A 239,507-nucleotide genomic window follows, 5' to 3' on the forward strand; every position below is an offset into this window, starting at 1 on the left:
AATTGCCGATTCCTTAATATTGGCTATGTCAGATTTCTTAGTAAGGCTTTAACTAGAGCCGAGTGGAAAACAGCTTCCAACAACCCCGCCTCCCTGAACCCCCCAAATTGTGTCTTTTTCACAAAAAAGACAGTTATCTTTTCCGTAAGCTGTGTCATACCCATTACACAATAAGTGTGCATGCTCACCACATGCACCGGTGCCGGAAGTTTTTCCCCTAGCAGTACCCGGCTCCCCCAGCAACCCCTGGAGTGGTGCCCCTACGCACGATATAAGGGGATCTGTGCACTCCCCCGACCCTCAGTTCCTTCTTGCCAGAAAACTCAGAGAGAGGAAGGAGGGCGGGATATGGAATGGACATGAGCAACACATCTGGAAGAACACCAGTTACGGAACAGGTAACAGTCTTTTCTTCTTCACATGATTGCTCATGTGCATTCCACAATAGGTGGCTCCAAGCTAGATCTGTTGGAGGTGGGTAGCAGTTCACAGGCTCTCGGGATGGAGTACAGCCCTGCTGAACCCAGCATCCTCCCCGGTTTGGGAGATGATTGCATAATACAAGGTGAATATGTGACCCAAAGACCATGTGGCAGCCCTACAAATGTCCTGATTAGGAACAGGGCTAAAAAGGCATCCGACCAGGCTTGCGCCCTAGTCAAGTGTGCCCTCACAATCAGCAGCAGAGGGACTCCTGCCAGGTCATAACAGGTACAAATACACGAGGTGATCCAGTTGGAGAGCTGCTGAGTGGAGATCGGCCGACCTCTCATGCATTCTGCTGAGGCGATGAACAGCTGCAAGGACTTCCTGAATGGCTTAGTACGTTCCAGTTAAAAAGCCAGTGCCCCATCGCACATCCAGCATGTGCAGGCGGCCCTCTTCACTGGACGCATGGGGCTTGGAACAGAGCACTGGCAGGAAGATGTCCTGACCCACGTGGTAGGTGGAGACCACCTTAGGGAGGAATGAAGGATGCGGTCGGAGTTGGACCTTATGCTTGTGGAACACCATGTACGTGGCTCAGAGGTCAGTGCCCTGTTCCAAGACCCATCTAGCTGATGTGATTGCCACTAGGAAGGCTACTTTCCATGACAGGTGCAACCAGGAGCATGTGGCTAGCAGCTCAAACAGGGGACCTGTCAGTCGGGCCAGCACCAAGTCCAGGTCCCACTGCGGGACTAGGGGCCTAACATACAGGAAAAGATGAACCAATCCCTTGAGAAATCGACCAGTCACAGCATGGGAGAATACCACGTGGCCCTGCACTGGCGGGTGGAAGGCTGATATGGCTGCCAAGTGCACCCTGACATATGAAGGCGCTAGGCCCTGGGCTCTAAAGTGAAAGAGGTAGTCTAAAATGAGCTGGATTGGAGCAGCCATGGGCGACACGCCCCAATCAGCTACCCACCAGGAAAATCGAAACCACTTTGTCAGGTAGACTTGACATGTGGAAGGCGGTCTGCTTTCCAGGAGGACACACTGAACCCATTCAGAGCACATCCTTTCCTCCTAGCCTAACCATTGAGCAGCCACGCCATGAAGTGGTGTGCCACTAAGCTGGGGTGGATGAGGCAGCCCTGGTCCTGGGAGAGTAGGTCTGGGTGGGATGGTAATGGCCACGGCAAGGTGACTGCCAGGCTCGTGAGAGTCCTGTGCCAATGTTGCCTGGACCATGCCAGGGCGATCAGGAGGACCCAGGCCCTGTCTGTTTTTATCTTCTCCAAGACCTTGCCAATCCGTGGGATTGGGGGGAAAACAGAGAAGCTGGCCTGACCAGGATAAGAGGAAGGCATTGGAGATGGCACCTGTGCCCAACCCCCCGGAGCAGAACTGGCGGTTCTGCAGTGTTGCAAACAGGTCCACCTGGGGAGTGCCCCACCTTTGAAAAAATCCTGTGCACCATCTCTGGGTGTAGTGACCACTTGTGCTGAGAGGGGATGTCTTGGCTCAGATGATCTGCCCATGAGTTCTGGGCACCTGATACATGGTGGGCTTGTAGGCAAATATTGTGGGCTATACAGAAGTCCCACATCCTGAGGGCTTCCTAGCAGAGGAGCAGCCTGTGCCTTGCCTGATGATGTAAAACATTGAGGCAGTGTTGCCTGTGATAAACCCGACCATTCTGCTTTCCAGCTGAGCAGAAGGCCACACATGCCAGACAGACCGCCCTAAGCTCCTTGACATTTATATGCAGGGCAAGGTCCTGCACGGACCACAGACCGTGGGTCTGAACGTTCCTGACATGGGCTCCCCATCCCAGGTCCAACATGTCGGACACCAGCTCCACTGATGGGGCCCTGCCCCTGAACAGGACCCCGTGGAGCATGTTGCCCAGGGAGGATCAACATTGTACGGATGTGATCACCGGTTCAGGCACAGTCTGTCTCTGGCCTGGGAGAAGACCAAGGCCAACTTGAGCTGTAGGGGCCTTGTCCTGAGTCTGGCACAGAGAACCACATATGCGCACGCCAATATGTGACCCAGGAGCTGGAGGCACGCTCTGGCTGTGGTCACAGGGAACCTTGTCACTGTGTTGATGAGCCCTTTTTAGGGTCTTGAATCTGTCCAGTGGAAGGGAGACCCTGGCTGATGTTGCATCCAGGACTGCCCCAATCAACTCTATGCAGTGCACTGGGACTAACACAGACTCAGTGTCATTTACTAACATGCCCAGAGTGACGCACATGAACAGGAGCACCACATGATCCCGCACCTGCGAGCTGGAGCTGCCCTTGACCAGTCAGTCGTCGAGATAGGGGAAGATCTGAACCCCATGACATCTGAGGTAGGCTGCCATCACAGAAATGCACTTTGTGAATACCCTGACAGCAGTGGACAGGCCAAACAGGACTGTAAATTGGTAGCGTTCCTGCCCAACCATGAAACAGAGGAAATGTCTATGCCCCTTGAATAAATGAATGTGGAAGTACAGATCCTGCAGATCGAGGGTGGTGTACCAGTCCCCAGGATTCAGGGAGGGGATGATGGATGCCAGAGCCAGTACGAAACTTGGGCTTTACCATCTACTGGTTCAGGTCTCGCAGGTCCAGGATGGACCTGAGCCCCGCTTTGGCCTAAGGAAATAGCGGGAGTAGAAACCTTTGTGTCTGAACTCCGTTGGCACCACTTCCACTGCTCCTAGGCCAGGAAGCCACCCCATCTGCTTGAGCAGGGCCTTGTGAGAGGGGTCCCTCAGGAGGGATAGGGGCAGAGGGTGGGGTAGAGGTAAACTGGAGGGTGTAGCCCTGGGAGATGGTGTTGAGGACCCATCAGTCCGAGGTCAGCTGCAATCACTCAAGGAGAAAAGCACACAACCAGTTGGAGAAAGGAAGCTTTATGGTGGGTAGATTCCTGCTATGAACTGGTAAATTGCCCCCAGGCCTCCTGATGTTTTCCCACTTATTTGCCCTTGGAAGGCCTAGGTTGGGGGCAGACCAGGACTGCCTCCGTGGGTGTTTCTTATAGTCCTGCAACTTTTTATAAGGGGGCTTATATTTAGAGCCAGGACATAGAGGCCAAGGGTCTTAAGCATTGTGCGGGAATCTTTCAGGCCCTGTACTTTCTTGTCCATCTGTTCTGCCAACAGGGCCTTGCCGTCAAACAGAAGGTCCTGCAAGGAGTTCTGCACCTCAATGGACAGCCCAGACTACAGGAGCCATGATCCAGTCCTCATGCAGGCTGTGGAGGCCATAGATCTTGCAGCCGTATCCGCAGCATCTGACACTGCCTGAAGGACTGCCCTGTCAGCTGCTGTACCCTCCTCCATCAGAACCTTGAACTCCTTCTTGTCATGCTCTTGGAGGGAGCCCTCAAATTTGGGCAAAGAGCTCCCCCAAACTCAACTCTTACCTCTTCAGGAGGGCTTGGTGGTTCACCACCCTTAACTGGAAACTTGAGAATGAATAAACCTTTCTCCCAAATAAGCCCAGCCCGCTTGAGTCTTTATTTTTTAGAGTAAGGCCCTGCCTCCCCGTGGTTGACCGATTCGACCACTAAAGAGTTGGGGGCAGGGTGGGTATACAGGTATTCATGCCTCTTGATAGGCACGAAGTACTTCCTTTCTGCCCTCTTAGAAATAGGGGGAAAGGAAGCCTGAGTTTTCCATAAGGCGTTCGAAATCTTTGCCACTCCTTCATAGAATGGGAGGGCCATTCTGCCTCGTGCTGAGGCTGAGAGGATGTTGAAGAGGGAGGCCAAGGGTTCCTCCACCTCCTCCGCTTGAAGGTTGAGGCTTGATGCCACCCTTTTCAACAGTTCCTGGTGGGCCCTAGAGTCCTTCTGTGGAACAGGTGGAGGAGGGGCCGTAATCGCTTCATCAGGGGAGGACGAGGATAGGGGTGCAGTACTCTGCATACCCACCAGTGCCAGCAGTCCCATCACTTGGTCACCCTCCAGGTGTGGAACCGGAGATGAATGCTCCACCAACTCCTTCCTGGGAGGCTGATAAAAGGAGACCGACTGTCTCTGAGGCTCTGGCCACCAAACGAGCCACCACCGGGAGCTGTGTTGGGGGCCATGGGGTCCATTATTATCATGCTGCCAGCCAAGGAGCGTGGTGCCACTGCACCTGCTGTGGCACCGACAGAGCAGGCTGTTCAGCCTGACTAGCCTGTCCCATTAACTGACGACTATGAAGGGAGGCTGGGTTGGCTTATGACCTGCTGCTGTCCCAGGACCAGGAGAAGCGGTTGCGTTAGGAGTGGTGCCGACCATGAGACCATGATCCTGGCATGGAGGAGTGGGGGTACCCCTGGTATCAGCTGCTCTGTTATCGACTCTGACAGGCGGATCCGCAACGGTGAGGTGCTGATGATTGATGCCTGGGACTGCGAGGTCCTGGAGCAAGACAAAGAATGGGAATGGCGTCGATGCCCATACCATGATGGGCTACAGTAGCCTCTCCAAGACGAGGACCTCTGGAGCAGTCTGTCCCAGTCTCGACAGGGCACGCTCTCCTCATGAGGTCTACAGTCCCTCGAGGCAGAGCCGTGCCTAGAACCCCTGCCAGTCGGTACCCAGCCAGACAACCTGGTGGGGATTGATGGGGACTGCGCACAGGGTGGTTGCTGAGTGGCAAATGGCAGCGGAAACATTCCCTAGACTGAGAACAGTACTGACCAGGCAGCAACGGCAGAGATCCAAGCGGTGAATTGCCTCTGGACTGAGAAGCCAACAGTGATGGTGCCCCTGGTACTGGCAGAGACATAACGTCCCGGACTGCTTGCAGAGCCTCTGGTGTGGAGGGCACCTGGATGTTCGGGGAAGTCGGCGCAGAGTGGGCCGGGCTACTCCGCTCAAGCTGAGGCCGACGGGGATGGAGAACTGCCCAACATGGGTCTAGTCTCTCGCCCGATCTTGCTCTGGTGTCTCGGTGGAGAAGACTTCTTAGTCTTTTTGGAGTGTCCCCCAGACGGGAAGCGGTGCAGGCTGGTGGAAGGCACCGAACAGTCGCCACGCACCAAAGCCACAGTGTTCGGTACTGACCCGGAGCAGCACACTGGAGTCGGGGTCAATGCTGACTCCATCAGAATGGCTCTGAGCCGAATGTCCTTTTCCTTCTTGGTCTGAGGCTTGAAGGTTCAAATCTTGCAGCGATCGCGGAGATGGGTTTCCCCCAAACAGCATAAGCAGTCCGCATGTGGATCACTCACTGGCATTGGTCATCTGCAAGTGTCACACAACTTAAAGCCTGGGGCAAAGGCATGCCCCAACCCTGGCGCACTAAATTAACCCTAAATTACTTTAACTACAGGTACTACTAACTATGAACGAATAAGAGTTCAAGAGGGAAGCTGCAGCCAAGCTGGAACAGAGCAGTTCTGACACCTTCACTGACGGCAAGAAGGAACTGAGGTGGGAGTAGCACACAGCGCCCCTTATACCGTGCCATAGAGGAGCCAGTCCAGGGGTTGCTAGGGGCAGTTCCCTATAGGTACTGCTAGGGGAAAAACTTCCGGCACCAGTGCACATGGCGAGCACACACCCCTATTGTGGAATACACATGAGCAATCACTCGAAGAATATCTAAAATGCAAATATTTCAATTCAGAAATGCTGCTGCAATTGCTGAAGGGAATTTTAGAATGGGTATCTCATGATTCCATTTTCCTTTATAGGCCAGATTTCCAGGCTGAACTAGCTCTCTCACAATCCTTTATGGGAACGGGAAGCAGTTCATCATGGAAGATGCAGTCCAGCCAGGGAGCCCAGTCCATAGAGAACAGAGACATGGGACATAATGGTACATATCCAAACAAATATATTTTGGTTTTCAAGCTTCTAGTTTTTTGACCAAAAACTTTTAAGTTTTCTGCAGTAAGCAGACATTTTGGGAAAAAAAAGTTTATCTGAAAACCCAATTTATAGCTGAAACTGTTTTGCTGGAAATTTTTTGGCCAACCCTTTACCTTCTAGTCCAGGGGTGGCCAACCTGAGACCGAGGAGCCAAAATTTACCAATGTACATTGCCGAAGAGCCACAGTAATATGTCAGCAGTCACCCTCCTCACCCATTTGCTTCTCCCCCCCACCCCGCTCCCAGTGCCTCCTCCCATCCACGGCAGCCCTGCTGATCAGCACCTCCCTCTTCCTCCCTGAACCAACCAATCAGCTGTTGTGTGGCATGCAGGAGGCTCGGATGGGTAGGGGCAAGGGCATAGCAGGCTCAGGGGAAGGGTGGGGAGGGGAAGGGGTGGAATGGGGACAGGGCCTGTGGCAGAATCAGGGGTTGAGCACTGAGCACCCACCGGCACATTGGAAAGTCGATGCCTGTAGCTCCAGTCCCAGAGTCAGTGCCTATACAAGGAGTCGCAGATTAACTTCTGAAGAGCCGCATGTGGCTCCGGAGCCACAGGTTGGCCACCCCTGTTCTAGTCAGATCCTGGAAAAATTGGAAAGTCTCACAAGTAAGAGCAGAGCTAACTTACATTTGTGGGTGCTAAAAGGGCTTAGAATTCAATTTTTCCACTTAAGCAGCTAACACACATGAGCCTCATCTGGCTCCTCTCTGTGCCCAGGCTCCCTATTTCCATTCTTACCTTTAGACTGAGTCTAATGGAGGTGAGGCTTGCTGGCCAGAAAGGTTCACCAATGCAACAACAAATTAGGATCAGTTATACAACTAGGCATCTGGAGTAGCTAAACCCAGCTCCTGTAATTCAGTGCATCATGGACAGAGATAGGGAAGAGGATCTGGTTCCTACTGACTTCCCCCTCAACTTCTTTGGGGGTTGTAGGCAAGGAGATCTGGCTTCTTCCAAGAGTTATCTACCATCACAGGGCAAGCAGTGACAAGATCTTTCTCCTCCCAATATCTGTGGTGAATTAAGTGGTGAATTAAGAGGTGAACAAGGGAAAGGCACTCTCTTAAGAGAGACAGCTCTGCTTCATTCAGGCCCTCTGGTTTACTGCCCTTAATGTACACAAAAAGAGAACCACCTGGCAGTCAAGGTTCAGTGGTGCTTGGGGCTGAGCCTAGTTAGCTGCTTTGAGAGCTGTACTGACATACAGGTTTGAAAACAGGTTGCCTCACTGCAGTATATAGGGACTGAAATTTCAGAGCACTACTTGCCGCTCTCTCCATCCCAGAAACACAGGTCCCTGCCAAAGAGTGAGACTAGTAACAGCTTCAGAGTCAGGGAGCTACAACGGCTCTCTGATGGCCCCTTCTTACCTCCTGTGCTCAACCTCCTGTGTTGGCAGAAGGGTTACAAATTCTACTGACTATGCCAGCAGTGCTTTATTAAATTTCTTGGGTTCTTCTTTAAAGGGGCTCTCAGAAGTTACAAGCTTTATTACCCATTGTGTGCCACACAGAACCAGAGCATGTAGTGCTACTTTCCTACATAGGTGCGACTCCTCCACATAAGATCTCCTGAAAATCACCATGATTTTCTAGAAATAAATGATCAGATTTCCTTTATTCCTGCTGTTGCAAATAAGCAGGTATCAGTGTTGACAGCTTATTTTAAGAAGAACCAATCCTGATTATCTCGTACTGGTGATGATTTAAATCCTGGACAGATGCAGATGTGCTTATGTGGAACTGTCATTTTCTTCTACTACTAAGTTAACATACTAGTTCACGTAAGTTTTAAATGCTCTTCGACTTGTGATAAACACAATGGGCTCAATTCTCCATCACTCTGCATCTTATGCAGACAGTTACGCTAATGCACAATGTGTGTAGGACTCTACTGAAACAGAATGGGAGCATTTTATCCACACTAAGTCTCTGTTGCCTTGCACCAGAGCAGACCCCAAGTCACAGAGATACATTTGCTCACAGAGAGATGATATGAGGGACCCAAGAATCTGTTCTTTCCATATCTCCAGCCCCACCCCCGACAAAAATGCTCTCAAACATGTAGGAAGGCAACTCAGTGATAAGCAAACCCATCAAGTGCTCTTCCTTGGAATACTTTGCTGATACATTCTGTTCCTAAATGATATCCTCCAGGTGTTGATGATAATACTGTTTAACTTGTATCCTTTGAAGTGTGAGAAAGGACATGGGGGCGGGGGGGGGGAGAACAGATCTCCTCCTCAGGTACATTTTTGAAAACACTTGCCACTAGGTGCAATTTGGGGCACTGCAAAGATAAAATATTTGCTCTTCAAACATATTTTTGAAGCCTTAGGGATACGTCATCCACAGCAGGACAGGTTTAGCAGATTGCAGAGAGGCTTAGCTCCATCAGGCTAGGAAAAGAATCAAGAAAAAATTCTACCACCAACTGGGAGGATGGTTAACAGGTGACTCCCAGAAGTCCTGCCCAGAAATACTCACCAGCACATTGCTGTGATACCTTGCCATCTCTGACTGCTCATAATGCACTTTATTTTTTCCTTTGTACAAAAAACAAATATAAAATTTAAATCCAATACAAAGTGAATACTAGCAATGACAAGTTTACATTACAGTAAAATAGGATGTCAATGCAAATGTGTTATCTATCAAGACATTAGTTCTTTAAAAAAAACTTTACCTCAGTGGTACATGCATTACATAAAAAAAAACTGCTAGAACTTTTCATCTAGTTCCACAAAAGATACCCAATCAAGCCATTCAAGGGCAGAAATAGTATTGAAGGGACATCTACAACCCCAAAGACATTTTCCACAGAAAAATCAATGCTAACAGAAATGGTTTGTTTAGTCATGCTCTTGTTAAAACCCTCCCACAAAAGCTATGCATAAAATTCTTAGGACAGAAAAAGCTCAGTAAGTTTGTTAGCATAGGCAACCATTCAGTAGTTTCAAAGAATCTTTCAGACATTTTGAAAAGGTATCGTAGTTTTCAATTTGTATTTTCCCATAAAACCAGAACTACATTGACTCCTTTTTCAAAATCTAGTCACAGCTGACTACAAACTAGTTCTTGAGTGAAGTGAAAGAGTAGTGTACAAAAATATTTAACGGAACTAGCAAGGATGTATCAAATGAGTCTCTACTTTGCTCCTTAAGGAAAACCTTTTCCATATTCAAGGTTTGTTTATTTGTCCCATAAACAAGACTGCACCTGAGGGATAAAATAAAGACCACTATTACTATATATACACATATCCAATTTGTAAGTATTGTAGAGCATTCACTGAAAAATAAAAATTTACAGAATGTGTTCAAATAAAATCTAGGTAAGAAGGCTGTTTCACACTCCATGAGCTTGCTTTGTTTTGGTTAGGGGAATTGTAGATTAACAAATTATTTGTTTTCAGGTGAATTTGGAGTGTATATGAATATAGATTCTCCCAAGGACCCTCCCACACACATTAAGGTCAGAAGGGACTATCATGATCATCTAGTCTGATCTCCTGTGGAGTAGGTTTTCCAGTTCTTCTGGTTTATTTTAAATGGAGTTAAAAGCACAATACAGAAGCATATCGTATTTTGTATTTGTTTTAGCAACACTTACTGGACAGCTTCAAGCTTTCCCACCTAGAAATTACAGTTTGCACGTAGCCATTATACTATATGAACTGAACTTGCATGCAAAATAATACAAAACATTGCTTACCTGTAGGATTGTGCCGGATGAAAAACACAAATGGTCTATCTACTATAAACCAAGGAGGGGAGGACCTGGCTATTAAAATTGCAGCTTCCAAAGAAAGTTAAAGAGAAAAATAGGATGGAAAATTAAACAAGTCAAACATGATCACACTATAAACAGTGCAAATATGAAGCATCCAACAGGTTTATGATTTCCATTCGATATTTGTTTGCTCCTTTAGGCATTCCATTTCACTAACATGCATCAGTTTATCAATTGTTTTATATCACCAGTGGCAGCCTTGGTCAGCCAAGAGGCCATTTTATCCAATGCTATCTATTGCAAATGAGCCTTCTTATATTGCTCACCAGAACCACACAATCCATAACAAAAAGGGAAGAACTAATAATTAACATCAAAATTCAAGATTGTTCCCCTACAGGAAAACCCAGCTGCCACCTTAGAGCAGTGTTGCATAAATGTGGGCCTCTGGAACAGCACAAGGATGCATATTAGGAGCCAAGGAATTGGCCACTAGATTTTAAACTTGATGCTGTTCTATAGGTAGCCAGTGGAGTAAAGAGACGTGTTTACAATTTGTGGAGGGCTATGTTTAACTAATTCTGTATTGACCCAAAAATTCACTTAACCCCTGCCTCCCCCACCCCCAAAAAAACCTCAGTAGTAAAATTCATTTGATTTTTTTTTTACTGTCCTTTTTATGTGCTTCTGCTGAAGTGATCTCAATTTAAGCACTCACAAAAGATTTCCTATTTCTGAGAAAATCTAATTAATTTGTTTTAGTACAGCTACTTTTAATTAAGGATTAAATTAAACCAGAGAGAGAGAACTACTTACTTGTTGCTGCAGAAGCTTTGGTTCCATCTTCACTAACTTCAATTTTTGCTTTTTGTAAAATATGAGACACATGAAGGCTTTCTGTTCCTGTGTGACCAAAACAAGAACAGCACCTGTGTTAACATGCAGTTATACATTTGTTAGTGTATGTAAAGCTGGCTGGGACTGAGGGGTTCAGAGGGTAGGAGGAGGATCAGGGGTGTGGGTAGGAAGGTCAGGGGTGCAGGATCCCAGCAGCACTTACCTCAATCAGCTCCTGGAAGCAGTGGCATGTCCGCTCTCCAGCTCGTATGCGGAGGCGCAGCCAGGCGGCTCTGTGCACTGTCCCGTCTGTAGGCGCTGCCCCTGCAGCTCCCATTGACCACTGTTCCTGGCCAATAGGAGCTGCAGAGCTGGCATTTGGTACAGGGACAGCATGCTGAGTCTCCTGGCTGCCCCTATGTGTAGGAGCTGGAGTGGGGACATGCCGCTGCCTCTGGGAACCACACAGAACCATTCCTTATCCCTGCTGCACCACCCACCGGACTTTTATTAGCCCAGTCAGCAGTGCTGACCGGAGCAGCCAGAGTCTCTTTTCAACTGGGTGTTGTGATCAAAAACTGGACACCTGGTAACCCTAGCAAAGATTGAAATCATGGTAGAAGCAAGAGGACTTTGTTCTATTGTTGTTAAGATGCAGTTGCTCGATCTGACCGCAACAGAAGCAGTGAATCTGATGACACCAAGCAAAGAAAGGAAATATGCTGCATGTAAAGGAATGGATTAGCTGGACTTCTGCATGACTGTTGTTTCTTGTAACACCATAGTATATCACTTGTTAAACTGAGAAGTATTCACACAGGCACAATGTTCTATTAGTTAACATAAACGTTGGCCAAAGCACAGAAAAAAATGCACATTAGCACCCTAACACACTAACCATGTCAGCTATGGCATTTGTGGATACATGGCATTGCAGTGTTTGCACATGCATGTGTATATGTTAAAACAAACATATGGTGATGGACAGTGTCCAAAAATCAGAATCTATTGCCTTAGCTTTATTTAGTGATGCAGGAATCAATGCACTTAAACATAGTGGCACAACTCACTCACTGCGTATGATGACATTAATAAAATAAATGGGATAGAAAATATCTAGGTGACTAGGGGACATATTTTACCGCAAAGAAAATGCAATGCAAATTGTTTTTTAAAACTACTGATACCCTTAAATTCTATGCTTATTTGGTGGTTTTAAAGGTAAAACTGAAAATTTATAATCCGAGAGTGTAATTTTTTCTTAAATACAGAAGTTATAGCAACACGTAACCAGGAATGCAATTTAAATTCATCCTGAGTGTCTTAAACACTGTTCAAGTAAAACACCTTGCTTTCAGTAAAATAAAGGAACAAGGGCTGACAATTGCAGTAAACTCACGTGATTAACTCAAAACAAATTAACTTGTTTAAAAAAAATTAATCGTGATTAATCAGTTTTATTTGCACTGCTAAACAATACCAATATACATAAATATTTGTTTTTCTATATTTTCAAATATATTGATTTCAATTAAAACAAAATACAAAGTGTATAATGCTCACTTTATATTTTTATTACAAATATTTTCACTTCAAAAAAGATGATAAAAAGAAATCTTTTTCAGTTCATCTCATACAAGTACTGTAGTGCAATCTCTATCAGGAAAGTGCTACTTACAAATGTAGATTTTTTTTTTTTAATATAACTGAACTCAAAAACAAAACAATGTAAAACTTTACAGCCTACAAGTCCATTCAGTCCTACTTCTTGTTCAGCCAATCGCTAAGACAAACAAGTTTGTTTACATTTACAGGTGATAATGCTTCCCACTACTGATTTATAATGTCACCTGAAAGTGAGACCACACATTCGCATGGCACTGTTGTTGCCAGCATTACAAGGTATTTATGTGCCAGATATACTATACATTCATATGCCTCTTCATGCTTCAACTTGTAGACTGCACTATTACAGTGCAAATATTTGTAAGAAAAATCATGTAAAATGAGCACTCTACACTTTGTATTCTGTGTTGTAATTGAAATCAATATATTTGAAAATGTAGCACAACATCCAAAACTATTTATAATAAATTTCAATTGGTATTCTGTTAATGCTTAAGTGTGATTAAAACTGCAATTAATCGCAAACAATGTTTTTAATTGTTTGATAGCCCTAAAAAGAAACTTAATCTTTTATTTCAAGTGGAGAAGTGTATATGAGATAAAAATGAGCTGTGTTAACAAGCAAGGTCTTTTTGTCTTGGATGGGCTTTTCTGGAGGGTAACTAATCAGAAGTCTGAGGGGGACATAAAATTCATAGACAGAAGACATCCAGTTTTCTTTTAGAAGTCAGTGCTCCATTGTCAGAAAGAAAGAAATGTTTATGGATCAGTTATGCAATTCAATGACTGTTCCATTTTTACTCAGTGTTACCATCAATTTGGCAGACATCCTTCCTCTCAAATCCATTGTTGTAAAGTTTATAAAACATATAAATTGTAACAGAAAAAGTGCCTCAATTACATCTTCCATTATGGTCTCATCCAACATTATTATTTTTTTTGTAAACCAAAAGGAAAAATATTGAAGAATATGTAAGAGCGTTACTGTGAAAATGCCTCATGATATTTTATTGGCTTCTCGCAAGCCACACCATATGGTTAACTTCTTGTGGTTAATTTAGAAGTTTGCCTTTTGGTGGAAAAGTTTCAAAGCAGAAAGTTGTTTTAATAATTGCAATTGTAAAACAGTAGTTCTAGAAAACGTGAACAAAAACCAGAAGAAGAATTTAAACAAGATAACCTACTTGTTATTTTTGCAAAGTTTGCCTTTGACTGCTCAAACATATCTGTAATGCCAAGCACTTTCAGAGGCTCCTTTAAATCTGTTTCTGCTACTGCTGTGAACCTGATTGAAGCATATAAAATAGAAAAGACATCAGAATTACAACTAATAGTTGCTTAAGTGCTGAGAAGGACTATAGAAGAATTCCTTATTTTGGGGGTGTAGGGGACCCCAGAAGACTTCGTCACGGCCTAGTTAGGGCTTTTCACTTTCTCGGTGGCAGGTTATTATAGGACACCGTATGCTAGCAGAGGCTGCTTTTAGCCCGTTAGAACTGCCTTGCCTGGGAAGCCCCGGTGTTTATGAGGAACTACAGAAAGCCCCTGGCCACAGGCCAAGGTGGGCGGCCATTGCCAATGGAAAGCCCCGAATTGCATATGTATGTGCTGCTTTGCATAGTATTAGCATGATGGTATAATTGCTGTGAGCTATCGGTTGCATATTTGGACTCCGTACCAGGCCAAGCTTTTTCGTGCGCTGGGCTCCCCATCCCAGTGAGAGCAACGCTTGGAGTCCCCGTTGTGGGTGTGTCACATTACCTTCATTAAGGCCAATTAATTCACTGCGTGTGTGGGCCTCGTCCTTGCAGAGCAGCCAGGCACGTAACAGGGTGCTAAGAGGGAGAAGAGACTGGAAGATATTAGTACTCACTTGGGTAAAATAACTTGCACTCTCTTTTGTATCATGGTTGTCATCCAGCTCTGTATTGTTTTTGTGCTGATGTGAGGAATGATGGCAGAGAGAGGGGTAGTGCTTTCTGTAGGCAGAGCAATCAACATACTGATGCTTTCGCCATGGTAAGGCAATTCAATTATGTTATACCACAAGTCATTAGGGGTACTTGTTGTGCCTAAGGGGAGAGAGAGAAAGAAGCCATAATTCTCAAACAGTTAAAAGCCTTTAATCTCTGATATTAGAAGCAGTAGTGAGTAAAAATGTTAGACCTATTGGCAAAGCTATACTATTGTAATTGTAAAGTCTCGATATCACAGATGGTTACCATCTTCCAGTAGAGTTCACTTACATAACAAGCATGGAGTCTATATAAATGTTACATTTTGATAATGCAATGCAGATAGCGCAAAAAATCTACTCGATGGCATCTCAGAATAGTTTCTACAAGTTACATGAATATTACTTGGTGGTAGTTGGAGTTCCTTTGAAAATATAAAATAGCCATGCTGCAGACTGCTTCAGAATGTCATCAGCATCTACTGAAACAGAACAGGTGGGAGATACGATGGAAATAGCAAAAGCCCGTCCAAAAAGGAGTAAGAGATTCCTTTTGTAAAACAGATTCTTTTCCTCCAAGGACTACGGTACACTGGGGATCAGAAATGCTCTTTAACAATCTCTACAAACTGCCACACCATCTGCCTTTAAACCCCACTGAATCTTGTGCTGCTTCTAAACTGCAAGTAAAAGAGCCTACTGCTACAGTTTACCAAGGAGACTTCCCTGGAAACAGTAAGGTAGGCAAGTAAAGGAGATCAGCAACTATAAGAACAGAGGGCAGCAAAAGAGAAGCGCTTAAAACCTTAGGCCATGTCTACATCTAAAATTTTGCAGCGCTGGTTGTTACAGCTGTATTAGTACAGCTGTATAGGGCCAGCGCTGCAGAGTGGCCACACTTACAGCAACCAGCGCTGCAAGTGGTGTTAGATGTGGCCACACTGCAGCGCTGTTGGGCGGCTTCAAGGGAGGTTCGGGGAACGCGAGAGCAAACCGCGGCGAAGCTGGTCTCCTTTCCCGGTTTGCTCTCGCGTTCCCGAACCACCCTGCAAACCGCAGGGAAGGAGACCTGCTTGCTCGGGGTTCGGGGAACGCGAGAGCAAACCGAGAAAGGAGACCAGCTTCGCTGCGGTTTGCTCTCGCGTTCCCGGAACCACCCAGCAAACCGCGGGGAAGGAGACCTGCTTGCTCGGGGGTTCGGGGAACGAGAGAGCAAACCGGGAAAGGAGACCAGCTTCGCCGCGGTTTGCTCTCGCGTTCCCCGAACCCCCGAGCAAGCAGGTCTTCTTCCCTGCGGTTTGCAGGGTGGTTCGGAGAACGCGAGAGCAAACCGCGGCGAAGCTGGTCTCCTTTCCCGGTTTGCTCTCGCGTTCCCGAACCACCCAGCAAACCGCGGGGAAGGAGACCTGCTTGCTCGGGGGTTCGGGGAACGCGAGAGCGAACCGAGGAAGGAGACCAGCTTCGCCGCGGTTTGCTCTCGCGTTTCCCGGAACCACCCTGCAAACCGCAGGGAAGGAGACCTGCTTGTTCGGGGAACGCGAGAGCAAACCGCGGCGAAGCTGGTCTCCTTTCCCGGTTTGCTCTCGCGTTCCCGGAACCACCCAGCAAACCGCAGGGAAGGAGACCTGCTTGCTCGGGGTTCGGGGAACGCGAGAGCAAACCGGGGAAGGAGACCAGCTTGATTACCAGAGGCTTCCTCAGGTATGCTGGGATACCTGCTTATTCCACGGAGGTCAAGAAAAGCGCTGGTAAGTGTCTATATTTGATTACCAGCGCTGGATCACCAGCGCTGGATCCTCTACACCCGAGACAAAACGGGAGTACGGCCAGCGCTGCAAACAGGGAGTTGCAGCGCTGGTGGTGCCCTGCAGATGTGTACACCTCCTAAGTTGCAGCGCTGTAACTCCCTCACCAGCGCTGCAACTTTCTGATGTAGACAAGCCCTTAGATACTGCCCTGGAAAGGACCACCAGCAGTTTGTAAGCACATGATGAACAACAGATTGTAGCAGGCCATTGGCTATCTGTAATGTGCAGTGGGTAAAGAAACATGGGGTCTCATCCAAGGCCACTGAAGTCAATAAGGGTCTTTCCATTATTTTTAAAAGACTTAAAACATTAATAGGATTTTGCAAGACAGTTTTCATTATGAGAACATTCAAAGGATTATTGGATTTTTTTTGTCCCACATGATGCTACTTTAGCAGCAGTTTATTGTGGCTACACAAATCCAATGGTGGAAACTTCTGCTGCAAGTGACAGTGGTGCATCCTATAAATTAGATTTCAGCCATACTGAATAAAACTTTTCAGCATAAACACCTACATCCAAATTATGCTAGTATTCAAACTGCTGCTGGTAATCAACCAGGGACCATAACTACTCTAGTTAAAGACCATAATGACATCAGTAGCATACTATTACATGAGGTTTCCATACCACCTGGCAACAAACAAAACCAGACTATTTTCTTGCTTGTTCTGTTATGGGATAGAAGGACATGAAACTGAAAGTACTATGGAAAAAGACTAACAGGGCTAATGAAAAGCACAACAGGCTTGTTTACTAGTTGGAAAAGAAAGTAGAAAAAAAATCTAGCTACTTGAATGGATCTTGATTAGTAAAAATTATATATGGAGACAGAGTACAAAGAAAATAAGTGGTCAAAAAGGCTAAGGGAGCTGAAAGCCATTTTATATGTTCCAGGACACCATTTCGCTGGGAAATGGACTAAAGTTTTCCTTATTTTACAGTTAACAGAAAAAAGGAAGAAGTTAACAGAAAGTTAATCACAAGCTTGTTTGACAATAATGTCAATAATGTCTTCTCACAAAAAGGAAGCAATAAAAAAACACCCTGAAATTTATTCAAGCGTAAAGAGATTTTCACAAATAGCTCCTATTGCTGGTAAAGCGTGACACACCATTATAGGCCTCCAGCCAGCTCAGCTCATGTTAAAATTCTCAAAAGCCGCCTTTAGCTATCAAGACACTAACTGGTGCTCTAACAAACATCACAGGTGTTAGTCATGGAGGATTTCAGCTAGCACTTTATCTACAATGTGCCATATCACAGGATTGTATTGCAACTTGAAGATCCATTAGCAATAGGAGAGTCTAATTACTAGCATTTTATTTTGAAAGCTAATTATTTTCTTTACTTTTCTGGAGACACAGTGAAGGCTGATAGACTCTAATAGGTTTGTGTCCTAATCAAAAAGATTCTTTTTTGTGACAGGGAATCCCTTATGAACTAGAATTCTTACTGTCAGCTGGGTGGACAGCATGCTCCCTATATATCTAGCTGAAAAGCACTTATTTGTAAGACTATGAAGGAAACTCTTCCCTCAGTGTTATGCTCTAGGCATTTAGATTCTGTTTTAAACATTGTCTTGAGTGGACAGTCCCTTTATAGGGCTGCCAACTTTGTAATATTTAAAAAGCAGACACCAGTAGGAATGCCAGAACCTCCCCCACCCCACCTCTTCCCCCCAAGGCTCCCCTGCGTTCACTCTTCTTCCCATGTCTCCCCATTGCTTGCTGCTTTTCCCCTCTTATCTCCTGCTCCCTCTCCCTAAGTCAGGAGGGAGTTGCAGAGCCAGGGCTGGGAACTGCAGCCATCCAACGCAGGTAGGAGGCAGCCCCAGCTGAGCAGGGGTTGACACAGGTAATGACCCAGTGCCTCCTCCACCCTCTGTAACTGGACTTTGGACACTCAGTTAAGTCCCTTTTTCAACTGGACTTTTAGTCAAAAAACAGGCAGCTGGCTACCCTAGTTGAATAGGGTCCCTCTTCCCACTCCACCCTTTTTTCAGTTAATATCATGGCTTTTTAGACAAGTGCCAAAAGAACAAGTTTCATTAAATTTGAGCATTGGCCTGCTAAACCCAGGGTTGTGAGTTCAGTCCTTGAGGGAGCCATTTAGGGAACTGGTGTAAACATCTGTCTGGGGATTGGTCCTGCTTTGAGCAGAGGGTTGGACTAGAACGGGGTAGGCAACCTATGGCATGGGTGCCGAAGTCGGCACACGAGCTGATTTTCAGTGGCACTCACACTGCCTGGGTCCTGGCCACCAGTCCAGGACGCTCTGCATTTTAATTTAATTTTAAATGAAGCTTCTTAAAACATTTTAAAAACCTTATTTACTTTACATACAACAGTAGTTTAATTATATATTATAGACTTATAGAAAGAGACCTTCTAAAAACTTTAAAATGTATTACTGGCATGCGTAACCTTAAATTAGAGTGAATTTATGAAGATTCAGCACACCACTTCTGAAAGCTGCCGACCCCTGGAGGAGATGACCTCTTGAGGCCCCTTCCAACCCTGATATTCTATGATTAAACCAGACTTAAAGAAGTGTCTCAGATGAGAAGAGCCAATCTAGCTGCACAGACCACAAGGTGCCAGAGACTGAGATTTGGGACAGAGTCACTACACAGCAGCAAAATCTCATTACACTTCCCACTCTGCATCAAAATCCACATCTGCCAGCCCAAACTGATGAGGGATTTCTGTACCAGAAGATTAACCTCGTTTGCAGAGCCCTGCAGCCTTAAGACTGTTTGCCTGAAACCAGCTCATTACAGAGAGGGTAGAAGGGAGCCGTTAGCTTACCTCTTTACCCCAGCTCGCCTCCTTTTCCAGCTCAGCTTACCTCCTTACCCAGCTCACCTCCTTTTCCAGCTCAACTAAAGAAAATTTTCTGTGTCTGAGTCCTTTACATTAGGCTTACAGTTCTCAAACTAGTGATCTGCAGACAGCCTGATGATTACGTTTCCAGGTTCCCTCATTCACATGGCTAAATTACATTTAAAAACAGCACCACACACTTACTTTCCCATACTACATTTCCGTGCAAACAGTTGCTGTGGTTGCCATAGGATGCTGTGATCTTCAGAGCTACAAATGGGAGTGTAGGTATCTACAAGATGTTTTTGCTCTAACATGCTTCTTACACTACTAAGAAATCCGAGACTCTTTGCATTCATCTATATTAAGATACCTAACCTGAAATAGGAGTTTCAATTCTGCAACAGGAATCTTAATACTTTCCATCTAAAGGCCTTGAAAATAATGGCGTTGGTTCCAATCACTGTTATGACAATGTAATAAAAGAGTTACTCCCTACTTACACCAGCTTCAGACCCTATGAATTTTAGGGCAATGTAAGAATGGTAAGCAAGACCTGACCATGACGTATGGTCCTTTTCTGAAGTATAGATCCTACATATTTCACTCCGCGATTTTCATTCACATCCCTGAAGTTTTATCTGTCTAAAGCATTTAATTTTTGCTTTAATGTGTAAAGATTTTCAGGACATGGCCAAGGTACAAAATAGTTTAATATTTTTTAAGCCAGAGAGTGATTGATTTGTAAGCTCCTATGTTGGCTAAACTAGCACATTTTTAACACTGATCACTTAATTAATGTTTGCCCTCTTGGCTAGCTGGTTGTACATTTCTTTACCAGTAACATTTTTTCAGATTTATTTCTAAATTTATTCCTTGTAATAGTGTTTAGTGCATATGAAAGCAAGTTACAAATAGCACTTGTCTAATCTTAGAACATGGGCAGAAAACGTGCACACACTTCTATAAAAATGCTCCCAATGCACTGTGAGCCTGATCAGCAAAACCCGTTTCAGTACTGGAATTCTTGAGTAGAGGCTGCCAGTCATGTGGGCTTCTGTTCTGGTTTTGTGACAGGCACAAATAGAAATTAGGCTGAACTCAGTGAACTCCTTTTTACTTGCAATTCAATTTAGAATTTAAATGCTGGCCTCCAGAGGTAAGCAAATAGTACACTAACCCTGAGCTACTCTGTCCCTTGGTTTAATGGTTATTTTCTGCAAAACTGTTTCTATCTGTCTACCACTACAGAATCTAAAGTGAATTTAAGCATGCTTTGTGTACACTTCTTATGGCCTGCAAGAAAGAAAGAACTCTGTATTTTAATTTTTATTTGCTGATTTTTAAAGCATATTCCTTCTCACAATATATGGCTAAAATACAATATAAAAACCAGGTAATTCTAAGTTTTTCTACTTTAGATAGGTTTTTGATTAAGGACAGGACACATTTTATTTCTTATTTATTTGGCCAAAGGTTTTGAACAGGAGCATCTAAAACAATGCACCTAAATAAAAGTCACCTATTTCCAGTGGTTTTGACTATTCACAGTTCTCAATGTTTCATCAAGATTAGATAGGAGTTTGAAAAGTTTTCCCACTTAACCAACACAAGTATCTACTCAAACAGGAATGCTACGTATCCCCTCCCAAAACACACACATTAACCTTCTTTGCCTACATTTTGAAAGGAGTACAGGTGCAGAAAGTTGTGTTTCATTTACAAGAAACTAGCTCCTGAGCTTACCACAGCGGAACAGAGACAACTGGGCCAGCATAGGTACTTGGTAAGTCTTCCCATCAGATCCATTAAATGTTCGTTTCTTTGTATTTTCAGGTTGAAAACGTGATTTCCATAAACCCTTGAAATACACCGCATTTACCAGCACAAGCCTGGTCAAAGCACCATCAATAATGTCTGGAGATAAGAGATTATCAATCATACCTGAAAATAAAATAAAAAAGGAAGGGGGGAAACTGAGCATTTTCTGTTGTAATGTAAGCCAGCTGGTCATGACGAAACAGAGCCCATTTACTCTGTAATTCACTAGGTAACATTCATTCTGAATTGGAGCAAAGATGGCTGCTAACACCAGCCTGAAGAATTCTGGCTCTGCTCATTTCAGAGTCCGCTGACATCAGTGGAGTCATTTTACTGAGAACAGTAGCAGCTGTATTAGGGCCTTAGTCTTCACTAGTGAGGGAACACTCTAGCACCCACCTAAGAGCTGTGCTCAGGCAAGGCCTTATTTAGCACATTTGGGGTGTTTACTAAACTAAACAATTAAGGCTGAATCAGCCACAGCCTGGAAATGAAAAGTTAAAAGGAAAAATCTCCAGCACTTGTTGACATCCATGCATTGCCATCACCACAATCAATGACACACTGCAAGCATCCCCAGGATGTCACTTTCATCTCCCAACAGATACCAAGATGCGATATAAGCTAATTATGCTGTGATGCAAAACCTGAACTCTGGCCTCAGCAATATGTGGATAAAAGTTTGAATAGTGGGAGTGTTTGGTTTTGCAGGTTTTTTTTGTTTATGAAAATAACATCACTGGAATTAGCTTCATGGAAGTGACTCTTAAAGGACAATAGATACCATGCATCTTCAAGTAGTTAAACAAGGTGCACCCAAGTTTAAAAAAAATTATATTATTATATATATATATACACACACACACACACACACACACACACACACACACACACACAATAAATTAAGATGAGATGATTCAGTGTCTTCCCACCATTTTTTAAAAACTTTTTACCCCTCTCTCAACTTTAGTGTCTATAAAATAAGTGTTTAACACAGTTACACAAAAAAATTCAACAATACCTACCCCTTGTTTCATTTTTCACCCACTGGTTAATGGAACTGCATGCTGCATTTTGGTCCTCAAAATCCACAGTCTTGACACTGCACTGAAACACCTCTTTGTTTCTTGTAACAAAAGGCACTTCCATTTTAAAGCCACTCTTTGCAAACACTGCATTAGCAACTGTCACAATGTCTTTATTCTTCTTCGAGACTATGGCCTTGTTTATCTTCTTTAATACTTTACCAACTCCTAGTTAGAAATAACAGCAAATTTTATTTAGAAAGGAAAATGAAAGAAGTTTTCAAGGAGTTAACTTGTATTAGTAATTACTGACATCCAAACACACACACACACACACACACTCTAACGTGATGGGATTAAGAAAGAATACTAATGCCACTGACAGACACTCTTCAACACTCATCTGAGCAACAGGATCTCTGACTCATCTGAAGGACACTACTCTACAGTGAAGAATTTGGCTCTTTGTCTAATCCTTGTACTGTACATCTAAGTCCTGGTGTAGTATATATCAATCAATAACTTTCTGGTATGGACAATAGTTAAAATGTTTATTCTAGAATAGGTACAAACAACAACAAACAAATCTAGATTAGTGTAATTGATGACAGTTTGAGAGCTACAACATAAATTAGCTGCAATATCTTGACCTAATGTTGACATGTTTACAGCACTGCAACTTAACACAATACTACAATGTTATTTTGTGGGTGAGAGTCCTCATCTTCCCAGCAGCTACAACTGAATAAGGATATTCATTCTGGCCACTCAGAGCAGAAGGACCATAAGCACAGGAATAAGGGTAGTTCTCAAGAGGCAGAAGTCATGGGGGAAGGAGGGACTAAGACCATAAACTGAAAAACTAAGGTTGTCAATTTTGATCCCTCCATTCCATTCAGTAAGAAATAGGGTGGGATATAAAAAACGTTTTCTGGAAACTGTGCACTAACCAAAAGAGAGACACCTTTGGAAAGTTTTTGGAACAAACTAAAATTAAATCTGAAGACTAGGATACATTAGTAAGGAAATTCAGTATTAGACTCCAGCCTCTAAAAGGAAGTAGAGTATTTATCCAAGGGTATCAACTATTAATAGGTTGCAATATACTCCATGAAAGTCTCTAGTATATGAAAGAGTGGTCTTCAAGAAAGGTGTTATGACTGGTAAGTGTAGCCATGCCCTTAGAGCAGCACAGGAAAACTACTACATTTGTCACACCTCAGTTCTCCCTGTCATTAATGCTTCTAAACAAGACAAGAGAAGGGGGGAAAAAAAGCAAAAGATTCAAAAATGACCATTTCAGCTCCATATAGGATAAGTCCTCAATAGTTGGGCCTGCTGGTTATATTACTGTGAATCTTTTAGTAAGATAGATCACATGATGTCCGTGTGTTCACAGTCTTCAATATTATGGGCATATCCTTTTGGTAAGCATACCATAATGGATGTTTTCACACTAGTCTGTGGCCCACTAGCCATCCACTGAACATTTGCTGGTGGCTGCTCACGTGGTACTGTCTCTCCTCCTTGCTTCCAGCTGTTAAATTGCATTAAAGGATACCTAAAAATGCTTTAAATATTTCACTAGAGTTACTTTCCAAGTAAGCAACTTTTGTAGCTGTCACAGGGTTATTAGGCCATCAACAAGAGAATAGGAGGTACATGCAAACATTAAAAATAGGTGGCGGTCCATGAGAAACTTTATATTAAGATATGGATCACTACAGAAATGTTTGAGAACCTGTCTCTCGTGTCTAGGATTGTTAGACTGACTAGTTCTAATAAATTCAGTTAGTTTCAGTGCTTCAAAATTCTTGCAGACAGCGATGTTTAGAAAACTCAAAATGCTTTTAAATTCAAGATTACCACATAAAAGGATTTGAATCTTCAACATATGGATATTTTACTATGCAACAATAAATAAATTTAGCTATACCCTAAACAGAAAACTGCACAGCAAAGCAATTAAGGATGGGACAGTGTGTTACAGGAAACAATAACATCGCTCATTCTTTATACGTCTGAAAATGTACTCACCTTTTGGAAGGTTTCACATTTCATAAACCCAGTTCCTTTAAGATTCTGTAAGTGCCAGCATTCTGTGCTGTTGTTAAGCCTCACTAGCATACTAAGAAGCAGCAAGTAGTCTCACCCTACTCTCTAGAGGAAAGGCACTGGTAGAGGATTAATAGGGATTCATGCCAATGTCAGGAACAGAGACTGAAAGAAAGGGGTTTTTGAATAGAAAAAAGGCCCAGGAGAGGCTAGAGAGTCTGGGATCTTGACAGAAGAAACAGAAGCAAAGCCAAAAAAGCATCAAAAGATCCAAAAGAGAGCCCTCCAACTAAGTGGGCTCAGAGGCCTATAAGAAACTAAATATAAAAATATTTTATTGCCCAATAATTTCTGAAATCTTGAATTAAAGGCTGTTTTAGTACAACAGGAATAGAGGCATTAAAATCTACCCATACTGTGCTGGCACTGGACCTCAGCTTTGTGCTGCAGAGATAATCTGTAAAGCTAAGAGGACTGTTTAGTCTCATTCATTTCTTGGCCCCTCAGCTGAAACTCAACAAAGGTCTGTATCCTGGGATAGTCTCAAAACGTATGAGCCAGTGTGGTTCTAGGAGACCCAAATCTCCAGCAGAAATATATTTTGGCAAGGCCACACACTGTAACCTACACAGGGACCAGTATGAACAACAACAACAACCACCACCACCACCACCACCACCACCACCAGTTAATTACCATTTGTAACTCTTGTTCTTCAAGATGTGTTGCTCATGTCCATTCCATTCTAGGTGTGCGAGAGCCCACAGTTGTCAGACTTTTGCCTTAGCAGTATCCGTAGGGTCAGCTGTGGCGCCCCCTTGAGTGCTGTGCTCATGCATAGGTATATTAGGCACTGACGACCCTACACCCTCTCAGTTCCTTCTTGCCAGAAACTCTAACAGAGGGGTTGGAGGGCAGGTAATGGAATGGACACGAGTAACACATCTCGAAGAACAACAGTTACGAAAGATACCCTTTTTTTCTTTGAGTGCTTGCTCATGTCCATTCCATTCTAGGTGGCTCAAAAGCAGTATCTACAGAGGTGAGCTCGGAGTTCACGGTTTCATGTCTTGCAGTACTGCCCTACCGAAGCCAGCATCATCCCAGGCCTGCTGGGTATTTGCATAGTGGGAAGTAAACGTATGGACAGATGACCAGGTGGCCACCCTGCAGATGTTCTGGATAGGCACCTGGGCCAGAAAAGCTGCCAAAGAGGCCTGCGCCTCGGTCAAATGGGCGGTGACAGTCACCTGGGGCAGCACCTTCACTTGATCATAGCAGAAGCAAATGCAGGCGGTGATCCAAGAAGAAATTATTTGGGCAGACAGAGGATGTCCTTTCATCCTGTCAGCCACTGTGATGAACAACTGTGTAGACTTACGGAATGGCTTGGTCCTGTTGATGTAGAAGGCTAGAGCCCTCCTAACGTCCAAGGCATGTAGTCTATGTTCCTCCTCTGACTTATGCGGCTTTGAAAAGACGACTGGTAAGTAAATGTCCTGGCTTGAATGAAACAGATCACCTTGGGCAGAATACCCAGGTGTGGTCTCAACTGGATTTGTCCTTGTAGAAGGCCATATAGGGTGGTTCCGAGGAGAGCACCTGAATCTCTAAGACTCGGTGGGCTGAATTCACTGTGACCAGCAATACAACCTTTCAGGACAGGAGAAGAGGAGAACAGGAAGCCAAAGGCTCAAAAGGAGGACCCGTGAGCTGCGACAGCACCAGATTCAAGCCCCATAGAGGAACAGGATCCTTGACATGCAGGTAGAGGTACTCAAGGCCCTTGAGGAATCTGTCCATCTGGCAGATCCTCTAGGATTTACCAGTCGATTGCGATCGACCAGTTGGTGACACACTGAGGTACAGATTAGGTAGAACAAAGATCTATGAAGAACTGCTCTTGAGAATGGCAAGACGAGGCACTCCAACCTCACGGGCAGTAAGAAGGTACTAAGAGGTCATAGGGTTGACAGCGCCTAATATACCGATGCATGGGCACGACACTCAAGGGGGCACCACAGCTGGCCCTATGGATACTGCTAAGGCAAAAGTCTCCGACAACTGTGCTTGCGGGCGCGCACAAACCTAGAATGGAATCAACATGAGCAAGCACTCGAAGAAATAATTTTCTGCCATATCAGTCTTAATAGTAGATCAAGAGTAGAGTTTTAAAAAGGTCTGCCCACTGGCAAGGGGTCAATAATACACATCAATCTTAGTTCCAGTCATGGTACAGGCAATCTAAATTCGGGAGAATCTTTTGGGTCAGGAAGTCATAACAAGCTACAGATGTTCAGGTGAACCTAGAGAGCTCTCTACACATCACCAGTTCTGGAGTCTCTGGTGCTCCCAAGCACATCAGGATCAAACATGTCTTTCAAGAGATGCTTAAGCTGCAAGTAATGCCATATAGCTGGACCAAGTAGATTGTATTGTTGTTGGAGGGGTGCTTGGAATGGCAGAAACTGATTTTCTGAGATCGAGAGACCCAAATTATCCCTATACCTTTCTACACCCTCCACATAAATAGTTTATAGGTCACCCCAAAACATGGCACCAATGTCACCGAGAAGGGATGGAATTTGAATTTTCTAGCTAAACTGGGTCCATGTTTATCTGGTAGCCTATACTGTAGAGGACATTTTATGAGGTATGGCCTTCTCTTAGTGCTAACCATACTTTGCATCACAAGCCAGTTTAGGTAAACAATGTAGCACAATTTGAAGAACCTCCCATTAAAATATATTGTCCTTCCAGCCTTAAAAGTTTATGCAGGTTTTTTATAAAGTGATTCATAATAACAATATTATAATTAATAATAATCAACAACAGATAAAAACTGACCATTTACGCTGTATCTCATCACAGTTGTCAGCTGCTTCTTTGTCTTGCCATCAGCACCCAGCTGAAGTATTCCCAGTACAGATGCAATCCCATGTGGAGAAACCACAATATTCTCCTGAGGTCTAGCTCTGACTATCTGATTGAAAACTTGGATTCCAATGTCAGAGCCTAGTTCCTCAAGAGATAAAGGATTGAACTGGGACCACACAGATGTTAAAGTCACGGTGGTGAAAAGGAGAAGGAAGTGCCAGTTCATGATTTCTAAACAAAAATGACCTAAAGGAGACAAAAAAAAAAGTTAAAGACCACTTTCATGAGCATAAAAATTCTCTGCTACGCTTACATGTTAACATTAGCTAAATGCAATGTAGTTGTAGCTGGCTGTCTCTAACATTAGCTAAAGTCAGACATATGTAGTGGATGTTTTGTGAAAACTTCACATAGCTTTGCCAATAAGCCTCAAAGCTCAAGTTCAGCACCCCTACCATTCCCTCCAGAAGCAGAAAGAATGACAATTGTGCTGAGTTATATGGTTATTTTATGTCATTCATATAAACACAGACTTTCAGTGCAATTCTGGCAATGTCCCAAATCAGCATTGTATTGAAATTTGTATAGTCATTTACATTAGGGCAAAAGGATTACAAAGTAGAGTTTTACACCCACAAGGTCAGAATGGTAAGTTTGCACCTATCTTGCATGAGTATAAATGATCACACAAGGTGCAAAGCAACAACGGAAAGTGTACTTGAACTCTGCTAGAATCTTGGAAATAAAAAACCAGAAATATTGTATTTGTCAAGGCTATATCATAGTTCAAGGGACATAATTCAATCATGGTTTGCTCCTGTACTGTAGACAGAACCAAGGCACAATTTAAATGCACCCAAGAATAGTCATGACCCAACCTAGTCCCCCAGCACAATTGTATTTGTAGTGTAGATGTATCCAGAGAGAACTTCATGGGTCTGGGTTTATTAAGTTATCGAGATGAGGAATTCAGATTCAATATATACTGTATGCATGCATGGTACAGTCCTTAGTTTGGAGAGGAGATAGCTTTTTTTATTTTAGGATTTGGAAAACTGTTTGCCTATGTTCGTTTTAAACTTCTTGCTTATCAATCCAAAGTGGTGGCCCTTTAAGGTTAAAACTTTTAACTTTTTTTTTGAAAATTTTTATAACCATTCTTAAAAAAGGATTGATGTATAAGCAACTATTAGTTTGCAAAACGATGAGTTAGAGCTCTCTGAGCATACTGCAGACTAAACTGGATTTGAACAGTAGCAATTGACAGAGTTTTTAAGGGAAACTACAGAGGTAACTGAGATCCTATCTATCCACATCACAATACAACCATGTTAGTTACAACACAGTTGATAGCAATAATCAAGTACAGTTTTGCTTGACACGTACAGATAAGATTTTTCTCCCCTTGTCCTCCTCCTCTGAGAGCCATGATATAGGCTAGAGCTGAACCAATTATAGGAAAAGTTATCCAATCAATCAGATGAACTAGAAGCTGAATTTCAATCCAACATGTTGACTATTAGTTTTGTTTAGGAACATTCTTACTAGTAGGGTTTATTGGTACTAATATATTTGTAAACAAACCTAAGTGTCAAATTTTGTTTCGGCTAGATGAAGTAGTAAGAGACTTCCTTTTCAAAGATTGTCCAGTGCAAGGAGGAGGAGTGGTGGCGAAGGTGTTGTTTCTTTGAGTTAAGTCACTATGGCCTGCCATTTGTAGGCAAGCCAGGTTGTGACAATGAAACTATGCTGGTAATGCCCATGTTAAGGTTGCCTCCTGGCCTATGTGGATCTTTTTGACTGTGCTGAATAGGCATATGACAAAAAACAGCAACTCAGTAAATGCACTTGGTAGATAGGTGAAACAGTGATGTAAATGGAACAAGATCAAGTGTCTGAAAAATACATTGTCACTGAACAGTATTGCCAAAACCTTTAACCAAAGTTTTTGCATTAACACATTTAAACAATATTAACAAGACATCAGATTTTACCTTTTGCAGGACTACGCAAAAACTTTAAATCAGAGACAATTAAATAAACCAGTTAAGGATATTGCTGCAATCTGCATGGCTTGGGACTGTGCATGTAAATGCCAATATGCAATTACTCTCAAACTGGATCCAAGAACTAATTATACAACAGGTAATTTTATTTATCTAACAATTATGTGCCAGGCAAGGCCTGACTCATGGGGCTTGGTAAAGAAAGAATTAAAAATATTCTAAAAATTCCCTAATCCTGTCAGCCTAATTCCTCCCAGCTCCACAAACTGTCCTGAGCCTCTCTGAGAGAAGCAAGAAACCAGGATGGGTGTAATGAAAGCCCTGTTTTCTGCATTCATCCTATCAGGGAACAGAAACAATACCAAGTGACAAAAATGACTAGTCTCGGCAGATATGGCACAAGTACAGTTCACATCTATATGCTAAAATATGTGCATATATACTAATCAATTAGAAATGGACAACTATGGAAAAAAGAATTAGCTTGTGAACGGAAAAATCTAGCTCATCAGATAAACTGTTATAAATAGCTCACACAGGTCTAAGATGATGCCAACATTTTTCTTCCATAGTATTTAAGCATGAATGTAGCAATATAGCAGCTTGCAGCAAATACAGAAGAGAGACCTTAATATTGATTTTCCATGTTCTCAGAGTCAAGTCAGGTCTGAGTTCTGCTTCTGTGATTCAGTGAACAATTTACAGTCTCTCTCATGTAAACTCCCCCAGATGTAACACCATCCCAGCCTAACCTCCCTTGTTAAGACAGAGAAAAATGCACTAAAATGGTAAAGGGCTGGGCTTAGCAGGTGTCTACTGACTAAGTGAAAGCTCTGCAAAGTAATGAGCATGTGAAAAACAAATTTGTCCCCTGCCCTATTCCCCCACCAGTGCCCCAGGTCTAGGGAGGGATATGGGTCTGGTCCAGTTCGGTCTTGGGAAGGATTTGGGTTTGGTTCAGTTTGGACTTGTGAGGGATGTGGCTCTGGTCCAGTTTGTAGGATTCAAACTGGGGAGGAATGCGGGACAGATCCAGTTTGGTCTGGGGAGGGATGTGGGTCTGGTCCAGTTCAGGGGATTCAGTCTGGGGAGGGATGTGGGTCAGGTCAGCATAGTCTTTTAGGGGCACACTTGGTCTTGATCCTAGTCTCTGTGCTAAAAGTCTCAACCAAGAGACAATTAAAATGCCATAAGCTAGTGATTTTATGAGGGGTGCATCTGTCCATGGGAATGCTACAGAGAACATCTTTATGTTAATGCCTTACTGAATACCAGCATTTAGAATGATCAATGGCATGTAGATTTACTTAATTAGTCCAGACAAATTCAAAGTACCACCCACATTTAACTCAAGTTGGAAGTTAAGGTACTGTACATTTAAAAATTACCTGTAAGAGCAACAATGTGGTATGTACGCTCTTCAGCTGGTTAAAAAGATACAGGACATACTCCTTTGAGTTTTCACATCCCAATTCAATACCACACTTGTTCTGTGTGTTCATTCTCTCTCTCACTCACATTAAATGTCAATGTTAATTTCTATACCAATATATTTCCTTTCCCCCACTACACACTTGGACACAAGAGTTCAAAGGAATTGCAATGTTTTGGAGACACCAATCTATCTCAATCTCCTGAGAACATGTCAAATTCACTCATCCTCATACAGTGGACAGCATAAATTCAGATCTCTCCAGTCCCCAAATATTTCTTAACTTAGTTCTCTTTAGTTTAGTCAGTTTCCCTATTCAGAAAGTGCTAAAATGGCCAAGAATCAAGAAAAGCGTAAGACAGGGTAGCCAAGAGGCAGACCGCAAGCAAAATCCGCACCAGCAGACACTTTTGAACGGACCCCAAAAATCATATTTAACTTATCATTGTTATTTTTATTATTATTTTCTCTGGAGTCTGGACCTTGACTATATCTTGCCCAAGAAATTTGGACCTTGACAAAAAAATAATTGACTACCCCTGTGTGACGTTATTGATATAAACTGGGACCATATAGAACATGGGTTGCAACCAAGGTCCTGTAGTGTCACCAGATCTTATGTAAAGGGGGTCATATAAGGTGTCTAAGACCAAGTTATGAGTTACTGATTATGATTATGCTGTCTCTATTTCTGTATCACTTTGTAGTTGAAGTTATGAATATTGGCTGTATACTGTCTATATTTCGAACTTGTGCTGTGTTACTGGGAGAGATCCCAGACAAGTGGGTGTTAGCTCTGCTTAGCCTGCTTGATGGCCCATTCAGGACCATCAGCTACACAACTGACCCATTGAGAGGAGGCAGATATGCCTTGTGACTCAGCAAAGTATGCAGGGACTTGCCCATGTGACTCCAAACTCCATTTTGCTGTAATTTTCTACAGTAAGAACAAAGAAGTGTTCTTATACCTGGAAGTCCCTATATAAGGCTGGTGCCTCATCTCCATCTTGTCTTCAATCCTGCTACCTACCTCTGGAGGGACTTTGCTATAAACTGAAGCTCTGAACAAAGGACTGAATGACCCATCCCAGCTGGGGATGTTCCAGAGACTTGATCTGAACCTGCAGTTTATTCCATCACTGCTACAAGCCTGAACTAAGAACTTTGCCATTACTGTATGTAATTGATTCCATTTAACCAACTCTAGCTCTCATTTCTACCTTTTTCCCTTTATGAATAACACTTTAGATTTTAGATTCTAAAGGATTGGCAACAGCGTGATTTGTGGATAAGATCTGATGTGTATATTGACCCGGGTCTGGGGCTTGGTCCTTTGGGATCGAGAGAACCTTTTTCTTTTACTGGGGTGTTGGTTTCATAACCATTCATCCCCAGGACGGTGGCTGACACTGGGAAACTGGAGTGTCTAAGGAAATTGCTTGTGTGACTTGTGGTTAGCCAGTGGGGTGAAACCAAAGTCATTTTTGTCTGGCTGGTTTGGTTTGCCTTAGAGGTGGAAAAACCCCAGCCTTGGGCTGTGACTGCCCTGTTTGAGCAATTGGTCCTGAATTGGCACTCTCAGTTGGGTCCTGCCAGAACCGCATCATCACATCCTGCTATAAGAGCAAGGCCAACAATAGGCTCTTCTGATGGCAGGACATTCTAGGCCAGTTGAGTCTCTCATGCCAGCCCTTTGAAGAGTCACATGATGAGTCTGAGGCCGTAAACCGCCCACACAGCAGCAAGGAACAAGTCTGCCAGCCAAGTATTTTTGGACCAGGTAGGCAACAGAAATGCACAAGCAAATTAGGGCTCCCTTATTTCTTCCTTTTTATTAGTCAATGCCTTTATTGCAGCTACAGATCATCTGGACACAGGTAAACAGTGGACAACAAACATAATAAATCAATTGTATTAAGATGAAATAAACCCACAGTTAAAATCTGCCATTTTAAGCTAAATATATCCTCCTGAAAGAATCATAAAGTGCAACTATTAGAGTGGTCAGATCACTGGAGAATGACTTTTCTATCCTAATGTATCCTTGCCATGATGTAGTAATTTATAACATAAGGGGAAACAATTCCAACTCTCCATTTAAATCCATATGAACTACTGGCAGGATGACCGGATCCTTCCAAGAAGAGCTATAGAGTTGAAGCCTATGGGAATTTTGCTTGAATAAAGATTACATGATCAGGCCCAAAAACAAATTCTTTAGGGAATCCGAAGCTGCTTATTTCTAATCAGAGTGCCAATCATTCCACTACCTTACAATTTAAATTCTCATGACAGTTATACTACAAACTTTTGCCAGGATACCAGATATTTTATTTCAAGTTAGTATTTTTACAAAGCTCGAATGCCTGAAGCTAAAGACAGAAGTTTTACTTTTGCTGCTAACCCTCTGTCCAGTCCTGCAGGAGAAATGCTCAACAAAACTTGTAAATCTTGGTTGAGACTGGCTGTGCTGCACAGAACAACTGTTCCTTCAAAGCATTAAGACCAGAATCTAGTTGCATAGTGATGCAAGGCAGAGTAGGATGAATCCATCAGGAATATGTTGCCACGACTGCTAGTAGCAGTTATATCCAGTAGGCAAGCTCTTCTTCATGCTAGTTAAAGGCTGTTCACAACTCTTCAATTGCCTAAAATTCTCAGGCTCTTATCTCATCTCCTTGCCCACTCAAGTTGCCAGCCTCATGCACCGTTAGCCTCCTTCTTTTAGTCCTCTCTTTCTATTCCGTCTCTAGGCATGCCATCTACCACCATGGTTCATCAGCTCTACGCATTCACAATTCTTTTCTTGCACAATGCTCACCAAATGTGGGCAAATCTAACCAAACCCTCAAAGGTATAAGACAACATTTATCCTTCTTTGGGGCTTTCCAGTGTCCTCTCAAAGTTATTTCCTCCCTTTTGTCTTTTAGGTATTCAGTATTCTGGGACAGGGAATGAGAAAATAAGGGCTCCGTATGCCACCCAAGGAATTATTGTTGCCTAACAAATTGTTGCTTAACAAATGACAATCACTAGCTTTTCAGATTTGCCTGATTTGAAAAAAATGGCTGAGTCAGGTGCAGTAGATTTATCTTGCTGCATCTCTTAAATTACACTGTTTGCTACTCAGTAGCTGGAAGATTTAGTATGTGTAAAATGTTGCTAAGAAAAGCTGATTGCTAGTTTTTAGAATGTTTTAAAATAGTTATGGCACTTATTACTATATTAATCTTAACAGGGATAATAGCTTGCTGGCTGCATAAATTGGTTTAGTACATGCAGATCAATATATATTCTTTGAACAATTTGGAAAGCTAAAGAATTTCTGCCTCAGACTTTTTATTGTGCAGCAAACCACATGATATACTACGTAGTAACTAAGAACAGTATTGTACTATCGTATGCTAGGAGGCACAGTTATGGATCAGGATCCCAGTGCTAGGCGTTGTATAAAGAAAAAGAAGATGGCCCTTACCCCAACATTACCTGCTGCATGGGGGAGTTGTGAGGATAAATACATTAAAAGATTGTGAGACTCCCATTATAGAGTAATAGCAGCCATGTAAGTACCCAGGAGGGGTTAAAATGGTGTGTTTATTTAAAAAAATGAAAACAAAGTGGAACAAATCTTCTGAGAGGATGGTTTAGCCAGTTTGGGATTACATCGCAGTCTTGAGTCGAAAAACTCTGTTATACGTGAAAGGAAGAGGATACAATTTCAATACTCAGTAGGATTTGGGGGTTTATTCAACACATCTGTCTTCCTTCTTCCCCCCCTCAAAAAGCAAGAGACTATTTAAAACACTGGATGGGGGTCAGTTGGAGAAAGCACCATTTCACTGAACATCAAATATGAAATTTTTGTGGCAAATCTGCAACTGGTTTGGAGTTGTCATAGCTCAATTAATTTAAACGGAGCTATGAAAATTTATACCAGCTGAGGCTCTGCCCATTATATACTAGGAAACATGTAATTGTCCAATTTTTGACCCAACAGATTTGGAAATGTAAATTATATTTAAAATATACAGAGAAATTAAAGTGCATTTCCTAATGAACCACACTGTACCAAACATATTAGGTGTATTTCCAAGATTCTATACCTTAGGGTTCTGAGATACTTTCTGTTCTTGTTATAGAAAACTTGGATTCTAGTGTCATCTCTGTCACTGGCTTCCCATTGTGATGTCACTTAAGCTCTATACTAAATTTCCTAATTTATAAAATGGAAAAGCTTTCCTACTCCCAAGAGTAAATTAATGTACGATGTAAATTAATTGTACAATGAACTAAGATCCTTGTCTGGAAGATGCTGTAAGTACAAAATAGTATTGCAGTGAAAGAAGCCCAAACTCAGTAACAGTCAAAGGTATGGCAGATATAAAGGAGGATTCTGTAAGAGATAGACAGCCATCATTTCTCTGGCTGAAGGCAGGGCAAGTTACACAAGATTTAGTATGATCGGCTGACTTGATATCTAGTTCTTTTAAAAAATTTAATATTGTGTTTGAAACAGTGCTACCTTTGCATAGTTGCATAAAGCTATTTGTGTTGTTGCATTTCTAGAGTGACCTTGCAAGTTGTATTCCATCACTAAATAGTGACAACACAACTCTTGCATATTCTGTGAAGATAAGCAAAAGAATGTTGGTTAGTCAGGATCTAATGCACAAGCAGATCTGACAGTAGCTTTGTACAAACTCATCTGTGTCTGAGACCTATGATAAACAGGACAAATGATTTGCAGCTACAATACGGCATGCCCTTTCAAGTCTCTTGATCATGAGAAGCTGCTGTACATACAGGTATGTCAAGAAGGGTGTTCTGACCATTTTTTCAGTTTCACTTGTTACAGCAGATCTTCCAAAGTGAAAGGTGACTTGCACCTATACAACTTTATGATCATACCACTCAACATACAAAACTCTAACTGGTGGATTTTTAGAGCCCTTATCTGAGAGTTGAGAACATAATTCATCTTTGTTTGGGATGTAATCCAGGATTCAAATATTTATCTTCATAGATGAAAGGCTAGCAGATTAGTGTTCTGTAAAAAACTTTCTGTAATATTGAATTGACAGACAATTCAAATATCAAATTCTGCTCTCAGTAACACCAGAGTAAATGCAGACTAACTTCATTGCTAGCAGGACTTTTACACTCAGAGTAGCCTCAAACATTAGACTCTAGTGGGATGATGGCAGCAACTGAACTATGTGTCATCTTCACTAATACAATCAACTCCACCAGCACAACTGTATGGGATTTACAACTGTCTCAAACATTGCTGGCATGATGTGCACAGGTATTAACTAAATAACTTCTAGAGCAGTGGTTCCCAAACTTGTTCTGCCGCTTGTGTGGGGAAAGCCCCTGGCGGGCTGGGCTGGTTTGTTTACCTGCCGTGTCTGCAGGTTCAGCCTGCGCCGCTTCCAGCGGCTCCCATTGGCCTGGAGCAGTGAACCATGGCCACTAGGAGCCACGATCAGCCGACTCTGCAGTCACGGCAGGTAAATAAACTGGCCCAGTTCGCCAGGGGCTTTCCCTGCACAAGCAGCGAACAAGTTTGGGAACCACTGTTCTAGACAGCTGTGCTTTAAGATGACATGCCAAGGAAAACAAAAAAAATTGTGCTTGTGCTCTTTGTTTATGATGTACAAAGACAGCCTGAAATATTCCCTTAAACCTCCATTAGAAATATGAAGGACCAGGAAGTCAAATCTAGTCCTTCCTGGTTTTGATGAAACTACTCAGATGTGCGATGTTGCTTATGAGCCCTTATTTGAATAAACACACTCATAGACCCATAGATCTTAAGGTAAAAAAGAACCAATATAATCATCAGTCTGACCACCTTCACATTGCAGGCCATAGAACACACCCACTGCTGAAATAGACCAACCTCTGGCTGAGTTACTCAAGTTCGCAAATCATGATTTAAAGACTTCAAGTTACAGAAAATTCACCATTTACACTAGTTTAATCATGCACATGCTACATGCTACAGAGGAAGACTAAATACCCCCGGGATCTTAGCCAATCTGACCTGGAGGGAAAATTCCATCCTGATCCCCAAAATGGTGATTGGTTAGACTCTGAGCATGTGGGCAAGACCTACCAGGCAAATATCTGGAAAAGAATTCTCTGTAGTAACTCAGAGCCCTCCCCATCTAGTGTCCAGTCTCCAGCAATTAGGGATTGCTGAAAAGATTAGGGAAAGACACCTCTGTTTATAAATGTTTCCAAGATATTTAAAACAGCCCCATTTTAATCAATCTGGCTATTTTGTATGTGATCACTGATGACTTAATCCTACCAGTTTTCCATAGCCTCTAGGAAAGGCAAGACTGAATCTCCAGTGTAAACAAAAACCTCACATCTTGCAAGACTTCATATGCATCACAATAAACCAGAGGCAAAAGTCTTCTCTCACCTCCCCTCACTTTTCTGCAGATCCCCTTTAATTAGGCCAAAAAAAGGTGTTACTTGGTTCAAAATCCAGCCAGAACTGAAGACCCCCATTTCAACTCTCTACACCACCTAAAGAAGACTAAGTAAATTAGGATGTCTGGCTAACCTACCCCAGAAGCGACCACGTGAATGCTCACTAGGAAATACTTGTGATTTAATGAAAAATTATCACTTTAAATCTAACTATATTTTGACTCTTACCAGGTTACAGTCATGGTAGTGACCAGGCATAGGCCAGGATCAAAAAAATCTGGCAACCACACCATTCCCTGACTGACAGTGATCACAAAAATAATAAATTGTGTTATTTTCCATCTTTTCCTCTTAATCTCTAGGACTTGGCGGGGGGGGAGGGGCAGGAAATCTCACAAAGTTCATGTTAAGTGTCACAGCCAGTGATGAAGATTTTGGGGATAATCTTATCTAACCTCTTTACCACATTCCACACTCACATTGAGGTGGGTGGGTGGAGAAGAGATTCTGTTAGCAAAGGAGAAATTCACAACTATCCAGTCTGTTGCCTTTGATGGGATTTCAAGAAGATGCTGATGCTGAGAGCAAGTGGGGCCAGGTTGAGGTTTCAGTCTTGATGATACATGAGGCTTGGCTTGGTCTACACTAAAGAATTAGGACAACATAAGGCAGCTTATGTGGACCTAATTATGTCAGTATCTAGACCAGTGCTTCTCAAAGCCAGTCCGCTGCTTGTGCAGGGAAAGCCTCTGTTGGTCCAGGCCGGTGTTTACCTGCTGCATCCACAGGTTCAGCCGATTGCAGCTCCCACTGGCTGTGGTTCACTGCTCCAGGACAATGGGGCTGCGGGAAGGGCACCCAGCACATCCCTCAGCCCACGCCGCTTCCCACAGCCCCCACTGGCCTGGGGGTGGTGAAGCCAGTGGGAGCCGCAATTGGCCAAACCTGCGGACTTGGCAGTTAAACAAACCAGGCCAGACCGCCAAGGGCTTTCTCTGCACAAGCAGTGAACCAGCTTTGAGAAGCACTGATCTAGACTACAGCCTTGCTCCCACCAATGTAAGTGCCCTACAACACCGACATAGTAACACCACCTCCATGAGAGGCATAGGGCTTATGTTGGTGTAGTTAGGGAGACACAGTATCAGTGTACATATTGAGTCCCTGACATCGGCAGTTGGCTGGAGCCCTGAAGTTGACAAGAAAGTCAGCTCCACAGGTGGGCTGCTGCCAGGTCTCCGCTCCAAGCCGAGCTGCTACCCAGGCTTCCAGCTGAGGCTAACACCTGAGCTCTGCACTGGAAGCCCTGCTGCACACCAGGGTCCTGGCTCCCCACCAGGAGCACAGCTACTGACGGGACTCCAGGCCTGGATCTCCCCACCTGAGGTGCAGTTGAGCTCCCGACAGAGAGCTGCGAGCCCTGGCTCTCAGCCCCCCACACTGCTCCCATCAGACAGTGGAAGTGCTCCTGATGAGGACGTGCACCACTGACAGAAGTAGGATAATGTGGACATCAGCCACCACAGTAATTACTGAGGTGGCTGTAAGTCAGCCTAAAAAAGGTTTACTTAAGATTGTTGTGTAGACCTGCCCTTACGCTATATTAAAACGAAACAAAACCAACAAAGACAAAATGAGGAGTGAGGATTCCTCCAGTAAGAACTAAGAAATACTAGTATCTTTCTTTCCTAAGACTGCTGGTTGACTTAGTAATATTGTGAAGATCCTTGCAGTTAAATATGCTAGGATTTTTTTTTTAAATAAAAAGCTTAATTTAACTGGCGCTTGTAACATTTAGACCATTCACAAGTTATAATACAAGCATAAATGGCTTCTAGTAACTATATACTGCTGCATGCCAACATGTTAAATCATCCTGTGACTAGTTTTTAGAGAATGTGCATTCAGAAACAAGTGTTGTTGTAGCCATGTTGGTCCCCAGATATTAGCATGATAAGGTGGATGAGGTAATATCTTTTATTGGACCCTCACGTGTATCTCACCAACAGAAGCTGGTCCAGTGAAAGGTATTACCTCACCCACCTTGTCTCATGTAGAAACAAGTTATTTCTAACCTGTATTATGAACAGCCAAAAAAAAGGCACATTTTAAAAAGTGGAAACATTTTTGGAAGCTACCCTTTCTGGTTACATGCAAACTTTCCTTAATAAGGATCCCTCTAGACACAGACTACACACATGCATCCGAAGACATGGGTATTCACCCACGAAAGCTCATGCTCCAATATGTCTGTTAGTCTATAAGGTGCCACAAGACTCTTTGCTGCTTTTACAGACTATACATAGTGATCACCACATGGGGGGGTGGGCAATTCTTGTTTTTTTTTTTTTTTTAAAAAAAACACAGAATATTCACTAGATCAGGTTTATAAATGAACGTGGTCATATAAGGTTAACTTTGAAATCATGATTTGATTATCTTGACTGCATGCCACTCCTTTTGGACAGTTTATTTTCACTCCAAAGTACCACAATATTCAGTTGTGACTAATCTGCTTTTCAAGTGATAAAAAATAAGACATCCAATAATGGGGCTGTCTCCACCAACCCTGTTACTGAAATTCTACATAGTCTTGCAAAAAAATCAGCATAAAAATGTATTAACCCAGGTACAATTAAACTCACTCAAACTTCCCAGTGATAAAAACTGAGGATACCTTACTCGCTCAGGAAAATAAAAAGTAAAATAACTTGCCACAAGCAAGTTGGTTTTGGTGGTTAGTTTATTATTGCGAGCAGGAAGATTATTAAATGTACCAAAAAAAATCCATTCTTGGGAAATCACTACTGTAATTTCTAGGTAGAAGACACAAGGTTAAGAATGCACTGAATTTTTTCTTAAGATCCTCTCTCTTCTCCATTCCTCAATTCAGATACTACTGGAGATTCCACCTAACTTATCCCTGAGGGATTACAGCAGGCCATTCTTTATTACAGGGATGTAAAAGGTTTTGCAAAAAGGTGGGCCTTGCACCAGGCTCCGGGTCAGGCTTACAACCACTACAATGGAATTCTTTAGGAAAGCGCCCTCTGCTAAGAATGCTCTGCCCTCTCTTCCCCATCAGATGGAATTTTTCAGTGGGTCACAACACTGCTTTAATGGGATCATTAGGGCTGGCATTACATTTACTGGGGCCCGGGGCCAAAGTCTAAGCCCAACTGCCCTGGGTGGCAGGGCTCAGGCTTCAGGCCCCCTGTCCTGGGTGGAAGCCCTGGGACTTCAGTTTTGGCCTCCCCGCCTGAGCTAGTGGGGTTTGGGAGGGCTCAGGCTTCGATTCCCTCCTCCTGAGGTTGTGTAGTAATTTTTTTTTTTTTGTCAGAAGGGGGGCCCAGTGCAGTGAAGTTTAAATACTCCAGTAGTTCTCAAAGCAAGGGAGTCAAGTCTATCCACAATAAAATAGGGAACCCCCAGAATGGGCACAGAATTCATGTGATGAACTCTTGGAAGAAAAAAACAAAAACAAAAAAACCACACTCTTGCTCAGAAAGTACCATTATTCAAATTGAAGTTTCCACATATTTGTCTTCATCCCCAATTAGATTAAAATGCAGTAATCTAATCTGGCAATAGTAAAAAGCATGACCATAGTGGCTAAATCCTCCTCTGACTAGTTAAATCTCTCATGGCACCATTGTGTATAAACAGGAAAAGCAACAAGACCAGTCAGACCCCCAAACTGTATACTTCCCTCAGGGCACAAGGTTGATGTTCCTTCTAGTTCCTCAAAGCAGGAGTTCAAGTCTGAGGCAGCTATTTTGCTCTGGTTCTAAAACCCTTGAGACATATGAACTAAACTGGTTAGAGAAAGGCAAATTGTTTTCATCCTAGGTGATTTCCTCCCCTCCACTAACAGAGAAGCTGGGCCACAGCCCTGATTGTGGCTGCCGAAAAGAAAAGACAAGCTATTTGCACTGTGTAGTAGATCCAACCATTATTGTATTATATAAAGGACCAATCAGTATTGTTTACCCAGTTGTGCCAAGGACTGCACAAACACCCAGGAACACATGGTGTCTGAAAAGCTAGGCTCCTCCAGTATATTGGTGGCATGGGAATACACGATATCTCAACTGCTCTAAGCAGTCAAAAATTAATGAGAGCAGGAGATGGGTATAAGTCTTGTGAGACTTCACTCAAAGTCTTCTGGCAACGAACTACTCATCACAACGTTATAAATGGTCTGTAAGAAATAATCAAAACCAACTTTGAGCTGAACTGTCAACTTTGAGCTGTCATGCATGCAATCAGCAACACTATATGGCCAACTGTATCAAAGGCTTCTAAAAGTCCTGAAGTATAAGCATGAAAGTTTGTCTTGTCAAGGTTCTTAATCCATATCAGATGCATCAATGCGGTGTCCTAGACCTTCCACTGTAGGTACTTGCAAGCATAACAAAAACAAGACTTTTATTTAGGAGTGTTTTCTATGTACACTAAGAGACTTTTTATATCTCTGCTTTGTAAAGTAAAAATCTGCTTTGCTATTATGTGAAAATATCATCTGAAATATCCATAATTGAAGAACAGGGCAGGACAGGCATGCATTGACACAGAAAGCTAGCACAGCACTTATTAGGACATTACTGCCTTGGTTACAAGGCTGCCAACTTCATTCACAACAAAAAGCACACTTCTTTCTTTATACTACACCGCAACCCATGTAGTACAAATTAATTCTTTCAAGAATGATTAAGGTTACCCAATATTTCCCACTGTAAGGCCCCCGTTTTCAGTTGCTTATAAACTTCGCCAACTTTAATAGTTGGAGTGGAAATTTTCCATCCGGAATCCGCCTGAGGCTGATTTATTTATTATTAATTATTATTATTATTTTCAGCCACTTCCAAGAATGACGCTTAGCAAAAATACATTGTTTTGCCCATGTTATTATTTTTTTAAAAAAATTGAGACTCTCTTTTAAATGCTCTGGCGCTCCCATGCTTGATAGCAGGGGCTCGTCATATCTTCAGGGCCAAAAATTTCAAGTTCCTACTCCCCCTGTAGAAAAAAAATAATGTGATCAGGTCATTAAAAATTGTGTCATAATGCATATGAATTTGGAAGCATATGCATGGGCAATCTTACTTATGGCATTTCTTAATTTTTGAGTTCTTGATTTTGAAATTATGGAGTTCTGTTAACAGTTATTGTGTGTGTAATATGTAATTAGAGGGATAAACATTACTAGATATAATTTGCACAAAAAATGAAGAAACCAGAATATACAAACTAAGATTAGAAGATTTCCCGTATTTGTCCAGCAAGATATTTTCAACATATCTAAAGAATATACTATATAGTCTTTATTACATATGAAGCATTTTAGTACTGTGGATTAGTATTCGGTACAGTAATCCATTTTTATACAAAATACTTAATTTGAGGTTATGAAAATTTACCTATATATACACACACCAGCACATACATACACACTAGAGATGAATTCATGTGGCAAATATATTTTATATTGAATCCACATGTGGATATAGTTAAATATCCCAATCCGGAAAACATCTGTGTATCTTAATTTATTAAAATTCAACAGACTCCTCACGTGCGTTTTCAGGTCTGAGTCCTAATATACAAATCTTGGCAATAATTTTAGTGTGTAATCTACACAGACTGTTCAAGAACCCAGGAGATTTACAGCTTTACCTTCTCCACCCACCTCCTCCCAAAAAAACACATTTCAGTTAGCCTTTCAACAGATCTTGGTGTGTAATCAAGTTAGTAGTAGATTTTTTAAATTTTTGTAACAATTTCAACCGGTAGAGGGTGTGCTTGAACATGCAAGGGAACCTGAATATATCCAGCTAGGTTTCACACACTGAAAACATTCCTGATATTTCCATAAGATAAGTCTCAAAGTTATTTCTGTAATAAGATTCTCTCCTCATCTTGTAATGTTAGAGCTTTCAATAAACAAATACATAAAAAGGGTTTACTCTTCCATGCTACATTCCACCTTGAAGCCAAAAGAAAAAAATATTCTACATTTTGCTTGTTAGTTTAGAATTGGTTTATGGTCAATATAGGCTGTCTAATCTACATTCTTTTTAAAGTAGGTATCTTGGCAATATCTGCTATGAAGTTATTTCAAATTAAAGTTATGACTGTTTGGGGCAAAGGATGTCTAATGCAATGCAAAAAACAGCAACCCTTTAAAGACTACTTACAGAGATGATTAATCTGTTCTATCCTTTTCTTTTCCAGGATATGCGACCTTTGATATTGAATTCTACTATTAGTTTAGTATACCAAGATAACAGAAAATTCTTTGATGGTTGCCTTCGGTTTTCCCCCAATGAATAATAAAGGGGCCTATGTTATGCATGTTTGTGATTAAGCAATCAAAACTGTCTAGACAACCCTAAATAAGATTCCCAAAAAGAAAAAGCCTCCACTGGGACTCTCTTTTTTATCAAATTGCTGTATACTATTTTATCAGTGTTAAAAAAACTGGATGGCTCATGGAACCGTTAAGATACTGAGACCCTTTCACCTCTAGTTACACAAGTTCAAATCTAACCCAAGCCAGCCCCCGATCGCAGACCTCTGTATATGTTGTTGTAGCCATGTTGGTCCCAAGATATCAGAGACACAAGATAGGTGGAAATATCTTCACTGGACTGTTCAGAAGTTGGTCCAATAAAAGATATTACCTCATGCACCTTGTCTCTTGCTAGGCAAGACATCCAAGTCATCAAAAAACAACTGAATCTGGTTCATATTTATTTTATCGTTGGCCAGTTTACAGACTTATCAAATAAATTACTTTTCCACATTCTAGTTGGTGTCTGCATTATGTTTGACTGTATGTTCTACATGGCTCCCCCTCTCCACAAATATACATACCAGATGTAAAGCATGATATACCTGTTCTACAACAGTTACTGAACTGCTGATCATGACCAAATCTCAGGACTTTAGGTGTATACTAAAACCTTTGTAGATTGTTGAAACATTACCTGTTTTACCTGTTGTCACTGACAAACAGTAGGAACAGCAATATTTCTGCATATACCTCTACCTGAGATTAACTGTTATTTTGAAGCCTTATGTAATTATCTTTTGTTGTACTGACATGAATTTATCTTATCACCTAGCTGCGATATATGGTGTAACATACAAGCAGCCACCCGTACCGATTACTATAATCTCCACCAGTCTGAGTGAGAAAAGTCATATTTTTATAGTTCTGGAATACCTTAGTAATGGATGCAACAGAAAAAAACAAGAGAGATTAGGGGGACAGGGCAGCTTTTGTAACATCTTAAAATGGCAGTTTTAACCTGTCCATTGTACAGATCTTAACTGTTCTTATTATTAGCAGGTGCTCATTTTACACCCAAGTTCACTTATGTACTGAACACCTGCTTTCCCTATTTCTCACTATCTTGCCATCAGAAATGCTAAATCTTAGAACTTGCAAATTTTATACACACAGGAATTCATTTATTTAATCATCCTGATCTCCAGTTTGGGCTGTTCCTCATTTTCTGTGTCTTCAAAGTATATTTGGTAGTTCTACAGATACGCAGCTGTCTTTTGATCACCAGGATATGCACCAGATTCTCCCATTCCTCAGATCACACACAGTGTTGCTATATACATCTGCTTACTGCTCGTGCATAGTCACTACAAAAAATTCACAGGAAATCTTTTTGGAGGGGTCAGAGGAATATTCATAAGAACATTCTTTCTTTGCTATCAACCTACTTTCTCCAAGATTACAAGGGGAATTAATTGCTTGGATTTATTTTTGAAGAGCAGCCCAGGAATACAAAGTCTGTTTAAGGGGAAACAGAACAGTAGGACAATAAACATATGATACGAGATTACATCTTTGGGCCTCAAGTTTGAAAGTGGCTCATTTTAATAAGATAAGAATCTCATCTCAAATTATTTCCAAAACCATGTCAGAGATGCCATTAGGCCAGGGCCGCCCAGAGGATTCAGGGGGCCTGGGGTCTTCGGCAGCAGGGAGCCCCCGCTGCCAAACGGCCACCAAAGACCCGGCACTTCGGCGGCAGGTCCTGCGGCGGAAGGACCCCCTGCTGCCGAATTGCCACCAGAGACCCGGGGCGGAAGGACTCTCCCCTCCCCCCCGCTGTAGGTCTTCGAGACACTTCGGAGGCGGATCCCAGAGCAGAAGGACCCCCCCGCCGCTGAAGACCCAGAGCGGAAGAAGCTCCGGGGGCCTGGGCCCCGCAAAAACTTTCTGGGGCTCCCAAAGCGAGTGAAGAACCCTGCTCCAGGGGCCCCAAAAAAACTCTTGTGGGGGGTCCTGCAGGGCCTGGGGCAAATTGCCCCACCCCTTTGGGAGGTCGTGCATTATGCGTGCTAACTTACTGTGTTACGTAGAACAGCTCCTTCTGCATTTATTTACACACTTGCTACTCAAGACATTACTGGCTATGTGAACAAAAGCCAAAGGGCCTGATCCTGAAACATACTAAGCATCCATAACTTCCACCAAAATGAAAGTGTTGAGGATAATCCATATCTATCAGGACAAGCAGAGCCCTGTGTGGATACAAGATTTGTAACCACATCCAATCCGCAAACATCTGTGAATATCCGCAGATTTGCAAGGCTCTAAAGATGCAAAACAAAGGTACTCATTAACTACAATTTACTATTCTTTCTTTTGTACTTCATTAAAAAAAAGTATCATTTACCCAATTCCAGCCAAGATAAATCCTTGTCTTCTTCCTTCCCATACTTCACCCCCACCAGCTCATCACCTGTTAACTCTGTACATAAATATATTGCCAGCTTTGAGAAAAGAAAAGTTACTTGAGAAGAGTCATGGTTGACCTTCAATCTTGTGCTGCAGTTTCTCCACCAGCGTTCTATTTCTCACAGTAGAAGACAGTCAGTGACTGAATGACTGCTTATGATATTAAAAGTAAAGAAAATCTCTGACAAAACAGTCATTAGGGAAACAAACACAAAACACCCCAGCCCACCTCTGAGATTATGATTAAATCTCTAGGTCTGAAAGGGACTTCCTTCACTGCTAGTAGACCTTGTTCTTTAATTGGCTGAAGACGTTGCCATTCAGCAAGTCAGACCATAAGAACAGCCACACTGGGTCAGACAAAAGGTCCATCTAGCCCAGTATCCGGTCTTCTGATAGTGGCCAATGCCAGGTGCCCCAGAGGGAATGAACACAACAGATAATCAACAAGTGATCCATTCCCTGTTGCTCATTCCCAGCTCCTGGTAAAGAGAGGCTAGGGACACCATCCCTGCACATCCTGACCAATCCATCCATCACTGGGTTGGACCAGTAGCCTCTTGTGGTTTAGGGAGTGAGATCTAGCACTAAACTCGCATGGAAGTGTAAAGCATTAGGCTGTGTGATTTAATTTTATGGCATTTGATTCCTGGAAGTTTGGTTCAAAAGCTAAGCAGACACGATCTACTTTTTTAAAAAATAAAGTATTAAGAAGTACCGCAGTCATGCTACAGTTTTCTTATATTACTATTGTTTATGTAACCATTTATGCAAGTGGATGGCACTTAAAACACCAGAAAAGACTTTCGAGATCAGGATAATCTATTCAACTGAACTACATAATACTTAGAACTTGCACAGTGCTGTATATTTTCAAAGCGCAAGTCAGACTTCAATCTTTTGTTAAAAGCCCATTTGTTAAAAGCCCATTTGTTAATACTTGTTCCAATATAGTTTAGTTAGTTAGCTGTGTGGGTGGGAGTTGGAATATTTATTGACAAATATAAATAATTTTGACAAGTAGAAGACTTTCCACCTATTCCTCAAAACATTCACTGAATAAAAATTTATCTGGAGAATTTGGACAGCTCTATACAGAAAAGGTGGTCATAAATCTTTAAAAACAAAAAGCACACACATAAAAGGTCCTGTCTGTTGCATGGATAAAGATCACATGGCATTTTTCATAAGATTAAGGATCTGTCCTTGTGTTATTGGCCCAAGATTTCCCCTGCGTGCCAGTTGGCTATTGGCCTCCATCAGAGAGGTGGCTGCCCAACACTTTAGCTGTATGCATTCAATTTTAAATTATTTTTTAGAGAAAAAAGGCTTTTAAATTATTATTATTGGAGATGCAAATAAATATGTTTTTTAAAAATCATTGTTTAAAAGTGTACCAAAGAATAATCTCACATTTGGGAGCATTCAGTTTTTATCCAGTCTATCATTTGGCATATACAGTATACCCATAGGTTAACTGAAACATCATTTTATTTGAGTGTTATCCTGATAGACTAGAACAGTTTCCCACATATCTCCATCTCAGATTCTCATCTATTTCCAAGTATAATCAGAAAAAAATATGTTTCCCTTCTGCTTGTACCTCAGAGTACACCTCTGCTCTCATTTTTCTATTTTAACTTTGTAATTCTTCTTTAATGGCAGTGATAGTGTTCTTAAGACACAGTACAAGCCACAATACAAAGCTGCATTGTAACATTTGTACTAAGTGTTTATCCCTCTCTTGCCCTTTCCTAAAGGGGTCCTATTCTCTTCGTCCTTACATCTGTTTAAGACCAATATAACCCCAATGGCTTTAGAGGGGTTACACTAGGAGTCAGTGAGAGCAGAATCGAGCCCATAGTCTTTTATGGGCCTCCTTATGGTCACTATTCCAATATTAGCACCAACACACATCTTCAGCAATGTCTACCCGAGGCTCTCTACAAGCAATTTTCCACTGTTTACAACACTGACTGTTGCCACAGTGGGTGTAACGTAGACAAAGCTCCCATGCAGCTGCTGGTGCTTTTACCTCTATGTCACTGTGAGGCCACAGGTGCTGGATTTAAGGGTGCTGGGGTCCACTGGGTTCCAACAATAACAGGGTTTACAGTTTGGTTCAATGACTCTCAACACCCCCCGCTATAAAAACTGTTGCAGCACCCCCATGCGAGGCCACAGAGGTGATAAAAAGCACGGGCAGCTGTAAGCACCTGGTCTACACTAGGGCTCCCCGCCTTGCACCAGCAGGGGGCAGTCAGTGGGGATAGGAAGTGGGGGGCGACGGGAGAGAGGTTCCCCCACCGGAGGCAGGCGATGGGCAGCCGCCGGGGGCGGACCCCTTACTCCCGGGGCCATAGGGATCCGGCAGGGGAGAACAGGACCGCGCACCAGGCTCAGGGGACGCAGGACCCCAGGAATCGGGGAGCGCCGGCAGCCAAGAGGCGGGTAACGATCCCCGCAGCATGCTCAGCGCGACCCCAGAGCACCGAGAGAGCCGCCTCTCCGCGCAGGACCACGCCCGCCCCGGGGCTGGCAACGGGCACTGACCAGAGCCCACACACTCATGCAGGGGGTGGGGCCCCGGCTACCCGAGGGCCGGGACGGGGCTCCCGGGGCGGGACGCTCACCTATTCTCCTTGCTGCGAGTGCCCGGGGTGCGCAGACCAGACTCCGGCGCGGCCGCGGCTCCGGTCCCTTTAAATCCCCTCAGCAACTGAGCACCGCCGCTGCCGCGCTTGGGATTTATCCCCGCCCGGTGGGAGCGGGCGGCGCGAGCAGAGCCCCGCCCCAATCCTGCCTTCTCGGCCAGACCCCGCCCCCACCGAGACCCCGCCCTTCTCCTGGACACTCCAGCCCCAGTCCTAACCGAAACGGTTCCGCCTACCAAAGCCCCGCCCCCTCCTCGGGAAACCGCGCCCACAGCCTCCGTGGATCCACACCTGGCCCTCACATTACCCTCCCCCTCTGGCCCAGGCTCGTCCTCTCCAAGACAGAGCCTGGTTCCTGTTCTCATCGCAAACCTATCTTCTGAGAGCTCCCCAACCCTTCCCATAAGCATATTCCACTCACTCCCCCACCTCCATCGCCACCCAGAAACAGCCTGCCCCAAACTCCCCCCTCTCCCAGTGCCATATTGAGATAATCTACAACTCCCTCCCCACACACACACACCATCACTTTCAACCCTCGCTTGAGGTAGCTGGAGCAGGGACCGTCACCGCTGGTCTGGGGAGGCTGAGACCTCACCCCTCACCTGACCACTGCTGGTGGGCTGCAGTCTGTCCTGGAGGAAGGACTTGGTACCCATACAGCCAATGTGAAGGTCCCTGCTCACATCTCCAGAACAGAATCGTGATGCCGAGTCAGCAAGCAAGCACCCTCTCCCCACCACACACATGCACACACCCAAGAGAGCAGGTTTCAGAAACTAAAACCCAATATCCTTGCCGACCCCTTCTCCAAACTCTACCCGTTCCCCTACGTAGTTCTACAGTAGAGCAAGAAGTAGGGTGACCGCACGGCAAATGTGAAAAATTGGGCCGGGGTGGGGAGTAATAGGAGCCTGTATAAGAAAAAGACCTCAAAATCAGGACTGTTCCTATAAAAAGGGGACATCTGGTCACCCTCGCAAGAAAGAGTAGAGGGATTGAAGCACATGGACAATATGGGGGCTCTGTAATCTAAATCTCAAAAAATCCCTTACATTACAGTTGCCAGGAAAAATTTGAAAATAGACACTAATAAAATGAAGAAACTTTAGGAGGTAAAATCTTCATTAGGGCCCCCAATCCGTTCTCCTTCCCTACTCCTGACATTACTATACCCCACCCTTACCAGACAGAGAAAGCAACCACTCACCTTTTCCAAATTCCTCCCCATTCTTCACCTTCTTGCTTGTGTGAGAGGTTACCCACCTTTATCTCAGACTCACCACTCCACCTACCTGGGAGAGCCCCAACCCAAAATACTCTCTCCTTTTGCCTGGGTGAGAAACCCTATAGACTTCTTCCCCTCACACCTGTGTGCAATCACTCCACCCCATCCTAAAGTCCTCCATCTCTAGCCTCAGAGAATCCTTCTCGCTCCTGGCGTGTCCCCAACTGGTCCCTTCTTGCCTTTTTAACTCCCTTACTTTATTTGCAGGTGAGATTATCATTTCCTCTGCCAAAACCTGTAGTTCAGCAGTGAATACAGCAAACACACATACACTTCGTATGCAGAGTTGCTGTAGTCATGTCAGTCCCAGGTTATTAGAGAGACAGTGGGTGAGGTAATTTTTTTTTATTGGACCAACTTCAGTTGGTGAGAGAGACAAGCTTTCGAGTTTGCACAGGGTTTGAAAATAGATCTGAAGAAGAGCTCTGTGTAAGCTCCAAAGCTTGTCTCTCTCACCAACAGAAATTGGTCCAATAAAAGATATTACTCAGCCACCTTGTCTCACACATACACTTTGTCAGGCTAAGACACTCACCCTGGTGTGCATGTTCAGTCTCATGTGTTCTCTGTCACAGGTGCTACTGTTACTGCCTGGAGCTGGCTAATTTCCTGGTTTGAGGGGGCTTTGGCCATTCCCTTACATTTTGCGGGCATCTATGGCACTGTGACAAGAAGGAAGTATTATACTGGGAAATGCACATTAATCTTAACATTGGCTGACAGCCCTGAGGATCCTGACAGCCCTGTTAATACCACTTGGGTCATTTGCAAGCTAAACAAATAGGCATCCTATGAGCCTGGTGGAGTGCAGCCGTCATGGTTACACATTAGAGCTGTCTGAAAGTTATTTTTTTTTTTCATTTTGCAGGCACAGCAAAGGAGATGCAGCCCAGCAAGAGAGGGACAAAGGTGCTTTAAACAATCTTTATGCCCTTCGGTTTCTGTATTGCTCTGGGAGCCAATATACAACCCAGCATAAACTAGGACAGCCAGAGGATGCTTTAATTTATGGCAGCCTCCTCAGGGCTGCTTATGGACTGTTCCATAGTCTGGAGCAGCTCAGAATCTCTGTACCAATCTCCTCTCTCATCTCTGAAAAGCCCCCAGTTCCAGAACAACTGAGGGGGCAGCCAGTGGAGAGGCAGTAAGGACAGGGATTTGGGGACAGACAATGTTCCATAATGTTTTACTTTATTAGCAGTATCAACCAAAATGAGTATTTTTACAAGTTTTCAATACAAATGCCACCATTGTTCAATATATGGCCCATTTTTGCTTATTTTCACTCAGAAATGCTCTTCCCCCCTCCAAAATGTGCATACTTTAGTGACATTTTCTGCAGAAATAGACCCATTTAGAGGAAAATGCAAAAACTCTTGCATTTCAAGTAGTTTGACATTTGTCACACACACTGATTCTCAAACTCTTTCTTCATATGGACCAAACATTAATACAGAGATAGAAGGAGCAGAATGCATCCGTGAGACTATGAGTGATCATGCAGACCCTTTCACCTCCCTTTCATTATTACAAAACATCCCTGTGAAATCTATGTGGAACACTAATATTAGGAATGTATTTTTAGCAACACCTTAATACGTTTTAGCTTTTGGGAATAAGCAGGAGGGGGAGCCAGAACCAAGTGACTGGCCAGCTGCGTGGATACCTAGCAAGTACCCCATACTCTCTGAAGACAAACCAAAACCCCAGGTTTAAATATCCTCAAACTTTGGCAAATTTGAATCCAAATTTTTCACTCTAGGTCTGTTTCTAGTTTAAACACAGATGTTGACAAGACCAAGAGTGTTTCCACCAAATTATCTTGAAATGGTTTTCAGTTGTATTTAAAACCCAGTTTGGGTAGCATAGTTCCCAGCTCACTGTAAGCAAAGCCTTGGAATTATGCTGCCAGAAAGCAGCCTTCTTCCTTCCACTTTCTGGTTGCCATGGTGCACTGTCAGTATAAGATCATGTAGAAGAGGGCAGCCACCTCTAGCCCAGATAAATAATCACTATTTTTCTAATTAATTAATGGCCTTATATAATTGTACTTGTACCTATTATAAAGTAAATTATTAACACGTGTGCAGGTATCTAAAGAAAACATCATGCATCACGCCTGTTAGTTATTTTGTATTAGCACTGATTGATTTTGTATGTAGGCTAAAATTAATGAGCCAGATCCTGAGATTCTTTCTTAGGCAAAAAACTCCAGTGACTTCAACAGAAATTTTGCCTTAGTAAAGATGAGAGGATTTCACCCTGAATTTGTACATAGGTCTGAACTGAATATATATCTTGTTACTACTATTTGAATTCATTTGTATGAAGGTATGTTTATATTAAATTTTGGTGCACATATGTATGTAAAAGAAAACTTCATACTCATATCCAATATGTTACAAGGCTATACTTAGAACCAGATAGCTTTGTCAGATGAGACCTAGATATTTTGAAGGGACAGGGTTAAAGTCACATACAGACACTAATAAGACTACAGAAAATGTCAGCAATTTCTATTCCACTTATAGCAAAATATCTCATCATGATGGAAAAATTTGACATGTTATCAAATTCAAAAGCGAAAAAATCAAAGTAATATGGGAAAATTGATTCAAAGTCTAAAACTGACAAGATAGGGTGTGTTTTGAAGGACAGTGTCTATACACTATCTAATTTTGGAGAATGCTTACTTTTTGGTACTTATGAATGCTGCCATCTGCTGAGGATAAAAGGTTTAGATCAGTGTTGCTGAATCTTTTCAGGTGGCCATTCTTTATTCAAAGTCAAAAATGTTTCAACCTCCTTGCATTTTCTATAAAAGTAAAGGTCAAAAAGTATCAGTGATTATAATGAGAAGCCTATATAATTTATGTGCGTTTTGAGACATTGATAGAGAATACTTGAATTTGAAGAGTATGTATGCAGGAAGTGGGGGAGTGAGATTTTCTTTCCTTTAGACTGTAATAAATTTTTCAGTACCTCGCAACCCCCTAATTGCCTACATGACTCCCCAGAGACGTGAACCACTGGTTGAGAGTAACATACTCTTCACAATTGACAAAATATACTATATATGTATACATACAGCAGCAATTTACTAAACATAAATAAAACCCAACAACAAGTAATCCAATCTGAGGCCAAACCCATCACTCATGGGGTACCTTAACTTGAATGGAGTTTCTCTGGTTTACACTGGTGTACATGAGACCAAGATTTGGCCCCAAACCATTTGGCTGAGTTCTGGATGAGGATAAGATTACAAATTTTCCACTCTGTCTCAATCTGTAAGCACAGTGGAAAATGGACTGTTAGCTGCTATGCTTTTACTCATTGACAGGAATCAGATAACATCACTTATCAGCTAAATTCTTATTTATCTGAAGCAATCTAACTAGAAAGTATTAGTGACGTGGGTTATAATAGGCCTGTAAATGAAAACACCAATGTGGGACACCTGAACACAGCAATAAGAATGATGTTAACAGAGATAAGAATCTTTGCTTTTTTAAGGTTCATACTCAATACAAAGCTGGAGTGAGCAATATCCCCTAGGTTTTTTGAAGGCTAATTGGCTCATCTGTGTTTGGCATAGCCAAGGATCAGTGCATAACAGGAGATCCGTTACTAAACAGTGGTTTCCCGAAGTAGGTTGAAATGCATTAATGGGTTATTAGCAGAATATGTGTGTATAATTGTGGTGAAGGTACATTTAAAAGAAGCTTAGTCCCTTTTCAGAAGATTTTTATGGCTCAATCAGATATAGGCGCTGCTTCAGACCTGGAACTGATAGAGTCCATCTTGTGTGATAGGTTTCACAGTGGTAGCTGTGTTTTTTTTTGCTGATACAGACTGAGGAGTCCTTATGGCATCTTAGAGACTAACACATTTATTTAAGCATAAGCTTTTGTGGGCTAAAACCCACTTCATCAGATGCATGGAGTGAAAAATACAGTAAGCAGAATACATATTAAAGCACATGAAAAGATGGAAGTTGCCTTACAAAGTGGGGGGTTAGTGCTAACGAGCCAATTCAATTAAAGTGGAAGTGGTCCATTGGCTTCGTTAGTACTACAAAAGTAATTTTCCCTCCCTTGGTATTCACCCCTTCTTGTCAAATGTTGAGAATAGGCCACTTCCACGTTAATTGAATGTGATCATTGACTCCCAATAGCAACAATGATGTTCCATTTAATAAAGTTCCAGAGATGGGTATTTATTGCATCAAAACACTTCAATAGCAATCACTTCATCATGAAGGTTATCTATAATAGTTATGTGGTAGTGATTTCCAACAAATATTCCACATTGGATGACCAGCTGTCTATTGCAGAGGGAGAGTTTGTTTTTGGATTCTATCACAGAATTGATGGAGAACAACAGACTAAGGAGAATGAAAAAACAATGTTGGATTCCAAATGGTACCATCAGATTATGGGAGAGAAAAAAAGTCACAATACAGAATGGATGCACTTGAAAGTCAGAGTCAAGTCAGTGAAGAGAGGAGGAAATGGGCAAAAGAGGGAAAAAATGTGTTGAACAAGCAGTCAAGAGGGGCTGTCAACAGTGGAATAGTATGGCTTATTGCATTAAGGAAGCCTATGAAAGACATGACCAGAAATGTATATCTGAGACATGAAATGATAGAGTTCATGATTCTAAGGAATGGTAGGAGGGAGAACAGCAAAATAAAGACAATAGATTTCAAAAAGGCAGACTTTAGCAAACTCAGGGAGTTGGTAGGTAAGATCACATGAGAAGCAAACGTAAGGGGAAAAACAATAGAAGACAGCTGGCAGTTTTTCAGAGAGACATTATTAAGGGCACAAGAGCGAACTATTCCACTGCACAGGAAAGCTAGGAAGTATGGCAAGAAACCACTCTGGCTTAACCAGGATATCTTCAATGATCTAAAAATAAAAAAAGAGTCCTACAAAAAGTGGAAACTAGGTCAAATTACAAAGGATGAAAATAAACGTAAGTATGTAGGGACAAAATTAGAAGTCCAAGGCACAAAACAATATCAAACTAGCTAGAGACATAAAGGATAACAAGAAAACACTCTACAAATACATTAAGAGCATGAGGAAGACCAAGGACAGGGTAGGACCGTTACTCAATGGGGGAGGGGGGAAATAATATCAGAAAACGTGGAAATAGCACAGGTGCTTTATGACTTCTTTGTTTCAGCTTTCACAAAGAAGGTTGGTGGTGATTGGACGTCTAACATAGTAAATGCCAGTGAAAATGAGGTAGGATCAGAAGAGGCTAAAATAGAGAAAGAACAAGTTAAAAATTACTTGAACAAATTAGGTGTCTTCAAGTCACCAGGGCCTAATGAAATGCATCCTAGATTACACAAGAAGCTGACTGAAGAGATATCTAAGCCATTGGTGATTATCTTTGAAAAGTCATGGAAGACAGAAGAGATTTCAGAAGACTGGAAAAGGGCAAATATAATACTAATCTATAAAAAGGGAAATGAGGACAACCCAGAGAATTATAGACCAGTGAGACAAAGCTTCCTCTCCACCTCGGTGGCTCCCGCGCTTCCGTTTAGTGGCAGGCTGGAGTATTCCTCTTTTCACTCAGAATTTTCCCTATGCTCCTGGGTTTACTGTCCACATCCTGTTGGAGCAGAGTTCCTCCTGGCCTCCCTGATGGGGAGAGTGGGAGGGGAGCCTCTCAGTCTCTGGTAGCCCTTCCGGGCATGATGGCCACAGACCAGACACCCAGTTCAGTTTCTCCCCTCTGGCAGAGTCTCTTCCCTCAGATCTACGGGGCCCAGAAGGGCTGTCCACCCTGTTGGGCAGGGATTCTCCTGGCCTTCACCTCTGTACCTGTGTGGCTTCTCTCCTAATGCTTGTCAGTGTCTGCACTGCCCAGCTCTCCAGTAGCTCACCTTCCTCCCTCAGCTCCTATTGTGCAGCCCTATACCTGGCTGGAGGGGAGGCTTTTAACAGATTCTGGCAGGCCCTTGATTGGCCCCAGATGTCCTAATTAACCTAGAGTAACCCCTGTTCAGCTACCAAGAGAAAAGGGACCTGCTTATCCGGGGACTAATATCTCTGCCTTCCAGCACTCTTCTCGGATCTTAGGAGAACAACCGAGACTAAGGAGAATGAATAAACAATGTTGGATTCCAAATGGTACCAACAGATTATGGGAGAAAAAAAAAGGGGCACGATGCAGAATGAATGCATTTGAATGTCACAACTCAAGCCTGACCTGAGATATACAGTACCTTCCTTCTTAACTTCACTTAACTGGTCGGTGAACGGAGGAGACATCAGCTCCATCCAGAAAAGCTTCATTTTGTGTGAAGGCTGTTAGGAACACAACTTTGTCCTTCAGACTGCTACCCACCCCGGCCAGGAGGGCACGGAGGCAATGTGCCATAGCATGGCTCGACCTGGCCAATGCTTTTGGATTGATGCCCCATCAGCACGTTTTTGCAACGCTGCAAGAGATCAGGATGCTTGAAAAAATTTTCCAACTAGTCTGGGAATTTTATGAAGGCTCCATGGAAGGAGAGACACCCAAAATTCCTATTCCTAGTGGCGTGAAGCAAGGCTGCTCCCTGAGCCCCATCGTTTTCAACTTAGCCATGGAGCCGCTCATTCAAGTGATCTCTAACAATCTAGGCAGTTTCTATCTATATGACAACAGAGTGAATATCCTGGCCTACGCAGACAATCTGGTCCTGATTGCAGACAACCCCAAGAGTCTCCAACAAACGCTTGACATCACCAGCCAGGCTGCCAACTGGATGGGACTTTGCTTCAGTGCCAAGAAGTGTGCATCCCTTCATATTGATGGCAGTAGAAGCGATTTTGTCCAGGCAACGTCTTTTCAGATCCAAGGGGAACCTATGATCTTCCTTGAGGACGGACAGAGGGCCAGCAATGAACCGGTGTACATCTCGCACAGGCAAGGTGGCGCCAACATCCCTCGAATGGGTGATGTGTGTGACGTTGCTATGATCACTCATGTCTTCTGACTTCTGACGTGCCTGGACACCAAGTTGAGGAACATTGCGGAGAGTGCTCTGCAGGATGCCGTCAAGAAGCGAATCGCCAGAACCCCCTCCAACAAGATGTCACCACCTACCTGAGCGGCTTGCTGGAAGGTGAATTTGGAAGAAATAGGGGAGACTTTGCTTCGCTCTGGACTTGTGCCTGCAACACTACGTGATGACTGGAGAAGTGTATCAGCTGCCACTGGATGTGGTGCGAGGAATGCCAGGAGCTGGGAGTCCTGGTGCCATAAGTGAAGACTACAGATCACACTATCATCACTCCGAGAGCTAGAACCATGCTGGAGAGGACCCCGAAGAATGCCATCCACTGCTAATATGTAGAATATCTGAAACGGAAGCCGGACCAGAGCAAGGCATTCGAGGTGACGTGCAAGTGGGATGCCAGCAACCACTTCCTCCTCAGGGGCAGCTTCACCCAATTTGCCAACTGGAGGTTCATCCACAGAGTCTGGCTCAACTGCATCCCACTGAACAGAGCCATCCACCATGGGAATCGGGACAAGCAATACAGAAAGTGTGGCTACAACAACGAAACAGTACCCCACATCCTTTTAGCTGCAAGCCCCATTTGAGAGTTTGTCAGCTGCAACACAACACCATCCAAGATCACCTGGCCAGAGCCATCCTGCCACCCATGGGGACGGTTGCTGTAAACTCCGCCATCCCAGGAACCAACAGCCAACCGCAATCAGACCTTGTCATTACCAACAAGGACCAGAAGAAGATCATCATGGTGGACATCACAGTGCTGATTGAGAACAGGACCCTGGCCTTCCACAATGCCCGAGCTCGAAATATGCCCCTCTAGATGAAACCTTGAGAGTTAAGGTCCAGACACACACACTGATCGTCAGATCCTTGGGCACATGGGACCCCAGTAATGAGCGAGTGCTGAGAGAATGCGGAATTGGTCAATGCTATCCTTGGCTGATGCGGCAACTCATGGTGTCAGATGCCATCAGGTGGTCAAGGGACATATACATAGAACACATCACTGGACATTGGCAATGCCAGGAGGGATGAGCTAGAATGCCAATGAGAAGCACAGTCAGGAAAGTAACTGAAATAATTTCCTCATGTATTGTATTTTCTAAATGGACAAGCAACCTAATTCTCAATTACTGAGGGACAATCTCCTCTCATTGATATATTTTGCTTTCTACATCCAAATCTCCTTACAACTTTTCATGAGTGATGTACCCAATTATTCAGATTCTAATATCTAAACTGTATTGTTAAATCTATTCACCTAAATTTGGGTAATTGCTGATTAAGTGTCTATGTATCATATGACTTTTAAAAACTAACTTTATATTTGTGGATAATCTAAGCACTATACCCAGATGTACAGACACTTTTCCCCCAACCTATGTATTATATACTTTTTTTTGACATTAGCTTTAATAAAATTTTAAAATCTGTTCTTATCAGTTTAACAGCACTCTCCTGTAGCTATCTGGCCTGACCCCCATCACACCAGTCAGCTTAACTTCTGTACTCAGAAAGATAATGAAACAAATAATTAAGTAATCAGTTTGCAGACATCTAGAAGATAATAAGGTGATAAGTAACAGTCAGCATGGATTTGTCAAAAACAAATTATGTCAAATCAACCTGATAGTTTTCTTTGACAGGGTAACAAGCCTTGTGGATAGGGGAAAGTGGTAGACGTGGTATATCTTGACATTAGTAAAGCTTTTGATACTGTCTTGCATGACCTTCTCATAAACAAACTAGGGAAATGCAACCTAGATGGAGCTACTATAAAGTGGGTGCAAAACTGGTTGGGAAACCATTCCCGGAGAGTAGTTATTAGTGGTTTACAGTCATGCTGGAAGGGTATAACAAGTGAGGTCCCGCAGGGATCAGTTCTGGCTCCAGTTCTGTGCAATATCTTCATCAGTGATTTAGATAATGGCATACAGAGTATATAGTTATACTTATAAAGTTTGTGGACAATACCAAGCTGGAAGAGGTTGCAAGTGTTTTGGAGGATAGGATTAAAATTCAAAATGATCTGGACAAACTGGAGAAATGGTCTGAATAAACAGGATGAAATTCAATAAGGAGAAATTCAAAGTACTTCATTTAGGAAGGAACAATCAGTTGCGCACATACAAAATGAGAAATCACTACCTAGGAGAGAGTACTGCAGAAAAGGATCTGGGGGTCATAGTGGACCACAAGCTAAATGTGAGTCAACAGTGTAACGTTGCTGCAAAAAAAAGCAAACATCCTTCTGGGATGTGTTAGCAGGAGTGTTGTAAGCAAGACATGAGAAGTAATTCTTCTTCTCTACTCTGTACTGATTAGGCCTCAACTGGCGTATTGTGTCCAGTTCTGGACACCACATTTCAGGAAGGAAGTTGACAAATTGGAAAGAGTCCAGAGAAGAGCAACAAAAATGATTACAGGTCTAGAAAACATGACCTATGAGGGAAGATTATAAAAACGGTTTGTTTAGTCTGGAAAAGAGAAGACTGAGAGGAGACATAACAGTTTTCAAGTACATAAAAGGTTGTTACAAAGAGGAGGAAGAAAAATAGTTTTTCTTAACATCTGAGGTTAGGATAAGAAGCAATGGGCTTAAACTGCAGCAAGGGGTGTTAGGCTGGCCATTAAGAAAAACTTCCGAACTGTCAGAGTGGTTAAGCACTGGAGTAAATTGCCTAGGAAGGCTGTGGAATCTCCATCATCAGAGATTTTTAAGAACAAGTTAGACCAACGATTTTAAAACTTTTTTTCTGGTGACTCAGTGAAAGAAAATTGTTGATGACCACAACCCAGTGGAGCTGGTGATGAAGGGCTTGGGATGTGGAAGGGGGTGAGGGCTGGGGCAGAGGGTTGAGGTCTGGGGGTGAGGGCTGCGGGGTGGGGCCAAGGATGAGAGGTTCAAGGTATGGGAGGGGGCTGTGGGCTAGGACAGGGGGTTGGGGTGCAGAAGGGGGTCAGGGCTCTGAGTGCAGGCTCTGGGGTGGAGCCAGAGATGAGGGGTTTGGGGTGCAGGAAGGGGCTCCAGGTTTGGGGGGGCTCAGGGATGGGACAGGGGATTGAGGTACAGGGTTGGGGCACGGGCTTACCATGGGTGGCTTCTGGTCAGCGGCACAGTGGGGGTGCTAAGGAAGGCTTCCTGCCTGTCTTGGCATCGTGGACCACACTGCGCCTTGGAAGCAGCCAGCAGCAGGTCCAGCTCCTAGGTGAAGGTGCACAAGAGGCTCCGCGCGGCTCTCACCCACAGGCATCGCCCCTTCCCCCAGCTCCCATTGCCGGCGACCCAGTGCCTTACATTCCTCAACCCAGTACTACGTTGCGACCCACAGTTTGAAAATCACTAGGTTAGACAACACCTGTCAGTAAGGGTTTAAATAATACTTAGTCCTGCCACGAGTGCGGGGGACTGGGCTAGATGACCTCTTGAGGTCCCTTCCAGTTCTATGATAAATTCTCACTGCTTCCACCAGTTAAGAACAAAAATGGAAAATACTGCCAGGATATTGAAACACAACTTAAGAGTTGGCATGAGCATTTTTATGAATTAATGGAACAGACCTCAACCAAGATGTAAACTACAATTTATTCCAGAAACAAACCCAGCAGAAAACTGGTCAGTGACAGCAGAGGAAATGACGCTTGAGGTCAAACAGTTACAAAATGATAAATAGTCTTGACAAGATTTAGTTCATCGGCTTCATTGAGTTGTCTTAAAAGTTTGGGAAAGCAGCCACATTCAAGAAGGTTGGAAAAGGGGCTGCATCATCCCTTTTTTTAAAAAAAGAAGAGGAATTAGATTGCTCAAATTATAAGGGAATAATACTGCTGTCAGGCTCAGGGAAGGTGTTTATGATCTTATTATTGAACCGACTGAAATACTGTCTTAACCCAGAATTGAGAAACAACCAGTGTTTTCTGTACAGGGCGATCTAAAATCCATGTTATATATGCTCTGCAGAATGTTACTGTAAACTGACAAAGTTAACATGGTGTTTATAGACTGCAGATGCTTTTGACTCAGTAATGTGGATACTTCTACCCCGCATGAGGTACCGGAGGACTTAGAGTGCTGCTGGTAGAGGAACTGGTAGAGGAACTGCACCACAGTACATTTAGCTGTGTGAGGACCAACACTGTTGTATTAGATTGGTTTTCAGAATATACTAGGGATGCATTTTCTCATCTGTGTTATTTAATGTTCTAATCTAAGGATAAAGCTGATTGAGGCCAAAGTAGGAGGTCTGAAAGTTAAAGATTCATCTTTAGAGGATCCTGAGTACATGGATGATATAGCCTTACTGACCAACTACAGCTAATGCTGGAAGAGCTGCAAAAAACTGCAGAATCAATGGGACTTAAGATCAGCAATGATAAAACCAAAGCTATTTATTTTCTATAAAATGGAAATGAATGATCTGCCAGTGCTGCATAAAGATGACAATGACATTGAATGGATGAATAATTTTATTTATCTGGGGAGTCAGTTGACAGCAGGAGCGTCTATAAGAAAAGAAGTCAAATGCTGAATTGGTCTTGCATCAATGGCATTTCAGCATATTCAGAGGTATCTGTCTGCATGGCAGGATGTCTGTATGACAACTAAGGTGTGAGTTTTCAATGTGATGGTGATGACAACAGCTGAGAAGAGATATTGTTTTCAGTGTCAAAGGTTTTATGGTGTATTCTTAATATCTGTTGGTTTGATTTTGTCACAAATAAGGAGATAATTAGATGACTCCAGCAAGTTGCAGTCTTCCAGCAGTTGAGAACAAGATGACTGCAATGTTCATGTCCAACATGCAGAAGTAACCTTTTTACAGAAGGTTTACAGAGCTGAGCTTGAAGGAAGTAGAGAATAAGGCTGACCACAAATGAGGTTGGAAGATGCAATTTTACAGGATTTAAGAAGCCTAAATCCTCCCACACTGACTCTTGCTGAAGCAAAAAGACTTACAAGGACTGTTCAAGATGGAAGTCCATTCTATGCACCACCATGACTACATCATAGCCATGTAAATTTGCTGCTGCAGCTCAGCATTGCACTTAGATAGCTAAGTTCCATTATCAAAAAGAAACTCAGGCACTTAAGCCCATATCCTCTAATGGTATTTAGATGTCTAACTGTGGGAGTAAGGTGCCTTTGATGATCTGGAATGTAGGAGTCTAAATCCCATTTACAATGAGATTTAGGTTTCTAAATCAGGGTCACCCAGAGTGGGGGGCAAGTGGGGCAATTTGCCCCAGGCCCTGGGCCCCGCAGTCGCCCCCAGGAGAGTTTTTTGGGGCTCCTGGAGCAGGGTCCTTCACTCGCTCCGGAGGCCCCGGAAAACTTTCACGGGGCCTGGGTCCCTGGAGCTTCTTCCGCTCCAGGTCTTCGGTGGTGGGGGGTCCTTCTGTTCCGGGACTCGCTGCCAAATTACCACCGAAGACCGGGCTGCATTTCGGTGGCAGGTCCTGCTTCAGCAGTAATTCAGCGGTGGGGGGCTCCCACCGCAGGTCTTCGGGTCCCTTTGGCTGCGGGTCCCGTAGTGGAAGGACCCCCCACTGCCGAATTACCGCCAAAGCAGGGGGCCCCCCACCGCCGAAGACCCCAGGCCCCCGGAATCCTCTGGGCAGCCCTGTTCTAAATAGAAGCTATTGTCACATTCATAGAATATCAGGGTTGGAAGGGACCTCAGGATGTCATCTAGTCCAACTCCCTGCCCAGAGCAGGACCAATCCCCAGAAAGATTTTTGCCCCAGATCCCTAAATGGCCCCCTCAAACCCCGGGTTTAGCAGGCCAATGCTCAAACCACTGATAAATGCCTAAGTTACTTCTGAAAATGGGACTTAGCCATCTAAGTCACTGAGGCCAGATCCTCAAAAGTAACACTCATAAAATCAATGGAGTTATACAGCTAAATACCTTTGAGGATCTGGGTCCTAGGCCTTGCAATGCTGGGTGCAGCAATGCCTAAATAAGCTTTAGAAAGCTGGGCCTTGAGTCCTGATAGCAAGAAGGTCCTGTCTCTGGCTCACTTCTGACAGGCCACATGATAGAGAGCAAAGGAGCCTGGCCAATCTCAACTGCTTTGTACAGACACAGGGGCAGAGATAGAGTGAACTAGTAGATTGAGCACAGGACTAGGTATCAAGAGCTCCTGTATTATACTAGCAGCTCTGCCACAGAATTCCTGGCTGACTACAAGCAATCCACCTAGTCTCTTTATGTTTCAGTTTCCCCATGTGTACAATGGAGCTAATTTTTACTTACCTATATCACAGGACTGTTACAAAAAATAATTAGCGCTTAGACCATTTCATCATCAAAGCACCAAACTATTATTAAGTGTTATTATATAGGGTGAAATATTCATTACAGTACGTTAGGCCTAGATTATATTAAGGGCTATACATAGATCTGTAAATTCTTGAGTTGAATCCTTCGGTTTACTGGCAGCCAGTGGAGGCCATATAAAGTGAGTATTTATGATTTTCTCAGCTCCATGCTAAGGAGCAAATAAATAGCCACATGCTGCACCTATTCCACCCTTTGTGATCATTACAAGGGAATCTAATTAGAAGTGAATTGCAATAGTTTAGCCTAGAGGTGACAAAAAGATAAATAATGTTGAAGAGAAAGAGTCTTGCTGGTGAACCTGAAGATGGCAATATCCACTGGGGAGCTGTGCCTTACCAGGCATGAACTTCACTGTTGAAAGAGTAATTCTGAGCAGTCCAGAGGGTGAAATGAAGAAAAGCTGCCCAAGCTAGGTAGCCTAGTGACAATACAGTCCACTATGATTTAGGATAATGTTTCCCAAACTTCCTAAGCTCGCTGCTTCAGGTCAATGGGGGCTGCAAGAAGGGCGTCCAGTACGTCTCTCGGCCCGCGCCGCTTCCTGCAGCCCCCATTGACCTGGAGCAGTGAACCGAGGCCAGTGGGAGCTGCAATCGGTCGAACCTGTGGACACAGCAGGTAAACAAACCAGCCCAGCCCGCCAGGGGCTTTCCCTAAACAAGCGGCGTCCCAAGTTTGGGAAACACTGATTTAGGAGATGAAAATTTAGGCACTGAGCTTCCTGAACAGCATGAAGAAGAGATCTAAAGAAGAGGTCTGGGTAGCTAAAAAGCTTGTCTCTTTCACCAACAGAAGTTGGTCCCCTTACCCAGGTTGCCTCTCTAATATCATAGAACAAACATGGCTACAACTACACTGCAAGCAACAATGCAACAGCATGAAGACAGCATGCTCAAATTATCACTTTGCATCACTCTTAAGGAAACACCTGTGGCACATGCTCTGAGTTACACTTACAGGGTGAAATCTGAAAAAAAATGCAACTTAAGGTATTTTACATTAATACTAATATGTCTTAACAGTAAGTATCTCTATTTATATGACCCCCATCATCTTTCGTACATCACAAGCATTAATTGATGTATCTTTACAATACTCTCATGAGCAGGGCAATATTATTCCCATTTTACCATGAGGAACTGAGCTAGAGAGAGGTTAAATGACTTGCCCAAGGTTATGCAAGAACTCTGTAGCAGAGCTGGAAACAGACGCCAGATCTTCTGAGTCCCAGAGTAGTGGCTTAACTGTAAGACTGTCCTTTTGTCCAAAACGGAGACCAAAAAGGAGAAAATAAAGGAGAAGAACCAAAGAAAGTAAAGAAAACAGCTGACGAAGAGAAGCAGAACAAAACTTTTTAATACAGCTTTTTCACATGTGATTTAAGTTAGGACAGCAATCCAGTTGAAGCCAACTGTGTCTTAATTCATCTCAGTGATATTTTCACATTTGGGAAAGTATTTTTTTTTTGCCATTTAAAATGAATAAATTTAGTTCTGTGCCACTACTAAAATGACTCACTGCCCTAAAGACATACAAGACGTCTGCAATAAAGGAAAAATGTTACTGAATATTAAATCTGAGCCACACAAATGAAAACAGTGCTGTTCTGGGAATTCATCTTCCTGAATGTTACAGTGTTCTAACACATGAAAAATGAAACACCATGGGAAAAAAAAACCTTTGAATTCAATGAGATTTTTATCTGAGTAAGAAATAAGTAAAACTGTGAGCAAGGACTCTGGATTTGGACCAGATAGTATAGCGAAATAAAATGCCAGCGAATCATCTGGGATCTGATCCCACTGAAGGGATCAAGGGAAGTATTTTGAAGGACTTTAGATTAGGTCTCTAAAGAGGGAACTGTACAACATATAAACTAGTTTATTCAACATGAACTATTGATAAAAATTTCAAACTCTTTTTGCCACTGATTGTTGTTCACTTACTAATACAAGACATCCTTTAAAAAACTCAAGCTTGACTCTTTGTTCTGCCTGAGCTGCTCTACTTTTAGTTATAGTTAGTTAGAGACAAATGGAAAAAGGAAAAAACTGGGGCAGGAAAAATCTGAAAATGTTGAGTTTCAAAATCTGATTTTTGTATCAATTTTTTGCAAAACATACTTTTTGACCAGCACTAGTTACTACGTTCTTATTAGCCATCCTTCCAGTTTCACCTGCATGTTCACATATGAGCAACATTTAACACGTTGCACCCCACTGTCTTTTCACATGGTAGTTATATTACCATCAGAATTATCTTTACACATAAATGCGTCTTAAATTTGGATGGACAGTGTTTACTATATTTTGTACTCATCTCTCTAATTGTTGTGATATATTTGGATTATCTCTTGTTTACCTTACCTTAGGCCTTAGCTCCTTTGGTGCCAGACATTGGGCAGTCCAGTTCCTTCACTGAGTACGCTCACTTGCTAGTTGTGGTATTTCCCAGGTAATGCCAATGCATTCAATATCCTCTGTCATTGTCTTCTGTCAGTTCTTCCTTGGCTTTCCTCGCTTTCTTTTCTCCCTCCAGTAACCAATTCAATGCTTGCTTAGCATATCTCCCATCTTTTTTGCATATCCCAAACACCTCTTTTGTTTAGAGTTAACTAAAAAGCCTCACATGGGCCTCTCTCATGATGAATATTGGGAAGTTGCAGAGGTGGAGCAGTTTGGTATATTTTCTGCATTTTTCTGGTATGAAAAAAGTCAAAAATCAATATTTCCCTCAGAGTTGGGCTGCTCTGCCTCTAGATAGTTATGCCATGAGAAGTGTTCTATTTGTGTTTGAGTGACTCTTGAAGCTCTCAAGAATTATGTACCCTCTAAGGATCAGATCTACAGAATAATATTCAGCCCAAGAAAATTCAATCCTTTAAAATAAATTTGCCCTTTCAGAGGCATGCAGAGAGTATCAAATGTTGGTGTTTCTGATACCAGAACATTTATGTTGCTAAAACAGTTTCTTCTTTGGGTCAAATAGGCTGTTAATGTCTTGCCAAGTACCATGCAGGTTACTCAGCCAGTATCAAATATCCTTGAAGTACAAGTTTACTAATACCAATATCCTGATAAATGCTATCGCCTCGACTCTCCATTAGGTCCATGCTGCTGTCTGATCTAGTGACCACTGATGGCTGCAGGAAGCCAGCTGCTGTCCCCTGAACCCAATACTCTAATGTCCACTACTGGTGTTATGCCAATGGGGGATCAGGTGTAAAGGAGCTCAGCTACACTGTGCCCCCTCTTGTCCTTACATACCCCTAGTCTGCCCCTAACCCTGCCCCCACCTACCCATCCACCCGTACACACTCCTTATGCCAGGATAGGAGTGATAGCTGGCACTGAAGGTGGTTATTTCAGCTTTACTCCAGCAGATGTTACCCCTACATAGGTTAGCTAACCTTGACCTAGCCTTGACCACTTTTCCTTGATAAGTTTAATTGATCAGTTAACTCAATACTAGACTAGTATTGTTATCTACTATCTGTTTCTATTGGTGCTCCATCTTCTCTATTACAGTTATAAATCCATTCAGGTCCTCCCTGCCAACTAATTAGCTAATTTTAGTTCTCACAGTAAAATTCCTATTATTCCATCTCCTGTCATCATTGTTTGCTATTTCTTCAAAGGCCTTTTATGTTATATTTTGTGTCAATGACATTTTATTTTCCTTTCTGTATTTTAAGAGATTTTGCTTATCATGCTGTCCTTCATAATTGTTACAGCACACAGTAGGTCCCTTATCTAACCTGTTTTCTTTCTTTGCTACTCAACAGCACTCTTCACTTAAAAAAACCCTTTAACTGTGGGACTAAATGCCAAGCTACATTCTCCTGCATCCACCTCTTCAGTCATGTTCTGTGTGACTCCTCTAGAGCTTAGGAGTTTTTGTGTTCTTTTTCTATTGCTCTGATATATTTTGCCTTCTACTGTCTCCACATGATGTGATCTGAGTGCTTTATGAAGCTACAGTACCATTACAGGTTTCCGTTCTCTCCTGCATTGTTACTCAGCTTCTTTCAGGTGTGGGATGAGCTTTTCTTCTGTTTCATAAAAAGGTGCATGATGGTATTGATTTCTCTTGCATCTAGTCAAGCTTGACATCTCCTTGCACCACTTTGTGATGCAACAGCTAAAATGATGTGATTAGATGCATTGCTCTCAGTGTAAAAGACCAAATACGGGTCTTTTTTTTTTTATCATTGCTTATCTGTATTTAAATCCATCTGATTGAGGGAATAATGTATTAAATGGTTTATGATCTAAATCTCATTCTTGAAAGAAATTAGTTAATAACATCAAGCTAAACTGTGGTTTATTGTCCTTATTTTCTGAGATACAACAGCATCTTATCCTGCGAAGACTGATTTGCAGTCTGTGGTAACAGCTAAGGAGGAGACAACTACACTTTTTTTAGATTCAATAACTGCCATACATCACCATAGGGTGATCAGATGGCCTGATTTTATAGGGACAATCCCAGTATTTGGGGCTTTGTCTTATGTATACTAGTTACCAATCAGTCTCCACAGAGCACAAACATTTATTCTTGGCATTACAGAGTTATATATATATATATATATATATATGTTCCTAGGGGTCCTAGCATGCCAAAGTCTTTCCAACACTTACACAAGGGTCAGGGTCCCCCTATCCGTTGGCTGAATCAAAAGAAGGCCCTGTGTTAGTTTAAACCCAGCCTTTTTATACCCCAAGTCCTTTCTTTGAGTCTTTGGAAAACCCAGGTAGAACCAGTATATCCAAACCTTTCCAGTGGGTGGTACCTCTCTAGAGTTGTTCAGTCTCAGTGACTTGCCTTACTCCCCCCTCCTGCCCCTCTTTTTAGATCTTGGAGGAGTTGTGGTAACCCTCCCCACTGGGGTAGAACACAGACATAAACAATTCATAAATGTAATACAATGGCCCTCAAAGATACTGCATGGGGTTGCAATACCTGTCACAGTAAGCACTATGGAGCAGGGAACATCTGTGCTATATATTTGTACAATAGCTAGCACAATGGGGCTTGAGGATCTACACACTATCACAATATGGTATTGGTCTGTAACAAGGTGGAAAGGTGCTTCACAAACCCCAGTGCACAACCCAGGCCCCTGTCTGTCATATGGCTCATTGAAGTTGAGGACACAAAGCTAGTGGGAAGCTGTTGCAGCAGCAATCAAAGGGGAAGAAAGCATTTTTTCTCCTCCCAGGTGGCTAAGAATCTGGAAAGGTCTTTGGTGACTGGGACCCACTGTTCTGAGTGGCTATTTGTTTGGAATCCTGTGTTTATAAATGAATAAAAGGAAACTCTGAGGGACGGATTGAAATTCTGCCATTGGTACATGTGTTATTCACCTTCCCTGACTAGTGGTTCTGTCCACCAGCCTGCAGGGCCCCAGTTCTGCTCCATTGTTATTAGTAAATAAAAATACAAATGCTTGGATTAATTAAACTAGCATGTTTAAAAGTCAGAGACCTTTCTGAAACAGCATTTAATATTTAAAGAGCAGTATCACCAAATCATATATTAAACACACTGCATTGATTAGGAGTGCTCTGCAGCTGTGTTCTGTTTCCACTAGTTTGCAATGGTCATCATGTGGTGCATGGTGGTCACTGAGAAACACAGAGAGGTGTTTTGCCACATTGGTTTCATTTGCCAGTCAATATCTGGACCCTCCTTCATGGGGTCAGCTTAACTTGGTGCTGAAAGGGAGAGAGCCTGGCTCTACTTTAGCATTTCTCTAACTGGGGTCCACAAGGGTATTCCAGGGGGTTCGTAGGCCCCTCTGATCAACTCCTCACCCTCCCTCCCAGCGCCTCCTGCACACCGAGAAACAGCTGTTCAGTGGAGTGCAGGAGGCGCTGGGAGGGAGGGGCAAGAGTGGCAATGGGGTGTGCTCAGGGGAGGGGTTGAAAAGAGGCGGGGAAGAGGAGGGGTATGGGTGAAACAGAGATGGGAAGAGGTGGGGTAGGGGTGGCGCCTTGGGAGAAGGGATGGAATGGGAGCAGGGACTGGGGCTGAGTGGTACTAGCCACATAGGATTCCTCTTTTAAATTGATGGCTGTATAATATTTTCCTTCTTTTCAGATTTTATATTGCTTTCACTCCATTTCTGGCTTATTGAGCAGTTATTGAGCAGGCCCAGAAATGCATCTCAAATTGTAGACAGAGCTGCACAATGCAGCTCCACTTTTCTTCTTGTGAACTCCCAGTTTGAGCCAGAAGCCAAAAGAAAACTAGTGGTATTGCTCAATGTCTTCCTGTCTACAGTAATTAATTACCATTTGTTTAAAAAGAATTATCACTGGCTGCTGAGTATTCATATATATCAGCTACAGTATTGTTCTTAAAGACTTGCAGAAGGAAAGCTGGTAACTGGGCTCTAATACTTTTAAGAGCATCCAGTTATCAACATGCATCGACTCATTCAGAGCATTGTAAATTTCCCTTACCTCTAGGGAATCCATTTTTCAAAGTCTTTTATGGTCAGAGAGACAAGGTGGGACAGATTATATATTTGATTGGACCAACTTCTTTTGGTGAAAGAGAGACGCTTGCGAGCTACACAGAAGTCGTCTTCAGATCAGGGAAAGGTACTCAGTGTGTCACATCTAATTACAAGATGGAACAGATTTTTTAGCATAAGCACATTCTTTAGCAATTCTCTGTGCTATGCTTGTTTGAGATTGGTTTATCTGTTGTAAAAACAGTCTTCTCTGGTAGCTCTTTACAGGTTATCTTGGTAAACCTCCAGGTACCCAATTTCTGCATGCTTTCTCATGACAGATGTTGAGTAGCCAAATATTGCACAATTTGTATCAGAATTTTGCTGTATTAAAATCAAGCACAGAATAAGAACATATTATACACTACCTCTTTTCACAAAATATGTCCTAAAAACAGAAAGAAAATACAGGCTTTAGTACCAAAACTTTCCCGATTGGCTATATTTGCATACCAGAGCTCTGATTCTCCACTATCTTGTAACTTGTGTCATTTGTGTCTGTGCAAAGTTAGTGCAAAGGGGTGTAAAACAATATGGATCTGATTCTCTTGATGTAAGTGACAAGTGCATCCTTCAGTTCTGATTTGGTAGCATTTTTGTACTCATTTAACACAGTTTTACATAGCTACACAATGTACAAGGAAGTGGAGATTGAGACCTGGGGTGTCCATTCACCATAATGTACATCATGACATGTATTGATAAGACTATTGCATAATTGTACTCATCTTTCCAATTCACTATCATAGTTATTCTGAAAAGCTATCACATGTTCAGTCAGTATTATCTTCAGGGTAAGATTTTCAAAGGTGACAGTATGCATGTATGCTCGCCCAATTGTGGGTGCTAAATCTGTTTGCACAAATGCCATAATTGTGTTGACAAAAGGTGGTATCTGTACATGCATATGATCATCTAGGCATCAAACTATCTGCTGGCTGCATACACAAATGCCTAATTTGCACCTATAAGTTAGGTGCCCACACAAATACCTATGGAAATCTGGCTCCTAATTTCAATAAGCAATTTTCAAAACAGTGGAAACAGTCCAGCAGAACCAAAAATCCATTCCATGTAACTCAAACAAAACCTTGTGCCAAGGCTCATTTAGAACCACATGCAGCAATATGGGTTCTTTTAGGTGTTTGCTCCCATATGTGTTAAACACATTGCATATTAATTTGGCAATTCACATCTGGTCAGTGTACAATATTTTGAACTCTCCTTTTACACAACTCCCTTCCCAAGTGACTGCCAATGTCTCTTCTCAGAAGCATTTTGGAATTAGTAGCTTACTCCTTTGAGAGACAAGCTAGTCCTAGTTGCTGTCTGAAGGCTGGGGGGTTTAAGTGGGGAAAACAAATAGGGAGATACACTACTTTCAGCTCTTGCTCACCGCACCCACAATTACATAGCTGCATTGTGATGCCCAACACTCCCCAATTCACTGTCACTATACCCTCTGGTTTCTTGAGAAGGAGAGGGGTGGGCTTGCCCTGGAGCACTGGCCCATAGCACTCCATACCATGTAGTTGATGCTGGTGCTACAGTTTGTTGTTTGAATGAGCACTGCTGCTCTATAGTACCAGATCACATGTGCACAGCACATTTAGTGGCAAATGGCAGCATGCCATTTTCCCCTTGCTATTTCCTCATAGCAACTCCTGTTAGAGTCCTCCGGAAACCACAACATTTTTGTGTCATCAGATACTTCTCGCTTTTCATCTCACCTCCATTTAAATTATTGTATTTGTGCAAACAGCTTTAGCACCCACAACCGAGTAGGCAATGCTTGCCACATGACAGCATTTGCAGTGTCTAACTGAAAGCCATTAAGCATGTTTTCTGATATTGACAAGTATGGCATCATGAGATACACCATGACAACAACATCTCTAATCATACCTTCTCCAAATGCAAATATGTTCTTGATAAGGCATCTGCTTTGCTTTTAACTTCTTCTGGGGCTTTGGCATTCGATCTTTCCCTTGGTATATCTGGAGTGTTACAGCTACCTCCCTATTCTTTGTAGAGTACTCAGCTGAAGTTCTCTGAAAACATCTCAGACACCTAGCAATCTGTTCAGTTTCCACAGATGTATTAGTGACAACCGTTATTAGTGGTACCACTGCAGTTCCCCAGACAATGAGGCTTCACTATGCTAAGTGCTGTACAAACACAATAAGAAACAATCCCTGCCCCGTAGAGCTTACATTTTAGAGACAATACAGACAAGGGGTGGGAGGAGGGAATTCAACATAAAAGCAAAAGATTGGGAACTGAGGCACAGTTTATTTTCAATTAAAGAAATGACTAATTTAGACAAATCACCACGTAAGTAGGTACAGATTGCTTAAAATCTTTAAAGATGCTACAAGGCCAAGTTAACTAATCCTGCAGACTATTAAAATTGCCAACGTGGCCTTTGCAATTCACAAGAGGAAGGATGGCCTAGTAATTAAAGTGCTACCCTAGGATTCAGAGATGCAGGTTCTATTCCAGTATGACCTTGGGCAAGTCACTGGCTTTACCCTTTACTCCCCATCTGTACAATGAGGAAAACAGCACACCCCTATCTCAGAGAGGTGTTCTGAGAAGAAATATATTAAAGGTTGTGAGATGCTCAGATATTGTTGTAATATGGGGGGGAGCATACAAATACCTTAGATATTTGAGAATGTCCCGTTTGCTAGGTATCTGTTGATACCTTTGAGGCATATACAAGAGGAGACCCATTTTGAAGCAACTCTTCCTATAGCATTTGCAGCCACCAGCATGTTTATTTTTTTCTCTGGGCACACTTAAGTATTGAAGAAATGAAACTTGTGTGATTAGCTCTCAGTATTTTATGCCTTTTCTATGCACTGGCATCATGACAACCAGTTCTCCCAGCTTCACAGCTATCTCAGTAATGCAGCTAGAGCCAAAGGATTCCACATAGATCTTCCTCGATATTTTGCCATTCCCTGAAACCTTTGCCGATTTGCTGTTCAGTCAGTCATAGCTGTCATATCATTATAATTTAGCATCAAACCTTCCTCTTGCAAATCTGTAAGATAGATCTTTGTATGACTAAATTTTATTTCTATTTAATTTCCGGTTTCCGTTTCAACCCCTCAGTATTATTCTCCTGAACCTAGCATCATGTACTTGCTTGTTAGCTCCCCACACAAAACTATCACAAATGAAGTATTATATACTATGCTTTCTAAGCTTTCAACATTGTGGTATAGTTTTGCTTTGATTTTCTCAACCTGAGATAGCCAGGCAAATCCAGGTGGACTGAAAGCTTAATTTAAAATATTTTGACCTTTCTTTTCTCCACTGAGAAATGCAAATGCAGTGGGCCTAATTAATTTCTAGTGCAACTCCAGTGAAGTCACAGTTGAATTTGGACTAGCATTTCTGCCATTCCAAGCTGAAAATACTAATTGCTTATTGCTTTGCTTTATCTGAGGCCCAGATAAAGTCTTGGCTCATCTCTTACAGGCTGATCAAGAGCTTTCCCAGTTTGTAGAGTTCTGCCCTTTTGTTATCACTAGTGATTTTTCCATTTTCAGCTCTTTTTCCATTTAGTCTTGCAATGCCACTAGGTGCATGATGGTATTATATTTAATATCATTATAACGGTGGACTTTCCTGTCTGACCCCAGTCATGTGGAGATGGGCAAGAAGGCCCATGACTGTAATGACAAGTAAGTGTACTATCAAGGTCAGTGTTCAGTTCTTTCTCATACATAATATTGATTCTCTGCACTGAGTATAGGTTTTGTTACTGTTGGCAAACCCAGGTAGAATCATGGGTGACTTAGACACTACAACTTGAAAGTCTGAATGTTCTCTTTTATCTATAGATACAATTGAAGCTGCATTTGCCACCCACTTGTACTTACTGTCTTGAATAAATTATTAGCTCTAATGTCAGAGTACGTAAGGGGCTCTGCTTTCAAGTCTTTATACAATTAGGAATTATGACAATTGCCTGTACTGATTTAATAGTAAGTTCACTGTATCATTGTCACATATGTAGATCAACATTCTTTGAAGTGTCAAAGCTTAGCTCTCTGAGTCCCTGTAGTTTTTTTTTAATTTCCAAAGACAGCCTTTTTAGATTCCTTTTCTTGGAGCCACTGCACATTTTAGTGAAACAGTGTGTCTTACACAATTCCAGCAGTGTTGTCCAAAGATGGAACACTCTTATGGAATGATTTTGTGATATGTGTAACAGCTTTTGACTATACAATTTTCCCACCTATTTCTGTACCAGTTAAATGGTAGATTTAATTTATACATAGATAAATCTTGATGAATACCATATCTGGAATGCCATATCATGTAAAGTGGGCACTCAGTTTGCCAATCACTGACTTGCTTCTTGTATAATACATGGTATACATCTCAAAAATTTGAATAGTATTCCACTGTAGTCAAGTACTGCTTTTCCCTAAGGGTGAATAAGTCCACTCCCACCTTTTCCCATAGTTGAGTGGGCAGCTCACATGGTAACAGAGTCTCTTTCTGCTAATGGTTATCACACGACCTGCAAGGGTTACAGCCTTCTATCAAGGAGTGGAACTGTATGCTCATTCCTGGCCAGTAAACACACGCACTCAAGTCCATCTAAGACAACTGCCAATGCCCAGTTTGAGGCATGTATTTTTGTATGACAACAGCTCTCTCCTTGAAATATGATTCCATCCTGCACATTCACCTCATCATTAATTTGAAAATATGGTTCTGCTCCTACTGATACCTGGCTTTTCAGTTGGTCACACTGCTAGTATTGCTGTCTTGTCCGCCTGTAATTAGATGACCTTTTCCATAACCTCTTGGATTTCCATCGGCTTCACTGTTGAAACTGAATTCATTAACAGGCTGCACTATGTCCTGATCTCCCCCATTCCCTCAACTTGCTCATGAGGCTATGTAATCATTCTGGACGATATCTGAGCTTCACCTAGTAGTGTTGGAGGTGCATCAACATGCACTGCAATCTCTTTGGAGCAATAAGAAGGGGCTTTGCCATGATTGTCTCCAGGGGCTTGTGGTCTGTTTGCACTAGTACAGGGTAGCCATAGGTGTTCTGATAGAATTGCTCCATTCCAAATATCACAGTACTAGTGTTCAGTCTCTGACAGGGCTCTGCTGGCATAAGCAACTGGCTGTTCCTGCAAAACCCAGTTCTTTTTCCAATGCATCACACTGGAGTGTCAGTGGCTCTCCTGGCTAGCAGTACTTCAGGACAAGGGCATCTGTTATCATTTGTTTCAGCATGTCAAATGCTTGCTGTTGGGGACCTGCCCAGTCCCACTTAGCATCCTACCTTGTGAGCTCGCATATGGGTTCCGCTGCTGCAGCTAGCTGTGGACAGGACTTGGACAGAAAATGTATTATGCCTATGAAGTGCTGAACCCCTTTCACCATACACTGGAACTGGCATTTCTCTGACTGCCTTCATCTTGCCTTCAGTCTGCCTGCTGTGAGCAGATGTCCAATGTATGTCATCTCATGATGAGTCATATTTTGTATGGGTTGAGTTTTATGTTCTTGTCCCTTCCTCACTGGAGAAAAGCTTGCTGTTTTCTGTAATTGCCTAATTCAGCTTCTGTGTCACTGCTCCCTCAACCTACAAAGAGGATACCATGTGCACTTATTTTCTTCCCAGGCAGTCCTTCCAGCACTTGGGTGAGTCTTCTCTGAAACGCCTTTCATGTTCAGCTTACGCCTATCAGTACGTGTAGCCATCTGTAGCAACCAAATGGTGTTGCAAAGGTTACATGGTCTACAATTTTTGAGAAGTCGTCTGCTTCAGAGATAAAATGTGATATTTATTATGTATTTTGATGTGCTGAATTCAAATATGACAATTAAAACAACTGATTGGCTACTGTTTCTAAGATATTTAAGTTTTTTACATTTTATGTCTATGTATATTGTGTAGATAGTAGAGTTTTAATCATAAATTGTAAACCTAGGTCTTTTCATGTGTTTATGGTTGCTTTACATGATAATATTTCACCTGTCCTGTTTATGTAACACTTTAAAAATCAGCAAAAGGGTTATATAAATAAAATTTATTATGAAACAAAAGGCAAAAAACTGTTATGTACATAGTTTAGTCCTATTCAGTGTCTACTCAATGCTTCTTGGCTTGTCTCTTGTATTCATTAAATGGAGCATCTCTTGTCACTGTCCAGCAATAGTCTGCAAACATTGAAGGGCTCCATTTGCCCTGATAGCCTGCCAGGAGATTCCACTGCTGTAGTCTGGAGCCCAACAGCTCTGCCTTACTCTTGGGTAGTTCCAAATCCCTGACAAGGTCATTCAGTTCACCTTGTGTTATGAGGTGTGGTTCAGAGGAGGAGGATGGGAGAAAATGTGGGTCCTGTGACATTGATGGTTCAGGACCAGAAGTTTCATCCTCTTCCTCATCTGACTCAAGTGAGAATGATTCTGGTGCATCAGGAACCGGCAGTCCTTCTCCGTGGGGTACTGGACGTATAGCTGATGGAATGTTTGGATAATGCACAGTCCACTTTTTCTTCTTTGACACACCTTTCCCAACTGGATGCACTATGCAGAAGTAATAATTGCTGGTATGATCTATTGGCTCTCTCCAAATCATTGGCACTGCAAAAGGCATAGATTTCCTTTTCCTGTTCAACCACTGGCGAAGATTTGTTGCACAAGTGTTGCAGCATACGTGTGGGGCCCACCTCTTGTCCTGATCTCCTCCAATTTTGCAGCCAAAATAAAGGTGATAGGCTTTCTTAACCATAGTGGTTATACTGCGCTTTTGTGATGCAAAAGTCACTTCACCACAAACATAGCAGAAGTTATCTGCACTGTTCACACAAGTACGAGGCATCTCTGCTCACTTTGGCTAAACAGAAATGTGTCCCTTTGCAAAATCAAACACTGACAAAGAAGAGAGCACAACACTGTATGATTTCTAGAGCTGATATAGGGCAATTTGTTCAGCAGAGTGTTGTAAGCTTCGTTATGATTGCATCATCCATGACTTCTAGGAATAACATGATGCAATTCATATCATGTATGACGCAATACCAGCTTCAGATTGCATCATTCATTGTTTTGCCTAAAAAGCAAGTACTGTCCCCAAACCCAGTCATAGATTTATTCATAGATCCAGTCAAAGATGTATTTTAGTCATTTCTGGTTTAAATTGAGATCCCTTCCCTTTATAACTCACTTATCCTCTGCCATTCCCAAGTCAAGGGTCGGATATACTGACCCAATAGCATATCTTGAAAACTAGAGCCAATCAACAATTTTAAGCATCATTTTCGTTCTCAGTGACCCAGAATTAGTAAAGCTGGACTACATTTATTTCAGAAGCATTTTGGCTGTAGAGCAGTGTTATTAGCATACTGGACTCTTCATCCAGGCTTATGTGCCATAAGCCATTCCTCAGATCACAGACCATAAAGATTTTGACTTTGGAAAGGTCTGGCAAGAGGTCATCAATTATGGGCAGGGATAGTGGCATCTTTTCAATGCCCAGTTCAGTTGGTTTGGAGTTAGGTAGAGGCATAATTTGCCTGATGGCTTCTTTACTACCACCATGCTGCTTACTCAGGTTCTACTGGTCTTACAGGTGCTATGATATTTCTGCTCTGCAGACTTTCAAACTCCTTGTGTACTGGATTACGAAGTGCCCCAGGGATTTTCCTTCGTAGTAATCACAAGCACAGGTTCCACTGCGAAGTCTACTTCCAGCTGCAGCTTTCCTTTGAGGCACTTGTTGCCTTTGAAAACAGGCGTATGTTTTAGAAATTGTCTCCATTGCCCATGGGGCTCCCCCTTTTTCTTCCTGCACTGCAATGACAAAATTCTGACACTGCATCCTGATCAGATCCATGGAATCTGCAGTGTTTACCATCCACTACTACAAACTTCAGCTGGCACTGTGTTATTTTAGGAGGTTAGTCACTATGAGGTCACATTATCCTACAGGCTGCATTATGCTTTTATAGTTATAACATTACTCTTTGTAATGATTCGAGTCCAATTCATCCCTAGGAATCAAATTGCAGGAGGACCCGCTATTCAGCTGAAATCTCATAGGGTGTTTCCCTATTAACATTGTTCCATGCCTGGAGGTTGGTATTGTCCATTGTTCAGGCTCTCCTGTCCTGGAACCTTGAGTTAGATATGCTCTCAAGCTCAAAGAGAGAGTGATCACTGCTATCAGATATGCTGTCCCTTGTACATATTGTTAAGATAATTCAACTTGCTACATTCCTTGCAATGCTATCCTAACGTGAGGCACTTCTCCTTTACCTGCTCACACTGTTTCCCACAGTAATTGCATCTCCCAGGTAGGGAACCCTGGCCACATGCTCTTCTTTTCTCTCACTGCATGTATTTCAGGAGTTGTGGTGTCTCCTAGTGCTTTCATACTTTTTCTTGAGGTTTTCACTGCATGCTTCATGTCTATGTATCTTCTCCAGTGCGAAATCGCTTTCCTAGAACAGGTGCTCCTGCAGGTGGGGTGCCACAGACTATCCTGTTCTGAATCAGGGTGTCTGTCAAGTGTCCAGAATTGCTCCTCCACAATTTCTTTCTGCTTTGGGATTCTATTGGTTTCCTAGGACTGAGACTTGAGGCAGAGGTGACCTTCAAAGTGATGCAGACCTCTCAGCCTTGCTCCCGAAGAAGGTAAAGTAACAATTTTACTTTCCTGCTCTTGTCAACTTCCTGCATGGCCAGACCTATGTACAACTCTAACTCTTCCTTCCACCGGGCTCCATCCAAGCTCCAAGAGGCATCAGACTGAGTTCCATGGCTAATGCTGCCAGCTGCTGCACTTCAGAGAGCTCACAGCTCTGATGCTGCCACTCACAAATCTGATGTTTCACTCACAAATAGTGAAGCTGAATGCAGGTTGAGTTGAACAAGTGCTACTGTATTTTATTAAAACCTCTGCATTGCTCTGTCCATGTGGCTCCTTGCTTCCACCCTAATTCCCTTTGTTCCCTTGTGCGTCCTCAGTCACAGTCCCTGCAGGGAACTTGGGTCCTCCAACTTCAGTTCCACAGATCCTGATACAGCCCTGTCTCCCCTTTTACATCAGAATGCCTGGGCTGAGGGAAATCTGGGTATAGCTGTTGAGCAGGTATAGTAAGGGACACCTCTCCCTTTGCACTCCCAATGTCAGTAGAATAATTATGCTTTCTACAGCCATAATGCCTCCAGGCAACTGTACCTCAGGGGTGCACTTTTTCCTCCGTCGCAGCACAGCTCAGCCTGAAACATTACGAGGAGCTATGGAACATGGACATTTTTGTCAATAGGAATTTTGCCTGAGAATAGCAGGAAAGGATGCTAGAGGTCAACTCATGTCTCTTTAATTATGTTTATAGAAAGTGTTGGTTGCCCGTACTCAATTACACATTAGCCAGATTTTTATTTGAGCTGTGTTCTTGTATGCAGTTGCTACTGTTAAAAACTTTGCCAACAGTTATCAGGGCAGAATCTCAGATTTCACCTTTTTTCCTATTCTAATAGTGATATCTGTTTAAACTGTTATCATTATATTCTACTGGTATGTTTATAGTATTCTTGCATAGGGGAAACTATAGTAACTGTTGGCAAAATGTTTTAATGGACACAACTGCAACTGCAGTACAGGAACAACTGTGTATTTCAGTGGCACGAATGGGGAACCATAGAATAGCACCATCACAATAGCAGTTGTATTATAATGAGAAGTTTCTAACAAATAAAACACATATTCATTGACAAAAACCCAAATCTTCTCAATAACTTAGCGAAGCAAAGCAATGGGTTAAAACCATGAAGGATTTTGCAGCAAAACATGGAAAGGACTAGTAAAACGGAAACTAGCTTGAATTTAAACTGAAGCTGTCCATTCTACTGCCAAGTGCGTCTGATTCCTTAATCAACTGGGGCCTTGTTTCACAGTCAATCATCAGAGACTTAAGAAAGTAGTTCAAACAAATCTGTAATGGGAGAGTCACAAAGGATGTCTTTGCTGTGGCTGTCTCTACCTAGAATATGTGATTTTATGGGACAGGGGTTTCTCTCAGTGGTGTTTCTATAGCACTGGAGTACAATACACAATAGTGCTATAGGATACTTTCATTACTGAGCTCCTAGTAATTTAAATACATATTTAATTATGGCAAGTAGCATAGCAGCGAGCTTTCACATCAGCACTTGACTCCCTTTATCATCCTTAAAAAGAACAGGAGTACTTGTGGCACCTTAGAGACTAACACATTTATTTCAGCATAAACTTTCATGGGCCCACGAAAGCTCATGCTGAAATAAATGTGTTAGTCTCTAAGGTGCCACAAGTACTCCTGTTCTTTTTGCGGATACAGACTAACACGGCTGCTACTCTGAAATTTCTCATCCTTGTCGAGGTCAGGAATTAGTTTAAAGAGGCAGGGTATCTAAGCGTCTCAGTCTGTTAGAAGCCAAATTCCTTCCCACTCCCTTGATTTTCCACAGCAGCCTTGATGTTTGCTTAGGGTTTTAACCTCTAAGAACATTCTTTATTCCAGTTTTAGCTACTTAACAGGGCTTTTGACTATCCTGATTGTTCTGCTTTTATTAGTAACTGTAAATGCAGACAGCAAAATGCATGTACTAGAGATCTGATTGTTCTGCAAAACTTTGAAGTTCCCTCTTTAATGGCATTCTTTGATGTCACTATTTAAAAAAAGGCTCTTTGAAAACGTTAAACATATTCTTGCTTTAAGGTTTATCTTTCACTGCTTGATACACCACTATCATTAATGTAAAAAATCTTTTCATTGTTAGCTACTGTAAACACCATCAGCAGCTGTGATTTAGGGGCACTTGATGGTGACCTGCCTGACTGTGGGGAAGTCTCGTTTTTCAGCCCTAAGTGCTTGCGAAGGAAGGAAACAGCACTGTGAGCAGAGATGTACTACAATGGAAACAGAACAAAAAAGGGGAAAAAAGCTCAGATCAAAACCAAGAAAGGATATGCAAGCAAGAATCTGCTAACAGTAACTCTAAAGAGAGGAGCAGAAAGATTAGAAAGAAAATATGTGGCTGTTATGTGATCTTTGGTCGCAGCCTCAGGTACTTGCCATGACAGTGGTAAATAAAGCTGCATTTCTAGAACTATGCTGCATTTGAAAGAAATAGATATCAGCATTTATAGCAGAAGGAGCAGTGCTACATCGCTGCAGTGAGAGTAAGTGCATGAGTATTATTCCATGCAGCATTCCACCTATATGACTATACGGAATTCTATGTACTGTATGTAAACGCTTCAGGGCCTGGAATTCTATTTGGAGCAGCTCAGCTATTCTACAGCGTTCTATACACTTACTGTGTTATGTAAATATGAAGAAGGGCAAGATTCTGACCTATCCTGAACTGCCTTCCTGTGTCACCAGCCTGTGCATAAAGGAAAGAAAAGCAGCTTTAGACGTGTGGATGGGGAATAGGAGGTAAAGTCAGGGAACAGGCAGAACCTTAGCACCAGCCACGACAGCTGAGCCAGTGTGGAAAGGAAAATAATCTATTGATGGCATGGATTAGATTGTATCAGTGTCAGATTACTGCCTCCCAGAAGCAAGAGAGGAGAAAAGGAGAACCAGGGAACAGATTGTGACTCTTTCTATGGAGGAGTTACATGCTGCCCCTTACTCAGGGCTCCAGGTAAAGCTACAATCTAGCTATAAGTGAGCGCTGGGCAACCAGGAGGGGTCTGAAAAGCCTCATTTCACAGAAAAATAAACGTTCACTCTGTAACCCATAGCAAATACTGTATGTCTGAATACAAAAACAACACCACTCTTTTAGAATGCAAAACATATGAGCAGGATAGAGAAATGGAAGCTGGAAGGAGACCTCTAATCTTTTCCTGAAATTTGCTTCAGCTTCTTTTATCCACCCTGATCTTTTCAGTATATTCAACACCAGCAACAGAACCTAGAGGACTCAATCCCTTCCTCCCACGACTAACTACCAACGGGGCCGGCTCCAGGCACCAGCGTAGGAAGCAGGTGCTTGGGGTGGCCAATTCAAAGGGGTGGCACTCTGTCCAGTATACAGGCAGCACATGCCGGTCTTCGGTGGCAATTTGGCGGCGGGTCCCTGATTCCCTTTCCTCCTCTTTGAGCTGCCGCCGAAGAAGTGGCATGATTTAGCTGTCACCAAAGTGCCTCCACTCGTCTATTTTTTTTTTTTTTTGGTTGGGGCGGCAGTAAAGCTGGAGCTGGTCCTGACTACCAAATATTCTCAGCTCCATAAAAACAGCACACTAATCCATTCCATTCCCCCTGCCAGCTTGTGCTACCCACCCTGGTACCCCAGAACTTTCATCTTACCATAGGGTTGCCAGGTGTCTGGTTTTCAACAGGAACGCCCAGTCAAAAAGGGAACCTGGCAGCTCTGGTCAACACAGCCGACTGGGCTGTTAAAAGTCCAGCTGGCAGCGCAGCAGGGCCCCAGGGCTAAGGCAGGCTCTCTACCTGCCCTGGCTCTGTGCTGCTCCTGGAAGCAGTTACCAGGTCCCTGCGGTCCCTAGGCACTGGGGCGACCAGGGACTAGGAGGGGTCGCATGCTGCTCCAGCCCCAAATACTGGCTCCACAGCTCCCATTGGCCGAGAAATGCGACCAATGGGAGATGTGGGGGGCGGTGCCTGTGGGCGTGAAGGCAGCACTCACCGCACAGAGCTGCCCAGCCGCCCATGCACCTAAAAGACACAGGGACATGCTGGCCGCTTCCTCAGAGTTGCAGTAAGTGCCACCAGGATCCCACACTCACCCCCACACCCCAACCCCCAGCCCAGCCTGGAGCCCCCTACTGCACCCTGAACACCATCCCTGGTCCCACCCCAGAGCCCACACTCCCATGCCCACACCCCCAGCCGGAGTCCTCACCCCTCTGCACCCCAATCCCCTACCCCAGCCTGGAGCCCCCTCCTGTATCCCAAATGCCTCATCCTTGGCCCCACCCCCAGTTGAAGTCCTTATCCCACTGCACACCCCAACCTCCTGCCCCAGCCCGGAGTCCCCTCCCACACCCAAACTGCTTTTCCCTAGCCCCACCCCAGAGCCCACATCGTCAGCCAGAGCCCTCACCCCCCCAACCCTCTTCGCAGCCAGAAGCCCCCTCCTTCACCTCAAACCCCTCATCCGCAGCCCCACCCCAGTGCCTGCATCCCCAGCCCAGAGCCCATACCCCCTCCCACACCCCAACCCCCCTACCTCAGCCTGGTGAAAGTGAGTGAGGTTGGGGAAGAGTGAGCGACGAGGGCAGGGGATGGAATGAGTTAGGGCAGAAACTCAGAGAAGGGGCGTGGCAGGGGCATGGCCAGGGTGTTCATTTTTTTGTTTGATTAGAAAGTTGGCAACTCTATCTTACCACCACCTTCCAACCCCGTCCTTAACCTCCACACAGAAAATATATACAGTACATTTGCAACATTCATGTGACAAATAGCTGTTACATGCTGATTGAAAGGTTTGTTCTGCACAGAGTGAGTAGAAGTGATTTAGGCATAGCTGTTCCTTTCTGTTGACATGTTAGCTCCTTAAGCAAACACCTTCTTGCATAGATAACAATTTCTGGAAAGTATTTACCTCAAGAACTGCACAGGTCTTATTTAAAACCCAAGTACACAAAAGAATAAGATGACTTAAAATCACTTATTTTGCCAGTGGGAAAGTATTGTATTGTTTTTTGCATTGCAGTAGGACTAAAAGACACCATCAGAATCAGAGCGCCATTGTGCTAGGCACTGTCCAAATGCATATTCCCTGTCTTGAAAAAGTTTGAAGTCTAATTTGAAATAAGAAACAAGCATGTATGACAACAGAAGTGAAGGGGGGAGGGAGGACAAGGGCAAAGAAAATAAAATCGCTTAGTTCCATAGATACCTAGTGCACAAATGGCTGCTCCAAACCAGTGACATTTTTTAAATAAATAAAATCAAGTATTCCAAACAAACCATCATTTGTTGGCTGATTTCTTACAAATAAAATTATTAATAAAAGCTCCAGTCTTCAGGTCTGGCTGATCTGTGCTTAGTGCAAGGCCCAAGATTGAGAAGGATGAGGAAGTAAAGGTGGTTTTAAACCAACTTCACGTTTTTCTGATCCAACAGAGTGGCCAATGGTCGGTTCGCCCCCTGGTGTAATTAAGAGCTGTCTCAGGACTGCTCTTAGTTATGCTGGGTTAGCTTCATGGCTGCTCTGAGTTGTACTAGGTTGCAATGTCCCCTGGACATTATACAAACTGGGTATCATTGGAACATAGCATGATCTAGCCACATCCTCTCCTCCCTGAGTATAACCTTTACATTTGAGACAAAAAATGTTGATAAATTTAAAGTAATGCATACTGGGAAACATAATCCCAACTATACATGCAAAATGATAGGGTCTAAATTAGGGGTTACCATTCAAGAAAGAGATCTTGGAGTCATTGTGGATAGTTTTCTGAAAACATCCACTCAGTGTGTAGCGGCAGTCAAAAAAGCTAACAATGTTAGGAACCATTAGGAAAGAGATAGATAATAAGAGTGTAAATATCATAATGCCCCTAAATAAATCCATTGTATGACCACACCTGATCACCGCATCTCAACTCTTTGCCAGGGGATGCTGCGAATGCCAAAACTATAACTGGGTTCAAAAAAAATTGGGCAAGTTGATGGAGAATAGGTCCATCAATGGCTATTAGTCGAGATGGTCAGGGATGCAACACCATGCTATGGGTGTCCCTAAGCTGCTGACTGCCAGATGCTGAGACTGGATGACAGAGGATGGATCACTTGATGATTGCCCTGTTCTGTTTATTCCCTTTGAAGCACCTGGCATTGGCCACTGTCGGAAGCCAGGATACTGGGCTAGACAGACCGTTGGTCTGACCCAGTATGGCCATTCTTATGTTCTTATGGATGGTAGAGTGCTTCATAGAGCCAACAACTCTGGGTCTATGCCAGCTGGGCATTCTGGAATTTACACATATACCAGAAGTGAGAGACCTGTCTCATACTGCATTTATGAATATGGTATAGGTACAAAGGGCTGTCTATGGGTTTATCCATATCACAGAATTTTAATTATGTTTCATCATGGCTGTGAACAATCAAACTTGGTGACATGGTGCTGACTCTGCCTTAGTGTTCAGCCTCTTACCAGAGCAATTTGTGTTTAGCATCCCATCAGCTAAATGTGATTAATCCCTGGACGGCCAGTTTAATCACAACTAGCTGCCATAATACAGAGCAAGATTTGCTCTGCTCCACATTGACTGCTTCACTGTGGTCAGTATCACATCATCAAACTCAAACGTGTTCAAATATACTGCTTTGTAAAATGACACAAGCCCTTTGATTAAATAAAGTAAAAATAACACAGGATATTGAAAAGGTAGTGGCTGGTTAAACAGTGACCTAAGTCCACTGCTTAATAGCATCATATAATCAAACAAAACAGAATAAAATAGATTGAAATTAAGGGACATAGCTTAATGAGTTTTTTTTTTTTTAAATACTTATTCTACATCACCATCTGCTCATTTCTGAAACAGGCACACTGTACCAAGCTGTATACTGTGAGACTGATTTAGGAAAACACTTAAGCTGTATGCTTAATTTTAAGCAGATTCTGAAGACCATCCCCAATCATCAAAATGCTTTCCTAAATCAGAGAGTTTTTGAAAAGGAGCAGTAGAGTTAGTCTCTCTCAGCATTTATCTGACGAGAGGTTCCTCCCTCTTCCCCTCCTCAGAACAACAACTCAAATGAGAAGTAAAACTTGTATAACTGAAGGCATTTTTGTATAGAATGCCTTCCTACTGTAATTTCTTCCCTAGATCTTGATTGAAAAATGCAATTCTAAAGTTTTGGGTTTTTATTGTTTAATTTTAAAAAAGCATTTCCAAAAACTAAAAGGCTTGCAAGTTAATACTAGAAAAAGAAAGCAGAAGATTTTGTGTAAAGCAGCAGAAAGCTTGAAAGATTTCTTGGAAACTTGGAAATTAAGTTAGTGAAATCCAATAAATACAAAACTAAATTGCTTTGTACATTTTGCTCAGGTAAGATAGGCTTGTGTATATTAACACCACAACATAAAGGGAAGTAATAAAACATTTTATATTGCTTCCATTTGTGTAAATTAGTAGAGCTATAAAATACATTATTGAATAAACTACAGTTGAAATGAATAAGTTACAAAGTTTCCATGTAATGTTGTCTTTTTTTTGGCTTACTGACCAAAAAGAGCTTAAGGAATTATTTTGGTTTTTTTAGGGTGAATTTTATTTTTATAAGCTCAGCAGTCAATACTAGATTATCAGTATCACCACTTTTGTTTAATGTAAGAACCATAGACTTTGAACAAGTTTCATACTTCAGGTTTATGCATGTTGTTAGAGGATAGTTTACTTTTTTTCCACATCATGGAACTGCTTAATGGAAACAAATGCATTAGAGCATAAAGGTGGATGAAACTGGCAAAGTTCTAGAATCAGCATGGATACACAAAGGAAGTTATAAAGGAATAATTAAGACCAGGTCCGGCTCTAGCCATTTCGCCGCCCCAAGCACAGCGGCAAGCCTCAGGGGGCACTTTGCCACTCGCTGGTCCCACGGCTCCGATGGACCTCCCGCAGGCGTCCCTGCGGAGGGTCCGATGGTCCCGCGGCTCCGGTGGACCTCCCACAGGCGTGCTGGGGCCTGGAGCTGGCCCTGATTAAGACAAGGAGATATGAAAGCTGGATATTTCTCCAGCAACTAGAATCATTACCTTACATTTTGGAGGTAACACTATATAATGAATGCGGACAATATTCACCCTGTGGAAAGTATTTGCCAAGGTTCTGGGTCTGCCAAATACTAATTTATTACGTGAGGAGTCCTATTGACTTCTCTGGGACTAGTTGCAGAATAAGGGAATTCTAAATATGAATAAAGGTGGCAAACTGAGGCCTAATATAACCTAGCCCTAGACTTAGGACAGAACCAAGTATTTTCATTGCATATCCACATTCAGATCCAATAAGAATATTCTGTGTAGCATTTATAATTCTTCCTACTTTGTAATAATGTTAATAGCAGCAGATGGACTGATGCATGCCATGTGGATGATTATATTCTAGGAAGCTTCAGTTAATACTGAATAGAAAGTAGCTTGAACTGTGTCTCTCCCTCCATGAGAACATACTTGAGAGTCAATACTGATAGTAGTCTGAAAGGTATATAAGGAAGAGCAACATTTTATATGTTACGTTTTATAACCATTAAAATGCTTGCCGGGCAGGTAAATTTAGGAAAGAGAAAAGTAGGTAATTCAAAAGAAAGCAAGAAAATAACCACCATCAATTTAACTCTGTCACAAATAATACTAGAACCAATTCTTCATAATACGTTGCTAATTAAAGGAAGAAATGAATTAGCAAGTAGTAAAATATCTATATACAGACCAAACCTTTACTTGGTCACAGATTCTGGTCAAAAGCACAAGTGGCTTCCAAACAGGTGCATGCCTCCATTGCTAAAGTACAGCAATATGGGCCTGGATCCTGGGTCACAGAAACCCAGTGCACAGATTATTGCAGACAGGAACATTAATAATCTGCATGCTGGTGTGAGCCCAGGTGCCATTACCATCTCAAAAGCGTGTGCAGACAAAAAAAAGGCACACCAAATGCCTCCTGATCCCATAGATTGTACCCTTGGATCCCACCATCAGGCCTCTCTTACTGGGCTTTGGCAAGAGAAGACCCACACTTTCAGATTCTTTGTTAGGGGCCTCTATAGCTGGCCAGAATTTGGCCCATAAAAATGAAAGGAAACATGTAGCAGGCAGAGAGTTTTGTTTTATACCTTAGGATCTAACTGCACTCCAAAAATACAAGCTCAATTCACTAATTCATTGATTCAAACAAGGATGAGTTGCCTGTGATTACATGGTGTGGGGTGGGTCAGGCATTTCACATGATTGCTATATTCCTCAAAGAAGTCTCAGTTTTCAACCTGATTATGCAGTCAGTAATTAATGAAGAGCCATATACAATGAAAAACCAATTTCCACAGGAGACAGATGATCTCCCTGGTAGCCTGGTTTGATTTTTATCAGTTCTAGTTATTTTGGAAGGATCGGAAGAAGAATGGATGTTTCTGTGATCAGTACAATTATTATTAATTATTCCTAAACAATTTGATATTAGCAACATTAATTTTACCAGGCATTAGATCAATGTGCTTGGTAGCTCAGTTAGCAGTTTAAAGCACCTATCAGAGGTACAGCAAATGATGTGGCCTCCTACACATTAGGCTTATGCTATTCTCATTCCACATGCAGATTTTTTATTTACGTATTTAAATATATATACTGAGCACACATGAACTCTAAGAGAATAAAAAAACAACAACCCAAAACCAAAAATCAGTGCACCTACCTACAGAACTTAGTCAAGTCCACAACCACAGAACTTAAACTGAGAGAAGAAAAAGACCCCTCCTTTACTTCTTTCCAACACAAACAATGTTATCCAAACCCAGACACCCCAGCCTTTAATCTCTGCCAGTCATCCTAGCCATCACTCATCCGAATGGGTCTTCCAGAATCCTGAAGATTATCACTGAAGGACAACATTGAGAGTTTGGGCATATGTCAAGATTAGAACATGACCCAGAATGATGAGTAACTAAAGATACTGGGCCAGATTCAACTACTGTGTTAAGTATCAGAGGGGTAGCCGTGTTAGTCTGGATCTGTAAAAGCAGCAAAGAGTCCTGTGGTACCTTATAGACTAACAGATGTATTGGAGCATGAGCTTTCGTGGGTGAATACCCACTTCGTCGGATGCATGTAGTGGAAATTTCCAGGGGCAGGTATATATATGCAAGCAAGAAGCAGGCTAGAGATAACGAGGTTAGTTCAATCAGGGAGAATGAGGCCCTATTCTAGCAGTTGAGGTGTGAAAACCAAGGGAGGAGAAACTGCTGCTATCTGCTAGCTTTGATAGATAAATGCGTCAGCCATTTCTGTTTAGTCTTCCATTTAGTCTTTGCAATGTTGTTTATTTGTTATTTATTTTGAAAGTTTATTTCGAATAGTATCATGCTCTGCAGTTTTTAAATGCCTGATTTCAGACCCAGGGATCTGATTTGCAGAAGTGCTCAGCACACACAGTAGCAACTGAAGTGAATGGGAGTTGTACTTTGAACGTATCATGTCCTGTATAATGCTATCTTCTCTGAAAAATCAGATCCTAGGTATCTCAAATTGGGCACTCAGAATTAGTGCATACTTTAAACTCTAACCTGTCTGTGCCTCAGCTTCCATCTGAAAAATGGGGATAATAATATCACAGAGAACCTTATTCTCCACTGCCTTGCACCTTGTGTAGTCTTTAACTTTTGTGCAAAGGGGATGTGAAGCACTATGAAATTAGAATTCTGCTCTCACTGTATGTTGTACAATATACAAAGGTTTGATTTAATGTCAAACCAGGTGAAATATTTAAGTAACTGGGGTGACTTTATGCATGAGACAGCACACAAGAGCCCTGTTTCTATGCACAATGGGGCTAATAGAGGAAAAGAGATAGGTGGCATAGCAATACAATGTTTCTATATATTTTTGGTACTGGAGAATTTTTTACTCTGGTTTTGCACACTCCAGTGGGATTTGTATGACTGGGCTTGAGATTTCACATTTTTGTGCATCCATGCCCCATTACTCTTAGTCTGCTCCTGCCAGTTTGAATCCAGCCTATTTGATAGTGACTGCACGTAATTACCATCTGACAGTTGTTCTGTGGCCTATGTGAGTGAGTTTTTGGCCTCACTCCAATTCACAGTGGACCAACCTCCACATCACAAAAATGCCACACTATAAGTGGCATTCTTATTGTCAGCCCTAGAGAATAGATCTAGTAAATATTCAACAGGCATGAAGGCTGAACTAAACTCCACATCACAGGAGACACATTTGCAGGACAGTGGGAATACTTGCATGACTACAGCCTATGCTGTATTTGATCTGTGGATACACGGAAGACCTCTTGTTCGGGCTCCCAATCTGGCACATTTCATAAACACTCAACTTTTAAAAGTTAAATGAACAAATAGTACAAGAGATGATGATTTATTAATCGGTGGGAAGACAACACAAGAAGCTGATTTGCTGGCAATAAAGCTGCACACAGAAATCTCCAGTAGTTATCAACAACAAGACCTACAGAAACTTACAAGGAAAACTGAGTGCTTTTTCTTTGAGCCTTTTTCACATGTTTGCTCTAGCTTGAAAGGGTAGCCTCAAAATGAGGATTCATATATAGAATGGGTTCATACCTCTCAAAATACATATAATCTGATTCCAGTTCAAATTACCATGGTTCTGCTAGTCCATTTTTAACTTGCAAACTATGCTAATAGCTTATCTGATGCTGACACCAGTCTGATGGTTCAATAATTTAGCATAAATATCGAAGGGCAATTTAGCAACTGATGCCAAATGTTGCCAAGCCCCATTAGGAACAAAAACTTTTAGGATTAAACTACTGGAAAACCAAGACTAAGCGTTCCATCTCAATTACTATATCTTAACAGTCTGCAATTAATTAGCAATGGATCATTTTTTTTAAATCTCAGGGCAAAACAGAATTCCATATGCAAACTAATTAAACTTGTAAGTTGGCCTATAAATGAGCAATATCATTGGTTTTGTATACCCCTATTTTATTGCTTTATACAGCGCCTGAGATATTTTTTACCTGTTTCTGAAATTGACAAACATTCTCCCTAATATATGTAATGAGGTCCCTTGACAGAAGTGAAACTCTGACCTAGATTTCAGTGCTTGACTAGGCTGTGTTTATGCATCTTCAGAACGGCTCTATTTACTCTTCTAAACTGAAGATAAACTACAAAGAGAATCCTGAACCCCTTCCAGCCTAAATGCATTCATCCCTGCACTGCTGTCTTTTGTTTGCCTTTGTTACATATTTCAGCATAAGTAACTTCAGGCAAAATTAAACTTTGCTGAAATGGATAGTAGACTTCATAAGGGACCACAGTGGGTCTGATCCTGAGAGGTGCAGAGCACTGTAATACCATCTGGGGTCAGTTTATTATTATATTGTCTAAAGGTCCCAGCTAAAAATCAGGGCTTCACTGTGTTGGTCACTCTACATGCACATAATAAAAGATAGTACCTGCCCCAAGGATCTTACAGTCAGCAAAGGGTAGGAGAAAGGAATATTACTCCCATTTTCCAGATGGGAAAGTGAGGCATGCAGCTGTTTAGGGCAGGATTTTCAAAAGTGCTTAGCATTGCCTAACTTTGCTTCCACATAAGCCGATGGGCACAGAGTTAGGCCAATGCTGAACATTTCTAGACTGGCGTGGAGTAGTAGGAGTTTGAGCACCTTCTACTTAAAGCACGTGAATAGGAGACACATGCTTCCCACAGATGCTGTGAGCTATTCATTTTTCTACCCCAAATGGTACCTACAGTATATAAGTTCTGAGCTTACATGCAGAGGCATCTGCTGATTGTGAAACCACTCTTCCCACATCTCCTTAATTATTTTTAGCAATCTTACTGTATTTCACTTTACCCTTTTCTAAAAGACAGACAAGAACTTACACAACCTATCCACTGCTAAAGGCACTCTCCCAAAGGTGTATATTAACCTCCAATCAAGATGGGTTTAGTGAATGAGTTGAAGCAGAATGTTATCAGACATAATAATGCCTCATTTGAAACAATGAGGGTTTTATGGAGCTAGCAAAAGCAGATAGATCACCGGGAGCTGGTGAGTGGCAGAGCAGAGGAAAAGTTCAGGAGTCTGTATAAGTCTCAAATACAAAGCAAATTAGGTGCAAATAAATATACTTCTACTCTGATAAAACGTGACCCGATACAACATGAATTCTGATATAACGCGGTAAAGCAGCACTCCGAGTGGCTGGGGCTGCGTGCTCCGGCGGATCAAAGCAAGTTCAATATAATGTGGTTTCACCTATAACGCGGTAAGATTTTTTGGCTCCCAAGGACAGCATTATATCGGGGTAGAGGTGTAGATGCAGGTGTGATTTTTCACATCACATTCTTTCCCCACCTCACTGAGCTCCTATTTATTTCAGCACTTTAGGCACAAACTCTTAACTGCCATTAATTTGCACTTAAAGGAAAACTGAAAAAATATAGTTTTTTTACTTCTTATGTTAATAAAATTAATTATTTCACTGTGATTCTGCACAGAAACGCCAACCAGGAATTTCTAGGTTCGTGCTATGATAAAAAAAAGAATTTGCAAAGCCATATTTAGAAATATCTGTCACTTTTTTTTATATCTGCATAGTGCAGAATTAGGCCTCGATTGGGAATTGAATGCAGTTCCCTTTGAATATAAGAAAAGCATGAGATGAAACCTTCATTCTTTTAAAAACAGAGAACTTTACAACTTTGACAAACTTCTGCTTTGCAGAATATTGCAATGGGAACGTGTCACTTTGCCAAGTACCAAGATGGCAATTGCCTTTCCGATTATTAGTTTTTTGCCAAAAACCAAAAATGTGTATCTTAAATTTAGCAATATGCCCTTCTTTCTAATCAGTTATTTTAGACCATTGCATAAAACAATGGAGATTTTCTTTAGTGTCTGATTCCACCAGCTTTCCTCCCCCTTACTCTTGCCAGTGGGACAACTCAAAGAATAAATAATTACACTGGTGAACGTGGAGGAATCTGAGTTAAGTATAATTAATATTTTAACAGACTAAATGTTCAATGCTGTAACATAAAAAGGGAAAAGGGTTTGGAGCCCAGCCGTCTGTGAGACCGCTTCAGCCGGCATGGTGCCTCCACATCTGAGACAATCTATGGCACCAAGTTAACAGCCCTTGTTTAGAGGAGGGGGCTGGCAGAAAACAATTCTCAGGGAAGGGATTTTAGCTTTGGAGCTTGCTTTTTCCTGTAACTAGCCATGCAGGAGAGTGTGAACACTGACCCATTATTTAATGGATATTAAACTTTTGTCATTTCATGATTATTTCCTGAAGTCTAGGCAGTGTTTGGCCCAGTGATGTCTATAATATTAGTTCCAGCAGTTTTGAATATTTGAATAGCACAAGCTAATAGGGAATAAAATCAGAAAGACTAAGGCACAAAATGAGTTACACGTAACAAAGGACATAAATGCCAGTAAGAAGTGTTTTAAATACATTAAGACAAGAGAAAGAAGAAGGAAAGTGTAGGTCTGCTCCTTAACGAGGAAGCAGAGCTAATAATGGATGATATTATGAAGGCAGAAGTATTTGATGTCTATTTTGCTTCAGTCTTCACTAAAAACATTAATGGTGACCAGGTACTCAACACAATTAATAGTAACAACAAGAGGGAAAGAACGCAATATTAACTGTGTTGAGTATCTGGTCACTATTAAACAAATCTTGATTTTAGTAAGGCTTTTGATACAGTCCCACATAACACACTCGTAAGCAAACTAGACAAATATAGTCTAGATGAAATTACTATGAGGTGGGTGCACAACTAGTTTAAAGATCGTACTCAAAGAGTATTTATCAATAGTTCTCTTTCAATTTGACAGGGTGTACCTACTGGTGTCTCTCAAGGGTCAGTACTGGGTCCAGTACTATTCAATATTTTCATTAACAACTTGGATGATGGAATAGCCAGCGTGCTTATAAAGCTTGCAGATGACACCAAGTTGGGAGGCGTTGCAAGCACTTTGAAGGCCAGTGTTAGAATTCAAAATGACCTTGACATATTGAAGCATTGGTTTAAAATCAACAAGATGAGTTGATAAAGATAAGTGCAAAGTATTACTCTTAGGAAAGAAAAGTCAAATGCACAAACTACAAAATGGAGAATAACTGGCTAGGTGGTAGTACTGCTGAAAAGGATCAGGGGGATACAGTGGTTCAAGAGTCAAGAATGTGATGCAGTTGCAAAAAAGGCTAATATCATTTTGAGGTGTACTAATAGAAGTATTGTATGTAAAACATGGAGGTAACATGTTTGACACTGGTAAGGTCTCACCTGAAGTATTGTGTCTAATTCTGGGTGCCATACTTCAGGAACAATATGGACAAATTGGAGAATCCAGAGTAGAACAACAAAAAATGTAGAAAGATTTAAAGAACTGGGCATGTTTAATCTTGAGAAACCTGATAACAGTTTTCAAATATGTTAAGGGCTGTTATAAAGAGAATGGTCATCAATTTGTTCTCTGTGTCCATTGAAGGTAGGACAAGAAGTAATGGGTTTAATCTGCAGCAAGGGAGATTGACATTAGATATTAGGAAAAACTTTCTAACTATTAGAATATTTAAGCTCTGGAACAGGCTTCCAAGGGAGGTTGTGGAATCCTCATCATTGAAGACTTTTAAAAACAGATTAGATGAACACCTGGCTGGGATGGTCTAGACTTACTTGGTGCTCCGTCACCACAGAGGTCTAGACTTCCTGATCTCTCACTGTCCCTTCCAGCCCTACATTTCTATGATTCTGTGAACACCAGCAGAGAATTTAGCCCTTGGATTATGTAGCATACTAGGTAAGTAATGAGAAAAAACACAACAAACTACCAACTGGTTGCATTTGCAGATGTCGTAGAGCTGATACTGGATCTTTTATGTTCCTCTAAATTAGATTCACAGAAATCAGTGGTGCCAATAATGCAGGCCCACTTATACTATAGCTTTGTATCTGGGCACATAATGTGTGTTCCACTTCTTGTCACTTTTAGTATGGGTAATGATTTCACATTTATACATATATCAACATTTCCTTTAGTCACTGTTTGCCACTTTTTTCTATCCATTCAACTTTATAGAAACACTGACAGTTTGAAAATAATGATGTTTACTGAGCTGTAGATTTTTGTAAATTAGAAGCACCATTTCTAACAATGACCACAGAAAACAAGCAGAGCTTGAATGAATGTAATCTTTCTCACCCTGATTAACACATCCTTGTCTAATGCCAGCAAGTGTTTCCATTACAGCTGTGGGAAAATCATTTTGATTATGTGACACAGCTTTAAACTAAAAGCCAAAGCCAACGCAAAGGCAAAAATAACAATAATTAACTATGTTCTTTCAAAATATATCTGGTTTCATTTGGTTCCCTGTATGCGTGCTTGGAGGAAATATATTCTCTAGGTTATTTTAGAAGTAAACCCATTTAAATCACTGATATTCTTTTTGCATGTTAATTTCTCATCTCAGTTTAATATAATTCCCTTGGGTTTTGTAGTTAAAGGGAAACTGCCAAGCAGTTTATGCCAAAGAAAGATAAGATAAGAGTGCAGAAAATGGGTTTTACGTAATAAATAAACTTTCATTATTAAAGTTACTGTTACTGCCAGCATAACTCAGTGGGGAAAAGATGGCTTAGGGCAATTTTACTACCAGTGTTATTTATGTCCTCCGTTTATTGGCCTATTTGCATATGCAAATCTTTGATTTTCACATATAATTGTGGTATATCCATGTGAAAAGTATGCATCAAATTGAGCAGCTAAATTACTTGAAAATCTGCTTTTTGCATACAGTCACTAGGATTCAGAGTTAACATTAAACTGTGAAACTGGGAGGGGGGCAAGGATATCTGGGGGATGATGGGACATGTCACTTAGGCTATAGTACTAATGCATTCTCACTCTTGGTACTCTCCCACCTTTCATAATGAGGTGACACCACTCCACTGACTGGACAGCAAGGTGAAGGTTGCACTGAAGAAGTCAATGCTGAGCTAGTTCTGTGGCTCAAAAGGACTTCTCCATCTTTTTAATGCAGTACTATCTATAGGGGAAAATTTTCTGCTGTTGTGAATGGGCACAGTTTATTGAGTTTTGACCATTCACACCTACAGACAATTTTGGCTGGTTTGTAGCAGTTATGACCTCAGCTTACTCCAAACACAAAGTCATGGCATATGGACCCTGACATCTGGGAGAATTCTAGTGCCCAGATATAAAACTTGTTTTCTTTACTTCTCTGGGCCATTGTTTGTTTTTAGTGTATTGTAATAAGGTCTATTTCCTGGGTCTGTCTCTTAAAGTTAGTCTCAAAAGCAACATTTGTAAACATTATAAGCTATCATTTATTATCATGGCATAAGATTGAATCTAAATCACCTACTATCTGCATAAATAAATATATTGTGTAGGACTACATCAGAAAATCTTTCCCTGTGCATTTAAATTCCTTTAAGAAAAATATCTGAAAAAAAGAATTCAGCTGAGAAAGAAAATAATAATAATAATAAAAATGTACGTAGAAACGAATGAATTTGCCTCTTAGCAATAAATGTATGAATGTGCCTATTAATCAGTTTAAAAGGATGGGGTCGAAAGAATGGCACCAAGCCATTCACTATTTATTGTTACAGCAATTTTAGATATGTTTGATATGTAATAGGTCTCAAAGGGATGGTATGAGCTAGTGTTATTGAGCCTGCTTAACCTACATTCATTTAGAAACATAATATCTTAAAGAGTGATTTTTTAAGTTGTGGATCCTAAAAGAGGTAGTGAGTGTGCTGGCTAGAACTAGGCTCATTATCAGAAGGCCTTATCTGCACTAGCCAGTCACAGCCTGCTAGGGTTAGACAAAACACCCATGCAAACAGAGGGGTGAATACTGCTTGCCCACCCCCTGCCCCATTCTGTAACAAACCTGGTTTTCATTGTGGGAGGGGAAGTGTAATACCATCTGGAAGAGGCAATGAGTGGGAGGGGCAAAAAAGGTCACATAACCCCTCCCCAGATGCCTGGAGGGGGCACTGTCATCAGCAGGGAAGTGCAGCGGCGAAAGGAGCAGAACGTGGGGCTGCCTGGCAGCCTCCACTGGATCCTCCTCTGGAGTGGCTGCACTGCCCCCAGTCCTTCCGTGCAGCTGCGTCTCCTGGGGTCTGTGTCCTGCCCCACTGGAGGGCAGGAGTGGGGGCAGAACAGCCAAGCCAGAGGAGCTACCGGCATGGGGCTGCTGCTCGCAGGAGCCAGCATCCCGTGCTGGCAACTCCTCTGACGCAGCTGTACTGGTACCATCCCCATCCCTGTCCTCTGGCGAGGCTGCACAGACCTCAAGAGATGCAGCTGCATGGAAGAGTTGGGGGCAGGGCTGGGGGGCGGTACAGCCATGCTGGACAGTGTTTTCCCCAGGAATTGAAATGAGGGAGGGTGTTCCAATTTACAGAGGAGGGAGCCGGGGAGGGGTCAGGATCGATGAGGGGTGAGACCGTGAGAGTGAATGTGGGCTGTATGGCACCGTTGTAAAAACTGAAAAATGTTTCACGACCATTTTATTATATTGAATTCATGTTGTAAAATCATCACAGAAAATTAAAGATGGCTACTCAAGCCTTCTATGAAGCACTATATCAACATCCTTCTTGGTTTCTTGTTATAATTTTGCATAACTTTGTTAATGAACTTCTTGAATGCAATGCATTCATCTTTGGTGGCTTCTTCTGTGTCTGGTACTTCCATTCCTTCAACTGATATGTTCATTAGTTCATTCACATGATCAGGCAGAAGGCAACTTCTTTCAGAACACAAAATTCTATTCAATGATGAAAAAGAACGCTCAACTGTAGCTATTGTGACTGGGAATAGCAAGAGATGAATTCCTACTTCTTTCATCCCAGGGAACATAGCACAAAGATTGGGTTGAGCTACTAGTGATGATGAAAAAGAAGTTGAAATCAAATCTTCATTCATTAGTCATATGATATTTCACTCTGTGTTCAAATTCTCTTTTCTGTGCTGCGCACATGGTGGCCCTATAGCTAGTAGTGCCTCACTCCTCTCAACTGTCTATGTTTTATAGGACAGGGATCTGTAAAAGCTACATAGAGGTTGAGTAGAATCTAGAAGTCGCTGTTGTAAATTTTTAAGAATCAAGTCTGTGTACTTTTTCAGTTGTCTTAACAAACACTGCTTGCCCTCTTCATTAAGGATTCAGTATAAATGCTTTCATTAGTCAACTTCTAGACTGAAGCCTTTGCTTCTTCCAGTACTTTTTCAATGGATATCTCTCTGATTGAGCCAAATGTAGAGTCTATTGCTGGACAAAGATCTACTACTGTTGTAGCAGATGCCTGGATGGCATTGTTTAATGACCTAAGTGGTTTTAACAGTAGACTTACGAGAGAGAGAATGGCAATAGTCTTCTCTGAACGTAGTAGCAAAAGTAGTTCACCAGCCTCATTACTTAGATCTATCCCATCTTGGTAGATACTTTTGAAAGACAGTAATAATGGCTGGAGTAATTTTAAGACAACAGCCAAGAATTGCTCATGAGAAAGCCAGAGGGTTTTCCCAGGTTGGACTAATTTGAACTTCAGTCCTAGTGTATCTTCTATATTTTCTAAAATATTCAGTCTTTTTGGACTCTTGCTGAAAAAAGAATATAATGAAGTCATTCAATTTATAGCTTTTTATATGTCTTTTGAAGAGTCTGCACCTTGTACTAGCGCTAGTTGGAGTAGATGGCCTCTGCAGTGTGTATAGGAGAGATTATAGTTACGCTTATCTTCGAGCAAAGCTTGTACTCCGCCATGTCTTCCAGAGAAGTTTGCAGTTCCATCAAATGCGCAAGCAGTCATCTGTTTGAGACAAGCATTTAACTCCTCTAAGATGTGGGTTATCACAGATGCAGCTGATGTGTCTTCTATAACTTGAATATCTAGAATACAAGCTGTCAGGAACAGTATCCCTGATGATGCCACAGCAAAACTGGCTGCTGAGCTCTGTGCCTTTATCCTCACACACAACTATTTCAAATTTGATGACAATATATATCTCCAGATCAGTGGCACCGCTATGGGCACCCGAATGGCCCCACAATATGCCAATATTTTTATGGCTGACCTGGGACAGCGCTTCCTCAGATCTCGTCCACTCACGCCCCTTCTGTACCTACGCTACATTGATGACATCTTCATCATCTGGACCCATGGGAAGGAGACTCTGGAAAAATTCCACCACGATTTCAACAGCTTCCACCCCACCATCAACCTCAGCCTGGACCAATCTACACAGGAGGTCCACTTCCTAGACACCCGGTGCAAATAAGTGATGGTCACATTAACACCACCCTATACCGAAAACCTACCGACCACTATGCCTACCTTCATGCCTCCAGCTTCCATCCCGAGCACATCACACAATCTATTGTCTACAGCCAGGCACTGAGGTACAATCGCATCTGCTCTAACCCCTCAGACAGAGACCAACACCTACAAAATCTCCACCAAGCATTCTCAAAACTACAATAGCCACACAAGGAAATAAGGAAACAGATCAACAGAGCCAGACGTGTTCCCAGAAGCCTCCTACTGCAAGACAAACCCAAGAAAGAAACCAACAGGACTCCACTGGCCATCACATACAGTCCCCAGCTAAAACCCCTCCAACGCATCATCAGGGATCTACAACCCATCCTGGACAATGATCCCACACTTTCACAGGCCTTGAGTGGCAGGCCAGTCCTCGCCCACAGGCAACCTGCCAACCTGAAACATATTCTCATCAGTAACTGCACACCGCACCACAGTAACTCTAGCTCAGGAACCAATCCATGCAACAAACCTCAATGCCAACTCTGCCCACATATCTACACCAGCGACACCATCACAGGACCTAACCAGATCAGCCACACTATCACCGGTTCATTTACCTGTATGTCCACCAATGTAATATACGCCATCATATGCCAGCAATGCCCCTCTGCTATGTACATCAGCCAAACTGGACAGTCGCTACGGAAAAGGATAAACGGACGCAAATCAGATATTAGGAATGGCAATATACAAAAACCTGTAGGAGAACACTTCAACCTCCCGGGCTACACTATAGCAGGCCTTAAGGTGGCCATCCTGCAGCAAAAAAACTTCAGGACCAGACTTCAAAGAGAAACTGCTGAGCTTCAGTGCATCTGCAAATTTGACACCATCAGCTCAGGATTAAACAAAGACTGTGAATGGCTTGCCAACTACAAAAGCAGTTTCTCCTCCCTTGGTTTTCACACCTCAACTGCTAGAAGAGGGCCTCATCCTCCCTGATTGAACTAACCTCGTTATCTCTAGCCTGCTTCTTGCTTGCATATACATACCTGCCCCTGGAAATTTCCACTACATGCATCCGACGAAGTGGGTATTCACCCATGAAAGCTCATGCTCCAATACATCTGTTAGTCTATAAGGTGCCACAGGACTCTTTGCTGCTTTTACAGATCCAGACTAACACACCTACCCACACTCAATTAGCGGAATTTTATAACAGTTTATTGTCCATTGCCATTGATAATAAGGCCCATAAATGCCCTTTTCCCTGGCTGTTGCAACGCAAGTTATCTTGGTTTACAAATGATTTGTGACAAATGAAGAGAGAAGGAAGATTTTTTGAATACTTCTGCTACAGCAGTTCTTTGCCACAACCAGAGCATCCATGAAAACTCAATCCCTAGTTTTATTCTGAGTCGTGGATAAGTTAGACACACTTTGCTCTCTTCACTTAGTGGCTGATTGAAGTACCTCCTTCGTAAAGAAATTGTTGGTTACTTTTCAGAGGCAATCACTCAGATTCCAGATTGAATTTTCTGCTTCTGAGGAGACAACCACTGCATCATCTCTACTAGAATTTCAGGCACTGATGCTCCTCTCTGAAGTTGGAGGAACTTCATTCCAGAACCTGTGCTTTGAACTCATGTCTTCTTGGCTGGGGAAGGCCAATGGGGGAGCACTGGGCCGAGTGCTAGTGGAGACTGAGGTTGCCTCCTTGAAGAAATGTCTTACAGACTGTGCTCAAGAAACCAAGAGAGCTGGTGTTAATCTGGCTGGCCCAATGTCATCCTGTGTCAAATTTTCCCTTTGTGATCAAGATGATTGAAAAGATTGTGGCAAGACACAATTTTCACAGCACAGGGATAACAAACAATTGCCTTATGTAATGAATTTGAAATTTAACATTTGTTTTATTCAACTTAAAGTGAGTGAATAATTCTAGAATGAATTTTATATCAAGCATGTTCATGGTATTATAGCCTTCCAGAGGGCCAATTAACACTATTAACTCTTTACAAAGGCTGAATTAATTTGTGTTGAAGAATAAGGCCAGAGAAAGCTATGAATCAGTTTGAAGTTGAAGAGAAAAAGAATGGAACTGTTGCCAATTTCTGAACAATATGAAATGCTCAATTGAATTTGTGAAAAAGCATAGAAATAGTTGTTTGGCTAAGTTAGATGAGCATTTGCTAATAGTAAATTTACAAATTAAGTATAAATTAATGAGAATTAATCTTCTTTTCTAAGATACTTATCACCAGATTAGTGCATCTTAAAAGAAGTTTCCAAACAATTACATTTAGGGTTTTTTATTGCATTTTTTCAGACCTGTTTTCATAAGTTAAAAATAATTTAATTATCTTAATATACAAGTAAAATAACAATTGCCTAGGCTTTAAAGTAACCTAGGAAGCTGTTTCTTGTGAGCATTTGTTTTAGACTGTATTAAGCAATTTTTCCTTTGCACCACGCAAGGCTGGAGAGAAATAGCACAAAATTAGAGAAGTAACTGTTACAACAAGCAAGGAGATATTGCAAAATGCATGGTGGGCATTTTGACAAACTGAATTTGGGGCTAATGAATTCAAGGACAAAGTAAAATAGAACATTAGAGATACAAAATGAGTGAAGGTTTGTCATCATGCTGGCCCACTGCACGGGAGTGTATTCTACACACCTTGCAAAAGGAGTGTTTGAATTAAGAATTTAGCTCCCACTCAAGCTTCACAAAGCAGGGTGGGAGTGAGATATATATCATAGTACTAATGTAGGGCAGAGACTGCGATAGCTCATGTATAGCTTACTGAATTCTCTTAGCCTGAGGACTCCAAGAAACTTACTGTGCCTGAGGTCCTAAAAATTACTCTGTAAGAACACTGATTTTGCAATAAACAAGGTGTATTTTAGATCTAATGGATATTTTAAAAGGCAGCTTCCCAAACATCAGAGAATAGTTATATTTAGCTAAGGTTAGGTGAATAAGACAGCATTTAGTGGTATTAAGCAATTTCTCCCTGCATTTTTGTGGATTTAACTAGACCCAGGCCTTGCAAGGGGGAAGGAATGGAAAGAACCACCCCCAGATTTTCCACTTTTAAATATGAAGACACAGCTTCACAAAAACGTAAAGGCAAACAAACTGATTAAACATAAAATGCCTTATTACTGAGCTCCAGCTCACCCTCCCCGTGTCTACTCTCATTCTGACAACTGTAGATTTTTTTTAAAAAACCCTAGAAGCCTTAGTAACAGATGTCTGTGGATGGTGATACTTTAAGAGTTGACCAAGAAAAAAAGGCTTTGTGTGGTGAAGATATTAAGAACTGGGTAAAGGTAGACACTGCCTGCAGAGAGAGAAAATGGTTTACCTTTAATTGTCCAGTAAGGATTTAGGACCTGATCCAAAGCATACTGAGGTCAATGGGAGTTTTCCTATTGATTTCTGTGGGCTTTGGATCAGGCCCATACGTTATACAGAGCCACATCCTTGGGCCTATACTCCAGCAAATGACTGACCAAAACTCAAGTACCTTTACAATTTGGGCTCATGACCACTCTTTCGTCAAACACATGAAAGAGGATCATCATGATCCTGCTGAAAGAATGTAGCAGCCCCTGGGGTTTGTCAGCATTAAGGGGCAGACACATGTATCTCTGATTCTTCACAGAAAGTGAGTAGGTAAGGAATCAATCAACTTCAGAAAAAACTCAATTATAGGTAAGCAGTTCTTTTCTCCAAAGTGATTCACAGAAGCTACTGTCAAAGAGTACCTTAAGCCAGAGGCTGTAACTTGGAAAAAAAAAAAAAAAAAAGGAGGGGTGTGTGTGTATGTGGAGGGAACCACAACATGCAGGTTTCAAGCAGCCAAATGGGATGATGATGCCATCTTTCTAACTGCAATCTTCAAGCAAAAGTATCTCATTTAAAATAACTGTTTAAAGAAGCATTTCATAATCCTTGAGAAGGCAGAGAACTGGACACTCTCAGTGCAAAACATGAACAACAAAGAACAAACCTGATCTTATGCTGAACAAATATATTAAAATAGTCAAGAGGAAAATCCTGTGGTCTCACACAGTGTGTCACGCTGCAACATTGGAAGTGAAGTCTGCCAAGATGCATTAAGTTATGTTCACAAAATGCCCATCCAGTAATTTGGGCACTGTAGAAAAAATTAAACAATACAGTTGACAGCTAGAACAAGTGACTAGAGATCAGACAATAGAGAGACATGGTTTACATAGAGGTTTGAACATTAAATTATTATCAGAAGAGGCTGTAGGCGAGATATCCAAAGTCACAAATGGAGATTTTTGAAGTTAATGTGCCTTTGAAAATCTCACGCTTGGTCTCTTCTAATTGCAATGTATGGATAGTCTAGGGTATATTCTTGCTTAGGTAGTCACTAGACTTTGGTATCCAAGACATTCTATAAAGTGGTAACATCTCTCCAGAATGGTTATGAAGGGGGGGGGGGAGGAATCTCGACTTGGTCCATAACCTTCCATGATCACCCAAAACCACGTGAGAACGGATCAAGCCCCTAAGGCCTGAAGTGCTTTAATTCTGTTGGCTGAAGACACTGGCACCAGAAAAAATAAAACCTGTAGAAAAAGGAGCCATGGGGCATTCTAGTGATTCAGTAAGGGCTTCCTTAGCAAAATGATAGTTCCCTCATGACTCCGAAGACCAGGGCTTAGCTGAAAACTAAGTATCTTTCATTTTTATGCAGTGTTTTTGTAGCCAGGTTGGTCACAGGATATTGGAGAGACAAGGCGGGTGAAGTAATATCTTTTATTAGACCAACTTCTGTTGGTGAGAGAGATGAGCTTTTGAGTTTACACAGAGCTCTTCTTCAAGAAGAATGTCCAATAAAGGTTATTACCTTACCCACCTTGTCTCTCCTCTATCTTCCATTTAAATAAATAGCAAGTTATTGAACTCCAAGAAAAAGAAACCTGGAACCTAGGATGAGAACAATGTGGGAAATAGCAAGGTAGACTATGCTGACAGAAGAAGTATCTACAACGGTTTTCAAAACTATATTGGAGAGTCAGAGGCAACCTTTCTCCCAGTCAGCAGTGTAAAAAACAGTTTAGCTTCTTTGTTTAAACTGTATTTTTAAAAAATCACAAATATTTATTAGCAGTTTGATCAATGATCTGCAAAAAAAGTAACATACCAAATTCCAGTAAGTTGTTGAGAGTGTTTTGAATTCCTCAATATTCAGATTAAGTGGGGACTATAGCAAAATTACCACATATAAACTTTTCTTTCTTTCATGTCTCAAACACCCTGCTGTAAATAGCTAGCTTTGGCTCCAATGAAATGCCCAGTGTGTAATGTTAAAGAGACCACAGAACACTGCTTCAGCCAGCTATGTGAACCACAGAGAGAAAAGTCAAGTAAATTGTTGCTGTGTATGTTTTCCCCAAAATGGTTATTCATACAAGGTTTTTAAACTCCAAAATGCAATAGTAGCTTGTGTCCAAGTGCTATTTTGGATTAATGCCAAATCATGAAGAAACCATGACTGTTTCTTGTGATGAGGTACTACATCATTGTGCATTACCGGGAGTATGGTCATCAATGGCACAGTGGTGTCGGGGGTTCTCTAGGTGTCCTGGACCAGCAGTATCACCTAATGGCGATACTCCGGGGTGTAATGCCTGCTGGTGAGAATTCAAAGGGGCCTAGTGGCACTATCGGTCACCTAGCAGCGAGAATGGGGAGGGTAGGGGAACCTAGGCCCACCCTACTCCATCAGATTCTGAGGGCCCTTTGAAACATGGTACCCTGACTTAGGAGTCAGGTCACAATACCCCCAAGCACATCCCCTGCGTCACTTCCTAACCTTGTCCCTTTCACTCTGGTGTCGTCTCCAGGGTTGGACGTGGGGTGTCTCTTGTATCCTTTCTGCTTTGTCTCCGGCAGCTCCTTTGCTGGCAACAGATCCCACGCCAGCTGACTTCCTGTAATGTAGCTAGGGGGATCTACCCTGTCGGCTTGGAGTCCCAAAAGCTTCCTGGAAGGAGGCTGTTACATACAACCACTCTTCTCCTCCGTCAACCCAGACTGAAGTGAGTTTCTCCCTTTTGAATGAGCCGTCTGTTGGGAGGGGTGGGGAGGTGTGGCCTTTTGGGCCAAGAACAGTTCTTTAACCCCTGCTTCGCCATCACACATGGCTATATCCCATTCTAGGGAAAGTTTTAAACAGGAGTAAGATTATGGACATATCCTTAGAAAAGTTCCATAGTATCATATGATACAATTAGGTTCCAACTGCTATAGAAATTGCTCTCTAACTTAGAATGTTCAGCTTCCAGGCGGCATATACATATTTCAAATTAAGTTTCCTAGTACATATTGAACATTTGATCATTTTCAATGAAAAATAAATCTTCAGTGCTCGCTATTTTAAGGACACTAACATTCAGATTGTTTTTCTGCCCTACTTACTCAATTGATTTAGCGGGCGAGAGAGACTGGTTTAGGCAACTTAGTATTTTTGTGTTTTGGCAATTAAACAAATGACTTGGTGAAATGGGAATATGTAATGCCCTTCCCTTATTTCCCTTGCACTTCTTTATAAATCATTCTTCTATAAGCATTTCCCTTTTATTTATTTGTTTGGATGTGAAATTTGGAATAAGCTAGGATTTTATGCAGAAAGTAACCTCTTATTAAAATCTTGGATTGGACAATTGATTCTTTACCATGTCTTTGCAGAGTCATATTTCTTAATACAATTATACCTACTTAATTGGTAATAAGGGCATGTTGCATTCACCATAAACATACACATCGTTAAATATTTTGTCTGATCATCACTTTGCTGGACAAAACTATTTTCTGTCCCTGTTGACAGTATTATACAGATTAATTAACTGGAAAAAATTGCCCAATTTATTTCAAACAAGTCTCAAGTTGCAAGAAAGCAAAATATTTCCTAAATTTTATTTGCATTTAGATGTTTCTTATTATCCTGAACTGATTTAGCTTTGGCGTATGAATTCTGCTGAGTACAGATCAAGTCATTTAACACATAATTTAAATAATTCAAGTAGAGAGAAAATTGTTGTAGTGTCCATCCACTGCAAGCTCCTGCTCATTCTCTGAAGAGATTGGATTGAACTGTTGCTACTTAACCCAGGCAAATGGAGTTCCATGATGTAAAGGAAACAAGCAGCAGTCTGTTTATGTGCCCAGATACTTATTTCAAGGGAAAACTGAAGAATCTCTTGACATGAAGCCAGTCAGGTGTCTGAGTGGGAAAAGTGACTTGTATTGACTACCTACATGTCTTTTGCTATTGCTGACTAAACAGAACAAATAGAGTAGGGCAGATGCTCTGCTGGAATATATTGTTATAGCCAGGGCTGGCTCCAGGGGTTTTGCCACCCCAAGCAGCCAAAAAAAAAAAAAAAGCGCAATCGCGATCTGCGGCAATTCAGCAGGAGGTCCTTCGCTCCAAGTGGGAGCGAGGTACCCTTCGCTGAATTGCCGTCGAATACCTGGACATGCCGCCCCTCTCCAGAGTGGCCGCCCCAAGCTCCTGCTTGCTAAGCTGGTGCCTGGAGCCGGCCCTGGTTATAGCTCCACTGAAGTCAATGGAGCAACACCAATGTACAGCAATGGGAGATCTGGCCAACTGAGTTGTATTTAAAAATGTTTAGCAAGAATTTACAATATAGGGACCTAGTTCTGCAGTTGAACATGCTGGCACACAGCTCCAGCTAGACAGAGCCCCACTGACTTCAGTATGGCAGCCCAGGCTCTGTCAGTTGCATGACTGAGGCCTAATTGGACACACTATAGCATTTTATTAAAACTTCTTGGGCTATTTTTAAGTTAACCCTTTGCAGAACAGTACTGTTTTATTGTATACCAGGAACCTATCATTTTGTGAAATTTCGGTGTGTTGGGGGACCATAGGTTTATTGGCATTACACCACAGAAGTGATTTTGAAAGAACTGTTAAACATACATGCACAAACCTCTGTCACATACTGACTGGAAAAATCTTTATAAATATAGTGCTACCCACAGAATTAAAATTTCAAAGCAGTATGCCCAGGGGAAGCTTTTAAACTGCAAGCACATTTTATTCCTTTCTGTGTACTAACAAGATAACTCCATACAATTCATATTTTAGCACAGCTCTGGGAGACACCATCAGCAAGCATGTTACATATAAGTATTTGTTTTAAAAGAAACTTAGATTGTACAAATTCAAAATCACCACTGATGTTAATATGATTGTAAGTGGTTTTTTCCCCTTTTGTTTTCTTTTAATAAGAAGAGTCAAAGAATGGTGTGAACTATGGCAGATATTAAAGTCATTGCTGTCATGCACACGGATTTTAATGTGCAATGCAAATCTTATGTATCTAGGTCACCAGATGCCAAATTGCTCCAGCCAATGGGTGAAATCTGTTAACTTTGCCTGAATGGGAGAGCTCTTGCTCCTATTACTACAATGCCTCTCTTCAGCTACTGACTATATTATTGAGGTATTCTCAAAACCCATAGAGGGTGGGAGAGCAGCCCAACACCACGGCAGAGTTTTTTCCCCAAACTCTTTTTTTGCTTTGCAATTCACCTTTAAATCAAGCAAAAAAAAAAAAAATCTAATATTTTCCACAATTATGACTGTCAAATTGTACAGGAATTTGCACTGGACACAGAAATATAAACAGTGCTATATATACAATACACATTGTTTTGATTTTATGCCAGCACATATAAAAAGGATATCTGCTTACATATTTGAAAATTTTTAAAGCAAGACCATCATACTTAAAGTTATGTGAAAAACAAGTTGCCCACAAGTTTAATTCCATCCCTATATAATCTACAGTGTAATCAAATAACTAAAGTTTGGATTTTTTCCCTTGACAGGGTTGTGGGGAAATGGAGAAAGTGTGTCTGGTAACATATGACTGATATTGAAAGGATTTCTGAGCTTATAGTTGTGAGAATCCCTCAAATAAGGATGTTTCTTAAAGGCACGCCTGCAAACACTTATGCACATGCTTAAATTTACAGACAGGAAGATTTTTTAGAAATCTAAAACATACATAAGATCCCAAAAGAGGAAAAAAGTTAAAACCCTTTTTAAAAAATAAAGGTACGATACTCAAGCGTGCTGATAACAGACTGAACTTTATTTCTTGGCCACCACTACCTGATGTGAGTCAGAGTTACAAAAGATTTTGACCCGTGTCATGTGACAAGGGGATTAATCTTTGTAACTGTGACCTTTGTCAGGTGACCAAGGCATCTCATTTCCACAGCTTACTGTTACATTTAGCATGCCAAGATTCAATATTTTTATGGTCCTTGAGGTGTCATTCTGGCAAAGACACCCAGAAGTCTGCAACTCACATTCTTAGGAATGTAATTTTGTTCTCTTTGCTCTAGATAGTTACATTTTTAAACATTCCCAGTTTTTCTCCTGCTTGTGGGATGTTACAAGCAAAGTTCAACCAAACGTTTACAGACTGATCATGAAGAGTGAGCAGAATTTAGTCATGTTACTATCAAACAGCATGAGCATAGGCATTTATCCAAAGAGGAGAGAGAAGAAACTTACTGGAGGACAGCTGAGAAAAGAGGATGAAATAGAATGAAACAGACAAGAAACCTCTCAAAGTTTTAAAAGTGTGATCATACTTTGCAAAGGGATTTCAGTGTGGGCTTTCCATTTTGCCTTTCATTGATTTCAGACCATATTTGTTCAGTTCTCAAATAGAAAGAAACTCATCCTGGGATCAAAAGTTGAGTACCATTTTTTTTTCTGGCTTACAAATCACCACCACTTGGGAACTTTCTGTGACAGAAACTTTGTGCTTGTCTACAAGGAGCAGCAATGAGCACTATGAGGATATGATTTCTTATGCCAGCTCAAACGGTGTACAAGAATTGTTTTCAATGGCTTTGAAGCACATGCATAAGTGCTTTCCTGAATCAGGACCTATAACTATATTTGTCAGTAACATAAGCAGATGAGGCTGAATGTACACAGGAAGCAGATCTGTAGGCATGTTGAGAAGGCACATTTTTACATAGTAATTTTCTTGACTATAAATGCAATAGGGTCTTAAAGTGTTCTCTCTCTCATCTCTTAAAATATTTATGAATGTTCAATGAATTTGAGCATTCTATGACCCAAATACCAAGGTATTGCTGACAGCTATTTTTAGACAAACATGGAAATCTTGATGATGTTTGGAAAATGTCTGGCAGACACAACAGAGCATGAATGTGACACGGGGATATAGAAGTAGAATTTTCAAAATAGGTAGGAGCCAAGACAGTTGTATCCAGCTATCTACAGTTTGAAAGCTATCAGCTCAGAGTCTTTATGACTAAAAGCTGATGTGTGAAACCAATTTTTAGAAGTATCTCACCATCACAGCTACCCTAATATTTTTCTCTTAAACCATTTTTCTTTGCTTATCTTTAGAGATCTGGTATTTGAATGTTTAGCTTAGATCATAGATCATAGAATATCAGGGTTGGAAGGGACCTCAGGAGATCATCAGACTCCCGTGCCATTTTTTTTTTGGAGAAGCCAATATTTACTAACATTTCAGTGCTTCCATACTCAAAGCAGTTAAAAAAAATTGTTAAATTGCTGTTACTGAAATTATATCTCCCTGGAGATCTTTATTTTCTATTATTTTGAAAAGCAGAGAAAAAACAAGAATTGCTTGTTTGTGAGTCTGACTTATTCACTGACTGAAGTTTTAGAGATTTAGTGGGCTTCTAACTTTGAAACCATGGTGATGACTTTTACAAATACCATATTAACATAAGCTGCAGATTTTGATTTTCTGAAGGGTACCCGGCACTTAATGTCTTTAAACAAGGATTTGTCAATTTTAGCTATATTAATCCTCATTTAAAAGGTTCCGTTAACAAACACTGGAACAAACTCCAGTGGAATGATCTAATCTAAAAAGGAGCATGCTGTTCTATCTGTGGTTCAACCTGCAGTTAGCACATAAAACTATTTGAGGATTTGGCTATTTTAGCTATAGCACACATTCCTCACATAGTATTCCAGGTTACATGAAACAGTAATTGCTGTGTAGCACTCTGAGTGTACATGTAAACAACTGGAAAGCTTCATTTAATTAAAAAAAACCCACAAAACAGAAATATTTTCTATCTTAGAATGTGTAGGAAGATTTTATATATGAAGGTTACATTTGTACATGTCCACATCTCTTAATCCTTTTTTGCAAATGTAACTTATTAATTTTCCTGTTGACTTATTTCCTGTCAAGGTTGGTATGAAAGAATATTTTTCAAAAGGACTAAACATACTAAGCATACTACTTGCTAAATGTTTATTTGCCCCCAAAATTAAGTATTAGAAAGGGTAATGTCAGTGTGTCTCCAGCAAAATTAGACTTGATTCAAATTCCAGACAGTCAGACTAGAGTGCTGCTGACAATCCCTTTTGCTCACATCAGGTAGTATTTTAGTATGCAAGAAGCTCTATGAGAGGCAGATTCTGGCCTCACAAGTTCCCATTAGCATAACCAGTTTAATGTGAGATGCGCAGCAGAGGTAGCAACATCTGTAGTTAAGGTTGCCCAACACTTTCCATTTTAAGACCCTATTTTCAATTGCTTATAACTGCAAAACTTAAACCATTCAGGCAGAAATTTTCCATTCCAGGTCCCCACCTCCGGCTGAATCTTTCTGGAAAGTTTCAGCGAAAATGGTTCAGTTATTTCCAAAAACAATTTAGAGGAAAATATATTGTTTTGCCCATGTTAAAAAATATGGACAACACTTTCATTGAGATGCTCTAGCATCTCTAATCTTTAGAGCAAGGGCTAAAAATGTGGCAAGGGCACTGACCTGGAATAAGGGAAAATTTGCTGTTCCTGTGAACATTTTCTCAAATTTGGCCAAGTTATAAGGCTCTGAAATATGTCAGTTCACACAAGTAGAGACTTGGAAGGATTTGGCAGCTAAATTATCTGAAGATTCCATCTGCACTGAGCATGTTAAATCCCTCACAGCTCCTGGATGCCAACCAGAATGTGCATGCACCATCCCCACAGAGAGACTGGGCATGCTCCAGCCCAGGACTGCAAGGCCTGAGCAGGACTTTTCCTGAAATTGCTCCTTTGGCACCAGGCACCCAAATTGAGAGAAGAGAGATATTGTCCTTTCTCTAGCTGCTGGCTCAAAGGCAGCATGGAAGAGAAGAGGCAGCCTGTTTTGAATGCAGTGGGTTGATGGAGTGGTCTGGGATAGGCAGAATATGTACTAGGAGGTGAAAGGAGGTAGGACAAGGAACTGGGAGGAAGGGAGAAGGATAGAAGCCAGCGATGGGCAATCATGAGCAGGGGCAGAAGCAAAGAGAGGGAAGGAGGGAAGAAGAGGAGTAGGGGAGAAGTGAGGGAGAATAGCTATGGACAGGGGGATGTACAGGGGCAGGAGCGGTGGACAGAAGGTGGGAACAGAAAGGCATAGGGAGAAGTTGTGGGAAAGAGCTGAAGAGCCTGCAATCACTAGAGCATGCTCCTCTACGCTTCCTGAGTATCAACATTCACTTCCTGTATATCAAATAGCTGTAAAACCCACTGACAAAGTGTGTGTCTCCACCCCCTCCAGTGCCTAGTCCACACAGAAGATAAAAGCCTACTACTACGATCAGTTACTCTATTAGCATAACATACTAATAAATAACAAAAATTGGGAGGGGGCTTTGGAGAGTGGGGGGAATGTGATATGTATATCAAATTAAGTAACTTCCAGACTGCCAAGATTGAGGTTATAATAAAAGCAACATTGCAGAAAGATTGTATTTCAGAATTACCTTCAGGATAAGCAGCTGGCAGAGCGTCACTGATGTCCCTTGATTCTTGATGGATGAACATTCTGTTAGACTGTGCTAGAAATATTCCTGCTGTATTCTCACTGGCCTTCAATACTGCACGGACAAGTGAACTGCCCCCGAACCATCCATGCCTGAAGAGAAAAGCAAAGAGAAAATGCTGGCTCTTACATTTCCAGTTTGGAACCATATTGTATTTTATGTGCAGTGAAGTTCACTTCTCTTTCCTTCATTTATCAGTAAATTCTTGCTAATGGCAGGGTGCTGATGAGAGAAACAAATTTTGAATCTTATGACCAAATCGCTGCAACTTTATTAAACCTTTAAGTTCAGGCAAGCTTAAACCCTACAGGCACCTGCCCTGGCAGTAGTGAGGGGGGAAAGGCAACAGCCATTCTGCTCTGCCATTGATGTCCCTCTCCTGATACTCACGTCCCAAGCATCCTGTTAACCTATGGAGTGATCAAGGCCTGCAGCCCCATCCAAACTACAGCACAGGGCAATTGCCAAGCCTCCTACAAAACAAGCAGTGAATTTTTGCAGAGACAAGAGAACAGAGCATGGGAAGGCCAGCTTCTGCCCAGTGCAAACCACTGGCCAATCCCAGCATGTATTAGAAGCACTGGGATAGATTGAAATCAAACTTCCTGGTAAAGAAAGGATGCCATTAGCAAGTGGTCACAATGATGCCATCTGGGGTTGTGGCCAGCCCTATACTCACTCTGCACTCACCAGGTGGCAGGAAGTTGGGCTACCCGGCCCCAACCCACTCCGCTCTGCTGGTGAGTACTGGGGGGCAGTTTCCCCTCTGCCCCCCAAGCCTGGGGAGGAGATGGAGCAGTGAGGAAGGGGCATGGGATGAGGGAAGCAGGGGCAGGGGGAAGAGGCAGTGGGGAAGGAAGGGGTGGGATAGGGAGAAGATGGAGTGGTGGGGAAGGGCATGGGATGGGGAAGAGAAAGGGGCAGAGGAAGTGGGGGTTGGGGGAAAGAGGCGGGGGAAATAAGGGGGTGGGGTGGGAAGGCGATGGAGCAGTGAAGAAGGGGCAAGGGGGAAGCTGGAGCCCAGTGTGCAGCATCCCCTTGGCAGAAGCTGGGGCTCCCCTGTTAAGCAGGGCCATCGAACCCTCACCCTGAGAAGTCCCATCTCCCCTGCATCTGTACCACCCTGATAAGCCCCCCAGACACCTTCCCCACTGAGCCCCAACCACCTGCACCTAGACCTCCCCTGCTCAGCCCCAAACACCTTCACCTGGATCCCCTGCAGAGTCCCATTGCCCCTGCACCTGGAACCCCCCAATGAGCTTCTGTTAATCCAGATCTCCCACTGAGCAGCCCACACCCAGATTGCCCCACAGAGAGCTCTCGTACTCCCACCTGGATCCCCCACACCAAGTCCCTCTGCACTTGGATCCTGCTGCTGGGCTGAGCCTGCCCACCCACACCTGGAGCACCTGACACAGGGGGACAGGGCCCTAGGGTGTTTCTGGGGCAGGCCTGGCCCTTGCACTGTGTCAGGATCAGGTGCAGCCTCACTGCCAAGTCTCTGTCCCGGGGTGGGGTCGGGGGGAGGCTACAGGGTAATCTTCCACCTCCATGCAACCAGTGGTCTGTGCTCCCCACTGCCATGTTGGAGCCTCCACATTTATTTATTGACAAATAAAATTTGCAGAATTTTAAAATATTGTGCAGAGAATTTTTAATTTTTTGGTACAGAATCCCCTCAGGAATATGGGGTGCTGTGCAGCTGTGATGGTGGGACTGCGAGAAGGTGGTGGGCAGTGGGGAGGTCTATGGGTGGCAGGCGCTGGTGTGGTGTGGTGTGCAGGCTGCTGTGCAGTTGTGGTGGGAGGCCAGCAGGGGAGGTCTCTGGGAGGGCTGGACATAGAGATCTGTGGTGGAGGTCACTGGGTGAGGGGGCGCTGGGCATAAGGGCAGGGTGCTGGGCAGGGGGGAGGTGCAGTGCATGCCTGCTCTCAAGGGGAAGGGGGATGCTGGTAGTACAGCGCTGGGCAGGCCAGTGTGTGTCTAGCAGCTGCAGGTTGGTATACAGAGTCCTCCTGCTGGGCTGCACAGAGCAGGGCTGCTCTCGCCGCACTGTGCCTCATTGCCCCCAGCCCATCCTTCACTCTGGAGACTAACCATCCCACTCCCTTGCACCTTGCCCCATGGGGGCCCACAAATATGTGGTGCTGGGCCCATAAAAAGTTAATCTGACCCTGCCTGCTGTCCCCCTGCCCTTAATTCCCAGGGCTGGCTATGATGGCTGGTGCCCTTGTATAATATGAATTAGTTATGTTGGAAACCACTTTGCATGCATCTCATTTAAATGGACTATGGTTGAAATGAGTAGGACACATGCGAGACTTTAAGAAAACCTTTCATCCATTTCTGTGTCATTATTGGAATCCTTACTGCTATTATTAGCCCTGTTTATTGTGGTAGTGGCCAATGGCCAAACAAAGATGGGGCTCCGGTGTGCCAGGCACTGGACAAACACAGAGCAGTAGCTGGTCCCTGTCCCAAGGAGCTTACAGTCTCAGCAGACAAGACAGATACAGGGTGGGGGAAGGGGCAGAACACATCAGCAGAATGAACAATGTGATGGCAGCAAACTGCATGTTAGTGCCACTTTTTTAATGTTTTGGGTGAGGTGATTTGCTTAGTAGGGTGTTGGCTAAATGAAAAGTGAAGGGAAGGCAGGGCAGGGGGACAGGGCTGGGGAGAAGTAAGGAAGGAGGGGAAGGTGTGGTGTGAAGCTGAGGTGAAGAGACTGTGAGGGAGGTGGATGGTTGGCGCAAACAATCTCTGCCTGCGCTAATTGGTTGTCAGAGAACATTCTACAATAATGGCTGGGGTGTCCAAAGGTGGACAAGGTTCCTGCTCAGCTGCTCCTAGTGAATGGAGTCCTTGTCTGGCTCTTCCCTGCATTTCTTCCCCAGGGCTACAAGGCGGTGCGGAGAGCAGGCAGCAGTGGATCCTAGAGCCCCCGGAGCACTGGGAGGAGGAGAAGTGACTCAGATTGGGTCCCATTTTACATAAAACACACACAGTGCAGCAGTCCCTGCTTTGCTGATTCTGTCCCTGGAAGCTGTAGCCTTTTGCTGGCTCCTCTCTTCAGTTTTCCTGCAAGGCCACATGGTGGAGCGGAGGAGAGGCAGCACCTGAGCCACAACACCCCTCCCCACCAAAGATGCCCACTCTAAGCCTGAATTTGGAAACTACATTCTGAACAACAAACACCACAATTTTGAAGGACAGGGTGGGAAGATAAGGAGACAGATGAGTCAGAATAGAAGAGCCTACACTCTTTGATCCCCCACTCTGGTGATTACGGTGGAAAACTCAGCAGATGGAAACACCAGTCCTGCTATCAATCATTATTTTGTAGCTTTCAGGCCACATGCTGTCAGGCTTCATTTCTGGACTCAGGCCCTGAAAGCAGCCCTCTTGTTAGTTAGGTAGATTTACTGGGCTGGAACACATCAATGAAAATGAAAGTATTTAGTGCATGCCCCCTTGTTCTTGTATTAGGAGAACAGGTAAATAGTGCCTCCCATAAATCACAAGTCTCTCTTGTTAGCCTTATGGCCAGGTGTAAACTGCACATCTGTTTATTTGGGGGCTACAGCTGTGCCATTAAAAGTGTACAATATTCAGTATAAAATGGATTTTTTTATTTTACCGTAAGGATATCGATAAAGAACTTTGGTAGAGGAAGGACAATGGCTATTGTCTTGAACGTTGGAAAGGCTAACATATGAACTGTAATTTTATAGCCATGTGTCAGCACTGCACTGTTTTGTCATGCAATTTCATTGTTAGAGAAAAACTAACTTACAGAAGTTTTACGCCATTATAACCCCATTGGCTTCAGTAGAGTAATGTCTGAATTACACCAGTTTAAGTGAGATCCCACTGTATTTAGTAAAGATCATTTGAGTAACTCCATGTGACTCTAGGCTTAAGTATTTGAATGAATTTAAAATTTAATTTAATTGAAAAAAAATTATTTAATGGTTTAAAATCACTAGTGTGCTTTGGGAAAACATTGATTACAATATGAGGGGCTATTAATTTTCCACTTCTAGGAAAGATCTTACTATAGTTGGAGTTTCACAAAACTAAAACAAACCAATGCAATCAGAATCCAGGCAGATATTCCACAGCACCTGATTCTTTTGAAAGAATATTTTGAGAGCCCCCGCAATATGAAAGCACAACACATACAATTTAGGATCAGACACATTTAACCCTGAATTTCTTAGCATTTGGAGGACAAAGCCAAATCAGTGATACATCTTTTAATAGGTTTCCTGTTGAGATCTGTTTTCTGGGGAATTGCTCTTAAGCCTTCACTCCTGTGAAGTTTTAGGAAGACAGTTTAATTGACTTACTCCTTACTGGAAAGGATTTAAAAACTGAACAGGAACATGCACAGAGTTGAGAGTTGAAATAGATTAAGATAAAGTTCATGTCAAACATAAGCAGTGATGATATTACTGCAAGGGGAAAACAGAGACTATACTTGTTTGATTCAGTGCTCTGGTAGAAACCATATTTTTGTACAAGTCTGATTCAAATCATTGCCTGTAACAGGAAGTGTGGGCCAGATTTTCAGCTGATGTATAATGACTTCAATGGAGCTGCACCCATTTACACCAGTTGAGGATCGGGCTCTTTTTTTTGCTAGTTATGTATGCAGAGAAGAGGGTGAGAATGAAATCAGACACATTTACAACACTTCACAGACCAGATCATTGGAAATGCTTCTGCAACAGAAAATTCAGGAAGACTGTGAATTGCATAGGATAGACACCATAAAGAACAAGGAAGTTACCCTTTTCATTGCACTTGCCTGCCACTGGTCAGCATTTTAAAAGGATCAAATGGATATGTGTGTGTCATCTAGGGTAAACTCTAAAGTTTATTCCAGAGGCTTCTGGTATGGTTTGAGATATGATTAGAGATATGAAATCAGCTAGATTCAGAAACTGGCAAACATGACATTCAGCCTGGATAAGTCATTCTATTTGTTTTCCCCATTAGTATGATTTCCAATGATTCCATATTTAGTGAATATGATTTAGTATTCACTAAATATGGCTATGCCATGCCTCTGCTGCTGCTACCCATGATACCACAGCTACATGACTATTTATACTCACACTAGCTCTCTGACAGCTGGTGAGAGTATATGTACCCAAGGAGGGGAATCGTACCCCTAGCTTGCAGCATGGAGGTAGCCTACGAGAATTATGTCAATTCTTATCTTCATATTAACAAGTGTTTGTAAAAGTCAGAGTCAGAGTAACCAGTACTGCAAGAAAGTTTCCTCCCCATCTGTGTCCAAGTGAAGTGCAATGAAAGTTTCAAACTATTAACGGACACCAGGCATTTCCATACAGACCTGGAAATGCCAGTTTCTCCAAGGTAGACAGACAAGACTAAAAATAGATTTAGGGGCACTCCATTACCTGCACTTACGCTGGCTCATCCCAGAATGGGTTAGTCATTTCCTGCATATCTTTGTTATCTTATGACCAGGTATTTCATGTCAAAAGTGCTCAACATCAGAAGAAAAATTGCTGAGTATCTGTCACTTGGTGATCCAAGGTGAAACTTCACAGCATTTGGATAGTGAAATTAGTGCCTCTTACTTCCTGTCACATGTCAGTTATCACAACACAAAAAAATGAAGTTTATTGAGTATGTTTGTGTTGGATCAAGTTGCCTTAAAGACCTACACAGAAGATGTCACTTAATTAAAATACCGCCTACCTTTTATATTGTGATTTTCATTTGTAGATCTCAAAGTGTTATGTAAGAGTTAAGGATCATTATCCCCAATTTATATATGGGGAAACTGAGGCACCTTTGCCACAGTCTCCCAGCAGGATAGTGGCAGCACTGGCTAGAACCCAGGTCTCTTGAATCTGAGTCCTATCCACTAAGCCACACTGCCTTAAAGCCTTCCAGCAGGATGGCTATGAGATCAACTGTCAACATTCTCTCAAAACCTCTGTTTTTGTAGTTAGCATCTACATCCATAGACAATTTGAGAGAACAAAAGCCAGGACCAAAGAGATATTTTTCCTTCTCCATTCTCCACAGTAGACAAGCATGACTGTGTGTGCAGGGATGTTGTTTTTTTTTTTTTTAAATAAACACATCAATTTTGGGGCAAAGTGCAAAATACAATCAATTGATCATAGCGAAGCCCCATTACTGCTTTGTGGAAAGCTGTTCTCTTGTCATAGCTAGTGTTTTCTCTACTAGCTTAGTTGGACAAGTAAATTGGTTGGATCCATTCAAAACCTATACAGCTATAAAGTCAACGAATGTATGTTACAGTCTCTCTCATTAGTGGGACCACTGCAATTAATCTCCTAGCCTCATAGGTACCAACTCTGCGTGTGCTCCAGGGCCTAACTACTCACTGAAAAAAAATGAGGGGTTCTCAGCACCCGCAGGGCCGGATTAATATTTTACGGGCCCCGATGCCCAAACCATGGCCCTGCCCCCTGCTCTGCTTGTGCGCCGCCTCGAGGCCCTGCTCCTGCCTGGCTTCTTCCCTCAAGGCCCCATCTGCCACTCGCATCGGGGGGGCGGGGGGAAGAAGAGGGCAGAAAGGAGAGGATGGCACACATACATACACAAAAGTCAGCGCCTGAACTGCAGACACTGAGATGGTCTTAAGGAGGACTAGAAATAGGGAGGAAAATGTCCTGCTAAAGGAGAAGCCCAGTGCAGAAAATGCACAGTAGAGCTCAGAAGGTTCTAAAAGTGCAGGAACTGCTGATGAGACGGTGAAGAATGGTTTAACAGAGTACATAGCAGGGACCTGTCAGTTCAGCAATGTAAAAATATAAGCATATCCATGTCTGGTGCAGACCTAAAGAGATGCAATGAAATATGTAGGAGGAAAAGGTCTCCACACCACAGAGGGGAGAAACCCTGATCCTCTGGTTGGTCTTGTGCTGGCCACAGAGGAGATCTCATTAGCCTTTGGACAGCTTTAAACTCCACAACTGGTGACAATCACAAAAGGTCTCCCAGCTGTAAATCACAGTGTTCTCTGGCATATGGGGCTCTATAACTGCTGAGGATTCCTCTACGGCAGAAAACAGCCAAAGCTTGCCCAAGTTTAAACCAGGAGACCCAATCCTAAGAAAACTAGATGTAGAAAAATATTGGATAACACCAGCTGTTGTCACTAGACATAGACAGTACCTTACACTCTTATTTGATCACGATAGATCAAGCTGCTTGTTGTACCAATTATATTAGATCAGTAAAAACCAGCAGGATCTTATTAAAGGGGACAAGGCAAAGATGCCACATTTATTATGATAACAATTTATGACTAATAACTAATATCTTAATTCTTATACACACACATTATACCTAATACCTATACACACACACACACACACATTCACATTCATCAGGTGTTCTGCAGCTGCTGCATAGTTACCAGTCCTGAAGATAGCTTAAGTTCATGGCTTGATTTTGCAGCTTGGGTTCGTAGCTTGTGGCAGCTAACTGGCCAGGAAAGCTGGGCACAAGGCTGAGCTGGATCCCTGTTGAGCAGGCACCGATGTTCTTCCATGTTGGCAGCAGAATGTTACCCAGTTTGTTACCCAGTTTTAGTTTGGATTCAAAGTCTATAGGTCTTGCTGTGTCACGCTGCCTCTGGGTTTAGATTGATCACCCATCAATTGCAGGCATGACTTTCAGCCTTGGACCTGGCTTTGATCTTCCTTCTGTTGTTCTGTTGTCCTTTTCTTTTTAGGGTGGATGCTTCTTACTTTGTTTAGGGCTGTTGTCTAGGTCTTCAGCCGTTGGTATTTGAACTTTATCTCATCAGGACAGGCTGGGGCTGGAGGTTGATTCCATCATTCATACATACCTCATTCACACATCTAAACTAAACTAATAAGATTACAGCAGGGTTTGCAAAAATGAAGGTTGGAGGAAGCTTTTACAAAATGGAGTGAGTGTTTTAAAATGGGGTTTGAATTACAATATGGAACAGAAGTTACAGTGTAGGCAAGTGTAGTGAATGGTGAACAGAAGTTACATTAATAAAGTGAACAATTAAAAACAATTTCATTTATCAGTTCTACATGCTCACTAGAGAAGAAACAGGTAGGTTCCAAACCCAGCTGAATTCTCATGTGACCATAGTAGCAGTACTAAGCATACCATGGCCTTATTAAGGTAATAATCCTGCTGAGAAAAGTCATAAACCTACAGAACAGAGATTTGGGATAATCCAAGAAAAAACAATAGAAGAAAAACCTCCTCCCCTCCACGACAGAAGCAGAGGCGGCTCCAGGCCCCAGCACGCCAAGCGTGTGCTTGGGGCGACATGCCGCGGGGTGGTCTCTGCCAGTCGCCAGAAGGGCCGCAGGCAGAGTGCCTTCGGTGGCATGCCAGCGGAGGGTCCGCTGGTCCCGCGGCTTCGGTGGACTTCCCGCAGGCGTGCCTATGGAGGGTCTGTTGGTCCCGCGGCTTCAGTAGATCACCCCCCCATGGCATGATGCCATGTTGGGGTGGCGAAATGTCTAAAGCCACCCCTGGACAGAACACAGGCAAATTTGGATGAGTGGTGGTGTTGGCAGCTCATCCAGCTCTATAATTTATTGTTGAATGTTGATTCTTGTTTGTTTAACAAACCAAAAGGAGGGAGGAAGAGAAAGATGTGGAGACAACATACTTTTAAAAATTGTAACAGGATGGAGGGGGAACACGGAAAATTCTAAAAGAAAGCTCAACTGTGAAGCAGAAAGAGGGGGAGAAACAGAGAGAGGCTTTAGTGAATGGATTATAGTGTTTTTTAAAGGACCTACTGACATTAAGTCTAGCTTCACTATCAAGAAACTAAATTATTTAATGTTCTTAATAGCCCACATAACACTGACGTACCTAGTTTGCAACTAAGTTAGCAGAGCAGAAATGCCACTGTTCCCTTTATATGGGTTATCAATTCTCCCCGCTCCCCCTAAATCTGTATCTTAATAACTGCACAGCAGTCTCTAATAGAATGTTTGTGTCAGTTAATACACAAGCTATTTTGAAAGTTGTCTCCATTACAAAATAATATTTCTCTTAGAATGAAAAGTGTGTTAGAAACATGACGATGTATCCACTCCTGCAGATTTTTTGATATTTTGATATTTTCTTGACAAAATAGACCACAAGGTTCTAATTAGGAAGCAGCGTGATGTCCATTCAGCTAAACAGAAAAAATCAGTACTCTCAGCTTTGGCAAACTTTCCAGCCTGGAGCAATCCTTAACATGCACAACAAAATGCTGATCATCACATTAATTGTGGCCCATGATTCAGCTTTCCAATTATACTCCACCCTACTTCAGTTTCCAAATCCAGGAAAAGAGATAAAAATGTATTGTTAAAAATTAAATATTGGCTTTAGAGCTAACATAGGGAGTCAGCTTTTGAAAACAATAGTTTTGAGAAATACGAAAGTATTCAACCTAGCACTTTTGGATTATTGTCCGCCTACAGAAATTCATATAAATGAATCTTTCAGAATGCACTTAGTGTCTGTCTGTACTCTGGGGTAGAGCTACCAGGGAATTAGCATTTACGGCTCTTTTGTTTTGTTGGAGGTACCGATTTCTAACACTGCCGAGCAGATTTGAAGTTTCACCTTTACTCAAGTGGGGGAGGAGGAGGGAAACCCCCCAGACTTCAGTAGTTCCATTTGTGCTGTTGCACAGTAACTCATTCAGGGTAGTACCTAAAGCTGTAATCATAGGAAATTTACCAAAATTGTAAGAAGGAAAGTGAAAGAGATGGAGGGGGACAAGAAGTGGAAAGTCATTGGGAAAGTGGGTTTTAACTGAAATTAACAGAATTGGAGGATGACTGGTCTTGTAATTAAGGTAAAAGGTGTCAGGAATCAGAGCCTGCAGCAGAGCTAGTCTCCAAGCAGCCTCATCAGTACAATTGGCCTGCACTGGGCTGCTTTATTGGCCATGCTGGCTGATTGGCTACAGGAACCAGCAAGCTGGCTCTTCAGCCAGCAGTAGGAGCAGCTTGTTGGCTTTGCAGCACTCATGCCCACCATTGTGCCAGCTCTTGTGTTACCTTGTCCTGCTGCTTGTGCCTTGCCTTTGTCCTGCCCTTGCCTTGAACCTTTCCTTGCCTGATACCCTGCTCACTCCAGTTCCCGACCTCTGGTATGCCCTTTGACTCTGGCTCCTGATTACAGATTCCAGTTTGACCCTCAGCTCTGGTATCCAGTTCCTGCCTTAAAGTTTGACCCTTAGCTTTGGCATCAGACTGATGCCTGCTCCAACAACTGGGCTAGACCACCCTCGTCCTGGTCAGCTGGCAAAGGGAACCAAGGGAGCTGAGTTATGTTTCTGACTGTGTCAGAGTTTCTTTGTGATTATGGACAATTCTCTGTTTCTCAGTTTCTCCTTCCATTTGTGAAATGAGGACAGTGCATCTCTACCTCACATGGATATTGATAAATGAAAAGTACATGGAGGGAACCTTCTTATCTAAAACAGTAAGGCAGGAAATTTACTGTTAAACACTGTGGGTGAAATCCTGGCCCCAGAGAATTCAGTGGAAAAAACTTCCTCATTGACTTCAATGGAGCCAGAATTTCATCACTGGACTTGCAGAAAATTATTGATTCATACCTGGTGAACACATATATGTCTCTCTCTAGATCTACATCGCTTCATGAGCTTCACCTAGTCAATATCATCCTGGGAAGTGTCACTAGGCTATCAGCAGGAGTTTAAATATTGGGAGTGGCACAGAAACTGAGTTGTTGGATTACCATTGGCTGACTTTAATTGTCATATGATTCTCTGCAACCACAAAACATTTCAGCAACTAAACTCTATTTCAATGGCAAGCCTCCCATTGATTTCAACAGAGCCAGGATTGCTCTCCAGAGAACTAAGTTAGGAAATCTATTGCATTATAACTGCTTATCAACATTAATAGAATCACAGGGTTTAAGGCCAGAGGGGAGCATCAGATCATCTAGTCTGACCTCCGGTGTATCACAGGCCACGAACACCACCTGGGCCCTGCACACTATACCCAATCACCAAAATTAGACACAAGTATTACTGTGCACAGTAGATGAGACTTATTTGTCACAGGGAGAGGACAGGAGAGACTGAGGTGTATCAATGGCCAAGGCCCCTGAAATAGCAGGGAACTGATGAAGGGAAATATGTGCAGATAATCCTGGCAAGTGACCCACACCCACATGCTGCAGAGGAAGGTGATTCCTTCCTCCAAAGTCCCTGCTGATCTGACCTGGGGGGAAATTATTTTCCAATCCCACATATGACAATCAGTTAGATCCTGAGCATGTGAGCAAGAACCAGGCAAACAAGCACCTGAGAAAGACCATGTATTAATACTTCTCTCTCTCTACCGGAAATAATTTCCCTGATGCATTGTAGGATTGCATTTTCCTTTTTTCACAGCTGCATCACACTGGTGGTTTATAGTCATCCTGTGATTGATCCACACCTCCAAGTCTGACCCTTCCTCGTCACTTCCAACTAATGAGCCCCTCCAATTTGTAGCAGAAATTATTATTAGACCTTATGTTCATAACTTTGTATTATTAAATTCCATCCCATTTCTGTCACTCCAGTCCTCCAGGTCATCAACATCTCAGGTATCACATTGATGATGCCCCCAACAAAAAATTTTGTCAACAAAAAATTTCATTTGATATTGTGCCATGATCATTAATAAAAATATTGAGTAAGAGTTGTTCCAAAACTGATCCTTGAGGAACTCCACTAGTAACACCTTTCCAGTCCAATAATTCACCTTTCAGCACAACCCTTTAACCAATTCCTTATCCACCATATAATGCTTGTACTGATCTCAATCTTCCCTAATTTAATTCATAATTTTCATGTGGTATTGTATCAAATGCTTTACTGAAGTCAAGTAGTTTAGAGCCACTGCACTTCTCATATCTAAAAAAATCAGTTCTTGTCTAAAAGAAGGAAATCAGGTTAGTCTGGCATGTTAGTAAACTCATGTTGCATTACAACCCCTTTACTATTTAGCTCTGTGGATTTAATTATTCTTTTCTTCACCGTTTGTTCTAAAACCTTGAATACTATTGAAGCCAGACTAATACGTCTGGAGTTGCGTGGATCACTTTTTTCCCATTTCTTAAATATAAGTATGATGACATCGGCTGTTCTCCAGTCACATGATACTACTCCCAAAATAGATAGATTAAAAAAAAATCCTTGCTACCAGATTAGCAATCTTATGTGCCAGTTTTTCAGTACTGTAGGATAGAAACTATCCAGTCGCCCTGATTTGAGTGCACTAAGCTCTTAAAAGTTTTTCTTCTACCTCAGATGAGTGTATGAAAATGAAAATGACCACATTTCCATCCGCCATTCTGCCTTCATGCTCACATTCCACATTTTCATCCTTATTGAAAACTGAGGGAAAATATTCTTTTAGTTTTTAGACTATGTCTATATTACCTTTAATCTCCTTTCCATTCACACTGTATAGTGACACAACCTCATCCCTCCTTTTTTATATATATAGATAGCAAAAAAAGTTTATTATTTTAATTTCCTTGGCAAGAGCAAATCTGGCTTAACTTTTAGAAATTCTAACTTTAATCCTACATTTTCTAATCTCCAAGATATAGCTTTCTTTGCTGATCAGTCTCTTTTTCCATTCTCTGTTGGGTCTCTGCTTACTCCTAATGACCTTTCTGAGATGGGTATTTATTCAGCTGGTCTGGAGCATTTCTCTACAGATTTTTTTTTCCCCTTGCTTGGGATGCAAATTTCTGACAGTTTTTGTGTAGTTGATTTGAAGAAATTCCAATCCTCCTTCCACATTTAAATCCCTGACCTCTTCAGTCTAGTGGACTTCTTTAACAAAATCCCTTAATTTCCTAGTCTTCCCTTTTGAAATAAAAAACCACAACAGTTAACTTGGTTTTAATTATCCTTCTATTTAATTTAAACGGAATCAACTCATGATCACGTGAGCCAAGGTTATTCCTATAACCAATCTTCTGTGATGTGCTCACTACTTATCAAAACTAAGTCTAAAATTGCATCACTCTTGTTGGCTCAGTGACAATTTGATGAAGAGAAGTGTCATCTACCATGTCTAAGAATAACTGGGCCTAACAGTATTAGTGGCATTTGTCCTCCAATTTATACCCAGGAAGTTAAAATCTCCCCTTTCTGACACAATTCCCAGATATTTCTCTCTATATATTTCTCTCTCTAATAATATTAAAGAGATCTGTATCCATAGCCAAGATTGACCCTGGGGATCTATAGCAGACCCCTAACACTATCCTAATAGAGTCTGGTACAATCCTTCCCCAAAGATTTTGACCCAGACAGATTTGGTTTTGTACATACTATCACTTCTTATTTCTTGTACATTAATGTACAATGCTACCCCATCACTCCTAAACTACACATACCCTTCAATACTTGTATCCTAGTCAGGGCTGGCTTTAGGAACTGTGGGGCCCGATTTAAACACCTGGCGGTGGTCCGGGTCTTCAGTGGCAGTGGGTCCTTCCTTCACTCTGGGTCTTCCGCGGACCCCCCGCTGCCAAAGACCCGGATCACTGCCAGGTGAGTAAAAAAAATTAAATAATTAAAAAGGCGCCAAAGGCGCGGGGCCCTCTTAGGCACAGGGCCTGATTCCGGGGAATCGGGGCAATCAGCCTAAAGCCAGCCCTGATATCAGTCATGAGTCCTATTCCACCAGGTTTCTATAATCCCTATAACATCCAGTTTGGCCTCTTGCGCCAGTAGTTCCAGTGCCTCCATTTTATTGCCCAGAATTCAGTCTTTTCAGATGTTTCCCTTAGGTCTCCCCCAGTTTTCTAGCCAGATTAATTATAATCTGTTCACTAACTGTCTAACATCAAACTGACTACTACTCCACTCAATATTTGTACTTTCTTTCTCCTTATTGTCCATGCTCTTACTTTGTGTTGTTAATAAGATAGAGAAAAGGCAGAGAATGGGATAATGAGAATTGTAAGGCAGGCTTTATGGAGAAAAACAACCTAATTTAACAGTTTCAGTTGTATTCAAAAGCTTCAGAGCCAGCAACAAGGTTTCTTCAACAAAATCTGCATTTTGTTGAAGAAATTCTCATTTCTGCAGGAACTTTTTTTCGCATTGTGGTTAGATGGTGCTTTAACAATAAACAGGGATCTTCGCTGTAAGGGATTTTGGATACTGTCAAAGCAAGCAATATTTTAAACCTACAACAACCCTTAACTAATTGCAAAAGTCAGGCCAGACAGTACAGAAAGACTTGAAGCCGATTTTTTGACAGATTGGGACTATGCCTTGAGTAAGGATGACACAGCACGGGCCTTTGCAAAGAGACACAAATTCCAACTGACATAAGCTAAAGCTTTTCATCACTCTGAAAAGCCTGTAAACTGCATTTGAAAAACCTACCAAACTTCTTCACTGTATGCATAATATACAGTTTATGAACTAAAACCAACACATTAAAGGGGAGATATTTCTTATCCTTCCTCTCTCTTGAAGCTGTCATTAAAACACAAGGGGAATGTGAAACTGCAGCCTTTTCCTGTTTCTGATCCAATATTACAGATTGAAAACATATATGTCAGTTTTCAGAAGAACAAGCAGCACTAACACTAAAACCTGTTTAGAATTCATTTTTAACTGAGTCTAGCTTAGGTTTTCAGTAATGTAACTGGAAATTACTTTAAAAAACACACGATTTTATTTTCCAAAAGAGAAAAAATTGTTCTTGTGCTTATCAACCAAGAGATGTTAATAGCACAGTTAAACATGTGAAAGTTGATCAGCACTGAACTTACAGACCTAATGGCTAGTAAACTCATTAATGCAACAGGAGTGTTTAGAGAAATACAGAAAACAAGTTACAGCGACTGTTCCTATGAGATATTCTAGAGACTGAGGCCAGGAACTAGAGGGTGCAAACTGTGCATTGCCTTAGCATGTAATCCTTGGAACAGGAGTCACCATTACTGTCCCCATACGTTCCAACATGGTAACACAGCTACAATACAGGGCCTGGGTTTTATCATTGTGCCTTTCCTGGGTAGAGGTGGCCCAAAAGTAGCTTGGGAGCCCTGGAAGCCCTAGAACCCTGGCGGAGACTCAGGCTAGCCCCACGGGTTGCCTCTGCCAGTGCCACAATGGCCACGCAGCTATTTTTAGTACACAAGTACGAGCCCTGCTGGCACAAGTCTATGAACCCTGGGCTGGGAGGCTTGCCCACCCCTCTGCAATGTAGAGATACTACTGGGGGCCCTGTTCTGGTGCAGGGGGCCTAGAAAGAGGGCTGCCAGGTCTCCAGAATGCTCAAGGGGCCTCATCAGTTTTGTTTCAAAAGTCAACAGAAAAAATATGCTCTCCATGTTTTTTAGATGACATATCAGAATTCTCATTCTGTGGAAAAATTTGAAATAAAGATTTTAGTCCAATGAACTTTAAAAAAAAATGGAAATTTCCCACAAACTGAGAATTCTTGATTTTGATCAGCCCTACTTCTGGGTGCCCTGACAACAAAGCCCTCTCTGGCCATAGTCGCCCCATTTGGCTAATTCTAGGCACCTCAGTGGATTGAGATCATCAGGTACTTTGGGAGCTCATATTGGCTTTTACTACAAAAGGTCTGCAGCCTAGCTTCTTACTCTATGAACCCAGGAATGAGACAAGGCCTGGATATGTATAGGCTTTAGAAAACTACCCTATCAAGTCTGCAGTTCCACAGCATTCTCATTTCCTTTGATGGGAGGTGGTGGGGAGACAGGCCTCAGTTTAACTCTCCTTTGGGGGAACACCACTGGATGAGTCCAAGCCACAATGTTTGATCTCATTCCAAACTTTGAATAAGGGGTTTTAAATCCTGGCCCAGATCCTTAAAGAGTGTCAAAAGCAGTTTATTGTAAACATAGATAATATATAGAGTTACTGTTTATGTGCCAGAAGGGTTTCATTTGAAATCCTACATTGATTCAAAAAAGAAAAAAACAAAAACCAGAAAAGAAAAGAACTGAACAATTAAAAGCCCCATCCCCCAATCAATAAAACAAAAGTTCTCCCTGGAGCTGCACAATACAAATGATCTGGAATTCATAATGGTACCATCTGCCTCCTTTTAAGATGTGATCAATCACTCTGACATTTTAAACACTAATAGTTTCCTTTATCCAATAACTATGTCCAAATCAACTTGTTTTAAACAGCTGAACAGAGGACACGATGGCCTTTTATGATACATAGGGCAGCTCCATTAAGAAGTTTGGGGTATAAAAGCTCCATCAGTGCGAATGTCCATTGAAAACTGTCAATAAAGCACTAAGTTCCCCTATTTTTGCAACTATTGTGGCAAGGCAGATACTTAATTTTTGAAGAAAACCACTGGAAGGTTTAGGTCCTAAATTGTTACCAGGTTTTATGTGGTCATGCAGTGGGGTGCGTTTTGGCGGAAGATAAGGACTATTTCCTCCCCTTAACATAGTCTGTGCATAGGCTGCCCAGAATCACAGCCCTTGCACAGGGGCTGCTACTGAATTGCTTCATCTGAACATGTTCTCATAATAACACCCCCGCATCCAGAAGCAACTTGACAAAAAGTAGTAGGGAGCAGGGGATCCCTCCCTCTCTAAACCAGCCAACAGAGCGAGCCAGTTGTGCAGGGGGCAAGGGTAAGAGGAGAGAAACACGAGGGTGACCTTGGTGGAGCGGGGGTTGCCTTCCTCTGCAGCATAGGCTGCAGGTCACTTGCTAGGATCATCTGGCTATAGCTCACTACATATGTTCCCTGCCACTGCAGGGCCCTCCAGCAGTGGTTCACCTTGGGGTCCCTCCTGTTCTCTGCAAACAATAGTTTAGTCTCCAGAAGGCTGTGAAATACAGGAGGTGAGACAAGATGATTTGGTGGTCCTTTCTGGCCTGAGCTCTGTGATTCAATCACTTTGCTCCTCACAGCACAATTAATGAGGAACTGGTTCTCCCTCTGGGGCACTATGGCTCTGCACTGCCCTTTACAACAGGCTGTTCCTAAAAGGCACAATTGACCCCTTAACTAGGAATAAAAAATTCAAAAGATCACTCAAACTTTGCCAACTGGTTAAATGCAGTCCCCAGCGGCACTGCCAGTATTGTGCAGCAAGCCATATTAATAATCCATCTAAAATTCAGATTTATAAAGGCCATGTCTACATTAGTGAGCTGACAGCAGCATAGCTGTACCGATGCAGCTGCGCTGCTGTAAGATCACTCATGTAGCTGCTCAATGCTGACAGCTGAGAGCTCTCCCATTGACATAATTAAAGCACCTCCAATGAGTGGCGGTAGCTATGCCGACAGGACAGCATCTCCCACCAACATAGAGCTGTCCACATTCTGTCGGTGTAACTTATGTCACTCAGAGGGGTGTCCCTAAGTAACATACCTTATATCAACAAAAGTGCTAGTGTAGATATTCCCAAAGTATTGGTGCAGCTATCAATGTTTCTGCATTACCCTGGTCTGACAAATCTTGCAAAAAAGATACAAAATATTTGCTTTTATTTCTGTTCTCAGAAGATGAGTAAGCAGTCCAAAAAAGGGCTTGAATATAGGATTTCTTATAACCATTTGGTACCAGACATGCCCTCATCATTGGCTTGGAACTAGTCCATACTGAACAAGTAGTGATTTGTTCAGGCTGGCAATAAACTGTTTATTTTCTTAGACAAAAGCGTTGAATCATTGGCAAGTTCATGATTCTTTTCCCCTCCTAATTTTCTCTGATGGACAGCTATTTATTCACCTGCTAGATCTTTTCTTGGCTTACCTCAGGGGCCTCACTAATTTTATTTGTGCTGGTCCTTTTCTACACAACAAAAGAAAAACAAACATAGTCCTGGGGGCAAGGGAACAAAACAGGACAGAGAATTTGCCCTACAGTACCTACTCTGCTTTTCATGGAACCAAAGGGAACAGAATTGTCTTGTTAGCGTTAACTCAAATAGTGATTGTCAATGAGTGTGTCACCTTTCTTAATGCTTGCTTCTTAACATGTACTGCACATGCAATATGAACAAAATACTTTGAAATATCTAGTCTTCTTTTACTCTGTGCTGCCTTTTAATGCTATATGTGTCACTTGCCACTGCAGTTCCATCACCAGGTGGCTGAATGGAGATGCAAAGATTAGTGATTAAAAGCTGAAGCAAATCATCATCAAGTGAAAAGTTTTTAAGTTATAACGTATGGGAAAAAATTGGAATGACCTAAATTAATTTTCTATCCTTTTTCATGAGAAGTCACTGATGCTGAAAACTGACTTCCCCCTGTGCTATCTATTAAAATTTCTTTTGGGAGGGTGAGGAAAAAGGATTTTCAAGATGTAAAATAAGTTGTAGGAGCCAAACTTTTTCCTGCACCATTTTAATTCTGATGATCTGTCCTCTTATCTAGATTCTACTTACACATCACCATGAATGTGTGATTTGATGCATGTTGCAAAGCCCACCAATGTACAGTTCTCACAACACGGTGAAATCTGTTTGAGACTGCATTTCTAGTATTCTTCTGAACAACCTTTGTGCTTTTGAAAATGTCTAAAGGCCTGATCCAAAGTCCACTGAAGTCAACAGAAGACTTCCATTGACTTCAATGTGCTTTGGAATTGGCCCGAACACAGGAAGCATCTGAAATTGTGAAACAGAGATTAATAGGATTTCACTGAACATCTGGTCATTATCAGTGTCAACAGAAGTATACTGAGATCAACATTAATGATGCTGGCCCTGTGCAATTGTTATTTTTTATAAAACAGGGAATTTTAAGTTCACTGTACACAAGTCTATTTACTGGCTTCATTTATTGTTTCCATCAGTTTCTATCCTAATGGCCTACAAAGAGAAGAGCCACAAATAACATACAACAGATATTTTCCAAAACATTTACAGTCTATATGATCCTGGTTCCAGACATGACCAAAGTTGTGTGAAGCTCTGTTATTTGTAATATAGAAGCATTATAGCTATATGCTAAGAAAGAGCCAAAGGTTTTTGAAGGCCCAGGGCAAAATCTGAAACTTAGGCCCCCTACCCTTCCAAAAAATGTAACTTGGAGATGAAAGTGTAAGATGAGGAGAGAGGTTGAGGTCAGAGAGCGTAAAGGCTGTGGGGTTGCTGCCCTCCCCATTCCCACCTCTCCCTAAGCTCTAGCCCCATTCCTACCTCAAGGCTCTCAGCCTGCTGGGTCAACTCAGGATTGGTGCGATGATGCCAGTGGCAGTGATTGTGGGATCTGGGCCGGGTCAGGGTTGGTGAGTCACTGCTCATACTATTAATGGTGGGTCAAACCTGAGTGGTATTGGAACCCCATGCACCATCTCACAACTCCTCACACTCAAATTTGGCTTGGCTGCCCCACTCCCATCATTTTGGGAGCCTAGAGCAAAGTACCCCTTTCGTCTTTCCCACTCCCGGCAGCCCTGCTTATTACCATACAATTAAGATATTTGGGGGAAGCGTGTTACAAACATACTATGGAATATCCCATTGGAATTGGACTCCTTATCAGAGTTGTAATTGTCATATACACAGGACTTAAGTTTACACAAAAAATGTAGTCCAGCATTTTCAAATCTGACTTCATTGGGCTGTGGAGTTGGTCAGCACCTCTGAAATCCAGCTACTCTTATTAACTATGACACGTTTTAGACATGCAATTTTGAAAACTTGGGCCTCACATTTCTGCAAACCAAAACCCTGTGAATAGGTCAGTGATTCTGTGACTAATGGAAGGGAAAGTCAGAGAAATTAACCACAAACTTGTCATAACTTGCCAATGATTTCTGTGAGAAAGTGTTAACAGTATTTTTTTTTTTTTGGAGCTTTCTGCAATTTTACTCTTTGGACACGGATTTCCTTTGTGTTCTCGATTTGTATAGTGCCTTACAGAATGGATACCTGGTGCTCCTAGCATGGCAGAAATACGTATAATGAATAACAACAGTTCATAAGTCACCATCTAGGATATATGGTTCTAAATCTTACTATTAAAGGTTCACTTGAAACCATCTTTGGGGAGAGTTGGGAAAAGGGGTTATTCCAAATGAAAAGTGGTATTGGTATCAGGCCTGAAGTGTTTATGCAGACAATTCCATCCTTCTGTTTTTAAAAGCTTGTCATTTTAAAAGTCTCACCATGTGACTTAGGTAACCAGACACCACAATAATGAGTAATTGACGGCATAGTAAAAATGAATGGTTAAACCCTGCAAAGACATTCATTGAGTTAACTGTACATATGTGAACAGTCCCAGTGTAGACAATGGAACTACACACATGCTTAAAATCAAGCACGCACGTAAGTGCTTGTCTGAATGGGGAAAACATGTGCTTTCCTGAACCAGGGCCATAGTCAACAACCCATAGTCTGAAATATGTTCCCATAAACAAGTTAATAAGAAATGAAAATCTAATTTCAGATGATTAATGAACACAAAAAAGGACAAATTAATCAAGTTATTCACCATGAATCATGGTCACAGCTCTAGTCTTGACTTCCTCTCATCTGTGGGTGCACTCACACAAAGCCACTTAGCAAGTAAAACAGAAAGAGAGAGGCTTGAGGATAATGATTTGTGTGTATTTCAGACAGCTTCTTTGTTCTAGTGGGAGATTGGCTGAGTCATTTCAGGATTTTCCAAAGGGACATGCCCATTTCTCCTTGTTATAAATACACACACACTTCTTTGCTCACTTCATTAAAAAAAACACCCGTTAAACTCACCATTGGGGCAGTGTAGGTCTGATTCAGTGAGGTTGTACAATATAAGATGACCTTGCCCAGCCAACCAGGCTTTTCTCAATGATATTTTTAAAATAAATGTATCAAATCAGATAGAACAAGTAGTGGGCAGTTTACCATTCCTTACGATTAGAAGATAATAGTTCAGTACTAATTTCTGCTATTATTATTTGTGTTGCAGCAGCATCTACAGGCCAGGTCCCCATTGTGCTAGGCACTGCACAAACAAATAACAAAGACAGCCCTGCCCTGAAAAGCTTACAATGTGCTGTCAGTTTCCATTTCTTCAAATTTGTTCCTAGATCAAAGTTATATCTCAAAGCGTTTGGATGGGAAGTTGTTATGGAACTGCTTCATTTGGCTCTAAAATGTTACTGTCTACATCGTTCCTCTTTCTGGCACACGCCCAATCCTCTGCATAATCCCACAAGATTTCTTGTTCTTGGAGAACACTAACAATGAGCTGCCTGTACATACTATCCCCAAATTAATATTAGGAACATAAATGGTAAATATATTTATCAAGAATAGAATAGTTCATAGGCTAGCCCATGCTGAATGGTTAGAGTGTCCTAATACCACAATGCTACATATCATAACTGTGCATTGCAGCTGTTGCAACAAGCTGGCAGCTCTGAGCAACCCTTTTTGCTACCGTGGGCAATGCCACCTCCTCCTGCAAATGCTGAGTAATGAAACAGGATATTATTTACCTTAGACAAACATTTTACCTTCTGCATGGCTCACAGCAGGCTTGAAAGGAGCAATCACATCAGGAGTTTAAAACTGTGGTCACATGCTTTCAATTAGAGACTCCAGGGCTGTCATTGTTCCAGCTACATTACTTGAGAACAAACACAATGGGAAGCAGCACTGCAGCAAAGACCAAAGGGGAGGTTTTTTAAAGACATTAGGCCAACTACAGCTCCAGCGTTACTGGATTTGTTCCATCAAGACAAAGTTATTTCAAACGAGGAAGGAACATGGAAGACAATTAAAGAGAGAGAAACTATTTTAACTATATTAGACTTAAAATTATACAACTAAGAAGAAGGTTGAGAAAACGACACAGTTCCTTGCCATAAGCTGAATTATGAGTAATATCACACCTAGATGCCACAGCAAGCTCTGTGCTTAGAGACAATTCTTCTCCTAAAGAGCTTATATTCTAAACAGAGGACTCAGATAAAGGGTGGGAGAAAGCGATATGACATACGAACAAGTATGCCTCAGTTCCCACTGTAGCAAACACACACAAAACTGGAATGGAGAGGTTAAAAGTCCTTAAACAGGTTACAGCTAACTAATATATTACAGTGATTTACAGTCTTCAGCTATCACTGAAGGGGACTTAATTCAAATAAACACATGCACAACAAACAAGTTAGTTATAGCAAGTTGTCCACTGGAAGTACCTCTGTGTTTGTTTTATGGTAGCACAAACTATGCTCCTTTAAAATTGAATCAGGTATTGCCATGATAAAAATATATAATTCAGCCTTCTATGTTTTCTGTATGAAGTTGGGAACCAGCTGGTATGTTCCTAGATAAAACAGTTGCTGCTTCTGCCAAAGGTGTCAGGTATACTCTGGTATTCTGCTGAACTCAGCATGTGGTAGAATGACAGCAACACAAGTGCAATGGAGAACCAGCAACAAAGAGGTTAATAGCTGTAAAAAACAATTGTAATGTCTAATCTGGATTCCCCTGTGCATAATATTGCAAAAAGCAAATGAAACTCGCCAACACATTGTCTTTGCAAAATCAACAATACAGCACAGGGCTGCACCGGGAGCACATGGGTTTTGGAAGCCATCACAACATTTCTTAAGCTTCTGGAAGCACCCATAGTGTTGCTGGATCAGCTTCTTGCATTATTTTCCACTCACAAGGAAGAGGCTGGTGATCATCATAACTTCTTGCTTACAGAATGATGCGAATGGTCTGTTCCGCTTGCAGGCTTCCACTGTGTTGGGTATGAATGTATAATCAGGTAATCAGCAGCTCTGTCAGTCTGGAATTTGTATCAGTCTATATCTTGATAGTACCAATTAGAGCTCATTGGGAGAAGAGGTAAGATAAAGATATTTTAAAATACACCCAACTAACATTTGAGTTACTGAAATATATATGTGTGTAACAGACTGTGGGTTAGAGGACTTCTTGAATGAGGTTAATTCACAGCTGTGATATAGACTGTGCGAGGACTTGGTTTTCAAGCATGACCAATCTTGCTACCTAAGTATAACCAATATCCAGAGAAGTCTTTATCAGTCTGTGGCCTGGTCTACACTGGGGGGAGGATCGACCTAAGATACACAACTTCAGCTACGAGAATAGTGCGGGGTCGATTGCCGCGGCTCCTCCATTGACTTTGCTTCCACCTCTCACTGAGCTGGAGTTCAGCAGTCAATGGGAGAGCGATCAGGGATCGATTTATCACATCTAGATTACACGTGATAAATAGATCCCCAATAGAGTGATCGCTACCCGCCGATAACAAGCACCTGCAAAGACAGGAGAGCAGTAGGGAACATCTACCCCAGTTATTGTAGACACATGAGGAATGAGTATGTGAGCTATTCATGGACTGTTTTTAACCATGCCACCTCCATCCTTCTGAAGCACACTATTGATTGTGTCCATTGCAATTTCTCCAAAGGATGCTTTAAAACAGTAGTCTCCAACCTTTTCTGGGTGACAGGCACTGGACAATGAGCCACCGAGGATGGTGGCCAGCAGCCAAGCATCCACCAAAATGCCATCGAGAAGCGGCAATGTCAAGAGGCGTCACTGCCGAAATGCTGTCGAAAATCAGCGGCATTTTGGTGGCGACGGCTCTTGATGATGCCGTTTTTCGGAGGCATTTTGGCAGATGCTTGTCTGCCGGCCAGTATGCGGGCGCACATAGATGTCCCGACGGGTGCCAGGGCACCCACGGCACTGCATTGGGGACCACTACTTTAGAAGAATTTTCATATGCTTTCATTTCTACTTTGTGTGGAAGAAGGATGAATTAAACCGACCCTTATTCTTATCCCAGCAAGGCATTATTAGCCCTCATCTCCTTCTTTCTATAGGTATTAACATGACATCTGTGGCCCATTCTTTCCCCTCATTGTTCTGACATGCTATCCTAGCTTGCTTTCTGTTCAGGCCTACTTCATTATCATCTCTTATTTCTACAGCAACTCAAACGTGCTAGGAACTTTGCATTACAATATTAAAGAGAGTGCCATCGCCGCACAGTGCTTACAACCAAAATGTAGAGGTGACTTACAAAGGGAAGACTAAAATAGGAGTGAGTGAGAAGCGGGCTTTGAGTGCAGATGCTGCAGATATATCATGACCTGTATTCAGTATGTGCCCAGTGAAGATTTCAATCAGTGTGAGATTTTTTTAAAACATTAAATATGTGCTTCATAATTTTGGAAATACATTCAGATATCAAATTATGTCAGCACAGGAAGAAATGTTGAATCAGGTCATATGCTCCATGACAATATTCACTAGACCTGTGAAGAGATCTATTGATCAAGTCTGTCCTCTGTGGTATCAGTGATTACCCTTTACTAACTAAGCTAGTAAGCATCTGGAAGAAAGATGGTATTATACTGAAGGAACAAGATTAAGAGACAGAAGTTCAGGTTTTTATTACAGGTCTTCCACAGATTCCCTGTGAGATGTGGGACATGCTGTATAATCTCTCTGTACCTTAGTTTCCCTCTCTGTAGAATGGAATTAAAACTTTCCCATTTCATGAGGCTGTTGTCAGGTTTTATTCATTAATGTCTGCTCTGATGCTATTGTGTGCCACTGAAATGTGTATAAAGTATGAGGTTACAATGGACACATCTAAACCATTTCAGATTGACCGAATTTCTTAATTCAAATGAATTGATTTTCAGCCAACTTCCAAAAACAAAACCCACCACACATCAATAAGCTAAGAATAAGCATGAGAAATTTCACCCCACAGGGTAATTTTCTCAAAAAGTTGGAAGCCTCTGAAGACTTGGGCTTGAAATGAAAGTGCCTTCTCAGCCATAACCAGACAATTGCTATTGTGACACTATAAGCAAGTTTGTATAGTTTGTATGGTGTCCCAAGAGCTGCAGTGATCTTGTATATGCTATGCAATACTGCAAGATCAGATGATCCTTCTTTGAACTACAAACCCAGACACACACTAGGTTTTAAGGCATTAAATTACTGTTGCACAACTGACACTTTTTTCCCCAACATAGGTAACAAAGGTTAAAACTATTGTCCCTTTGGGCTAAGCCAGGGTGTCCCATTGCCTAACAGCAAGATGAGACAACTTTCAAACTCAACATTAGAAGAGTGAATGAATTAGCCTGTTTTTCAGGAAAGACTGAGTCTAATGTAATGCCATTGACTTGTGTGTATATGTATACTGCATATATATATATATAAATACACAGAGACGCCTATACATACGCATTACACATATATATGCACACTAATAAGTAAACAGAATATAATAATTTTAAAGCTTTCCTTCACTGTGCAATAAATCTAAAAGCTGGAGGGTAATCAACCCCGATCTTTAAATAAAAGTTCTGAACTTTGAAGTGTCCCTAGCACCTGTTTGCCAGAAGCTGGGAATGGGCAACCGGGGATGGATCACTTGATGATTACCTGTTCTGTTCATTCCCTCTGGGGCACCTGGCACTGGCCACTGTTGGAAGACAGAATACTGGGCTAGATGGACCATTGGTCTGATCCAGTAGGGACATTCTTATGAACTGGCATAAAGTGGGAAGGGAAAATGGTACAACCCAGAAAACAACCAAGAAACAACAGCTCTGGGTCTGATGGACGACTGGCAGGAACAGTTATCAGATACGTGGGCCATTCACTGAGAATACCCTGCTGTGAACAGATTAACTGGCACTGAAAATGACCCAGTGGATCCTATTTGAGAGATACAGGGAGATTGTAGGTAACAAGATTCCAGAGCAATTAGGGCTTTATAGAACTTAATCAACACCTCAACCCAGAAATAAACAGGCAGCCTGTGCAGAGCATGAGTTATATGCTTGTAAAAGCTTCTCTCATCCCAAGAATTTTGCTGCTCCATTCTGGACTAGCTGAAGCTGCAATGTCCTTCCCTGGGGTGCCATTTAGTAGACCTTATTGGTGTAATCCAGTGTTTTAGTTATGAAGATATGGGTCAATGTGGTGGGGTTGCAGTCATTAGTGGAGCAGTCACAGCATCATAATCTCCTACTAAATGAAAAAAACAACAACCCCACAATATGCCATAGTTGCTATCTGAGAATCCAGATGCAGTGACTGATTCAACAAAACTCCAATACTGTAAATTATATTGCTCAACAGAAGAAGCCATCATGACCTCTCCCCCACAACTTATTCACCTAAACACAGTCCAGTACCAGGCCTGTTAGCATCTTTTCTATCTTAGCTGAACTGTGTTTCAGCCAGATTGCCTTTTCAAATCCTCTTCCCCGGCTCTTGTCCTTATCCCCTCCATCAGCATCTGGGGCTAATAAAAATGAAGTGTAGATCCAAAATGCATTTTGGTGACACAGTACATAAATGTGGCACACACTTTGGGGACCCAGCAAATAAAAATGTCTCACAAAAAATGACACACAGTCTAAATGACCAGAAGGACCCTCGAGAGTGCGCTACGTGAGGAATTGTTCCCATTAACATTTTCTCTCTGAGAAAAAGTAATGAACCCGCTGAAGGACCATTCCCTACTGCAAGTCTCAATGTAGGAATCACCAAACCCTCATCAATAATATTGCTGATACTGGTCAAAAATTAACATGGACAATTTACGTGTGTCTATTTCTAGAAGGAGAACCACTGCTGCAGATAAAAAACTGTCTCCACGTTATGCACAGAGGGATTTGATATCTTCTTCATATTAAATAAGATATGCTCCTACAGTGTACAATTCTGGAAGCGACATGTAAGGGGAAGAGCTAAAGATTGTCATCCACCTTATAGTTTCCAGAAACCCATTTGCCTCCCTCTAACATAAATGCAGGAGGGGTAGCTTGCATTTCACTGCATTGTTTTAGTACATGTGCTCTCAATAAGAGATTCCAGTTGAACTGCATTATAATTAACAGTCTTTTTTAGTTTTAGAAAAGACTGCTTAATCACAACTTAAACCTGCAACTCAAATCTGGTAGTCTACATAAGCCAGACCAACTCAGCACGGAGCTCTGTACCCCTCTAGTGGTGGTTGAGCCACATAAAGACAGGCCACCACTTGTAACACAACACCCCTGGAACTTCTACACCTGGGTCACTGAACCCAAGACTTCTGGATCTGAAGCTATCAACATCTACTGCCTGTGCTAAAAGACACTGGTCCTCAAGGCTGTAGCAGGTTCATCAACCTTTAGACTCAGCCTAGCCACCACTAGCGGAGAGATAGAGTGTCACCTGGAGTGGGGTGTGGGTTACACCAGCTCTGTTTACTGGAGTCCTCCCGCACGCTTTCCAATGGGAAATATGATACAGCCACCTTGGAGCCCAAGCACAGTACTGTGTTTGGCTCTGACACAAGCTACAGCTGTGCCTCTTACCAACACTGTGGGAAGTGGGAAATTCATTCCAAGTGCTGCATTCTAAGTCTCAAAGCAACTTTTAATGAGAGACCGCTCCTCCCAAAGCTACTCTGTGCTAGCAGTTATCTCAAGATTATCTTTTGTAAGCAGTTAGTCTGCAAAGGGGAGTACTTGCTTTAACTTTAAAAACTGGCCATTCAAGAATGTAAAGGTAGATGTTGCACATATGTATCTACTTTCATGTTGTCGCTGTTCATTCAATAGTACACAATGTACTATTAATACACAATAATAAAAATACACAGTGCACTATTAATAAGAATGTATTACGGATATGAAACTACAGTTGTTTGTATGTGAAGCAAATTAAACAGATAAATATTAAATATACACTACAGCAGCTCTAAAATAGCCACATTATCTGCAGTAATTGCACATTACAAATTAAATCTAAACCGTAACAGCTTTTGTAATTGTGCACATAGCTCATCAGCCCTCAATTAGAACCGAAGCAAAGACTCAAACAAAGCATCCAGAGGGCAAGTCAAATCCCATGTTGTTATAATACAGTGGCTCAGCAAGTGTGTCAGTATCACCTTCCATTGGCTGTCCTCATCATAGCCTGCTACTAAAAGGACATTCTCCCATAGCTTAGGTGACAGAGGCCTGTCCTTCTAGTGCTGAAGTTATAAGGTTCTATCCCTTGCCCAGTGATGTAACTATGGTTTTCACATCATGTTAAATAAGCATTTTCATCTTCCGTCCACTTTCCTATATCAATAGCTTAGGAACACTTTCTCCTCTCAATCTGATAGGCACAAATTTCATTGATTTGCTGGAACATTTCCAGATTTATCCCTGAGTAACACAGCAGAATTTGGCTCACCACAAAAACCAGAATGATTAGTCAAATTTCAAAGTTACACTGAAGCAATAAGGGACTGAATTAAACCAGCAAATACAATCATGTTAAGGGTTAGAGCTGGATCCCTACAATATCCAGGTACTGCAGAGTTCTAGCAGGCAAGCTTTCATATCAAGATGTGACTGGGTGGGTCAGGGATAGAGTTTCAGGCTTAACTCAAAGAATTTCCTTGCTTTTATTGTTTCAGTTAGACTCTTAAATGTTACCTCATTAACCACAAAATAGTGAGTACATGACTCAGTTGGGTGGAATGTAAATTCTTGCAATTTAAAGTGGGTTTTTGACAAGTTAGCATAAATCATATAATTGAAAGAAAAAACTTCTAAAGGTCAGTCAGCTGGTACAATACTTTACAACTGCAATATGTTAAAAAAAAAATCAGTCAGACTTTTTGTAAACTTATGGGACTTTCATTGCAACATTGCTTTCTGTGTAATTCACAGCCCACGGAAGTTATGCTTGTATAGACTGCCCTTTAAAAAAACATTCAGAATTACAAGGCCTTCCAGTGACACTCGCTGTCTGGAAATTTTCAACACTTATCAGAATGAGCTGATGTCATTACAGTGACTAAGGAGCTCCCACCCCTAAAGAGGATTCCAAGGACCTGCTAATTGTTCACAGCTACCATATGCTGCCTGTTGGTTATAGTTCACTCTTGCTTCTCTTTGTTTATGTTGTACTCCCCCAGCCGGATTCTACAGAGACAAGCTTTGTTAGGATCATGCACAGACAGAGAGGGAGAGTCTTTACTGGCACAGCCACAGGAAATAGTTCATCGCATATTTGGGCGATACTGACTCAACTTCTGCTAGGTTCTCACACCACCGTGTTTCCCAGTCCTCCTGGAAACTCTGATTCTAACAGTCCATCTCTCATAATAAAGGATAGACAATACCTCATAACATCCCTAGCAATTCTGCCTTGTTTTAGGTTCAGCTGGGCTTCCAGCTCACAATAATCTTGCAGTATTTCTTAAAGTGCTGTAAATTGACACGAGGAAAGTTGGAACCATGAAGCTGGGTGTTAAGGCCAAGATTACCCTGCCCCCAAAAAAGGGGTGTGCATGTGCCTAAAGATCCGTTCCTTAAGTCCACAGTTAGGCAGACAAATAAAGAGGCGTTTATCAACAGTGCTGAGCACAAGCAGTCTCTCCTCCCACAAAACATGGTACCAAATACAAAAGATCCAATAAAGAGAACAGCATCTGGTACAGATGTGACTGTACTAATGATTCTGACACATTGCACGACCAATTTAATCCCTTTGAAATAGAGTCATAGAAAGATATTTCCTGTTCAATAAAATGCACACATCATAGATCACATGCAAGGACAGCGCAAGACAGTGCCAACCCACCATATTAAACAGGGCATGACAGAAAAAACCCTAAGTGCTGAGTAACGTAGAAGCAATTGCAGCATAATAAAACAGGAGGAAACAGAACATTAGGGATTTATTTGTGTGTTCAAAACAATGACGTGCTCTCATGGAACACTGTTTATTATCAGATTCAGACAAAAAAAATGGCCTCCTCTAACAAAGTGTTTTGGAAAGTCAGGAAAACTCCATAGGGCAAAGTTTCTGTATAAACACTAGGGCTCCCGTAACAAGGCATGTAGTTAAGATAGTTTTTAGACCTTTAGGCTTTTACTGCATACCAGCAAGACTGGTTGATTCAGCTTTGGCAGCTAGTTACTCAATGATTATGAATAGTTATAAACTATTAATTTAGAGTGGACTTTCCAAAAGCTACACCAAAAAAGGCAGGAGTTAAAATAAAGGGATGTAAAATAAATCAGTGAGGACAGCTGGGGAAAGAAGAGAAATAGGGCACAGGAAGAAGACTAAACATGGAATTTTCACAGGCATTCAGCACTGGACTAAACCTATTAAAGTCAATAGTAAAAAACCTATTGGCTTGACTGGGAGCAGATTTGGACTAATGCTAAGCATTCTGGAAAATCTCCATCCTGCTAGTCCATTATGATCATTAGTGTGCCCTGACAGTGTGCTTGGCACTGTACAAAACAGCTGAAGAAAGAGTCCCTACCCCAAGGAGCTCATGGGTATCATTTTCAAAAGCACCTATGTGACTTTGGAATCAAAGACCAATTTTCAAAGTGACTTTAGGCCAGATTTTAAATAATGTTTAGGTATCTAAAGATGCAGATAGTAGAATTTTTAAGAGAATCTAAGCAGATTAGGTGCCTAACTCCCACTGAACTCCTAAGCTCCTAAGTCACTTGGGCACATTTGACAAAATTACTTTACATCCTTAAGAGCTAGTTTGATGATAGAATGTACATACATTCTCCATGTGGGTCTTGATTCAACGCCTATTAAAGTAAATGAAAAGACTTGTGCTGCCTTTACTGGTCACTAAAACAGACCCTTGAGTTATGGTACATTTTGTAATGCTCACTGACTGCTCTGGAGTTCATGTCTTCCCTCCCGAGGGTTCGTCCAATTATTGTGATTGATTTCTATTGCAGTAATGGCCAAATCCCTTGGTTTCAGAACAGGGTACCTGTTGTGTTAGGTGCAATTCAAACACATGGTCCCTGTCTTCAAGCATTTCCAATCTAATATGGCAATGCACCACATGGGATGGAAAAAGGAATACAACAAAACTACCTGTAGCTTTTATATTCAGTACCAGGCTGTAAAACAGAACTCGCAATCTGAGGAGTGTCCAAGAAGATTAGTTTATTTCATTTGGACAGAACTGTTAAAACAACCATTACATTATAAGTAGTGGCCAGGAAAGAATGTTTTAGGAGTTTTCCTGAATATAATCCCTTTTGTTTGCTTTTGAACAAATACCACCAGTTTGACTCAGCATTGGGGGTGATTTAAACCAATCCTTGAACAGCAATAAATATGCAGATTCACTTTTAGGTCAAAATGTGGCAGTTCTAAAACTAAGGTCACTTTAAAGTAGCCAGAAAATAAACAAACATTGCAATTTAACTTCCTTTAACAAAGAAACCCAAACAGACTTAACTGGAATTTTCAAAGCAGTCTGACTGAGTTAGATGTCCAGCTTCACTGGGTTTTGGGTGCCTGCCTCCAGTTGGATCCTTTGACAATCCTAGCCTTTGTGTATCAGTGAAGAGTATGTCAGGCTGAGAAACATCAGTGTCTAGAGAGCCTAGAAACTTTTGCTAAGTAAGGCTAAACTTTTTTCAGATGAAGAAGGGTGTCTAGTACTGTACCACTCATGCCTCTCCCAATCTGACATGATGGCCAAAAACAAGACAGGAGATACCTTGTGTTACTTTCATACCATTTTTAACCATGGTACTTTTTTCTGAATTTGAGTTTTCAACTGCAGTAAGCAAGATGAATAAACCTATTTGTTCACATCTACATGATAGATCAACCCACAAGACTAAACAAATGCTTAATTATAAGTTTCAGTGTGTTAGCCAAAGAATCGCTGTGTGCTGCCAGAGACAGGGAATGAAGTTGTGTGCGGCAAGAGTGGAACTGCAGAAGTATAAATGATAAGGCTGAATTATAGATATTGGTGCCAAGAATGAAGTATGAGAGCTAGATCCTATGAAGGGATCTATTGATTTCATCCAGTCTGCAGTGCATCCCTTGACTTTCATGGATCTTGCTTTAAATTAGATTTTAAGCCCTTTGGGCCAGACCATGTCAACCTATGTGTTTGTATACTAGCTAGCATAGAGGATCCTGATCCCGATCCCGATGTGGGCCTTTGGGCACTTCCTAAACACAAAGAAATAATAAACAGTAGCTGCTTTGCTTTCCTGGCTCTGAGTGCTGCTGGCATTAAAAATTCCCAGGAAATTTTAAATAGAACAAAAAAGAAAAATGAAGGGCCTTAAATATGTAGCATGCAGGTGGATTGCTGCAGCAGCACAGAGTTAAAGCAGCTTCATTGTGTGTGCAGTGATCAGCCCGCATGCCATCATGTACACGTTTGGAGCTCAAGTCAGTTGTTCCATTAACAACCAGCAGAATTGCGGATATTAGATATATGGGCATAGCGTAGGTCTTTCTTTTTCATGGGTATGCCACCAACACAGATTGTTACCTTTGCTAGCAGCCAGTCAAATCTCAGTTGCTGTGGACATTCATCAATGCTAATTATAGTATATTGGGCAGAAAAGATCCCTTTGGTGGCTATTAAAAGGCTTCATTGTACATACACATGCACACACACCTCTCTGTCTGTACACTAACATTTACTACTTGTCAAGCTAGGCCTGCTTTTATATGGTTACTATGTTAAAAAGTGCAATAACTATTATTACGCAAGGACCAACGGGGCAGAGAGCAGGGCATAGAATACTGGAATGGTGATGTTGGAACAAGAAGTTCAGATTCAAGTAAGATAACCTGATAATATTTGTCTTCATTTTGTTTTGTGCGCTGTAAAGATGACATCTTCTTATGTCAAGCCCCCATGCTGTTACTAACAACAGGCCACTCTTGGTGTTGTTCAGTGAAGTGCCAGTCTATTGCATAGGATTGGTCCATAGCTCTGGCAAGAGGACAAAATGCCATTTTACATTGTGCAATTACATCACGGAATGGGTTGAATCAAAGCTGAGTGGAGCCTCAACCAGAGAACTTTGGCCTCTTCAATCCAGATTAGGCTCTCAGTGCAGTGTAAGCACTAGGAAAAAACAAGAGTGTAGCCAGCCTGAGACAGAGGCACCAACTGGAGACAGAGGAGGGAATTCAGCCCTGCAGGGGTTCTGAGCTTGGTCCCAGTACAAGGTCCAAGCCAGGGCAACTTGTGCCTCTCCAAGCCCGGGCTGCTAGGACCACTTAGGCCTCTGACGCAGATTAGAGCAGCCCTAAAGGCTGCCCTAATGCATTCACCCTCTGAATAGCCACAGAACACTGTGCTATATCCTCCCTGTTATGCACTCTGTGTTAGCCCGGAGGGCCAGGATATAGTGTTGGTTATGTCAGTTCTGCATCTGCCAGGGATATTCCATCACACAGACGATGGATCCTGGCTGTTTATAGCTACTTTATGCCAGATCTGTCTGAAGGATGTGTGGGATCCCTTAGACTTCCCCATCCTCAGATGCTAACTCCCACCTCTACGCTCACCCACATTCTCAATACATTCCCTTTGTGGAATGACAGTTGGATGCAGCCTCCTCTGAATACTAGTGTGTGGTTCGGCCAGGTCAGAGTGCAGAAAGGAGAAGAGGCACAAGATGCTCCCTACCCCCGGAACAGAGTGCTCAGTAGCAGCCTGGAGACCTAATTTCTCATTCCTTTTACACCTCAATGGTCGCCACACATAATTCACCATTGTTCATTAAAGTGATGTCATGCTAATGTGGCTGAAGAGATTTATTGTGACACGGATGGTGTAGAAAGAAGTAACTTGATTGTCTGGAAAGGACTCCAGCAGCCAAGTGTGAGGTAGCAAAGCATTGCTCACATGGGCAGTGTGCTCCCATGTAATGACAAGGGCTGTGCGTGACTCATACATCTGATGGGGAAGATGACTCTCTTGTCATTTTAGAGCTGGAACATAAGACCATAGGCTCCCTCTGCTGGTCAGATGAGGACTACCTGCATGCCAGACTCCAAGCAACAAAGAATCCAAACTGGGCTAGGAGAGAATGCATGAAAGACAAAAAAAAGGGGTGCAGAGTGGGTGGGCAGCAGGGAACATTTTCCCCTCCTTTTCAATATGCTCAATCACAGCTGTAGAACAAAATGGGGTTAATATTAGACCAGATGTATTTTCCTTCTGCCCTGCAGCTGTCAGGATATTTTAAAACCTTGCACAGTGATCAGATGCCAGAGTGATAGAGTCTTCATAAATGCTTATAGCTAGAAAAGTTCTCTTCCTTCCTGTCAAACTTACTCTGCAAAGCATTTACTGATGTTAGGATGTGATTAAAAACTTAGGCTGCCACAATTTTAGTTACTCATTTGAGATGAGGAAGCCACTGCTACCATGTCTACTAGAGTAAATTTACATACCTAATTATCTCCCAGCATAACCAGCCTGCCAGCTCCTGAACTAGGGCGATGAGGGAAAAGAAAGTCTTTGGGACTTTTAAAGAACATTAACACAAGCTCGTAGAAATGAGACCTGTACTATAACTAGCAATAGAGCTGGAATTCTGAACTGGAATGTTAATGCAAGTGCTCCAGAGAAGATGGAAAGCTGTCAAACCCTTGTGAGAATTAAAAATCAGGATGGCATTGCAGCCAATGCAAGCAAAAATTAAGGGAAGAATTTCATCTACTGGAGTGGCCTGTTGGAAAACTAGGTAAAGTATATTCTATAGAAATTCAGAGGAAGCAGCACAGTCCACTAGTTAGGCCACAGGATCAGGAATGGGAAATCTGGGTTTGGACCACCCAAACACCCACTTGCTTTTTGACCTCACCCAAGTCCTTCAATTTCCCCATTTAAAATGTTGTGCAATGGAATTTTAAGACTGGCTGAAGCTGATCAACCAAATCTACCTCATGGCTAAATAGGCCACCTCCTTCCTTTGGGAAATTGGGCTTCATAGCCCACGTCCAGACTAACCCGCGGCATCGGCGGGTTAAAATCGATTGCTCGGGGATCGATATATCGCGTCTAGTCTGGACGCGGTGTATCGATCCCCGAGCGTGCTTACATCGATTCCAGAACTCCATCAATCCGAACGGAGCTCCGGAATCGACACGGAGAGCCGCGGACATCGATGCCACGCCGTCCAGACTGGTGAGTACCTCGATTTTAGAAATTCGACTTCAGCTACGTTATTCCCGTAGCTGAAGTTGCGTATCTAAAATCGATTTTAATACCTAGTCTGGATGTGGCCATAGTCTACAGATGTGTTTGTAAGGGAGGAGGAGGGGAAAGAAGAGACCAAAGGGGAGATATTTGAATCTCCTAGTCAAAAGTCACTAGTGATTTGGGGGACCCAGCTTGATATATTTAAAGGATGATGAGTACTTTCTGAAATGCAGGCCCCTTTCAAGTATCTCAGAAGTTGAACCCTCAATAACAGAGATACAATATTACTAGTCACTTCTGAAAACATAGGTCGTATGCAGGTACTGAATACCTTTTGGGAGGGAAAGGTGAGTTGGCATGCTACCACTTTCTACACTACAAAATTAGCTGTATTGTAAAGTGCCTGCTTGCACTGATATAAAATTAATCTCTTGCTAATTTATATTTTCAAGTTGAGCAAATTATTGATTTAAAAAAGAGAATTTGAATAAATAGAACCAACTGGACTATATTTGGTCAACAATACCCTATATAATCACAATATATGGCAAATTAATAAATCAGTGACCAACAGAGAGCTTTGTGACTGATATGAACCCTTGAAAATATATAGAATTTATAGTGCTTAGCTGAACAAAAATGGATCCTTGCATCTACCTGGTTTCCTATTGAAGGCAGGGTGATAGCACTCACTTAAGTTTAGATATCTCATTGTATTGCTTAACCAGGAATCTCAAAGATCTCATTGCTGAGGCCCCCGTCTACCAAAGTACTTAAGCACATGCCTATCTGTAAGTGTGAGTAGCCCCACTGAAGTCACTGAGACTTCACATGCTTCAAAACAGGCACGTGCTTAAGTACCTTGCTGGATCAGGGCCTTAATAAAGGAAAGAGAGAGATTAAGTTTTCACCCAGAAACTCTGGTTACGTCTACACTACAGCTGTAATTTCCAGCTCAGGTAGCCATATGTGTTCTAGTTTTGATTGAACTAGTGCAATAAAAATAGCTATGTAGTGGCGGGGCAGGCAGCAGCTCAGGCTAGCTGCTAGAGTACAGTCCCATCCTAGGTACGAACTCAGGTGGCTAGCCCATCCCACCACCAGCACAATGGCCACACTACAGTTAGCAGGCTAGCTCCATCAAAGCTGTGCGTGTACATCTTCTGGAGCTGGAAATGACACCTCCCAGCTGCAGTGTAAAGATACCTCTGAGAACAAAGGAAGATCCTGACATCCCTAACAAGGAAGCAGGATGGGCTATTGGAGGCCAAGAGAAAAAAACTGATCAAATAAGTAAGATTAACTGAATAGCCCTATTTATTTAAGTCTCCATTTTCCTACACATAACAGCGATAATGAAACAAATACTGAAAAGCCACATTTACACTTCGGAGTTCATTGTTGCACAATAGGGTTGCTGCCCCCCAGTGGTCAATGGCTTACACTACATACTGAGTTATAAACTATTCTGTGTGTGCTGTTGAGTATTGCTTCAGAACATTTTAGTGCCATCCAGAGTTTATATGAATGGCATTCTGTAAAAGTTACTCAGAATTCACCAGAAAACTTTAATAGCGCTCCAAGCTTCCATGCACCATAGTACAGCTGTGCTATATTTGCAGGATTCTCCCATGCTCCGGAGGAAAACTGGGCCCCCAGATTTATAAAACAGCATTAGTGAAATCTCTGTAAAAATGGGCACAATAGTCAAGAAAATCAGTAATGAGTATTTTTTAAATTATATCATTAGCATTTAGTGAGACCCCTTGGCTTGAATGCACTACCCTATACTCTTTTAAAAAGCAATGACCTCACATTGGTCCTCATGTCAACACAGACAGCACATACATATTTTAGTTCTCAGTATTGGCAACCTCAAGAGATTAAAAATCATGAATCAGATGTCCCAAAAATCATGAGATTGAGCCAAAAAATCACGATATTTAAAAAAAATATATTTTGCTTTTGAGGTCTGTCATGCTTTCTTGAGGGGCTCACAACCATGAGTGCCAACCTCCTGGCAAACTGTCAAGAAGCAGAGCAAAAACCCCAAGCTGGTTGTATATATTATAATTATGTTTCACTAGCCTTGTAACACGTGTGAATTCCTAAAGCACTATAACAGTCTCACCATGGAATCATGCACAGTCCCCTTGGGCATTCCAGTTTATCTTGTCACCCACGCAAGCCGGACTTAGTGACAGATGATTCTGTGGAAGTACAGAAAGAACTGACAGGGATTTGTAGGGGATCTTAATGCATGATAGTCTTTGTTAGCAAAAGTTAGCCTAACTGTAACCCTAATAATGCGAGATTTGTAGAAACGAGGATTGTATGAGGCGAGTAGAAAAGAACTGTGTGAGAAGTTGTTTTTCGACTTTGTGTAGATAATACGAAACATAGACTGGAGTCTCTTAAGTGAGAAAAACAAGATATCAGGATGACCGATGTATAAACAAAATGCAGCTGTTGCTTATTATTGTCTGTAACAAAAGTATAAATGCTTGCTGTAATTGTTTACCTGTTGAGAGACCTGTCTAGGAAGGGGAGACCCTATGTCCTTGTGCACTCTCTCCCTGCTGTAGCTGCTAAACAGAATAAAGTATCTGACTCTGCTGCACCCAAACAAAAAGCGAGAACTGAGTTTTTCTCCAACAGTTCTTTATGCCAAAAGTCACAATATTTAGGTTACTCTCAGACCCAAAGGGCCAGTCACTTTCCCAGGTCATATGTATTCAGATCTCAAACCAAAGACAATATTTGTAGCCAATCTTGTAATAAAACTAACTAAAGGTTTATTGACTAGGAAAAAAGAAATGAGAGTTATTTACAAAGTTAAAGCAAATAAACATACACAAATGAGATACGGTCTTAAGTTCAAAAGGTAATAGTAGATCTATATGTCCTTTAGGGCTAACATAAGCCAAGCAGCTTGGGGAGCTCTTGCTTATGTTTAGAAATCTTTGCCTCTCAGAGTTCAGACAGCATAGAGACCCTGATTCCTCCTGGACAGGGATTCTTATCTTCACCTCACTAGAGTCCAAGCTGATGTTACAAGCACTTCCACATGTTACCTTGTCATGGATGGGAGGTGGCAACAGTTGACAAAATCTTTGTTCCACAGTGGCCCATTTGGATTCAATAGCCCTTCCTGATGGGCAGGAGATGACATCTTCGGTAGGAACCTAGAATTTTGCATACAGTAAAGTTTTTTTTTCCTGTTTGGTGATTTGCTTCAGTTATGGAGCAAACACTTGAGTATTACATTACAGCGTGGGACACAGATATAAGTAGCATCCGGCAAGCATTCCATAAAGTCTAAACGCTAAACACATTCTTCTAACACTAATATCTATTGTAACTATACTAACACGCAGGTAAGCCAGACAGGTTTCCAGCTATGCATTAGTCAGTGTTCAGTGGGTCCAAGGCCTTGGCATGAGCTGACACCTTGGTCTGCCAGCATCACAGGGTCTATCAGTGATTTCTCAACTCCCCTGCCCATCCCCAGCATGCATGTGACAGTCAGTGTTGCCCACTCTCCCACATTTATTGGGAAAGGGGATTCTGGCCCAACCTACAGGGGCTCTCACCTCCCACATCTGCCTATCCCCTGTTAAGCAATTAATCCTGTTCTCCACTCCCCACCCGCTGCCCTGCAATTCTGTTCCCTCCACCTCAGTTCAGATCCCCAGCCTCATCTCTGCTCCTCCTGGGGATTTCACCTCCCTATCCCAGACCAGGGATGGGCAGCACACAGCAGGGTCCCCTCTCCTACCTTACCAGGCTCGGGGTGGCAGCTCGAGGAGCTCGTTATTCTGCTTTGCCTCTTCTCAGGCCGCGTGGGGAGCAGGGGGACCGAGCTCTTTGGGCCCCTCAGTTCATGCTGTTGGCCCTGCTGCCAGTGCTCTCTCCCCACAGGGAGGGGAGTGAAGGGAAGGAAAAGCCTGGGACGGGTTCCACAGCACAAACTGCCTGCTGTGCTTTCCCCCGATCACCAGTCAATGGGGTTTGCCTGGCTGGCTGAGAGAGACTCACTGCTCAGACAGCGAGCCCCAGTGTAACTCCCATGAAGAGCTGGAGTGAGCTGCTTGCTGCGGCCTGACAAGCCTGCTCCTGTTCCTCACATGACTCCATTTCTGAAGTGCCTCTCTGCTCCCCACCTGCATCGTGGCTGGGTTTGTGGGAACCACAGAGGATGCTCTTCAGGTCATTGTTGATTCAGGGCCTGATTCTGAACACACTGGAGTTGGCAATAATGGCACCGACTTCGGTGAGGGCAGGATCAAGCTGTTGGAGCCAAAGTCTGCTGAAGTCAGTATGCAGCATCCCACTGACTTCAGAGGCATTTGGATCAGGCCTGTATGGCCAAAGAACCCTTGGTGGAAGGACAATCTGGATGGGGGCTGGGATCTTGCTATTACATCATAGGATTGGAGATGTGCAAAAAAACCAGATTTTTCAAATCACTGGCTGAACAAAACAATGCAAAAAAATCCCTTTGGGGTTGACCCTAAACAAACAATTTTTTTGTTTTCTTGGTGAAACAAAAGTGAAAAAAGTTTGGGGTTGAACAAAATGTTTTGTTTAGATTTGGGGCATTTTTAACCACAATTTCATTAGAAGCGAAAAGGAGAAGGTGGGGGTGGTGGGACCTCCTTCTCCCTTCCCCATATGCTCTGTAGCCCAGAGGTTAGTGCATTCACCTAGCATGTAGGAGACCCAGGTTCAAGTATGAAAAAGTTCAGGAGAAGCACCCGGTCTGCTGCTACCAGTGGGATTAAATTCCTGACGTTGTATAAAACTGTTTCCCATCTGCTGACTGCACCTTCCAGCCATGTGTCTGCCAGCAATGACCTGAAAGAGATCAGAGCTCAAGTAAATGTTAAGTGTGCAAACATGTCCCAGTGAAACCAACAAGGTCACAGTTTCAGGCCCTCTGGGAGCTGGGGGAATGATGAGATGGGGAGCACTGATGGGTGGATTGATTGGGTTTATTTGCTTCATGAATGATTGCTTTATTTCAGCTTTTGTCTGTCTCATACCCTCCTCCGGGCACACCCTCTGGATGGACATCAGTCTGTCGTAAAGAGATCCAACCGCTGAATCCCATGGGCTGCTAAGCTCCTTGGGTCTGGGTAGGGACTGATGACTGGTTCTTGCTCTGGATCACTCAGGCACACTCCTAGGTCTGTGTCTGACACCCTACTGGCAGTCCAGCCACCTAGATGCTGGAGCCAGAGCCTTGACTCTCCCAAGCCCTGATCCATTTCCTGCAGTATCCACCTGGCTGGGTGAACTCTGGGTTCTCTAGCTACACCCCAAGATAGTTAAAGAAACGAACATGGGCTTAACAAAGGGACATCTTACACACACACACACTGACCTGTTAGAGCGCACAGAACAGTTACAGATCTATGGAAAACAACAAATTCCTGAACACCATTCCCTCTCTCAGAGTCCTTCCCGCTCCTGAGAGACCTTGTGTTCTGGTCAGTGTCCTTGAAGGGGAAAGAACAGCCCCTTTGTCCCCCTCACCTCTCCTCCTGCTAAGTCTGATTCTGGCAAGAGGCTGGCCCTCTTTGCTAGACAGAATTTCATTTCAAAAGTTTGTCACTTTTTCTGCTTCTCTTCTTATGCTGGGATAGACCATTCTCCAACACGCACCCTCTCCCCTCGGGCTGCTGGGCAGAGAGGGCTGTTAACACCTAATGGTTCTATTGGTATCTCCTATTGTCCCACCAAGACAGAGCTATCCAATGTCGCATGACTCTTAGAAAGCCCTGTTTCAGCTCCCCAGACAACCTGGGTTTTTGCCACAGAATGGAAGTTCCAATCCACACTGAAGGTTATAATCATAAACAGTGTTCATAAAAACACAATGAAATTCATAAACCGACACAGATACACTCCCAAAACTGTCACAGTCCCTTTCACTAGTAAACTGTCTCCTAGTGTCCTGTGCTAGGGCTCTTGCTGTTTGTCTCCTGACTGGTTCACTGACTCCTTAGAGCACTGGGTAAATTATCTTGTACTCTGAAGTTGTTATTGGGTGTAGGGTGACATGCATTAGGTAGCAGCCTCAACAATGTGGGAGGCCCTATGCTTTCACACCATTCGTTGATCACCTCAGATCCTGTTGCCAGGCATTGTCCTGGTACGGAGCAAGTCAACAACAGCCCAACTGAAGAATCCAGGCCCCTAAAATACATTAGGTACTAGGGCATAGTGGGAGAGGTGTTTATATTTAATACTATAAATGCTTTGTACACTTAGAGACAAGGTGGCTGAGGTGATATCTTTTATCGGACCAACTTCTGTCAGCAAGAGACACAAGCTTTCAAGCCACAGAGGGCTAGAGCTAGAAAGTTTGTCTTTCTCATCTAGAGAGTACACATGGTGGGAGGGAAGGAGTGCATCAACAGAAGCTGGTCTAAGAAAAGACATTACCTCAACCACCTTGTCTCTCTCAAATATTCTGGGACTGACCTGCCTACAGCTACACTGCATTGTACACTTACAAGCTAATGCGAATTAGTCATTTTCATTTCTGAATGTCCATATCTGTGTCTGGAGCCTGACATTATAGTCCAGGGAAGTTCAAGTTATTTTTAAAAAAAGGAGACAGTGGGTCAGATTTTAAAGACAGCCAAGAACTGGTTAAACAACACAATAAATGGCCAGGTTTTCAAAAGAGCTATGTTTTGAGCTCTTTCAAATATCTGGACAACCAGAATGCTGACTTCATACAAAGCCAGACTGAGCCTCACAATGACATAGGTTAGGTGCTGAGCCCTTTTGGAAATCTAGTCCCACATCTTTAATTAAAACATTAGCATGTTTCCATCAACAGTATTTGTATAACAAGCTTCTGTGATGCATGGCCAGAAAGGGTTAAACATCCTGCAAAATAAATGACTCAAATTCAACCCTTAAAGACATGAAGGGAGATAATGTTTGTGTTTTTGTGCATTTCCTTATATATGAGTAGGGTCAACAATATAATCAACAGTCCCTGTCTATGTTGTATTCTGATAATTCAGAGATCAAAAGAATATCCTAGCATTTAAATGAATTGTAAACACGGGATAGCTCTGTATTTGTCTCTCTTTGAAATGTATAGCAAATGGTGAAGGAACAGGCGATTATCTTATGTTAATTTGTATAGAAAAGTACCAGTGATAGACTGCCTGATGAATAAACTGCCTTATGTTAATCTGTGTGAATAATTAACGAAGATAGTCAGGAAATAAGAGCCTATTGTTCCCGAAGGGACTCCAACTTGTCATAGACCACATGAAAATGTATGGAAGATCCTTGGGTCCTGATCCTGTTTATCTCAGATCTGCTTAAACTTCATCAGAGGAAGTTGGAGTCACAAGCTGAGATCCCAGTTACCCTGGTACACCCTGGATATGATGTTGGACATTGGACTATAACAGGGGTAGGCAACCTATGGCACGGGTGCCGAAGGCAGCACTCAAGCTGATTTTCAATGGCATTCACACTGCCTGGTTCCCGGCCACCAGTCCAGGGGGCTCTGCATTTTAATTTTAAATGAAGCTTCTTAAACATTTTTAAAATCTTATTTACTTTACATACAACAATAGTTTAGTTATATATTATAGACTTATAGAAATAGACATTCTAAAAACATTAAAATGTATTACTGGCACATGAAACCTTAAATTAGAGTGAATAAATGAAGACGTGGCACACCACTTCTGAAAGGTTGCCGACCCCTGGACTATAACCTATGAACTTAATTTCTAAAAGAACGCTTTGCAGCTACAAAGCTCACCATCTCTGCTATGTATTGTGATCAACTCAGAACAGACAGCTGCAAGAGAGGGGTAGAAATCAATCTCAGAGGGTTAAAAGGCCCTCCTCCCTATCAACTCGGGGGGGTAACTACAGGTCAATCCGGTTCAGCTGAGAAGGGGTTACTAAAGTATCAATTAGAATCATCTGAGAGGGAGCTACCTGAGGTTAATTATGATCAGCTGATTCCAACTAAGAGCTGCCTGAGACCTTTTTAAATCATCCCCAGGGGAGTGGGGGGAGGGAAGGGAAGGTGTGAGACAAGAGAGAGATGGAGTCCTGCTGCCAGTTGCTTAGGAGCAGCAAGCCTCACCAGGAGGAGAGGCAGTATCCTCTCCCACAAGGGAGAAAAATAGGCTAAAAAGGACTGGTGGAGAGAGGGAACGGACTTCCCCTGTGTCTGAAGGGGGACCATATTCCCCAAGCCTGTCTCACCAGGGCTAAAAGCAGCGGAGGCTGGGGAGACTGAGAAGGTGCCTTGCCACGGTATCTAAACCTCAAGGATTGAACATATGTCTGTATGTATATTGATCTTTTAACCATACTATCTATCTTTTGTTTTTAAATAAATGCATGCATTTGGGTAAGATCTGGAGTATTCAATAAGCTGGGAGGTAATGTGTCTGATCCTTTGGGATTGGTAGGACCTTTTCTTTTATATGATGAAATAAGATTTTCAGAAATCTTCATCATATTTGACTTGGGTACCTGAATGGAGGCCTGAGGTTGGGCTGCTTTAAGGGAACTGTGCTGTTGGTTTCTGGACAACCAGTGAGGTAAAGAAGAAGCTGTTTTATGCTGGCTTGGTAGATCTAAGTATTCAATTATCCACCAGCTTTGGGGTTTATCTGCCCCATTCTTTGCAGTTCATCCTAACTGGGTAATCTCAGCTGGTCCCCACTGGGACCCTGGTCACAGCTTCTTTGTCCAGTCTTTGTCTCAGACTTCCAGAAGGCAACTATGGCTATCATGTGTATAAAAATGCTGGATAATTAGCCCACTTGTTTGATTTAATGGACCTTTCTTCTAGCATCCCATCCAATAAAGCATGGCCAACTCTCATGATTTTATCATAAGGGTTTGACTTCTTTATGAAGGTTTGGTAATATTACTACTAGAAGACTCTTCAGGTCCACAACTTATTGTCTCTTTAAAGTTGTTCCAGGCCCGGTCCCAGATATTGTGTACTTTAGGGCTAGAAAGCCAATGAAGATGGTGAGTGTCCATCTCTCCAACAGGAGACTGGGTAATTATTAGGGCTGGATCTCCCTTAATAGTTAAGAGAGCTATCATTCTTGTGCAGTAAGCAGAATAACACATGGCTGTAATCCACAGGGTTCCTGTATGTATTTTACCAAATTCTGAACCAGTCAAATATGCATTTAGCTCCATAATTCCCTTTTCAAGCAAGCCTTAGGGAGGAGACCCGTTAGTCACAAGCCAAACTCCAGGACAATCTAGAGCTCAACTGATTTGTCTCCCCTAGTTTATCCATGAGTCAAAGATGTTGAATCCCACCCTTTCTATGCAGTTTGTGATGCACACGAACTAAGCCAGCTTTAAGGCTCGATGCTGTGGGATGCTAATCAGCAAAACTCATTTACCTAAATGGGAAGGAAGGGAACTTGGAACCTCAGAGTGGGTCTTTGGCTTTTATCCACTTCAAACAGGAGCAGGCCTTTCTCCTTTTAAATGTTTGATGTAACTGATAGAAAAAGTTGTGCTACTACCAGGGCTGTCCCTAGCCATTTGGGTGCCTTATGCAGCCCCTGCATGGGGGGGCTGTGTGGGACTCCAGGCCTCCCCTCACCGCAGGGTCTGGGAGGCAGGAGCTGTGCAGGACCATTTTTGGGGCCATCACAGACCCAGAGTGGCCCAGGGGGGCCGGGAGCAGCCCACTCCGCTTCCCTCGCCCTGGACCCAGCCGTATTGCTTGAGGGAGGAGGCTTGGGGGAAGAAATCCCCTCACTACTCGCCAGCAGTAGCAGGAAGCACAGCAGCCTGGCCCCAGCTCACTCTACTCCACCAGCTCCTAGCCATGGTGCTCCACTTCCTGTTGCCGGTGAGAGCCAGGGGCGATCCTTTCCCCAACTTGAGCAGCATGACTGGGGTGGGGGCAAGGGAAGCGGAGCAGGCTGGGGCCGCGTCTCTCCACTTCCCGCCACCCATGAGTGCGGGGGCGATCCTTTCCCCACATCACCAGCTCCCAGCTTTGGTGCTCTGCTTCCCGCCACCAGTGGACTGGAGCAGGCTGGTGCCGGGTTGCTTCACTTCTCGCCACTATCAGTGAGTGTGGGGTCGCTGGTGGAAGAGGTGGAATGGGGGCGGGCTGGGGTCAGAGCAGAGGGGAAGGGTAAGAGGCAGGGCAGAGGGAGTTGTCCAGGGCTCCACACCCCCCCTAGGGCCGGCCCTGCCCCTTGCGGGGTGGGGGGGCGGCCGAGGAATAGGACTGGTCACCGGGGCTGGTGCTGCTGTGTAAGCCTAAGGATGGCCCTGGCTGCTATAGAGTTCTTAACAAAGCGTCAGTGTTTTAGGCATTGAACTCCATATCTTCTAATCATTTGTCTGTGTGTACACATGTTCATCCACACACCTAGCTGATATAATTAGAAACAGCATATTACATTGTGTGGGCTCTGTATTTGAGACTATAGGAAAAGGTAAAAACCTTCTGAGAAAGGACTGCATTTTTTTCCTGACCCCTCCATGACAATCTTCCTTAATGCCTGGATGGTTTCTTAGCACTGAAAATGCATTAATTAAGGGTAAATTGGCCTCCTTTTATTATTCAATTCTTTATTCTTTCCTTACATTTTAGGGTGAATTTAGTGTTGATGAAGGTGAGAGCTGAAAGCCCAAATTGGAGGCAGAGATAACTAATGAGGCATATGAGAAACTCCCAAAGAACCTAATCAAGTGGGTGGATTGGGCAGCAAGATGGCAGATAACATGTCAATTGAAAGAAATAAGAGGCGTTGCACACAGAGAAGATTTCTTATCTATCCCAGTCAGTTCTGATCTACCAAGATCCTCGGAGGATAAAAATCTAGGGGTGTATTGGGAGTAGGTCAGTGAAGATGTCTGTTGAACTTGCAGGATGATTGAGTACAGAGGCCTTTAGGATGATGAGACAGAAGTGAAAGCCGATAGAAAATAATGCTGTAATATTCTGTGAAAGGATGGTAACCCCTATCACTGCAATCCTTGCTGGGGGATATTCACGTCTCTTCTAGGTAGATATTTCGTGGAGGCTGACAAGGTCCAGAGAAGGAAAAAAAAAAAGAGGCTTAGGGCTTGGCTACACTGGAGAGTTGCAGTGCTGTAAACCCACCACCAGCACTGCAACTTACTCACTGTCCACACTTAGAAGGCACATACAGTGCTGCATCTCCCTGGCTGCAGCGCTGGTTGTACTCCTGCTCTGCCTCGGGTATAAGGATTGCAGTGCTGGTGATGCAGCGCTGCTCCTTAAGTGTGGCCACCAAAAGCTCTGTAATTGGCCTCCGGGGTACTCAGAGGTATCCCAGAATGCCTGTTCAGCCACTCTGCTCATCAGTTCGCACTCTACTGCCCTGGCCTTAGGTGACCCGCCCTTTAAATGCCCCAGGAATTTTAAAAATCCCCTTCCTGTTTGCTCAGCCACGTGTGGAGTGCAATTAATCAGTGAAATTTTCCAGGTGACCATGCCTCCATGTGCCAAACGAGCCCCAGCATGGAGCAATGGTGAGTTGATGGACCTTATCAGTGTTTAGGGGGAGGAAGCTGTTCAGTCACAGCTGCACTCCAGCCGTAGGAATTACGATACCGATGGGCAGATCTCAAGGGCTATGCTGGAAAGGGGCCATGACCGGGAGGCGTTGCAGTGCAGGGTAAAAGTAAAGGAGCTGTGGAGTGCCTATTGCAAAGCCCACGAGGGAAACCGCCGCTCAGGTGCTGCCCCCACGACCTGCCGTTTTTACAAGGAGCTGGATGTGATACTTGGGTGTGACCCCACTGCCAATCCGAGGACCATGATGGACAGTTCAGAGCGGGGAGAGGAGGCGGAGATGGAGGGGGGGGAGGAAACCGAGAGTGAGGGTACTGGGGTGGGGGGAGACACCCCGGAGTCCCAGGAGCCATGCAACCAGGAGCTCTTCTCAAGCCAGGAGGAAGGTCGCCAGTCGCAGCAGCTGGAACTTGGTGAAGGAGAAGCAGAGGAGCGGGTTCCCAGTAAGCAGCTTTTATTTTCATGATGGAAATGTTTCTGGAGAGGAGGGGGGGTTATGGCTGCATGCTTGCATGCCTAGATGTGGAATAGCCCATTGATGTGGTCTATCACGTCGCAGTAATCGGCCTCGGTAATCTCTTCAAAAACGTTTCAGCCAGAGCGTGGGCAATGTGCTTGCGGAAGTTTATAGGGAGAGCCACTGTGGTCCTTGTCCCAGTCAGGCTAACGCGTCCGCGCCACTGTGCCACGAGGGGTGGGGGGACTATTGCTGCACACAGACAAGCTGCATAGGGGCCAGGGCGGAATCCGCATTGCTGTAGAAGACCCTCCCACTCTTCCCAGGTGACCCGCAGCAGCGAGATATCTTCCAGGATTAACTCCTGTGGAAAATGTTGGGATAGTGTTCAGTGTAGGTCCCCCTGCAGCAGTTTGCTTTCCCCAACGCAATGAAACCGCAGTACAGCCCTAACCCAATCAGTGCCCCTTCCCAGGTGACCCGCAGCAGCGAGATATCTTCCAGGATTAATTAACTCCTGCACTCATTCCTCGTTACTCACCATTTCTTCGCTGCTGTGTGTTCTCTGTGCTCTGGTTGGTATGTGGAAAGTATGCTAAAATGAGACTGTAAACTCCTTCACTGTGATTATACACAATGCTGCCTCTCTGTTAAATGATTCAATTTTTGTCTTTCTAATAACAGTGTCCTTGAATACCCCACTGGCTTGATCAGAGACTGCTGAAAGGCTACAAAACCTGAGAAAGAAGCCACGAAAAAGCAAAGAAGATATGGTGAAAGCATTTATGAATCAGTCTGCCAGAGAGAGTAAAAAACTCCAGGACTGGAGGGAAAAAATGCAGGACTGGAGGGAAAGAGAAAGCAGGAGAAAGGCAGTAGCTAAGAAGAAAAGCACGAAGCAGCTGATAAGCATCCTGGCGCGCCAAATGGACTGTATCCAGTCACTAGTAGCCATGCAGGCAGAGCGCAACCGTGCGCCCCCCCCGCCCAAGTCCCAAAGCTCTTTCTCTTGTGCCCCAATGTCAGCTCAAAACCCCCTTCTCCAGCATCCAGGTTATTACCACCAGCAGCTGCCCTCAACACCTGTACATTCACCTACCAGCCCTGAGAACTACGACCCTTACCCTCTGCACTCAACCTCCATCGCCATGCAGCATTTTCATCCTGAAGTGCAGCAGTCATTGCACAGCACTCCAGACAGGACATATTCAAACCTCTGACTGTACAGTTCACCATCCCACCCCTCTGCCCTTTTAGTTATTTTCTTTTCAATAAATGAATTCATGGCTTTCAAAACAGTTTTCTTTATTGCAGAAAGTGTAAGATACCGTAGCCCAGGAAAAAAAAAAAAAAGACACTGCAAATCATTGTAACCACTGCACTTCACTCCCGTGCAAGGCACCAAACATTACTTTGGCTTTCAGCCTCAAATTCCTCCCTCAAGGCATCCCTAATCCTTGTAGCCCTGTGCTAGGCCTCTCTAGTAGCCCTGCACTCTGGCTGTGCAAATTCAGCCTCCAGGCGTTGAACCTCAGAGGTCCATTCCTGACTGAATGTTTCACCCTTCCCTTCACAAATATTATGGAGGGTACAGCATGCGGATATAACCACAGGGATGCTGCTTTCCCCCAAGTCTAGCTTCCCATAAAGAGAATGCCAGCGCCCTTTTAAACAGCCAAAAGCACACTTCACAGTCATTCTGTACCAGCTCAGCCTGTAGTTGAACCGGTCCTTGTTCCTGTCAAGCTTCCCTGTATACGGTTTCATGAGCCAAGGCATTAACGGGTAAGCGGGGTCTCCAGGGATCACAATGGGCATTTCGCCGTCCCCTACCGTGATCTTCTGGTCTGGGAAAAAGGTCCTGGCCTGCAGCTTCCTGAACAGACCACTTTTCCGAAAAATGTGTGCATCGTGCACCTTTCCAGGCCAGCCTGTGTAAATGTCAATGAAATGCCCACGGTGATCCACAAGCGCCTGGAGAACCATAGAGAAATACCCCTTCCGATTAATGTACTCTGATTCTAAGTGGGGTGGTGCCAGAATAGGAATATGCGTCCCCATCTATCGCCCCTCCACAGTTAGGGAAACCCATTTGTGCAAAGCCATCCAGAATGTCCTGCACGTTCCCCAGAGTCACGGTTCTTCTTAGCAGGATGCGATTAATGGCCCTGCAACCTTGCATCAACACCATTCCAGTGGTTGACTTTCCCACTCCAAACTGGTTCGCGACCGATCGGTAGCTGTCTGGAGTTGCCATCTTCCAGATTGCAATAGCCACCCGCTTCTCCACCGACAAGGCAGCTCTCAATCTCGTGTCCTTGCGCTGCAGGGTGGGGGCAAGCTCCTCACACAGTCCCATGAAAGTGGCTTTTCTCATCCGAAAGTTCTGCAGCCACTGCTCATCATCCCAGACTTCCATGACGATGTGATCCCACCACTCAGTGCTTGTTTCCCTAGCCCAAAAGCGGCGTTCCCCGGTGCTGAGCATTTCCGTGAATACCAAAAACACTTTAATGTCATACGCGTCAGGCGAATCGATATCATCGGACTCCTCACTGTCACTTTGGAGCTGAAGGAATAGCTCAACTGCCAACCGTGATGTGCTGGCGACACTCGTCAGCGAAGTCCTCAGCAGCTCGGGCTCCATTTCCCACAGAAATCGTGCTGCACAGAAACCATTGGGAGACTCACAATGGCACCAGACGTGGACAGAAAAACAGTGACTGCTGGGATGTGAAGCGATGCACCATGGGGCGTTGGGACAGGAAGTGGAATGACCCGTACTCTTCCTTCCCCTTCCCACAACCCACGGCGCCAAAATGGGATGAGGTGCGCTGTGGGATATCTGCCCACAATGCACCACTCCCAACAGCGCTGCAAATGCTGCAAATGTGGCCACACTGCAGCGCTGGTAGCTGTCAGTGTGGCCACACTGCAGCGCTTTCCCTACACAGCTGTATGAAGACAGCTGTAACTCCCAGCACTGTACAACTGCAAGTGTAGCCAAGCCCCTAGTGAGGCTTCTGGATGCCAAGAGACTACAGAGTCAGGGATTATCAACCTGGGAGAGAGAAGAACCAGAGGTGACTTGAGTGAAGTAAGAGACAGTGGATGCTGCTAAGGGGAGGGATTGCCTGGCTCTGGTTTGAGTCAGCATGACCATTTAGCTGGTGCTGTATGCCAGGCTGCCCAGTGCCATGATTATGGGAGTAAATATGCATCCAGCTAAAGGGCCAAGATCTGTGAGCAATTATGGATATACCTGCACTCCACTGGAAACCCAACTTCCACCTGTTAGTTGCTATTCCCAGGACTGGAATTGCCAGTTCTCTTGTCTTCTACATCCTCACTCCCACTAGGATTATGTAGGCACAGATTGCACTTCCATGAACCACTGGGCCTGCTGTGTCCCCCGGGGACATTCAGCTTTTGGGGATGGCAGGGAGTCTTGGAAGTTCTGCCCCAGAAGTGCAGCTTTAAGTTATGATCAGGGTATCCCCAGTTTACCTTGCCTGTGCTCTGTGTCATGTCAGTTTGCTGTCATGGAACAGTCCTGGCCAGTCACAGTCTCTATGGCAGGGTGGCGGTTGCAGCTATCTTTCACTGGCACAAATGCTTCTGGGCAGACTTGCCATTGCAGACTCCTGGCTCTTGTTGGCAGATGCTGCTAGCATAACCCACAAGTGAACTGACCCCACGCTATGTAGAACAGCTTTGTTTTCTCTCAGCATTTCCCTTGCCCGTAGAGATACAGGCCAGAGAGAAGAGACAGAAAGGGGCTCCCTGCCTGCCATCCACTATAGCCCTTTCAGACTAGATCATTAACATCCAAGTGCTCTCCTGCCAGAATTCCATTCTCATTCCTATGCTTGTTGCTGAACATTATGTTCTTTGAAAAACACATGCAAGATTAAAAGAAACTGTAAAGTGCAGCTATTATCACCCTCCAATGAGAGAAAAGTAGGTCACAAAAGGGACTTGAAATGTTCTGAAAAAGGTGCCATTTGTGGTCACAAGATGGAGCTAGTGCATTAGTGATATGAGGAATAGTTGTGGTAACGTGCTGGAAAAGCCAGCAACCTAATAATGATAGCCAATGCCTTCCTTTCTTACACACACACACACACACACACACACACACACTATACTATGATAGGTTAGATCAGATCAAATCTCTGACTTTTTCAGAAAGGTGAGTATATTGTCTTCTCCACAGCAACAACATAACATTTAGAAACAAACATACATACAGCACAACATATTATTGTTCTGCCTCTGACATCTCCACTTGCATTGTAATGTTATCTTGTGATGTTACCAGTATCAAACAGTGCAGGAACTCTCCCTTTTCTTTTGAGACAAGTCACACTCCTTACCCATTGCATGAGCAACTGGGAGGCAAGTCTGCCATGCAAAGAAACTTAGCCTAAACTGAGAGTGCAAGCTCCTTGGGGGCAGGTACCATCTTTTGTGATCTATTTGTACTGGTCCTTGCACAGTGAGGCCTCTATCCCTGACTGAATCCATTATCATAATACAAGTAATAAAGCAACAATACAATAATAATCTGCACAGGGAAGATCTGGTGCATGTATCCTTGATACTTTCTTCTATTATCCATTGCTCTTGGTGTAGAAGAATATATTAACCAAATGACACAGGACTGGCTCTTGCTCTGCGTCTGCTTTAGAATCTCAACTTCCAGGCTCATGCTGTACAAATACATATTTATCCAGCTAGCTTCAGGCATCCTGTAGGGCAGGTGAGCTCATCCTTGATTCTCAATTAGTTTTGGAACTTTTGGGAGCTCTGGGTGTTGGTTACCAATCCTCTAAATTGCCTTGTAGGTCACTGCAAGGCTGTGGATTATTGTTGTCAGGCTCTGTGGGTCTCCTCCTTCCAGCAAATCTGGTTTCAGTAGCAAGTGCTGCCTCTTCCACCTGTAGCTATAGCAAATGCCTTAGAGGAAACTGCTTAGGAGATTAACACTTGGAACAGGAGATTCTTCTCTCTGGGACCAGGAACAGAAGGCAGCAGGGGAGATGAATAATAGGCTCATTTGCACTGTAGGCAACATCTTACAGGCCAAGTAATAAATAAAAGCAAGGCTGATCTCCATAATGTAACTTTCATACAGTGTTACAGAAGGTGAAGTGCCAATGAGTGTTTTGCTGGTTCTCCTCTTACCTTTCATCACTCCTTCTCCCTCCTGGCTGAAATGCCCTAGAGCTCTGTCCTTAGCCACCTCCTCTTCTCCCTGTCCTCTCACCCACCCCCATAATTTCAGATGTCCCCTGGTGATTCCCAACGCTACAGTTGATCCCGTGGCTTCTTTCCTACCATCCACTTCTGCATCTCTTTTCATGTCAGCCCCCTGCAGAACAGTCTGCTAAATAACTCACCTTCGCTTCAGACTGAACATGGGTTAAATCCAGCTTCTCTTTACCCCGGACCTTCTCCTTTCCCCTCATTCTGTCCTCCTTGGCCCCATCCTTCCCAGTTTATAAACTCACTACCTGATGTCACCTTTCCTTCTTTTTCCTTCTCTTACATCCAGGCTCTTGTGGGGTCATTTCTTCTACATTTTCCAGATTCATCCCTTTCTTTCCATCCCTGTTGCCAAAACCTTAAGCCATACTATGGTGATGTTCAGTCTTGATGACTGCAACCTCCGCTCCTTCTCCCCTGCCTACCCCCACCCTGCACTTCCAAATCACAGCTACAATATCTCCTTCCTTTCCAGAGGGTCAGAACTGTCTCACTCATAAATGATCTGGAGAAAGGTAAACAGTGAGGTGGCAAAGTTTTCAGATGATACGAAACTGCTCAAGATAGTTAGGACCAAAGCAGACTGTGAAGAACTTAAAAAAAGATCTCACAAAACTAAGTGATTGGGCAACAAAATGGCAAGTGAAATTTAATGTGGATAAATGTAAAGTAATGCACATTGGAAAAAATAACCCCAACTATACATACAATATGATGGGTGCTAATTTAGGTACAAATCAGGAAAGAGATCTTGGAGTCATCGTGGATAGTTCTCTGAAGACATCCATGCAGTGCGCAGCAGCAGTCAAAAAAGCAAACAGAATGTTAGGAATCATTAAAAAAGGGATAGAGAATAAGATGGAGAATATCTTATTGCCCTTATATAAATCCCTGGTACGCCCACATCTTGAATACTGTGTACAGATGTGGTATCCTCATCTCAAAAAAGATATACTGGCATTAGAAAAGGTTCAGAGAAGGGCAATTAAAATTATTAGTGGTTTGACACAGGTCTCATATGAGGAGAGATTAAAGAGGCTATGACTCTTCAGCTTGGAAAAGAGGAGACTAAGGGAGGATATGATAGAGGTATATAAAATCATGAGTGATGTGGAGAAAGTGAATAAGGAAAAGTTATTTACTTGTTCCCATAATACAAGAACTAAGGGCCACCAAATGAAATTAACGGGCAGCAGATTTAAAACAAATAAAAGGAAGTGATTCACACAGCACACAGTCAACCTGTGGAACTTCTTGCCTGAGGAGGTTGTGAAGGCTAGGACTATAACAGCGTTTAAAAGAGAACTAGTTAAATTTATGGAGGTTAAGTCCATTAATGGCTATTAGCCAGGATGGGTAAGGAATGGTGTCCCTAGCCTCTGTTTGTCAGAGGGTGGAGATGGATGGCAGGAGAGAGATCACTTGATCATTACCTGTTAGGTTCACTTCCTCTGGGACACCTGGCATTGGTCACTGTCGGTAGACAGGATACTGGACTGGAGGGACCTTTGGTCTGACCTAGTATGGCCATTTTTATGTTCACTCATTGACTCTCTGCACCTGTTTCTCATTTTATTCCACATTAAATTCAAGGTTCTCTTCACTTCCAAAGCACTTAATAATTATGGTGCCACCTACATTTCATCGTCTCCCTATACACTATGACGTTGACACACCAGGTAACAGCTCTTGCCAAGGCCTTACTGAACACTTACAAATGTATAGCTCGAAACCAGGTTGGCTTACCTGTGAGTTAGCATCATCAAAAGAGATGTTATATAAGCTGATAAGAATGTGCTTAGACTTTATAAAATGCTCGTAGGACTCTGCATGTATTAATCTCACTTATAAACTCTGTAGCCTATGATATAAAGTTTTATGGAGTGTTTGCACTGTAAACCTCTCTAATTGTGTAACTCAAGAAAGAGGAAAAGCAGCATTGATTGAGGTAAAGTGCTTGTCTGGCACCCAAGTTGACCCACTGAAGGCAAATGACATGTTGTGTAGCATCAGAGAGCAGAGAGTTTTTTTATTGTATTCCTAACTCCCTCCAGGAAGGAGATCTACACATGAATTAATCCCAGCAGTTTTGAACTCTAGAGAAAGGGGATAAAAAACCTCAACAAGGAGAAACTAACTCTCTTTTACGCTGTCTGGATTCTGAGGGGCAGGGGTCCTCAACATATACCTAGAGATCCCCATGCTTCCTAGCATGGGTTAGCCCTGAAAAGACATCCAGCATTGACAGATTATTATATTTGTCACCTTTTGAAATCATGGTCTGAAATCACTTGTGTGTATACATTGCCTGCATTAACCTGTAAATAACTCAATTCTTTTTCCTATTTAATAAATCTTTAGTTAGTGTATTACAGGATTGGTTATCAGCGTTGTCTTTGGTGTGAGATCTAAGGTACAGATAGATCTGGAGTAAGTGATGGGTCTCTTGGGACTGGGAGTAACCTGAATATTTTGTGATTTTTGGTGTAAGTGATCATTTACCACATAGTCCAACTTGCCCTGATGGCAAGATAGACTGGAATGTCTAATGGGACTGTCCATGACTCCATTATAAGACTACTGTGGTATTTTGGGAGTTCACATTTGTTACTGGGTTGGTGAAATCAAATTATAGAATATACCATCTGTTTAGGGTGTCTGCCCCAGACTGCTTTTTGACAGTCTGCCCCGAGGTCGGCACACTCAGTCATGAGCCACTCCAGACAGCATGAGACATGCCATAACAGCTTTTTCCCTGGCCCCTCCAGTTTGGCCCTAATGTAAATGATGGCACTTTGCACCAGAGTGGAATATAACACCTTGTCTCTCATCAACAGCCAGATTCTGCAGTTCTTAATCAAAGTCAATGGAAGTTTTGCGTCACTAAAAGAATTGCAGAATTTAGCACTTCATCATTTCAGCCTGCTCTTTACCGGAAAGCTGGTCCAAAGTCTGTCCTCCAGTAAAGGTCCAAAAACTCACCAGTTCCATGCTGTGTCCTAGCTCCAATGAGGACATTCCATTCAATTTTTATTCTGTTTCATGCAGTCCTGTGCTCAAGGCAGAGGTGTATCATTCATTCGGCAAAGGCCTAATGCCCAGAGCCAACACACAAGAGTACTGTATGTACCTGTTGGCACTAGATAAATAGTTAACAATACAGCAAAACTAGTCTACTCATGCTGAAACATGGACCTTGCATTTTCCTTTGGTTTAGAGTCCGCCTGTTGTCTGAGCCAGAGTAGATCCAGGAGACTCAGTTCTATGATCCGAGTGCTATATTCTGAATTGGAGGAATATACATATTCTACACAGCCAAAATTCTAGAGGAAAGGGCTTTTTCATTTTTCAGCTGTAAGTGAACAAGAAGCTGGATGGTTCAGGAGATTGGTCATGGGCTGCGTAACCTTTCACATCTAGGTCACTGGTGGTAATTTGATCCAGTTCAATAGAGACTGAAAGTCTTTTCCAGCTGATGGCTCTTCAATGAACCATATGAAGTGAATTGACATGTGGACTGGTCACAATAGACTGGTAATAAAAACATAAAAATTGTCTGCCAGACTCAGCAAAGCCCAAGGACTGAAGAGGATTGACACTTGAGTTACACTGTAGAGGTAGGTCAGGGCAGAGTCAAAGCAACATGGGGAAGCTCATATTGCTTGTACCTGACTGTGGATAAACCTGAGGGCTCCATTGTTCATGTCTTCCAGTTTGCACTCTTTACTAGCAATTTAAAGCATTTAAATGAAATTGTAATAATGAATTTAATGATACTATTTAAATACATAACACATTGGGTCTCACTGCAACATATGCTAAAATGCCAACAGTAATCTTACGTCATAAGCCAGTTTACTGATCATCATGAGGGTAAAAACTGCAGCTGGTTGCAATACAAATTTGCCAAGTGCTTCTTGTTTGGGCTCATCTAAACTGACAAGTTTCTTCCTGTCTTTCTGCTAATCCTCTTAGCTGGATTTCCCATGTGCTGCACACCACACAAACTGCTTCCAGGTCCTAATGGTCTTGGGTGTCAGCAGATAAGGAAGAGAACAAACTATAAACACACACAGATGGCATCTATCCTGCCTGTGCTAACACAAGGGAGAGAGACCAACTCCTGTGTCAGCCTCAGCATTGTAAATCTGGACTAGCTTCACTCCAGATTCATAGAGGTGTAAATGAGAGCTGAATTTGACCCAAAATGTTGAGACATGAGCCTTAGTCCGTACTGAGGAACTTCATCCAGCATTTGTTTCTCCACCCAAGTCTTCTAAGCCTCCATTCCAATGTTTTTTTCAATATAAGAGGCCACAGCGACTCATGGCATAACTTTACTTCAGCGGAGTTACACCAGGAGTTAATTTAGCTCACGGTATCTACCTTATTCCTGAGCCCAAGGCCAATATGTGCTGGGCATTAAGCCCAGTGCTTTTTATATTCTGTATCTAGGATGCTACGGAATGCTGCTCTCTCTCTCTTCCTGGCAACTCATCCCCTGAGCTTCAGAAAATACCATTCTGCTACTTTCAGGCTAGACAAAAGGCGCTGTTACTGTAGCCAGGGGCTAGAAGAATGAAAGCAACAGCATCAGCGGTGCCTGTAGTTTGCATTAAGTAGAATCCACGGAGTGCTCCCCTTTTCCAAAATGCCACCTTCATTTTTCTCTGTCAGACTTACAGGCTCTTTCATCTCCAGAATTGCCTGCTCCCTATTACTGACACCATCTGACTTGAGCAGATGAGAGAATAACCTTTTATTTTAGGCTAAACATGTTTGGTTGAGTCTCCTGCTAAATGAAGCTGTTGCAGCATTTTTGTACTCAACAGGGCTGGCCAATTAATTATTTAGGCATCATTTAAAGCGATCTTTTGAGCTAGTTCCACCGTGGCTTGGCAAGAATGGTTCTACAAAGTGAGTAATTACAAAAGCCATCAGAATTAGAAGAGCATTTAAAAAAGTTCAATGGGTGATTTGCTCAATAGGCAGGGTGCATGAGAGCAGATGCATATTAATGTGATACAACAGAAAGAAAATATAGTCCTAGTATGTTCCCCTCAGAGATTATACGGCTATTGGCCTTGGTTTTGGAATGAATTTGTCCTTCATATTAGATATCTTTTTGGTCTGGTGAAACTGAAATCTGATCTGTGTGTCTTGGAAATGTTTGATAATGTGTTTGTGAATGTAGTGCTCACAAAGAGTTCCAGATTGACTGCCCTATAGACTGGAATTGTCTATTTAGCTCCCCCACTCTGACCGTTAAACGGCAGATATTTCCTCAGACTTAATCTAAAAGGACTACCCATAGAGGTCAAGGGTTATTTCATTCCCCACGCCCAGTCAATCCTGGGCCTCTCTGCTGAGAATGCTAGCAAGTTTGTCAGTTGCCCTATAGATAATTGCCTATTGAGAATTAGATTGAGAGAACCAAATTCATTTCACATAAGTCACTGGGTCACAGTCCTGCTTCCATCATCAACACTGCGTGAAGGGCAGTGCAGTCTGAAGACTGACAATAGCCCTCACATAAAATGTACATTTGTTAGGAAATTAATTACATGTCTTCGCACCCCCTTCAGCCAGTCAGACTGTAGCCTAAAATCCATGCAGTTCTGTAAACCATCATTCACTTTCGCACTTCTGGTTGTTCTACTCAAAGTAGTGCCAGGGTTACATCACCTGCAGACTAATGCATTGTAGCTCACCAACATCAGTGTTGCAAGAAAGCAGCAATAGAAACAAATGGACACACTCCGAAATTTCAGAGCCATTATTCCTGACTTGAAGCAGTCTAGGCAAGCTTTGAATCAGGCCCCATATGCCTAGATAGCTTTCTGGGGATGCTTGGCTGCTGATCTATAGCACAAATTAAGGCATCGCATTGAAGAGCATCCAGCATCACTAGATAAAGACACAATTTATAGACATACAACTTATTAACTGTACGACTGATAAGCATCTCCACAACAATTAGGCCCAAGTTCAATCTAAAATCAGGGTAAAGGTTAGAATCATGTCCATTGAACCAAATTCATTTCTGGTGTGAATGCAAAGAAGCCAATAAATTACACCAGGGAAGAATTTGGATTTGGCCTAATGTTTTGAAAATGAAAAGCCTGTAATATTAGTTGTCCTACTCCTCTAGCAATTCTCTACTGTATTGTATTCTTTCCTTATCACTCAATTTCTCACCTACTTTTCTTCTGCTGACCCTTCTTGTTTAACATTTCTACAGTGTCAGGAGTCTAGGGGCCAATCAGACTGGAACTGCATCATTTCAGGCTCTGTATAAACAAAGTATGTGACTCACTTCTTCCTCTCTGTTCTGCTTTTTATTCTCGGCTGTAATTCCATAGCACCTCCAGGCATAATACTGCGCATCATTATTCAGCTCTCTATGGAGGCATGTTTATTTTTACTTGTTTTGCTATAATATTTGTTCTAAAATCTTAGTTATGTAAAAAAGATAATGGATAAAAGTTTTTCTTCTCTTCAGCCAGCAATGCTAACCTAGATACTCTGTTTATCGACTTCACTCACAAACAACCTGGGAGACACTACTTGTGTGGACTCTACAAGGCCCTAGCAAGCTTGACCAGGTTGCTCAGGCATAGCCCACCACTAAGTCACTCCTTTCTTCTGCTTCCCCTTTACGTTTGGCATCTGGGCCACAGAGTTTTATAAGCTACATCTACTCTCTAGCCACACCCTGGCAATCTGTCCCTGGTTGAGAAAACAGGAATGTCTGTGGAGTTTAGTTAAAGCAGCAAAGAATCCTGTGGCACCTTATAAACTAACAGATGTTTTGGAGCATGAGCTTTCGTGGGTGAATACCCACTTTGTCAGATGCATGTAGTGGAAATTTCCAGGGGCAGGTATATACATGCAAGCAAGCTAGAAATAATGAGGTTAGTTCAATCAGGGAGGACGAGGCCCTCTTCTAACAGTTGAGGTGTGAAAACCAAGGGACGAGAAACTGCTTTTGTAGTTGGCAAGCCATTCACAGTCTTTGTTTAATCCTGAGCTGATGGTGTCAAATTTGCAGATGAACTGAAGCTCAGCAGTTTCTCTTTGAAGTCTGGGCCTGAAGATTTTTTGCTGCAGGATGGCCACCTTAAGGTCTGCTATAGTGTGGCCAGGGAGGTTGAAGTGTTCTCCTACAGGTTTTTGTATATTGCTATTCCTAAGATACAGGATGTGGACCTGAGGCTGAATAGGATCCTAGCGGGAGTGGGAAAGAATCCGTTGATTGTCCTTCATGTGGGAACGAATGATACGGCTAGTTACTCGCTGGACTGTATCAAGAAGGACTATGTCAGACTGGGGAAGACGCTCAAAGAAATCGAGGCTTAGGTGATCTTCAGTGGGATTCTGCCGGTTCTGCAGGGCGACGAAGGAGTGACAAGATTATGGCGATCAACAGACGGCTCAGGCATTGGTGTTATAAGGAGGGCTTTGGGATGTACGGTCATTGGGAAGCGTTCACGGATAGACAACTGTTCGCTCAGGATGGACTTCATCTAAGTAAGGAGGGAAATAGAATTCTAGAATGGAGGCTCGCCGACCTCATCAAGAGAGCTTTAAACTAGGAAGTTGGAGGAGATGGTTGGGAGATGTTCAGGAGATCTCCACGCCGGAATATAACCTGGAGAGGGAAGAAAACAAAGTGAGAGGGGATACCCTTGCGGACCAAAGAATTGATCCAAGGAGGAATAGTGGAGTAGAAACCAGAGTAACGGGTGATGCTGGTGGCAGAAGGTCTGTGCACGACGGGGGAAAGAATGTCACTGATGCCAAATGCCAAAAATTAAAATGTCTGTACACTAATGCGAGGAGCCTAGGTAACAAGATGGAGGAACTGGAGCTACTGGTGCAGGAAGCGAAACCGGATATTATAGGGATAACAGAAACCTGATGGAATAGTACTCATGACTGGAGTACAGGTATTGAAGGCTATGTGCTGTTTAGAAAAGACAGGAAGAAAGGCAAAGGTGGTGGAGTAGCCTTGTACATCAATGATGAGATTAACTGTAATGAAATAAGAAGCGATGGAATGGATAAGACAGAGTCTGTCTGGGAAAAAAAATCACATTGGGTAAAAAAACAACTAGAGCTTCCCCTGAGATAGTGCTTGGGGTGTGCTATAGACCACGGGGATCTGATTTGGATATGGATAGAGACCTCTTTAATGTCTTTAATGAAGTAAACACAAAGGGGAAATGTGTGATTATGGGAGACTTAACTTCCCGGATATAGACTGGAGGACGAGTGCTTGCAAGAATAATAGGGGTCAGATTTTTCTGGATGTGATAGCGGATGGATTTCTTCATCAAGTAGTTGAAGTACCTACGAGAAGGGATGCCATTTTGGATTTGGTTTTGGTGAGCAGTGAGGACCTCGTAGAAGAAATGGTGTTAGGGGACAACCTTGGTTCGAGTGATCATGAGCTGATTCAGTTCAAACTAGATGGAAGGATAAACAAATGTAGATCTGGGATTAGGGTTTTCGACTTCTCGAGGGCTAATTTTAAAGAGTTAAGGAAATTAGTTAGGGAAGTGGATTGGACGGAGGAACTTGTGGATTTAAATGCGGAGGAGGCCTGGAATTACTTTAAGTCGCAGCTGCGGAAATTGTCGGAAGCCTGCATCCCAAGAAAGGGGAAAAACCATGGGCAGGAGTTGTAGGCCAAGCTGGATGAGCAAGCAACTCAGAGAGGGGATTAGGAAAAAGCAGAAAGCTTACAGGGAGTGGAAGAAAGGCGGGATTAGCAAGGGAAGCTACCTTGGTGAGGTCAGAACATGTAGGGATAAAGTGAGGAAGGCTAAAAGCCGCATTGAACTGGACCTTGCAAAGGGAATCAAAACCAATAGTAAAAGGTTCTACAGCCACATAAATAAGAAGAAAACAAAGAAAGAAGAAGTGGGGCCCCTATACACTGAGGATGGAATGGAGGTTAAGGATAACCTAGGCATGGCCCAATATCTAAACAAGTACTTTGCCTCAGTTTTTAATAAGACTAGTGAGGAGTTTAGCGATGATGGAGGGATGATAAACGGGAATGTGGATATGGAGGTGGATATTACCGCAACTGAGGTAGAGGCCAAACTTGAACAGCTTAATGGGACAAAATCGGAGGGCCCGGACAATCTCCATCCGAGGATATTAAAGGAACTGGCGCATGAAATTGCAAGCCCGTTAGCGAGAATTTTTAAGCAATCGATAAACTCGGGGGTTGTGCCGTATGACTGGAGGATTGCTAACGTAGTTCCTATTTTTAAGAAAGGGAATAAAAGTGATCCGGGTAATTATAGGCCTGTTAGCTTGACGTCTGTAGTATGTAAGGTCTTGGAAAAAATTTTAAGGGAGAAAGTAGTTAAGGACATAGAGGTCAATGGTAATTGGGACGAATTGCAACATGGATTTACTAAAGGTAGATCGTGCCAAACCAATCTGATCTCCTTCTTTGAGAAGGTGACGGATTACTTAGATAAAGGAAATGCGGTAGATATAATTTACCTCGATTTCAGTAAGGCGTTTGACACGGTTCCACATGGGGAACTGTTAGTTAAATTGGAAAAGATGGGGATGAATATGAAAGTTGTAAGGTGGATAAGGAACTGGTTAAAGGGGAAACTCCAGCGGGTTGTATTGAAAGGCGAACTGTCAGGCTGGAAGGAGGTTACTAGTGGAGTGCCTCAAGGATCGGTTTTGGGACCGATCTTATTTAACCTTTTTATTACTGACCTTGGCACAAAGAGTGGGAATGTGCTAATAAAGTTTGCGGATGACACAAAGCTGGGGGGTATTGCTAACACGGAGAAGGACAGGGATACTATTCAGGAAGATCTGGACCACCTTGTAAACTGGAGTAATAGAAATAGGATGAAATACAATAGTGAAAAGTGCAAGGTCATGCACTTAGGGATTAATAATAAGAATTTTAGATATACGTTGGGGACGCATCAGTTGGAAGCGACAGAGGAGGAGAAGGACCTTGGGGTATTGGTTGATAGCAGGATGACTATGAGCCGCCAATGTGATACGGCTGTTAAAAAAGCAAATGCGATTTTAGGATGCATCAGGCGAGGTATTTCCAGCAAGGATAAGGAGATGTTAGTACCGTTATATAAAGCGCTGGTGAGACCCCATCTGGAATATTGTGTGCAGTTCTGGTGTCCCATGTTCAAGAAGGATGAATTCAAACTGGAACAGGTCCAAAGATGAGCTACTAGGATGATCCGAGGAATGGAAAACCTGCCTTATGAAAGGAGACTCAAAGAGCTTGGCTTGTTTAGCCTGGCCAAAAGAAGGCTGCGGGGGGATATGCTTGCTCTATATAAATATATCAGGGGGGTTAACGTTAGGGAGGGAGAGGAATTATTTAAGTTTAGTACTAATGTAGGCACGAGGACGAATGGGTACAAACTGGATATTAGGAAGTTTAGACTTGAAATTAGACAAAGGTTTCTAACCATTAGGGGAGTGAAGTTCTGGAACAGTCTTCCGAGGGAAGTAGTGGGGGCAAAAGACTTATCTGGCTTTAAGACTAAGCTTGATAAGTATATGGAGGGGATGTTATGATAGGATAGTTTAATTTGGGCAATTGATCTTGGATTATCACCAGATAAGTCTGCTCAATGGTCTGCGGGGAGATGTTGGATGGGATGGGAACTGAGTTACTGCAGAGAATTCCTTCTTGGGTGCTGGCTGGTGAGTCTTGCCCACATGCTCAGGGTTTAGCTGATCACCATATTTGGGGTCGGGAAGGAATTTTCCTCCAGGGCGAATTGGCAGGGGCCCTGGAGGTTTTTCGCCTTCCCCTGCAGCGTGGGGCGTGGGTCGCTTGCTGGTGGATTCTCTGCAGCTTGAGGTCTTCAGACCAATTTTGAGGATTTCAATAACTCAGTCCTGGGTTAGGGGTTGTTATAAAAGTGGATGGGTAGGGTTCTGTGGCCTGCCTTGTGCAGGAGGTCAGACTAGATGATCATATTGGTCCCTTCTGACCTATGAGTCTATGAGTCTAATATCTGATTTGTGTCCATTTATCCTTTTCCGTAGCGACTGTCCAGTTTGGTTGATGTACATAGCAGAGGGGCATTGCTGGCATATGATGGCATATATTACATTGGTGGACGTGCAGGTGAATGAACCGGTGATGGTGTGGCTGATCTGGTTAGGTCCTGTGATGGTGTCGCTGGTGTAGATATATGGGCAGAGTTGGCATCGAGGTGTGTTGCATGGATTGGTTCCTGAGCTAGAGTTACTGAGGTGCGGTGTGCAGTTACTGGTGAGAATATGTTTCAGGTTGGCAGGTTGTCTGTGGGCGAGGACTGGCCTGCCACCCAAGGCCTGTGAAAGTGTGGGATCATTGTCCAGGATGGGTTGTAGATCCCTGATGATGCGTTGGAGGAGTTTTAGCTGGGGACTGTATGTGATGGCCAGTGGAGTCCTGTTGGTTTCTTTCTTGGGTTTGTCTTGCAGTAGGAGGCTTCTGGGTACACGTCTGGCTCTGTTGATCTGTTTCCTTATTTCCTCGTGCGGGTATTGTAGTTTTGAGAATGCTTGGTGGAGATTTTGTAGGTGTTGGTCTCTGTCTGAGGGGTTAGAGCAGATGCGGTTGTACCTCAGTGCCTGACTGTAGACAAGGGATCATGTGATGTGCCCAGGATGGAAGCTGGAGTCATGAAGGTAGGCATAGCAGTCGGTAGGTTTTCGGTATAGAGTGGTGTTAATATGACCATCACTTATTTGCACTGCGGTGTCTAGGAAGTGGACCTCCCGTGTAGATTGTTCCAGGCTGAGGCTGATGGTGGGGTGGAAGCTGTTGAAATCATGGTGGAATTTTTCCAGAGTCTCCTTCCCATGGGTCCAGATGATGAAGATGTCATCAATGTAGCGTAGGTAGAGAAGGGGCTTGAGTGGACGAGAGCTGAGGAAGCATTGTTCCAGGTCAGCCATAAAAATATTGGCATATTGTGGGGCCATTTGGGTGCCCATAGCGGTGCCACTGATCTGGAGATATATATTGTCATCAAATTTGAAATAGCTGTGTGTGAGGATAAAGGCACAGAGCTCAGCAGCCAGTTGTGCTGTGGCATCATCAGGGATACTGTTCCTGAGAGCTTGTATTCCATCTGTGTGTGGGATGTTTGTGTAGAGAGCCTCTACATCCATGGTGGCTAGGATAGTGTTTTCTGGAAGGTCACCAATGCATTGTAGTTTCCTCAGGATTTCAGTGGTTTCACGAAGATAGCTGGGAGTGCTGGTGGCATAGGGTCTGAGTAGAGAGTCCACATATCCAGACAGTCCTTCAGTGAGAGTGCCAATGCCCGAGATGATGGGACGTCCAGAATTTCCGGGTTTGTGCATCTTGGGCAGTAGATAGAATAACCCTGGTCGGGGCTCTAAGGGTATGTTGATTTGTTCTGGTGTTAGCGTAGGGAGTGTCCTGAGAAGATGGTGCAGTTTCTTAGTGTATTCCTCAGTGGGATCTGAGGGAAGTGGCCTGTAGAATTTGGTATTGGAGAGTTGTCTGGCGGCCTCCTTTTGGTAGTCAGACCTGTTCATGATGACAACAGCACCTCCTTTATCAGCCTCTTTGATGATAATGTCAGGGTGGTTTCTGAGGCTGTTGATGGCATTGCGTTCTGCACGACTTTGGTTATGAGGCAAGCGATGTTGTTTTTCCACAATTTCTGCCTGTGCACGTCGGCGGAAGCATTCAATGTATAGGTCCAGACTGTCATTTTGACCCTCAGGAGGAGTCCATGTGGAGTTCTTCTTCTTGTGCTGTTGGTGGGAGGGTACCTGTGTATCAGTGCGCTGTTCAGTGTTGTCCTGAAAGTATTCTCTGAGTCGGAGACAGCGAAAGTAGATTTCTAGATCGCTGCAGAACTGTATCATGTTGGTGGGGATGGCAGGGCAGAAAGAGAGTCCCCGAGATAGGACAGACTTTTCTTCTGGGCTGAGTGTGTAGTTGGATAGATTGACGATATTGCTGAGTGGGTTGGGGGTACCACCGTTGTGGCCCCATGAGGCAGGTAGGAGTTTAGTTCTATCTCTATTCTGGCCAATATTCATGGGGCCTTTCCAAGACCTACAGGGGTAGTATACCCCATCCAATCCCATCCCACCTCTCTCTTTTTACTCAACACCTCCACCTCCCATCCATGCAATGCTTCCCCTTTCTGATTTGCCACACTATCAATCTTCAACATTCAAGTGCTCCCTAAAGACTTATTTGTGATGTTCACAAAAAGGGGTCAAAATAACTAAAGTTATTACTTGCACTTTGCCCCATCTTCTTTGGAAGCTCCTTGGGGAGAGCACTGTCTTCAGTCCACGCCTTGTGCAGTGCTGAGCTCACATTTAGCACCTCTGACTAACTCACACTGGAAACAACTCATGCCTCTGAACTGGAAGAGGCAGAGAGAATATACAGTGGGAGCCCAAACTCACACCTCAGATAACCCCACTGAAGTCAGTGAGATACCAAACTAGCACACTGGAGACAAAGTGGCCCAGTATTCAAGCAAGGTGAAACTTAAAGTGAGCTATGGAATTTAACTTGCGATAGAAAACCAGAGGGTTAAATTATTCAGTGCAATACCATTAAATATGAATGTAAGGCAGTGAGATCTCATACGACTGATTTTGTCTTGTACTAAGCTGCACAGTATTTAAAGAACCAAAAACTAAGGAACCTCCATGGTCCAAGTGTCCTTCAGTTTAATCCTAAAACCCTGGGCAAAAACTCCAGCACTCTGAACAGCTCAGAAAAACTCCTTAATTGCTTTGAAGCATTATTTCCTGATTCTGGACCCAGGTTTGCAGCATGAAGAATGCGTGTGAACCCTTAGGCAGGGCTCCATGTAGGGACAGGAGTCCGCCTGTGTTGGATCCACAAAACAACAAGGCTACAAGGCTCCAGGAGAGTGCAGGGACCATCTCTGACTATCACATTGTTTTCTCTAAGAAGCCATCGCTTTTCCATTTCTGTACACTGTGCTAAGCATAGAGTTTGGATGGGCCCCTTTATGAACTGAACATTGTGGGATTACTATGGAAATACCTTTTTTATTTTAACGTAAAATTGCTTGGAGAGTCTAAGGCCCTAATTCTGTTTCCATTGAAGTCAATGAGAATTTTGCCTTTGACTTCAGTGGAAACAGGATTGGGCCATTATCTTGTCTCTCTTCAGGACACTTTAAACTTCACTTTAAAGATACTGTTGCTCATTTTGAAAAGAAATAACAATTCCCATTTATATTAGAGACAGCCTTTACATGGAGCCATAGAACAAAGGCTCCAGGAGCTTGGGATACAAATATTTATTTAGGGCATTTTGTTCCAAAAGACCCACAAGTACTTCAAAACTGCAGACAAACAGCACTAGTGAAATGCTTCAGGCTGGAGAGTTATGGGCCAAAGAACATACAGCATCCTATAGAAAGGAAGGACATTTCAACTGTGAAAAGTGAGCTAAATCTCTACTCTTCCAAAAAATGGCTGGGCAGAGGCCCTCACTGCCTGGGCAGATTAGCCTTGTTTGTTAAGGGATCACATTAGGAAGGCTCACATTCTTGTTCATCAGTCCTGAAGGACAAAGGATCTGAATCTGCTGGGATCTGAGCCTGCAGTTCCAAGAAAGCTAGACCAATAAGGCTAAGGAAAAGGGCAGTGATTTTTTATAGAAATGGTTATTTACTACTATGTCCATTGCATGAGATCATTCAGAACCATTCTTAGAATACCCCGTCACTTCCTCATCTCCATAGCTGTAAATGGTCTCAGTGGAAAATACCATTGCAAGGATATTTTGCAGTAGATCCAGCCTGATAAATAGCAAGCCTCCACTTTGATAATTGTGGAGTGTCAATTATTCCTTTAAATGCATTTAATTTTTTATTTACTTTTATATGTGATTAAAGAAGAGCAGGTCTTGAATACAGTGGAAATGAAAATGTTAAAATGGGTGTTTGGAGTTACAAGGATGGATCATGTTTAGAACAAACGAATTAGGGGAAGCGCAAAGGTGGTACCAATTATAGAAAAGCTGAGGGAATACAGGCTTAGATGGTTTGGGCATATGAAAAGAAGATCAGAAGAATATCTAGGAAACTGGGTGTTAAAATTAGAAGTGGAGGGTCTGAGAAGGGTTGGAAGACCCAAAAGTAGAAAGGTGGATATCATACAAAAGGATTGTATTCGCTGCAGAGTTTCTGAGGAACCACTTCAAGAAAACTGGAATGGAAGACATGAAGCACTGACCCCATATAGATGGGAATAGGATGACTACATTTATATGTGATTAGATTCAGTCACTCAGATTTTGACACGAATTTTCTTTTTGCTGAAATTGTGAATATTTTCTTCTGGGGGGAAATATTAGCCCCAATTCTGTATGATTCTATTCCTGCATTTGGGACAGGAACAGAGTGGTGCAGGCCTTGGAAGTGGCTTTTAGATACCTGTGCATTCATATTTTGGGGCAACCAAGAGCCTACCCCGGCCTTGCTGTCAGTTAGAGCAGCCTCTAGCCTGCTCTAAATTACACTCTGTTTTTCATGAACCTGGTAAGCAGAGAATAACTGTGAGCTCTGGACATACCACTAATGTGCCCTCCATGTAGTGAATGGGAACTGGGTACATTTACTTTCTGCACATGTTTCAAGGCCTACCTTGGCTCCCAGGTACTAGTGGAAAGGGAAGTTGTTCTATCCATTGCTTGGAGCATTCAAGGGTGAAGATGTTTAACTATTTAGAAGCCTGTAATGGAATAAGCAGTTTATTATTTTGTTGTTTCAAATGGCAATACAAGACTATGACTTTGACTTGTGAGGAGCGTGTCGTAGGGGACACCCGTTAACAGAATAACATCTTTAATAAATACCAATATGTTAAGTTATACCACCACTAAGCTCTTATCTAGCACTTTTCATCAGTATAACTCAGAGCACTTTACAAAGAAGGTCAGTATTGTTGTCCCCATTTTATGGAGGTGGAAACTGAGGCATGGCGACTGAATGTGACTTTACCCAAGGTTATTCTGCAGACCAGTGGCAGAGCTGGGAATAGAACCAGGGTTCCTGAGTCCTAATCCAGTGATCTATCGACTAGGAAAAACTGCTCTGAAGAGAAATCAGAGTATAACTCCTAATCCTCAGTGTCAAGGACTAGGTGATCTTGGGCCTGTGTAGATCTCATTATTCGCTCCCTATACTCCTGAGTTCTCTCCTCACTGTTCTTACCTGTCTAGTCATTTAAATCTCACTCATCAGCACAGTGTCGCCTCCTCCGTTTGTTAAATTTGAACCATCATTCATTCTTTTCTATTTGCTAGAGACATTGGTTGTTTTTTGTCCATAAGGCACCCTCTGCCCCTCCCTCCCCCCAAGGCCTGATTCTCCTAGGGCAAATTAGGACTAGCTTCACCCAAATCAGGGTCTGTTTTCAGTGAAGCTGGAAAGTAATCAAGCTAGTGTGTTCAAAATAGAAGTGCAAGCACAGCAATGCAAGTGACAGAAGAAATTAGTTGCCCCAAGTGTAAGCCCATTTCAGACTCTAGACACATACTTGGGTGGCTACCCCTGCTGGTACTCATGCCATCACAGCTACACTTCTATATTTAGGGCACTAGCCATTAAGTCCCCTCTTAAAACCTCTTATTCCAGGAATCCATCCACTGTCCGATTCTCCTCTCCAGTAAATCACCACCACCAATCCTTGCCTGAACTGTTGTCCCTTGTCTTGTATTGGTTTGGCTTCTTCATATTAGCATGTCTCCAGTGGTGGCAAATCACCTTGCTCTGGGTTTGTGAAGTGCTGGGTAAATTTATATACCATTCTGTGTGTTATTAATCATCAGCTTATGTGCAGTAAAATGTCACATTATGTTTTATTGAAAATGATTAAAACTACTACAGACTGTAGGAGGAAATATCTTTTAAAAACGTAAGTGTCTTGTGGTATCAGTATAAAATGGAAGGCTAGTTATCTCTGGCAATGGACGTTCTAACTCGGATCTATAACTCTGCATGTCAAGCCACACACCATGGTTTCCTTTGCACAGGACACAGGCAAATAATATGTTTTCAGGACAGCCTGGCACGGTATAACAATATGTGGCACATGAAAATAATGTTAGGAACATGTGTCATTCTACATGTCAGAACACATTCTCCCAGCACACACACAGTTGCTGCTGGAGAACAGCAGCCTGAGTAGCTCTCGCTCATTTGATTCCATCTTGGCAGTATTAGGGCCTGATCCTGAAAACCACAGGTCCTGTTAATTTGAATGGCCACTCAGGGTGCTCAGCGCTGCTCAGAATCAGGCATTTAATCCTATAAAGAAAGAATTCCTACTGAAAGAACGCAAAGACATCTAATATATGAGCTGACCCACCTTATTTTGTGTCACTAAAATACACAAATAGGATTTGGAGACAACCTGGAACAGAGCAGATATACTGAGTGAGAGGATGCTGTGCTATCACAGTTATTTTTCAGAGAAGACCCACACTTCAAAGTCTAAGCAGGAGCCTTTTGCAGATTTATTCAAGAAAAAGTAGATGGAATGAAAGTGGGAGTTAGCCTGCCCCAAGCCAAAACGCCAACAAACCACAGCGCCCCTCTGGCTAATTAGGCTAGGCTGTTCACAAAGAGGAAAAGAACCCTTTTGGACCTGCATGGGTAATCAAGGTCACACATGGAAGCACAGCGTGTGTTTACCCTCCTTATTTTAGCTGGCATAGACTCAAATGTTGTTAATGATCATAAAATTTTCCAGCCCTTTGTAACAGGCAAGCTGTAGTGGCCATCTCAATGCCCTTGTGAGGTAGCAGCAGGAATGTTATATGCATGGCCCTAGTACTCGGCAGTAAGCAGGACCTTAATTCTGCTGCAGGATTCTTGGGTCCTCAGGCACTCTGGTATAATGCATACCCCATGCAAAGCTTAAAACAGGTTGCCTGAGTTCACAAGTCTCAGGTGGGCCAGTCATTGGCTAGGGATGGTGATGTGGCTAAATCTGAAATGAATGGTTCACAGCACTGGTCATCCCCTCCCTAGTCCACTCCTCCTCAGAGCAGGCAAGAGCAGTTCAAACTAGATGGAAAGATAAACAAAAATAGATCTGGGTCTAGGGTTTTTTATTTCAAAAGGGCTAACTTTAAAGAATTAAGGAAATTAGTTAGAGAAGTGGATTGGACTGAAGAACTTGTGGATCTAAAGGTAGGAGGAGGCCTGGAATTACTTCAAGTCAAAGTTGCAGAAACTATCAGAAGCCTGCATTCCAAGAAAGGGGGAAAAAATCATAGGCAGGAGTTGTAGACCAAGCTGGATGAGCAAGCATCTCAGAGAGGTGATTAAGAAAAAGCAGAAAGCCTACAAGGAGTGGAAGATGGGTGGGATTAGCAAGGGAAGCTACCTTATTGAGGTCAGAACATGTAGGGATGAAGTGAGAAAAGCTAAAAGCCATGTAGAGTTGGACCTTGCAAAGGGAATTAAAACCAATAGTAAAAGGTTCTATAGCCATATAAATAAGAAGAAAACAAAGAAAGAAGAAGTGGGACTGCTAAACACTGAGGATGAAATGGAGGTTAAGGATAATCTAGGCATGGCCCAATATCTAAATAAATACTTTGCCTCAGTCTTTAATAAGGCTAATGAGGAGCTTAGGGATAATGGAAGGATGACAAATGGGAATGAGGATATGGCGGTAGATATTACCACATCCGAGGTAGAAGACAAACTCGAACAGCTTAATGGAACAAAATCGGAGGGCCCAGATAATCTTCATCCAAGAATATTAAAGGAACTGGCACATGAAATTGCAAGCCCATTAGCAAGAATTTTTAATGAGTCAGTAAACTCACGGGTTGTATCGTACGACTGGAGAATTGCTAACATAGTTCCTATTTTTAAGAAAGGGAAAAAAAGTGATCCGAGCAACTATAGGCCTGTTAGTTTGACATCTGTAGTAGTATGTAAGGTCTTGGAAAAAATTTTGAAGGAGAAAGTAGTTAAGGACATTGAGGACAATGTAGAACTGATAAATGAAATTGTTTTTAATTGTTCACTTTATTAATGTAACTTCTGTTCACCATTCACTACACTTGCCTACACTGTAACTTCTGTTCCATATTGTAATTCAAACCCCATTTTAAAACACTCACTCCATTTTGTAAAAGCTTCCTCCAACCTTCATTTTTGTAAACCCTGCTGTAATCTTATTAGTCTAGTTTAGATGTGTGAATGAAGTATGTATGAATGACGGAATCAACCTCCAGCCCCAGCCTGTCCTGATGAGATAAAGTTCAAATACCAACGGCTGAAGACCTAGACAACAGCCCTAAACAAAAGTAAGAAGCATCCACCCTAAAAAGAAAAGGACAACAGAACAACAGAAGGAAGATCAAAGCCAGGTTCAAGGCTGAAAGTCACGCCTGCAATTGATGGGTGATCAATTTAAACCCAGAGGCAGCGTGACACAGCAAGACCTATAGACTTTGAATCCAAACTAAAAGCCTATAAAAAAGAAGGGTGAGATGAGAGACTCTGGGTAACATTCTGCTGCCAACATGGAAGGACATCAGTGCCCGCCCAACAGAGATCCAGCTTGTCCTTGAGCCCGGCTTTCTTGGCCAATTAGCCGCCACAAGCTACGAACCCAAGCTACAAAATCAAGCTATGAACTTAAGCTATCTTCAGGACTGGTAACTATGCAGCAGCTGCAGAACATCTGATGGATGTGTGTGTGTGTATGTATAGGTATTAGGTATAATGTGTGTGTATCAGGACTGGTAACTGCAGCAGCTGCAGAACATCTGATGGATGTGGGTGTGTGTGTGTGTATAGGTATTAGGTATAATGTGTGTGTGTATAAGAATTAAGATATTAGTTATTAGTCATAAATCAAATTATCATAATAAATGTGGCATCTTTGTCTTGTCCCCTTTAATAAGATCCTGCTGGTTTTTACTGGTCTAATATAATTGGTATAACATCAATGGTAATTGGGACAAAATACAACATGGTTTTACAAATGGTAGATCGTGTCAAACCAACCTGATCTCCTTCTTTGAGAAGGTAACAGATTTTTTAGACAAAGGAAAAGCAGTGGATCCAATTTACCTCGATTTCAGTAAGGCATTTGACACGGTTCCACATGGGGAATTATTAGTTAAATTGGAAAAGATGGAGATCAATATGAATACTGAAAGGTGGATAAGGAACTGGTTAAAGGGAAGACTACAACAGATCATACTGAAAGGTTAACTGTCAGGCTGGAAGGAGGTTACTAGTGGAATTCCTCAGGGATTAGTTCTGGGACCAATCTTATTTAACCTTTTTATTATTGATCTTGGCACAAAAAGCGGTAATGTGCTAATAAAGTTTGCGGATGACACAAAGCTGGGTGGTATTGCTAACACAGAGAAGGACCGGGATATCATACAGGAAGATCTGGATGACCTTGTAAACTGGAGTAATAGTAATAGAATGAAATTTAATAGTGAAAAGTGCAAGGTCATGCATTTAGGGATTAATAACAAGAATTTTTGTTATAAATTGGGGACACATCAGTTGGAAGTAACAGAGGAGGAGAAGGACCTCGGAGTATTGGTTGATCACAGGATGACTATGACCCACCAATGTAATATGGCCGTTAAAAAAGCTAATGCAGTTTTAGGATGCATCAGGCGAGGTATTTCCAGCAAAGATAAGGAGGTGTTAGTACCGTTATATAAGGCGCTGGTGAGACCTCATCTGGAATACTGTGTGCAGTTCTGGACTCCCATATTTAAGAAGGATGAATTCAATCTGGAACAGGTTCAGAGACGGGCTGCTAGGATGATCTGAGGAATGGAAAACCTGTCTTATGAAAGGAGACTCAAAGAGCTTGGCTTGTTTAGCCTACCCAAAAGAAGGCTGAAGGGGGATATGATTGCTCTTTTATAAATATATCAGAGGGATTAATATCAGGGAGGGAGAGGAATTATTTAAGCTTAGTACCAATGTGGACACAAGAACAAATGGATATAAACTGGACACTAGGAAGTTTAGACTTGAAATTAGACGAAGGTTTCTAACCATTAGAGGAATGAAGTTCTGGAACAGCATTCCAAGGGGAGTAGTGGGGGCAAAAGACGTATCTGGCTTTAAGGCTAAGCTTGAAAAGTTTGTGGAGGGGATGGTATGATGGGATAGCCTAATTTTGGCAATTAATTTAGCAATTGATCTTTGATTATCAGCAGGTAAGTATGCCCATTGGTCTGTGATGAGATGTTAGATGCGTTGGTATCTAAGTTACTGTAGAGAATTCTTTCCTGGGTGCTGGCTGGTGAGTCTTGCCCACATGCCCAGGGTTTAATTGATCGCCATATTTGGGGTTGGGAAGGAATTTTCCTCCAGGGCAGATTGGCAGAGGCCCTGGAGGTTTTTCGCCTTCCTCTGCAGCATGGGGCACGGGTCACTTGCTGGAGGATTCTCTGCAGCTTGAGGTCTTCAAACCACAATTTGAGGACTTCAATAACTCAGACATAGGTTAGGGGTTTGTTATAGAAGTGGATGGGTGAGATTCTGTGGCCTGCATTGTGCAGGAGGTCAGACTAGATGATCATAATGGTCCCTTCTGACCTTAAAGTCTATGACAAACATAAACCTAGCCAAGCTCTACTCCTCTGTTATGAAACATTCCATCAGCCAAGACAGAGCAGACATTTTCACGAGGGCACAGTGTAAAGTAGCATCTCCTTGTCATGACTCCAAATTTACCCTCTTTTGGCAGTGAGGGTCCATGTGTTCTCATATTCTGGACAAGAGTAAAATGGGCTGATCAGATTTTTGCCATGCTCTTCGTAATTGTTGACCTTTCAGTCCAGCCCCCTCTAACTCTTCTCCTTTCTGGCCTAGGTAATCGTTCTCCATTAGGAAAACTTTAAATAAATCCAATCTTGATAAACATTTGTTTTTTTTAAATGAATGGTTTCATTTGTCCTTTGGTGAGCACCCTTTACTGAATTTTTAGCTTTTACCATTCTGGTAGCTCTCTCAGCTCCAATGGTTCCTGTTTGTCTCCTGCCATTTAAAATTCAATTGGGATTTTCACCATGTTGATAATTGCACAGAGGTCTAACAAAGATCATGCATATTTTTTCTAACTTTATTCCATGGAGCATTGAGAGGGCAGGGGCATGTGCTTCGTGGGGAGAAAACAGAGTTCAAACGATTGATTTTAAATAGTTTTCTTAAAAAATGTGATAAGTAGCTTTATGGGGGTGTATCAGGGTGCGATTTGGTCTCATTTAAATGCATATGAATGATCACGTTCACACTTTTCAAGTCTGGATGATGGCAGAGGGAGAAATGAGAAGACACCTAGAAGGAGAAAGACATTGCAAGCCTGCTCACACATTGTGACCATGCCACCACCAAAGGTAAATATACACTTATGGCAGCATGTAGGGTACAGACGCTGCATGTCCAGCAAGCACAGGTATAAATAGCAGAGTAGATGTTGAGGCACTGTTTTAGATGAGTAGAGTGCCCTACCCATCTGAACTCCATGTACCCTACACAACTCTCTACACACTCACACAGTGCCTCCCATGTCCACATTGCTATTTTTAGCAGTGTAGCATTCCACTGCCTCCCCACTGCCAAAGCCCTCTAATGCAGCTACACAAGACAGAATGTGTCACAGGCTACTGATTAACATTTACAAACAGTAATAGGACTCACATGGTTTATTCCCATTCATTGTACAATTTCGCTGTTGGGTGTTCTGTATTTAAAAGAATCAAACTCACTGTGTAACTGCACATGATTATTTTTTGTGGTTTTGCCCTCTGACCTATTAGCAGTTTTGTACATAAAGTGACTCTATTGCAATAAAACCCCACTGAAGTCTTTTTTCATAACAGAACAGGTAGCCTAGGTATCTTGGTGTCCGTATAAACACAGAGCTAAATAGCATGCAGATTGCTTTCTCTCTGTTTCCAGAATAAAGCATTTATCTATCAGTTTTAAAGTCAGTCTGTCAGGCACATTTGTTTCAAGTCAAATAAAGAATTCCTCCTCCTTTTCAGTTTCATTTCCATGGTTTGCTCTTGATATTCGCAAGTGAAAGTTTGAAGCTGTCTGCCCTGCTCCTTTATTTTTTTTGACAGCAGATAATGACAGATGGATACTATTCTCAGAAGGCAAGTTGATTCTGGAGCCAGCAGCAGCTAATGAATAGTTTAGTGCTTGTGGTTGAGGAAGGCTGTCCTGCAAGTCCCTTGAAAACCTGCTAAGTGGAGATGAGTTGCATTCAGAATTTACTACCGTGAATCCTGTGTCAACATTGGTCTCTGCTTCTTGCCTTTGAAAATGGATTTCTTGGCTGGAGATGTTCAGTTTAGTTCCTGCACTTACATTGAAAGAGGTGGTATCAGACCGTGAAGTAGCTGCTGGACTGTTGGCCTGGGATGAAGAACAGGAGTTATTCTGTGGGTTGCTGCTAACGTTCCCAGAAGTAATTCTGTGTTCTGATTTGATTTTACACTTCATCATTCTGACCTTCCGGCTTTTCTGCTCTGGATTAACCCACTTTGTGGAAAAGGGGGCTAGCGTGGAATTCTGTAGGATCTTTTCTTCACCTGCATTATTGTGCTGATTGGAAAGCCCGTCATTTTTTTCACTGTGTTTTGAGTTGCCTTGAACCTGTTAAAGAAAGATTGATGAGAACACTATTAAATCATTGCTTGAACAGCAATGAAGTGACTACTGTATCCTCAACTGCAGCTATCATGCTGAAATCATCTATAACTTAATCATTAAAGGTTCCATTATCATCTTCTACAACTTGGATGTGGAAACCCAGGCTAAAGAATTTATGAATGAGCTGATCCATTCATTTCAATGTACCATTACATTTATAAATTTTCATTTTACTTTGAAACTAATCACAAATTTCACTCTTGATAAAGAAAAACAAAACAAAAACAAAGATTCAGTGATACCATTAGAGTCAAATTCTAATCTTATTTTAAGTCACACATGCACTGAATTTTATGGTCTCATACAAATGTTAAATTAGTTTGCTGATTTAGTTCTAAGAGACTCCAAAAATCCAGTCTGATTTGTGTTAAAATAACTAGCACTTTTCGTGAGTGTTAAGATTAAAATCTGTTGGAAAAACTAATACTTCAGAACACAAAGTGTCCAGTAAGTTCTTGGAGTGTGCTGGGGACAACTTCTTGTTTCAGAAGGTAGAAGTAGTAATCATGAGGGCAGCCACTTTAGGCTTGGTTCTGACTAACAGGGAGGAATTGGTTGTGAATCTGAAGGTTGAAGGCAACTTGGATGAAAGTGATCATGAAGTGATAGATTTCATGATTCTAAGGAAAGGAAGGAGTGAAAGCAGCAAAATAAGTACAATGGACCCAAAAAAACCCCCCAGAGCTTAACAATCTTAGAGAATTGATAGGTAGGGTCCCAGGGGAAGAACAGAAGGGAAAAAAATTGTTCAGGAGAAGTGACAGTTTCTCAAATAGACAGTATTAAAGGCACAACAGCAAACTATACTGACAAAGAAACAATAGCAAGAATAGTAAGAGGCCAATTTGGCTCCATTAGGAGCTCATTAATGACGTGAAAATCAAAAGGGAATCCTACAAAAAGTGGAAACATGGACAAATTGCTAAGGATGAGTTCAAAAGACTAGCACAAGCATGTAGGGACAAATCAGAAAGCTAAGGCACAAAAACAGTTACACCTAGCAAGGGACATGAAAGGAAATGAGAAGAGGTTCTATAAATACATTAGGAATAAGAGAAAGAAAAAAGAAAGGCTAGGTCAACTACTTAGCGGGAAAGGAGAGCTACTAATGGATGATATCATCAAGGCAGAGGTGTTTGATGCCTATTTTGCTTCAGTCTTCTCTAAAAACATAACTTGCAACCATATGCTTAACACAATTAATATTAACAAGGGGGAAGGAACACAAGCCAGAATATGGGAAGACCAAGCTAAAGAATATTTATATAGATTAGATGTATTCTAGTTGACAGCCCTGATTAAATTCATTCTATGCTCCTTAAGGAATTAGCTGAAGCAGTTTAGGACTCAATAGTGACTATCGTCAAGAGCTCATGGATTATGGACGAGGTCCCTGAGGACTGGAGAAGGTCAAACATAGTACCTATCTTTAAAAGAGGAAACAAAGATAACCTAGGGAATTATAAACCAGTCAGCCTACCTTCTATATATGGAAAGATGCTGGAACAAATTTTTCATTTGTAAGCACCAACAGAATAATAGCGTGATAAGTAACATGATTTCAAGAACAAATCATGCCAAGTTAACCTAATTTTCTTCTTTGACAGGGTTACTGGACTATTGGAGCAAGGAAGAGCTGTAGATGTGATATAATAAGGCTTTTGACACAATCCCACATGATATTCTCATAAGTAAACTAAGGAAATGCAGTCCAGATTAAATTACTATAAGGTGGGTACACAACTAGTTAAAAAAAAACCATACTCAGGGTACTTATCAGTGGTTTGCAATAATATGAGAATCTAACCGTGTGATAACAAATCCAGACTAACTTTTCTGTGAAGGCCTCCATAAGCCCCCAAAATGATGCCTTAAATCCTGAAATCCTTTCTGGTTAATGGTCAAAGCTCTCAAAACCTTGGACCATCACCAAAAAAAAACCAAAAACCAAAAACAAATGGCAGACGCTGTGGGAAAATAGCAAAGACAAGAATCAAGATTTCATTATGGATCCTACAGACCAGCTACCTGGCTTTGCCAGGCCATGTAAGAGAAGGATCACAGTGAAATGCCTCAGAACCTGACACAGGCATCACAATTTCCGACTACACAAATGGATAGCATGATATGCAAATGTGGAGAAGATGCCCAAACCATGGACTGTAAGACAGTAAATATCATAATCGCTATGTAAATCCACAGTGCATCCACAGTTCTAGTTTCCTCTACCCCCCCATCTCAAAAAGGTTATAGCGGTACTGGAAAAGGTTCAGAGAAGGGTGACAGAGGTGATAAAGGGTATGGAATGGCTTCCATGAGAGGAGAGACTAAAAAGATTAAGGCTGTTCAGCTAAAAAAAAATTGACAAGTAAGGGGGGATAAGATAGAGGTCTAAAAATCATGAATGATGTGGGAGACGTGACTAAAGGCAACAGATTTAATACAAAGAAGAGGAGGTAACTTTTTCACACAACACACAATTAACCAGTGGAACCCATTGCCAGAGGACTTTGTGATGGCCATAAATATAACTGGGTTCAAAAAATAACTGGATAAATTCATGGATGACAGGACCATCAATGGCTTCTAGGCAAGATGGTCAGGGATGCAACCCCACTCTTGGGGCAGTTCTAAACCACTGACTGCCAGAAGACAGGAGGAGAAAACAGGGGTAGATTTCTCCAACTACCCTGTTCTGTACACTCCCCCTGAAGCTCTGGCACTAGCCATTGTTAGAGACAGGATACTGGGCTAGACCAACCATTGGTCTGACCCAGTATGGCATTTTCTTACATTCTTAAGATGAAATTCAATAAAGGCAGATGCAAAGTGCTACACTTAGAAAGGAAAAAATCAAATGCACAACTACATAACAGAAAATTACTGGCTAGACAGTTGTACTGCAGTACTACTGGGAGTTATAATGGATCACACATTGAATACAAACCAACAGTGTGATGCCAGTTCTGAAAAGGCCACTATCATTTTGGGGTGTATTATAAAAGAAGAGTCATATGGAAGATACAGGAGGTAATTGTCCCATTCTGCATGGGACTAGTGAGGCCTCAGCTGGAGTACTGAGTCTAGTTCTGGGCACCACACTTCAGGAAAGATGTGGACAAACTGGAGAGAACCCAGAGGAGAGCAACTAAAAAGATAAAAGGTTTAGAAAACCTGATCTGTGTGGAAAGGTTAAAAATACTGGGTACGTTAAGTGTTGAGAAAAGGCGGCTGTGGGGGATTTGATAACAGTCTTCAAATATGTCAAGGTGTTTTATAAAGAGGATGGCAATCAATTGTTCTCCATGTCCACTGAAGGTAGGACAAGAAGTAGTTGACAATCTTTAGCAAGGGAGATTTAGATTAGATATTAGGGAAAATTTTCTAATGATAAAAATAGTTAAGTACTGGAATAGGTAACCAAGGAAGGTTGTGGAATTCCTATACTTGTCTAACCTTGTCTTAAAAACCTCCAAGCACCCGTCAGGGATGATCGAGGTATGCTTGGTCCTGCTTCAGCATGGGGGATGGACCAGATGACCTCTTGAGGTCCCTTTCAGCCCTAAATTTCTATGATTATATTAACTAAGTATGAGCATTAGGAATCACCTATAAACTCTTCAGTAAAGGGCAAAGAATGGAATAGTAAAGTAACTAAAGATAACTCAAGGAAGATACTGAGAACTCTGAGGATGGGTGAGCATGTGAAATATCAGGTCTCTTATCAATTATATTATCTAGCTCATAATAAATAACCCACATATAAGCATAATAATGGACTCCAATTTGCATCATTTATTTGCTGGAGGAAAAAAAACCCAGGGGGATCGGAAGGAGAATGGTAATTCGTTATAGGTGAGAGCCTGCCAACCCTGAGTCTTGGAAGTAGTTCTTAGTAAGGAATAAAGACCACAGAAGGAATATAATTACTCACTCAAGTAAACACAAGTCATGTGAGTTAGGATTTGCAGGTTCAGGCCTTAAGTCACCAAATGTATTTTGATAACCAAGAATCTTTATCTGAATAGGGTTGCCCCCTCTTACATTACATTACACTATCCATGTCTCAGTCTGATGCCAGAGTTGCCCATCTGCCAAGTGGTAGCAAATGTTTGAGGCATTGCAAGCTGGCTTCCCAGTGGTGAAGAAATCAGTGACAGAGTCTGGGTGTATTCTAAGTGTAACTTGTTTTATTTACACACATATGCCAGTCCTGGAACAGAAAATCACAAACAGCATGCAGGGCAATCCCTTCTCTCAGGCATCTCAACTCAACACTAATGCCCAGAGAGCAATTCTGCCTCAAGAACTGACTAACCAGAGACTAAGGCAGTGAGCAAACTTTCCTGCTGTTCACACAGCTCTCTCTCCTTAGACTGCCTATACACAGAATCTAGTGTAACTAAGTCACTACCACCACATAGCCATGTCCTTCTAAGACAGAACATTTGCTCAAACACTTAGGGCCTGTCTACACAGCAACTTAATGTGTGACAACTCAGGGTGTGAATGTACTGTACATTAGCCTGACATACTAAGTTGCCATGTGGACCATGCTACCATGTTGTAAACATTCTGTAGTGTGCGTTCCTCATACTGCTGTTAGTGTCAAAATTCACTACAGACCTTTTAGTGCATGGTAGCAGGGTCCACTTAGTGCAAGGAAAGCTAATGCAGCACTTTACATTGACACCTTGCTGCAACTGTGTCACCATGTAGACAAGTCATAACACAAAATAACTTGGAAGGTTATGTGCAACGGTGCCACCTGTTGACACTTGCCGAAATGGAAAAATGCTCACCTATGATTCTCTGAAGAATAGACAGACTGACTAATAAGCATGATAAGCCAAGGACATTTTATACTTGTAATTGATCAACCGCCATCCAAGATATGTTCTGCAATGGGGAGGACAGACTGAAAAGAAGGAAGGTGATCCCTTAACACAGACAAACTATTAAATAATACTAAATTGGTTTCCAAAAAGTCATTCAACATGGAGATACCCTAACTAATACTAACTAGTCGTTAGCAAGGGATCATATGGAACCTTTGTGACTTAGGTAGGATTTGTTCCTTTTCTTAATTGACAAACCAGGGATACTGTGGTTTCTTCAGCATGAAAGATGCAATCCTGGGAGGTGCTGAGAGCCCTTGACTGCCATTACCTCTAGTGGGATATGAGAGTCCCTGGATCACAGGATCAGGCTCTTCATGCCAAACTATCAGCATATCAATGTGCTGCTTGAAGCAAAACAAAACAATACAAACCCCAAGTTCAGACTGGCTCCTACTTCCCTTGACAGGAGGAGGATGAGTCACAGCTAAAAAACAAATCCTAACCCTCTCCTGCCAGGGAATTCAAATGCATCTGCCAAAGTGAAACCCTTGCCTACATGAGGTGGGTAGCCATCTAGTTTGCAGAGAGACAGGGTGAAAAGTACAAACACAAAAGCAAAAGCTGCACTGAGGATTAACAATGAGAGATCAGTGAAGAAATTAGCCATGCAGATGGATTATCAGGAATTGTACCAAATAATCTCCAGAAGGAATAGAAAGAGAAAAAATAAAAATGAAGGCAAAATCACTCTGCCAAAGAATCAGAGAAAAATTAAAAACTACACAGGATTGCTACAAATTATTTAAATAATCCAAACTATACTGTACACAGAAGTATGAGAAAATGAATTAAAATACTAAGACATAAAAATGTTTAAATGGAAGATACTTAAATGGAAAATGGAATTATTCAGTGATACAGTTGGTTGAAATGTTTTCATTGAAATTTTGAATTTTCAAAAAGAAAAAATCTATTAAATCTATAAACTAGCTGGAAAACAAACATTTTTGTGCAAATTTTTCAATGTCAAAATTGACATTTCTAAAATTTTCAGGTAAATTGATTCAAAAGCACGTTACAAATACTGGGCCTGCTCTCATAGCTCTTACTCCTGTCCACCATTTGAAGGTGAAGCCATTTTAAGAGTAACTCTTAGTAATGATTACTGTATTACAGCAATGCCAAGAGCCTACAGATCAAGGCCCTGTTGTGTTAGGTGTTATACAATACATCCACATAGTAAATGACAGTTCCAGCCTCAAATAGCTTTCGGTCTAAAAGCTATTCGGTCTGATTCTTTCCCTCACACCGGTGCTAATCAGGAGTTAGTTTATTAAAGTCAAGGGAGTTAAACTGGTTTAAAGTGAATGGAGAATCAGAGCCACTGAATTCATTGTTTTCATTTCTAGTGTGAGTCATTTACTGTTCAATAACACTAAGTGCTGGGTGCTTCCAGCTGGGTGCATAATGCTTATCTCCAGCTTATCACAAGCCCCTCAGACACATCAAGCTTTTAATCTTTCTGCCTCCATTTCCCCATCTGTACAATGGGGATGCTACCTGCAACAGATATGCACAATAGTTGATATGCATGATAGCCTGCCATAACCTTGAAGAAACCTTACTGAATTAACGGTTCTTAGGGTCCATTGTACTAAATGCAAAGTTTGTGTTATTTGTGGGCTGGGATCATATGTAACCTCTAGGGAGATGTAATGCAAGGCCCGAATGATCACAGAACTATATTGAACAACGTGCCAAACAAGAATGGACTTTTGGGACAAAACGTTTGAAGTGGATTTCCTGGGAAATATCGAGGGGGAGGTGAATGCAAATTCCCAACTTCCAGACCAGTAGATTGCACATAAGTAGGCAGACAGGTCAAATCAGATGTAGAGCATTGCAGTGTGGGATAGCAGTAGGAGGACTGCCAGAAGTGGAAAAGTTTGTCCAAAATACAGACAGGTCCACTTGAACCATTTTCCAGAATAATTCATCCTGAAATGGACTAAATTCACTTTCAAAATGGATTATCTAATTTGCAAAAGGACACAAGATTATTTAAAAAGAATTGTGCCATGTAAACACAAGTCAGTTTAAGCCAAAAAAAACAAAGTTAACGTGAAAAAACCTACCCATGGAAACAAACCTTTATTCACTATGATTTATTCACTCCAGCCTAGGCAGTACAGTTTCACTGCTCAGTTTAACTACTAAAACTTTCACAAAAATTGACAGATACTATACACCCAAACATACCCTTCCTTGGGTGGCACTCAACAGCACAGCTAGAAAGCAGCTTCTGAAAACATTTCCACTCTAAACCCTTATTATAAAGAAATAATTCAAGCACTTACAGTAATTTCATCTGAGGGTGAAACTGTCTACAGACCAGCCTGCAAAGTATCGTACTTGCATTTCAGGTTATCATTTATCAGGTCTAACTGCACAATGTCATATCAGCCCAGGGGGAGATATTACAAAAATATCTGGCAATCTTTTTATGTTACTTTGAGTGGTTTTATTAATGGAGAAATCACCCAGAGTATGGGATGGACAGCTATAAATATTTGATAAATTTGAAGGAAGAAATAAATAACTAACTATCTTCCAATCAGACCCTGTGTTATTCCTAGCTGACAAGTTACCTACTGAATTAAAGACAGCACACATAAAAAACCCAATACCTGAAGCAAGATTATGTTTCCTTCGTAGTCCTGAGTTTGCCAGCGGGTGCTACTGATAGGAATACATGGATTAGGCAGAAGAGGTACCAGCTGCCCAATTTCGTGCACCTTGAATTGCAACACAGAAGATTCTTTCAGTTCAACAGAGACCCCAGGGGGCAGCTGCTTCAAGCAGAGCTGAACAGCAACAGTTTGTGTTGCATACAACACAAAGACACAGAAGTTACTCTTCTGCATAGTTGCTTCTTTCTGTAGGATCATCTCATAAAGTCTGACTGCATCATCATAGTTATCAAAGCTACAGTAGAGAGTCACGCGCAGAATTTCAGTGCCATAATGAACTTGTCGTACACCCCATACAGGCATATGCTCATCCAGACCATAAAATTCCTGCCCAGCAGGTGCATAAGGGCACAGTTTCCCATTAGCATTTTGCATGTGGTGATCCTGCCATGGAGGGTGCTGGAAAAAATCATGGACCTGAAAAATCCGTTCTTCCCCAAAGGCCTCATGCAGGAAAAGGAGAATGGACATCCCAGGAAATCCAGAGCTTTTCCGGTGATATTTCTCATAATACTTTACTGGAGTAACACGTTCGGATACAAGGAAGAGGCGAACATCCAGACAGATCCACCTCAGAAGCTGATCAAGAGTTTGCTGCAGGAGTAATGAATGTCCAGATGTGGCAAGAAGATGCACAGTCATCACCAACGAGTTTGCTCTTCCATCCATTGTAAAATCACCTTGAGGATAAAAATAAAGACAGTGAGTGTTTCTGTATACACTGAATAATCACGAACAATTATACTTTGGATTTCTCTTTTGCTTCCCATCTGAAGATCTCAGCATGCTTTACATGCCTCACACATCCCTGTGAAGTAAAGACTTGTAGCTCTATCTATATTTTACAGATAAAAGATGAAGCACAGAGAGGTTAAGTGATTTGCCCAAGGTCATACAGAAGAACAGTGACAGAGCTGGGAATAAATCTCTCATTCCCTGACTCCCAGACCTTTAATTACCAACTAATACAAATAGAAACCATCTGACATTCCCCCTCAAAAACAAAAAACCCAAGCCCTAACATTTTTGTCCTTCATAGTGAAATACAGTGGGGATTAAGAACACTGAAATACTAGCACAGTTATTCTCAAATGCATAGATTACTTAAAAAATATACTTGCCAGTTGACCATGGAAATGCAAACTCTGAGATCAAGCAGAACCCTGGCAACGCACAACAAGAGACAGTTACCACCTCATTGCAAATGCAATGCGGCACTTGTGTTTTAAAGTCTCAGCATGCTTTGTTTTTTTAGTCAACGTGCCAATGTTTTTGCTTGATCTAAAAGCTTGTGATCTTTATAAGTAACACCCTTCCAGGGTGTGCAGATAAACTATTCTTTAAAACAAGAAAAGGAAACAGGCTAACAAAAGAAAAACAAATGTGAACTGCACAGATAACAATTAGTGCAGATGTGAATCAATCTAAGGAAAGATAAGAGTTTAGGGAGATGCCTTAAATCCTAGTTTTCCCATTGTGTCATTTTACACAGCATAGAGAGCAGGCTGCCCTTCAGTTCTAATAGAAATATTACAGTGCCCTGTTTATTACATTTATTCCAAAGTAATCTCGTGCCAGGTTTTCCCCCTCCTTTTGGGTGCATTACTATTGCTATGCTGTATTTGAATAGGCTGGTACATTTTTGTTATTTGTGCACGTAAGCAGATCATAACCATTGTTTTGCCTTTACAGATTAATATAGTTTCTATCCAACTACAAAAAGAATGCTGAAAACTTTACTCCTTCTAGCTTTTCTCTAGGAGCCCTAAACAATATTGTTCCAGGGTTGTCCACCATGTTGCCAGTTCAGAAGCAATTTACACGGAGCAAGTTAACCTCAATTCTTCAGACTGAACTTTCTTTACTTCTGCATGTATTTAGGTCAAGGGTTATAATTTCTGGTGATGTACCTGACTACATATGTTTAGGAACCATAGCTCTTTGCATTTCCTCTTTCCAAATAAGTAGGGTGCACAAAATGACATTGTTTCCAAACCCGGGCATTAATAAAACCCTCTGTTTTTGAAGGGATTGTGTTATCCAAACTTTGATCCAGCAGTGCAGACAGCAGCTTTGTTCATTAAAGTTTGTATTTTAGTCCAAATGTTATAGACTGAACCGAAACACCAGGTCTAAACAAGCTCAAAGTTTGGAAGGTTCCATATCTGAACGTTGTGGCCTTGTGTGTCTCACTATAAAAGACAACTTTTGTATTGACTTAAAAATATATATTTTATAAACATACAGAGAGAGAGAATCAATGTTATTTTAATTAATCTAAGTTTTGACCATGGTGATAATCCCAATATAAAATACAGAATTGTAGATTAGATATAGATAAGATCTGGGGAAGGTTTATACAAAAATATGTAGCCCTGGCTACTTGACAGTAATTGCAGTGAAATGCTGGAAGGGGTGGAAGGAGAACTACCCTGGTGACAATTACAGGAATTAGATGAAGAGAACAGAAACCAATTATAGCACTTCAAGCAATGTAAGCGTTCAAGGCTTCAGATAAAACACTGTAAATGAATTCTGAATAACATTTTTTCTAAGGCACCTTTGTCAGCCCAAAGGGAAGGGAATATTTGATTAACTGTATGTGGAACCTCATATACCAGCGAATGGAGAAGCAAAGTCAGCTGACTTCTTCTGTGTTTGAGATGAATGGGGTGTTTGGCTAGAGTGAGGAGGTCTGAGTAGCACTAAGAAGGAACTTCAGGGTTAGGCCTTCAGGAATACTAGTGCAAATGATACCCATGCGCTAAGGCACGATGCAGCTGAGCCAAGCAGCTTGGAGGGGGCATCCTAAGCCATCGGGTCCCTACTGTGCTCATATGTAAAAGAAAACCATTATTGTGGTTGTTTTAGGATCAAACCTACTATATAGATGATGATGATACAAGCCAGGAAACAAACAAACCCCACTGTAGCTGATTAGAGTGTAAAATATATTCAGGACCTTGTGTTTATTCACCCTTTTACCAAAACCAACACCTGAAACATCAGCCACTACTTTGGATACCTCCCTGACTAAGCAGTCATTCAATTTCACCCCATCCCATCCCCACTCTGTGTGTGGGTCCCCATCCCCCTCCACTCCCAATGTGCATCTCTCTCTCTTCACTCCCATTGTGTGTGTGTTTGTCTGTGTGTACGCATCTTTCTCCCTCTTTAGTCCCCATTTGCCCTCCCCAGGGTCACCATTTTGCTGCTACTTCTAAATATGCTGTTTTCCCCAGGGTGCTAGCAAGAGCACCAAAGGGAAAGTGGCATGACCATGTTCAGTTTCAACATACTGAGTACAGGAGTAGCACCGAAAAAGGAGCACAGGAGCATTTCTCCTGCTTAGGGTTGGAAAAAACCTGTCCCCCTCCTATGTCCCAATAAGCCCCTAAATGGGAGAGGAAATAAAAAAAAAAAAAGAGTAGAGATCAGTGCAGTAATAATCCAATTACAAGTAATTGCCATCTTCTTCCCTTTCTCCTGTACAGCATGTACACTCAGGAGTGAAGGAGCTAATATACTGGTTTGTTGGCAAGCCCTTAGTTTTCATAGGTGTGAACAGAGAGCAGTGGTTTGCCCAAGTTTCCACGTGGTGAGTCACATCAAGCTCACTGCAATACCTCTGCAAATACAAACAGCTTTTCCACCTCTGTTCAGATCACTATGACATCCTGGCTAAGTAAAAATCCCATCAATGTAAAAATTTATTCAGTGAGGAGATACGTTATTGAACGCAACACCAAAAATAGGAGTATTTTAAAGTGAAATTTTACAAGCTAGCATTTGTGAAGGGAGAGGGGGCAGGGGAGTTATTAAAATTAAAAAATACATATAGGCATTAAGTCTTCATCAAACTTCCAATGAAGTCAGTGAGAGTCTTTCTATTGACTTCAGTGGGGGTCAGGGGTGAAAGTAACTTAAAGGACTTACCCGTACTCCAGACTTCTGCGGAGGGAGAGGGGCCTCAACTGGAAGAGGCGTGGCCTCTATCAGAAGAGGTGGGACCTTTAAACCCTGGGGCTTTTAAATCAGGATTTAAAGCGCTCAGGGATTCGGTGGAAGCTAGGAGCCAGGCCCTTTAAATTAACCCCGGAGCTACCAGCTGCAGAGGCTGCTGGGAGCCCAGGGGTTTGGGCAGGGGTGAAAGTAATTTACATTTCTTACCCATATGGTCCAATTGCAAGCAACCCACCCACCTCTCCTACCTACTTCATGGATCCCTCTCATTGCATGACGTAGATCGAGAAAATAAAGCTACTATTACTACTACCAGTACTGTTTGTAATAAAACTTTACTATTGGAATAAGCCTGAAAAAGTGAAGACTCACTGTCACATTTTCCTCTGTGTCTTCCCTCCTCCTCCTCCTCCAGCCAGGCTGCCGATGCTAGGCTCTGTGCATTCTCCCTGCCTAGCACGCAGCAGCTGCTGCAGAGGCTTCCCTCTAGCTTGCAGCAGGGTGACTGCCTCCTGCATAAGAACAGTTTAAACTCAGTTGTTCCCTGATGGTTCAGCCCCCAGGGTTAAGAGAGGTTTCTGGCATCTTTGGTAATTTCACTCCCAGTTGTTGGGGGGGTGGGGGGGAAAGCTGTCTGTGACCATGGCAGGAGCAGTTCTTTTCTGCCCTCTGGATGAGGGGGATCTTCAATACTACTAAAATACAATAGTAGGGGCCGGTTGCTGGGGTCGGGGCAGTCGGCGGCAGGCTGCAGCTGCATTGTTTGTGACACATTCATACACATACACATACATACAGTATGTATGTGTATGTATGGCCCCTGTGGGCTGCTGCCTGCAGAGAGCCAGCAGGTGCCGCTGGGCTGGGTCTGCCAAGGAGTAAGTAACCAAGGCAAAAACCACAGCCAGCCAGCCAAGGAGGGAGTGGGTGGGGGGGGGGGAAGGAGGAGGAGAGGAAGGGAAAGTCAGGGGTGAATGAAGGACAACTGGAATAACCTTCATGAAATATACAAGATATTTAAAGAAAGTTTTATCAATTTCAGCCTCTGCACTCTGCAGGCAAGACAAAACAAAAAGAGATCTGAGATTGCACCTGCTGTCCTAAGGACATTTCAGGTGTTTAAATCAATACAGAAAGAGGTGGATTGGAATGAAAACTACTATTGCTTTGAAAGGAGGCACAATAATTTCGCTCAATATCCAGTTTTTCCCTCCAATCCCTTTGTGGTTTTGTTAATGGGGGCTATTTGCTTTCCCTATAAATCTTTAGTTGCTTTAGCAAAATTGCTTTGCCCAAAATAAACCCTAATCATCATGACATCTTTCCATCATGTTCTCCATGTTTTGAGTGTTTTTTTTTTTTTAACAGTAACATTTCAAAGAGGATCTGCAAGCAGTTTGGACATCACAACCATAATCCTCTGCTGGGGAGGGAACGGGATAGATTTGAACTTGGAAATGGTTCCTGATTTTTATTGTGTTTAGGAGATCCCCTCATCCCGGGGGCAGAAAAGAACTGCCCCTACCATGGTCACACACACCCAACAACAACTGTGAGTGAAATTAACAAGGATGCCAGAAACAGCTCCTAACTCTAGGCACTGAACTGCACAGGGAACAGCTGAGGGTACATCTACACTATGGGATAATTCCGATTTTACATAAACCAGTTTTATAAAACAGATTGTATAAAGTCGAGTGCACGCGGCCACACTAAGCACATTAATTCGGCAGTGTGCGTCCATGGTCCGAGGGTAGCGTTGATTTCCGGAGCGTTGCACTGCGGGTAGCTATTCCGTAGCTATCCCATAGTTCCTGCAGTCTCCCCCGCCCCTTAGAATTCTGGGTTGAGAGCCCAGTGGCTGATGGGGCAAAAATCATTGTCGCGGGTAGTTCTGGGTAAATGTCATCAGTCATTCCTTCCTCCGGGAAAGCAACGGCAGACAATCATTTCGTGCCCTTTTTCCCTGGATTGCCCTGGCAGACACATAGCACGGCAACCATGGAGCCCGTTCAGCCTTCCCCCCCCACCCACAGTTACCGTATGTGTACTGGATGCCGCGGACAGAGGCAATACTCCAGCGCTACACAGCAGCATTCATTTGCTTTTGCATGATAGCAGAGATGGTTACCAGTTGTTCTTTACCATCTGCTGCCAGTGTAATTTGGCAATGAGATGACGGTTATCTGTCCTTCTGTGCTGTCTGCTGCAAAAGCAAAACTGGGAATGACTCCCTGAGTCAATCCCTCCTTTATGGTTTCTAAAAATAGAGTCAGTCCTGCCTAGAATATGGGGCAAGTGTACTAGAGAACCAGTGTATCAGAGAGCACAGCTACTCCGCGTCAGATCCCGCAGAAATGATGAGCTACATGCCATTCACGGGAGGTGCCCCTGCAACAACCCCACCCGTTGCTTCCCTCCTCCCCCAACCTTCCTGGGCTACCTTGGCAGTGTCCCCTCCATTTGTGTCATGAAGTTATAAAGAATGCAAGAATAAGAAACAGTGACTTGTTAGTGAGATAAAATGAGGGGGAGGCAGCCTCCCAGTGCTATGACAGTCCAGGCAGGACATTAAGCGGTGCGGAGGAGAGGAGCCCAGCATGCCACTGTTATATGATAGTCCAGGCAGTACAGAATCTTTTCTTTACACAGGAAAGGGAGGGGGCTGATGGAGCTCAGCACCCAGTTGCTATCATGAGGACGGTTACCAGCCGTTCTGTCCCATCTACTGGGAATGACCAGGAATCATTCCTTTTTTTACCCAGGAGCCCCTGAGGCCAGCCAGGGGTATTCAGCAGTTATCAAGCACGGGCTGATGGTGACAACGGATAGCAGTCATATTGTACCGTCTGCCACCAGGAAGGGGAGAAGAGCGGATACTGCTCTTCACTGCTGCAGCATCGCGTCTACCACCAGCGTTCAGTAGACATAGGGTGACATTGAAAAAAGTCAAGAAACGATTTCTTTCCCTTTTCTTTCACGTGGTGGGGGGGAGGGAGTAAATTGACGAGCTATACTCTGAACCACGCTGGACAATGTGTTTGAACCTACAGGCATTGGGAGCTCAGCCAAGAATGCAAATACTTTTCGGAGACTGCTGGGGACTGTGGGATAGCTGGAGTCCTCAGTACCCCCTCCCTCCCTCCATGAGCGTCCATTTGAGTCTCTGGCTTCCTGTTACGCTTGTCACATAGCACTGTGTAGGCTGTAAAAAAAATTTTCAAATACTTTGGCATTTCGTCTTCTGTAACGGAGCTCTGATAGAACAGATTTATTTCCCTATACAGCGATCAGATAAAGTATCTCCCGTACGGTCCATGCTGGAGCTCTTTTTGGATTTGGGACTTCATTGTCACCTGTGCTGATCAGAGCTCCACGCTGGGCAAACAGGAAATGAAAATCAAAATTTCGCGGGGCTTTTCCTGTTTACCTGGCCACTGAATCCAAGCTGAGATTGCTGTCCAGAGCGGTTACAGTGGTGCATTGTGGAATACAGCCCGGAGGCCAATACCGTCGATTTGCGGCCACACTAAACCTAATCCTATATGGTAATACCGATTTTAGCGCTACTCCTCTTGTTGGGGAGGAGTACAGAAACCGATTTAAAGAGCCCTTTATATCGATATAAAGGGCCTCATAGTGTGGACAGGTACAGCATTAAATTGGTTTAACGCTGCTAAAATCAGTTTAAACGTGTAGTGTAGACCAGGCCTGAGTTTAAACTGTTCGTTTGCAGGCAGCAATAGCAGGCATCTCAGCCAGTCTACTGCAAGCTAGAGCCTAGAGGAAAACCCCTGCTGGGGGGGGAATGGGGAGGAATTCAGAGCCTTGTCTGCAGCCTGGCTGGAGGAGAGGGAGGGAGAAGACAAGAAACCAATGTGACAGTGAGTTTTCCCCTTCCACCTGCTTTTATTAGCTCAGGATTTAAGCTGTGCAGTTAAATGCTTGTATTTGTTGTGTATATTAGTAGGAGAGATCCCCTCATCCCCGGGGGCAGATAGGGACTGCCCCTGCCATGGTCAAAGACACCCTCCCCTCGCTCTCCTTCCCCCAGCTACTGTGAGTGAAATTAACAAGGAGGCCAGAAACCTAGCCCTGGGGGCTGAACCATCAGGGAACAGCTGAGTTTAAACTATTCTTATGCAGTGCGCAGGCTACTCTTTCCCTCCCTCAGTCAGTCTCCTTTTCTTACCAGTCCTCCAGACTGGCATGTACCAGCTTACTTTCACCTATGAGTGGGGTCAGCATCAGCACGAGGATAATGCCGTGAGGCTGTTGAGTATGATGTACTTCTATCTCTTACACAGACATGGATTCTGAAGTAGCTGGAATTTTAACCCATTCAAGTTTTACAAGGGTTTTCAGCAGACAAGTTTAGTTTATTATGCAGAGAAAAAAGACTTAGAGCTGAACATACCAAGGAAGATTTCTGTAAGAGATTAGAAAAGTAGCAGTTCAAGCCCATGTGAACAGTAAATCCACTCAAGGAACATCATGTGAATAGATCATCCACACACCAGAGGAACTGTCTGGGAAACCATACAATATACAAACAGGCCATTAATATACTTTCAGAAATGTATATGCAAGCTATATTAATTGCAAGCACGTTGGTGTAATTCTTTATCTTTGGGTTTTATTTTCACAACAAATGCTTCATTTCTTTTATACAAAAGAAAATCAATCCTAACAACAATTTGGTAGCAACCCTACAATAACAAACTAGTGTACAAATGCAATTGGAGCAAAGAAAAGAGAGATCCATTTTGCAACAGGGGGCAAAGGAAATCACAAAGAGAATCAGGAAACCTCAGTTCTATTCCCAACTCTTCCACCAACTTTCTGTTTAACATAAAATCATAGAATATTAGGGTTGGAAGAGACCTCAGGAGGTCATCTAGTCCAATCCCCTGCTCAAAGCAGGACCAACACCAACTAAATCATACCAGCCAGAGCTTTGTCAAGCTGGGCCTTAAAAACCTTTAAAGATGGAGATTCCACCACCTCCCTAGGTAACCTATTCCAGTGTTTCATCTTCCTCCTAGTGAAGTAGTGTTTCCTAATATCCAACCTAGAGCTCCCCCACTGCAACTTGAGACCATTGCTTCTTGTTCTGTCATCTACCACCACTGAGAACAGCTTAGCTCCATCCTCTTTGGAACCCCTCTTCAGGTAGTTGAAGGCTGCTATCAAATCCCTCCTCACTCTTCTCTTCTGCAGACTAAATAACCCCAGTTCCCTCAGCTTCTCTTCATAAGTCATGTGCCCCAGCCCCCTAATCATTTTTGTTGCCCTCTGCTGGACTCTGTCGACATCCCTTCTGTAGTGGAGGGACCAAAACTGGATGCAATACTCCAGGTGAGGCCTCACCAGCACCGAATAGAGGGGAATCACTTCCCTCGATCTGCTGGAAATGGGCCTACCAGTGCCATTGGCCTTCTTGGCAACAAGGGCACACTGCTGACTCATATCCAGCTTCTTGTCCACTGTAATTCCAAAGTTCTTCTCTGCAGAACTGCTGCTTAGCCAGTCGTCCCCAGCCTGTAGCGGTGCATGTTTTTCTTCCTTCTTAAGTGCAGGACTCTGCACTTGTCCTTGCTGAACTTCATCAGATTTCTTTCGGCCCAATCCTCCAATTTGTCTAGGTCTCTCTGGACCCTTCCCCTACCCTCAAGCATATCTACCTCTCCCCCCAGCTTAATGTCACTTGCAACCTTGCTGAGGGTGCAATTAAATCCCATCATCTAGACCATTAATAAAAATGTTGAGCAAAATCGACCCCTGGGGCACTCTGCTTGATACTGGCTGCTAACTAAACATCGAGCCATTGATCACTACCCATTGAGCCTGACAATCTAACCAGTTTTCTATCCACCTTATAGTCCATTCATTCAAGCCATACTTTTTAACTTGCTGGCAAGAATACTGTGGGAGACTGCATCAAAAGCTTTGCTAAAGTCAAGATATATCACATTCACTGCTTTCCCCTCATCCACAGAGCCAGTGACCTTGGAAAAGTTATTTAAGCTCTTGCAACCTTAGTTTCTACATCTGTAGAACAGGGGATATCATCACTTACCCCCAACTACAGGGTCATTGTGAGGTTTGCCACATTAATGCCTGTGATGTGCTTTGAGATCTTCAAATGAAAGGCAATTAACTGTGAAGTAATTAGTGTTTCATTTTTACATGGAATGTATAGCACAAGCCCAACCCTGTATGGTGCTGAGAGCCCTCCATTCCCAGTAAAGTCAATGGGGGGTTGAGGATGCTCATTGCCTCCGAGGATTAGGCCCTAAAAGCACAGTGCTTCTCTAAAGTGGCCAACAAGTGTTTAGTGCTTTTATATATTCATACCAGAGGGGCTATACAATGTACTTAATACATCAGAGAGCAAATGAAGGAAAGAGACATATGTGAATGAACAAGTTTGCAAAAACTCCAGCTCCACTTCTGATCTGGTATTCATGGCTCCTATCATATTCTCTCAGCAGAAGAAAATCAGGTGCTGATATTGCAAAGGATGCCGCAATACATGCCGAGTTATACAAATCCAAAATATGGTGCTAATGTGGAAATCGGCAAGTGATTTTAATCCAGATAAAAAAGTGGATTCTTCGGGTATGAACACACTGTAGCTGGGACCCTGCCTCCCAGCCCAGCTTGACAGACATGCGCTAGCTATACTCGAATTAGCACACTAAAAATAGCAGTGTGGACAGCTGCACAGGCTTGCCACCTGAACATGGAGCCAGTGGGATGGGCAGACTTGTACTCAGGCAGCTAGCCCCCGCCATAACATCCACATTAACTAGTTTGCTAACAATAGCAGAGTGTGTGCCTGTCTGCCTCGACTGGGAGGCTCATCCCCAGCTGTAGCATAGATGTTCTCTTAAAGTCCCTCTTAGCTACAGGATAGTCAATGAATTCTCAGTTCTAATGAAACTATGGCTCTGAACTTAAACACGATACCTTTCAGAACCCCCATAGGCACACATAAAGCTACCACTGAAGTCAATAAAAGAGGTTAGCTTGAGTAAGAATTGCCTAAGCACTTCTGGACAGGGCCTTGTGTAATCAATATGCTACAATGATGATTGCAAAACATAGGTGATTTTACCAACACTTCTTGCATCCTTTTTACTGCAAAATTCATTTCAAAATGCCAGGTTTTCAGCACTTTCCAGTAAAGAAAGAAGAAACATGAAGAGCATACATCTACATGCTCACTGTTGACCTGGAATTCTGATTTTTGACACATCCCCACCCTTCTGGATCCTGGTTAACTTGATTTTTAGACCCACCAATTGGAAAAGGTCCATGACCAAACACAAAGCATTTTCATAACAGCCACTGACCAATCCATTTATTCATTGTGGTCAGGCATAGATCTAAACATGTCTGAACTTAAAGGAGTTTGGCTGTGGATCCAAACTTTGCGGCTCAGGTTCATGTCTACTTTCCAGGAAAGTAAAACCACAACAACTGGAAGAAAGGAAAAAAAAACAAAAAAACCAACCCTCGTTCCTAGAATATTAAATACATTAACACAGGCTTTTATTGTGTAGTTTCCAGTTTCTTATCCATAATTGGCCAACGCAGAAAAGGAAACTAACAATGATCAAAGAGGTCCAGAAAATGCAGACCTATGCTAGGATGCAAAAGGGTCTGATTTCATAAGACAATGAGATCATACCAGACAACAAGAGAATGAAGTGGAACCCCAGCATCCGCCTGATTATCTTACCTGAGGGAGCTAATGAGGAGGCTGCGCCTTCGGCTGCTGACTCCGAGTCACCTCTGCAAGCTTTCATCAGGAATGAAGATTCAAAAATTAGCAAAAGGCTGCCTTTGAAGACAAGCTCTCACAGACAGTCCCAGCAGCTTGAGACTCTTTCCTTAAGAAACAGTATTCTCGATCAACAGACAAGATAGAGTTTCACGGCTCACAAGATCTATAGCCAGACAAAGTTCCCTTGCTGGCTAAGATGATAGGCAGCTTTTTGTTAACTCTAAAACACAGCTTGGGGAATGTTCACTCCCTTGGCAGTGTAGCACCCAGAGAATTATGGGCAGATATGGACATTTCCTGTTCAATTCTCCTATTTAAATACTCCGTTGCTATTTATCTGAAGGCAAGAAAGTCACAGTGACAGAGCTGATGTGGTTTTCCTCAGGAGAAGATTGACAGGGACTGATTTCAGACAATATGAGCTACGGTGACTAGTGCTCTCTAGCCCATTCACAATCTGTGATTGGAAATAACCTTTATTTTCCTTTTGTTTGCTCCAGTTCAGTAAATGAAGATCCAGGCAGTTTTGATACAATATATAAAATGAGCTTAATGTATGTATTTCAGAAGAAAATGAATCATATTAACTATAGTCAAAATACAGGAGTGAATTTGAGTCGAGAGGGAGTTTAAATTGGTGGAAGATACTACTTTGGGTCAGGTTTTCTGAAATTAAAGGATTCTAGTGCCTTTATCCTTTCACTGAACAGGATAGCACAGAATTCCATGTGGTCAGGGCGGCGGCAGGAAAAGACTTTCTTTTTTGGTTTGTTTGAGTCTATCCTAGCACAACCCCTAAGTATTTTGGTGTCCGGGCAAGCCCAGGAGGAACCATTCTCAGACTAAAACCTGTTGGAAAGGATAATACAGTGTGGTCCCGAGAGTTATTTGTGCACTGGGAGAACATTATATATATATATTTACATATATATATATATATTTTTACATATTTACATTAATAACATTTAAAATTAAATTAAAGAGGCATCATTCACATCTCCTACTTCTGGCTCCTTCAGATTTGAGCAGTGATCATCTGAGAGCTACATCCTGCTCTCCGTTAACATGTCACTGCTCCTGAGGTAATTCCAGCTCCGATCCCTTCATGATCTCCTGGAAGGCACCCTATTCAGGCCTCAGGCCTCTAGCCATCACCTTTCTTGGGGTCCAATCCTGCATTCCTCTTCCTCCAGATCAGGAATTTAAAGCTGCTATTTCCTCCTGCAACACTGTGATCACCTTAGCAAGTCTGATTTCAGTTTAGTATCTGCCATCATGTTTGCTCCCAGGGACAACAACAAGGTAAGTCAGTGACCAGCCAGCCTTCATAAAGCAAAAATATTTATTCAGAACATCAGCCTTACTGGAAAAAACATCTTGAAAACAATGAACAGCTTACATGCATCCTGTTTTACCAGATGTCACCCACTTTCCACATGGTTCCTTGTGAGTTTCAAAGTCCTTCAAACCCCTTCGGCAGGATCTCAGCCCTCTTGGCCACACTGTCATTTCAGTTCTTGGATCAGGTGAGAAAGACCCCTTACCAGGTTTATCACTTTATACAATTCTCAGTTCTTTGTTTGCTGGGCTTCTTGAACCTGGGCAAACCCAAGATATGGGATTTCCCCTGGGGGTGGTACTTCTGGGAACAGTTTCCATGTCTAAGGATTTGCATTAATTACCGTCACCCAGTGATTCATGGATAGGTTTTAGTGGTGGCTGTGTTAGTCTGTATCAGCAAAAAAAAGAGGAGTCCTTATGATTTCCTCCCAAACACTGCATGGCATGCCTTATTTCAAGAAAGAAAATAAACCCTTCACACCCAGCAGGTAACCATGCAAGAGGAGAGGAGAAACTGAGTCATAAAAAAGTTTCCCAGTTCTGCACAAAGTTGGGCATCTCTCTGGAAGTCAATGGGAGTTGCACATACAGATTCTGGTCTCTCAGACTATAAAACCTGCATAATAATCAGAGCATTTCCTCTCCCATCCAATCACACTGGATAACACCAAAATGGACAAAGACAACCAGCAGCAAAGGCAATTTAAGAGGCATAAAGTTGACTGGAATGAGACTATGCGTTGACATAAAAACTCTATGGGCAAAGTTTCCATTGACTTCAGGGGGACCAGTATTTCCACCTGTATGGCCTGGATAGGCTCTGCATGGACAATCAGTACAAGAAAAGGAGAACCCACTTTCCAGATTGAGGGAGATTGGTGGATTCAGATTTCACAATGATCTTTTGGGGCCTAATCCAAAGCCCACTGTAGTCAGTGGGAGTCTGTTGACATCATTGTATCAGGCCCATCAAGAACGAACTCTAATTCTATATAAATAAAGGAGTGAGTCATTGAAGAGAGATATGAAAGATGTTGGCCTCAAACCTACACTCTGGAGGACTGGATTTGTGAGCTTCAGCAACTTTGTTAAACCAGGCTGTTGTGCCCTCCCACCCCTGCCAGCTCCTATTTTTATTAAATGCATGAGACACAGTAGCTAGATTGAAGAGGGGTAAAGGAACAAAGAACACAGTGAATAAATCAGTCTCCCCACCACTAGACATTTTCAGACAGCCCTGGCAGGGACATGTGTGGTTTTACAGATGCCATAGCCATAAACTTGCCTCTCTCAGATTACGCAGCTGAAGTCAACCACAACTATATCGAAGTGAAAATTTCATGAAAGGATCAAATGAAAAAGGAAATCTCTGCAGTCCTTCAAATGAACTACTTTCTTGATGTCCGCTTTCCAAACAATCCAGAGACAAGAATGATGGAGAGCCATCAAGGGAACTGCTGTAACCAAAGATGCACAGAGCACTCTGCAGAAAATCCTGCACTCTCAAGCACCAGCAAGTTAGGATTTCCTGACTGAATGCTAAAAGTTGTGCGCCCCAGCTTCCAGCAGCTCGAAATCCTAACTCTCAGCTCTGAGCGGCCACACTGTATGCCTTTTTAAAGCTGTGAAATATGGTTTGCCCATTTCAATCTCTTATGAGTAACATAAAACAGGGGTAACTATAGTATGTGCTAGCCTGATTACAGCTGTAAGTAGGCAAATGGTTAGAAGACTGATCAAGGCAGTTTTACCTCCCTTTTCATATACCAAATTCAAAGAATTCTGGTTTGTATTACCTCAGAAAGATGGGTGGCATTTCCAAAAGAGAGTCTTAAACCAGCTCCAAGATTTCTTCTTAACTATTTTTATGAAAGGTTAAGTACTAAAACTTATAATGCACTGGACCAGTGTTTCCCAAACTTGGGACACCGCATGTGTAGGGAAAGCCCCTGGCGGGCCAGGCGGTTTGTTTACCTGCCCTGTCCACAGGTTCCGCTGATCGCGGCTCCCACTGGCCCCAGTTTGCTGCTCCAGGCCAATAGGAGCTGCTGGAAGTGGGCCAGGACATCCCTCAACCAGCACCGCTTCCAGCAGCTCCCATTGGCCTGGAGCCACGATCAGCGGAACCTGTGGACGGGGCAGGTAAACAAACTGGCCCGGCCCACCAGGGGCTTTCCATACAGCGCTTGAGACTAGTAAAGTTTAGCTTTAAGTGAAAGCACTCATGTTGTCCTGTTTGTGCCAGCCATCTATCAGTCAGATGGCCACGTCTCCCCTGATTTATTTCCTGACACCTCCTCGCACAGAGTAAAGTTACCAAGAGCTTTGGGTTGAAAGAACCCCGGGTAACAGGAGGTAATAGGATGGAATAGGACTTTGTGTCCAGCTCCTGCTCATTGACTTGGGGACTAAAGATTTTTGTTCCTAAGAAGAAAAAAAAATTAAAAAAATAAAATGGTACCATTAGAAAAATATTTTTACATCAATGAACAACTAAAATGACAGGGTATAAGGAAAAAATTGAAAATATCCCTGTATCTTCCTGATGTGCAGAGACATTGCTGCTGCTATGTCCTTGCGGGAATGCACTAGTGTTTGCCAACTTTGCTGGCTGGTGCAGAAATAGGGGCAAGGCCATTAACTCTGCCACAACCATGTTGGAAGGACTAGAACTTTCCAGAAGCGTGACTGTAGCTGACACCACCACATGTGCTTCTTGTGCCCTGTTCCTCAAAGCACCTGTGCAGGGGTAGGCCATGCTCCTGGCCACCTAGAAGACACATGTACAAGGCCAGGTCTGGCCTAAAATTAGCTTCTTCAGACCCTGAGGCCAACAGAAATGGCTCCAGGAACTTCTCCAAATTTTAGTGGAAACAGTGTTGTTGCTTTTTCAAACAAATCAATGTTCCTTTGAGGTATCTGCAGACTGGACTAAAGCACAGGGACCTGGCAGTGAAAAAGACTCCAAACTAAAGTGAAAAATTCACTTATATTCAATAGCTAAATATAAACAAAGTAAATCAGAATCAGTAGGGAAAAACAAACTCAATTTTTACCCTTCTTTCCTCTAGACACTTCCTACTGGCTGTGTTAACCCTTTAAGTGCACTTCTCTTTCTGGAGAGAAATTAGTGATACTGAAATTAGCCCCCAGTGGCCAGATCTTAACAAGAACTCAGGAGCTCCCATTAAGAACAACGGAGAATCCCCTGTTCACATCCCCAACTGAAAACAAGGGAGTCCTGAATGCAGAGCAGTTTGGAAATCTCACTGTCTTTATTTAGTGTTTAAATGAGAGCTGAGCTCTTTACACAACTGGGGTCAGATCTTTATGCCAGCAGAGTCTCACTGATTTTAATGGGATACTGTGCTGGCCTGAGGGTCTGCACTGGCACATCGACTTGCAGGATTGCAACCAAAGCACCAACATCCATATATTTAAGCACCTAAATAATGGCTTGATTCTCAGAGATTCTAAGCAATTGCTTCTCTGACTGAAGCTAGCTGGAGCTGCAGATGATCAGCACCTTTGAAAATAAGACTACTTAAATATGATTTAGGTGCCTAATTTCAGGCACTCACTGACGTTTGAAAATTTTAGCTTTGGTAACTTACAGAAATCACACCACAATTTAAAATCTTCCAGGAACAAACCAGATCTCTAAATCAAATAGCAGCATGCAGGGTCTCCTGGATTATTTAACGAGTCTAAATTTAATTACATTGAAGGTGATTTACAGAGAAATGCTTAAAAAGCCAATGAGATAGAAAAATGGATGAGGTAACATCTTTTATGGGCCCAACTTCTGTGGGTGGAAGGGACCAGTTTTTGAGCCACACAGTTTTCCCTCAATAAACAGGCCAATAAACTGATGCTGAAATAAATAGCACCCTAAAAAGTGTTAATAAGAGCAAGTTACCAGGAGATGGCACGCTCACCAATGAATCTAGCCTTCACTTTAAGAAACAATTGAGATCCATGCTGTGTGAGACTCCAGATTGCTCACCTTCCTCAAGGCAACTCCTCCAGATAGTGAATAATGCACCGATCATTCTAATTTAAAAAAACAGGCCTGGATCCTACATTATGTGGGAGTTTAAGATCTTGTTACTGATTAACTTGCCAGCCAACATCATGAGGGAGAAGCTGCAGAGATTATTAACCCCCTCTAGGGGAATTTTAAAAGGGGTAGCTTCTAACCAGAAAACACAAGAAAAACATTAAATATTAGCATCTGGGGGAGTGACTTGCAGGGTCCTACAATGGCTTCTGCAGCAGACACAGCAAAATCCCTGGGATTATTTAGTGCATGACATTACAGAAAGGTTTGGGCAGAGGACAGAATTACATAAAAACAGACAGAGATCTTCCAGCTTTAGATGGCGTAATTATTACAATATATTATACTGCTGTGTAAAAGGTTTGGGGTGACTTGTTCCACACTAGGTAGAAGTTGAGAGTTCACCACCTCTGGCCAACAGACTATGTGAGAAATAACCATTTTTAGCAATTGGGCTCATGACACAGGATGATTGGCCTGATCCTGGGAGCTCTGTGCAAGCATTAGGCACTCCCTGCACTAGAAAACTTATGTGAAAAGCAAAAGCAGCCAGATCTTGTTTTATGATGCACTTGTGACTGTGCATAACTGAGTCCACTTTTTGTCCAAGTGGAAAGGAGGCTCTGGCAGCCTGTCCAATAGATAATTTACAACACAGCTGGCACTGTGTTATTCCCTCTGTCTCACTATTTCTTGATGCTTTAGTAGTTTGCTGACCCTTAAAGAGTTGGCCTAATGTCAAATGCTGTAAAACCAAAGAAATTCACATTGGATGGCCAACACAATAGCTGGCAATAAACTGCTCCAAGCAGGAACCATGGCTACCTCTCTCTTCATACAGCACCTAAGACCATGGGGTAATGGCTGGGGCCTTTGGGTGCTACTGTAATGTGAATATTACATCATTCTGATTAAAAAGAGGAAGACACTACCATAATGAAGATAATGGCAAAGAGAAGGCATTACCATTCCTGGGTATATGCAGAGATCTGCACAATTCCTGTTACAGCTAATGATTTGAATGCTCAAAGCAAAGCAGCACATGGATTTAAAAATGTGCTTTCTAACCCTTAAAATAGGTTAATTCTCTATAATGGTTCTTTGCCAGTTCCTAGTAAGAAACTGAAGGCCTGACTCTTTGTTGCCCTGCACTTTATGGGGTCATTTTCACTTGTGAGGATTGAGTCTAAAATGTTGCTCTTCTGATTTGGGTAGTATTTTACACCCACTTTGAGTGACTAGACAAGCTGCAAAGCAATGGAGAATCAAGTCTAGATGCTTCACATAGGCTTCTGTTCAGACACTGTTAGCAGATAGTCTAATTTGGATTAAGATGGACTCGGTTTAGGGTTTGGGTTTTTTTTATATTCACTTTTTAGTGAAGTTTTGCCAGTTTTCTGACTACTGTAATTACCAGTTCCCCTCGTAACACATTCCTTCCTATGAATTATCAACACACATCTTTCTGCTAAGAATCCACAGATGAATCCTGCAGTTCTGACTTGTGCTGAATTCCCATTGTTTCCAATAGGTGTTTTGCACAGTTGAGGATTGGACCATACACTGAAGCTCATTTGAAGACTTCAATGGTATTAGTCTTTGGTAGGGTGCAGTCCTCAGCAGGGAAAAAGCCCAAATACAGCAAGGTTCTTAGAAAGTTCATCTTGGAAGAACCGTATTAGCACTATCCTCCTTGCCCCTCCATCCCACACTGTTTTAAAATGTATTTAATAAACAAGTTCACCGTCTAGAGGGGGAAAGTTACTTACTGCTGGTTGATCACATCCCAATGCAGTGAGATCTGTGAAAACAAAATTAAGTGTCAATGCTATTTTGCCCAATATTGTGTTTGAAATTAAAAGCTTCTACAAACTATGAATTACAGCTGCATGAGTTAATATCAATTTCACTGTTAAAATTGATCACTTCCATTATACACTCTTGAGATGCGACTGTTTTTGCTTGCTTTCAATTTTTCATGCAATATTCAGTTTGGAAAGTAAAATCTGCCCTCAGTGTCAAATGCTCCCTTCTGAAGCCTTCTACAGCCTGAAGCTTCCCAGCTGCAGTCATGTCTCACAGCTGCAGATGAACTGTTGGAATGCACTGAGTTTGAAATACTTGGTGTGACTCCATTTTCAATGTCTGTTGTTACCTCTTGCTTTCACTTCCCTAATCCTGGTCCAAGTTGATTATGCACCTTGTAAATAGTGTTTTCTGCCAATACAGCTATGTGCTTTGTCTCAGAAAGGTTACGAAGCTCCTGCAATTTCGTCAAGAGAAGAAGGTCACAGCAGGTGCAAAATATCTTCACCAATTAATTGTGAACACTTTTAATTGAGTTAAAAAATTTCTCATCCATTACCAGCTATGGAAGGGTATAAATAAGGTCAGTGAATGAATATAGTATAATAATAATTAATCAGGGCAGAATGTCCTGTAGTGAGAGCATGGGATTGAGATTTAGGACTCATGGATTCTACTTCCAGTCTACCACCAACTTGCTCTGACATTTTAAGTTTAAGTAACTTGAGCTCTCACACTACTCATTTCCTAATACTAGAATCTTTACTATTAAACAAGTGAGATCAGTAAAACAGATTCCCAGGGGATGGTGTTTGGGAATGCACATTTTACAGTTTTTGTGGCAATACATAAAATATCCACCTACATTTCTCCTCACAAACATACAAGAGTCTCTCTCTCTCTCTCTCTCTCTCTCAGAACTTATGATTGAAAGCAGAGAAAGGACACTACCTTAGACTGGCAGTTAACCCAAAGCAGTTCCACAGAACTGCTATTGGGGAGATCATTCTCCTAGAACCCTCTATGTATGACTTAAGAATAAGAAGAGAGGCAGACTGATGCCTCAGTGGCACGTCCCTTCCTTGACCACAGCATGGCGCCCAGTAGGAACTCCACTGCAAAATATTCCATCAAAAGTACTTATATGTCCCCTGCAGTGAGCTGAGTACCTCACAAACATTAATCTCCCAACACCCCTTGGAGCTAGGGACGTTTAGAGATAGCGAACTGAAAGAAATTAAGTGACTTGCGTAAGGTCACACAGGAAATCTGTGGCAGAGACAGGAATGGATTCCCAGACTCAGTTGAATGCCTTCAGTACAAGATCATCCTTCATCCACAAGCTGTGTTAACTTTCAGCAGACACTCACCTCCCATTGAAATGTTCCCTCATGGATGGAACCATGGGCTGCTGTAAACGAAAGAAACCCTGAAAGCACAACTCCATTGGAGTCACGTTTCCAGGGCACTGTAGACAGCAACGACCCCACAGCTGGCAGGGAAGAACAATGCTCGGACATGATAGTGGTGGCCTCCTTTGAACTGAGGGTTAGGGATGTATTTGCAGAGCCTGGTGCATGCCCAGTCCCCCAACAGAGAAACTCCTTCTGCAGCTTTTCTACCTTCTTACAAGTTCTAACACATTACGGGAGGCCTAGCCCTAATCTAATCATCAGACTGATCCTCTCAAACATGTTTCTCTTCACACAAGTGAATTTTCAGGCAGGCAGGCGGGCAATTTCTTTGGAGAAGCCCATTCTAACATCTCAGACTGACATACTTCAGCTACCTGGACACTGCTCCCTCTGGAGTTAATGAAAGCTGTGCTCACGTATCCAAAGGCAGAACTGGCTTTGCAACAAATTACAGGACAGCACAGAAACTCTGGAAGCATGGAGTAAAGTCATGGAATGTTGTTAGGCTGGAACCAAATGCTTCAACTGATCTGATTAATAAGCCTCATATAAAACACAGAGAAGGCAGCTTGGCGCCTTGCCAATTCTTTTACAGTAATTATTACTGAAGAGCAACTGTCTGATTACTCACTGTCCTGATTGACAGGCTCAAGAGAAATAACATGAACTAATGAAAAAACAACTGATTCATGTGAGCAACTCAGTTTCACTCTGGAATTCTATTGGTAAGCACATGTAGTGTAGCTCAGAGGCTATCACGCTTGTCCTGTAAGTCAGAGAAGGTGAATCTGAGCCTGCTGCTGGTGTGCTCCAACTGCTGCTAGTTATTATTAAGTACGAACATTTCACTGTTAGCTTGTCCTTACCCCCATTTAGTTGTAACCTCTTCGTGTTTTATCATATACTAAGATTATAAGCTCTATGGGGCCGGGATCCTCTTGTTATTACATATGTGGACAGTGCCTAGCACAATGGGGCCTTGGTCCCCCATTGGGCCCTTTAGGCACTACTGTAATACAAATAATGAAAACTTGTTATCATAACATAGGTGAAGTACGTTGAACCCCTCCAAAGGTGTCCGAGGTATTCACAATGGATGCGATTGGACATTACACTGGGTTTTAGCAAGAAGAAAAACACACATTGAACTTGCATGGATAGGAGGAAACAAAGGACGATGATATGCTCCCAACAGAAAGATGCACCTTTTCTTTATGGGAAGAAAACAAGTCACCATAACATGTACAATGTCCACAGCACCAGCAACATTTTTTCCACTAAAGAGAGCTGTCCTTGTGGTCATCCTGTTCACCCTCCCTTGTCTTAGGGCACAGGGTCTATGTGAGGGGAAAGTGAGCTGAATACAAGCATTTTAATAAAAGCCCATTGTGAAATATTTCCATACACTGAGAAATAACCCCACAAAAGTATACCTCCTTTCTAGGCAAATGCCTTCCACAGAGGAAGAGTGCATTATTGCAGAGTTAACATGTAGCTCTGAAGTAATTACTTGCTTCCTCTGGAATCAGTTAAACAAATGTGTCCTTGGCTCCCTCAGCACATTTTATGGGCACCATCCTTAGGACAGTTAGGGTCCTACTCTGTATGTGGCTCAAACTCACAGCTGAGTCCATATTGCTCTGAGCAACACTAAGTCCATGCACACATATGGGTGTAGGAGTGGGGGAGATGGTATTTTTTTAAAATTAATTTTAGGGGCAAATCCTTTTTCCAGACACCAGCCCAAACACCTGGGCCTTAACAGTTCACAGAGCAAGAACGAAACATCTCTGTAGCCACTACTCCAGCCTGAAGACTGGATACATGCACCTCATTCCTGAGGTGCTATGGTCAGCCTCAGCAACAGCCCCTTGGGAGCTGGGTTCTGCAGTCCGTGCACAAGCTCCTGAAATCCTTCCTGTCCCTCTTCCTCAACAGGGATTCTACAGCAGACAGGGCTTCCTGCACTCGTGGAGGAGAGGGCTTGAAATGCAATGTCTATTTGTAGTATAATATTCAGCCACTAGATGTCTGTGTGCTGGACAAAGTTCCAAAGTGTGGTGGTTGGTAAACAAAGCAGGAACTCAAGCTTTGTGAAAGCCTGTTTGGGTCTCTAGTTTTAGCTGCTTTCTTTAATAAACACCTCCTGTATAAGCTCTGTAATTCTATAGATCACAACAGGGTTTAGCCCCATAAATAGCTCATTCTACAACTGCATAGCAATTAAATATAACACTAGTTTTGCCATGATATTTTGAACATACAGTGTCGGCTACATGCTTATGTTGCAAACAGTGCTTTATAATTTGTTAATTTAACACATGGTTAATAAAGTCCTCCCCCCTACATGTTGGTTTTGTTGTTTAACCATAAAGCTCACTTCTCTTTCAAGCAGACAGACTGTTTTTCTACTGGATTCATCAAAACCACACTATGCATTTGACATCAGCAAGAACAGCAACAGGCAAACTTATTGGTTTCACTGGCTTCCAATATGTATCTCATTCTCACAATCAAGAGCAATGCCAAAACAACCAATGATGAGCCCTATCACTTGTTTTTACAGTTACCTTCAGATTGCAGGGCAGGGCTGAGAGGAAAGAAGCACTAGAGTAAGGGAAGTTTAACACAAGTCAAAAGGGCACATTTCTCAAATACCCCAGAAAGGAAATGAATAAGCATAAGTTACCATGGTAACCTCTTATGTTCTTAGCCAGTTAGTTGATCCCACATGAACAAAGTTTTCCCCAACACCAAAAATGTCCATGCATTTTGAAATATTAGAGAAGGGGGTGAAACAGAGAAAGTAGGTGTTTTTAAATAAAGACAATTTCTTCTTTTTGATTAAAAAGTAAGACCTGAAGAAGCTGGGAAAGATCCTGTGTGTGCTCAGATTTCTCTTAACAGTGGGATCACATCCAGGTAGTTCCAGTGGGGTTGAGTTACACACACACACACACACACACACACACACTTTTAAAATACAGTGGGGAAGAGGAAACACGATCCCACAGCAAATCTACCTAGCGATTTGAATGCCCCCTTCCTGGGAGAAATACAATAGCATGCCTGTTGCATTGGGTCTGACATTTTAAACTCTTTGCTTTCCAAGTCCCCACTGCACAAGATTCGTGGGCTGGGCTAGGACTTGGTCTGTGAATATTTTCTGACCACTTCAGAACCGGCTTTAGCCACCAGATACTTGTCAGTTTTAGTAATAGAAGTGTTCTACCCCATCCCACCCCCAGTAGTCATTGTTTACAGAGTGCCAGAACTGAACATGGCACTTTAAAGAACAAGGCAAGATTCCAGCCCTGAAGAATTTACTGTCTGTCTCAAAGCCTCCATTCCCCCCACCCGCTCCCAGGTCTGTCAGTCTAGTAGCAAAGGGATAAAAGAGACTGGGGAAGCTTTAGGAAGTCAGCTCCACTGCTGCAGGGACTCCACTCCACAGCCAGTCCTGCATCCATTCCCCTTTCCCTAGGTCTACCAAGCACCCACTAGACCCACCCCTCCGCAAAGAAAAAAAAATCAAGTACAGAGAGAGTTAAACTCACACTGGCATGAAATCATTGTTCTACAATACTGCATACACAACACTCATCTCTGCCCACTTCCAAACCTCTGCCTGCCAGAAGTTGGAACTGGATCACACTATATTATTGATCACTAGATAATTGCCCTGTTCTGTACAGTCCCTCTAAAGCACTTAGCACCAGCCACTGTCAGAAGGCAGGATACTGGACTAGATGGACCATTGGTCTGACCCAGCGTGGCCATTCTTAAGCTATGTAAAGCTGCGCCAGCAGCAGGAGTGTGTCAAAGAGAAAGAACTGTCTGAGCTCTGCCACCTCGATACCAAACAACAAACCCATTAGTAATCAGTTTACACCTCACAGCCTCCCCAAATACAAGAGCAGCAGCCCCCACCTACCCTGCAGTATCCTCCCCTGAGCCCAGGCACTCATGCTGCAGCAGGAGGATGTTCTTTCACAGCAGTATGACTTCTAGAGAGCAGCTCTCAGTGCAGTGCTCTGAGCCAGCAAGACCCTCGCTACTCCCGCCCGGACTTGCCATTCACACTCCAGCCTGCTGCACCACACGCCTCCCTCCTCTCCACTCAACTCGCTCCTCCCCTGCCCTAGCTAGCAGCTGCTAGCTAGAAGCTGGGTCCAGAGGTCATCCCAGAGGAGTGTAAATCCTAGTCTGGGAAGCAGCTGCAGATACCTGCAGGGAGAGAACAGGAAAGGTGGGAGGGTGTGTGTGTGACTTACCCATGGGTAAGAGGCAAGGGAGCTACTTGAGAAATAAAACATTGCAACCAACTCAAAGACATTTTATAGTCAATTTATAAGCCATAGGAAGGGGAGATTGGGGGGGAAAGAAGTGGGAGGAAGATATCCAGCCAGCTAAATCCACCAGGCCAGCACTCTCCCCTTAAACTATCTTGTCTCTGGCTCCAAACCAGAGACTCCCTAACTGTGGTATATGGAAAACCAGTGAGCCGCAGACCACCTGCAGAGCTGCCTGGCCGAGTGGTGCTAGCTTCTCTTCCTTTCCAGCTATCACGCTGTATTAAAGACAGCTACCCACACATTTAATCTTTCCTAACATTCAATAACTCTTGTTGACATTCTTCACCTGGACACAGTGTAACTGTAGCCGTGTGGGTCCCAGGCTATTAGAGAGACAAGGTGGGTGGGGTAATATCTTTTATTGGACCAACTTTTGTTGGTGAAAGAGATCAACTTTCAATTCACACTCAGCTCTTCTTTAGGTCTCTGTGTAAGTTTGACAGTAGTCTCTCTCACCAATAGAAGTTGTCCAATATAAAACACGTTACCTCACCCACCTGGTCTCTCTAGTATTTCATATGAAAAGTTTTCGCACTGCAAAAAACAATTGTGTGGAAACCAAAGTTTTCCCATGGACAGTATCAATTCAGACAAAAAAGTTGGTTCTCTCACAGAAAATTTCCAACCCAAAATGTTATTTCTTTTACACTTAAAATGTCATGTTGTTTGGATGTTTTGGTTTAAAAAAAAAAAAAAAAAAAAGAAAGAAACTTTTACCAGTAAGTCAAAATGTTGGTTTAAAACAAAAATCTGAGGGAGAGGGGGATTAACTGAAGAACCAAACAAAATGACATTTTAAGTCAAATTAAACAACTGATAGTTTCAAATCCGTTTAAAGCTTCCCACAGGAAACCCAAATTTTGCAACTGAAAAATTTCAAACATGTAGATTTTTCAGCTGTAATTTTTCATGGGAAAACTTTTGGGTTTTTGACCAGCTCTAATACTAATGCAATTGCTGTGGTTGTTACAGGGCTGTTTTCTCATACTTTTGGATAAGGGAGGTTGGTTTATGGGACACTCCATTAATTAATAAATAAATACATACATACATACATACCTACTGCTAATTTAGCACTTTTTATCTTTCGATCTCAAAGTCCTTTTCCAAGGTCATTATCATTATCCCTTTTTTAATTGATGGGAAAACTGAGGCACAGCAATGTAATCATTCGCCCAACATCACCAAGCAGGCCAGTGGCTGAACCAGAAATTGGACCCACATCTCCTGAGCCCCAGATCAGAGCCCTATCCACTAGGTTATACTACCACAAAAGGCCCATGGTATGAAAATGTTTCAGACCCCCTGCTCCAAAGTAAAAATCCTAGTCAAAGTACCATGCAAGGTCAGCAAAATTGTTATCTGACTTCTGCTGTAAATTCTTCTTGGCCACGACTGAAGTGCCAGATTCAGAGCAGAGATACATTGGGGTAACTTCAGTAAAGCTGATGCCTTTATTCTGGATTTACAGCAGATCAGAATGTGGTCCTGTGCTGTTATGCACAGCACTGAATGCCACTTGCACTCAGCTAACAACTTGCCCATGATCACTGCCCAAGAGACATGTCTGATCTTTAGAAATTCACACCGATGTAGGGAGAATTAAGGCTAAAGAGAACCCTTCACTTTTGAACTTAACCCACATTTCCAGAACATACAAAACATTTCCTCCCAGCCAGGCCCATCCCTCCTGCAGACTCTGCCTCCCAGCACTTCCCTTGGGGGACAGTTGTATTCCTTTCGCTTTAGTCCTTGTTCTCTATCCAGCCAAGGCACCGGAGCCCAGCTCAGCAGACAGTGAACTAGAAGTAAAAGGCATTTGCACCTGCTCTTCTCCCTCCACTCACTATTACATTTAGATCCCCTCCGAGCACAAAGCCTTGATCCAAGGATTCTCCTTTATCTATTCTGGATTATCAGAAGTAGGCACTTCACTGATAAGGAAACAAATGTGGCCGTGTGGACTGAACACAGGACCAGCAGCTATGGACTGATTAATTCCAATTCTGCCTCTGTCATTAGCTTATTGTGTTGTGTTGTGGATGGGTCTTAAGATCCGCCTCTGTTTTTTCATTTGAAAAATGAAAGGTAATGCCATGTACGTGTTCTATTCATGGAATACATGGAAAGTTAGAAAAAAAAGAAACATGTATACTCTTTCTGAAAGGTTGCAGCACACTACAACTTTATTCCTTAGAACCCAGAAATCATAGAATATCAGGGTTGGAAGGGACCTCAGGAGGTCATCTAGTCCAACCCCCTGCTCAAAGCAGGATCAGTCCCCAGACAGATTTCTGCTCCAGATCCCTAAATGGCCCCCTCAAGAATAGAATTCACAACCCTGGGTTTAGCAGGCCAATGCTCAAACTACTGAGCGATCCCCGCCCCCCAAACACACACACACACACCTCCTTACCTCAGAAGCACAGTTCTACCCACCGTGCTCCAGACTGGCTCTTGCAGACTGACTGATGAAGACCCAGCCCACAAGCTTCCTTACAGAGCCCCTGGTCCAACTTGCAGGCGAGATTAACCCCTTACAACTTAAAGTGAGTGCTTGTAATTTCAGCACAGTTTGTAACACATCACATATTGCCTACCCGTCACACAAGGGAGTTGAGAAAATGAGCATTAGTACAGTGCTTGGAAGATGTAAAACATATGAAGTGTGAAGTAATTCAGCAAAGATAGCAGGAGGAGCAAATTCAGTTTTATTACTGCACAAGGTAAGTCATGTCTGATGATTCTATGTGCTAAGCATTTTTGCTCTTCCAAAGTGCTCTTTCCCACTCATACAGTACATTCCATTTACCTCAGTATTGGCCAGGCTGGGGAACCCTGTTCAACAATACGGTGGTCACTGAAACAAACACCTGTTTCAAATTATATTGAGAGGTGAAAATGAGTTGAAACTCGCAGCAAGTGAAGCAAGAAGCACTTATGTATCGAACAGCACAGCTGAGTATTCATTTATTGTGCAGAGCTTCGAAGAGCAAGCTTTAAGAAAAATGAATGTTCAACAGGGAAATGGGTACAAAAGAATAAATGCAAAATAGCTCTAAACTATGGAAGAAATCCAGGGGAGACCATCTAAAAAAGTTTTAGTGCTGGCATAGCCACTTTGTTTGTAGTCACATTATTCCATTGCTTGAAATCCCTGTGCTTACTCTCTCAACCTTCTCAGCATTAAAATTAACTCTCCATCTTTTAATTCCTACTTCAAGGATTGATTACACAACTCACCCTTTTCTCTAGAATCCTGCTGCCATGCTGCAGTTCTCTAACCACAGGAGTTCTTTTCTCCTCACCTCCATGAGTGTATAAAAAAGCCGTACTTTTGATCATAGCTGTGTGTTCACTCTGTGTATTGTGTCTCAGGAAGCAGAGGACAGGCTATACAGCAGAAGCTCCAGGTTAGAGCTGGCTTCCTGTACAAATGGGCCTGAGTCAAAATGCTAATGATCTGAAAAAAGACAGACACAACACTAGAAGTTTCAGAATGCCCTTGACAAGTAGTGTCAGAGGAAAGGGAAGCTCAGAAATCTTGGTGGCAGTGACCAAAGCAAAGCTGGGATTTCAGCATCTGTCTGTGTAACAATTCTATAATGGTATGTAACCTTCTACATCTCCCTAGTCTTTAGTCTTCCTTTCGTTTGCACATTCCCTCTCTAATCTATATCCTGGTTTAGATTTCCCATCATATTTCTTTCTGCTCTCTGGCATGGGGTGCCAGCAGGGATTTTCTCACCTTCTCATTGAGCCCTTGTGATGAGAAGCAATGGGAGTTCTGCAGCAAGGAAGGGGAACACTAGAGACAGGTGCCAAAGCCGTTAACTCTCTTTCCCTGAGACAATGGGAGATGGGAGCACTGGCTAGGGGGGCATCAGGGTTTAGCTCAGTCTTGTTCAATGCTCTACCATGGTTTTCAAACTGCGGGCTGGGCCTCGGGCTGAAGCCAAAGTCCGGTTCACCCCTGCCCATGGTCATGTAGTCATTTTTGTTGGCAGAAGGGGGTTGTGGTCTCCCAATGCGGCTCTGGCCTCCTGGCTCCCCAGATGGACCTATCTGGGGGAGGGGAGGTCCTGTTGTCTGTACCTGCAAGGCCTGTCTTGGACTGTGTTCCTGTCATTCCCAATAAACCTTCTGCTTTACTGGCTGGCTGAGAGTCATGGTGAATCGCAGGATGCCGGGGGTGTAGGGCCCTGACTCCCCCACACTCCATGACACACATTATCTCTGCATGTTCTAGCAAACAGGTGCTGGAATACTACATTCCAGGAACAAGATTTATTCAAGTAATAGATATTAAAATTAGTTAGACAAGCTGTGCACCGGCATTTAAGTACTTTATTAGCTGCATTTATAGTAAAAATGTTCCTGTCTGCTTCTTGGAAAAAAAAAATCAAAGAGCAGCAGTTTAAAAGAGCACCTAAGGCCCATTTTCGAAAGTGACTAAGACACTTAGTAGCCAAAGGTCCATTGAAAGTTTCAGTTTCTGAAAATTTTACCCGAGTTTGCATGAATTGCTACCTGTGAACTCTGTGGAAATATAGAAATTGATCAGTTGTGGTGGGTGTTTTTAAAAGGAATTAAGAACCACCAATGAAAGGCATATCAAGACCCAATGGCTGGAAGCTGAAGCCAGATGAACTGAAATTAGAAACAGGGCACACATTTTTAACAGGAAAGGTGATTAAACACTGGAGCAAACTACTAAGGCAAGTGGAAGATTCTCCATCTCTCAAAGTCATCCAGAAAGGCATCGAATCTTGATTTGAACATATGCATTAACCAAACAGAAGTTCTGCTTTAGAGGGAAACAGAAAAGGCTGATCATATCTATCTATGAATTAAAAATCTCCTCTGAATAATTCAAACAACAAATTTCTGTTCCCCAAACTTAGTGCAGAGTTTTAATATTTCCTTATTGATTGTTATATATACTTGCTCCTTTTCAGAGTGCTCTTAGGTATCTCAATAGATTCATCTCTGAATGAGTCACGTGGAAATCAACATCCATCATCAACAGTCAATGTGATCATTACACTGTGATGAGACAGACGTGTGTTGTTGTCATTTACAATGTCTCTAATGGCACAAATAGCATGATAGAAAAATTGCATCCTGTTACCATAAAAACAGCTCTTCTCAATACAGAACACAGCAATCACTAACAACAAATCGCTGCTGTATATTAGTATCATCAAGGAACTCCACCGAGATTTGGATAGAAAACTGAAAGCAGTGCACTCTGGTACAGAAAAATGGAAGTGAAATGAGGGAATGATACAAAAGCACAAAGGAATATAATTCGTAACTGGCATTGCACAGTATTAGCAGTGAATAATTTTATAATTACACTTGAGATGACAAAATTTGCAGACTGTTGTGCTCTGGAAGTTCCAGAAATGCACTACAAAAATAAAAAGGGAGTTTTTGCAGATGTCACTGCAAAAATGTTGTGCCCAACTACGACATTTACGAGAAAGATCTGTATGAATCAGACTGCATTTTTGTAAAAAGCACAGGTGGTATGAGAACAGCCATACACTTAGAACAGCTCAAGCAAGACAGTAGGTTGTGCACTCATCAGGCAATATCTACACACCTTGGATATGCTGAGATACAGGGCATTCTCTGATCCTTCCACGTCTTCACTGCTCACCATGCTAGTACAGGGGGAGAGTTAACATATTTAACTGATTAACAATCCAGGTTGTGGGCCCCACTGTCCGAAGTCTGTCTGTAGCCTCCTCTTTGTCAAGGGTCAGAGCTGGCACAGCCACAGAAATGGCAGGACCAGCCCACATGTGTTGATTCAGCACTTCAGTTGGGTAGTCCCCAGGCAGGGATCTCGACTGGAATTTACCGCTGCTAAACAATGCATACGTAGGACCTGATTTTCAGAGTTGCTCAGCTCCCACGGCTCCCAGTCACTTCACCTGGAGCAGTAGGGGTGCTGGGTATCTGAAATGAGTCACTAAGCGTGAGATCCTCAAAGATATTTAGACATCTGCCTCCCATTGAAATCAATGTGAGGTAGGCCTCTAACCCCATTGAAGATCTGGGCCTTATTTTGTAAATCTCTCCCGCCAAGCCCTGACCTGTTGTTGCTCCTGTTTGACCCTCACTATTCTATCACAACCCCTGCAGTTTGTGTGTCTGGGTTATTTAAGCTGGACAGGATCACAGGAACAGTTTTACGCATCATGTGACATCTTGTTCTCTCTAAAAGTGGTTATTGTTTCCTAAGGGTACGAAGGCAGGTTGCTCTCAGCGAAAATGGCTACATCCCAAGATGGTGTATACTGTCTCTTTAATGTTGTAACCTGAAGCCAGGAAAGAGGATGGTAAGGAAGTTTGTAGCCCACTTGCCAAATTTTGTTCTGCTACTTGTGTGACATTTTATGACAATTATTTAATGTATTAAACTGAAAATGTAACCCCCTTTGGAGTTTGTCACCTCCTGCAATGCTGGACTGAGTCTCTAAGGGTACATTTGCACTGGAACAAAAGACCCACAGCACTAACCCATGGCTGGCCTGGGTTAGTGACTACAGTTTGAGCTGGTGTAAAAATTGCTATGTAAAAGTTCAGGCTCAGGCTGGAGCCCTGCCTCTGGGACTCTCACTTCACAGGATCCCAGGGCCTCAGCTCCAACCTGAGCCTGAATGTCTACACAGCAATTTTACAGCCCTACAACCTGAGCCCAGTGAGCCCGAGTTAGCTGATCCAGGCCAGCTGCAGGTGTTTAATTGCTATGTAGACGTACTCACAGGGACTTAACCTATGGACTACAACAAACAATGGCTCCAGGGCCTCCTGGCACCATTTCACAGCCTGCAAAGAGTCTGGGGAGGGACAGCCTGCCTGGGAGAGAGCCAGGGAGGGTCCTGGGGCTGGTGGTACAGTTGTGAAGTGTTAGGAGGTGAGGAACATGTTTTATTAATGTTTTATCATTTATTAGCTAACCATAACATTTTCCCTTCCCTAGAGCCTTGTTTCCTGTCTTCAGTAAAGTGTCCCTTTGTTACACTGTTGTTTTTGAGCGAGGCACTTCACTTGGTGGGATGTGTATTTTGTTTTTGCTGTACTGGTTCGTTAAGAGTAGCAGTACCAGTCATTTTTACAAGGGACAGCACCCCTGTGTCTCAGGCACAGAGAGGCGTTGCCTTGACTGGAGGTGCCAGATGTTGCAACAGAGAACCAGGAGCCAACCCAAGCAAGGAGGGGCGGGGAAAAGCCCCTCAGATTAGCAAGCACCAGGATGGAGGCTTGAGCCTCATCTCTGGGGAGGGGCTACAGATATTTACATATACGATCTATATGTAACACATCCTGCCCCAAGCAATGGCAAGGGGTAGGGCACAGAGCTGCACAAGACTTGGCAGCTCTAGCTAGGACAGGTGCTTGATAGTATTGGGGCAGGAAAGGGAAAGAAGGGATGGCTAGTGAGTGCAAGGGACCCCCTGGGGGGCATGTAGGAGTACTAGTACTCCTGAAAGAGCACGGTGCAGGTATCACATCCCTCACCTTGTACTGTTTCTGCTTCCACGTTCTCTCCTCCGGCCCGAAGTGACACTACCCATTGAGGCAGCTAGAGTGTAAAAAGTTTTCAACATTGCTCCGAGGCAGCAGGGAGCCGGGAAAGGTTGACCAATCAACAGAACAAAAAAAGCCAAGTGGTACAGTCATGTGGTGCCCTAGAACCACCCTCACTTCCAGCTGCTGCCACCGCCTCCTGGCTGGTTGTTCTCTGCCCTGCTCCAGCTGGGAGAACAGTGAATACACCAGGCTGGCTACTCACCAGGTACCACAACAGCTTCTACCAATGCAAAGGCTGGACTGCAGGCAAATGTCTGCAGCCACATGCACATCTCCACTGAGATGCAAGAGCGTGTGGCAGGGTGGTCAAATGCTCAATGTTGCATGAGATGCATGACTTGTGACAGCCTTGTAGGAAGAAGCACTTCAGTGAAGCAAGAGAGGGTAGATGTTGGGCTTACACCATTTTCTCTCATTCAAAGTACTTTGTTCAGTGCTAGAAAGTGACTGATTCTTTCCCATGCTGCTTGCTCTTCTCGATACCTTGCCAACCAGGCAAGAGAGCAAGTAGGCAAGGATGAGGGAGAAATGGGGAAAGGTAGGTCAATAGCTAGGGAGGAAGCAGAAGAACTGAGATTGCAGCTGGACAGGAAATGGTTTTCCCATCACACAAAAAATGTGTGTCTTGAATCATGGTGAAGTTGCAATCTCAAAAGTGTTCACATCACAGAGTCTGGAAAATACGTTTCATTTGAATTTCAAGCTTTTGCCTTTGTTTTTGTTTTGAAATTTTAGTTATACTAAGAGCTCATTTTGAACTGAAAAACAAAATGTATCATTTGGAAAGTGTCAACAGGACATTGACAATTTTGAAATTTTTCTTCAGTCTCCTGCCCCCCACCCCAAAATTGGGAGATTAATTCAAATTGACCCTTTCCCATCAATACTTTCCATTTCAACAAATTGGCATTTTCTGATAAAAAAAAGTTTCATGGGAAAATTCCTGGCTAGCTGTAATGAAGAGGCAGTTGTGAGGCAGATACTGGGAGAAGGGAAAGACAACAGGAGGCTAGGGGACAGAAGAGTGAAACAAGAGGCTGGTAAATGCAAGACTGGAAGGAGGAAGGGGTTCTATAAAGCAGTAAAGAACACCAGCAGCTTACTGCCAATCTTGCAGTGATCACACAAGCGCTGTGGAGTTGAGGTGGGATAGGAAAGTTAAAGGGATTCCTCCTAAAATTTTAAAAATTGGGTGAGGGTTGCTCTGCACTATTTTCTTAAAAAAACCCTCCTGGCATTTAAATTAATCCCTTGATTCTTCTGAGAATTTCTTACAGCTTGAACTATTGGCCTTGGCAATGCTGCTTGGTGGCACTGTTACGTATGGCTTCTACACTGAGTTCACAAGTAGAATGGGCAAAATTTTAAAAATTCAGGGGATGGCACTGCAAAGAGCTTCTAACTGAATTCCCCTCGGACAGAGTAAACATCAGTTATCTGGACTCTAGCTATATTGCTCACTTTGATTTGGAGCAGGAGAGAGGCCTGAAAGCCCATGCAAGGCTTTGAAAATGGAGAGGTGTTTTAAAATACCAACAGTCTGACTTTCTCTGGAAGGATTACATGTTTTCATACCCATATTGCCTCCTCTCAAGCACAAAGAGTTTCTAGATATAACAAACCAAAACGCTGGAAATTAAATGGAATAGACAGGAGGTGCTGATAGTGACCATTTCCTTAAAGGATCAGTCCTGTCATCAATGGGATTTGTATATATGAGGTTAAGTAACAAAGAACCATGCCTTTTAAGAACCTGTCATCAAAAATTGTGCCTAGTGTTTAGAAATAGTATCTTTCCTAAAAAAAAGGAATAAAAATTAGGCCAAAGGTTATTCCATATTTATACTTACTGCTTACCCTAGTTGATTAGAAGGTGTTTTAATGGTCATCATTGAGGCTTCAAAACAAAAGCTGTTTTTTGAGCAATTATTTGTACTTGTGAAGCAGATGTCAAATCCATTTAATTAAAAGCAATCATGAAAAGAATCAATTTACCATGAGAAACATACACAAGAAATATATACAATTTACCAAGGTTTTCAAGTGACCAGCGATTTTGAGTGCACAGTTTCAGACACCTTAGAAGAGCATGATCTTCAGCACTTTCTGAAAGTCAGGGACCTTTAATTGGCGAGATAAGTTGGGCACCTAGAAAATGAGGTCTGAATAAGGGTCTGGATCAGAGCAAGAAACTAAGAAAAAGGTTTGATACAATCACGTGTACCTTATCTTAAAGCAAGATGAACCAGTAATAAAAATAAAAGATAGGGGAAAGGGAGGAACTATTGATTACGAACTAATTCACGTTGTGACACAAAGAAGGAATGCAGCAAGGGTGGTACCCCAAATATTGATGAAACAAAATGAAAGTCAGCGGAGTCAATTAGACAAGAGTAGAAGCTGTAAGGACAGGAATTCAGGACTCACGCCACGCCACTGGATTAAGTATATCTCTGCATTTCAAAAATACAATGACAGGAAGTCTGTGTCTAATCTACATCACTCCAGATACTGTATCTGTATTAGACTGGGAGAGTACAAAGCTGTGTCCCTTCTACCACTACATTCCCCTTCTGTGCATGCAGCTCAGGAGACAAAAGTCAAAAGAAGTGGGGAACAGGTGAAAGAAGGAGGAAAGTGACAAATGTGTCAAGTGGTGAACTGGGGTTGAGAAATGGATAGTCCTTAATGAGCTTTATTGAAGTAGCCCTTAGAAAAGTGTGAAGTTCAGAAGTAACAAAAGAGGAAGGGGATAGGGAGCAGCAGGAAAAAAGCAGAGAGCAGGGTAAATAATGAGACCATCTGACTAAGGATTACTGGATATGAACTTTTGGGTAACTCAGGACTGCCTGGTTCTAGAGCAGAGCCAAAACCTCTTGATGCTAACACCGGCAGAAAATTTGGAGATGCCTAAGTGGTAAATCAACTTGTCAAGGGCAGAGAGCCCTAAATTAAACCATTCGCACGATGGTACAGCAACACCAAGCACAGAGGATAACCAATGCTGTGTTAAGCCACAGAGTTTCGTACTGGTGGCTGTTTTACTTGGTATCCCAAAATGCACTTTTCTACTGACCCTGCTGTAGGATTCTCCATGAGCAGTGGATTCAATGATTATTCTATTACTCCATTGCAAATATGGTGTCACTTGTAAATACGACTTAAATGCCACATACCTACCATGTAATATGAGTGTGACAACTTACTGCAAGACAGCTAGCTGGACCACAGTTTTAGTAGTTTTAATTTCACTTTTTCAGAAGCTTTGGAAGTGCCTTTTGCCACCTTCTTTTAAGGACTCTTCAAGCTAGAGTGTAAATTAACATGGAGGTGAATTAAATCAGGTAATTGTTTGGGGGTATGCTTTGAATGGGAAGAGTAATGTGACTGGGGATTGTCTCAACATTTGCTGTGCTTGGAATGAAAAGAGCTTTTTGCACGGTAGATGGTTGTGATGAACTTAAGTTATCCAATATGTAATAAAGCATCAACAATAAAAATACCACTGCAGCAAGTTCAGGTATACGGTATCAGAGGGGTAGCCGTGTTAATCTGGATCTGTAAAGGCAGCCAAGAATCCTGTGGCACCTTATAGACTAAGGGACGTTTTGGAGCATGAGCTTTCGTGGGTGAATACCCACTTCGTCAGATGCATGCAGAACATGCATCTGACGAAGTGGGTATTCACCCACGAAAGCTCATGCTCCAAAACGTCTGTTAGTCTATAAGGTGCCACAGGATTCTTTGCTGCTTTTTCAGGTATACAGTACTTCTTTGTCACCAGAAATGGACCTGCAAACTTTCCTCTCACTAGTGGCATTAAATGTTACTAGCTTCAAGGGATCAACACTAGTCTGAATTCTCACTCCAGTAAGAGAGGCCTGGGAAGAAATGAAGTTGCTTTGTAAGCTTGGCTCACACTGCTGTGTTGACAACAATGTCGCTTAGCAGTAGCAAGTTCTGTCACGTAAACAGATTAGAACAAAAATCTAGAAGCATGTCTCTGTAACCTGTTTAACAAACTTAAGTGCACCTACCAAACATAAATGGACTGGTTACATCAGCTATATGGATGTTGCTATGTCAGCTACTGTATGCTTCACTTACCAGGAATTGACATCATGTCGCTGTTTTCTCACAGTCATTTCTTACAGTGCTGAGTTCCGTGTTGATGAAGTGTCCACCAGCTATTCTCGTCTAAAACTACATTATCCAATTCTCTCTAACTTTCATTTCTATCAGAGCAGATACATGGCCAAGGCAGAAGTGAATTTGCTTTGCAGAGATTCAAAACACTAAATGCATTTTGTGCATTAGCTCCATCAAGTTGTTCAATATTCTGAAGAACAGAAGTTGCAAGTCAATGGCCCTCCAAATCTTTCATTCTGCAGAACACTGTATGAGGAGAGATGCTCCTGTGGACCATCTCCCCTCCTAACCCCACACTGCATGCTTCCAAAATACTTCCTCTTGTGCTTACAATTTCAAGCAGGGTTGTCGATTAATCACAGTTAACTCAAGCGATTAACTCAAAAAACATTAATCGTGATTAAAAAATTAATCGCAATCAATTGCACTGTTAAACAGGAGAATACCAATAGAAATTTATTAAATATTTTTGCATGTTTTTCTACATTTTCAAATATATTGATTTCAATTACAATACAGAATACAAAGTGTACAGTGCTCACTATATATTATTTTTATTACAAATATTTGCACTGTAAAAATTATAAACTGTAATGGAATCTCTTTACTGTGAAAGTGCAACTTACAAATGTAGATTTTTTGTTACATAACTGCACTCAAAAAACAAAACAATGTAAAACTTTAGAGTCTGCAAGTCCATTCAGTCCTACTTCTTGTTCAGCCAATTGCTCAGACAAACAAGTTTGTTTACATTTACGGAACATAATGCTGCCCCTTCTTATTTACAATGTCACCTGAAAGTGAGAACAGGTCTTGGCATGGTACTTTTGTAGGCAGCATTGAAAGGTATTGGTATGCCCCTCCATGCTTCAGCCACTATTCCAGAGGACATGCTTCCATGCTGATGATGCTTGTTAAAAAAAATTGTGTTAATTAAATTTGTAACTAAACTCCTTGGGGGAGAATTGTATGTCTCCTGTTATAGCAATCTTGGATGATGATCCAGCACGTTTGTTTTAAGAACACTTTCACAGCAGATTTGACAAAACACAAAGAAGGTACCAATGTGAGATTTCTAAAGATAGTTACAGCACTCAACCCAAGATTTAAGAATCTGAAGGGCCTTCCAAAATCTGAGAGAGATGAGGTCGCGAGCATGTTTTCAGAAGTCTTAAGAGCAACACTCTGATGCAGAAACTACAGAAATGATTTACAAAAAAAGAAAATCAACCTTTTGCTGGTGGCATGTGATTCAGATGATGAAAGTGAACATGTGTCAGTTCGCACTGCTTTGGATGGTTATTGAGCAGAACCTGTCATCGGTGTGGACGCATGTCCTCTGGAAAGGCGGCTGAAACATGAAGGGACATGTGTCTCTTTAGTGCATCTGGCATGTAAATATCTTGCAACACCACCTACAACAGTGCCATGCAAACACTTGTTTACAATGTGAATTGAAAATGACAACAAGAGGTGGGCAGCATTATCGCCTGCTAATGTAAACAAGCTTATTTGTCTGAGCGATTGGCTGAACAAGTAGGACTGAGTGGATTTATAAGCTCTAAAGTTTTACAATATTTTATTTTTGAGCACAGTTTTTTGTACATAATTCTACATTTGTAAGTTCAACTTTCATGATAAAGAGATTGAACTACAGTACTTGTATTAAGTGAATAAGAAAACTATTTTTAATGTGCAAATATTTGTAATAAAAATAATCATATAAAGTGAGCACTGTGCGGTAATTGAAATCAATACATTTGAAATTGTAGAAAACATCCAAAAATATTTAAATAAATGGTATTCTATTATTCTTTACCAGTGTGATTAATCACAATTAATTTTTTTAATTACTTGACAGCCCTAATTTCAAGTAATGCCAGATCTTATAATATGAGTCAGGATTGTAAACTACACGATGGTGCCGCTTATCCCAGCAACCACACCAGCCACTTATTCCTGCCAATCTTCTCCAACTCCATGGTTTTCTATACCCCCTGAAGAAAAAAAAAATCTCGGCTGCCTCACTCCCTTCTCCAAGTAGCCAGCCACAAGCCCACTCCCTTAGCTCTTACTGGGCTGTGCCTAATAAGAGGATCCTTACTTGCCCTACCTCCAATTTGTGTTGGACAACTTGCAGGATGTGGAAGGGCGTTATCGCTACATCCCCAGCTGTCAAGCACCTGAAAAATTACAAAGAACATTGCCCCAGCGGAAACTGAAACCTGCTAATATCATGGTGCTTGCTAGTTACCTCGCTCTGCTCTTCTTTAGATGGAGGGGCAAGTCGTCAAGCACTGACCACAGAGTAGCATGTAGCGTTCCCATAAATGTAAAGCAATTTGTCACTTATTTTCACAATAACTCCTGATGTTTCTCTCTGGGGAAAATAAATACCACAGTAGTAAATATCAACATTGAAAAAGAGAAAGCACAAAGAGTCCTTAGATGCTCACTCTTTCAATCTTAGTTCCTTATATATAGCATCATATGTATCCAAAACAAACTTTTCTTCATCTGAAAAAATACAAAGCACCATACACCTGAAAATTACAGTGCGACAAATATGAAAGTATTTAAACACACAATATATCAGTCCTGGTACCATTTTCCAAACTGGTTAAACATTTTGAACATATTACTGCTGTATGATAAGCCAACCCGGTGGATATACATCGATGTTAGAAATGCTTCATAAGACACTCAGTTCTAGTTGTAACAGTTATGCTATAAATCCATACTCTGGCATCCACCAATAATTACTTTACCTATACGTGGTGTGCTTTGTCTCACTAAATCTTTTTGCCTTATGATGTATTAATGGAGAATATAGTAGGAGCTCTTTAGCATGCTTTACACTGAGCATCTTGATTATTCTGATAAATTGTCTGTCCAGGATCAATGTAAAAGCTATTAACTGAAATTAAGAGCTCAAGCTTACTATAGGCAATTACACATCATTATAGCAGTGTGACAAAGAGCACATCAAGCCAGCATGCTCACTACTTCCAGATCTATGTCGAGGTCCTGATGCTAATTTTTAAAACAGGCAATGAACTGGAGCCTAGCAGACAGAGGCAACCTCTCCTGTAACCTGATTTAGCAGGAACATTATAGTTTCTGAAGCCCAGGGTGAAATTACCAGGAAACAGTCACTTACGGTGGCAGGTCCTCATGTGTGCCATGCACTACAACTAGAGATCAAATAAGTCCAAGTTGTGCTACTTTGGACCACAAGAAAGGACTCCTCTCTTTATGCAAGTCTTCCTCATAATGGCTGCAGAATGACTCAAGTTTCTCCTGAACAATCAAGAAACACCCCACTTAAGGAGATAACATGAACAATGCAATGGTAAAAAATATATTTTATATAGGGCATCTAGAAAACTATAGTAATAGCTGATTCAATTCATAGATAAAAGCATTTTGGTCAATGGGTGCACTTAGCTTATGCCTTTTGTTCTGCAGGTCCACAACACTGGTATCTCGCAGTTGCTGATTTCCTGATCATATCAAAATATCCCAGTATACACTAGAGCTGAGTGGGAGACGGATTTATGTGAAAGGCTTCGGGGCTGTCTGAACAGGTTTCAGCAGCACTCAATTAACTTTTACAAAGGAAAAGGAAAGTTAAAGATTCCTGTAATGACTCATGAGACTGCAAAAAGTCTAGGGAAAAAAAAAAGTATTACCAATTAACTTATGCACTTACCCATCCAAGACTCTGAATCTGCTTCATAAATATAAGCTTAACCTCCTCACCAGAGTTCTGCAGGCATGGGGGAATTTTATAGATTCAATTATCTGAGGCACACAGCAAATGGGAATCACAGCTGGTCATAAACCAAAGCCTCCTAACTCCCAATCCTGTACTGTAAGCACTGAGCCAGAGGTTTACAAAGTATAGGGCATGCCTCCCCTGAGGGGCGCAAAGGAACACTGAGGGCCATCTGGCTGAGGCCTGGGCCAGTCCACATCGGATGGGGAGGAAGCGCCACCCAGCTCCGCTCCTGGACCCAGCTGTGGCCCCCTTACCTCTGTGCCCCTCCCAAGAGCGCAGCCCCACTCCCAGCCCAAGGGGTGGGGGTAAGGACAGAGAAGTAAATGGGTGAGTGTGATAAAGTTTGGGGACCACTGCACTAAACCATGCTGCTGCTAACACTATGGTATAAATTTTGAATTTACAAGGAAGCTCATAAAAGAAAACAACTCAGAGTGGAGATGTGGATGCGGAAGGGAGGTAGTTGAGATTGAGAAGGGGAAGCGGTAAGTAAAGTGTCAATGGAGAGGTTTTGATGAAATGACTTTTTATCATGTGTTGTTGGAATTGCAGTCATGCAGCCTTAACTTAACAATTTGCACAGGAAGGGGAATGAAAGCTGCTCAGCACATCTTAAAGTCTGGCCATGTCTGTTTAGAGACATAAAAATGGATTTACAAGTCTAATTTTAGGCACCATCAGCAAATATGGATTCAGGAGTCTAATTTTAGGCACCATTGGTTTGAAATTCTGCCCTGAGATCTTACAAGAAAAACTGCAGGTTGGTTGGTTGGTTGGTTGGTTGGTTGGTTTTTTAAATTTTTCATGTAACTATCTTAAATATCAAAACATAAGATTAATAAAGGAATTACATAGTAGTATTTAAAAATGCTCGAAAATGTTCATATTCTCCATCAATACAGGCAGCTGTGTAAACCCTATATATGCCATTTTAAAAAATTTCAACAGGAAGAGCCTGATAACTCATTAAGAAAAGAAGATCAGAAGAGAAATCAGATGAGGAACAGCAGGACGTTTCCACAGTTTGCACAAGACATTTCAAATTCACATTATACATTCTAAAAACATAGTACTAAACTCACCTTAAAAGGATCTGTAGCAATTTTTTGCTGTTCTTTAAGACTGACTTCAGTTTGAATATCCTCATCTTGATACATTAAGATATCCTCTGCTTCATTACCTCACATTTAATGTTTATGGGTAAGATTTTTCAAAGGATCACACAAATAAATTTCAAAATTATTAATGCCTTTAAAATTCTATTGTTTGCAGTGTTGTTGTAGCCATGTTGGTCCCAGGATACTAGAGACACAAAATGGGTGAGGTCTTTTATTGAACCCACTTGTGTTGCTGACTAGTTCCGTGTAGCTCAAAAGCTTGTCTCTGTCACCAACACAGGTTGGTCCAATAAAAAGTATCATCTCACCCATCTTGTCTCTTTAAAATTCTAGTCATTTTAAACTGCAAAAGAAATTCCACTCCTTGTTACTCCTTCCTCCTGTAAGGAGGTTTAAATTACCTGCTATCCTTTCATATATTATGCTTATATAGGTTAAAGAACACCAGCTACACCACTACACACAATTATTTACATGTAACATTAACTGTCTGAAAGCCAAGAGCTAGAACACATGCAACATTAACTTCTGTCCCTATTGAAATAAATGCTAAAACTCTGACTTCAGTGGGATCAGAATTTCACTTTTCCATCCCCCTTTCTTTTCAAAAACACAGAATATATAGTGCTAAATTTGAATGTCTAGGTTTTTGATACTTTACCACAACATCAATGCCTTTTAACAAAATAAACAAGTTTTTCTAGTATTTGAAAAGAAACTCCTTTATGGAAATTTGTCAAAAGGTAAGCATCAGAAAACATGAGACAAAGCACATAAACTGGGAAAGTTTTAAACATCTTAGGACAAAACATTCTATAGAGGCACTCTAAAATAATTCTATTACCTCATTTAGTCTGTATACTGTATTTAGAAAACACAGGTTACTACCTATCCATAGCATTATTGAAAATAAATACTTTTGTAATCTAAAGTATACTATTCATATACACATAGGTATTTAATAACTGACACCACAGAGGCCTTCCAGCCTGAATGCTTTCCAAGGGTACGTCTACACTACGGGATTATTCTGATTTTACATAAATCGGTTTTGTAAAACACATTGTATAAAGTCGAGTGCACGCGGCCACACTAAGCACATTAATTCGGCGGTGTGCGTCCATGGTCCGAGGCTAGCGTCGATTTCCGGAGCATTGCACTGTGGGTAGCTATTCCGTAGCTATCCCATAGTTCCTGCAGTCTCCCCCGCCCCTTGGAACTCTGGGTTGAGATCCCAGTGCCTGATGGGGCAAAAATCATTGTCGCGGATGGTTCTGGGTAAACATCACCACTCATTCCTTCCTCCGGGAAAACAACGGCAGACAATCATTTCGCACCCTTTTTCCCTGGATTGCCCTGGCAGACGCCATAGCACGACAACCATGGAGCCCGTTCAGCTTTTTTTTTTTTTTTTTTTTTTTTTTTACTGTCACCGTGTGTGTATTGGATGCCGCTAACAGAGGAGTTACTGCAGCGCTACACAGCAGCATTCGTTTGCTTTTGCATGATAGCAGAGACGGTTATCAGTCGCTCTGTACCGTCTGCTGCCATTGTAAATTGGCAGTAAGATGACGGTTATCTGTCCTTCTGTACTGTCTGCTGCTATCATGGGTGCCCCTGGCTGAGGTCGGCCGGGGGTGCAAAGGCAAAACTGGGAACAAGTCCCCGAGTCAATCCCTCCTTTATGGTTTCTAAATATAGAGTCAGTCCTGCCTAGAATATGGGGCAAGTGTACTAGAGAACCAGTGTATCAGAGAGCACAGCTGCTGCGTGTCAGATCCCGCAGAAATGATGAGCTACATGCCATTCACAGGGGGTGCCCCTGCAACAAACCCACCCGTTGCTTTCCTTCTCCCCCAACCTTCCTGGGCTACCGTGGCAGTGTCCCCCCCATTTGTGTCATGAAGTTATAAAGAATGCAGGAATAAGAAACAGTGACTTGTTAGTGAGATAAAATGAGGGGGAGGCAGCCTCCTGGTGCTATGAGAGTCCAGGCAGGACATTAAGCGGTGCGGAGGAGAGGAGCTCAGCATCCCGCTGCTATGACAGTCCAGGCAGTACAGAATCTTTTCTTTACACAGAAAGGGAGGGGGCTGATGGAGCTCAGCACTCAGTTGCTATGATGAGGACGGTTACCAGCCGTTCTGTCCCATCTACTGGGAATGACCAGGAATCATTCCTATTTTTACCCAGGCGCCCCCGGCCGACCTCACCTGAGGCTAGCCAGGAGCACTCACGGGCTGAGGGTGATGACGGATAGCTGTCATATTGTAACATCTGCCACCAGGGAGGGGAGAGGAGCGGATACTTCTCTTCACTGCTGCAGCATCGCGTCTACCACCAGCATTCAGTAGACATAGGGTGACATTGAAAGAAGTCAAGAAACGATTTCTTTCCCTTTTCTTCACGTGGTGGGAGGAGGGAGTAAATTGACGAGCTCTACCCTGAACCAAGCTGGACAATGTGTTTGAACCTACAGGCACTGGGAGCTCAGCCAAGAATGCAAATACTTTTCGGAGACTGCTGGGGACTGTGGGATAGCTGGAGTCCTCAGTACCCCCACCCTCCCTCTATAAGCATCCATTTGATTCTTTGGCTTTCCGTTACGCTTGCCACGCAGCACTGTGTAGCCTGGAGATTTTCTTCAAACGCTTTGGCATTTCATCTTCTGTAACGGAGCTCTGATAGAACAGATTTATCTCCCCATACAGCGATCAGATAAAAGTATCTCCCGTACGGTCCATGCTGGAGCTCTTTTTGGATTTGGGACTGCATTGCCACCCGTGCTGATCAGAGCTCCATGCTAGGCAAACAGCAAATGAAAATCAAAATTTCGCGGGGCTTTTCCTGTTTACCTGGCCAGTGCATCCAAGTTCAGATTGCTGTCCAGAGCGGTCACAGTGGTGCACTGTGGGATACCGCCCAGAGGCCAATACCGTTAATTTGCGGCCACACTAACCCTAATCCGATATGGTAATACCGATTTTAGCGCTACTCCTCTCGTTGGGGACGAGTACAGAAACCGATTTAATAAGCCCTTTATATCGATATAAAGGGCCTCGTAGTGTGGAAGGGTGC

The 239,507-nt window shown here is 42.5% G+C and overlaps 2 protein-coding genes across 4 annotated transcripts; both read right to left on the reverse strand.

Moving 5' to 3' along the window:
* Positions 1–8,801: 8,801 nt before the first annotated feature.
* SERPINE2 (serpin family E member 2) lies at positions 8,802–48,258 on the reverse strand. 2 transcript variants are annotated; one of them, XM_050964093.1, is made up of 9 exons: positions 48,143–48,258; positions 26,834–27,109; positions 21,932–22,159; positions 20,832–21,029; positions 14,372–14,570; positions 13,683–13,783; positions 10,852–10,938; positions 10,018–10,101; positions 8,802–9,522 (listed from the first exon to the last, which is right to left on the reverse strand). In XM_050964093.1, exons 2-9 carry the CDS (start codon positions 27,087–27,089, stop codon positions 9,485–9,487), a joined length of 1,191 nt encoding a protein of 396 aa, XP_050820050.1. In that variant the 5' UTR covers positions 27,090–27,109; positions 48,143–48,258; the 3' UTR covers positions 8,802–9,484. The 2 variants fall into 2 exon arrangements, with proteins under 2 accessions (XP_050820050.1, XP_050820051.1); XM_050964094.1 differs by lacking the exon at positions 48,143–48,258 and adding an exon at positions 45,448–45,466.
* A 63,046-nt stretch (positions 48,259–111,304) lies between these two features.
* On the reverse strand, positions 111,305–219,472 carry FAM124B (family with sequence similarity 124 member B). 2 transcript variants are annotated; one of them, XM_050964079.1, is made up of 4 exons: positions 219,356–219,472; positions 213,970–214,001; positions 194,982–195,724; positions 111,305–111,427 (listed from the first exon to the last, which is right to left on the reverse strand). In XM_050964079.1, exons 3-4 carry the CDS (start codon positions 195,711–195,713, stop codon positions 111,374–111,376), a joined length of 786 nt encoding a protein of 261 aa, XP_050820036.1. In that variant the 5' UTR covers positions 195,714–195,724; positions 213,970–214,001; positions 219,356–219,472; the 3' UTR covers positions 111,305–111,373. The 2 variants fall into 2 exon arrangements, with proteins under 2 accessions (XP_050820036.1, XP_050820034.1); XM_050964077.1 differs by lacking the exon at positions 111,305–111,427 and adding an exon at positions 184,718–187,396.
* Positions 219,473–239,507: the final 20,035 nt, after the last annotated feature.

This window comes from Gopherus flavomarginatus, chromosome 8 (genome assembly GCF_025201925.1).
Source record: "Gopherus flavomarginatus isolate rGopFla2 chromosome 8, rGopFla2.mat.asm, whole genome shotgun sequence".
Lineage (NCBI taxonomy): Eukaryota > Metazoa > Chordata > Testudines > Testudinidae > Gopherus > Gopherus flavomarginatus.

Bases quoted from the DNA above. Each gene is read 5' to 3' on its own strand.
- FAM124B (XM_050964077.1), bottom strand. From the start codon at position 195,713: ATGGATGGAAGAGCAAACTCGTTGGTGATGACTGTGCATCTTCTTGCC. The intron at 187,397-194,981 runs GTATTGGGTTTT...TTTCTTTAACAG, and splicing joins GAAACATAATCTTGCTTCAG to GTTCAAGGCAACTCAAAACA.
- SERPINE2 (XM_050964093.1), bottom strand. From the start codon at position 27,089: ATGAACTGGCACTTCCTTCTCCTTTTCACCACCGTGACTTTAACATCT. The intron at 22,160-26,833 runs GTCAGTTTTTAT...ATTTCTAACTAG, and splicing joins GATGAGATACAGCGTAAATG to GAGTTGGTAAAGTATTAAAG. The intron at 10,939-13,682 runs GTAGGTTATCTT...TTGGTCACACAG, and splicing joins AAACTTTGCAAAAATAACAA to GAACAGAAAGCCTTCATGTG.